General features: G+C 37.0%; 8 protein-coding genes across 12 annotated transcripts in view; 2 read left to right on the top strand and 6 right to left on the bottom strand.

Annotated features, from left to right (window-relative positions):
* Window positions 1-1987: 1987 nt before the first annotated feature.
* LOC106087997 (probable cytochrome P450 12c1, mitochondrial) lies at window positions 1988-10828 on the bottom strand. Its single transcript, XM_013253272.2, has 4 exons — window positions 10704-10828; window positions 10013-10389; window positions 3131-3244; window positions 1988-3067 (listed from the first exon to the last, which is right to left on the bottom strand). Exons 1-4 carry the CDS (start codon window positions 10788-10790, stop codon window positions 2047-2049), a joined length of 1599 nt encoding a protein of 532 aa, XP_013108726.2. The 5' UTR covers window positions 10791-10828; the 3' UTR covers window positions 1988-2046.
* A 4109-nt stretch (window positions 10829-14937) lies between these two features.
* LOC106087992 (probable cytochrome P450 12c1, mitochondrial) lies at window positions 14938-16823 on the bottom strand. Its single transcript, XM_013253266.2, has 4 exons — window positions 16794-16823; window positions 16187-16563; window positions 16016-16129; window positions 14938-15949 (listed from the first exon to the last, which is right to left on the bottom strand). The coding sequence occupies exons 1-4, from the start codon at window positions 16821-16823 to the stop codon at window positions 14938-14940; spliced, it is 1533 nt and encodes a 510-aa protein (XP_013108720.2).
* A 13394-nt stretch (window positions 16824-30217) lies between these two features.
* Window positions 30218-44807, bottom strand: LOC106087996 (probable cytochrome P450 12c1, mitochondrial). Its single transcript, XM_059360883.1, has 4 exons — window positions 44623-44807; window positions 31591-31970; window positions 31415-31526; window positions 30218-31358 (listed from the first exon to the last, which is right to left on the bottom strand). Exons 1-4 carry the CDS (start codon window positions 44707-44709, stop codon window positions 30348-30350), a joined length of 1590 nt encoding a protein of 529 aa, XP_059216866.1. The 5' UTR covers window positions 44710-44807; the 3' UTR covers window positions 30218-30347.
* Window positions 44808-63884: 19077 nt separating this feature from the next.
* On the bottom strand, window positions 63885-210826 carry LOC106087998 (facilitated trehalose transporter Tret1-2 homolog). Of its 4 annotated transcripts, XM_059361163.1 has the most exons (5): window positions 210382-210826; window positions 163164-163205; window positions 79116-79730; window positions 78797-79048; window positions 63885-70559 (listed from the first exon to the last, which is right to left on the bottom strand). In XM_059361163.1, exons 3-5 carry the CDS (start codon window positions 79704-79706, stop codon window positions 69993-69995), a joined length of 1410 nt encoding a protein of 469 aa, XP_059217146.1. In that variant the 5' UTR covers window positions 79707-79730; window positions 163164-163205; window positions 210382-210826; the 3' UTR covers window positions 63885-69992. The 4 variants fall into 4 exon arrangements, with proteins under 4 accessions (XP_059217146.1, XP_013108727.1, XP_013108730.1 ...); XM_013253273.2 differs by lacking the exons at window positions 163164-163205; window positions 210382-210826 and adding an exon at window positions 124186-125246; XM_013253276.2 differs by lacking the exons at window positions 163164-163205; window positions 210382-210826 and adding an exon at window positions 123833-123940.
* An 8345-nt stretch (window positions 210827-219171) lies between these two features.
* Window positions 219172-271502, bottom strand: LOC106092771 (ecto-NOX disulfide-thiol exchanger 2). 2 transcript variants are annotated; one of them, XM_059370769.1, is made up of 7 exons: window positions 271289-271502; window positions 250065-250691; window positions 249268-250005; window positions 243018-243124; window positions 224649-224762; window positions 219755-220279; window positions 219172-219673 (listed from the first exon to the last, which is right to left on the bottom strand). In XM_059370769.1, exons 2-7 carry the CDS (start codon window positions 250651-250653, stop codon window positions 219380-219382), a joined length of 2367 nt encoding a protein of 788 aa, XP_059226752.1. In that variant the 5' UTR covers window positions 250654-250691; window positions 271289-271502; the 3' UTR covers window positions 219172-219379. The 2 variants fall into 2 exon arrangements, with proteins under 2 accessions (XP_059226752.1, XP_059226751.1); XM_059370768.1 differs by having other exon boundaries at window positions 271297-271502.
* Window positions 271503-276017: 4515 nt separating this feature from the next.
* On the top strand, window positions 276018-277678 carry LOC106092774 (large ribosomal subunit protein uL1). The gene is made up of 3 exons (XM_013259699.2): window positions 276018-276106; window positions 276479-276634; window positions 277100-277678. The coding sequence occupies exons 1-3, from the start codon at window positions 276102-276104 to the stop codon at window positions 277590-277592; spliced, it is 654 nt and encodes a 217-aa protein (XP_013115153.1). The 5' UTR covers window positions 276018-276101; the 3' UTR covers window positions 277593-277678.
* A 3202-nt stretch (window positions 277679-280880) lies between these two features.
* Window positions 280881-284398, bottom strand: LOC106092775 (uncharacterized). The gene is made up of 3 exons (XM_013259700.2): window positions 284286-284398; window positions 283922-283947; window positions 280881-283858 (listed from the first exon to the last, which is right to left on the bottom strand). Exons 2-3 carry the CDS (start codon window positions 283932-283934, stop codon window positions 282477-282479), a joined length of 1395 nt encoding a protein of 464 aa, XP_013115154.2. The 5' UTR covers window positions 283935-283947; window positions 284286-284398; the 3' UTR covers window positions 280881-282476.
* Window positions 284399-286932: 2534 nt separating this feature from the next.
* LOC106092773 (neuralized-like protein 4) overlaps window positions 286933-288358 on the top strand; it is a 10628-nt gene continuing 9202 nt past the window's right edge. The window contains exons 1-3 of the mRNA XM_013259698.2: window positions 286933-287286; window positions 287378-287761; window positions 287821-288358. The exon at window positions 287821-288358 is cut by the window's right edge and continues 487 nt beyond it. Of these exons, the coding sequence (XP_013115152.2) occupies window positions 287041-287286; window positions 287378-287761; window positions 287821-288358 (1168 nt within the window). The 5' untranslated portion in view covers window positions 286933-287040. The remainder of the gene's footprint in view (window positions 287287-287377; window positions 287762-287820) is intronic.

The raw sequence follows: 288358 nt of genomic DNA, 5'->3' as shown, positions 1-288358 counted from the left end.
TACCGTCACTTTTCTATCAGTGTAGTCTCCTTTTGTCTTCTATAGATTCACTTGTTTCGATGTTTATATTACTCACTTCATTAGAGTAGTCGAGTATATTTCGCTGTTCTTTAGTTTCTCGACGTCGAATGCCCTGATTTTCACAATCAAGGGGATTCGACGTCGCACAGTGGAATGAAAAAAAAAAAAAAAATGGAAATAAGTCTGCCATTTTGGAACGGATAGAGATATATTCATTAAGTTTACATGGTTATAGCTGAGGTGTTATTCAGTTTATGTTACAATTTTCATTGGTGGTCCTTCAAAGTTGGTCACATCAGCCCTACAAAATTTTGTTCGGGCTGTCATATATATATATATATATATATATATATATATATATATATATATATATATATATATATATATATATATATATATATATATATATAAAGGGTGATTTTTTTGAGGTTAGGATTTTCATGCATTAGTATTTGACAGATCACGTGGGATTTCAGACATGGTGTCAAAGAGAAAGATGCTCAGTATGCTTTGACATTTCATCATGAATAGACTTACTAACGAGCAACGCTTGCAAATCATTGAATTTTATTACCAAAATCAGTGTTCGGTTCGAAATGTGTTCATTCACCGTAACGTTGTGTCCAACAGCATCTTTGAAAAAATACGTTCCAATGATTCCACCAGCGTACAAACCACACCAAACAGTGCATTTTTCGGGATGCATGGGCAGTTCTTGAACGGCTTCTGGTTGCTCTTCACTCCAATTGCGGCAATTTTGCTTATTTACGTAGCCATTCAACCAGAAATGAGCCTCATCGCTGAACAAAATTTGTCAAAATTTGAACACATTTCGAACCGAACACTGATTTTGGTAATAAAATTCAATGATTTGCAAGCGTTGCTCGTTAGTAAGTCTATTCATGATGAAATGTCAAAGCATACTGAGCATCTTTCTCTTTGACACCATGTCTGAAATCCCACGTGATCTGTCAAACACTAATGCATGAAAATCCTAACCTCAAAAAAATTACCCTTATATATATATATATATATATATATATATATATATATATATATATATATATACATCTGCAAAATTTGACACGGATTGTTTTTTTACTGATCCTAATATATCTGCAAGATTTCATCATCAAAATCGGTTCAAATTTGGATATTGCACCCATTCATATTTATTACCAGATTTGCATTTATATGGCCGTAGTAACAACAATTTTAAAGCGATCAGTTTGAAAATCGGTTCAGACTTAGATATAGCTCTCATATACATATATATTTCTACAATGCCCGAATTTACAATTGAAGAGTAGGTGTAGGGTTTCATATAGTCGGCTCCGCCCGACTTTTGCCTTTCCTTATTGGTTTTACGTTGTTTTTATTCTGAGAGTAGGTACGCCCTTGTCCTTAAGACTCAAACTGGTTGTCTTCGATAAAAGCCTCTGCTCAGCAGTCTTCTGTCGGCTAGTAGAGCCTGGCGCTGCTGTTTTAGCAGTCGAGGTCTCACTAGAAGACAACATACCACGGCCTAATACCACTACCGCAGCTGTTGTGTCTTCGGGGTCCATTCTTAGCCTACTACCGGACTCTAGATCTGCTGGCCTCTGGAAACAGATGCAGGTCAACAATAGTCTAATGGTATCCTTCATTGGTTTAACTTTTTTTCCGAAATATAACTACCTATTACGAGTTGCACAATTCTTGCGGAATGCAATAACATCCCAGTTTATTTCCTAACTTTTATACTTAATGTCCTACACAAATTTTTTGTATTATAACAAAATGATCAAGTGGAGCAAGACTTAGGAACTGGAGAAGAAGACGGAAGCTTTTGAAGAAATAAACTTTCTTTGACTATGGAAAACTAAATTCCCTCTTTGGGCACTTAAGTTTGAAGTTGAAAGCAAGTTATCAGATCAGAAAAACTGTTTAATGTTCTTTTATATAGATATATTTTATATAAATTGAGATTCAATATTTAAAAGAGACATGCGAATAAATCTTAACTAAAGTCAATAGATTCCATCATTATTTCAAATCTGTAAATTTGAATTTCAGTGGTATGTTACACGTATTCATGAAGTAAGTGTTAAATGCATTTTCCGTTGAGTAATTGTATTCCATTTGAAAATTTCGCACAATATTGGCCAGAGTTATTTCCAGCTCTAATTCGACAACACGTTTGCCAACGCAGGAACGGGGACCGAAACCAAAGGGTAAAAATATAAAGGGATTGGTATGCTTGAGCGATGTGCCGTCCGATAACTCTCCATCGTTGGAGCGTAACCAGCGTTCAGGCAGAAATTCTTTGGGGCGATTGAAATATTTTTCATCTTGTAGCAACAAATTTGAGGTTAAAATGACATGAGTCCCTTTGGGTACTTGATAGCCACTCAAACATAAATTCATACCTGTGCCACGCATGTTTCCAAAGATAATGGGATACAAGCGCAAGGACTCCTTAATGAAGGCTCTTAAATAGGGAAGATTTTTCATATTTTCCATGGTGAATTTTTCAGTTTTGCCAACGGTATTAAGGATTTCTTCACGCAGCTTTTGCTGTTTCTCCGCATTGGTGGCCAAGCACAAAAGGGCTCCCGACATTATTGTGGAAGTGGTATCGGCCCCCGCAATTAACATATCCACCGCCATAATTTTGGCAATTCTACGATCGATTTTCAACAATTGCTCCAACACACTTCTACCCTCACCCTTATGACCAGTATTTTCGATGCGCCCCAGAGCTTCGTCTACAAATTTGCAGCATATATCCGTTATTCTGTCCATTGCCTTTTCGAAACGTTTGTAGGTGGGAGTTTTAAAGTATTTGTAAATTGAGGGTTTTATACCCAAATCGTATGTTGCCATTGAAAACATCTGAAAATTGTCAAATAATTCTTGAGCTTCCGGTAGGCAGGCATCATTGCGAACAAGGCCAAAGTATTTGTCTAAAGCAATGTAAGCAACCGAATCAAAGGATAAACGTTTAATTTCAGTTAGAAAATTGCCAGGCACTTCAAGGGTGTTCGGATCGCGTATTTGACGTATTCTAAAAGACATTGCATGGTCAGAATTAGGTTTTCAACTAATAAGGAATTATTTGTAAAGTTACCTTTTGATAAACTCTTCATTAACTGTTTGTGTGGGATTAATGTAGAGCACAATATTTCTGGGTTGCATTAGAACTGGATTAACAGCATGACGAAATTTGCCCCACTGAGCACCACTGAAATGAAAAGAAAAATTGTCTATGATCATCTTTTGTCTGGCAATTACTTTAATCTTGTAATAACCCGAAATACTTTTATTAAGTGTAATATATACTGAATCGCCATTACATTTTAAGTCAAATCGATACATGTTATGATACAACTCCCATATAAACTGATGACTCGATGTGATTTGTTAAGCCCCTGATTGGAGTAACTCTTATCTAATTTAATTACAGAGGGCCTTATGCATGCCATAAGACCCTCTATACGAAAGATTGGTCTATATATCTAAATATGAGCAGATATTGACCATATTCGGTTTGGATAGGGGGGGCCTATTACAACTCACTGTTCCAAATTTCAAAGAATTCGGATATTAAATGCTCCTTTTATTGGTTTAAGACCCTAAGTCGGCAGATCGGTCTATATGGCAGCTATATATGGTTCGATCTCGACCATTACACTGTTCTAATTTTCAGCGAAATTGAGTTATAAATGGGGATTTAATGAGTATAATATCCAAAATCAGCAGCTTAGTCTATATGACAGCTAAATCAACATATGGTCCGATCTGGACCATCTTTGATTCTGCGAAATGGGGTAATAAATACGCCTCTTATTGGCTTAACGCCTTAAATAGCCATATCAGTCTATATGGTTCATATTCGATTCGGATATCGGAGGCTATAGTGCAACTCAATGTGTCAAATTTCAGTGAAATGGTAAAAACCCTGTTATGGGCTAAAAAACCTAAATTGGGAGATTGATTAAATTGGCTGCTTTATCAATTCAGAAACTTGTTGTTGTTGTAGCAACATTTTCATGTGGAGGTGGCAATCCCCGTCAAGCTAGTGTAGGTGAGCATGCTCGTTACGGCCAAAGGACCGATCGCCGCGGAAACAAGGAGGTCATTAGTTATTTAAAGGCGCCAATAACTCGCCTTGTCATATAGAGCATCATAGGCACTCAGTATTTGTGCAATAGCCGGTGCCGCCCGACCTCTCACTGAGACTCTCCGCTCGATACCGCTGATTGTTCGCAACTGCTGTTGCAGCTACTCCGTATGGAGCACTCCACCATCCGCAACCTGTGGAAGCGTCCTGTAGCTCGCAGCAAATCTTCACGTGACAGCAATGAGCACCACACATATCGGACCCAGCTTAATTAGACAGACACACGAACATAGTTAAATTGTCTTAGTATTTTCCCACGATCTTTGTTTGTAGGGTTGGAAATTGATTCTTCGATGTGTTGCAAACGTTCTGCACGTATGGCAAAATCAATAAAAAGCCTCGGCTTTGGCGGTTGTGCCCTTTTCTGAGCCTATCACCAGGACGCAGATCCTGCCGAAAAAGCCAGGAAGTGTGGTCAGAAGAGTGTACTTCCGGCAAGAGTACATCACACTAATGCCAAGACCAATCCTGAGAGTATGCGGCTGGGCGATACGATGGCACCTGAGAGCAAATGGATTCAGAAATCGACGAATTTGATCTCAACACCAACTAATCCTGAACCGGAGCCACCCCAAAGGCAGGCTATCCCCAGAGAGATGATTACTGTTCGAAGAGAGGAATCTCCGAGTTATATAGGCAAAGTTGAGGATGATTCGTTTTCGAAATTCGAAAGTGCCAAGTGGCATAATGGTGCCAAGGTCAAAGGCTATAATAATGAAAAAGAGTTCAATATTTTATCAACCTGCATCATTCACCACCTTTGGTTTGACATAATGATAAAGCTGCTCCCGATTGACAAAATTCTTCGCTGGACGAAGATATGAGTATGAATTTGTTTCTCTTTTACTGTAACAACGCCATACTGAAATTGTGCAAGGTGTAGAATAAATTAGTGTTGACGTAAGTAGGATTCAAACAACATGGGAGAGTGAACTTAGGATTAAATTTTGTAGTCTCGAACTGAAAAATCTCCTCCAGTGCTTATTCGGACTATTACAGGATAAGTTGTAAGCTTGAAGTAGAGTTGGCAAACTATCGATGGCATTATTGGAAGTTAATTTTAATATCGATAGTTTTCAACAGTAGAAATTTATTTTTTGTTGAAATACACAGGCTTTTGATAAAAATTATTGAATTAACCAAATATTTCAAAATTCCTTAGCTAAATGTTATTTTTTTTTTATAGAAAGTCTTCGAAACTAAGACAAAATAACAAAAAGCAACGACATCCGTCGATATTTCCACTTTGGTGGAGTAAAAAAAAAACTTTTGATAGCTAGATCGCTGCAATATAAAGCAATTTTGCGAACATTGATATCAGATTTGTGCTTTACTTCCAAAGACCTTTCATTTGAGTCCCATATTGCTATGGTCGTAAATTTGTCTTCTTTGGGGTATGTTCTCGGGAATGGGCGGCCCCTGAAACACTTGGTCCCACATGTGGACATCAGATTCGTATTCTACACTCAAATACCTTTTACTTAAGCCACATATTGCCATGGTCAGAAAGTAAGTCCTGTTTGGGGGGTGTTTTGGGGAAGGGGCGGACCCCCAGAAACTTTGTCCCAAATTTGAAAATCAGATTGGTATTTTACTCGCAAATACCTTTCATTTGAGTCTCATATTGCCATGGTCGATAAATATGTCCCATTTAGGAGTGTTTTGGGGGTTGGGGTGGTCCCACAAACACTTGGTCCGACAATTGGATATCAGGTACGTTTTGCAATCTTAAATACGTTTCATTTCGGCAGAATAAATGTCCTAGCCAAAAGCATTCTTATTGACAAAGGGGTATACTGTCGACTCATATATAAATTTCGTAAAACGCCGTAGGACCTGCCCACTGTCATATTGACATGATTCTTCCATGAAAGTCTATAATCAAACTCCAAACCAAGGTTTTTTGCAGATGAAACAATCTCAATTGGGGCTCCAGCAATTGCCACATCAAGATTGGGCGACATTGTCACCCGATTCCTACCAATTACAAGGCACTTTGACTTTGTTGGATTTAAAAGAAGTCCGTTGGCGTTGGCCCATGTGTTTATCCTATCCAAGTCATTATTAAGTCGAAGTATGCCATCGATCAGCCTCTCCGGCGAGGAGCTCATATACAGCTGTACGTCGTCCGCCATACATATGAATACCACAGTTGCGCAACTGTCCAGGAAGATCATTGCTATATAAGGAAAAAAGGAGTGGACCCAATACAGACCCCTGTGGAACACCTCTTGAGACTGAAAGATAACTAGAACACCGGCTATCAACACATACCGATTGGCTTCTATTCGAAAGATAGGAATATATGAGCTCCGTTGATCTTTCAGAAAATTTAAATAAATATTTCAGTTTAAGACAACGTATAGTGGGATTGCCTATTTTTAAATTCAATCGAATTTCCACTTTTGCCGGCCTATCTGATGTCACCGTTGCGCACGGGCATCTTCGGCTTACCCATGCCAAAAATATCAGAAACAATTTTGAGCAATGGATATTCCTTAAAAAATAGTCTAAGGAATATCCAGTTTTTAATATGGAAATCGTACTCTACTCTTGAATACCTTTCATTTAAGTCCCATATTGTTCCAATAGGTGCACTTTTAGTTTTGGCTGGTACTTTTGGGGTAAGGGGGATGGTCCGCCCCCAATGCGATATCAAAAAATTATATAGTCTGTTGCTCCTTCCGGACCACTCCCCACAATCTGTGAAAATTTCAAAGAAATCGGTTTAGCCGTTTTTGGGTCTATACGGAACAAACAATTTTACAAACCTACAAACAAACATACAAACAAACAAACAAACACAAATTCATTTATATATATATATATATATATATATATATATATATATATATATATATATATATATATATATATATATATATATATATATATATATATATATATATATATATATATATATATATATATATATATATATATATATATATATATATATATATAAAAGAACACTTCACACTGTGGTGGAGAGAGAATGTTTTTGTTTACGTTTGTTCTTTACCACGTTTTTTCATGCCACGCCCTTATGTTGGTTCTTGTGTCCCCACCTAAGTGCCGGTATCTGGTAGCCACGAAAACCGAGAAATGACATGGGAAATGCTCCAACGTCTCAACATCTTCCTCGCATGCCGTACACATGCTATCACTTGCCGCACCGTATCAGTGCACGTAGCAGTAACCCGGCTGAAAACAATAAGTCAACAGGAGCCGATAGGATACCGGCAGAACTATTTATGATCGCAAAGAAGTCTTTTGACGGCGATTAAAGTGGTACCCTCAAACCGGGAAGACCAAGAGCCCGATGGAATGATCAAATGGTAGGAAACACTTCGAAACTTGGTGATTAGAGATTTAAGAAGGAGCTAAGAACGCCTCGATCTTCTGGCTATTCTTCGTTCGGCGAATGGGGCAAATGTTCTGTCATAGGCAATTTAAGTAAGTAAGTCTCGGCCTTTAGGTTAGGTTGCAAGGAGGGTGCGGATATTTATCCGACCCATGCCACTGTGGACATAAACCTATAACAGTTATCGGCTTATTGTGCGCTCTGAGGTTACTATAAAAGTAACCTGCAAAAAGGAAATCTAAGTTAGGAACTCCGTGCTACGTACAAAGTCCTTTATTGTTTTTCATGCCATGCCCCTAAGTTGGTTCATGCCACGCCCTTATGTTCGTTCTTGTGTCCCGAACTAAGTGCCGGAAAGCCGAGCAATGACATGGGAAATGCTCCAACGTCTCATCATCTTCCTCGCATGCCGTACACATGCTATCACTTGCGCACCGATTTTACATAAGTGAGCTCGTAGTCCTATGTGTCCCGTTATGATACCGAAAGCTATTCTGCTTATTTGCTTTCAGTAAAGTTTCGTCTTCTCACGATCTGAATCTCCCCATAGGATTTTCGCCGTCCTACCGACGGTTTGGCTGTTCCACAGTGGTATATGTGCATTCGTCGCCCACGTTCTTAACCCGTAGACCCGAAAGGCTTCGGGTTAACCAAGTTTATTGACGGCAGTTCTCTGGCCTTCACTGGCAAATCGTCTGCCTTTTCACTCCCAGTTACTTCGCTATGGCCCGGCACCCAAACGATGCGGATCGTGCAATCCTCAGAGAAGGCGTTAATCTTCTTATTATATTCCAAGACTGTTCGTGATCTTACAGTCCTGGTTGCTATTGTCCTTATGACCATTCTCTCAATATTTTATATTTATCTTTTTCAAAATTTCTAAACGCAAAGAATAAAGCGTATGGAATATCTTTGGAACAAATTCGGTTTATTTGGGAAGTACTATGTTAATAGTAACTGTGTAACATTTCCTTTCAGGGTTGAACGTTAGTCGTGAATTTCCCACAAGTTTGATGTAAGTCACTTCGTTAATGGTAAAACCTTCTGTAATTTCGTTGGTGGTAAAGATTACTATTTTACTCGTAAATTTTTTTAAGCCAAAAAGGTTTCGCTTACATCGAAAGATGCCTTGTTACACGAAACATGTATTTGTTTTTTATTTATCTCTTGTGTCTCTTCCATTTGGCAAAGAGTGTGAGCGTGTGATCGTAGGGGGATGTACCCTCAAAAGATTTTTTTTTTCATTGAGTAACGATCTCTCAGCCAGCAGTCAGTGCAAAAGTGTACATTAGACCGTCCCATGTTATAAAGGAGAACAATTTGTTTGGAAATAGAGAAATGCATACCCTTTACTTTTTTCCTTCTGATGCCAATAAACAAAACAATAATACTTGCCGACACCTCGTGCATAGCCAAATGTAGTGCCTTCTAAGGAATTCTGTACAGTATTGAGGTCCTAGCATGATATTGGTTAACAAAGTACACGTATAAAAAACTTATTATAAAACACTAACTGTATCCTGCACCACTATTGTGGCTGTTATAAAATATATGGTTTGACTCAGAAAGTTCTTGTGATTTGGCTTAGCCATGTCGTTTTTATACCCTACACCATCACTGTGGTACAGGGTATTATAAGTTTGTGCATTTGTTTGCAACACTAAGAAGGAGAAGAGCTAGATCCATTGATAGTATGCCGATCGACTCAGAATCACTTATTCGATTTAGCCATGTCCGTCTGACCTTCAGTGAATCCATGTATTCTTGTAATCAAAGTTTAGGTCGTATTTGTTGTCCAATCATCACGAAATTTTGAAAATGTAATTTTTTTTGGCGCAAGGGCGAACACTTTTGGTTTTGGTAAAAATCTGTTCAGATTTAGATATAGCTCCCATATACATATATTGTCCGATTTGCACTCAAATGGCCGTAGTAACAACAATTTTGCACAAGATTTGCCACGGGTTGTTTTGTTGCTAATCTTAACATATCTGCCAAATTTCATCAAAATCGGTTCAGATTTTGATATAGCTCCCATATATATGTATCGCACTATTTGTACTTAAATGGCCGTAGTAGCTACAATTTTCAACCGATACGCACAAAATTTCGCACAGATTGTTTTGTTACTGATTTTAACATATCTGCAAACATATTTGGATAAAGCATCAGTGCTATATCCAAATCTGTAGGGTATTATATTGTCGGCTACGCCCGACTTAAGCCTTCCCTTACTGTTTTTTTTTTTTTTGTAATCAAGGTGGAGATCGCTTTTGTTACCCAACCATCACGAAAATTTTCAATTTTTTTTTACAAACTTTGTATTCGTCACAAATTATTGCATGAATTTACCATAAAAGATGGAATTCGTAATCGTAAACAAAGTCCCACGTTTGTCACAAAATAAGTTTACTTGACGAAAATTTCGTTTACGTCTAATGATTTATTTTTTTGTTTGTACTTACTGTCCAGCAACACCTAAATTTTCTTCATCATATAAATCGTCCTCTCGCGCCAAACGATATTCAAGGGCCAACTCATTGCCCGGTCTCATTGGATATGGACCTTCGGTGCGAAAAATTTTCTCATGATCAGCCAGATTGAAGGAAACCATGTGGGTATTTTGTCCAAACATTCCGGGTATCAAAAAAATGTCACCATAACGAGATCGAAACAGACGCAAGAGAACATCAAATGGCTTATCATGAAATTCGCCACCTTTCATGAAGCCACGAATCATTTGAAATCTGCTTGGGCCTGGTACTGCTGAGAATGGTTTCGCTTGTTGCCATTCCTTTTGTAAATCACTGGCATAGGAATTTTCCAGACTGGAATGATCAGGCTGAAAAGATATATTATTTTAGAGGAACATTATAATGGATTGAAGCCTAGGATGTTGTGTGGTACCAGAATTATGTTTTATAATTTTGATACATTAAAAATGTGTGTGTGTGTGTTTTTTTTTTAAATATTTCAATTTAAAATTTTGGGTTTGGCTTGCGGTTATATAATATTCTTTGAAATTGTTAATGTTGTTGTTGTCAATGTTTGAATGCTTTGAAATCTCTTAAAATCCAATTTTCAATACCTGTAATGAATGTTTATGAGTTTTGTTATCTCCATACAAACATTTAATAAATATGTATGATCTCTTACCTTGATATCAATAGCTGTTGAAAATTTTTTGTGCGTCCATACATTACAGAGACTGTTGTGTTGTCTTCTAATAATTTTTGATAACATTTTGGGTCTTTTCACTTTCGGCGTTAGCGCTGAAATGCTCCAAAACAAACTGATTGTCTAAAATATAAAATGAAATTAAATAAATGAATGAAAAACAAGTGAGGACGGGCTTAAGTCGGGGGAAGGTGACCTTTTGATACCCTACACCACATTGGCTGTGCCTACTAAGTCGTCGAAATTAAAATTTGTTTAAATTTGAAATGTAGAATTTTGACCAAAATCCGTACTTATTTCAGGAGTCACAGGGGAAATAGTTGTGGAAATTTTTTGCAAATTTTTTGGATGATAAATGCTTTTCGTCCTACAACATAAATGCGAAGGTCCCACAAGCGAGAGATACATTTATGTGGGAGCTATACCTAAATCTGAATGCTGATTTCTATGAAATTCTCCAGTGATCTGAAAAGTCAAATTTATTAGGAGCAGTTAAGATATGACCAAACTATTGCAGTATTAGTCAAAATCGGACGAGAACCGATTTCAACCAACATCGGCACATATATTGAAAGTTATAAAAGAAGACATAAAAGTTAAATTAAATCTGTTTAGAAATATGCTCACAAAGGCTTTAAAGTGAAAATCGGGTGAAACATATATATGAGAGCTATATGAAAATCTGATCTGTGGTTTCAACGGCAATGACGAGATTTATTAGGGAAAAGTGTCCTGAGAATCGGTTAACAAATGACCAAATTATTGCAATATTAGTCTAACTCGGGCAAACATATATATGGGAGCTATATCCAAATCTGAACCGAATTCGATCAAAATCCGAACGTTTGGTGGTAGTCGCAGAAAAAAAGGTATGTAAAATTTTGGGAAGATCGGTTGATAAATGCAGTTGCAAAGGAAAAAATTGTCTCTAGGCCAAAAGAGAAGCCCTTATCAAATTTAAAATCGATCGGATACAAATTGCAACCTGTGCTTTGTACGCAAATTAACATGGACAGACGGAGAGATAGAGAGACGGACATAGCTGAATTGAATCAGAAAGTGATTCTGAGTCGATCGTTATACTTATCAATGGGTCTATCTACCTTCCTTCTGGGTGTTATGAACAAACGCACTAAATTATAATACCCTGTACCACAGCAGTGGTGTAGGGTATAAAGAGCACCCATATTAACTAAATTGAGGATGTTTGTTAAGGCATAATAGCATAGTCAATATGATACCAACGCACATAAAATCCAATGAAAAAGAGCTTAATTCGGCTAAGTCGAACCTAAGATACCCACTATCATCATTTTAGCTAAACATTTAAATATTATTAGATTTGTTTGTGTGAGCTTTAAAGAAAGCAAATCGTTGCTTGAATGCTTGTAGCGGTGGCGTTTACAACATCAAGCAATTTTCAACTCCGATTATATGAATTCTTAAAATTCGCCTATATCGGGCTATATCCTTTTAAAGCCTTCTTACAATCCGATGTCCTGAATTGATTTCTTGAGCCCCTAGTGGGAGCTGAAATTTTGCCAACCGTTTTCTTTTATGACCTCCAACATGTTTGTAAAGTATAGTCTCAATCGGTCCATTACCATTTTGAGCCCCTAGAGAGCGCAATTCTTATTTGATTTCAATGCAATTTTGCATAGTTTCTCCTGACACCTCCAACTACCTTATAATCTGACCTCCCGATTTTACTTCCTAAGTGTCCTAAGAGGGCGCAATTATTGTTTGATTTGAAATGCATAACGATTTATCCTATAACCTTCAGCTTCCATGCCAAGTATGGTCTGAATCCGTGTCTTTTGTGTGAGTTTTTTTCATCCGACATCCGATCATCCGACTTAATTTTTTATGCATATACCGGGAGCAATACCTAACCAAATTTAAAAACAAGTAAGGAGGTGCTAAGTTCGGTCGTGCCGAATCTTATATACCATGGATCGCATTTCTCGAGTTCTTTGCGTGATATCTCTTTTTTTGGCAAACAAAGAATAATGGATAGGAATTGTTTTGCTATTGGAGCTATAGCAAGTTATAGTCCGATTCGGACCATAAATGAATTGAATGTTGAAGGTCATAGTAGAAGTCATTGGGTAGTATTTCAGTCCATTCGGATAAGAATTGCTCCTTGTAGGGGCTCAATAAGCATAATCGGGAGATCGGTTTATATGGCAGCTGTATCAGGCTATAGATCGATTCAGACTATATTGGACACGTATGTTGAAGGTCATAGAAGAAGTCGTTGTACAAAATTTCAACCAAATTGGATAAGAATTGCGTCCTTTAGAGGCCTAAGAAGTCAAGATCAAAGATCTGTTTATATGACAGCTTTATCAGGTTATGGACCGATTTGAATCATACTTAGCACAGTTATTGGATGTCATAACAAAAATCTTCCTTCAGAAAAATTGGATAAGAAATGCGTTCTCTGGTGGCTCAAGAATTAAGATCCATGATCGGTTTATATGGCAGCTATATCAAAACATAGCTTTACTCCTTCGAAAGTTAGCTAGCTTTCGACGGACGAACGAACGGACAGGCAGACGGACATGGCTGGATCGACTTAAAATGTCATGACGATCAAGAATATATACACTTTATGGGGTCCTAGATGAATATTTCGAGGTGTTACAAACGGATTGACGAAATTAGTATGCCTCCATCCTATGGTGGAGAGTATAAAAGCTAGTAAAAACGCATTTATTTCGGCCGTGCCGAACATTGGATTCTCACTACCGTGGATATATTTATTATCCCATTTTATTATAAGCCTAAATATATAGATATACTAGCTGAACCTGACCCGCTTCGCTGTGCCTTCTTTTACTTTATATGGAACAAAATTATGCTTTGAATATGTATTTTCAACAATTAAAGAGCCTTTAGTGAAATACGATGCTACGAAAATAGTATATGTATATCGCTTGACTAACAGTATAAGAATATAAATGCCTGTTGTTGTCTTGATTTTGAATGAAAAGAAGTATCTCCTATTTCTCATATCAATGATTGTAGTCCAACTAAAATTTAATTTCATTGATAAGTGAGAGTGGTGTGCCCGCTCAGAATGGTGTGCTGAGTCCAAATGGTGTGCCGCATAGCGACACGACTTGATAGCGAAGTTTTAACATAGCAGCATAACTCTCAAATGTGGCTAGCATTAGTAAGAGGATTATCACAGCTGATAATATTTCTGATGTTCATGCCGGTATTTGAACCCAAACGTTCGGCGTCATAGTCGGCCATGCTTACCTTTGCGCCACGGAGGCCTTCTATTGAAGGCTATCTGCTAGAAATCTATCATTTGGTTATGAAGTATGGAATTGTTTTTTTTAATTCAATAATTTTTTATCAAAATAGGGATCCTTTAACAAAATAATAAACTTTACCCGATAGTATAAACAATGTTAAAAACCATCGACATTTACGCAAAAATGAAAGTATTATGAGATAATTGGGCACTATCAATGTGGATTTAGACCTTGAAAATCCACCGTCGACCACATATTCACACTGAGCCAAATCCTGGAAAAGACCCGAGGATGACAGGTCGACTCTTTCCATTGTTTCATCTACTACAAGAACGTATTTCAAGCCATGTCTGGGTTTTGTATTACTGCAAAATTGATAATAAGTAAAGTCTTTTCTTTGGAGGTCACCGTAGTGCAAATGTTAGCATGTCCGCCTATGACGCTAAACGCCTGGGTTCGAATCTTGGCGAGAACAGCAGAAAAAAATTTTAACGGTGCTTATCCCGTCCTAATGCTGACGACATTTGTGGGGCTATGTAAAAACTTCTCCCCAAAGAGGTGTCGGCACGCAGTACGGGCAAGGCTTTAAAAAGGAGGCCCATTATCTTTGAGCTTAAACTTGAATCGGACAGGACTCATTATTATGTGAGAAGTTTGCCCCTGTTCCTTAATGGAATTTTCATGGCAAATTTGCATTTTCATGGCAAATTTGCATTTTCAAAAGTACTTTCCATACAAATAACCACATACAGGACAGGAAGGACAAGTCTAACTCGAACCAGTAAATGATTTTGAGTCAATCGATTAGAAAAAAAATTATGTTGAAAAATTTTGAAAACTAAAAATCTTTGATGTTATGGTTCTTGTCTATATTTGAGTTATATAGTTATTAATTTAATTTAAGTTGTTTATAAATATCTTTACATTTTCTATTAATTTTTCCTTTACTACAGATTCTTAAATTTAAATTTCAATGGAAGAACACAGATATTCAGGAAATAGTTTTCAAACGCATTGTCCTTGGAATAATTGAATTCCATTTGGAAATTTCGCACTATATTGGCCAACATCATTTGCATTTCCAGGCCCACAATACGCCTACCCACACAGGAGCGAGGACCATAGCCGTAGGGTAAGAAAACAAATGGGTTGCTACTTTTCAAGTCCTCTTCGGCAGCGGCAGAAGTTCGTAGCCATCGTTCGGGAACGAAGATCTGCGGTTGGGGAAAATACTTTTCATCTTGCAGCAGCATATTTGAAGCCATAAAGACATTTGTACCTTTGGGTATTTGATAGCTGCTCAAACACAAGTCCATACCCGTGGTGCGCACATTACCAAATAGCACTGGATATAAGCGCAAAGATTCCTTAATGCAAGCTTTTAAATATGGCATCCTTTTTAAATTTTCCATGGTGAATTTATCCGTCCTTCCAACAACCGATAAAACTTCCTGACGCAATTTCTGCTGTTTCTCCGGATGTGTGGCCAGGCAAAGGAGTATGGCACAAATGGCTGAGGATGCTGTTTCAATGCCCGCTATTATCATATCGGCCATCATGGTAACAGCTATTTTGGGATTGATTTTTACCAATTGTTCCAGGACACTCTTGCCCTCACCTTCAGCCTCCCCTCTTTCTGCAATGCGTTGTAAACTTTCATTGGCATATTCACAGCATATATTGGAGATATGGTCCATGGCCTTTTCGAATCGCTTATAGGTAGGGGTCTTATAGTATTTATAGATGGAAGGCTTCATGCCCAACTCATACATGGCCTTATTGAAATCTTCCAAATCGTCGAATAATTTCTGAGCTTCAGTCATGGAGGCATCTTTGCGTACAAGTCCAAGGTCTTTGTCGAAGGCCACAGCAGCTACAGATTCGAAAGCGAAATGTTTAATTTCAGTGAGAAAATCACCGGGAACTTCCAGCGTAGTAGAGTCACGAATTTTGCGAATTCTTAAATAGAGAATTTTTAAAACTTTATATGTTTTTGCCCATAAATTTTAGTTATCAGTTCCTTACCTTTCGATGAAATCATTTGTCACCTTTTGTATGGGATCAAGGTAGAGTACAGCATTCCTCGGATGTAATAGCACAGGATTGACGGTTTGCCGAAATTTTCCCCAGTGAGCACCACTAAAATTATACCTTCATTCAACACTTTATACTCTCAAATAGTTTTCATTAACTTACTCTCCGGCCAATCCCAAATTCATTTCACTGTAAAGACCATCCTTTCTAGCCATGCGGTAATCGTAGATGATTTCATTGCTGGGACGTATTGGATATATGCCTTCGGTGCGTATGATCTTCGCATAATCATCCAAATTGAATGTAACCACATTCGTTGGTTTGCCAAACATACCAGGTAGCAAAAAGATATTGCCATAGCGCTGTCGACATACTTGCATTAAATTCTGAATAGATTTACCATGGAAATCGCCACCTTTCATAAAACCACGAAACATTTGAAATTTGGTGGGACCTGGGACGTTGGCAAACGTCTTGGCCTCTTGCCATTCTTGGTTTAAGTCACTTACATAGGAACTTTCCAATTTTGATAAAAGAGGCTGAAAATTAAAAAAGCAGAGAAATCGTGAAGATAAACAATAAGAATGTAAGTTAAGAATGACTTGAAAAATTAGTTAGGAAGTTACACGTTTCATACATGTTTTATAGAAATTTGGAAAGGACTATTGCAATCAAAACTGCGCGGAAAATTTTCGAACATGAATTATATATTTTGTCCAGTAGGACAAAGTGTCAAGATTAGTAAGTAGTTATATTGTATCCAACCTACCAATATACGACCTTTGAAGCCCTCACACATAAAGATTTCTATTGATGACCCAACCCCAACCGACTCACACTAATAGGAAGTACCCGTGCAAACTTTCAAGCGCCTAGCTTTATTCCTTCGAAAGTTTGAGTGCATTCGACAGACGGTCGGACAGGGCGTAATCAACTTAGAATGTCAGGACGATCAAGAATGACGATACCATGTTGGGTCTCAGATCAATATTTCGATGTGTTACAAATGGAATGACGAGATATTTTCTTGTCTACCAATTGTCAATTTTAGGACGGCCTTAACATGTGTATATTAGTTGATCAAATCGTAATTCCGCAGCATTGTTCTCATCTACATTTAGTCCTATTTAATATATAAAACAAGTAAAAGCGTGCTAAGTGCGGCGTGGCCGAATCTTATATACCCTCCACCATTGATCGCATTTTTCAAATACTCTAAATGACTTTTTCAAATATATATGAGCTATATCAAGTCATTAACCAATATGGACCGTACTTGTCATGGCTGTTTTTGAAGTCATAGAAAAACACTACTTCCAAAATTCCAGGCAAATCGAGTAATAATTGCGCCCTCCAGAGGCTCAGAATGTCAAATTGGGAGATCGGTTTACATACCAGCTATATCTGGATATCAACCGATTTAGACCATACTTTTTACATTTGTTGGAAGTCATACCAAAACGATATGTTCGAAAATTCAGTCGGAGTGGATAAGAATTGCGCTCTCTAGAAGCTCAAGATGTCTAATCGGGAAATCGGGAAATCGGTTTATATGGCAGCTATATAAGGCGATGAACCGATTTAAACCATATTTAGCACAATTGTTTGAAGTGATACCAAAACACCACGATCAAAATTTCAGCCAAATCGTATTAAAACTAGAAGCTCAAGAAGTCAACATCCGCGATCGGTTTAGATACGGCTTATAAACCATACTTAGCACAGATGTTGGAAGTTGTAAAAAAACACTTCATCCAAATCGGATAAGAATTAAGCCCTCTAAAAGCTTAAGACGTCAAGATCCAAGATGGGTTTATATGACAGCTATATCAGAACATGGACCGATATGGCCCATTTACAATCCCAACTGACCTACACTGATAAGAAGTGTTTGTGCTAAAATTCCAAGCGCATAGCTTTACTCTTTCGAAAGTTGGCATGCCTTCGACAGACGGACGGACGGACGGAAAATGCTACATTGACTTAGAATGTCATGACGATCAAGAATATATATACTTTATGGGGTCTCCGACGAATATTTCGAGATGTTACAAACGGAATGACAAAATTAGTATACCCCCATCCAATAGTGAAGGGTATAAAAATATTACCTTAGGATATTGGTATTTATTTTGTAGACTTTTTATACCCACCACCATAGGAGGGGGGTATACTAACCTAGTCATTCCATTTGCAACTCATCGACATATATTTGTCTAAGACCCCAATAAGTATATATATATACTTGATCGTCTCAACGTTTTGAGTAGAACTAGCCACGTCCGTCCGTCTGTCGAAATCACGATAGCAGTCGAACGTAAAAATTTAATAAAACTTCAGTTGCAGTGTTGTAATATACAATTCATTAACTTAAAATTAAGGGGGTTCCCACACGAACACAAGTAAAAACGTGGATACCCACCACCATGGATATATTAATCATCCTATTTTATTATAACTCCACTACGATAACCATAGTTATAACTAAACAGGGGCTGCTCTGGATCATATATTTTTCAGGTCCTGACAACTCTTTTATTTACAAGTAACAGTTTCAGCGAAATCAAGCAATAAATCCGCTTTTTATGGGATTAACACCCTAAATTGCACCATCGGTCTATATGGCAGCTATATCTATATACACTGATCTGGATTATATTTTGATCGGATGTCGGAAGGCTTTTAACATATTAAATTTCAACGAAATCGGATAATATATAAATATTTTATGGGCTTCAGGCTCTTAACCGGTAAATCGGTTGATATGACAAGTTTTAGGTTATCAACCGAATAACTTTCAGTGGGAAAAGACAATCTTAAAATTTTTTTTTTTGATAATACCCGTACAATTTTGCAACGGCTGAATCGATTTCTTTCAAATCTTCACAGATTGTGGGGAATGATCCGAAAGGAGCAATAGGCTATATAATTTATTGATATCGGTAGGGGGCGGACCCTCCCCCTTAACCTAAAAGTAAGAACCCAAAATAAAAGTGAACCGATCGCTACAATATGGAATTCAAATGAGAATACGAGTTTCATATTAAAAATTGGATCCAAGTAACTGGGGGGCCGCCACGACCCCAAAACCCTCTAAAATAGGTTTATTGGACGGTAATGACAATACGGGACTTGAATGAACGGTATTCGGGAAAAGATTACGAAAACGATCAGGAAGGAGGAAAAGGCGAAGGGGGGGTTTTTGGGGTAATAGAGGAGGTTACCCCAAAAACACCACTTAAAATTAAAAGTGGACGATGGGAAATATATGTGTATCAAATTAAAGTATAGTATAGGGGAGTAGAATACCAATATCGTATTAAAAATTGGAATTAAGTATTCGGGACTTGACAACTAATATGACAAAACAATGGGGATCAAATGATAAATATTTTAAAGTGGAGTGCGTCATTCAAATTTGTGCTCAAGTGGCAGATGGAGTGAGGCGCCCCTCACTAAACTGCTGTGTATACCAATTATGACAATATGGGGTTAAATTCAAAGCTTAAGGTTGTGGACTGCGAATATGATATCTTTATTCTGCTCATATATCTAGCGGACCACCTCACCCCAATACAGTTGATTAATTACAATGACCTAACAGGACACTGCCCATACCCCAAAAGTAATGACATTCAGTGTGATAGGAACAGTTGTAAACCTTAACATCAAGGTGGCCTCCATTTTTAACTCATCGACAAGGAGCCTTCTTTTCCTAGACAAGTCCAAACAAAGTGCTGCTGGGCAACACTTTCATGTTCACAACTTTTACATGGCTTAATTACTAAGAACTGTCGACACCACACCTAATATAAAGACCAGCAAATTAGTTCTCCATCACTGAGAATCGTTTAATATGCCAATTTTATTTGATTTAAAAAAGACTAAATTATGACTATTCAACAGGTTGTCATATAGTCAGTTATAGACAACCAAAACATGATGATCAATTTTATAGGCGCTAAGCCGCTCCAAGCGAGTAGCAGCATAGACAAAGGATATCTATAGACTCTTAACAACATGTTCAAAAAGCTCTAACAGATGGGAGAAATGTCAAATTATCAGTCGTTTATATGTGATTGCGCAAAGATCCGGGGCGACATGGAACGGAGAACTTTTAAGTTATTTTGGGTGTTCAATTCTAAACCTTTCCCATATCGATGGCAGCACCAACATTTAAATAACCCCCATCTATTCTGTTTGCAAGTGAATCAACTGAATGGAGACGCCACCACGAACATAGAGAGAACAGAGTGGTAAAAATTGATCATGTAGCATTTATCTTTGTTATGGCAACCTATAGTTCCATAAAATAGAGAAAAATAAGGTATAGGAATTTCGTTGCGGTTGTTTGCTGTATTATTTTTTAAATTTTCCTCCCTAAGATGGGCTTAACAATAAGTGTCTCAGGTAGTTTAAGTAGCTATCTTTGCTATAGACAAAAATTTATTTAATAGAGTGCGACTATCCAAGTTTGTGTTAAACTGTTAGAGGGGAAGGCTCAACGAACGTACGCAGAATCAGAGCTACTGGAGAGTAGGTTACATTACAGAGGTGACATTTTTCTACATATTGAAAGCGAAAGCTCAGTGGAGCAGGTTTGATTGAAAATTTAGCTCAAAAATAAGAAGTCTCCTTTTTATAGCCGAGCCCAAGTGGCGTGCCGATAAGCACAGACTTTTATAACCTCCACCATAGGATGGGGGAGTACTAATTTCGTCATTCTGTTTGTAACACCTCGAAATATGCGCCTGAGACCCCATAAAATATATATATTTTGGATCGTCATGTCATTTTAAGTCAATCTAGCCATGTCCGTCCGTCTGTCCGTCCGTCTCTCTGTCGAAAGCACGCTAACTTTCGAAGGAGTAAAGCTAGCCGCATGAAATTTTGAAAAAATACTTTTTTTTTTGTGTAGGTCGGTTGGGATTTTAAATGGGCCAAATCGGTCCACGTTTTACTATAGCTGCCATTCAAACCGATCTTGGGTCTTGATTTCTTCAGCCTCTAGAGTGCGCAATTCCCATTCTATTTGACTAAAATTTTGCACGTGGTGTTTTGGTATCACTTCCAATAACTGTGTTTAGTATGATTCAACTCGGATCATAACCTGATACAGCTGTATAAACCGATCTGGGATCTTGACTTCTTGAACCTCTAGAGGGCAGAATTTTCATCCAATTAGACTGAAATTTTGCACGCAGTGTTTTGGTATCATTTCCAATAACTGTGTTTAGTATGATTCAACTTCCAACGACTGCGCTAAGCATGGTTCAAATCGGTCTATGTTTTGATATAGCTGCCATATAAACCGATCTTGGGTCTTGACTTCTTGAGCCTCTAGAGGGCGCACTTTTCGTCCGATTTGACTGAAATTTTGCACGCAGTGTTTTGGTATCACTTTCAATACCTGTGTTTAGTATGATTCAACTCGGATCATAACCTGATACAGCTGTCATATAAACCGATCTGGGATCTTGACTTCTTGAACCTCTAGAGGGCGCAATTCTCATCCGATTTGGCAGAAATTTTTTACAACGGCTTCTTTCATGACCTTCAACATACGTGTCTAATATGGTCTGAATCGATCAATAGCTTGATACAGCTCCCATATAAATCTATCTCTCGATAGGTTTCTTCTTGAGCCCCACAAGGCGCAATTCTTATTCAAATGAACTGAAATATTACACGATGACTTCTACAATGTTCAGCATTCATTTATGGTCCGAAACGGACTATAACTTGATATAGCTTTATTTGCCTAAAAAGAGATACCGCGCATAGAACTCGACAAATGCGATCCATGGTGGAGGGTATATAAGATTCGGCCCAGACGAACATAGCACGCTCTTACTTGTTTTTAATCAAATCAAATTGCCATGTTAAAGGATTTTCTGTGGTAAAGAACAAATTTGCCAGTTTATATATTTGGTGCGGTGTCGATAGTTCTTACTATTAAATCATGTAAAGCTTTTGAACAAAAAAGTGTTGCCCAGCAACATGTCGTTTGGTCTTGTCTGTCTATGAGCTAAAAATGGTTGCAGCCATAAGGTTAAGGTTTGCAACTTCTGCTATCACGCGGAACGTCACAATTTCGGGGCTATGACGTCCTACATGTTCCGTTAGGTCATTATAATTGATGGCCTGTTTTGGAATGAGGTGGTCCGCTAGATATATGAGCAGAATAATGATATCAGATTCTCAGTTTACAACCTTATACCTTTAATTTTACCCCATATTGTTATGATTTGTGTATACAGCCATTTGGTGGAGGGCGTCTATACGAGGGTTGTGCGCCACACCCTATCTGCCACTTGAGAACAAATTTGAATGACGCACTCTACTTAAAAAAATCTATCACATGATTCCCCATTGTTTTAATAGATCAAATAACCTATTGGAGGCGAATTTAGGAGGTAAAGCACCACCAGCATTCTTGGACACAAAGTTTAATGTCGTATTCGTAATCTGCTCTCAAATGCTTTTCATTTGAGTTTCATCAAGCTATGATAGCCTAATATTCCCATTTGGGTAGCTTAGCGGGAATGGGGCGACCATCAATTACTTAGACCACATTTTTTATGTCATATTCGTAGTCTACTCCCGAATATCTTTCATTTGAGTCCTATATCGATATATACATCCAATATGTCTATTTGGAGCAGTTTATGGGGTTGGGCGACCCCTTGGATACTTGAACCCAAGTTTTTATACGACATTCGTATTCTACGCGTATTGTCATTATCGTCCAATATACCTATTTTGGGGGGTTTGTGGTCGGGGCGGCCCTCCGAATACTTGGGCCCAATTTTAATATGGAATTCGTACTCTACTCTTGAATACCTTTCATTTGAGTCCCATGTTGGCTTGATCAGTCCACTTTTATTTTTGGGTGGGACTTTTGGGGTAAGGGGGAGGGTCCCCCCTTGAGATATTAAAAAATTATATAGCCTATTGCTCCTTCCGGATCACTTCCCACAATCTGTGAAAATTTTAAAGAAATCGGTTCAGCCGTTTTTGAGTCTATACGGAACAAACAAAGTTACGAACCCACAAACAAACAAACACAAATTCATTTTTATATATATAGATATTGTTTGAAATGCGATACACCTCATTTCAGTTGAAAGGTTATTCCTTGATGAAAACTATTCAGCCAAGAGGCTATCTGAAAATTCTTCCAGTTTTTTACATACAAATTTGTCATTTAGTTTGCTAAAGCATTTGTATTAACGATGTGATGAGCAATTACATAATACGTTTATTAATGTTTGCCTCTTTCAATTCCCCCACAGATTGTTAAACTATAAACAAACTAAATTTGTAAATTTTTTTCGATTAACATCACCAATTATGTGTACGTGTATATATTTAATAATTATTTACTTTTAAATGTTGCGTCGTATAATATTTGATAACTATACACTTGAATGATTTAATTCCCTTGCTTAGGGGAGTTCTAACGATAAATGACAGCATTTTTTTTTGTCAATGTTATATTTTAAAAATCAATACAAAACGAAGCGTATCTGCGACTGTTTTTGATTATGAAAATAAACTGAATGAAGCGCAATGCTACAACGATAAGAAGTCATATGCAAATTTGGCTTTATCAGGCAAACAAAAAATGCTTATGATAAAGGACTCGTTTTTATACCTTACAACACTACTGTGGTACAGGGTATAATAACTTAGTGAACTAGTTTGTAACGCCCAGAAGGAAGAGAGACAGACCCATTGATAAGTATATCGATCGACTCAGAATCACTTTCTGATTCGATTTAGCTATGTCCGTCCCTCCGTCTGTTTGTCCGTCCGTCCGTCTGTCTGTCTGTCCGTCTGTCCATGTTAATTAGTGTAAAAAGTACAGGTCGCAGTTTTCATCAGATCGTTTTCAAATTTGGTATGGGCATGTTTTCGGCCCAGAGACGAAGCCTATTGAAATTGAAAAAAATCGGTTCAGATTTCGATATAGCTCTCATATGTTCGTCCGATTTGCAGTAATAATGCAATAAAATGGTTATTTGTTAACCGATTCTCTTGAAATTTGTTACGAAGGATTTTCTCTTGACTCATTACATTACTGGTGAATTTCATGGAAATCGGTTCAGATTTAGATATAGCTCTCATATACAAACATATATATATATATATATATATATATATATATATATATATATATATATATATATATATATATATATATATACATATATATATATATATATATATATATATATATATATATATATATATATATATATATATATATATATATATATATATATATATATATATATATTGGGTTGCCCAAAAAGTAATTGCGGATTTTTTACTTTGAACTTTAATGAAATATACTTTTTTTACACTTTTTTTCTAAAGCAAGCTAAAAGTAACAGCTGATAACTGACAGAAGAAAGAATGCAATTACAGAGTCACAAGCTGTGAAAAAATTTGTCAACGCCGACTATATGAAAAATCCGGAATTACTTTTTGGGCAACCCAATATATATATATATATATATATCTATATATATATATAGATATATATATATCGCCCGATTTTTACTTTATTGACCAATCTTCCCAAAACTTCGTACAACGCTTTCTTCGATGACTACCACATTATCTGAGAAGTTTGCTTGAAATCGGTTCAGAATTAGGTATAGTTCCCATATATATATTCGTCAGATTTTGGGTGATTACCAAAAATGTTGTCATTTCTCAACCGTAGTTATAACTGTTTGACCATATTTGATCGCCGAGGTCTATCAAAATGGGTTCACAATTGAATATAGCTCCCACATTTTATTTATAGGGTAGGTGTAGGGTATTATACAGTCGGCACCGCCCGACTTTTGCCCTTCCTTACTGGTTAAATCTAGTTTTGATTATATGTGTATTTATTTTTAGAAAGCTTTTTTGCAATCTTCTGAGTTTAATCGAAATATATAATAGGATAGATAATAAGATTGCATAATTTTTTTAATTTATTTAGTTTTTGCTACGCATAGCTCACATTAATGATTTGGACTTTGTTTACTAAACATGAAGTAAGAGGGTGAAATGAAATTATAAAGACTTTGGCCAGCGCCAAATCAACCTTGTTTACAACCGCTTCCAACCTGTATTCCCTAAAAATTAACAAAGTGAAATATAATAAAGTTTCTTTTCATTGATATTTTTTTGTGTAACTATTGCTTTTTGAAACGGCGTTAATTTACTCCAGTAGATTCAAGCCACTTCAAGTTTTAAGTGGCAAGTTTCGTCTATGAATTTCAATTCTTCTTTAACTACACTATCCTATACCACCAGTGTGATAGAGGATATTATAACTTAGTGCATTTGCTTGTAACACCCATTGATAAGTATGCCGATCGATTCAGAATCACTTTCTGATTCGATTTAGCTATCAGACGTTTGTTTGTCTGTTCGTCTTTGTGTACAAAGTCGTACAAGTCGCAATTTCAATCCTATCGTCTTTGGATTGGTACTGGCATGATTTTGGCCAAGAGACAAAGCCTACTGAAATTCGAAAAAATTAGTTCAGATTTGGATATAGTTCCCATATATATGTTTGGCCGTTTTGTACTAATATTGCAATAATGTGGCCTTTTTTTTAACCGATTCTATAGATACATTTCATTTTCACTCCTAGATCCACTGCAAGCGCATTTATTGGCCTATTTTTCCGAAATTTTGTGCAACGCTTTCCTCCATGACTACCACAATATCTAAGAAATTTGCTCGAAATCGGTTTAGATTTAGATATAGCTCCCATACATATATTCGTCCCATTTGTACTAATATTGTAATAATGTGGCCATTTGATAAACGATTCTCTCGAAATTTGGCAGGAAGGTTTTTCTTATGACTCTTAACATTACTGGTGAATTCCATAGAAATCTGTTTAGATTTAGCTACCATATATTTATACATAACGCCCGATTTTCACTTCTAGGGCGTTGCAAGCGCTTTTATTGACCAATCTTGCCGAAACTTTGTACCACGCTTTCCTCGACTATTACCACTACATCTTTATACCTTGGTCGAAATCGGTTCAGATTTAGATATAGCCCACCCAAAATATAATTTTGTATATAGAAAAAAAAAAACTTAAACTAGACACAAAATTTTAGTAAATCTTTTTAAAATGACAAACTTTTATATATATAATATTCCATTGATAGAATTTTGATCAGACAAGAGTCAATTTAAAATAATTTTTCTTGAGTGAAAAATTTGAATGCAATTTTTTCTTGACAAATTTTAAAGAAATTTTTTCTAAAGATAAAATTTCAGCGTTATATTTTTAAAGACAAAACTTCATCACAATGTTTCCTAAAGACTAATTGTTAATAAATCAGCGTAACATTCTCTTCAGCCCGGGCCGTGCCCGCATCAAAATTATTTCCTTAAAGAAAAAATTTAATTACTATTTTTCCTAAAAACTATGTTTCAGTGAACATTTTTCTAAAAACAAACTTTTGCCCAGCCTTACCCGAAATTATTTTATAAATCCAACATTTCATTAAAATTTTTTTGTGCCTGCTCAATGCATTTTGCGACACTACATTTTGCCTAAACGTTTTTAAAGTTTTTTTATTACGCTTTTCTGTCCCAAATAGGAACAAAAACAGAATGATATATTACAATTACTTTTTGGGCAACCCAATAGTTCGATATGGACCAAATTCGACATGGATATTGAGTGGTCTAATAAGTAAAAGTCATTGTTCAATTTTGTAGAACAAAATATTGGTCCCTTTGGTAGCCATATCCAAATATAGACCAAATATAGGACACGGATGTCGAAAAGCCTAACATAAGTCACTGTGTAAAATTTGAACGAAATCGGATTATAAATGTGCCTTTTATGGGGCCAAGACTTTAAATCGATAGATCGGTCTATATGGCAGCTATATCCAACTCTGAACCGATCTGGCGTAAATTAAAGGGGGCAGTCGAAGGACCTAACACAAGTCACAGTCCCAAATTTCAGCGACATCAGACAATAAATGCGCCTTTTATGGCCTTAAATCTAGCGATCGGTCTATATGGCAGCTATATCCAAATCTGGGCCAAATTTCAGAAGTTGTCGAAGAGCCTAACACAACTCACTGTCCCAAATTTCGGCGAAATTGGACAATAAATGCGCCTTATATGGGCCCAAAAACTTATATCGAGAGATCGGTCTATATGGCAGCTATGCCCAAATCTGGACCAATCTGAGCCAAATTCAAGAAGAATATTGAAGGGCCTAACACAACTCACTGTCCCAAATTTCGGCGACATCGGACCTAACTCACTGTCCCAAATTTCGGCGACATCAGACAATAATTGCGTCTTTTATGCGCCCAAAACCTTAAGCAAGAGATCAGTCTATATGGCAGCTATATTCAAATCTGAACCGATCTGGGCCAATTGAAGAAGTATGTAGACTGTCCTTACGCAATTTACGGTACCAAATTTCAACAAAATCCGATAATAAATGTGGCTTTATGAACCTAAGACCTTAAATCGGCGGATCGGTCTATATGGGGGCTATATCAAGATATAGTCCGGTATAGCCCATCTTCCAACTTAACCTGCTTATGAACAAAAAACGAATCTGTGCAAAGATTCAGCTCAATATCTCAATTTTTAAAGACTGTAGCGTGATTACAACAGACGGACACGGCTAGATCGTCTTAGATTTTTACGCGGATCAAGAATATATATACTTTATAGGGTCGGAAATGGATATTTCGACAAAATGAATATACCCTCATCCTTCGAAGGTGGGTATAAAAAGTGCAAAAGTATAAAATAAAATGACGAAGGTAAAATTGGCTGGTGAAGATATCCATCTCTTCTTTCTGTTCAATAATATTTTCCTTTCTCGCCACAGAATACAATTACAGGAAAAATTTAATATGCTGCAGTGCTATAGAAGGGGAGGCCACCGTAGCGCAGAGGTTAGCATGACGCTGAACGCCTGGGTTCGAATCCTGGCAAGACCATGGCGTATCGCAACTTCTGGGAAAATATGGCGCAAACTCTTATGCGGAAAGAAATTTCAATAGTTCATTGAAAGAAATTTCAATTAGTTCATTTACTTAAAATGGGTATGTAAATTTCCTAAATTTTCCCCCATCCTATGGTGGAGGGTATAAAAAAACAATAGAGTGTACACATTATATTAGGGAGGGTAAAATTTTTTCAAAATTAAATTCGTAGCCAGAAATAATGGCATTCAAAGAATCGCATATGACGTTGCTTTTATAGAGGCTAGAAAATATTTATGGTAGACCTACTCTACTGTGCAGAAAGAATGCTTTTACAAAGTTGTGGAATGTAACGGCCAATCCAGTTTTATTTTGGTTTTTTTAACAACTGTGTTTGTAAATAGAATTACTGAGATTATTGAATTTACATTACCGCTGTTTAAAGCATCGTTTTCGTTTATTTACTTACTGCCATAATTGCGATTACAACAACATATTTCTTATTTCAATTATCCTGTTGTAAATACAATTACTACAGTATTTATATTAATCAACACATACTTTTTATATTTCAATTATCACTTTCTTCAATTTAATAACCACGATAATTACATTTACACCCGTGCTTGGTTATTAGAAACATTAATTAAAATTGTTTCCACAAAATTGTAAATCTTATTACGTGTTTAAATGAAAACAATAACAACGATAATTAAAACAAAAAAAGTTGGTATTTTTGTTTTATTGCAGCTATATCCAAATATGGTACGATTTGGCCCTTTCACGAACTTAACCTGCATGCTGCAAAGACGTATCTGTACCAAATTTCAGCTCAATATCTAATTTTTTGAAGTGATTACAACAGACGGACAGACACACGGACATCGTTAAATCGTCTTAGAATTTTACGACGATCCGAAATATATGTACTTTGTAGGGTCGGAAATGGATATTTAGATATGTTGCAAACGGAGTGACTAAATGAATACACCCCCTATCCTATAGTGGTGAGTGTAATAAATATGATATATATTATAAACGAGAATGGGAGCAAATACCGAAGGATCATGACATTAGAAAGCTTATTAACTCGATGCAGAATCGCTTCAAAGTGGTTATCAAAGACAAAGAATACCATACGGAATATTAATTTCAAACTATCCACCTGACGTTGTCGTTTTATTGCTTCCTGAATTGAAAAGAAATATTTGACACACAAAAAAATGCATTTATTATACCTACACTGAAGGATGAGGTTATTCTGCTCCGTTTGGAACACATCGACATATCCATTTACGACCCTAAAAATTATAAATATTCTTGATCGTCGTAAAAATCTAAGACGATCTAGCCATGTCGGTCCGTTCGTCTGTATGTTAAAATCATGCTACATTCATTAAAAATAGAGATATTGAGCTGAAACTTCTTCTTTTGTCCATAGGCAGTAAAGTTCGGAAAATATCTTGATGTAGCCCCCATATAGACCGATCTGCCGATTTATGGTCTTGGCCCCATAAAAGCAACATTTATTATCCGATATTGCTGAAATTTGAGACAGTGAGTTGTGTTAGACCACTCGACGTCCTTCTTTAATTTGGCCCAGATCGGTTCAGATTCAGATATAGCTGCCATATAGACCGATAGCTCGATTTGAGGACTTGGGGTCCATAAAAAACGCATTTATTGTCCGATGTCGGAGAAATTTGGGACAGTGAGTTGTGTTAGACTTTTCGACATTTTTCTGCAACTTGGCCCAAATCGGTCCAGATTTGGATAAAGCTGTCATATAGACCGATATCTCAATTTAAAGTCTAGGCCCCATGAAAGGCGCATTTATAATCCGATTTCACTGAAATTTGACAAAGTGACTTATGTTAGGCTTTTCGACATCCATATCGTATATGGTTCAGATCGGTTTATTTGGTTCAGATCTGTCTATATTTGGATATAGCTGCCAAAAAGACCAATATTAAACTAAAATTGAACTGTGACTAGTATTTATTAGGCCACTCAATGTCCGTGCCAAATTTGGTTTAAATCGGACCATATTTCGATATTGCTGCTTTGGGTGCATAAACAAGGCAGTTCTCACCGGTGGTCGCTATGCAAAGTTTCACCCGGCCGATTTTGATGCCTTTTTACATGTTGTTATAAATACGAATTTTTACTTCAGAATTATCGTCCTATTGAAGTTAAACAAAAAATAAAAATTAAAAAAAATTGTTTTATTCCCTTTTTAATTCACATTTAATTGCCAAATTGTATTTGGCATATATTTCATCAAATCTTAAAATAAAATTTTTATTTTTAGAAGTTAACGTTTAATAGAGCATCAGTTAAAATAAATCTTTAAATTTAAATTTCAAAGGTATTACACAAGTATTAACAAAGTAATTCTCAAAAGCATTTTCGGTTGAATAATTATATTCCATTTCGAAATTTCTTACAAGATGTGCCAAAGTTATCTCCAACTGCAGTTCGACAATTCGTTTGCCCACACAGGAACGGGGACCAAAGCCAAAAGGCAAATATACAAAGGGATTTGTAGCGTTGTCAGTAGTATCGGAAGTATGAGAACGTAGCCAACGTTCAGGTAAGAATTCTTTAGGGTTGGGAAAATATTTATCCTCTTGTAAAAGCAAACTTGAAGTTAGAAATATCTTGGTGCCTTTGGGTATCTGGTATCCACTTAAACACAAATCCATACCTGTGGCTCGAATATTACCAAATACCAAAGGATAAATGCGTATAGCTTCCTTTATGCAGGCCCTTAAATAGGGTAAATTATTCATATTTTCAATGGTAAATGCTGACGTTTTGCCCACTGTCGTTAATATCTCTTTGCGAAGCTTTTGCTGTTTTTCCGGATTGGTGGCCACACACAGCAATACTCCCGACATAATCGATGAAGTGGGCTCAACACCAAATAACAAAATATCAACAGCCATAATTGTGGCAATTTTACGATCAATTTTCACCAATTTTTCCAAAACACTACGCTCCCCACTTTTTTCGCCTCTTTGCTCAATGCGTTGTAAAGTTTCGTCGACATATTTACGACATATGTTGGTGATAAATTCCATGGAGTTTTCAAAACGTTTAAAGGTGGGCGTTTTTATATATCTATAAATCGAAGGCTTGATGCCCAAATCGTAAAAGGCTGTGGTGAAACTATGCATATTATGAAAAAGTTCTTGGGCCTCAGGTAATGAATCCTCATGGCGCACTAAACCTAACTCCTTGTCCAAAGCTATGATAGCCACAGATTCAAAGGCCAGTCGTTTAATTTCTTGAAGGAAATCATGGGGAACTTCTAAGGAGTCAGGATTGCGGATAAAACGAATTCTGGAATGGAAACATTGATTTATATATCATCTGCTTTTAATATTTTTTATACTTTCCTTCTTATGAAATCCTCATTGTTCTTTTGTGTTGGCTCTATATAAAGGCGAGCATTTCTAGGTTGCATTAGTATTGGATTTACGGCATGGCGAAATCTGCTCCATTGTGGACCACTAGAGTTTCAATTTCATGTTTGTTTCATTACAACGGTTGTGGTGGCTTTTAAGCTCTACTTACTTTCCTGCTACTCCCAAATTGTCGTCATCATAAAGATCATCCTTGCGGCTCAGACGATACTCAAACATTAATTCATTGCCCGGTCTTATGGGATATTGTCCTTCTGTGCGAAAAACCTTCTTATGATCATCCAAATCGAATGATATCAAATTTGCATGTTGACCAAACATTCCTGGTAGAAGATAAATATCACCATAACGCTGACGACATAACCTTAATACCTTTTCAAAAGATTTGCCATGAAAATCTCCTCCCCTCATAAAACCCCGAATCATTTGAAGTTTTGTTGGTCCCGGTATATCTGTGAAGCGTTTTGCCTGATGCCATTCTTGTTGCAGAAAGCTGACATAGGAATTGTCCACCAAAGCTGGGTACGAAGACTATTGGAAAAAGGTTTACATTTGAAGAAAAATACTTTCCAATACGAAGCAAGAAAATTTAAAATTTTCAGCCAAGTCGGGAAAAAAATCAAGTTTAAGTTTCACTTGGCTCCAAAAATTGGATATCAAATTCGTTTTCAACTCTCAAATACCTTTCATTTGAGTCCCATATTGGTATAATGGGTCAAATAACCCGTTTGACGTATCTTTAGGAGGAAAAGCGACACCTAGACTTTAACGAAAATTTTAATATCATATTTGCAATCTGCACTCTAATACTTTTCATTTGAGTCCTATAAAGCCATGATCGGCTTATATGCCCATTTGAGGGCATTTGTGGATGGTCGACCTCCCATTATTTGGACCTAATGTTTTATGTCATTTTTGTAATCTATTGCCTTACACTTTTCATTTGAGTCCCTTATTGACATGAACTTCGAATATATCTGCTTAGAGGAGTGTTGGAGTTGGGGGCCCGCTGGGTACTTTTCATACCATATTCGTTTTCTGGTCTCCAATACCTTTCATTTGATACCCTTATTGTCCCTATCGGACCACTTTCGGAGATGGGTGGCGTTTTTGGAAAATGAATTTTTATGAAAAATTTAAGAAAATCGGTTCAGCCAAGTATCATATAGTCATAATAGGTCTAATGGAGTATTTGAGGGTTGGCTGTCCCCTAATACTTCGTTTTGAATTTGTATGCCAGATTCGAAATCTACTCCCGAATACCTTTAATTTGCGCCCCATATTGAAATTAACGTCTAATATGTGTGTTTGGGGCTCTTTGGGGTTGGGGCGGCCCGATGGGTTCTTAGACTCAAATTTTAATACCATATTCGTATTCTACTTTCCAATACCTATATTGTCTCGATAGGTCCGCTTTTGATTTTGGGTTGTGTTTTTGGCATAAAGGGGAGGGGGAAAATCATATAGCCTATGTTTCTTCCAGACCAATCTACACAATAAGGGAAAATTTCGAGAAAACTGGTTTTGCCGTTTTTCAGTCTATACGGAGCAAACAAACCGAGTTCCATATATCCGTGATTGGCTAATGTACCCATTTGGGGCGGTCATATTCGTAATCTACTCCCGATACCTTTCATTTGTGTCCCAATGATGATCATCAAATAAACCTATTATAAGGGGTTTTGGGACTGGGGCGGCCCCCAGGTACTTGGACCCAACTTTAATTATGAATTTCGAATATGAATTTCGCCCTCCCGATATCAAAAAATTGAAAAATTCAAGGTAATCGTTTCAGCCGTTTTCGAGTCTATACGGATCAAACAAACAAACAAACATACCAACAAACACAAATTAAATTTTATATATAAGATTAGCTGAACCCGGCCCGCTTCGCTACGCTTCCTTTTACACAATGAGAATTATAACTTTCTTTTCAATCACGCTTTTTTGCATTCACAATGATACGTACATGTTTAGGCAGGAAGGTTAAAAAAATAATACCGAAAACAGTCAAATGTTAGTTCCTATATTTTATTTATTCGATAGACAGACAACTTGTCAAAACAGTAGTGAAGAGCATACGATCAACTTTGAACACATTCTGATGTACCTCTCACTCTCTTTTTCTTTGTTCGGGTTTGCTTGGCTATTCCAATAATTTCTATCTCCCAATAGATGGCGCTGAATTTGTTGTTGGTGATGCTCGCTGTTGATTCCCATCGCATTGTCATCATTTTGCCTATTTTTAAATTCAATCGAATTTCCACTTTGGCGGCCTATCTGATATCACCGTTGCGCATGAGTAAGCATCTTCGGCTTACCCATGCCAAAAATATCAGAAACAATTTTGAGTACTAGATATTCCTTCAATAATAGTTGCGACAATAATCATTATCCATTCAAGACTTCAGTACAAAAACTTACGGCCTAGACCACTAAATTTGTTTTTTTGTACACTCCATCATAATCTAATTTCGTCATTCCGTTTGTAAAGCATCGAAATATTCATTTGAGACCCAACAAAGTATATATGTATATTTTTGATCGTTTTGACATGCTAAGTCGACTTAGCCATGTCGGTCCGTCCATTTGTCGAAAGCACGATAACTCTCGAAGGGATAGGGCTAGACGCTTGAAATTTTGCACAAATACTTCATATTAGTGTAGGTCAGTTGGGATTTTAAATGGGTCATATTGGTCTATGTTTTAATATAGCTGCCATATAAACCGATTTGAGATCTTGACCTCTTGAGCCTTTAAACGCCGCAATTCTTATCCGATTTGTCTCAAATTTTGTATAAGATATTTTGTTATGACTTCCAACATCTGTGCTAAGTATGGTTCAAACCGGTTTAAAACTTGATATAGCTCCCATATAAACCGATCTCATAATTTGACTCTTTGAGCCTCTAGAGGGCGCATTTCTTATGTGATTTGGCTCAACATTATTTTAACGACTTCTCCTATAAACTTCCACATACGTGCCAAATATGGTATGAATGGGTCCATAACCTGATATAGCTCCCATATGAACCGATCTCCCGGTTTTAATTCTTTAGCCACTATAGGGCTCAATTCTTATCCAATTTTGGCTGACATTTTGCACAATGACATCTATTATAGTCTCCAACAGCCAAATCAAGCATGGCCCGAATCGGTCGATAATCTGAAATAGCTCCAATAGCTTTGCAATTTTTATCCATTATCCTTTGTTTACCTATAAAGAGATATCGGGCAAAACATTACAAATGAGATCCATGGTAGAGGGTATGTAAGGTTCTACCCGGCCGAACTCTTCACGCTTTTACTTCTTGTCACTCGATTCGTTCGCCAAGTCATTGAAAACAGCTATTTTCTCTTGATAAAATCAGCTTTTTTCAATTACTTGGCGTACGAATCGAGTGACAAAACGAAAAAAATGTGTGCTTATCGGCACGCCACTTGGGCTCGACTATAAAAAGAAGGCTTCTTATTTTTGAGCTAAATTTTAAATCTAACCAGCTCCACTGAGCTTTCGCTTTCAATATGTAGAAAAATGTCACCTCTGTAACGTAACCTACTCTCCAATAGCTCTGATTCTGTGTACGTTCGTTGAGCCTTCCCCTCTAACAGTTTAACACAAACTTGGATATTCGCACTCTACTCAATAAATTTTTGTCTATAACAAAGATAGCCACTTAAACCAACTGAAACACTTATTGTTAAGGCCCGTCTTAGGGAGGGAAATTTAAAAAATATAGCAAACAACCACAACGAAATTTCTATACCTTATTTTTCTCTATTTTACGGACCTATAGGTTGCCATAACAAAGATAAATGCTGCATGATCAATTTTTTACCACTCTGCCCTCTCTCTGTTCGTGGTGGCGTCTCCATTTAGTGGATTCATTTGCAAACAGAATAGATGGCGCTTATTTAAGTGTTGGTGCTGCCATCGATATGGGAAAGGTTTAGACTTGAATACCCAAAATAACTTAAAAGTTCTCCGTTCCATGTCGCCCGGATCCTTGCGCAATCACATATAAACGACTGATAATTTGACATTCCTCCCATCTGTTAGAGCTTTTTTGAACATATTGTTAAGAGTCTATGCTGCTACGCGCTTGGAGCGCGACTATATGGCTACCTGTTGAATAGTCATAATTTAGTCTTTTTTAAATCAAATCAAATTGCCATATTAAACGATTCTCAGTGGTGGAGAGCTAATTTGCTGGTCTTTATATTAGGTGCGGTGTCGACAGTTCTTAGTAATTAAGCCATGTAAAACTTGTGAACTTGGAAGTGTTGCCTAAGAGCACTTTGTTTGGACTTGTCTAGGAAAAGAAGGCTCCTTGTCGATGAGTTAAAAATGGAGGCCACCTTGATGTTAAGGTTTGCAACTGCTCGTATCACACTGAATGTCATAACTTTGGGGGTATGACGGCAGTGTCCTGTTAGGTCATTATAATTGATCAACTGTATTGGGGTGAGGTGGTCCGCTAGATATATGAGTAGAATAAAGATATCATATTCGCTGTCCACAACCTTATACTTTGAATTTAACCCCATATTGTCATAATTGGTATATACAGCAGTTTAGTGGGAGGCGCCTCACTCCATCTGCCACTTGAGCACAAATTTGAATGACGCACTCCACTTTAAAATATTTATCACTTGATCCCCATTGTTTTGATGGGTCATACAAACTATTGGAGGCGACTTTAGGAGGTAAAGCACCACCTAGATTCTTGGACACAAAGTTAAATGTAATATTTGTAATCTGCTACCCAATACCTTTAATTTGTGGCTAGGATCGGATTATATTCCCATTTGAGGGTGGGGCGACCCCCAATTACTTGGACCAAATTTGTTATGTCATATTCGTAGTCTATATATATATATATATATATATATATATATATATATATATATATATATATATATATACAATACAATATACATACAGAAGTCGGAGAATGTATGAACAATGTTTAGAATGACAATACTAGAACTACTCATTGGTACACATTTCCTGGGACAACTTGGTGCCAGAAGGGAAATGCTTCTGTTTGGAATTTCCGAGATAATTGTGTCAGAGGCAAAAACCTTGAGGTTGACTCTTGCCTCATTAAAAACGACAGGACATGATAATGTATTACCCGCAGGTTATGTTAAACCTGTAACAGTTCGGCTGGGCCGAATCTTGGGAACTCTGCACCATAGATTCTGCTAAAAATTAATTTTGTTGAAGGGCACAATTTTATTCTGCATACCAAACTTCTGTCAAACCAGCAAAAATTTAAGCTTCTGATTGGGAGGTATTTGGCACAGTTATTGGAAGTCGTAACAGAATACCGCCTGCAAAATTTCAGCCAAATCGGAAAAAAATTGCGGCTTGTTAGGGCTCAAGAAGTCAAATCGGGATAACAAAACACATGCAAAATGTCATCCAAATTGGACAAAAATTGCAGATTGTAAGGAAATGCCCCAACGTCTCATCATCTTCCCTACATGCCATACACACGCTATTACTAGCCGCAGCGATTTTGCATAAATGAACTCGTAGTCCTATGTGTCCCGTTGTGATATCGAAAGCTATACTGACTTCCTTCGTACTTAGTTTCACTAATAGCCTCGTCTGCTCAAGACCCTTTAACTTGGACTGCGTCGACCCGAAAGGATTCGGGTTAACCAAGTTTATTGACGGCAGCCGTCTGATATTCACTGCCAAATCTTCTGCTCTTTCATCCCCCTATCTCCAGTATGGTCATCTGCAGATCGCGCCAACCTCAGAGAAGGTGTTAATCTCCTTCTTAAACTCTAAGACTGTTCGTGACCTTACCGTCCTAGTTGTTATTGGGCTGATGGCCAATTTACTGTCCGTAAAGATGTTCACACATGACGCAGCACACCACATCACGCATTCCGTGATCTCCCGGAACTCCGCCTGCAGGATTGCATTATGGTCAGGCAACATGCCTACATGTTTGGAACATCTATAACGGTTTATGAGATATTGGAGTTACACAATATTTTTTCTTTGAAGATTTCAGTCAATGTATAGTCGGTATTTTTAGAATGGTGGCACTATTTATTTACCAATTGCAAATCTAATAAGACCATTGGAAGGGTAAAAAATTCTCCGAATAATAAAAAATATCGATAAAGATTGTCCCTTCCTACTAAAAGTTATACGCTTCACAACTTAAAATTTCCGAAAAAAAACTAAATTACGAAGTATGATGAGAATTTTACAGAAAATCGAAAAATTTTATTAATTTTTTTATGTTTTGGTAGAAAGTTTTAAAATATTGAAGCTCTAAAAAAGGAAAAAAAATTGAATATTGAAAAAAGAAATTTTTTGCCCCGCTTAGGTACCATTTTTGAACAAATTTTCACTTTGATGTGCAATAACTTAGCACATAAAAAACGTAACACCATTTTGAAACATTCAATTCATAGGCTGAACACTTATGGTGAATAATGATGCCGTTAAAATAATTCATTTAGCTTATTCGGTTCAAAATATATGACTTCTGCAACGAAAGAAATCAAATCAAGTCTGCCACTTTTGAACGAATAAAGATACCATCACGAAATTATAGATGATTAAAGCTGAGGTGTTAAGCAGTTGATGTGAAAAATCAAGTCCCTAGAAGGTCTGGGGTCCATTGGTGGCCTTTAAAGTTGGTCACCTCGGTTCTACATAATTTTGTTCGAGCGCATTTATGAATCGGTTGAGAAATGTTTCACAAGTAAAAAAATAAGGGTGGTCCCTTATGCCTCCGCGAATTTTTTGAACACTTTAAAAGATTTCCCGCACATCAAACAATGTTTTTTGTAGGGTTTCTCAATCGCTTTCCAGCGCTTTAGGTAGCCGGAACAAAATTTTGTAGGGCCGAGATGACCAATTTTGAAGGCCCCCTAATGTGCCCGGGCCTTCAGAAATTTTGCACGTCAACTGTTTAACACCTCAGCTATATCCATCTAAAATTTCGTGACTACATATTTATCAGTTCAAAAATGGCAAACTTTTAATACCCTCCACCATAGGATGGGGGGTATACTAATTTCGTCACTCTGTTTGTAACTACTCGAAATATTCGTCTGAGACCCCATAAAGTATACATATTCTTGATCGTCGCGACATTTTATGTCGATCTAGCCATGTCCGTCCGCCTGTCCGTCCGTCTGTCTGTCGAAAGCACGCTAACTTCCGAAGGAATAAAGCTAGCCGCCTGAAATTTTGCACAAATATTTTTTATTAGTGTATGTCGGTTGGTATTGTAAATAGGCCATATCGGCCATAATAGGCCGATCTTGGGTCTTGACTTCTTGAGCCTCTAGAGTGGGCAATTATTATCCAATTGGAATGAAATTTTGCACAACGTGTTTTGTTATGATATCCAAGAACTGTGCCAAGTATGGTTCGAATCGGTCCATAACCTGAAATAGCTGTCATATAAACCGATCTTGGGTCTTGACTTCTTGAGCCTCTAGAGTGCGCAATTCTTATCAGATTTGAATGAATTTTTGCACAACGTGTTTTGTTATGATATCCAAGAACTGTGCCTAGTATGGTTCAAATCGGTCCATAACCTGATATAGCTGCCATATAAACCGATCATGGGTCTTGACTTCTTGAGTCTCTAGAGTGCGCAATTCTTATCCGATTTGAATGATTTTTTGCACGAAGTATTTTGTTATGATATCCAACAACTGTGACAAGTATGATTCAAATCGGTTCATAACCTGATATAGCTGTCATATAAACAGATCTGGGGTCTTGACTTCTTGAGCTTCTAGAGGGCGCAATTCTTATCCGATTTGGCTGAAATTTTGCATGACGTATTTTATTTTTACTTTCAACAACTGTGCTAAGTTAGGTTTAAATCGGTTCATAACCTGATATAGCTGCCATATAAACCGATCTGGGTTCTTGACTTCTTGAGCCTCTAGAGGTCGCAATTATTATCCGATTTGCCTGAAATTGTATTGTACGACGGATCCTCTCTTGACCATCAACATACGTGTTTATTATGGTCTGAATCGGTCTATAGCGCGATACAGCTCCCATATAAAGGGTGCAATTCTTATTCCAATTGGCTGACATTTTACACAGGTCTCCAACATATAATTTAATTGTGGTCCAAACCGGACTAACAGCAGAGCAAATCTTTTCTTATATCTTTTTTTGCCTAAGAAGAGATGCCGGGAAAAGAACTCGACAAATGCCATCCATGGTGGAGGGTATATAAGATTCGGCCCGACCGAACTTAGTACGCTTTTACTTGTTTCCACTAACCATGGCGGCGCTGGTTATCGTTAACCAATCACCATAATATTTCGTGTGTCATACACATCCCAATAAACTTTCGCTGTTTAACTACGTGGTCTGTTGTAAAGTCTGCGGTCTTCTTTCCCAATGTTGCGAGTTTCCCCGGTCACCAGGGTTTTTATACCCACCACGATAGGATGGGTGTATATTAATCGTGTCATTCCGTTTCTAACGCATCGAAATATTGATCTGCACAATTCTGGGTGGATCATGCCATGATAGTGGTCGAACGCGTAAAAATTGCCGCTTGAAATTTTACAAGATGCTTCTTATTGATGTGGGTCGATTGGGGATTGCAAATGGGCTATATATGTTTAGATTTGGATGTAGCCCCCATTTAAACTGATCCCCGGATTTGATTTCTTGAGCCCTTAGAAGTCTCAATTTTCATCCGATTTGGTTGAAATTTACAACAAAGACTTGAGTTATAACTTGCAACCTTTATGCCAAGTACCGAATCGATCTTTAAACAGATGTAGCCCCCATATTAACCGATCTCTGCATTTGACTTGAACAGCCTTTGACAATTTTCGCCTGATTTTGCTAAAATTTGGCCCAAACTCCATCAGACTTACAACATCAGTACCAAGTTTTATCCGAATCGGTCAGCATGGTAATATAGGCTCCCCTAAGTACCGATATCCCGATTTGACATCTTAAGAACAACATAATTCAAATACAAACTCATGTAATAAAGGTAAATTTTTAGCGGAATACATGGTTGTGGGTACCCGGCCGAACTTAGCACGTTTCTAATATTTTTGGCTAATTTTCTTTCGCGAAGTGGGCAACTACAACAACCACTAGTGCAGCCGTAGTCCTGTGGACGTTGTTGTCAATGTCTTGTATGCTTGAACAATCTAAAGTATCTTGTCCAATGCTTCTTCTGAGTAGTCTTCCGAATTTTGTCCAGTTTGTTTTCAACTGATTACGGAAGCTTATCGGATTCGGTGCTAGCCGTGCTATTCTAAACCCCATGTAGCGATAATCAGAGAAGGAGTGCTCCATGGAGACCCTCCAATCCTGAGCCTCATCGATTTTATTTTCCGAACATAATGCCACATCTGATACCTCCTCCCTAATCCTATTAACAAAGTTAGCGGTATTACCAATATGAGGTGTTAATAGGTCGTTAGTATTCAAGAATTCTGCCAGGGTTTGGCCCACTTATTAATCTTGGTATTATCGCACGAAATGTGGTGGGAGTTCGCATCACAAACTAATAGTTCCTCCTTTACTGTCTGATTTGCTTTCCTCACCAGCCGTTGCAGCCAACTAATATACAAACCGAGCTAGATTCTACTTTGGGCGAGTCTGGACCTTCGTTTAAAATAATGAAATATTGAGGGCCTGAATTGACACGGGGCCGTACGAGCTGTCATGACGTACACCGTAGTGGTCGACCTGTTGAGGTGTCCGTGCCAGAAACGTTAAAAGAACCAGTAAGGAAAGGCAAAAGTCGGGCGGACTCGACTATATAATACCCTACACTTACCCTACAATTCTGAATTCGGCCAATATATAAGTATATATGTATATGAGAGCTTTATCTAAATCTGAACCGACTTCAAAACAGATCGTTTGAGAATTGTTTTTACTACGGCCATATAAGTGCAAATCCGGCGATAAATGTGTACGGGTGCTACATTCAAATTTGAACCGATTTTTATGAAATCTAGCAGATATGTTAAGATCGGTAACAAAACAATCCGTGTAAGTGCAAATCAGGCAATACATACATATGGGAGCTATATCTAAATCTGAACCGATTTTGATAAAAAATTTGCAGATATGTTAAAATCGGCAACAAAATAATCCATGCCAAATTTTGTGCAGAACGGTTGAAAATTGTAGTTACTTCGGCCATTTAAGTGCAAATCGGGCGATACATATATAAGGGAGCTATATCTAAATCTGAACGGATTTTTATAAAAATCAATTGCGTTCGTTCTAGGGCCAAAAAAGTGACATGTGCACAATTTCGTGATGATTGGACAACAAATACGACCTGCACTTTGATTACAAGAATACATGGACTCACAGACGGACATGGCTAAATCGAATCAGAACAAGTAAAAGCGTGCTAAGTTCGGCCGGGCCGAATCTTATATACCCTCCACCATGGATTGCATTTGTCGAGTTGTTTTCCCGGCATCTCTTCTTAGGCAAAAAAGGATATAAGAAAAGAGTTGCTCTGCTATTAAAACGATATCAAGATATGGTCCGGTTCGGACCACAATTAAATTATATGTTGGAGACCTGTGTAAAATTTCAGCCAATTCGTATAAGAATTGCGCCCATTTGGGCTCACGAAGTAAAATAGAGAGAACGATTTATATGGGATCTGTATCGGGCTATAGACCGATGCAGACCATAATAAACACGTTTGTTGATGGTCATGAGAGGATCCATCGTACAAAATTTCAGGCATATCGGATAATAATTGCGACCTCTAGGGGTCAAGAAGTCAAGATCCCAGATCGGTTTATATGGCAACTATTTCAGGTTATGAACCGATTTGAATTATTCTTAGCACAGTTGTTGAAAGTAAAAATAAAATACGTCATGCAAAATTTCAGCCAAATTGGATAGGAATTGCGCCCTCTAGAAGCTCAAGAAGTCAAATCCCCAGATCTGTTTATATGACAGCTATATCAGGTTATGGACCGATTTCAACCATACTTGGCACAGTTATTGGGTATCATAACGAAATACTTCGTGCAAAAATTCATTCAAATCGGATAAGAATTGTGCCCTCTAGAGGCTCAAGAAGTTAAGACCTAAGATCGGTTTATATGGCAGCTATATCAGGTTATGGACCGATTTAAACCATGCTTGGCACAGTTGTTGGATATAATAACAAAACACGTCGTGCAAAATTTCATTTCAATCGGATAAGAATTGCGCACTCTAGAGGCTCAAGAAGTCAAGACCCAAGATCGGTTTATATGGCAGCTATATCAGGTTATGGACCGATTTAAACCATGCTTGGCACAGTTGTTGGATATAATAACAAAACACGTCGTGCAAAATTTCATTTCAATCGGATAAGAATTGCGCACTCTAGAGGCTCAAGAAGTCAAGACCCAAGATCGGTTTATATGGCAGCTATATCAGGTTATGGACCGATTTAAACCATGCTTGGCACAGTTGTTGGATATTATAGCAAAACACGTCATGCAAAATTTCATCCCAATCGGATAGGAATTGCGCACTCTAGAGGCTCAAGAAGTCAAGACCCAAGATCGGTTTATATGGCAGCTATATCAGTTTATGGACCGATTTAAACCATACTTGGCACAGTTGTTGGATATAATAACAAAACACGTCGTGCAAAATTTCATTCCAATCGGATAAGAATTGCGCACTCTAGAGGCTCAAGAAGTCAAGACCCAAGATCGGTTTATATGGCAGCTATATCAAAACATGGACCGATATGGTCCATTTACAATACCAACCGACCTACAGTAATAAGAAGTATTTGTGCAAAATTTCAAGCGCCTAGCTTTACTCCTTCGAAAGTTAGCGTGCTTTCGACAGACAGACGGACGGACGGACGGACGGACGGACGGACGGACGGACAGACGGACGGACATGGCTAGATCGACATAAAATTTCACGACGATCAAGAATATATATACTTTATAGGGTCTCAGACGAATATTTCGAGTAGTTACAAACAGAATGACGAAATTAGTATACCCCCCATCTTATGGTGGAGGGTATAAAAAGATTCAGAGTCAATCGGTATACTTATCAATGGGTCTAGCTCTTCTCCTTCAAATCTTTAATACCCTGTACCACAGTGCTGGTGTAGGGTATAAAAATCCACAAAATGGTATTGGATGACCGTCGATTGAAAGTTCTTGATCTAGCTGAGGTCAGAGGCATTTCAAAAAATGCTATACATTAATATTGACGGAATGTTTTATGATACGAAAGATATGACAAAGATGGAAGACGCATTTGCTCTCAATACAACAGAATCAGCACCGTTCATAAATCCACCATTGCGATAGCAAAGGTCCAATTGAATTGCAAATTGCTTAAGCTCACACCCTACAACACGTTTACATTGAAATTTTTATGACCTAGATTTAACTAAATCCAAAACCTGTCCGTTTACACTACGTTTTTGGGGATTTAAGTGACATACACAAGCATACATATGTATACATGAATGTGCATATCACGCTCAACCATACGCAATTCTTGAAAACAGTTGCATATTTTGGTACTTTTAACGATTATTCAGCCATGAAATCGGGTTTCTTTGGGACTTAAAAATGAATCCGGCAATATGTGGGATTTATTTTTATGGTATGGTAAAACCTGTAAATAAAAACACAGGATTTAGCACTTAAATCTCGAAAAGGCCATAAACCGGATTTAGTGGCCAATGTAAACGTACTTTTATTCGCCGGATGAAGAAGCCAAGGATTATTTTTTGTTTCCAAATTTAAAAAAAAAGTGGTTCAATGGAAAAAGTTTGATTTTCCAGTAATGAAGAGGTGGAAGTTACGTTGATGGCTATTTTGAGGAGCTACACAGTTCTTACTAAAAACGGGGTATCGAATCTGTTGAAAATCGCAGGAAAAAGTGTGTCTCGCTAAAAGAAGATTATGTTGAGAAAGCAGATGCTTTATCAAAAGATGCCGAGAGTATTAAAAGCAATATGATATGTGCTTCAGCTGGTGTCGCCCTCACTTAGACTAAACATTTAAATGTCGTCCATCAGAACAGCGCAAACCATTACCGAACCATCTTACTACTGCAGTATTCCAACGATTGTATCAATTTTTATGCATCAATTTTCCAAAATTTAATTTGTAGAGGATACATGCTATGGAATTTCCTCCTCATTACCTTAATGGCCGTTGAATAAGCTCTAAGGATCTTTATATTTTGCCTAATGTCCTTGCGTCCATGTCTTGCAAAGACTTTTAAAAACATTCCGCTGTAAGATGTGAGGTTTCTCTTTGTTATGAGATAAGAACTCTTTTTGAAATTACAAAAAAAAAACGAACTGCCGGCGATGAGTTGTGCTTGCTATGAAGATTAAAATAAACTGAATGAAAACTACTAATCATTCTGCACTCTAGTATTTTATACCCTCCACTATAGGATGAGAGTATACTAATTTCGTCATTCTGTTTGAAACACCTCGAAATATGCGTCTAAGACCCCATATGTATATATATTCTTGATCGTCATGACATTTTAAGTCGAACTAGCCATGTCCGTCCGTCTGCCCGTCGAAAGCACACTAACATTCGAAGGAGTAAAGCTTGGCGCTTGAAATTTCGCACAAATACTTTTTATTAGTGTAGGTCGGTTGGAATTGTAAATGGGCCAAATCGGTATATGTTTTGATATAGCTGCCATATAAACCGATCTCGGGTCTTGACTTCTTGAGCTTCTCGAGGGCGAAATTATAGTTCGATATGGCTAAAATTTTGGTATCACTTCCAACAACTGTGCTAAGTATGGTTAAAATCGGTTCATAACCTGATATAGCTGCCACATAAACGGATCTTGGGTCTTGACTCCTTCAGCTTTTAGAGGGAGCAATTTTTATCCGATTTGGCTGTAATTTTGCACGTGGTGTTTTGTTATCACTTCCAACAACTGCGCTAAGTATGGTTCAAATCGGTTCATAACCTGATATAGCTGCCATATAAACCGATCCTGGGCCTTGATATCTTGAGCCTCTAGAGGGTGCAATTCTGCACGAGGTGTTTTGTAATGACTTCCAACAAGTGTGCTGCATATGGCGCAAATCGGTATATAACATGATATAGATGCCATATGAACCGATCTGGGATTTTGACTTCTTGAGCCTCTGGAGGGCGCAATTCTCATTCGTCTTGGCAGAAATTTTGTACCAAGGCTTCTCCCATCAGCTTTAATATACGTGTCCAATATGGTCTGAACCGATCTATAGCCGATCTCCCGATTTTGCATCTTGAGCCCCTACAAGGCGCGCAATGACTTCTACTAAGGTATTCAACATTCAATTCACTTATGGTTCGAATCGGACTACATCTTGATATATCCTCAATAGCGTAAAAATTCTTATCCATTATTCTTTGTTTGCCTAAGAAGAGAGAGTGCGCAAAGAACTCGACAAATGCGATCCATGGTGGAGGGTATATAAGATTCGGCCCTGCCAAACTTAGCACGCTCTTGCTTGTCTACAATATATGATCAAGCCGTTAACTTAAAAAAAGGACTAAACAACATATGCCCGAAATATAAAAGCTTCAAATGTTAATTTGTTGATTTTCTCCCAAACACAAAGAAAAATAATTTGTTAAATAGTTTCATTGTGAGATAGACCACTTTTGTTAACACTGATTAAATATACCATATTGTACATATAGCGAATATGTACATTTTTAACAATCACACAACATAGTCTGTTGATTAATTGAATAACATACATAAATAACTTAAACGATCCTCTTTGCTTAGAATATAAAGGTTAATTCCAGTAATACCTTTCATAACAAGGGCGAGACATCTTTTTTTATTAGACATTAATTTAGTCACATTTGAAAGCACATTTGGCAACAACAAAATTTTTTCCAACCCTTGATATGTTTTGTTTGTTTGTTTCAAAAACGACCGAACCGATTTCTTTAAAATTTCCAGAGATTGTGGGGAATGGTCCGAAAGGGGCAAAAAGCTATATAATTTATTGATATCGGTAGGGGGGCGGACCCTCCCCCTTAACCTTGCAATACTACCCCAAAATAAAAGTGAACCGACCGGGACAATATGGGATTCAAATGAAAGATATTCAGGAGTACACTACGAATTTGATATTAAAAATTGGATCCAAGTAACGACCCCAAAACCCCCTAAAATGGGTTTATTGAACGATAATGACAATATGGGACTCGAATGAAAGGTATTCGGGAGTAGATTACGAAAATGGTCAGGAAGGAGGGAAAAGCTTTTTAGTTTGTTCATATTGGAAGGGGGCGGACCCTCCTCCGTTACCCCAAAAACACCACTTAAAACAAAAGTGGACCGATAGGGAAAATATGGGTATCAAATGAAAGGTATTGGGGAGTAGAATACCAATATGGTATTAAAAATTGGAATTAAGTATGAGAGAGGTCGTCCAACCCCAAAACTCCCCCAAACAAACATATTGGACGTAAATTTAAATAGGGGACTCAAATGAAAGGTTTTCGGGAATATGACATAAAAAATGAGGTCCAAGTAATTGCGGTTCGCCCCACCCTCAAATGGGAATATTATTCGATCCTAGCTAGATGAGCCTGAAATTAAAGGTATTTGGTAACAGATAATGAATATGACATTAAACTTTGTGTCCAAGATCTAAGTGGTGCCTCCAATAGTTTATTTGACCCATCAAAACAATGGGGGATCAAGTGATAAATATTTTAAAGTGGAGCGCGTCATTCAAATTTGTGCTCAAGTGGCAGATGGAGTGAGGCGCCCCCACCAAACTGCTGTGTACACCAATTATGACAATGTGGAGTTAAATTCAAAGTTTAAGGTTGTGGACAGCGAATATGATATCTTTATTCTGCTCATATATCTAGCGGACCACCTCACCCCAATACAGTTGATCAATTATAATGATCTGTGATAGGAGCAGTTGCAAATCTTAACATCAAGGTGGCCTCCATTTTTAACTCATCGACAAGGAGCCTTCTTTTCCTAGACAAGTCCAAACAAAGCGCTGCTGGGCAACACTTTCATGTTAAAAAATTTTACATGGCTTAATTACTAAGAACTGTCGACACCGCACCTAATATAAAGACCGGCAAATTAGTTCTCCACCACTGAGAATCGTTTAATATGCCAATTTGATTTAAAAAAGACTAAATTATGACTATTCACAGGTTGCCATATAGTCAGTTATAGACAACTAACACATGATGATCAATTTTAAAGGCGCTAATCCGCTCCAAGCGCGTAGCAATAACAATATGTTCAAAAAAGCTCTAACAGATGGGAGAAATCTCAAATTATCAGTCGTTTATATGTGATTGCGCAAGGATCCGGGCGACATGGAACGGAGAACTTTTAAGTTATTTTGGGTATTCAAGTTTAAACCTTTCCCATATCGATGGCAGCACCAACACTTAAATAAGCGCCATCTATTCTGTTTGCAAATGAATCAACTGAATGGAGACGCCACCACGAACAGAGAGAGGGCAGAGTGGTAAAAATTGATCATGCAGCATTTATCTTTGTTATGGCAACCTATAGGTCCGTAAAATAGAGAAAAATAAGGTATAGAAATTTCGTTGCGGTTGTTTGCTATAATATTTTTTAAATTTCCCTCCCTAAGACGGGCCTTAACAATAAGTGTTTCAGGTAGTTTAATTGGCTATCTTTCTTATAGACAAAAATTTATTGAGTAGAGTGCGAATATCCAAGTTTGTGTCAAACTGTTAGAAGGGAAGGCTCAACGAACGTACACAGAATCAGAGCTATTGGAGAGTAGGTTACGTTACAGAGGTGAAATTTTTCTACATATTGAAAGCGAAAGCTCAGTGGAGCTGGTTTGATTGAAAATTTAGCTCAAAAATAAGAAGCCTCCTTTTTATAGTCAAGCCCAAGTGGCGTGCCGATAAGCACAAATTTTTTTTCGTTTTATCACTCGATTCGTACGCCAAGTAATTGAAAACAGCTGATTATATAAAGAGAAAATAGATGTTTTCAATGACTTGGCGACAAATCGAGTGACAACAAGTAAAAGCGTGAAAAGTTCGGCCGGGCCGAATTTTACATACCTTCTACCATAGACCTCATTTGTAATTTTTTTGCCCGATATCTCTTTATAGACACACAAAGGATAATGGATAAAAATTGCAAAGCTATTGGAGCTATTTCATGTTATCGACCGATTCGGGCCATGCTTGATTTGGCTGTTGGAGACTATAATAGATGTCATTGTGCAAAATGTCAGCCAAAATTGGATAAGAATTGAGCCCTATAGTGGCTTAAGAATTAAAACCGGTTATGGACCCGATAGACAATATGGATATCAAATGAAAGGTATTGGAGAGTAGAATACGAATGTGGTATAAAAACTTGAGTTCAAGTATCCAAGGGGTCGCCCAACCCCAAAAACTGCTCCAAATAGACATATTAGACGTGTATATCAATATAGGACTCAAATGAAAGGTATTCGGGAGTAAACTACGAGTATGACATAAAAAACGAGATAAGTAATTGATGGTCGCCCCATTCCCGATAAGCTCCCCAAATGGGAGTATTACTCGATCATAGCTTAATGAAACTCAAATGAAAGGCATTTGAGAACGGATTATGAATATGACATTTAACTTTGTGTCCAAAATTTTGGGGGTCTTTTACATGCGTAAATCGCCTCCAATAAGTTATTTGACCTATTAAAACAATGGGGAATCAAGTGATAGATTTGTTTGAGTACAGTGCGTCATTCAAATTTGTGCTGTATAGACGCCCTCCACCAAACGGCTGTATACACCAATCATGACAATATGGGGTTAAATTAAGGGTATACGGTTGTGAACTGCTAATCTGATATCTTACTCTGCTCATATATCTAGCGGACCACCTCATCCCAAAACAGTCGATCAATTGTAATGACCTAACGGGGCACTGTGTGATTTAATTAATTTGTGTGGACATAAAATGTAGGCCGCCATAGCCCCCGCCATATGGTTGCATCGATTTTTAGCTCATCACAATTTGATTTGATAAAAAACAAATGGTGACTATTTAATAGGTAGTCATGTGGTATGGTGAATAATCATTCATAGTGAATAATCATTCATAGACAACCAGCACTAACATTTTAATTAGCGCCATCTGACTGTTTTCAATTGGATTTACTTGATCCAATTGGATTTAGCTAGAGAAGCCAGCATGAACAGAAAGAGGGCAGAGTGGTAAAAATTAATCATCCAGCATGTATCTTTGTTATGACAACCTATCGGTCCTTCGAAGAAACAAAAATAAAATATAGGAATTTCGTTGCGGTTGTTTGCGGTATTATTTTTAACTTTTCCACCCAAGACGGTGTTTGAGGTAGTTTAATTGCCAATCTTTGCCATAGAAAAAATAGATATAAATACTAAAAATTTCTATAGAAATTCTGCAAAAAAATCTTATTAGTTAAAATGTTGTAAAAATTTTAGAGTAAGAATGAGAAATATATTTTCCGCGTGGTGAAAATGAAGGTACAGCGATGCGGACCGGGCTCAGCTATTTATATACATAAAAATGAATTTTTGTTTGTTTGTTTGTCCCATATAGGCTCAAAAACGGATGAACCTATATTCTTGAAATATTCACATATGCTGCATTATGGACCCGTGGTGAAAATATGGTACGTATCTTTTTTTATGTGACCGCTTTGGGCATTAAGGGTATCAAATGAAAGGTATTTAAAAGTAAAGTACAAATCTGACATACAAATTTATTTCTTGGGGTCTGGCCTCCCCACCCCCGAAACCCCCCCCCCCATGGACATGTTTACCGATTGGGTCAAATATGGGTATCAAACCAATGTTATTTAAGAGGAGAGTACGAACTTGATATACAAATTTCGCCAAAGTATTCGGGGGTCCCCCACCCCCAAAAAACACCCCAACAGAATTCTTTCACCGCATTGGGCAATACGGGTATCAAATGAAAGGTATTTAAAAGTAGAGTACAAATCTGACATAAAAATTTATTCCTTGGTGTCTGAGGCGCCTCTCCCAAAACCCCTCAACAGGTCTTATTTAACGATTGGGACAATATGGGTATCAAACGAACATATGTTATAAGAATTAAGTCCAAGGTGTTCACGTGGCCTCCCCAACCCCCAAAACGGGCGTAAATGGCCAATGTCACAAAAGTTGACTACGAATCTGGTATACAAATTTAGGAGAGAGTCTGGGAACAGCCCACCCACTAAATACTCTTCAGTAGGACGTAAAGTTCGATCGAGATAACATGTCAATTAAAAGAAAGGTCTATGATAGAGTTTCGAATCTAATGTTGGTATAAGGATTCAAGTATCTGGGTCACATCCTACCGTTCCGCATAAAAGACTCAAATGAATTAGCGTTTGATTCTTATCGTTGGGGGGACCGAACCTCTCCTCCTAATAAATACAATGCCAAACTGTCATGTAGGATGACCGAGAATATATTGTACTCAAATAAAAGGGCGCATCAGAGGGCAATCCCCCTTCCCCTATCCTACCCAAAAAAAGGAATTAAAAATAATATATGAAGGCCGATCAGGATAGAATAGGACAGAAATAAAAGGTCTTTGGTAGTAGAGTACACTCTTTAACCTCAATTTAGAATAGCTTTGAAATATAGTATGGTAGCTTTGAAATATGATTTCGAATGTAGTTAACTAAAACAAAAAGAAAAAAATTTGTGTGGATCTGAATTTCTGGGGCTTAAACAAAATCGTGTTTATATTAATGTAGGGCCTGTCCCCTAAACTCCCTTCAAAACGGTCATATTTTTCTACTATGGCAATAAGGGGCTCAAATAATAGGTATTTCATAGGAGAAAACGAATTTGATATCCAATTTTTAGGCCAAGTGTTTGGAGTTGGTCTTAACCCATAAACTCCCTCCAAACCTGTTGCAATTGCGGTTCAAATACAAGGAATTTAACAATATAGCACGATGCTGATATTTTTTAGAGATAAGTGCATTGATAGCCTCCCCACCCTACATAACCCTCAAACTGGACATATTTGTGGATTATGGCAAAAAGGGCTCAAATCTGATATCTGTTTTATGGTCAAGTGTTTCAGGGACAACTCATATCAACTCATATAACCCTCAAACTGGACATATTTGTGGATTATGGCAAAAAGGGGCTCAAATCTGATATCTGTTTTATGGTCAAGTGATTCAGGGACAACTCATATCATATAAACTCCCTCTGAACCACACATATTTAACGACTATAGCAATATAAAGCTCAAATGTGGTTTTTGGCAGCAGAGTATGAATCTGATATCCACTTTCGGGGCAAAGGGTTTGGCAACTTCAATCCACCACCAAAACCAAGAGAATGAAGTAGATCTAACATCAAATAGCATTACAAATTTTATTTCATTATCCTTTTTTTGTCTATAGAGGGCTACAGGGCAAAGAAATTAACAAATGCGATCCATGGTGAAGGGTATACAAGACTCGCCCCGGCCAAACTAAAACACTTTTACTAGTTATACCCTCCACCATAAGATGGGGGGTATACTAATTTCGTCATTCTGTTTGTAACTACTCGAAATATTCGTTTGAGACCCCATAAAGTATATATATTCTTGATCGTCGTGACATTTTATGTCGATCTAGCCATGTCCGTCCGTCCGTCCGTCTGTCCGTCCGTCTGTCTGTCAAAAGCACGCTAACTTCTGAATGAGTAAAGCTAGCCGCTTGAAATTTTGCACTAATACTTCTTATAAGTGTAGGTCGGTTGGTATTGTAAATGGGCCATATCGGTCCATGTTTTGATATAGCTGCCATATAAACCGATCTTGGGTCTTGACTTCTTGAGCCTCTAGAGTGCGCAATTCTTACTCGATTGGAATGAAATTTTGCACGACGTGTTTTGCTATGATATCCAACAACTGTGCCAAGTATGGATCAAATCGGTTCATAACCTGATATAGCTGCCTTATAAACCGATCTTGGGTCTTGACTTCTTGAGTCTATAGCGTGCGCAATTCTTATCCGATCTGAATGAAATTTTGCACGACGTGTTTTCTTATGATATCCAACAACTGTGCCAAGTATGGTTCAAATCGGCCCGTAACCTGATATAGCTGCCATATAAACAGATCTGGGCATATGACTTCTTGAGCTTCTAGAGGGCGCAATTCCTATCCGATTTGGCTGAAATTTTGCATGACGTATTTTATTTTTACTTTCAACAACTGTGTCAAATAAGGTTCAAATCGGTTCATAACCTGATATAGCTGCCATATAAACCGATCTGGGATCTTGACCCCTAGAGGTCGCAATTATTATCCGATATGCCTGAAATTTTGTACGATGGATCCTCTCATGACCATCAACAAACGTGTTTATTATGGTCTGAATCGGTCTATAGCCCGATACAGATCCCATATAAATGGTTCTCTCTATTTTACTTCGTGAGCCCCAATGGGCGCAATTCTTATACGAATTGGCTGAAATTTTACACAGGTCTCCAACATATAATATAATTGTGGTCCGAACCGGACCATATCTTGATATCGTTTTAATAGCAGAGCAACTCTTTTCTTATATCCTTTTTTGCCTAAGAAGAGATGCCGGGAAAAGAACTCGACAAATGCGATCCATGGTGGAGGGTATATAAGATTCGGCCCGGCCGAACTTAGCACGCTTTTACTTGTTTTTCTCTCGTTATACCCTACACACTACTGTGATACAGGGTATTATAACTTAGTGCCATTGGCAAATTTTGCCCATGAACATTCCACAAAGGTACAGGGATGAACATCTCACATATCAATAAGTGCAGTCTGATTCGAGTTAAAGCTCCATGATAAGGGGCCTCCGAAGCCGAGCCCAACCGGCATGTCGCCGTGGGACACCTCTTTGGAGAAAATTTTCTACATGACATAGTATCTCACAAATGTTGGCGGAATAAGGAGGGGAAAAACACCGCTGAAGATTTTTTCTCGCCAGAATTCGAACCCAGACGTTCAGCGTCATAGGCGGACATGCTGACCTCTTAGTGCATTTGTTTGTAACACCCAGAAGAAAGAGAGCTAGGCACATTAATAAGTATACCGATCGACTCTGAATCGATTAAGCTATGTCCTTCTGTCTGTCGCACCTTTCATTCGATGATGTGTTTTTCGGCCTAGAGATGTAGCCTATTGAAAAAATTGGTTCTATAGCTTCCATAAAAGTTCTCCCGATTAGGACTAATATTGCAATAACATTGTCGTTTGTAAACCTATTCACGCGAAATTTGAAGAATTTTGAAAGAAAGAATTTTTTTATAGCTCTCGACGTTACTGATGAATTTAATAGGAATCAACTCCGATTTAGATATATCTCTCGTATATATATATATCGTCAGATTTTCACTTCAAGAGCAACTGTTAGTAGAATTTTTTGTCAATGTTCCTAAAATCTTACATAACGCTGTCCTCCACGACTGCCACAATATCCAAGGAGTTTGAGCAAAATCTGTTCAGGTTAAGATATAGCTCCCTAATAGAGGGTGAGTTTTTTAGCCTGACTTTTTAGTTATTATATTTGAATTTTATTTTCAAAATGCGTGCTCTCTTACGAAAGTTCACGAAGTTCATTTTTGGCTCAATGGACACGTAAACATGCAGAATTGTCGATTTTGGAGAGAAGATCACCCAGAAGCATTGCAGGAGCTACCAATGCATCACAGTTTGGTACGGTTTATGGGCTGGTGGCATCATTGGACCGTACTTCTTCAAAGATGATGAGAATAATAACGTAACTGTGAATGGCGAGCACTATCATGAGTTGATATCCAACTTTTTTTGTCCAAAATGAAAGAGCTTAACTTGTACGACATGTTGTTTCAACAAGACGGTGCCACATGCCACACAGCACGCGTAACAATGGACTTATTGAGAGGCGAGATCGGGACCGGTCAAATGACCGCCTAGATTGTGCGATTTAACGCATTTGGACTATGTTTAGTAGGGCTATGTTAAAGCTCATGTCTATACAAACAAACCCGCTTCAAATGACGCATTGGAAGACAACATTGAAGCATTTATTCGTGCGATTCTGGCCAAAATGTTGGAAAGTGCATGCCAAAATTGGACTAAGGGGATGGACCATTTGAGACGCAGTCACGGTCAACATTTGCATGAAATAACCTTCAAACTTATTTAGATTCCATTGCGGGATATTGTGCGGCTATAGAACATTTCGTTCAGTGCTTTCTATTTAAAGAATAGCACAACAAGAAACTTTCAAAAGTAAGTCAAAATGTGTGATGTTGCTTAAAAGCAATTGACCGGCTTTCCAATTTGCCCCAATTTTCATTAGCAGCAATTTGTCAAATGGATCATGGTGCTTTACATACCAACCCAACTGGAGTAGGTTGCAAAGCACAGATACGAATTTGAACAGGACTCTTTAAGACGACTTGATTCACAAGTGCAATAGAAAACAAATAAAATCTTAATTCCCTTAGCTCATAAGAAATCACCCTTTATATGTTCGTCCGACTTTGAGTAACATTTCAATAATGGGGTCATTTGTCAACCGATCGTCACGAAAATTGGCAAACGGTATATAAATCTCTTATGACAATACACATTTTTGTTAAATTTTATCAAAATCGGTTCAGATTTCTATTTTGGTTTCATAAACATATATATACTGCCCTATTTGCACACATGTTTATTAAAATTTTGAAAACATTTGCTCGAAATTTGATACGGATTGTTCTGTAATCCATCTGTAAACCTCCACTGAAGTCCATTAAATTCGGTTCAGAATAAGATATAGCTCCCAACTTCCATTTTTAGGGCAGGTGTAGGGTATAATATAGTAGGTTCCGCCCAACTTTTGCCTTTCCTTACTTGTATTTTAAATCAAACATCTTTTGTTTTATATTGCAATAAACACATTTATTTACAGGTTTACATATATAATACACTGTCTTTTGTATAGAACACCATACAATAATCTTACATATTCAATATACCATATTTAATATTAACAATAAACAATTATTATCAAATTTTCCTTGTATGTAGTCACTTTCAAAGAATTCAGCACATTTCTCATGGTATATATTAATCGATCCTTTATACTTTTATATTATAAATGTTGTACAATGAAATATTTTCAATATGTATGCCAATCGTTTACTATAAATGCTGTTTTGATATTTCTTTTTTTTTATGATTATAGAAATAAATAATGAAAACGAATGTAAAAAGAAATCGGAATCTGGAAAATATCAGAGTAGGTTGAGCTAAATAGGTTGAAAAGAGGGTGGGAATATGAATTCTGTACGGTTTCAAGGATATATGTGCTTTTAAACCAGTATGCACCAAAGTAAGAATAACAATTAAAATGTGTAAAATTCGGCCGGGCCGAACTTTGGATACCCCTCACCTCAGGTATATATGTAAAACACCTTTCATCAAAATCCGGTGGAAAATGCATACCTTTTGCCCCATAACAGCCATATCGAAATAATTTCCGATTTGGTCCAAATACTAATTAGTATTGGGTTACCCAAAAAGTAATTGCGGATTTTTTAAAAGAAAGTAAATGCATTTTTAATAAAGCTTAGAATGAACTGTAATCAAATATACTTTTTTTACACTTTTTTTCTAAAGCAAGCTAAAAGTAACAGCTGATAACTGACAGAAGAAAGAATGCAATTACAGAGTCACAAGCTGTGAAAAAATTTCTCAACGCCGACTATATGAAAAATACGCAATTACTTTTTGGGCAACCCAATACAAATCATTGTTCAATTGTGTATAACAAAATATAGGTATTTGTAGTAGCTATATCTAAAAATAAACCGATCTTAACCATATACGACACGGATGTCGAAAAGCCTAACATAAGTCACTGAGTCAAATTTCAGTGAAATCAGATTATAAATGCGCCTTTTATGGGGCCATGACTTTAAATCGAGATATCGGTCTATATGGCAGCTATATCCAAATCTGGACCGATTTTGGCCAAATTGAAGAAGAATTTCGAAGGGCCTAACACAACTCACTGTCCCAAATTTCGGCGACATCGGACAATAAATGCGCTTTTTATGGGCCCAATACCATAAATCGAGAGATCGGTCTATATGGCAGCTTTATGCAAATCTTGATCGATATAGGCCAAATTGCAGATATTTGTCGAGGGGCTTAACTTAACTCACTGTCCCATATTTCGGCGACATCGGACAATAAATGCTCCTTTTATAGCCCAAAACCTTAAATCGAGAGATCGATCCATATGGCAGCTATATTCAAATCTGAACCAATCTAAACCAAATTGAAGAAGAATGTCGAAGGACCTAACACAACTTACTGTCCCAAATTTTGGCGACATCGGACAATAAATGCGCCTTTTATGGGCCCACAACCATAAATCGAGAGATCGGTCTACATGGCAGCTATATCCAAATCTAGACCGATCTGTGCCATATTGCAGAAGTATGTCGATAATTCACTGTCCCAAATTTCAGCAAAATTGAACAATAAATGCGCCTTTTATGGACCCAAAACCTTAAATCGAGAGATCGGTCTATATGGCAGCTGTATTCAAATCTGGACCGATCTGTGCCATATTGCAGAAGTATGTCGAAGGGCTTAACGTAACTCACTGTCCCAAATTTCAGCAAAATCGGATATTAAATGTGGCTTTTATGGGCCTAAGACCCTAAATCTGAGGATCGGTCAATATAGCAGCTATATCCAAATCTGGACCGATCTGGGCCAAATTGAAGAAGGATGTCGACTGGCCTAACACAACTCACTGTCCCAAATTGCAGCAAAATCGGATAATAAATGTGGTTTTTATGGGCCTAAACTCTTAATCGGCTTATCGATCTATATGGGGACTATATCAAGATATAGTCCGATATAGCCCATCTTTGAACTTAACCTGCTTATGGACAAAAACGAATTAGTGCAAAGTTTCAGCTCAATATCTCTTTTTTTAAAGACTGTAGCGTGATTCCAACAGACAGATGGACGGACATGGCTAGATCGTCTTAGGTTTTTAATGCTGATCAAGAATATATATACTTTATATTGTCGGAAATGGATATTTCGATGTGTTGCAAACGGAATCATAAAATGAATATACCCCCATCCTACGGTGGTGGGTATAAAAAGTAGTAAGAGGTCTGATCAAAAAATAACCATTATATTAAATTTTTAAAAAACTAATATCTTGTCGCCTTCAAAGTAATACTAACATCGATCTTCCGTTTGTAACTCATCGAAGTAATGATATAAGACCCAACAAGATATAGGAGGTCTAGTCCCTGGACACTCCTCCCTACCACTATTCAAAAAATGGCAAATGGGTGCACCTATTTAGGCGGAGTTTAGATTGACCCAAAAACACAAAATGGGTATACAACTTGTAGTAAAATAACCTTTGGGGGCGACTGAAATGGACACATTTATTGGTTTTCAAATGAGAGGTATTTGGAATTTCATCCAATATGCGTACAGGGCCTCCCCAATCCCTTGAAACGGGCATGTACGTCCAGTGAAACCAAATGGGTACCAAATGAAAGGTATATATATTTTTGAAAGTATATATATTTTTGATCGTCTTGACATTATCGATCGATTTTGCTCCATCCGTCCGTCTGTCGAAATCAACCTAACTTTCGAAGGAATAAATTAAGGCGCTAAAAGAACGTAGTTGAGAGCGGAACACTATGCGTTTATTTTTCCAGAGCTAAGTGTCTGGGTGGCCGGCCACCCCCCATTTTGGAAATACATATGTACTGACCATGGCAATATAGATGTAAAGTGAAATTAAGCTGGGGGTAGAGAGCGAATTTTACATCCACACTCGGCATTTGTAAGACCATCCCATTCCCAAAATTCACATGGGATTACTGGCTCAAGTAAGGCTTTCAAGAATGGAGAACATCTAACATCCGCACTTTAATGACCTAAAACCCTCAAATAAAAATCATATGGGACTCAAATAAAGGCATTTGGAAATAACATGCTGCTAGTGAAGCGACACACACCGAAAGAAAAATGGACACCATATTGTATCAATGGTATTGATAGTAAAGCAACACCGTGAGTTAGTATCAAAACAATTATGTATGGTATTTATAAAGCTTTACATGCATCAATGGCGGGCACACTTATACATGTATATACTGTTTCCAAGCCCATGGGCTTAAGAACTTGTTCACGTACACAATAGTGTGCAATAGTGTTTCAGTATTTGCCCACCACTGCTTTACATCATACGGTATGGTTTTGGAATTGCTTTACTCTAAATACCGTTAGTATCAATTTTTCGTTTGGTGTACACAGGTTACTTTTGCAGGATGGTATTTCACCAAAAACTGTTCGTAGCCACCCAAAAATATAATGAAACAAGTTAAAAGGCATTGAGTTCGGCCCGGCCTTATAAACCGATCTCCCGATTTGACTTCTTGAGCCCTTACAGGCCGCAATTTTTGTCCGATTTAACTGAAATTTTGCACATCGTGTTCTTGTATAACTTTTAACAACTGTGCCATGTACGGTCCAAATCGGTTTTTAACCTGATATAGCTCCCATATAACCCGTTCTGCCGCAACAAGCCTCAATTTTTCTCCGATTTGGCTGAAATTTTTAAAATGACTTCCTTTATGACTTCCAATAACTGTGCCAAGTACAGTCCAAATTGGTATAGCTCCCATATAAACCGGTCTCTCGATTACGATTGTTCGGTTCCTAGAAGCATTAATTTTTGGTGGTTTGAGAGAAGTTTGGTATGTAGAATAAAATTACGCCATTAATCTAAATTTATTTTGTATAAATTTTTTACAGAATCCATTGTGGTGGATTCCCTAGATTTCGACCGTCCTAACTTAGCACGATTTTACTTGTTCATTACTAAACAAAACCTTTTTCTATTTTTTTCCAAAGTCGAGATGGTTTTTAGCCCAAAGGCGCATATTAACCTTATAAAGACTATGTAGGACAACCCATAGAAAAATGTTATCCGAAGATTTTAAAACTGGTTTGTCGAGTCTGGCAGTGACTGGGAGGGTAAATGCGAATAGTGCCCATGAACTTTCCATTAAATAACAGGGCCAAACTTCCCACATATCAAGTTTAAACTTCATGATAAGGGACCTCCATTTATAGCCGAGTCCAATCGAAGTTTTTACATGACAAAGTACCACACAAATTTAGCAGCATAAGGAGGGGATAACCACCGCCGAAAAATCTTTTCTGATGTTGTTGCCAGGATTCGAACCCAGGCTTTCAGCGTCATAGGCGGACATGTAAACCTTTGCGCTACGCTGGCCTCCGACTGAAATTTAAACAAATTGTCAAAGTCATTTAAAGATTTTTCTATTTTCTTTTCAATCCCCGGATTGTAGAGCCTTTTGACTTTTATGATGTTTAAACTATTATCTTTTTGGCAACACTGGTTTGAACACCTCACGCACATTTAGTGTTTTGTTTCACTGTCAAACATCTTCAGATTGGTCTATAATTTAACCATGAATCGTCTTACAAACGAACAACGCTTGTAAATTATTGAATTTTATTATCAAAATGCGTGCTCAGCGACGAAGCTCCTTTTTGGCTCAATACGTAAATAAGCAGAATTGTCGATTTTGGAGTGAAGATCGGCCAGAGTCATTTCAAGAGCTACCAATGCATCCAGAAAAAGTCACAGTTTGGTGCGGTTTATGGGCTGGTGGCATCATTGGATCGTACTTCTTCAAAGATGATGCGACTCGTAACGTAACTGTGATTGGTGAGCGCTATCGTGAGATGATATCCAACTTTTTTTGCCCAAAATGAAAGAAGAAAGAGAGCCACATGCCACACAGCACACGTAACAATGGACTTATTAAGAGGCAAGTTCGGTGAACATTTTATTTCACGTTCGGGAGCGGTCAATTGACCGCCTAGATCGTGCGATTTAACGCCTTTACACTATTTTTTTGTGGGTCTATGTTAAAGCTCATGTCTATACAGACAAACCCGCTTCAATTGACGCATTGGAAGACAAGATTGAAGCATTTATTCGTGAGATACCGGGCGAAATGTCAAAATTGGGCTAAGGAGATGGAAAATTTGAGACGCAGTCACGGTCAACATTTGCATGAAATAATCTTCAAACATAAAATTATATGGGCTGTTCTTTCGATCAAAATAAAAATTGCATGCGTTTTTCTGAATTGTACGTGTTTTTTTTTTTTTTGAAAAACTTTCCTATACCGTTTTAAAAATCACACTTTACTTTAAAAATATAATAAAAAAACTTAATTTTATTTAGAGAAAAAAACCACACTTCTAATTTTCTTTATATGTTTTTTTGTCTATCCACGCTACTTTGTATCGGATAGAAGCTAGACATATATTTGACTTATATGGGGACACAATATAATATTGTCAGAAATCTTTAGCTGTGGGGGCTTCAAAGGTCGTACATTGGTAGGTTTTATTTATGTTGAAGAAATTGCGAAAAAATCTCTATGAAATGCATATTACTCACAAAACAATCGTGACACTCTGTCCTACTGGCTGTGTCACTTTTATATAAATTTAATATCTTGAATTTTTAATTTTTTTATGTTTTTGGATGAAGCATATTTATGTTACGCACTGTATTGAACATGTACTGTATTGAAAATAAAATCGTTTACAATAAAAAATTAATTGATTCAATCAAATTTTTAATTAAATGTGATTTTTTTGAATTACAGTGTTGGTTGAAAATTTTGCAATTTTCAATTGAAAAATTAATTAAATCAATTAATCTGAAAGAATTTTCAATCACAATCGTGATTTAAATTTCAATCACAATCGTGACTTAAATTTTTCTTAATTTTCAATTAAAAATTTATTGAATCAATCATTGAATTGAAGATTGTTTGAATTACAAATTGGTCTTAGATCTATACATTTTCTTTCATATTGTTATAGCAATGTGTTGTACAGAGCAGCCCTTGCCGATGAAGGACTACATCGGGTCAATCCGGTACGCACAATCGGCCGCCATGGGATTGATATTACTTAAGCACCATGGAATTGATTTTACTTTAGCATATCGTCCCCTAAAATATAACTGGAAGGGGATTTCAAAGGCCATACTCCCCAAATTTCGGCAAATTTATAGCTATTCTATTCCGAATTGGATTTAAAAAAAATGGTTGCCAAAAATATTTGATCATTTTTTTATTTTAGTTGAAAATTTCAAAAATTTAATCTTTTTTTTTATTGAATATGCATTTTTTTAACAAATTTTTTTTTTCAATCACTCTTTCAGAAAGGGTGATTGATATTATAATTGTCGTGATTGACGCAGATTTAATTAGAAAATTAATTGGATCAATTTATTTCGTGAGCGAAACCGGTTTTAATTTTTTTCTGTTTAATAAACAATAGACCACGTGTATATCACTTGTTTTTTTTTTGGATGTTTATCAATTTTTTTAAATAATTAAATCCAAAAACACAAAACCAAGAAAATCCCGCCAAATATTGAGAAAACATTGCACAGATACATTCACAACTTTCACACAAAAGTATTAAAACTTTTAATACAATACAAACACAAGCGAATCCATGCTTATAAAGAGAAAGTAGAGAATACAAAAACTAAGCTGGAGAACCACTGACCCAAGACGATTTCATACAATACCTCGACAGTGAGCTTACTCTCTACAACAGCAAAGTTAGCAAGAGCAAAACAACACACATAAAGAAATTACAAGTACTCACACAACGACAAGACAAAACACTCAACATTAGACACAACGACGAATGGTTTGTGAATAAAACAGAGGGAGAGACTCAAACCAACATGCAATGGATTCTCCCTTTAGGTCCCATACACCAATAAAAACTTTCCGCTCTTGCAAGTCATTGCAGAGGGAGAGGAATGTGTACAAACTATTGAGAATAGAGAGGAACAAGAGATGGGAAGAACCGAGCTTACTACATTCAAAGTCAAAGATGAGCATAAGAGACAAATATGTGGTGAACACAGTGTTTCAAGCAAGGAAGTATTTAAAGGAAAATTAGGACTTATTAATTTTAACGGCAGACAAAGGAGGAAATACAGTGGCTTTGTTCAAAGATGAGTACGAGAATAAAATGAAGTCAATAATACACGATATGTGCATGTATAGGCGGTTAAAGATTGACCCAACATCTAAGCTACAGACAAGAAACAACAAATTGGTGGATTATCTTTACAACTTGAACCTCATAAATATCCAGGAAAAGAATAAATTGACCAGCAGGACCGCATTGCCCTTCGAATATATGGACTCCCAAAGATCAATAAAGAGGGTACACCGTTGAGACCAATATGCTCATCAATAAACGCACAGTCATTTCATCTATGTAAGTACATAGTGAATATTCTGAAAAATATCACAAAGAATTCCAAATATAATGTTAAAGACGCTGTGGATTTAACAGATAAGAAATATGACCATAGACAATGACGAAGTTTTGGTATCTTTTGACGTGGTGTCCTTGTTCCCAAGTATTCCAATCAATTTGGCACTTCGGACAATTGAGAATAAATGGGAAGAGATTGAGAAATATACCAATATACCGTGGGAAATTTTCAAATAACATTTTCAACATAACAATTTTCAAAGAAACATTCTGCATTAAGGACAGCAGTTATTTTAAATACGATGGCAAGCTGTATGAACAGCAGGAATACCAATGGGATCCCCCGCTTCTCCCATTATTGCTCACATTGTGATGGAGGAACTTCTGAATGACACATTTGACAAAATGGTGAAACCTAGGATATTGACAAAATATGTAGACGACATTTTCGCAATTGTGAAAAAATCAGACGTGGCAGATACACTAAAGACTCTGAACTCTTTCAACAAATTCATCCAATTTACATACATGGATTCTCCAAAAGATTTGACACATCAAATCTATACGACAAGGACAAATACCAAATCGCGTTGAGAACAAGTAGAACTGTGAACGAATAATTCAGCAAGACAAAATGTAAAATTAAAAATGAGAAAAAATCAAACGTGGTATATACAATTAAAGGTAATGGCGACAAGTTCAATATATGCCCGATGGCATATATTGACACTACCTTGACGAAACTAAAAACTAGCTTATCTGCACATAATTCTGACTAGAAAGCCATAGATAAACCAATCGAGCAAAAAACTGCTTTAGCAGCACACTGTGCATTGACTAGTCATAAGCCAAACTTCAATGACGTGGGCATCTTGGCTCAAGAGAACAACTACAGACAAAGATTCACTCTCGACGAGAGAATGAATTTCAAAAAAGACTTAGAAAGCTGTACGAAGGCATATCGCCACACAGTCAACAAGCACAGCAGAAGAGAACATTCAGTTTCCAACAGAAATATTTCGTGTAACAACTCATTAAATGTAATAGTTAATCAAAGATTCTTATTGTATTTCTGTTTTTATTGTGTGATTCGCTTTTACTAAAGTTTGCGTTTTTTTGTTTTTTGTTTTAATCCATCTTGCCCTGAAAATGGTAGATGGAGTCTAACATTGGAATGAAATAAAAGAAAAAACATTAAATATTTATATTTTAATGGACCTATAGCCGATACAATACAACAAAATTGAAGTATAAATATATAAACAAAAAAATTTAATGAAACTCAGTATTGTGTTTTTGTTTTAGAGTGATGTATAAAATATAAAATTTATTTTATAAAACATTTTTTAAATAGATATATATGTTTTACAAAATATATTCAATGTGATGTGTAAATAATAATAATAGACATAAAAAACAAAATATTTGCTTGTTGTAAACCAAATGTAGAACTTTTTATTTTGTTTTTCTTACTGTCTTATAAACTAAAATGATAAAAAAAAATAAATTAATATATTGTGTATGTTGAACAACTAATTTGAAATAAAATTTTTTTTAACAGAAATTATTTGGGAATTTGGATATAATATATGTATATGGTATCATTTTTAAATTTTTTAATAACAAATATTCTTTAAATGCTTTCTGAATAGGTGTTTACAACTTTGACAATTTGTGTGAATTAATTTGTATTTATAATTAACATATATGAATGTGCATGATTTTTCCATAGGTATATGTTTTCAAAAATTTTAACACAAAACATGTTAAATAAATTATTTGATATTGCTTGTTTGTTTTTTTTTGAAAAATATGGTAACAATGCTGTTTTGCGCTTTAAATTTGCTTATAAGATTTAAAAAGAAAATTGTTTCAACAAATTATTTTATTAAAATGAAACATTTTAAAAAATGATGGAAAACAAGTTTTGTTTTGCATATGTGTGCTTTATAGTGAGGCCATTTGACTGATAAGAAAGGGAAACGGAAAATTGTTGACATTGCAGTTTTCTGGAATTTTTGCTGAAAAAAATCTAAGAAATTCCTTTATATAATTACTTTAAAACTTCCATTTACCTGGTCATTTTAAATTCTAATGTTTAAAATTTTAAAAACTTTCTTTTATGAAGCTTTTAATTGTTGCTGAACATGTCAATTAACTAATCGATAGTTTTTGAAATGAATTTTTTCCTCCCAGTTGTTCCTGGGAGCTTTTGTTCTAGAACATATCTATTCGTGCTACTTATTTTGAGTTGCTGCAGAACACGACAATAAAAATTGAATTCATTTTTTATGCAGTATTGATTGTTCTAGATCTTACCTAACATAACAATTGAAAGGTATTCAAGAGTAGATGGCATAAGCATTTAGATTCAAGTGTCTGGTGGCCGTCCCAAGAACCGAAACCCCCCAAAAGATGATATTTACTGATTTGGGGAATATGGGTATCAAATGGAAGGTATATAAGGCCGTCCGAAAATTCAAAAACCCCTATATGAATATGTTTACCGATTTGGGTAATATGGGTTTCAATCAAAATGGTATTTGCAATTAGAGTAAGAATCTGCTACGAATATTAGCGACTAAGTACCTAAGCGCCGGCCCGTACCCAAAAAACCACCAACATGAAAAGTAGACCATTCGAGACAAAATGAGAGAAATGAAAAGTCTTTAAAACCTAAAACCCGGACAACCTATAATCCTCCAAACCAATTGCCAGAATATTTTTAATGGTATTTTTCTGGCACCAAAAGTCTGGGAGCCACCCTACCCCCAAACCCAAAAAACCAAATCCAAACGGATAAGTAGAACTATTGGGACAATATAGGATTCAGATAAACGATATTTGAGAGTAGAATAGGAATTTTATACTATATAAGTAATAAGTATCTGTGGATTTGCCCAAAATATGGGACTCAAACAAAAGGTTTTTGAGAGTAAAGTACATATCTTACACATTCATATCGAACGAAATTTTATCTCGTATTCAATTAATGATATACGACTTTTATTCTCATTTTAATGTCAAAATTGTTATGTATATATTATAATTGATATAAACTTTCATGTTGTTAAATTTCCAAAATTCTCGTCCAATAAAGAATTTAAAGGATTTCACTTCTTAGGTAATTCAACCCTTGGTATTAGAGAATAGGTGTCTGCCTTATTTCGAAATATCAACCAATCGGACATTTAGGCCAATCGGGACAATATCGTACTTCAAAGAAAAGTCTGTGGGAGAAGAGTATGAATTGAATATCCCAATTTGGAATGAGTGTGCCCAAGCCTAAAGAATGCCCTGAATCGACATATTGGACTATGGGGACAAAATAGGGCTCCAATAGCAGTTCTGTGAAGGTATTGACAAATCTGGCGTCCTGAATTGGGGTATAACGGAACCTAGGGTTAACTGTGCCTCTTTCACAATGTTTTATGCGATGGGGTACCTTTGTTACGTGATTTTGAAAGTTGATAACAAATTAAATAATGTGAATCAGTGAATGACCCATGGCGCTGATAACTTTATTCCCTGTCCACCAGCTCCAAAATATTCAAAGAATAGACGTGAGTCTGAGTCAGTACGAATCTAACATCCAAACTTGGAATAAGTGTGCCCCCACCCAAAAAAAATCTCCCTTAAATGGACATACTGGCCGATCGAAATAAAATAGGATTCCAACAACAGTTCTTTGAGAGTAGTGACAAATCGGGCATCCCAAATTGGGGTATAGTGGAACCAGGAGTGGCCTGTGGTTCATTCATAATGTTGAATTCTATGCGGTACCTTTATGACATGATTTTGAAAGTAAATAAAAAATACGCTAGCTACGCATGACCCAGGGGCCTGAATGTCTTTTTTCTCTCCGAACACCTTTAACTCTTATTTTTAATGAATTAATAGAATAGTCTCCAATAACAATATCGACATATACGGAAACATTAGAATTGAAAAATTAACTCCGTAAAAATGGCTGACTTCAAGCATGTAACAATGTAAAGTTTGTATACAGGTACACTGCTGAGTTCAAATTTGGTATATATGAAAAATTTTCAGACAAAGCAACTGTGAGTTTTGTTTACATGTACGATATGAGACATAGAGAAATAGTTTGATATGTTAAAGGTGGGCAAATTTGCACAAATTGTTGCTGGAAGTCGTTCGCGAACTTTACTTGCCAGCAGGAGAGTGCGTGAGAGCTAGCAACATTTTGATATTTCGGTCATTGGGAACTTGCTGGAGGTTTTTTCTTAGCAGCAATTTGCAGCATCGAACAGATGTTTTTCTTCCTCTTGTAAAGCTGCTATTACACGATAAGTCTTTTCATATGTAATTTTATAATTAACAAATCTGAAAGTTTTACCCATCATTTGATATGTACGAAAAATTTAATTTGACAAATGTCATATGAAATGTCAAAGAAAGTGACATCTCATCTTCTTTATTACGGAAATTTTCAAAGGAACGCCTCAAAACGTGTCAATCAAAAAACAAAATTTAATCTACAGTGTATTAATTTTACATTTCCTTTCAACTACCCTAAAATCATATTATATTATAAAATTTATTTATGTGATTACAAATGTTACAAAAATTCAACTTGGATTTTTATAAGAATATCATTGACATAGTAACCTCGAAAACCCCTAAAGGTAACATGTAAAGAAATGCAATAACATCAAATGCAATGTTTCACAAAAATATTTCAGTCTTTTTCTTTTGGGGGGTTTCTACGGATTTAAAGAAATTAATATAAACGATTCATGAGGATATAGTAATTTTAGGGCTTTGATTTGAACAAACAACAATAAGCACACATACGCATAAATTGTAATTGTAGGCAAAAAAGAAATTAAAACGAGATGTTTAACAATAATTTTAAAATTATAATAAAAATATTAAACAATAAATTCTTGATTACATTACATAATATTTTTAGAATAACATTTATACACTTATTAATATATGAAATACATAATTCTAGAATGCGTTTTATTCTTTTTTGTTGTACCGCATGATGAACAGGGCGGGGGTATTTTGTAGAGAAAGAAGTACATATGGAGTTGAAAAATATTTGGTTTTTATACAACCAAAAGATGAATCTAAAGTTTATATTCATCTTTTGGTGGTATAAAAATCGATAAAAAGATAAAAACAGATAACAAGACACGAAGACAACGAGATGAGTGAATGCAAAAAGAAAGATTGATTCAGATTTCAGTAAGTGCATGTTGTACAATGGATTTATTCGGGTACATTTTGCTTCAGACAAGGTATTTTTCTTGTCGTCTGCTTTCGTAGTACCAAATTCGTACGAAGGCAACGTGGCTTATTTGACAAAAGCATGGGTAAACACACACACATAGGTTTTTTAGTTCATCTTTTAAAAATGACAGCGAGACGCTTTACTATGACTAAGTGTGCAGTGAGTTATTTCTTATATGTCACTGCAGCGGCGATGAATTCAAAATAAAAATACTATCAAGCAGTAAAGGAGAGTTGTTTTTCAAAATTATCTACCCAACAGTAACTTGTGCGTTTTACACCGTCTTCAGTGTTTCGGTCTTCAGTAAAACAGTCGCCAATGAATGCTCTTGCGCAGGCCTTTGTTACAAACAAAATTTAAATTGGTTTAGGACACAATAAAACTTAGATTTTAATGTAAAAATCAATTTATAGGTTTGTTGCAGTTTAAACAATGCGAAATTGATACAACGTATAGGGCATGGCATTTCTATATAAATACAATTTGCAAGAAATATGTAGAACAGAAAGCATCTGGTAAATTTGAAATATTCAGGGGTCCACATATAGATGCATACTACTTAATCAAAGTAGCAGACAGATTTATTCTATTCTGTTCTCTTTTTGAAGTAATGAACTCAAGTTGTTTCCAAAAGCGAAGGAAAAACGACGCCGGGAATAGGCCCGACATATGAGTAGTAGAATCATAACTTTGTTGTTGTAATTCAATGATAAATAGCCACTAAGTAACACTTCTGGTAAAAAAAGTTGTAATTTGGGAATTAATCCCCGTTCCTTAATGGAATGATCATGGGTAAATTTGCATTTGCAATTTGAGAATTCATAATTATCAGTGTTTTAGAACATAACTATTCCTACTTCTCATTTTTTTGTGTTGCTTAACATGCTCATAATAACCAGAACATACCAATGCTTACTACTTATTTTTGAGTGTCGTAGAATTTGCTCATTACTGCTAATCATTTCCCACTTTAGTGATATTCAAAGATAACATAAAGAATATGTTGTATTATTTTTTTGTTTTTCTAAATTATTTTGTGATATGTTTTGAAGTTTTAGTATATTTGTAAATTTGGCTATAATTATTCAATTTAGAAATGGCGAATGTACTTCTTTCTTATCAAGCTTTTAAGCTCAAAGGATCGTAAAGAACTTTGTATAAATCCTCTCTATTATATTTGGAAGAATTTTTTAAACAAATATAGAAGCATAGTGTCCAAATGTTGAGCAGTTTAAACTGTTTATAGCAAACATAATCTAGACTATGCTATATCCATATGTACTTCTTTGCTCTATAGAAAACCATATTTGATATTTCAAATTAAATAAAATTGAAAATGTATTCAACTTATGGTTTGTTCCAACAAATCTGAATTTTTGAATTCTCTAAGTATTAGAGAGCATTTTATACCAACTTATGCCAAAAAAAATTTCTTTTTTAGTTTTTTTTTATATTTGGTGGGGGGATATTTGGTAATAGATACCCAATAAAATTTTGTTCTAAAATTGCATCCCATTCTATCAATATATCATGCCATAACCATAGGAGAACTGCTGCCTCTCATGGTCACAACCCAATACAAACATTGGAAAAGTATGATATTATAAGCCATAAATCATATGAAAAAAGCTTAAACTAATTTAAATAAAACAATAAAAGATTTTTTGTAAAATTTTCTGAACAAGGTGTTACACAGAAGATGGTGGGGGGTAACGTAGCCAAAAACATATAACACCAAAAACGTTTGTTTCAATTATGATAACAAGTAAACTAAATTTAAGCATGTCTTTCTTGTAAACAGTTGGCTTCTATCTTTCTGTCTCTCTCTCTCTACATTGTTATCTACAAAGTCTTTAAATTCCTTCATTCAAAAAATCTGGAACTTATAGATGCTTTTTCTTTCTTAGAGAGCATTTATACTACTGGGTTGTTCATTTCGGTTACCAGCCAATTCTCGTTGAATTTCATTTAAACTTTTACCCTTGGTCTCTGGCACAAAGAAGAACACAAAGATAGCTCCAACAATGGTGATGCCAGCAAATAGCCAGAAAGTGGGGCCAGCTCCCAAGGCGCCTTTTAAATCCTCAAAGGTCTTGGTAACAATAAAGGCCAACACCCAATTCGAGGTACCGGCAATAGATCCAGCCACACCTTTAATGTCCGATGAAAATAATTCGCCCATCATCAACCATGGTACAGGTCCAAAACCAATCGAGAACATAATAATGAAGACACACAAACTGGAAACGGGTAACCAACCAAGGTTGTCCACGGAGCTAGCATCCTTCTCCTGCATGTAGAAGTAAATACCCATGGCAATGGTCGAAAGAGCCATAACACAAGCAGAGGCCAAGAGTAAGAGACGACGTCCTAGTTTATCGACAACCATAACGGAGACAAAGGTGGCGATCACTTGCATAATACCAACAACAATAGTTGAGAGATTGGCATTAATACCGGTATTGGCATCCTGTAAAAGAGAAAGAAAATAGAGAACATGATATTAAAAACAGTTATTTTTGTTGTTGTAGCAGTGTGTAGCACACTGAGGCGGCAGCCCCTGCCGATGGAGGACTCTTTCGGATCAATCCGGTACGTACAACCGGCTGATCTACATAGTATTAACTCTTTAACCAAAATGTATTGTAAAGATCAGATATTTATTTTTTTAATGAATACCTACACAACAAGATTAAATTTTATAGTTATAGTGCAGGCTGATAATAACAGTCATATATCCTTCTTAAGAAATAATAAAACAATTTTTAAAGGAATAAACATTTTCGAATATTATTAGTAATACTTTTAAATTCCATGATGTCGGATATTGTTGCTGGATAAATTTCTGCGACAACTGCCGCGAGGTTAAATTAATTTTTTCTTTGTGGAAATAGCCAAAGGCATGAAGTTACGATATAACGACTGTTAAAATTTGACATAATCAGGATGAAATACTGTCCATTGGCCATCTGCAGTATCCTGATGTATAGGGCAGAGTGAAATCTCCATAACAAGTTTATTTGGGGAGTTACATGTATTTTAAGTTTAAAACAATACATATTTTTCATAGGTTTCGTCAATACTTTCCATTTACATATAACCAATTCCAGCTGAAATTTATTGCGGTGAATTATTTTTCTATTCTCGATGGGAGGCTTACTTAAGAAGCATAGATTTTTTTATGGATTTTTATAAACAATTTTGAATTTTTTCTAGTTGTAAAAATATTTTTCGGAGGACACCGCGCCATTGAAATAAAAAGTCAAAGGGATAATTGGGCCTAATCGATATAGCCTTAGACCTGTTAAGTCCACCATAGGCTAGATATTCAAACTATGCCAAATCTTGGCATAGTCTGAATAGAGAGAGACAAAACATCTGCCACCTTTTGGCGACTACAACCCGTTTTTGCCAGCCTTATATGTTTAAAGATGTTTCAATTCATGTGTGAATGGTTATCCCTGCGAAATTGATACGAGTTTGAAAGATTACGCTGGAACATATGTTAGTTCCTTAGTTAAAGTAGGAATGAACCTCTCCGGACCGTTCAATACCAAAAGATTCATATGCCAATGCAGGTGTAAATTGGCACGACACAATATGTCGTTGTCTATGCTGACGAGAAAGATATTATGTGTCGGTCATTGGAAGCAATAAAGGAAAGATTGAAGAGTAGTCATTTGAAATGGGTCTTACAGTAAAACAAGTGCTATCGATGCTAGAACAACAACTTTCAGATACTCATTAGAGCTGAGCGAGTTCTGGATAACAAGCATATTTGGGGAGTTACATATATTTTATGTTTAAAACTTATTTTTTTTAAAGATTCTCATTTTATATATAAAGAAGTAAAAAAGCGTTAAGTTCGGCCGGGCCGAACTTTGGATACCCACCACCTCGGGTATATATGTAAAACACCTTTCGTCAAAATTCGGTGAAATATGCATACCTTATGCCCCATAGCAGCTATATCGAAATATGTTCAGATTTGTACCAAATACTTGTAACTACAAGTCATTGTTCAATTGTGTATAACAAAATATTGGTTTTTTTAGTAGCATGAATATTTAGTGGTCTAATAAGTAAAAGTCATTGTTCAATTCTGTAGAACAAAATATTGATCCCTTTAGTAGCCATATCTAAATATAGACCGATCTGGACCATATAGGACACGGACGGCGAAAAGCCTAACATAAGTCACTGTGTCAAATTTCAGTGAAATCGAATTATAAATGCACCTTTTAAGGGGCCAAGACTTTAAATCGAGATATCGGTCTATATGGCAGCTATATCCAAATCTGCACCGATTTGGGCCAAGTTACAAAAAAATGTCGAAATGTCGGCTAAATCGGACAATAAATATACAGAACGAACTTTCGGAATAAATGCGCCTTTTATGGGCATATTACCCTTAATCGGTGGATCGTTCTATATGGCAGCTATATTCAAATCTGGACCGATCTGGGCCAAATTGAAGAAGGATGTCGAGTGACTTAACACAACTTGTCCCAAATTTCAGCAAAATCGGATAATAAATGTGGCTTTTATAGGCCTAAACTCTAAATCGGCCTATCGGTCTATATGGGGGCTATATCACGATATAGTCCGATATAGCCCGTCTTCAAACTTAACCTGCATATGGACAAAAAAAGAATTTGTGCAAAGTTTCAGCTCAATATCTCTATTTTTAAATGCTTTTTAATGCTGATCAAGAATATATATACTCTATATTGTCGGAAATGGATATTTCGATGTGTTGCAAACGGAATGACAAAATGAATGAATTCGTCGGTGGTGGGTATACAAATTTTAGCTAAAATGTTAAATGTATTCCGGCGAATAATATTTTAAATACAACTTTTTATGGAGGCCACAGTAGTGCAGAGGTTAGCATGAAATCCTGGCGAGATTATCTGAAAAAAAATTATCAGCGGTGGTTATCCCCTTCTAATGCCTGCGATATTTGTGAGGTACTACACCATTTGAAACAAGTAGAAACGTGTTAAGTTCGGCCGTGCCGAACTTTGGATACCAACCACTATGGATATATCAATCATCCTAATTCATTATAAACCCACTACCATATCCATAGTTATATCTAAATAGGTGCAGAGAACTCTTATACAAGTAAGTTTCAGCGAAATCGGGCAATAAATCCGCTTTTTATGGTATTAAGACCCTTAATCGGCACATCGGTCTGGATGGCAGATATACCTAAATATAGTTCGATCTGAACCATATTTGGGTCGGGAGGCTTAAAGCAACTCACTGTGTCAAATTTCAATGAAATCGGGTAATAAATAAAGAATTTATGGATAAATAAAGAATTTATGGCAGCTATATCTAAATAGTCCGATATGAAGCATATTTGGGTCGAATGTCGGGAGGCTTAAAACAACTCTTCGTTCCAAATAATGCTTTTATAACCGGCCGATCGGTCTACAATATATGGCGGCTACATCTAAATATAGTCCAATGTAAACCATATTTGGGTCGGATAACGGGAGACTTAAAGCAACTCACAGTTTCAAATTTCAGCGAAAACGGGTTATAAATAAAGCTTTTATGGGCTTCCCTTAATCGTCAGATCAGTTTATATGGCAGCTATATCAAAATATGGTCCGATTTGGCCCGTTCAAAAACTTAAATGCGTGCTGCAAAAAGACATATCTGTGCCAAATTTCAGCTCAATATCTCCATTTTTGAAGGATGTAGAGTGATTATAACAGACGGACGGACAGACGGACGGACATGTCTAGATCGTCTTAGATTTTTACGCTAATCAAGAATATATATACTTTATAGGGCCGGAAATGGATATTTTGATGTGTTGCAAACGGAATGACAAAATTAATATACCCCCATCCTTCGGTGGTGGGTATAAAAATCAATTTGTGTTTGTTTGTTTGTGTGTTCCTTATAGACTCAGAAATGGCTGAACCGATTTTCTTGAAATTTTCACTGATGGTACATAATGATCCCGTGGTGAAAATAGGGTACTACATTTTTTGATATCTGAAGGGGGAGCGGATCCTCCCCCTTACCCTAATTTTCAGAAACGCCAGATCTCGGAGATGGGTGGTGCGATTTAAGCGAAATTTCATGTGCTCCCTTATAGTAACCTACAAACAAAAATTTGGTATCTGAATTTCGGATGGGGTACATAGGGGGGCGCCCCACCCCAAAACCTACCAAATATATATATACACCAATCACGACAATATGGTACTCAAATGAAAGGTATTTAAGATTAGAAAAAGTATCTGATATCCAATTGCGGGCCAAAGTGTTTGGACAGACACACGCACCCGTATTGATGGTACGAGTCTTGGGAGAAATCATTGTACAAAATTTTGGCCCAATCGGATGAAAATTGCGCCTATGTATTTTAAAGAATACAAATCGAATTTGATATGAGCTTAGTGGATCAACTTTCATTCTAACCATCATCATACCTTTCTTGAGATAATCTAACAAAATATTTTTTATGTGGATTTACTTTTACTATTTTTACTAATTTATGTGGCCCCATGAATATTTGCACATTAGTTAAATGAAAGAGTTAGATGACTATACAAAGTATTAATTGTCATTAACGGTACAAAAACAAAACTTGAAATTCTTCACAAAAAATTGGAATGTTTCGTGGTGTGTGTTATCACCACACTTCGATTCCTATATAACAGTAATGATAAGCAATAGCAGAAAGTTTATGAGATTCAAATCGATTCATGGCTTTCTTAACAACATTAGAAGAATTTTAAACGTTCTTAAAACACTTATATATTTATTTTTGAGATTAGAGACGCAATAAAAATATTACAAGCAATAGAGGGATTTAGAAAACAAACTAGCACTCTTGCATTATGCATAATAAGATTAGGATATAAAGAATAATATTGACTTTGAAATATCAAAAGAATCATGAGCTCATAAATTCAGATTGGTTGAGATTTTGAGTATTTTGAATTTGGTACATACTTACATATACGGGGCTTCAAATAAGAAGTTATAATTTAAATCACCCAGTGAAAAGGTAGGACACCCAGCGACCTGCTCGAATACAAACAGCATGTCTATGTCAAGGGAAGGAGAATCCTTCGATGCCAAGATGTACACATTGGCGGTATGCATTGACATCGATGAAGCTTATGACAATGTGAAGACCGATACACTGATCCCATCTTTAGACCAGTAACGGGTGGACCGAGTCCTTAGAGACTCGACAAACCATGACGCAAATATAAGGGAGAAAGTGGCACAGGACACGCTACAGGGGGTGCATTTTGTCATCGCTCCTATGGGTGACCACCATAAACCACCTGTTACGGATGCCTACTGAGGAGAAATTTGAAACCGTCTGCGATGTTTTAAGAAGGGGCGAAAATGTCTTGCAGATGTCATACGACTGGATTAGACCAAGCCGTCTCATAGATAACCAAGAAAGGACTGAGATCTGCCTGTTCACGAGGAAGACGAAAGTGGTCAGATTTGAAGCACCACGTTTTCTCCCTAGAACGATTTCGATATTTGACAAGGTAAAATACTTAGGAGTGATCTTGGACAGCAAACTGAATTGGAAGTGTCACCTTCAGGAGCCTACCGAGAAGTCTCATAGCTATTGGGCGCTATGAAGACAAGGGTTCGAAATAGGGCCTGAATCCAAGGATAGTCTATTGACTCTACAGGAGCGTGATTAGACCAATACTTACGCCTCAGTAGTTTGGTGGACTGCGATAGAGAAAAAGTGCATCGTAAGGATAATACAATAGGTTCGGAGAGCATCTAAGATCCCATAAAGTATATATATTTGAAGTCGATCTAGCCATGTCTGTCCGTCCTTTTGGCGAAAGCACGCTAACTTGGAAAAAAGGGAGCAAAGAAACAGAATTAAGTTTTGTGTAACCAAAAAGCTCGTTTCAGAAGTGTTTCGAGGATTGGAAGAAACAGAAAAAATACTTGACATTCTGAGTCGATTTAGCCATGTCCATCCGTCTGTCCGTCAGACGAAAGCACGCTAACATTCGAAGGAGTAAAGCGAGGAGCTTGAAATTTTATAGTTTTATAGTCAATAGGTGTAGGTCAGTTGGGATTGTAAATGGGCCATATCGGTCCATGTTTTGACATAAACAAATTGATATATAAACCGATCTCAGATGTGGATTTTCTTTTGCCTTTAGAGAGCGCAATAATTATTCGATTTGTCTGAAATTTAGCATGAAGTATGTTTTTTGATTTGCTACAACTACGCCAAGTATGGTCTGAATCGCTTGATCGGCGCAATTCTTTTCAGACTCAGGTGTAATTTTTCACAATGACTTCTACAATGGTCTCCAACATCCAAACCAATTATGGTCCGAAAGGGTCAATAATCTGATATAGCTCTAATAGCATACCAATACATATTCACTACCCTTTGTTTGGTTATAAAGGTACACTGGGCAAAAAAAAAAATTGATAAATGCAATCCATGGTGAAGGGTATATAAGATTAAGTTCGGCCGCATTTAGCACGCTTTTACTTGTAAAAAATACACTCCGACTGTATGTTGAATTCTGTTATGATTGTCAGCATCTACTCGGAGCATATTCTACATCGGTCCATAACCTGTCATTTCTCCCACATAACAAATTTGTTATACCCTACACAACTACTGTGGTACAGGGTATTATAACTTAGTGCATTTATTTGTAACACCCTGAAGGAAGAGAGATAGACCCATTGATAAGTACGAGGGTTGCCTTTTATATTTCGGGAATAGAGAACAAAAACAGATATTAATCATCGAAAATCGCTTTATTGTTTTTCAAAATATTCCCCATTTAAGATCTATATACTTTTGCATGCGATTGAACTAACTGTCGAAGCACTTTTGCCACTTTGATTGTGGTATATCCAAAACATGCGTTCTTAACGCATCAACCGCTTTTTCAGGTGTCGAAAAACGTAGACCTCTCATTTTGTTATGTACGTTCAAGAAAAAAAGAAGTTATTCGGTGCCAAGTAAAGAGTGATCCATCTTCGGCGGTTAGTTTTTCTGATTTTATGGAAGACAACTAGCAAACAAATGGTTGTGTACCACTCAGAATTGACTGTTCTGCATTGTTCTAGAGGTACGCTTGCGACATGTCCAGGTTTTCCGAAAAAAAGGCGATCATTTACTTGGAAGTGCTTCGTGCGCGAGCAACTTTTGTTGGATTTGGCTTATCTTGAAATACCCTTACAGTCGACTGCTGTTTATTCATAGTCATACGCGTAAATCCACAATTCATCATCTGTCTCGATATCATAGACCTGTTTCGAAGCACCGCGATCGTATTTTGGGACCATCTCTTTCGACCAATCGACACGAGCCTTTTTTGAGCGATTGACAAATGCAATATTGAATGTATGCTGGTCCCACTAATGCCTAAGCTTGTCTCAATCTCACGATAGGTCACATGACGATCTCGCAATATCAGTGGTTTATTGAACAACAGCTGATTTTGGACGACCTTCACGAAATTCATCTTGGAGTGAACTTCGACCTCGGTTGAACTCACCATACCATCGACAAACACTGGACCTTGATGGAGCTTCATCGTTACAAATTGAATTTAGTTCGTCGATGCACTGTTCTTGAGTTAATTCACGTTGAAAGTTGATAAAAATGATCGCACAAAAAAGTTCACGATTTAATTCCTACAAATTAAACAACATAAATGGCGCTCGTATGTCAAAACGTTCTGAGTACGTATTACTTTAAAAATGTCAAGCATTACGATTGAGCTGTCAGTTGGCAGTTTGCAACACAAGGGTTGTCCAATCCCGAAATATTAAAGGCAACCCTCGTATACCGATTGACTCAGAATCACTTTCTGATTCGATTTAGCTATGTCCGTCTATCTCTCTGACCGTCAGTCCATGTTAATTCGTGTACAAACTACAGGTAGCAATTTTGGTCCGATAGTCTTAAAATTTTGGTACAGGCATATTTTTCGGCTTAGAGACGAAGCCTATTGAATTTGGAAAAAATTGGTTTAGATTTGGATATATATGTATGTTCGTCCGATTGGCAGTAAAAACGCAATGAAATGGTCATTTGTCAACCGATTCTCTCGAAATTTGGTAGGAAGAATTTTCCCTTGACTCTCAACATTATCGTATTATTGCCCAACCATGCCAAAATTTCCTCGACGACTACCACAATATCTGAGAAGTTTGCTCGAAATCGCTTCGTATTTATTGTAGATGTAACTCCCATGTATATGTTCAGATTCAGGTCAGATTTTGAATAATTTGCAATAATGTTGTCTTTTGTCAACCCTAGCTATTACAGTTTGAACAAATTTGCTCGAAATTTGATTCGAACTGTTGAATAACCCATCTGAAAACATCCGCCGAAATCCATCAAAATTGGTTCAAAATTGGATATAGCTCCCACAGGTATGGGGTATTATATAGTCGGCACCGCCCGATTTTTTCCTTCCCCTACTGGTTAAATACTTCATCACCTTTACAGATTGAATTGTTCTTTTCAACAAATTTTGATAACCATTTTGCTTGGAATAATTATCTGTTCATAAACCTATACAGTTTGAATTTCTAGTACTTGCATTGAATAACCTCTTGTCATTTGGTTATCTTTTCACTGTTATCAAAGGCGACAAATAACAAAAATGTATTCCGTCTTATTATATGTTAACTGGGCCTTTCGCTTTGACTTACCACAAAAATATCGGTTGAATAGAAGATTACAGCATTAATACCACACAACTGTTGGAAGAACATAAGACCCAGGCTAATGCTCAAGGCCTTGAGGGTTACTGGACGCATTAGGGCAGTGCCAACGGATACGGGATTCTCTTTGATTTTACGTTCGGTTTCTTTGAGTTCTTCAATTTCCATTTTATAATCGTATTCCTCGCCACGCAGCCATTGTATGGATTTGATAGCACCTTCGTTCTTGTCTTTGGAAACCTACATGGGAGTAAGGAAAGAAAAAATCATTAGCTTTTAGCACATTTTTTCTAGCATTAGCACTAACCAAATATGTGGGAGATTCAGGCATAAAGACAAAGATAGCTCCAAACACTAAAGGCAAAATGCCACAGACCACGCTCATCCAGAAGACATCGAGTCCAGCTCCTATGGCATACACAAAGAGGATACCTGCGGTTATCATCAACTGGAAAAAGCTGCCCAATGTTCCTCGAATTTCCTTCTGGGCAATTTCTCCCGTATACATGGGCGCTGTAACACAGAAGGCTCCACCTGAGATACCCAGAATAAAGCGAGCCGCATACATCATTTCAACATTTTGGGCCCAAATCAGCATAGCCCAGCCAACGGTAAAGGGTAGCACCAGCAGCAACATGGTCAGCTTGCGGCCTATGAAGTTGATGAGAAAACCAATGGGTATGCAGACACAAGCTGCACCCAAAGTCATGGCAGAACCTATCCATGAGAAGGCAGCTTTGCTCACAGGAAATCCATATTCGCCATTTGTCAAAGGTGTTTGGGCCGGTGAGGTCCAACCAAGCAAAGAACCGGCAGCAAAGGCTCCACCAGCGGCTGCTAGGGCTGCCACATATTGCGGAAAGGTTCTGGAGGGGGATTCAGTGGATCCAAGAACCATGTTGTCGAGCAAAGAATCCTGGTCCTAAAAGAGGAAACCAATAAAATAAGTTTTATTTTTTAAACATTTCTCCTTAATAAAGTTTTATTAATATTAAATAAAACCGTATAAATTTACTTTTTTTCACTGTAAATTAATCAAAGCGTATTTCTAGTGCGCATTGGTCTATTCAATTTTCCAACTGAATATAAACTAAAATTTGTTTGAATATTCTTGAGTGTTTAGTGTATTAGGTGATATTGTTCAGAGCCTAATGCAACATTGTACATACCTACATAGGTTCTAATGCAGGGTGTTAATTTTTGATAAGATATGTGATCAAATCTTAATTAACTTTTGTTTACCACAAATAATGTATATTATTGCATACATTATCGAACAAGCAGATGATCTTCAATACGTAATAAATTAATGATTACCGAAATCAGTTAAGTGCAGTTACACGTTTAGAGAACCAAACAGCTGCTCAGTTCTCAGCAATTTTTTTTTTTGCATCGAAACATTTTGATTTGGTATTTAGTCTATGGGTATGTTCATTTTTTATCCTAAGGACTTTATAATAAACTAAATATTGCAAATTTGTCCATGAATATTATACTAAGGAGCAGGGACAAACTTCAATGAGTGCTGTCCGATTCAAGATTAAGCTCAATGATAAGCGACCCTTCTCAAGTCCCACCTAAGCAGATATGTTCACCGATTAAATGTATTCGGAAATATAGTACGAGTTTAATATAAATTTGGCCACAATCATCTGGCAGCCCAACCCAAACCCAAACATTGGGACAAGATTGGAATCAAATTTACCATTCTTATTTGAATGCAAATACCTAAAACGGGCTCCTTACCAGGGCTGCGGAGTCGGAGCCTTAGAGTCGAGGTCGAGCAAAATTTCCCATAGTAGGAGTTGAGGTAATTTTCTCGACTCCTACTCCGGAAAAAATAAAACAAGTAAAAGCGTGCTAAGTTCGGCCGGGCCGAATCTTGGGAACCCAACAACATGGATTCTCCCAAAAATTTAATTGTAGAGCATAATTTTATTCTACATACCAAACTTTTGTCAAACCAGCAAAAATTAAAAGCTTCTAGGAACCCAAAAAGGATGTTCGAGTGAGCGGTTTAAATGGGAGCTATATTAGGTTATAGACTGATTTGGACCGTACTAGGCATAATTGTTGGAAGTCATAATAGACCACTTTGTGCAAAATGTCAACCAAATCGGACAAAAATTGCGGCTTGTAAGGGCTCAAGAAGTCAAATCGGGAGATCGGTTTATATGGGGGCTATATCAGGTTATAGGCCGATTGGACCGTACTTGGCAAAGTACGATTTTCAGCCAAATCAGACAAAAATTGCGGCTTCCAGGGGCTCAAGAAATCTAATCGGGAGATCGTATGGGAGTTATATCTATATCTGAACCGATATGGCCCATTTGCAATCCCCAACAACCTACATCGATATTAAATATCAGTGCAAAATTGCAAGCGGCTAGCTTTACGCGATCGACCTCTAACGTGATTTCGACAGGCGGACATACCTAGACCGTCTCAAAGCGTCGACACGATCAAGAATATATTTACTTAATGGGGTCTTAGACGAATACTTTGAGATGTTACAAACAGAATGACTAGATAAAAATACCCCCATCCTATGGTGGTGGGTATAATATAAATATACAAATTCGGCAACAATTATCTGGGCTGCCAACCCAAAACCCACCCATAGACATTGAGATCATTCTTTGAATTTTCCATTCTAATTTGCATGCAAATACCTAAAATGGGATCCTTACCAGGGCTGCGGAGTCTTAGAGTCGGTGTCGAATTAATTTTCCCGGAGTAGGAGTTGAGGTAATTTTCTCAACTTCTACTCCGGAAAAAATAAAACAAGTAACAAGTAAAAGCGTGCTAAGTTCGGCCGGGCCGAATCTTTTATACCCAGCATCATGATCTAATTGGTCAAGTTCTTTGCCGGGTATCACTTTATAGGCAAACAAAGGATAGTGGATTTGAATTGCTATGCTATTGGATCTAGATCAGATTATTGACCCATTCAAATTATACTTGGTTTGGATGTTCAAGATCATAGTAGAAGTGATTGTACAAAATTTCAGCCAAATCGGATAAGAATTGCGCCCTGTGGAGGCTAAAGAAATCAAATCGGGAGATCGGTTTTTATGGGAGCTATATCTGCTTAAAGACTGATTTAGAACATATTTAGCATGTATGTTAGAGGTTATAAGAACAGTTACTGTCCAATATTTCAACCAAATCGGTTAAGAACTACGCCCTCTAAAGGCTCAAGAAATATACTCTGGAAATCGGTTTATACGGGAGGTATATCAGGTTATAAACCGATTTGGATAAGAACTACGCCCTCTAAAGGCTCAAGAAATATACTCTGGAAATCGGTTTATACGGGAGGTATATCAGGTTATAAACCGATTTGGATCATACTTGGCACATTTGTTTCAAAATTTCAAATTTAGTTCAAAATTTCAGCCCCATCGGATAGGAATTCCGCTCTCTAAAGGCTCGAGAAGTTTAATGGGAAGATCGATTTATATGGGGCTATATTAAAACATGGACCAATGTGACCCATTTACAATTCCAATCGACCTACACTAATAGGAAGAATTTCAAGCTTTTACGTTTACTCCCTCAAAAGTAAGCGTGCTTTCGAAAACTGACAGACGGACGGTAGCCAAATCCGTCGACTCAGGATGTCAAGACGATCAAGAAATGTGATTTTTTTAAGAGCTATAGGAAAGTTAAAAAAAAAAAAACATAAAATTCAGAAAAATGCATGAAATCTTTATTTGAATCGTTAGTACGGTCCATATAATTTACTGTTTGACGATTATTTCATGCAAATATTGATCGTGACTGCGCTTCAAATGGTCGGTCCATCCGCTTAGTTAAATTTTGGCGTACTCTTTCAAACATTTCGGCAGATATCTCACCAATAAATGCTTCAACGTTTCCTTTCAATGCGTCAATTGAAGCGAGTTTATCTGTATAGACATGAGCTTTAACATAGCCCCACAAAAAATAGTCTAAAGGCGTTAAATACCACGATCTAGGCGAACAATTGACCGGTCCCGAACGTGAAATAAAATGTTCACCGATCTCTCTTCTCAATCAGTCTATTGTTATGTGCAAAAAAAAAGTTGGATATCATCTCATGATAGCGCTCACCAATCACAGTTATGTTACGATTCGCATCATCTTTGAAGAAGTACGGTCCAATGATGCCACCAGCCCATAAACCGCACCAAACTGTGACTTTTTCTGAATGCATTGGTAGCTCTTGTAATGCTTCTGGCTGATCTTCACTGCAAAATCGACAATTCTGCTTATTTATGTACCAATTGAGCCAAAAATAAGCTTCGTCGCTCAATGGAAGAAGCGCGCGAAGGACTTTCTTAACAGAGCACGCATAAAATTCAATAATTTGCAAGCGTTTCAATAATTTATAGACCAAACTGAAGATGTTTGACAGTGAAACAAAACACGAAACGTGCGTGAGCTGTTTAAACGAGTGTTGCCAGAAAGATAATAGCCCAAAAATCACCCTTTATATGTACATTGTTAAGTCTCAGATCAATATTTCGACGTTTTACAAACAGAATAACGAAATCTGTGTTATAATCCTATCCAATGGTGGAAGGTTTAAAAACGTGCCGAATCTTGGGTGCCAACTACCATGGATCGCGCTAAAAATGTATCCTTATTAAAACAGTTGGTTTTTCAATTATTTTGAAACAACCAAATCGGGAATTAGTTGCGGCTTCTGTGGTCTTAAGAATTTATATGGGGGTATCGGTATTTAAGGGGGCCTAAATCAGTAAATAGGCCGATTCGGGTCATACTTGGCACGGATGCTGGAAGTCATTACAGAAGTTTTTGCGGCAAATTTCAGCCAAATTAAGGGAACAATTGAGGTTATATTTGGTTATTGGTTTATATTTGTGCTATATCCAAATCAAAACCGATATGGGCCATTTGCTATCACCAATGAATTACATCCATAGAAGTAGTATCGGTGCAAAATTTCAAGCGGATATTTCTATTCTTTCGAACGCCATCGTGATTTAGACGGACGGAAGGACGAACATGACTAGGTCGACTCCGAATTTCAGGACGATCAAGAATATATATAATTTAAGGGGTTTCACATCAATATTTTGAGGTATTACAAACGGAATGACTAGATTAGTGGTTATGGTGGTGGTTACAAAAATTGGTTAATGAACTTGGCTAATGAGATCCATGGTGTAAAATATTCGGTATAAAAGGTTCGAATCAGTCGCCCTCAGTACGATTTTACTTGTTATACCCTCAATGAGAGGATGGGGTACACTAATTTCTTCATTCCATTTCTTATATTTCGATATATTCGCCTAAGACCCCATAAAGAATATAAATTCTTGATCCTCATGACATTTTAAGTCGATCTAGTCATGTCCGTCCGTATATTTGCGCAATTGTTATCCAATTTGGTTGAAATTTTGCGTGATGTGCTTTGTTATGATTTCCAACAACTGTGCCTATTATCATCTAAACCGGTTTACAACCTGAATAACCTGATATAGCTGCCATATAAACCGATCTCCCAATTTGACTTTCTGAGCCTCTTAAGGGCGCAATTATTACTAAATTTGGCTGAAATTTTGGAGGTGATATTTTTCTATGACTTGTACGTATCGGTTAATAACTTAATAAATGCGATCCATGGTGAAGGGTATATAAGATTCGGCCCGGTCGAACCTAGCACACTTTTACTTGTTTTTATATATTTTTTATTTTTAATCATTTCTAATGCCGATATTCTTTTTATGATTGCTGATAAAGTTGACAGGTTTCATATGTGGGTTTATTAACTCTCTGAGACTTTTAAGTATGAGAGTTTTAGTTATAAACCGCAAAATACCACCGAAATAATGTTATAAGTAATAGTTAAGTTGTGCCAAAAATATGATAATGAGTTCGTCCACTTAAGACTTTTTAAGATATAGTAAAAGTGGCTAAAGAAGAGAAAAAAAGTTCTAAAAACTCGAACTTTGAATGAAAGTGAATTCTGCGATACAAGAAAAAGTTTCCTGCATTCCTAAGGGAATATCTTTATGGTGAATATTAGTGAAAATGGAATGTAGTGAATGTGGAATGTCGCGGCCATAAATGTTATAAAACAATAAAGTTTTTCTTAAGTGGAAGTCATTTAAAATGTATACAACTTTATCATATTGGGACACACTAATTACCGTCACGCTCCCCTGTACGCTATCACTCAAATACTCCAAAAGAACTTGTATACTTGTGTTTTAGATATTGTAACATTTAATAATCAATCACATTGAAGATAAAATCCGCTTATTTACAATATATTGCCAAAATAAGTTTATTCAATGGCAAATACTGTCACAAAAAGTGTATTTCGTCGCAGTGCTTTGTGCCACCTTTGATAGTTTATCACGACCAACTCATTAATGTTAAACTGATATTGGTGAAAAAAGCAAGGTGCCTGCAATCCCAAGCAAAAAAGTTCCTCAGTATGGATAGTTGGCATGTAAGCGAAATGCATGTCCTCTATCTAAAGCGAAAGTGTTGATTTTCCTCTAGTTAACTTCCGAATAGATACAACTAACAAGTTCTCTTAATAAATGATCCAGTACACATTAACGCCCCCCCTTCTATTACCTTCAAATCTCAAAAAGCAGGTGTGCGTGCTGTCATTCATGCAAGCACTCACTATCTCTAATGCAGTATTTATATATTTACGAAGAAATTTATAAGAGCTATATTATCAATCAGGTAAGTGCTGGCTGTATAAATAATGTGTATGTACAAAAAATTTATTACCGATTTGCGTAATACTGAACAGTAATCTATATAATAAACGCTCTCGGAAAATAAAATACTTCAAATGCCAAAGATAGTTTCAATAATTCAAATACAGTCCAAAGTGGATAAGTGTAAGGTCGGAACGTCATTGCGGCTCTTCCTGTCGAAAACGCACTAGTTTTCGAAGAAATGAGGCTTGCCGCTCGAAATTGTGACAAAAAGTTTTTATTGATGAAGATTGACTGGGATTTTGAATGGACCAAACCGACCCATGTTTAGATATACGTTTCATATGAAGCGATTTGAGCATTAATAGGGCGCAATTTGCAACCAATTTGTTTGAAATTTTCCATGGGGTGTTCTACTATAACTATCAACATCTGTACCGAGTTTGGTCTGAAATGGTCCAGAACCTAATATAGATTTCTCATATACACCGATGTTACTTCCTCCCTACTTCAAGAGGCGTCAAGGAAGTTGTCTAGTTGGAGAAAGGGCATCCGGCCTGGGAGAACCTCAGACAGTTTGAGCTGGAAGTTTCTACTATGTGATGAAAACTGGGCCTTTCAGGGGACCTGTTCTCTATGGATTAGAGTTGCCGCTTTCTCCGAAAGCCAAGTATCTTAGCGTAATTCTTGACCATCTTTTTCTTTATCTTTATTACTGAAAGGGAGTAAAAAGGAGGTCAATATAGTTTTCGGTATCACAACGAGACACATAGGACTACGAGCTCACTTTTGTAAAATCGTTGCGGCAAGGTATAGCATGTGTAGGGCATGCAGGGAAGATGATGAAACGTTGGAGCATTTCCTATGTCATTGACCGGCTTTCGCGTCTAGTCATGAATGGATTGCTGTCATGTTCTCATCGCGATACTGATTCAGTGAACCTTTCTTCGTCTTACAAACGAACAACACTTGCAAATTAGTGAATTTTATTATCAAAAGGCGTGCTCTGTTATGAAAGTTCATCGCGCACTTCTTCCATTAAGCGACGAAGCTCATTTTTGGCTCAATGGTTACAAACATAAGCAGAATTATCGATTTTGGAGTGGAGATTAGCCAGAAGCATTGCAAGAGCTATCAATGCATCTAGAAAAGTCACAGTTTGGTGCAGTTCATGGGCTGGTGTCACAATTGGACCGTACTTCTTAAAAGATGATGCGAATCGTAACGAAACTGTGCATGGTGAACGTTGTTGTGAGATTATATCCAGCCTTCTTTTGCTCCAAATGCAAGAGCTGGAGTAGTATGACATGTGGTTTAAACAAGACTGCGCCACATGCCACACAGCACACGTAACAATGAACAAACAAATGGCAAACTTGGTTTGGCTGTTGGAGACCAAAGTGGATTTCATTGTGCAAAATTTTAGCCAAATCGGATAAGAATTGCGCCCTATAGTGGCTCAAGAAATAGAATTGGGAGATCTCTTTATATTGGAATCATATTTGGTTATGGGCCGATTCAGGCCATATTTAATTACTATATTAAAGGTCATACAGGAGGTCGTTGTGCAAAATTTCAGTCAAATAATTTCAGTCGGATAAGAATTTCTGCCTCTAGAGGCTCAAGAATTATAATCGGGAGATCGGTTTATATTGGAGCTATATTAGGTTGTAAACCGATTTAGACCATACTTGGCGTAGTTGTTGATGGGTCAAACCAAAACACTACATGCAACATTTCAGTCAAATCGGATAATAACTGCGTCCTCTAGCGGATTAAGAAGTCAATATCCGAGGTCGATTAATATTGGAGCTATATCAAGCTATGAACCGATTTGGACCATACTTGGCAGAGTTGTTTTGGAAGTCAAAATAAAACACTTCATGCTAAATTTCAGCCAAATCAGGATAAGAATTGCGCCCTCTAGAGGCTCAAGAAGTCAAAGTCCGATATCGGCTTATATGGCATTTACAATCACAACCGACCTTCACTAATAAGAAGTATTTGTGCAAAATTTCAAGGACCTAGCTTTACTCCTTCGAAAATTAGCGTGCTTTCGACAGACAGATGGACGAACATGGCTAAATCGACTGTTGGGTCTCAGATCAATATTTCGATGTGTTGCAAACGGAATGACGAAACTAGTACACCTCCATCCTATGTTGGAGGGTATAAAGACATGCCGTGTGAAAACGGGTAGAGATATCTGTTTGAAATTTGGAATGTTTAAAGGTGAGTAGTTAGCGAGATCGTGTGCAAAGGCATCAGGATATCCGGGCTTCTATTGGCACCACGCTATTTCGAAATTTTATTTTGTTTTTGCTGGATAGTGCTCAAAAATCTCTACATAAAGCCAGCTAGAGGTGACAATATCTCAGCTGGTTTCGGGGATATTCAACTTTAATTTTTTTTTTTTTCAATTTTGACCGAGACCTACTTCGTATTTCGTAACCTACGAAGGCATTGTGGTTCAATTTTTATAACCTCAACCATAGGATGGGGAGTATACTAATTTCGTTATCCCTGTTGTCTTTCCGGACTACTTAGAAGCCTAAAGTGATTGACTGGGCGAAGGTCACGCCTGTGAAAGTTTCTCTCCGACGTTCCCGATTTTCTTTTTTTTTTTGTCTTGTAAATGCAAACTTGTCCATGAACATTACATTAAGGAACAGGGGCAAACTTTTTACATATCAATGAGTGGTGTCCGATTCAAGTATAAGCTCAATGATAAGCGACTTCTTTTTTATAGACGTGTCGTAGAACATCAATGCCACACCTGTGTGGGGCCAAGGTTTACATGGCTACTATACCGAATGGTACAGTACTTCACAAATATCACCAGCATTACGAAAGGATAACCATCGCTGAAAATTTTTTTAGAGTCATAGGCGGACATGCTAACCTTCGTTTTCGTCTTTTGTGTTGATTTACTCATCCCTTCTCTTTGTCGCTATAAGTATATAGAACATCTGCTGTGTGTGTCCGGCACTGGCAGACAGAAGGAGTTCCACTTTAGGTTCTCATTTCTTTGAGAAGTTTCTGATTTAACGGATGTCAACATGCGCAAGTTTTTGGGGTTTTTAAAGCGATTTGAATGGTTCAACTGTTGGAATTAGAAGACATCTTCCTTCTCCTGTGCTATCACAATGGACGAAAACGTCTTAGTGCGTGGTCCGATTTGGCTGAAACTTTGCATGTGGTATTTCATGTTCTGTTACGACTTCCAACAACTGTGTCAAATACTGTCCAAATCAGCCTAAAACATATATAGCTCCCATATAGACCGGTCGATCATCCTTGTTTGGTTTCTAGAAGTTTTAATTTTTGCTGGTTTGACAGAAGTTTGGTATGTATAATAGAATTATGCCCTTCAACTCAGTTTATTTTGCATAAATTTTTAGCAGAATCCACGGGTTTCCAAGATTCGGCCCGGCCGACCTTAGCACGCTTTTACTTTTTTTCCAATTAAAAATGTACTATCATATATCTTCGAGTGAATGTTAAAATTCCATTTCCTCTCTGTAAATTTCAATACAGAAGCAAAAGCTTTTTATCAAAAATTCACTGTTAACGTAACATTGGGAGAGAGAGAGAGAGAGCTTTACGTTTAGAAAGCAACATTGTTTCGTACTGCTGTTAATGGTCAAGGCAATCATGTGTGTTTGTTTGCTTGGTGTTCCAAATTTTTGGGCGAATAACATCAACAGTTAATTTTAGAACTTTCCATATGTGAATTTGAACGCATTCACATTTTGGCGTTCTAAGGCCGTTGATAACGGTCAACTTTAATTAACTATTCAAAATGCATGATGCATAGTCAAAACGAGAAACTCACTTCTGGACAACAAAAAAATGAATTCAAACAAGTAAGTAATGAAAAAAATCGACCATGGGGGCTATTTTTATAAAAGTATATAAAAAAAAACCTAATCGAAATATGGGAAGTTTGTAATAAATAAATTTTAGGGTTATACGTAATTTGCTTACATAGATGAGAACACACACCTATAATTTACTCTTTAATCCTGAGCCAATAAGAGATCCGCTATTTTTTCGTTTTTAATTTGCATCCCCGGTCACAATGCCCTTTTAATGTCCCCTGTTAAAAGTTAAAGCGAATAATGACATTCCGATATTCACATTCTACGCAAAATGTTAATGTGTATCGTTCGTTGTTCTCATGAATGTTGGTTGTGGTTGGACTCGCACTCAATTCGCCCATCTATTTCCCTACCACTGGAGACAACCGAATTGAAACTTTACTAGGTCGTTCGTTCTGTGGTCTTCGTCGTCGTTTTGGTTGTCATCGTCGGATATTCATTGACGTAGCCTAAATTGTTATGGTTTTGGCTTTGCTGCTGCTCTTTTATATCGCCCATACGATTTGCAATAACCCTACGTTAGCGCCACGCGACACACCCCCTTGACGTTGCGACGTAGTAATTTAAGCATCGGCATACAAAAACAAAAACACAGATATCGTCATCAGCAAAGACAATGCCAATAACGTTGAGTACACAAATGTAGTATGCAAATATGGGGTTAGATTGGTGACACAGTGGGATGATCATAACAAAATAAAATTAAAAAAATTATTTAAATTAAAATAATAAATATAAAACAATACAAAATAAAATAAACAAAAATATCAAAGAACAAAGAATTAATGAAGGACATAGAATAAAAAATAAGAAGTAAAAATAAAATAAAAACAAATTTAGCAGAAGTAAAATAAACAAGTAAAAATACCTAAGTTCGGCCGGGGTGAACTTTGATAATATGATATAATTAGAAACATTTTCGTATTTATCGGATAATAAATACGCAATGTTTGGGTGAAAGATATTTAATCGGGAAATCTGATTATATGACAGGCATATCAAAATATGGTCCAACAGGAACTATTCTCCGGAGAGACGACTGATGCCCTAACACTGTAGGGTAACACTGTAAGCGCCAAATTTCAGCGAAATCGGATGAAAATTTGGCTTTTATGGGCTCAAAAATTTAAATCGGGGGATCGGTACATATATGGCAACTACATCCATATATAGGCCGATTTGGCCCATATTTGGTAGCGATGTCGAGGGTCTAACAAAACTATCTGTACGAAATTTCAGCGAAATCAGGAAATAAATGCAGTGATTGCGACGCTCTCTGTTTTGGCTGGCTGCAGGGTTGCCAAGGCCCTGTGGCCGTGGTTCTTCATAACAGGGACGTCGATTATCCTTAAGCTGGGGACCTTAGGTTGTTGTTATCACGCTACAGCCTTTAAAAATGAGGGTACTGAACTTAAATTCCGCGCAGATCAAAATTAGTTTGGATATGGCGACATAAAGACGAACCTTTCCAATTATGGTCTCAAGCCCATAAATGTTAATTTACTGCCCGATTTCACTGACATTGGAACACTAAAGTGAATATGGTGTAAATCAAACATTTTGATGTATCTGTCACGGAGACCGAACTGCCGATTTACTCTTAAAGCACCCATAAAAGCTGCATTTATTGCTCGATTTAGCTGAAATTTGGAACAGTTAGTTTCACTAGGCCTTTCGAATATGGTCCTTTCAAACCAGATATGGCTGCCGATTTAGGATCTTAAGGCCACAATATCCGCATTTATTATTCGATTTTTCTGTCTTATATTAAATCGCTCGATATCTTTACAGAATATGATCTAGATCGCACCGTATTAAGATATAACTGCCATACAGAATGGTCTTCCCATGAGGGTCTTGAGCCCATAAATGGAGCATGTATCACCAGAATAAGCTGAAATTTAGAACAATGAGTTGTAGTTGGGCTCTCGACATTTTTGACCAGTATTGTCCAGATCGCGCCATATTTCAATATATGTAATTGTCATATAGCTAGATTTCTCTATATAGGACCATAGGCTTACAAAAGGTTATAGGCTTACTACTGAGCCAGTATAGACTTTATAGCCAACATGCCTGGTAAAATAACAAAAATTGAGGTATATCGAGGTCCTAAATGAAGGACCGGACTAATTTTGCTAATATTAAATTCTGCTAGCTGAAATCCTAAGATTAGAAAAGGATGATATGCCGGCAATTTAAAATCAGCTCATAATGAACATTTATTTTTCAAAATTATATTTCGAGTTAATAATGACGAAATCAATGTCCTATAGCCTATTTGAAGCCTCCAGGCTATTTTATGCTCTTAAAATGTTTAACTTTGTTAAGCGAATTCAAATTCCAACAATACGTATGTTAATTAACCACAATAGAGTTCTATTGAACATAATTTTGGATCATTAATTCGTATTTGCATTAAACTCAACACAATAACAATGAATGATGCTACAATAAAGAAATCATTTCAATGAAAAAATTAAATTTTTTAGCAACAAAAAAATAATATAAACTGGCAAGCGTGTCAGTTTACCCCCAAAATTTACCATCATAAAATTTTTTTGTTTACGATGGATGATGTAGTCGCACCAAAAATAACTAAAAAAAAACGAACAACATTTAGTCAAACTCTTGTCCCTTACCAAAGGCACCTTGAGGTCACATTGCAATGCCCTTGTGCCTGAATGAAATGTCGGTTTAGTACTCATATGTATTGTACTTTGACAAAATAACAGGAAGAGAAGGAAAAAGAATTGAAGTAAAGACGGGCAGACGATTAGTTGCTTTGTAGTTTCCCTGTTGTATGTATATGCGCCCACTCGCATTGCCATTGAATGAGGAGTAATATAACAACGCAATATATTTCGTTGAGGTGTGCTATGTCATGCTATGTGGCGCTTCATGTCCACAAATGGATCTACAGGTTATCTTGGTAAAAATTCTAACATAGTCGCAGTAATGATTATGCTTGTGCCACAAAATCCTTTACGTTTCGTAAAAAGAAAACAAAGGTGTAAAAAATAATTGATAATTTTAATTCTATAGAAATTTTGGCCATAATATTATATCGCAAGAAATTTTTCAACATTTTAATTTTCTTAGAAAAGTTTACCAAAAAATATTTTTCACTAAAAAACCAAGATTTTTTTAAAGAATTTTGTTTTTGCTTAGAAATGTTGTCAATAATTTAATTTTATGAATAGTTTTTAGCAAAATTTTGTTTTCATAGAAAATGTTGTCAAAATGTCATTTTCATACAAAATTTTGTCACAATTTTATTTTCATAGAAAATTTTGTCAAAATTTTATTTTCATAAAAAATAGCTGAACCGGCCCGCTCCGTTGCGCCATCTTTTACTTTATAGGGAACTTAATTATCCTTTGAATATTTGTGTTCGCCTTTCAAAGAGAATTTGTGCTCTTTGGCGAAAGTGTGGCCCCAAACACTTGGTCGGACAATTGGATATCACATACGTTTTCTAATCTTAAATAACTTTCATTTAAAGCCCTTATTGGCGTGATTGGTCTATATATGTATTTGGTAGGTTTTGGAGATGGGGCGCAAAAAAAAAAAAATTCAAGATTCTATTCAGCCGTTTTTGAGTTTATAAGGAACTGGAGCAAACAAACAAACCGATAGACTCTTAAAATATTTTTAACAAAATCAAAGAAAATCTCTGATCATTGAGCTCATAATCATTTGTACCATGGAAGTTGCGTAATTGTCGCAGAAAAAAGACTCTCATTACACAAAAACACATGCATTGGGAAAAAGTACAGCTAATAGACAGGATAGTCGAGCGTGGTTTATGTGGTAATTGTATCATAGAGGCATTTTCGCAATTAATACGATTCAAATACAACATACCAACGCACGGTCCTCGAAGCCATAACACCTAAACGAAACGTGTCCTATGCTGGTTGGTGTGTTGCTATCTCTGGCTTTTCTTTTCCATTTGCAACGAAAATCTTCGATCATTGAGCTCGTCTCGAAAAAGAAACAAACAAGGATTGTAAGATTTAATGATCTTCGCCCTAACAAGCAAAAAACTTGAAAATTAAACAATTATTACTAAGGCTTGTCTCATGGTAGGAAATTTAAAGAATAATACCGCGAGCAACCTCAATTAAATTCCTATATTTTATTATTATTTATTCAGAAAACCGATAGGTTGTCATCAACTTTGACCACTCTGCCCTCTCTTTGTTCGTGTTGGCGTTTCCATTCAGATCCAATCGTAAACAGCCAGTAGAGGGCGCTAAAGTAAATGTTATTGCTTCTCGCTTGGAGTGGCTTATAACATTGATCATCATGTGGTAGTTGTCTTTAAATAACTATGTGACTACCTATTAAATATTCATTATTTAGTCTTCTTTTAATCAATTCAAATTGTCATATTAATCGATTTTCTGGTCTAAGGAACTAATTTGCCAGGCCATATATTTGGTAGCCACATTTGCGCAGATGAGTACATGGCCACCTGTTCCGCTGAACGCCTGGATTCTAAGCCTGTCGAGAACATTTGAATAAGCTTTCTGATGGTCATCACCACACCATTGGTGGTGACACTTCTTAGTAATAAAACCATGTAATACTTTTGAACAAAAACGTGTTGTCAGCGGCGCGTCATTTGAACTTACCTGGGAATGGTCCCTTGTTGATGAGCTAAAATTTTAATAGAAAAATATGATTGATATGTGAGATACATCCCTGCTGGTACTGAGGTGGCCACAGTGGCGCTAAGGTTTGCATCTCCGCCTATGTCGCCGAACGAATCGTCAATATTTTGGGGGTATGGCGGCCTACATTGTTTTATTTCCCTAAATTAATTAAATCACACAGTATCTTGTTGGGTCATTATAATTGGTCGACTGTTTTAGGGTGAGGTGGTCCCCTAGATGCAGACTAAAGATATCAAATTCGCAGTCCACAACCTCATATAATATATCGAACCCCATATTGTCGTGATAGAACTATACAGCCGTTTGGTGGGGAGCGTCAATAGGAGGGTCGTCCGCCACACCCTTCTGCCATTTGAGCACAAATTAGAATGTCGCACTCCACTCAAAATTAACTATCCCTTGATCCCCCATTGCCTTAATAGGTCAATTAACATATTTGAGGCGCTTTTAGAAGGTAAAGCACCACCTAGATAATTGGACACAAATTTTAATGTCATATTCGTAATCTATTCCCGAATATTTATTTGTAATTTTTTTTATTTGTAATTTATTTATTTACACCCGCATAACAAGAATATAAAATTCTTGTAATCAAAGTGCGGGTAATATCTCCAACAATTGTACATAGTAAACACTTAAAACTATGAATCTATAGCTATACAATACATCACAGATTTTCATCAACTTAATGCAGTAAAATGTTTCCAAAGTCTGGTTTTAAATATTGCCGAGTTACTGAGTAATTGCAGATCGTTAGGAAGTGGGTTCCAGAGACGTACAGCGAATATGAACATATGCCATTCAGAAATAAGCCTCCGATAAATTTTGGGAATAATTTTTTTACCTCTAATAGATCTGGCGAATTCAATAAATCCATACAGATATTGTGGTGCCTGCGTGTAGATCAGTTTATGCAGGAAGGTAAGCGATCTCAGGTACAACAAGTGCTGTAAGGAGACGCCATACAGAGATAAAGAGTATTCAGAGATGGAATCGCGCCGTCTCAAGCCAAATACATAACGAGTAACGCTATTAAAAAAGGTGTTTAGCTTACGTCTACTTACCGAGTCGCAATTAGCAAACAACTCACAGCTGTAGAAATGCCAGGAACAAGATAAGTATTTGCCAAGTGAGACCTAACAAAGAGTTCTCGTTGACAAAAGACGACATTTGCAAATACAACTATTTCTCAAAGACCTTTGACAAGTAACAAAGAATCGCAATTGGTCTATATTCCTTGGAATTTTTAGGCAGTGGGATGACTTTGGCATGTTTCCACGCTAATGGAAAGTAACTCGTGGTCAAAATCCTATTGAAAACATACATAGGTTACATGAGGAATAATAAGGGAGAGCAAGAGTCTTACAAATATAGGATCAATTCCATCCGATCCGACAGCGTTTGACTTTACAGTCGCGACGCACTCAAGGACATCGGTGGGACCAATACAGCTGAAGCCAAAACCAGAGTCGTCATCGAGAGAGGGGGAGATATTGAAGCCATAGAAATTGGGATCAACCGGGATTTGTGGGACATTAACAAATGCATCGTTAAGCCCATTGATGTCCAAGTTTGTTGAACATCTATTAGTATCTTTCCCAATTCCTATGTCTCGAATAACCTTCCACGTTCTCTTGGAGCCTATTGCAGAAGTAAAGCGTCTGTAATAGTAGTCTTTCTTCGCTATCTTAATCAACTTATTGACGTGGTCTCTTGCTGAGCGAAAGGCATCATGTAACTCAGGCGTCCTGAAACGTCTCCACCTGCGATGCGACATATTCCTCTCGTGAATAGCCGAACGAATATCCCGGGAGAACCACGGTTTCGATCTTTCATTTGAGTCCCATATTGATATGTACGTCCAATATGTACCCATTTTTTAATACCATATTCGTATTCTACTCTCCAATACCTTTTATTTGATACCTATATTGTCCCCATCGGTCCACTTTTGATTTTGGGTGGTATTTTTGGGGTAACGGGGGAGGGTCCGCCCCTTCCAATTTGAACAAATTATATAGGCTCTACCTCCTTCCTGACTATATTCGTAATCTACTACCGAATACATTTTATTCGAGCCCCAATTGTCCCCCTATTTTAGGGGGTTTTGGAGTCGGGGCAGCTCCCCAGGTACTTGGACCCAACTTTTGATATCAAAATTCGTTTTCTACTCCCGAATAGCTTTCGTTTGAGACCCATACTGTCCCGATCGATCTACTTTTATTTTTGAGTGGTACTTTTGGGGTGAGGGGAGGGTCCGCCCCACTTCTGATATGAAAAACTTATATAGCCTTTTGTTTCTTCCAGACCACTCCCCACAATCTGTAAAAATTGCTAGAAAATCGGTTCAAAAGTTTTTGAGTCTATAAGGAACAAACAAACTCACATACCCACAAATAAACAAACACAAATTTATTTTTATATGTATACATAGATCTTCTTTCACTTTTATTTTCATAGAAAAATTTTTCCATATTTTATTTTCATAGAAAATTTTGTTAAAATTTTATTTCCATAGAAAACTTTGTGAAAATTTTATTACCATAGAAAATTTTGTAAAAATTTTATTATCATACAAAATTTTATTTTTCCCTTTCACTAACAATCTGGCAACTTCCATCTATAACTGCTAGCATATCCATTTCCTTTCCTTAATACTAATAACAAACAAATGTGAAAAAAAGATAACAAAACTAGTTACCCCTACATACATGCCGGTCATTCAGCTATAATTACAGGAAAACAAGTTAATCTGCTACGTTTTTATTACCTATGAGCCTTAATTTTAACAAATTGCCTTCTACACGTCATTGTAATTAAGTCGATTTTATAAGATATATAGCGAAATGAGCTTTTCATTTAATTGCCAGAAGGAAAACGCATGATGGCAGGATAAACAAGTTACTGTTGTCTTTGATACTAATGTTGAGATCGCATTTCGTTTGATGGTATGAGAACAGAAATGAATGCGTTGCATGCAGTTGCCATTCGCAATACGTTCTTATGTTGTAGGCATGTACAAATATAAATACTCGTATTAATGACATGCAAGAGTAATTTTCCGCAGACTGGGTTTTTTTATCTCTTTCAGAAAAACTCAATGAATACAGAGTTTTTTATCTTCTATAATTCTATAGAAGGATTCCTTTGATAATCTCCGTGAATATCATATGTCAGGATTAAAGAAATATCTTCAAGTGTTAAGTTTTAATTTAAAGCACTGATAAGTTTTATATGCAATGCAACTGATAAGTTTTATATGCAATATAATGTCCATGACTTCAAGGATATTGTATAATTCTAATATACACTAAAACTATATAGGAAACCATTTCGTTATATAAGCGTACATTGCATTGTCAAGGGAAAAACACCGCTCAAACACAAAACAATGGTTTGCAACGTGTTATGGATACCATGAGTTGTACTTCAGCAAAAACATTTAAACGTTAATATGCTGATATTCTTTGTGGTAGCAGAGACACTGACACTGAAACTCTAAATAAGTCCTAATGAGACAGTAAGAACATAAAGCAATGAATAAAATCAAAAAATTTAATTGAATGATTGAAAAGAAGTCGGAGGAGGAGAAGAAGAAGAAGAAAGAGGAAGAGCTACCGTTCTGTGTTCGTTCTTCATCCCTGACACAAGTTTCGAGGTGTCCTTCACCACTTGATCTTTCCATCGGAGTTTTGGTCAAGAAATAATAACAAAAAGCTAGAAACATTTGGGCTGTAAATATACCTTGAAAACTATAATTCAAACAAAGAAAGGACCATATGCATAGGACTGCTGAAGAAGACTGTACCGGTTGCTCATTCCTTAGGCTGGAAAACCAAGTCACGTTTCATAAAAAGTGTATAGGCCAATCAGCCTCTCGTCCTTCATTCCAAAGACTCTCAAGAAAATGATAGACATGAATATCATACATCAAGTAAGCGTTAGATTTGTTTTGATTTGATTTGATTTGATTTCCCTTCCCATCCTTTCTAACAACCCCTTCATATATTAAGCAGCAGTCCTCTTCAACAAAGAGCAGAACTTTTAGCAGGCAGCCTTCTAGTCTAAAATTGCAAACGTTCTGCTATTGCAGCAGAACTCCTGCTGTAATGTTAGCAAAATTTACTGGTAACCGTTAGAAAATAGTGTTTGCTATTATCAGCAGACATTTTTCTATGAGTGTTGTGACATTTGTGAGTCATATTAAACTTCTCTGTAAAAGATCTCATTGTGAGATACTCCAATATAACTTTCCCCATTTTTGACCACAACCCTCTCTTGGGTTCCCTGATAAATAAAAACAAATTTCCGTGTCTTTATATTGTTGGAGTTCGTAAAAAGATTAGGTGTACATTATATTTAATACCAAACATTAAATTGGAAAGAAATATTATTTGTTTTTTCTATCTTCTAGAAGTAGCACATCAAAATATTGTGATTTTATGAAAGTGATAGTTTTCACACTATTTTCTAAATAATAAAATTTTTCTTTGGCTTATCTTACGCAAATTTGTAATTAAAACACTACATGCAACTTTTTGGAGAATATATTACTTATATATTGTTCTCTAGCGTCAAAATAATCCGCAAATTATTTTTTCAATATAAATTAATAATATACAGCCTTTATACAAGCATGCGAATGTTCGCCAAGTAATTTGAACAAAACTTGAATGACCAGCATACATTAATATAAGAAGAAGTTATTGTAAATTAAACATCATTTTGGGTTCCCCATTAGTAATTAGCTATATTGATGCCTTACTTGTATGTTCATAAGAAAAAAAAAACTCTTGTCAAAAGTCCTACGTAATATTTTCTTCTTTTTTAAAAACGAAGCAAACTGAATTTCTTACTTATTATGTGCATACGAAGGGTTTCATTTAAATGTTTTCTCTTTTTTATATTCCATGATCGGTTGATAATTGTCTTTAATTGCCCTTAATGTAGGTAGTCAAGAAATACAAATCGTATATACATTCTGTCTCTACATTTTGTGGATGTTAAAATAACAAAGAGCATTTTTGCAGCATAAAACGAAAATAATTTCTTATACATTTAAGAAAAGTTGAATGAAACCCAATTATGATAAGGAGCGGTTGGAGCAGTAAAAATCTTTAAAAGGTATTAAAAATAACCCACAGTGGCTCATTGGAAAAAAAAATTATGTATATATATATATTAACATATTGAGTATGCAAATATGTTAATGAAGTCAATTGAAGAAATGATATTTTCAATATGTGTATGAAGAAAGTTGTTTCAAATGAAGAAATTATATTTTCTTAATATGTTATTGTCGTTACTTCAGGTCAATAAATACACATTAATAAGTTATTGGTTCAAAACTTTTATTTTAAACCAAAACAATTTTTACTAATTCGTTATATGCGATAACAGATAAACTAAGTTAACTTTGTGTCAGTCCCTTGTACATAGTCATGTGAATTACTTACCTATTATAAATATATGCTAGTAGGAGAACTAATGGGCTTAGATCACTGCAAAGGCTACAGAATAAGGCGCTAAAGACGGGTTTCAACATCTTATTAATGTTTTCTACAATCTCGGTGTACAAAGACATATCACAAAATATCCTTCCATTACAGTTCTCTACAAAATGCAATTGTTTTGTACGTTTTTAAATTTATTGATAATATAGGACACCACACAATAAATCAAATCAAACCCAGTTTAACGCAAGAAACAATGTAAATCTTAAAACAATTAGATGTCGGTTGGAAACAACAAAACAACGCTTTAAGTATATGGGTAGCATGGAGTTCAATTTGTGTCAAAGTTGCAAAAAAAAAAAATAAGAATCGTCATCCAGAAACAATGATTTTTAGATTCTTCATGAAAATACAAATTATAAAGCATTCTGTGAATTGAGCAAAAATAGCATCTGTTCCTAATTCCTAATCTCTTTGGTTTGGCATAGGTTTGACAAAGGTTTTTTTCAAATTTAGATTAAGTTAACTTCTATATATATTTTTTAATGTAATGGGTAATGAAACTTAAAATGCGTTTTCTGCAAAATTAACTCTTTCGTGTTATGCCACTATTCAAGCACATGAATAGAGATGAGCGATGGATCTATATGGCATTACCATTCATATACGGCCTGATCTGAACCACATTCGACAAAGCAATGTAGAGGTCTACTAAAACTCACTATTTTAAATTTAATCGAAAACGGATAAAAAATTCTCCCTTTATGGCAGCTATATCCAAATATTGTCCGATCTGGACCACATCAATGAAAAGGTGTAGAGGGTTGAAAAAACTCACTGCTTCAAATCGAGAAATATATTCAGATCTAGATCGCATTCTACAAAAAGGTAAAGAGGCCTACTTAAACCCACTGTTGCAAATTTCATCAAAATTATGGGCTCAATACTCTTCACATGAAGTATATGTTGGGTGTGAGTACAACCCAAAGACAAAGAGTGAGAGTAAACTTAGGTTCATAACTTCTTTCCAAGACAAGGCAATATATAATGACTGTCGACGGAAGCAAAAGACGATGCTGTTTGTTCTAAAAATAGACAATTGTTTTTGTCAACCTTTAGCCGCGCACATTATAAACAAGTGGTTGGCTGAGTTAGGAGCGTATTTGGCTAGCAAAAGAGAAGACCCATGTTCAAAGCCCTGGCGGCAAAAGGTAAATGTAGCACTTATTTGGAAAAATGGTAAAAATAAGAGTTTAATAAAAAAAACAACATTAAATACACCATAAACAAAAAACAAGTAAGAGCGTGCTAAGTTCTGCCGGGCCAAATCTTTTATACCCTCCACCATGGATCACATTTGTCGAGTTCTTTGCGCGGTATCTCTTTTTAGGTTAACAAAGAATAATGATTAAAAACTGTTATGCTATTGGAGCTATATCACGTTATAGTCCGATTCGGACGATAAATGAATTGAATGATGAACATTGTAGAAATTATTGTATATAATTTCAGTCCATTCGGATAAGAATTGCGCCTTGTAGGGGCTCAAGAAGCAATATCGGGAGATCGGTTTATATGGGAGCTGTATCAAGCTATAGATCGATTCAGACCTTATTGGACACTTATGTTGACGGTCATGGGAGAAGCCGTTGTACAAAATTTCTGCCAATAGGGGCTCAAGAAGCAATATCGGGAGATCGGCTTATAAGGGAGCTGTATCAAGCTATAGATCGATTCAGACCTTATTGGACACGTTTGTCGACGGTAATGGGAGAAGCCGTTATACAAAAATTCTGCCAAATCGGATTAGAATTGGCACTCTAGAGGCTCAAGAAGTCAAGATCCCAGACTGTTGGCAGCTATATCAGGTTATGTACCTATTTGCACCATACTAAGCACAGTTGTTGGAAGTGATACCAAAACACCGCGTGTAAGATTTCGGTCAAATCGAACGAGAATTGCGCCCTCTAGAGGTTCAAGAAATCCAGACCCAATATCGGTTTTTATGAACCGATTTGAACCACACTTAGCACAGTTGTTGTGTGATACCAAAACACCATGTGTAAAATTTCAGTCAAATCGAACGAGAATTGCGCTCTCTAGAGGTTCAAGAAGTCAAGACCCAAGATCAGGTTATATGGCAGCTATATCAACACATTAACCGATTTGGTCCATTTACAATTCCAACCGACCTCCACGAAATAATAGTATTTGTGCAAAGTTTCATGTGCCTAGCTTTACTCCTTCGAAAGTTGGCGTGCTTTCGACAGACAGACGGACGGACGGACATGGCTAGATCGACTTAAAATGTCATGACGATCAAGAATATATATACCTTATGGAGCCTAAAACGCATTTTTCGAGGTGTTACAAACAGAGTGACGAAATTAGTACAACCCAATGCATAAAAAAAACAAGAAAACGCGTGCTTAGTTCAGCCGGTCGAATCTTGGGACCCCGACCATGGCGTCTGCTAAAAATGTATACAAAATATATTAAGTTGTAGGGCATAATTTTATTCTACATACCAAACTTCTGTCAAAGCACCAAAAATTAAAGCTTCTAGGAACCGAACAAGGATGATCGATAGACGGGAGCTATAGCAGGTTATTCAGGTTATTTCAGCCAAATCGAACAAAAATTGCGGCTTCCAGGGGCTCAAGAAGTCAAATCGGGAGTTCGGTATATAAGGGAGCTATATCTAAATCTGAACCGATATGGCCCATTTGCAATACCCAACGACCTACATCTCTATTAATTATCTGTGCAAAATTTCAAGAGACGATCAAGAATATATATACTTTATGGGGTCTCAGACGAATATTTCGAGGTGTTACAAACCGAATGACTAGATTAGTTTACCCCCATCCTATGGTGGTGGGTATAACAATAAACCGAGCATTCTAAAAATTAAGAAAAAGAGGCCTGTTTTCAGCGGTATTTTAAAAGGCATTATTTACGCACTCTTTCCACAGACCTTATATCAATACTAAAAGCAGAAGTGAAAGGTGGTGCCCTCTTCGCCAATGGCACGTCGTGTACATTTGAAAGCGAGCGCGTATGTCTTTGGAATGCCTCCAGACTTCTTTGCAGGCTTTATAAAAAGCCTGCTGCACACCTCTTTCCGCCGCTGCGTAGGTCATCAATATTCCGCATGCATTTTGTTATACTATATATTTATGGTATTGTGTCTACTCTCACCCTTTCGTTACTCCTCGCCAAGGCAACAACCTTAGTTCATTTGCCCTGAATATAGGTTTATTAAAGAAACAAAAACAAAACACCAATGCAAGGAAAATCCATACAATAATACGCCTCCACAAGGAAAATGCTATAAAGTATGAAGATACTTTTCTTCTTGGCTAGAAGCCAAAATTTTCACAATTGATATAAAATGTGTCAAGGCAGGTGTCCTACAGCCAAACAAAACACTGAACAAAAAGTTGGCCCAAAATTTTAGATGTTTCCTTATTCATAGGATGTGAGCAATGAAAATGAACCAAACAACAAAAACTTTAAAATAAAGATGCTATCTTTAAATTTAATTTCCTATTTACTTACAGACATGACCATTCGTTTCAAGTTTTGATCGCTGGTTGATTCCTATTTGACTTCGTAGATGACAGCCAATTATTATTTTTTGAAAAAATTCTTGTTTTAAGCTGAACATCTTAACCTAAAAATCATTAAACATTTAAAGCGGCTCCTATTTACAAGGCTATTGCGTCCTTAACTACGGTTCGCTGTTGTCTTTTCATTTCTAACTTTCAACGATATCTTGACTCAAAGTTAAGGATTTATTAGGATGGAAAATATTTTTCACCAAAGGGAATGTTTTATTAATAAATTGGAAAATTGATCATCTTTAAATTAAGTTTGCTTATCTTGGCACGAATCTTTAAAATTAGGACAAAAATTTTTTCAGTGTAGAATCTTTAACCAAACATTGGGATAAATAAGACATTTATTTCAGATATATATGTGGGAAATATAAAAATAATTTGTATATTTAACAGACAAGGCAATATACATATTTTGGTGTAAAGATTATAACGGAATTTTAATATATTTTTGAAATGCTATATAATTTTCCCTAAAAATTTTAAATACATGTGTTCATAAAATTGTTTCTTGGAAGAAAATAGAGTATAGAATGGAATCGAAATGTATTCTTTGCTCGTTCAACATGCATAAAAAATTCAAAAAAGTATTTATATCAATGAATGAAAGAAGATCATGCTACTGTTGGTAATTGTGTCCCTCTTAGTATATACCTAAACTTAAGGAAGCTGGTGGCAATATTACTCCTAAAAATAAAAAAAAAATGGATGCGTTACTGTTTGTCGTTGGAGTACAACCAGACTGATTGTTTGTCCTTGAAGCTACATTATACCTTTACTTATCGTTTTGGATTTTTGTGTTTAAATGACTTTCAAGTTTTAAACAGAGTGCATTATTAGACAAGGAGGACTAAGCCTACTCCTGTAGGGCCATATAAGTTTGGTATATTCACAACTCTTCCTTTGTGCCTGATTCTGAAGGCTTAGCTTACATGTCCCTAGAGGCATACCCACAGATTCCAGTTTCCCAGGAATGTGTAAGGTAGTTCCTAGTCTCGCATTCTCGACTGCTTTACAATTCCCTGGGATATATCTGAGGCCAGACATCCAGAACAGGTGAATTATGAACTTTTCATCCATCTCATTCCGAGATCTACGATAGTCAAGGGAAAATAACACCTAAGACAAGAAACAAAGCTGTCACAGGCGAGAGTATGATCCAGTCAGCTAATTCAGGCCTCTACAGAACTCCAGAATGTCAAGAGGACCAAGTGCATGGAGGGAATCCAGGCAAGGAAAGATGTGTTTACCTATGTCTTTTCGCGATTGTGCGGCTATGACACAAAAGGTGCTCGACCGTCTCCAACTTCTCCTCGTAGTCGCACAATAATCAGAAATCAGACTCGCCTTATGCACAGCGCGACGTCAACACCTAAAGTTGCAATGACCATTCAGATCTCCTATCAGCGGTTTCAGATCATGTTTTCTTAGTCCCAGGATAAATGACGTAATACTGCGCGTAAACCTCGGACACAGGGCAACCGTTACTACTTCCGTTCAGAAGCCCATATGGCTCCTTGGATCTTAATGAAGACTCTAAGGATTTTAATGAAGACTCCTGTCGCGTTGCTTGTATCCAACTTAGGCCCCTTTGTGTATGCAGAGGTCCCGGGAAAGGACGAGTATCCGCAGCGCATAGATCCCTTTTCGCATGGTGTTGAGCGTCTCTCTAGCGGCACTCCGCATTGCTGCAGAGATCATCACCTCCGCTGTACCCTGTATCTTTTAGGTCATATAACGGCGAGCACAATTGTTCAGTGTCCGAAGCTACACCAAACACCCAAAGCTATGAATCGGCTACACCACCGCAAACTTCCAACACATCATCCCCGATCTAAGCCCCTTTCTAGTGAGTTGCGACTAAAGTAGAGACCATTTAGTTCCCCTCTGACCATTTTCTCGACGTACCTTCTCTAGTTCAGTCGCTGGTCAAGAATCACGTCCCGGTACTTGGCCTCCGGTGGGAGCGGGAGCTCTACCCCAAGTCGCGCAAATCCCCTGAAAACACCCAGCTTCCTGCTCCAGGTGAAAAGCAACAGCTCAGTGTTTTTGACCCTCGGCACTCCAGATAGCCTCCCATTAATAACTAGAAGACACAAAAGAGGGGATGAAGCCCCTCCATGCGGAGTTCCTCTATTCACAATCTTCCTAAACGCGCCTCGGAAGTGATGCGTTGGTAATGCGGAATTTCAGCATTGTGTCAACACAACTCACCAAAGGAGAGATCCTCCCTCCATTGCGGAGTTGCATGAACTCCAGCTTCACGATAAACCCACACATTAAACTGCCTTCTATTTCCAAGAAGGCCACCAAAGTGAAGTTGCCCATATCTTCACTTTGATGTAGCCTACAACATCATGAGGCACACTGCCGAACCAATTGATTCTTAGCGTAAGTGATAACCGCATCCCACCAAAGGGAGGAGACAACCCATAATATTAGGATATTTGAAATGAGGAATGCCTCGTTTTCTCCGCCTTCGCCTTCGGGACTAAGCCGTTTTCGAGTCGAGTGATTATTATTGATGAAATTTTTTATGTCTACTACCGTAGGATAGGGGGTATATTTATTTAGTCATTCCGTTTGCAACACATCAAAATATCAATTTCCGCCCCTACGATGTCTGTGTGTCCGTCCGTCTGGCTGTCCTTCAGTTGTAATCACGTTACAGCCTTCAAAAATTGAGATATTGAGTTGAAATTATGCACATATCCGTATTTTTTCAAAACGCAGGTTATATTTTTGGGCGGGCCAAATCGGACTATTTTTAGATATCGCTACCATAATAGGCGCATTTATCCTCCTGACACATGAAAGGGTTGATGTGCCTAAGCCCCTTGACGTCTGAACAGTTTTGTTAGAACTGCATTCTTAGGCCACGTCAGTTCTTATCAATGTTTAGGAGATAAAATGCTTAATGACATAGCCAGCGGCATTTAGCCTAAAATAGTCTAATCTTATGAGTTACCACATGTGGCGTTTGGTGATGTTTGTCCGCATGGTGTGATTAAATTAGAATATTTACATTAGAAGATCGTATTTTTAACTGCATTTTGGAATGCAGCTGCATTTCTTTAGGATGGTCTCAAATGATAGATATAGCTGCCATATAGACCTATTATTTGATAAAGGGTCTTAAAGCCATAACAGACGCATATATAACTCGACTTCGCTAAAATTTGAAACTGTAGGTTGTTTTGACCTCCCACACGAATATGGTTTAAATCGGACCGTGTTAAAATATAGCTGCCATAAAGACCGTTATGCCTAGTTAGGGTTTTAAGCCTATAACAGGCGTATTTAATGCCCGATTTTGTTGAAATTTGGAACAGTTGTTGTGCCACATAAACCGATATGGGGATTTAGGGTCTAAAGCCTACAAAAGACTGGTATATTTTGGGATTTAGTGAGTAGCACCTTAGTGAGTAGCAGCTATAAGGTGGAGCACCACCTTATAGCTGCCATATAGAGCAATCTGGCATTTAGAGTCCTTAGCCCTTAAAAGGTACATTTATTACCCGATTTCGATGAAATTTTAAATTTTGACTTGTATAAGGCTTGGAGGCCACCGCAGAGGTTAGCATGTCCGCCTATGATGCTACACGTCATGTCATGTAAAAACTTCTCCACAAAGAGGTGTCGCACTGCGGCACGCCGTTCGGACTCGGCTATAAAAAGGAGGCCCTTATCATTGAGCTTAAACTTGAATCGGACAGCACTCATAGATATGTGAGAAGTTTGCCCCAATACCTTAATGGAATGTTCTTGGGCAAATTTGCGTTTGCATAAGGCTTCTCGTTATCTAAAGCTCATAACTATGCACTTAGTGGTTTTAGTCATTTTCGTTTTATTGTTAACATTATTGTTTCTGTATTACATTATGTTGCATACTTTTGTGGAATAAAAATTGGAATAATGTATTCACAAACAATGTTGCCTATTTTTAGACAGCCACTCTCTTATTCAGAACAATTCACGTAATGTTTACTAGACATTAACCCCCTTATGCCTCGTTACTGTTTTTGATCGTTTTCTAAAAAATAACATTGAATTTAATATACATTGTCTTAATTAGCCAACAATCAAGCCTGTGCCAACTAGGTTTATGAATGGGAATTGGCAGCCCAATAAATGACCAAATAATGCCAAAAATTAAAGAATTTAGCCTTAGTGAAGCCTTAATCTAGTTAATCGTTTTTTGTTACTATTTGCAAATTCTTACAAATAGATAAATAAATTTTATTTGTGACCTTTGTGGTGTGTTTTAAATTCTAAACCAACTCAAAGTAAGCAAAATGTTATTTAGCTAACCTTGTAGTATGATATCAAATTTATTTTGTGTGTTTGTGTGTTTTTTTTTTCTTTTTGTTTGTTTCTAGGTTTTTGTAACACAAGCTTTTTTTGCAATTGTTTGCATTGAAAAGCATACTATTGGGTTGCCCAAAAAGTAATTGCGGATTTTTTAAAAGAAAGTAAATGCATTTTTAATAAAACTTAGAATGAACTTTAATCAAATATACTTTTTTTACACTTTTTTTCTGAAGCAAACTAAAAGTAACAGCTGATAACTGACAGAAGAAAGAATGCAATTACAGAGTCACAAGTTGTGAAAAAATTTGTCAACGCCGACTATATGAAAAATCCGCAATTACTTTTGGGGCAACCCAAAATATGGGAAATTGTTCACAATGTATTCAAGTATCTACAAGTATGGCGGTATGAGAGATTCCCGAAGCATAAATTTTTTTTAGAAAGCATTATTTTGTAACGTCTGGGGACAATAATATTTCTAAGAAGATTGTCAATGCTAGCTACATGTCAATGAATTGTTGGTGAAATTTTCCTCCAAATTAGTTTACTTTTCTCAATTTTTACGTTGTATTGGTAGAGTTTCAAACAAAATGCAAATTTGCCCATAAATATTCCATTAGGGAGCAGGGGAAAACTTCTCACATATCACTGAGTGCTGTCCGATTCAAGTTTAAGCTCAATGATAAAGGCCTACTTTTTATAGTCGAGTCCGAACGGCGAGCCGCAGAGCGACACCCCTTAGGGGAGAGGTTTTTACATGGCAAAGTACCCCTCAAATGTCGCCAGCATTAGAAGGGGATAACCACCGCTGAACTTTTCTTTTTCTGATCTCTCCACCAGTATTCCAACACAGGCGTTCCGTGTCAAAGAAAGACATGGTAACCTATGCGCTACGGTGGCCTCCAAGGATTCAAGCAAACGGTTATTATATACATGATATATGGTAAAAGGTCCAATCAATTTTACATTTTTTCATGGAAACGCCCATAATAACACCGGAACCCATTATTCCTACCCCAAAAAAGCTTTCATAAGACAATATCAATAGCAACAGTTACACACAGTATATCATATATCTTTTTAACTGCGCAACTAATTTATCATTTGATGTGGGTGCAAACGACAGCTTCAGAAAGAAATATACGAAAAAACCCAAAAATAGAAAATATCTACACTGAAAAATTAGCAATCTTAATGTAAAGATAATCAGTTTTCCAACTTTTTAAGGAAACATTACATTAGCTGAAAACCATTTTCCTCCATATTAAAAAAAAATTTTTTAAATGGTAGGTAAATAAATCCTTAGCTCTGCGTTTTGTTATTAAAGACAAACGTTTAAAATTAAGGTCATAATATTGTTGAATTTGGGACAAGATAACAGTTAACCGCACTCAAAGACGCTCAATAGTCTTACAAATAGAAACCTCTTTAAATGTTTAATTTTTTGTAGGTCAAGATGCTAAGTATTGTATAAAGAAGAATTTGTCAACAAATAATAATTGGACAGTCATCTATGAAGTAAAATAAGAATCAATCAGCGATCAAAATTTGAAACGGATGGTCATGTCCTTTATTAATTAGGAAATTAAATTTTAAAATAGCATTTTTTTTTCAAAGTTTAGATTCTTTGGCTCGTTTTTATTGCATAAGGAATAATCTTATATTTTGGGAGAACTTTTGTTTCAGTGTAACAATTTTATTGTTATCTATTTTCTCATATGCCGCAATATACGCAAACACTTTTTGTTATTATAAAAATAAGTCATATCTTATGATTGGAAAACAGTTTTTAAACAAGGTTAAAAATACAAAAATTTTTATCAAAATTTGAAAAGTGTTTCTTTCAAACAAATAGAAACGTGCTTTTACTAAATTTCTACCAAAAAGGCAAAAATTTAAATTAGAAGCCAAATTGGACCACAGACTTGGCACGATTGTTGAAAATCGTAAAAACACACTACGTGCAAATTTTCAGCCCAATCAGATGACAATAAATAATAAGGGCTTCAGAAGCTCCAGATGCAGGGTTATTGACCGATTTGGACCATACTTGGCGCAGTTATTGGAAGTTGTAACGAAGTCGTAGCACTACGTGCAAAATTTCAGCTCAATGGGATTATAATAGCGGCTTATAGGGCCTCAAGAATCCAAATCGAGATATCGGTTTATATGGGACCTATGTTAGGTTACTCATCGATTTGGACTGTACTTGGCACAGTTGCTGGAAGTCAATTCGTATTAATTCAGCTCAATCAGCTACAACTGCTGCTTCTAGGAGCTCAAGATCTCAAGTCAGGAGATCGATTAATATGGGAGCTATATCAGGTTATAAACCGATTGAAACCGTACTTGGCACAGTCATGACAAAAAACTATGTGCAAAATTTCACACCAATCGGATTACAATTGCGGCTTCCAGAAATCAATTCAAGAGATGAGTTTATGTGGGAGCTTTATTGAAATCTGAACCGATATGGCTCATTTGCAATCCCCAACGACCTATACCAATAAGAAGAATCTGGAAAATCGGCTAGCTTTACGCGTTCGACTGCCATCGTGATTTCGACAGACGGACGGACATGGCAAGATTGACTCGCAATGTACTATATGGGGTCGCAGATCAATATTTCGCGGTGTTACAAACGGAATGGCTAGATTAGTGTACCCCCATTCTATGGTGGTGGGTTTAAAAATGAATGTAAGTCAGTCGCTTTTGCAAAGACGGAAACAGGCAGACAATTGCTTTGGCCAAAGTGGCTATTGAGTGCCAAATTTTGGGTCTCACGCAGTTCCCTGGTGGGTATACATTTTCACTTGTTTCAACTGACATAGTTCTTAACAAAAATCAGAAGCATTAAGAGGGGATGACCACCGCAGAAAATTTTTTTCCCAGGATTCGGACTCAGGCGTTCAGCGTGATAGGCGGACATGGTAAGCTCTGCGCTGCGGTGGCCTCCTATAGTGGTGAGTATAAAAATCTGATAGAAAATAGGGTGCTAGAAGTTTTTCTCAAGAAACCATGGGCATAAAATTAATCGAAATTCTGTTTGATAATGGTTTTGAAACCCTAATTAATTTCTTCTATTCTATGGATGGTCTTCAGTTTATATAATTAATATTTTATAAGTAGATGGGGACAGTAGGGATACAACCATAAAATGTAAAAAAAAAATTCGTTTTCATATCCTTCACCAAAGGAAGAGGATATACTAATTACGTCATTCCGTTTGTAACACATTGAAATATTTATCTGAGACCCAACAATGTACATATATATATTCTTGATCGTTTTGATATTCCAAGTCGATTTAGCCATGACCGACCGTCCATCCGTCTGTCGTAGGCGCATTTGTAATTATATACAAATATTTTCTATTAGTGTAGGTCGGTTGGGATTGTAAATGGGCCATATCGGTCCGTGTTTTAATGTAGCTGCCATATAAATCGAACTCGCAAATTGTCTTCTTGGGCCTCTAGAGGGCGTAATTCTAATCCAATTAGGCTGAAATTCCGCATAAGGTGTTTTGTTTTGACTTCTAATAACTGTGCCAAGTACATTCCACATCGCTTCATAATCTGTTATAGCTGCCATATAAACCGATCTCGGATCTTCTTGACCCTCTAGAGAGCGCAATGATTATACGATTTAGCAGAAATTCCGCATAAGATATAGCTGTCATATATTTGGCTGAAATTTTGTATCAGCTGTTCTGTTTTTACTTCAATAACATATCCAAGAATGGTTTAAATCGGTTCATAGTCTGTTATAGTTGCCATATAAACCGATCTCGGATCTTGACTTCTTGAGTCTCTAAAGGGCGCAATTATTATCCAATATCGCAGAAATACCGCACAAGGTGTTTTGTTTTGACTTCTAATAACTGTGCCAAGTATAGTTTATATTGGTTCATAACATAATAAAGCTGCCATATAAAACGAACTAGGGTCTTGATTTCTTTAGCCTCTAGAGGGCTCAATTAAATATTATCCGACGTGGCGGAAATCTGCACAAGGTATTTTGTATTTACTTCTAAAAACTGTGCCAAAAATGGTTCAAATCGGTCCATAACCTGATATAGCTGTCATATAAACCGAGCTCGGATCTTGACTTCTTGAGCCTCTAGAGGGCGCAATTATTATCCATATGGCTGAAATACCGCACAAAGTGACTACTGATAACTGTGCCAAGTACAGTCTACATCGCTTCATAATCTGTTATAGCTGCCATATAAACCTATCTCGGATCTTGATTTCTTGAACCCCTAGAAGGCGCAATAATTATCCAATTTAGATGAAATTCCGCACAAGGTGTTTTGTTTTGTCTTCTAACAAATGTGCCAAATATACTCCATATCGGTTTATAACCTGATATAGCTGTCATATAAATCGAACTCGGATCTTGATTTCTTGGACCTCCAGAGGGCGCAATTGTTACCCGATGTTCCTGAAATTCCACACAAGGTGCTATGCAAATATAGTCCATATTGGTTCATAACCTGATATAGCAGCCATATAAACCAAACTTGAATCTTGATTTTAAGAGCCTCTAGAGGGCGCAATCCTTATCCGACTTGGCTGAAATTTTGCTATGTTTTCCTACAGCCGTGCCAAGTTTTGTCATAATAGGCTTATAAACTCATATAGCTCCCACATAAACCGATTGCCCGATTAGACTTATTAAACCTCTGGGGCGCAATTTTTTGGTTGAAATTTAAAACATGCTATTTTCTAAGACTTCTAATACGTTCCATCTGTATTTGTAGATCTATCTCCTATAATTTTGAACAAGTCATTCAAAGAACGTGCCAATTGCGATCCATGGTGGAGGGCATATAATATTCGCCCCGGGCGAACTAACTCGCTTTTTCTAGTTTTATTTAAATGTTGCCGGCTATTTTTAGAATGCCTTTAAAAATTACATAAAATTGATGAATGAATGATTTCTCAAAATTAATTTCACCTGACAATTTCGTAATTTTGAACCAGTTTAATTTTTTGCTAATTCAAAACTTGTCATTATGTTTATTGTATAATTCCCTATAAGCCACATTTATTATACAAATATTGTTAACTTATGCAAATTATTATCAAATTATTTGCTATTAATTAGTTTAAATTTATAACCAAACATTTCGCCCGCCCAATGACTGTTTCAGGTTCTTCAAGCGTGCCAAAGTAGAATACCTAACATTAAAAATTTAAATTTTAAGTTTTGCTTTCATTCATTTGCCGTTAGAGGCATGACGATAGAGACCAAGTGGATGGGTAACTGAACTTTAAAACCTTTTTTATGGAGAATATACGAAATAATGTTGTATAGAAATGGAATATAAATGAATGAACTTTTATTTTCATTAATACCATTTTTTATTAATTATGTATTTCTATTTTATGACGTGTCATATGACAATACCTTCTAACAAACGGGCATGCAAAAATAAAAAAAAAAAACGTTTTCAAGGTTAATTCAAACAAAAAAGTGTTTTAAAACTGAATCATAACTCAAACCTGCCCCTTAAATAATACGTTGTTGTGTGCAGCCATTGTTAAGTAGAAAAAAAAAATTAACAAAATACCAAAAACAAGAAAGAATAAAAGTAAGATTTTAGCCAAAAGCTCAGTGTTTGAAGGACGCTGTAGAGAATATTGTTAATTTGTCATATGGTATATTATAAGTTATATTTTTAACGGAAATAAAAACTCAAGTATAATGGTGAGGTAAGGTGGTAGTGGAAATCTGCAATTAGTCTCACTTAGACATTTAAGTCTATTGTGATACCACAGCAACAAAAGACGGAAGGACTTCTAATTCCTGCCATTGAAACAGTCAGATCGCTTTACGAAGCCAAATGAGAACCTAGGGAGATATGTAACGACTGCCTGAGCATAATACGGTACTACCGGCGGAGATCCGGGCGATCACGGAACGCGTCAAGTGGTGTGGTATTAACGCAAAGACGTCGAGTGTAAACATACACAGTAAACTGGCCATCGGGGCGATAACAACTAGCACGGTAAAGTCACGAGTGTAATAAGGAGATTAACACCTTCTCTGAGGATGGCACGATTCGCATTGTTTGGGTGTCGGGCCATAGAGCCATAGTAAGGGGGAATGAAAAAGCAGACGATTTGGCAGTGAAGACCAGAGGACTGCCGTCAATAAACTTAATTAACTTAAAGCCTTTTGGGACGACATAGCCCGAGTTAAGGGCGTGGAACGGTGAAATGGTCGGTAAGACGGCGACACCCCTATGGGGAGATCCGGATAGTGAGAGGAAGAGGCTATTTCTGAAAGAAAGTAAAAAGGAGCTTAGTTTAGCTTTTGGTATCATAACAGGTAAAATAGGACTACGTGCTCACTTATGCCAATTAGGTGCGCGACACAATATCTGACATGAACCAACTTAGGGGCGTGGTATGGAAAAGTGGCATAAGTAACATGGAATTCTTGACCTAGATTTTCTTTTTCGAGGATTCTTTTAATATTTAGAGCACACAACAAGCCGATCACTAGCTTAAGTGCATATCTATAGTGGCATTGGGCCGATTAACATTCACACCCTCTTTTCAATCGAAGCTAACCACGGATATTCATAAATCAACAACAGATTTTTGGGAACGATACGATCAAAATTTCCTACAAAGGTACGCATTCTGACAACGTCTGGTGTTCTGCCGAAAACTAAAGCTATTTATAAAGGACGGTGCATGAAATTGACAACGCACGTTCATTAAATCATTCGGCACGTTGGCAGTTCTTCCACAACGCTGTTTATGATATTAACACTATTGGTGGATGATTTTACAACGTATTTTTACTATCAGTGTAGTTCGGTAGAGTATGAATGATAATGAATATAAATGGGTAAGTGCGTCAAAAAAATGCTTAACCCTTCGCATAAGTCTGAATGTTCTACGACCAATTCAAGTGGCAAACAGTGACAGCTTTGGTGATCCGCAAAAGAAGAATCATTGTGAGCGAGTTGAAAGCCCTCCACAGAAAAAAATAAAAAATAAATAAAATACGCAGAAAAAAACAACTCACCTACCAAATTTGTATTTGAAATAGTTTATTAACAACAGATGCTGAAGCAGATATGTAGACACTTGACAGATAAAATAGTTGAAATTTTATGGATTTTCAACAAATTATTTTGTTGAGTTATTTCCCCGGTCAAAGCGTTTTTTCTTTTTTCTTTAAACTTATTTTAGAAAATTCGGCATAAAAATATATGGGTTTCGTATTAAAAAAATTTTTTTAAGTACTTTCTACATTCTTTTAAAATTGAATTTTATTGAGACACTTTTACTGTGTGCAAATACTTACTAAATTATTTCATCATCAATAGAGGAGGATGCATGCAAGACTACCAAACATGATATTATGAGTTCAAGCCTTCGCGGCGGCAAAATTGATAAAATTGTTTAAGAGTAATAGTAGAGAGAGTGGCCTGAGAGCAGGTGGAGCAAGCACATGTGCTGTAGTGTTTACTGGTTTTGTTTTGCTGTTTATGAATTATATTGTTGTAGTTGTTGTTATATGCTGGATTGCACAGAGTTCCATTCTACGACTTAATTTTTGCTTTGCGTCGTTGAGGTTCAAAATAAATTGTTGCAGGAAAATTAACAAATTTTGTCGTCGTTTTTTCGACTAAAGTTGTTGGTTCTCAAAATTATTTTTATCTGTGTATGAGAGACACTAAAACGTTTAGGGACAAATGACATTTAAAAGTTGCTAAGCACAGTTCTGTTATTAAAAATTTACATTCCGATTTCCAACAGGCATACTTTCAGAGTTATTTGGATAGAGTTATGTTATGATACACAATTATATTAAAAACCTGCCCTTTTCGAATAAATCCGTTATGAACTAAAATAAAAAATTACTTATGGGAGTTGTTGTTTCGAACATTAAAATACCTATTTTGGGATGGATATTTCTTTATCTCGTAAATATTACCTAAAAATGTATGTGCTTAGAAATTCTTGATGTGGCAGCCCTCTGTGTATTGCTCTAATGTTTTTGTCATTTGACATAGCAGCATTTTTTTTACAAGAGAATAATTATTGGCCCGGAACACGAATAATCGATTGCGGCTATCGAATCACTTTTGCAATTGAAGAGTTCTTGGTTTTTCAATAAAATAAAGGTCCATTTGCGAAGCAGCTACTGGATTTACAATAAACAAAGTTAGTTACTTTCAATAATGCTACGTTTATGTCGTTTGATATGTTGAAGCGAAACATTACACGGTTACAATAAAAGAAAAACTTCGTGATAATAGTATTTCGTTTGTCGTAAAAAAGTCTCTAACGTTTTATTTTTTGCGTGTAGCTGAGCAATGGGAGGTAAGTATCTGTTGAAAAATTTACGCGATGGACATTTGATAAAAGAAAGAACGGACGGACGGACAAAGATGACTACGTCGATCTACGATCGTTTCAAACCATATTCAATATTATACATACATTTTTCTACCTCATTCGCATTTATATACTTACTATTTTCTTTAAAAGTGTATTGGATTTTTAGAAACATGCCAAGACTTACCTGTAAGAAAAGAAAAATATTAAAATATAAGTATAGGAATATATTTAAGTAATTTTATATGTATGTCTGAAATAAAAGAATCTGACGATGGCCTCCAAAAAAACTTTTTTTGTTCATTATTTTTCAAAATTTTTCGATCCTCTTTTAACGAAAATTAAAGAAAAACCACTTGGAGCTCAATCCACGTTGGGCGCCAAACCTTTTTTGAAGGTACAAATTTTCGTTCGTACATTTGATTTTGACACTATTACCTCAAACAGAAATGCAACAAAAATATGTAGTTTGTCGGGCACCAGTTTGGGCGCCAATTTTCTTCATTTAAACTATTTTACTGTTTGTTTCTCTATTTGTCACTTTTCTATTTAACTGATATTTTTAATTCTTATAAATAGCACTAACTGTAGTTCATTCTTAATTCATACAAAGGATACGCGATCATTGAACCCCTGCCTATCTAGTCATTTACCCTAAAATGCGTAGTCCCCAAAAAAAAAAAATAAAATTTCCTGTGTGCATCTCAGTCAACAAGTTGCTTTGTTGTACGCATAACAAAAATAAAACGTAAAATTTTGCACAACATTGCAACTTTGCCCAGCCCACACACCACACACTCCAGTGTATGAATGAGGCCAAGCTAAATGTTGGTTGCCACACAGAGCCATTCCAGCAAATAGACACAACATGAGGTATTTTACCAGAGAAGAAAGAAGAAAATAATTTGTAAAATTGAAACTTGTAGTCATTCAATTTGTTTGCAGGGAACTTTAACAACAGCGATACGTTTTCCAGATGCGAATGCAACTCGTAGGTAAATGCATTTGCTATGGTGTGTACACACCATCAGAGATGCATAGAGTATCAGAACTAAAAAATTTTGAATATGGCACATATGGTTCAAATCAACGTTTGGTTTTTCTTGGAATTGCTTGGATGCATAGGCAATTGGATTAATATGACTAGATAGTGATTGTGAAATAGCTGTGGGGAAATATTGGGGGGAAAATGCATAGAAAAAACAAAACAACAAAAAACATATTCTCCAGATTAACCCAAGAAATATGTTGGAAAATTGAAAAACAAAACAAAAAAGATTTTCATAAATGTGTCGCTTCACATTCATGTGGGTAGATAAGTGGCTAAGCGGGAGTATGTTAAGTTAATGAAACTGTTGTAACTTCTACTCAGAGGAAACTGCTGGAAATATCATAAAGTCTAAGAGAAGAACATGTGTTCTGCACAAAAATATAAGAAAAGCTAGTAAAAATTAAAAAAAAAATATTTTTAAAAATGGGACTTTAGAAAATTTTGTACCTTCAAAGAATGTATCGAATAGTTTTGTGAGGGATAAAGTAAAATAAATGATTATGATGCTTATTTTCAACATAGGGGTTCCCCGTTGGGCGCCAAATATTTTCAAACACCCAACTGTAGCACAAAAACACGTTTGGCGCCTTTTTAAAGCACAACATTGACATTTTCTTTGATAATATTTTCTCAATCTGAATTTTATACGAAGTTTTCACATTTGTCGCGTCACACGTCAGTAGCAAATTTTTTTAAACTACAATTTTGTCATATTTTTTTATCCACCACCATAGGATAGGGGGTATATTCATTTAGTCATTTCGTTTGCAACACATCGAAATATCAATTTCCGAGCCTACAAAGTGTACATATTTCGGATCGTCGTAAAATTCTAAGACGATTTAACGATGTCCGTGTGTCTGTCCGTCTGTTGTAAACATTCTACAGCCTTCAAAAATTGAGATATGGAGCCGAAATTAAGCACAGGTACGTCTTTTTGATGCACACTGGTTAAGTTCTTGAACGGGCCAAATCGGACCATATTTGGATATAGCTGCTATACATAGACCGATCTGCGGATAAAGGGTCTAATGCCCATAAATGCATTATTTCTCATCCGATTTCGCTGAAATTTAAAACAGTGAGTAGTATGAGACTCCGAACATCTGATCCAATTATGGTTCAGATTGGACTATATTTAGATATTGATATAGTATGGGCTTCAGGCCGATAAAAGGTCTGAAGCCCATAAAAGCTTTATTTATTATCCGATTTTGCTGAAATTTTAAACAGTGAGTTATTTTAAGCCTACCCTCATCTGACTTAAATGTAGATATAGCGGACTATATTTAGATATAGCTGCCATATGACCGATCTCCCGATAAAGGGTCTGAAGCCCATAAAAGCTCTATTTTTTAACAGATTTCGCTGAAATTTGAAACAGTGAGTAGTTTAAGCCCTCCCAACAACGGACCCAAATATGGTTCAGATCGGACTATATTAAGATATAGCTGTCATCAGACCATAGTCTGAAGCCCATTAAAACTTTTTTTATAACTCGATTTCAATGAAATTTGAAACAATGAGTTTTGAGCCTCCTGATATCCGACCCACATATGGTTTAGATCGGACTATATTAAGATATAGCTATCATATAGACCGATCTGCCGATAAAGGGGCTAAGGGCCATAAAAGCTTTACTTTTTATCCGATTTCGCGGAAATTTCATACAGTTAGTTGTTTAAGCCGACATCCTCTCTAAATATGTTTCAGATCGAATTGTGTTTAGATATAGCTGCCATATAGACCGATCTGCCTTTTAAATATCTGAAATCTTTAAATACTGCATTTGTTACCCAATTTCGCTGAAATTTGAATCAGTGAGTTGTTTTAAGCCACCCGCCATCTGATCGAAATATGATAAAGATCGGACTGTATTTATACATAGCCGTCATATAGACCGATATGCCGATTAAGAGTCTGAAGCTCCTAAAAGCTTTATTTATTACCCGATTTCGTTGAAATTTGAGTTGTTTTAAGCCTCCCGACAGGATTCACTGAATAAGGTTAAGCCAAGCGATCAGCCGATATACTTTTTTTTTAATATTTGGCAGTACTTGGCATTGAGGATGTCAACTTGTTCTCTTTTTACATTCATTCTTTGTTTACGTTTACTCCTATATGATGACATTTTCAATCGTCAGATTTGACATCCTTAATGATGTTTATGGGGCCTATCCACTTTGTGTTTTGCATGTGACCTAACCTTCTATTAGTGAATCCTGGCCTCCCGACATCCCACCCAAATAGGAGTCCGATCAGACTATATAGATATAGCTGTCATACAGACCGATCTTCCAATTTAGGGCCTTAATCCTATAAAAAGAAGATTTATTGTCTGAAAATGTTGCTTGTATATGAGTTCTCGGGGTCTAAATAAAATATGATCGAGACCAGCCCCTATTAAGATATAACTACGAATATAGTAGTGGAGTTATAATAAAATAGGATGAATATTGTATGCTTGTTTAATTTGGTTCAGAGGGGTCCAGATTTGGTTATAGGTGCCATATAGAACGATCTCTCAATTTAAAGTCATGGCCCTATAAAAACCACATTTATTATCCGATTTCCTTGAAATTTGTCACAATGACTTATGCTAGGCTTGTCGATATCCGTGTCCTATATGGTTCAGATCGGTTTATATTTAGATATAGTTGCCAAAAAGACCAATATTTTGTTCTACAGAATTGAAAAGTGACTTATATTCATTAGACCACTCAATGTCCCGTGCCGAAGTTAGTTGCATAATCTTCCCCGGATTGTGCCGTAAGGGGTTTTACATATATACCCGAGATGGTGGGTATCCAAAGTTCGGCCCGGGCGAACTTAATGCCTTTCTACTTGTTTGTAGTATTTTATTTTTATTGCCGAATTTAGTTGCATAATCTTCCCCGGACAGTGACGTAAAGGGGTTTACATATATACCCGAGGTGGTTGGTATCCAAAGTTCGGCCCGGGCGAACTTAATGCCTTTCTACTTGTTTTTAGTATTTTATTTTTTTAACCTGAATTGCGTTAGTGTTTACATATAATTTAGATATAGTGCAGTACATTGGGAGCCAATTTTTTGAAAAAAGTACAACTTTGCATGCCACTCAATGGACGCCAAATTTTTTAAAAATAAAAGTTCAAACATGGATTTTAAAAATATAAACTGTTTATATTGATCATGCTCCATATTGGGCGCAAATCCTTTTGAAAATGCGTGTTAGCAACATTTCCATTTAACAACAATTCATAAACATGAATCATGGTAGTACGAAATTGAAAAATTGTGAGTGCTCTATATTAACAGCTATATCTTTTTAAAAGTATATACCTTTGACATATTTGCAATTGATAACCACAACTTTTTTGAATTTGTAATGGATTTTTAAAATCCATGTTTGCACAAATAACCATATATTTTATGGCACGGTTTTTAGTATAAATATAAAAGTTCTAAATATATAGTGCCCCACGTTGGGAGCCACTATTTTTAAAAAGGTTTAATTTTGGCAAACTTTTATTTGCATTTCTTCCTTAAAACTTATTTTATTAGCACAAAGCTTTAAATTTAGCACATTCCAGTTTAAGCGTCAAATCTTTTTAAAAGTACAACTCTGTCACATTTCAAACAGGTAGAATTTTTTCTTCATGAATTTTACAAATACAATCATTTAAAGTTTAATATGCCCCACAGAGGGTGCCAATATATATAGTGGAGATTAGTACTGAAAATGAAAACCTCGCAATCTTTCGCAACGCCTATAAGTGGCTGCGATTTTTATGTCTCATGATTATTAAGCTTGACTCTCTTTGAAGAAAAAATAACTACGTTAATTTTAGTTAGTCTAAATTCGACTGTGACCCAATACTAGGGTTTAGCAAAGGGAATTTATTTAAATTTTATTAAATAAATTTTAAAAAATATTTTAAGGTTTAATAAAAAAGATCCTTTGTTTTTGCGCTTCTTTCGTTTGGTCACAGAATTATTTCATTTTGTTAAGGGATTTACTTCTAATTTAGGACAACGTGTTTTTGTTTCTATTTCGATAGAAAAGCGACAAAAATCCCTAAAAAAGTCTTGGCAATGTGGTGTGCAAAATGTATTGGGCAGGCTACAATTATCGCGATTTCGACCTTATCAGGGGCATCATCAGATTGTTATCCTACAAAAAGATTGCATTATATTTTTGATTTTGTTTCGGTTTCGTACATTTCTTGTATTTCAGCAGCTTAGTAAGTCTATTTAATGTATTTAAGCCGGTATCGGCTGTGCAATTAAGCTGCACATTGAAATGGGAATAGCTTAACCTTTAAGTATTTACAGGTTTCAACTGTGGAATTGACATAATAGTGTACAGCTGGAAGTTGATGACACGTGAAAGGTGCATATTTATAACAAGTGACAGTTTATTGTTTTAAATATCGTGTATGTCCGAACATTAAAACTTGAAAATAATCGTCCAAAAATGTTAAGGGTAATTTGAGTTAATATGAGACTGGAGGCCAAAACCTTCCACTTATAGGTAAACATGAATATTTTTTACTCCCATTTAATTTTTATGTTTATGACTTTGCTAAGAAAGCTTCATTTACATTTCTAACTTCTCAAAATAAGTTGTTCTTCTCTTAATTCAAAATTTAACTTGCATAAGCATTGCCGTCACTTTGTCTGCATCAGTAATGCAGGTTTTTAATAATTTGATTTTTATATCGAACGTCGTTCCGTTGCTTTTTACTCCCCTAAATAGTTGTTTGGTCAGGTGACTTGCTTTCCTGAGGCTGTCATTATATAAATCTCATTTTTTTTAACTTTTTGCAGTGTTCTGGAACAAACGCAATAAATTAGCATTCTTGAAAAATTTTTTTTTGTTCTTGTTGTCTACATTAATAATAAATGAATTTGAAATCATGGTTTTGTTTCAAATGTTCAATGCTTTTTGTGGTATTTTTTTTAAACAAATTGATTTACTTAGGCTTTTAACTCAAAAAAGTGTTAAGAAATTCGTCATGTGTATATGTTTTCAAGCCGGACATTATACTTTGGTAAGTAAGACATACTAAGACAATTGCAACCATTGTGAAACAGAAAGAATACCTTTTAGTGTCTTCCATCGACTTAATCAGAAACAAACAGTACGACATAAACACGTCTCTTGTTCATTTACCTAGAAAAAACCTACTCTACTTACTGACAGATCACTTTGGACTAACCGCGATTTGCAGAGCTCTAAGACATGGATATTGAACGCTTGTACTGTTACAATAACATTGGCCACCGTGTGGCAGAGCTTACTATGCTCGCTTATGACGCTGAACATCTGGGTTGGAATCCCCTCCTAACGTTGGCGACATTTGAGAGCTACTATGCCAAGTTTATATGACATAGCAACCATGTAAAAACTTCGCCCCAGAGAGGTGTCGCCCTGTGGCACGCCATATGGACATGAATAAAAAAATTTGTTCCACAATCTTTGAGTTTTGACATGAACTAGAATGTTCATGGTCGAATATTTAGTAACAAAATCAGGTGAATTCTGTTCCTTTAAGCCATTTCTGTTCTTCAGATGGTGTAATGATTTGACCTATGGGTCAAAATGTTACAGCTGGTACAAATTGTATAGATTTTCATTTTCTTAAAACGTTACCCCATATATCAACTCTGGTGGTATGATGCAGTCAAATACTCATAAAATACTGTAGATGGTAGGCTGCGCCAGAAAACAACGTTGAAAAGCATGTCCATGTGACCCTGAATCAATGGGTTCAAAACATAGCTAAAACATCAAATATAATTTTAAGTGGAGCTTATCTCCCAACTAATGCAGGTGACATTTATGACGCATTAAGCCGTGTAAAACTATTCTGCTAAGTTGTACACAAGTGGAATGCTCGTGAGCATTTTTGAAGCATTTTCTTGCCTAAGTTTTAATTTCTTCATCTTGATAGATCAACTTTTACAGCTACAGACTCAAGTTTAGTTACCCTTATGTAATATCTACGATGTCGCACTAGCGTTGAAGGGATTCTGCACCATCTTTATACATATCTGTTGTTGAGTTTTTGGTCAGATAATTTCACATCCTCTGAGGGAATGTTATATACATTTGGGAATTGTTTGTTCTTAGGAGTGTTAATAGCTTTTTTATCTCGTGCACTTCAGGCGCACTCGAGGATATATATTGTTACTGGTGATATGATAATCACAATTTTATGTTCTGTTGATGCTCAGCATCACCGGCAAGCAATATTATTGTAGCGATTGCAGAAGAATTCCGTTCCTTTGTATTATTTCCTCAAACGGTATATTAATGATATTTGGAGTCAGCATGTATATATATATAGTCAGCATATACAAATTTTCCAGAATAGATTGTGATTGTAATTTCTTGATCTAGGTAGATCAATTTTACAGCTGCAGACTCAAGTTAAATTACCCTTACGTAATATCTACAATGTCGTAGCGTTGTAAAGATTTTGCACCATCCTTATATCTGCTGTTGAGTTTTTCATAAGTTTTTGGAGCAGATGATTTCACATGCTCTAATGGAATATTGTACAAAAATGTAAATTGTTTGTTCTTAAGACTGTTTATAGCTGGTGTATCTCATATACTTCAAGTGCTTTAAGAAAAAACAATTTCCATATTTGTACAACATTCCATTAGAGCATGTGAAATCATCTGCTCCAAAAACTTATGAAAAACTCAACAGATATGATAATCACAGTTTCATATCCTTTGCTGTTGATGAAAATTTCCATCGGAGACTATCCTTGTTTTCTATCGTCTTGCTTCCGAATTTTCCTAGCCTTATCATGTGGCCCTCTTATATGGTTATGCTTCTATGCTATAACAGTAGGGCAGTTATTACTGCACTATGCTATATATGGATTGCAATTGAATGTGGAACGAACGAACCAACATTCAAATTGATTTATAAGGAAAATATAAAAAAGAAAAACAAAAGCAAGAAGAAAAAAATTACCGCTTTCTGTGAGCCATATTTTTTACCGCTGGCTGCCTTTCCTAAAAGATGTGAACTTTCATCGGTGGCCAATGAGGCACCGTTGTGTTTCAAATTCGATTCCGAAGAGGTTGATGCCATATTGTTGTATTATTGGATAATGTTGTTGTCGTCTTTCTTCCGAATTTTCCTAGCCTTATCATGTGGCCCTCTTATATGGTTATGCTTCTATGCTATGACAGTACGGCAGTTATTACTGCACTATGCTATGTATGGATTGCGTTGAACGTACGAGCCAACATTCAAATTGATTTATAAGGAAAACATAAAAAAGAAAAACAAAAGCAAGAAGAAAAAAAGCACTGTTAAATTACCGCTTTCTGTGAGCCATATTTTTCACCGCTGGCTGCCTTTTCTAAAAGATGTGAACTTTCCTCAGTGGCCAATGAGGCCCGGTTGTGTTTCAAATTCGATTCCGAAGAGGTTGATGACATATTGTTGTATTATTGGATAATGTTGTTGTTGAGTATTTAAAAAAAAACGACAACTTCAAGATATATTTTGAACACTTTTTTATAAAATATTCCACTTATTAAATGGATTTATGAGAGTTTTGTTTGTTAATAAATGTTGTTTATGTTTGTTTTCACATTAAATACTTTAGTTAGGATATGTTTTAATAAGTTATAATTTGCTTTTTTGTAATATTTTCAAAATTTCTTTTTGAACAAGTTTTTTTCTTTGTTCTTGCTTAAGGCTTAGCTTTAAGTCCTTTACAATGCGATTACAAAACACAAATGTTCGATTTTTTTTTTTGATCAATTAACGCCTACGCCTTCTTTCTCTTAGTATGTTTTTAGTTTGCCATGTTACTGTTTGAACACCAAAAATCAAACACGAATTGGTTTTTGTAGTCCGTTACTCTCTCTCTCTCTGCTAGCTTAGATGCGCTTGCGCCTCACAAAGGTTACAAGCCGCAAATATGCATTCAGAGATACAAAAACACACATACAGTCTAACGCGAACCCAAACCTGTATGCATATGCATAAGCCGTGAAGAAAGGTAAGGCAGCACAAAAGTAATAAAAAACGACAAAATATTGTTTCTTTTGCCGTTTTTTGTTGCCTATTTGGAATTTTGGTTTAATACTGAAATGGTTGATGTTGGTAGGATGTAGCGCGTCCAGTCAGTCTTGTTGTAGTTATTTGTTTTTTTTCTTGCTTTAGTCAAAAGTTATACCATTGAGTATTTGTTTTATAGATCGATATATTATTCTTGTTTTTAAATGCAAGCCGTTTTATTTAAACTTTTTTCCTTGTAGACATTTGCTTTGATTTAATTTTTGTTTACTTTTTTATCTTCTTCGAATATGTTAACCGTTTAAAAATTTTGTTGTATTTTTTAGCGGTCGTTTCACTTAACACCGTCACGACTTTATGTTAAATGTCTGCTATCGTATCTTACGCGCCAAATAAAACGAAATTTTGCTACTCTCCTTATACAACAAACTGTGTGCTCATGCTCTCCTTCACATAATGTTAGTTTGGTTTACTGCATTCCTCTCAGGCCCTCTCACTTACTCTCGGCGAAAAAAACCTGTGGGGGTTTTCTGTGTAAATGAGTGAGTAATGCTGCTCATTTCAATCGTGGCATTCAAAATTTCATCAGTGCGACCTTAGTACCAGTCAAGCGGGCCCCTTGTGTCTCAACGTTTGCAGCGCTTCACTTTGTTTTTCGACACAATGCCTGCCCAATTTGTATGTATGTATGTATGTATAGTGGATTACATGGTCTCCGTGTCTTTTTCAGAGTTTCTCTCACTACATGTTGAATACGAAACAGGCACACACTTCTCATACTTTTTCTTTTAATATGAGTAAGAAAAGTCCTATGGAAACCACTGGACACATAACACGAAATCTCTTAGTTTACTTTAACTTGCATTGACGTTGTTGGTGGGTAGCTTTACGCACATATACAGTGAATGAATTTAACAGGCCTAGCCATATTTAGTTACGGATAGGGCCTTAAATTGTAATGCAGTTCGAAACAATTTTCAAATAATTATGTGTTAACCATATACCTATAAGGAAGATTGCAATCTGATTCCAATGATTTGTAGTCACATACACATGATTCAAAAAATATGCCTTTGGCTCAATAGTTGAAAGGCTCACAATCGCACTTACTTTACTTATTTTAATTGGCTATGACAGAATATTTGTTCCACTAGCCGAACGTAGAATAGCGTTCCAAGCGCCTCAATCTTCTGCGCAAAATCTCTGACACCAAGTTGCGAGGTGTCTCCCACAACTTGATCTTTCCATCGGGCTTGTGGTCTTCCCGTTTTGCGTGTACCACCGTGTTTGCCTTCAAAAGACTTCTTTGCTGAAGCTTCTTCATCCATTCTGACAACATGAACTAGCCAACGCAGCCGTTGTATTTTGATGCGTGTAACTATGCTATCGTCGTCATTCAGCTTATACAACTCGTGGTTCATACGTCACCTATATTCTCCATATATGGTCCATATATTTTACGAAGAATCTTTCTCTCAAATACTCCAAGCACTGCCTCATCTGCTTTCACAAGTACCCATGCTTCAGAACCATATAACAGCACGGGTTGTATCAGTGTCTTCGTCTGTCGAGAGGTGGCCTTGTTTCTAAACTGCTTACTTAGTCCAAAGTAGCATCTGTTTGCCAGTATTTTTCTTCGCTTAATCTCAAAACTGGTGTCATTCATTTCGGTTACGGCAGTGCCGACGTAGATAAAGTTACTGACTGTCTCCATTTTCTTTTTCTGCTCGGTTGTGCAAGGCTTTTTGGGAGTTGAAACCATCCATTTCGTCTTATCTCCATTTACTACCAGACCCATTTTCACTGTCTATCTTTCGATTCTTTCAATTCCTTCTCGGGTCTTTTCCAGGATTTGGCGCTGTGTGAATATCTGGTCCAGGGTGGATTTACCAGGTCTAAAGACGCATTGATAGGACCCAATTATTTCATTGACTTTAGGTTTTAATCTTTCACCCAGAACGCTCGAGAGTATCTTGTATGCGATGGGAAGGAGACTTATTCCTCTGTAGTTAACACACTCCGTCTTGTCTCCTTTCTTGTGTACGGGACATAATATGCTGAGGTTCCAATCATCGGGTATGCGTTCTTCTAGCCAGATTGCGCGTGTCGCCTCCGGTCTTTAATAGTTCAGCGGGTAACCCGCCGGCTCCTGCTGCCTTGTTGTTCTTTAGTCGGGTCACTGCTACTTGGACCTCATTCAGACTACGAGGTAAACATTCTATACCATCATCAGGGATTGGTTCTGCGGTATCCTTTTCGCCACCATCATCGGACACTAGCAGTTGGGTAAAATGTTCTTTCCTCAGCATGTTATCTGTGTCAGTTACCAGATTTCCTTTTTTGTCTCTGCAGGAGGATGTGCCTGCACCAAAGCCATCGTTATGATGTTTAATTCTTTGGTAGAATTTCCGGATTTCATTCTGACTCCTGTACATCTCAATCCGCTCACACTCACGTGTTTCCATTTCCTTTTCCTTTCTGCAGAATAGACGTAGAAATGTTTGCTCTATATGCCGCATTCCTGGCTTCAGTAGCATCTCGACACTCTTGGGCGTACCATGGGTTTCTTGGAGGAGGCTTCCGGTACCCAAGTACGGATTTCGCGGCATTTTCCGTTGAGTGGGCAATAGTTTGCCACTGCGCCATTATATCATCGGAACAAGGAGTGCTTTCATCAAGCAGTTCGGTCAGTGGAGTGGAGTATGCCGCTGCCATTTGTTGTGTTTGCAGCTTTTCAATGTCCAGTTCCGTGCAGTGTCAGATCGTACTTTCCTCGCCATGTTGAAACGGGTGCGAACCTTTGCTGCAACAAGGTAATGATCCGAATCTATATTCACTCCACGGATCGATCGTACATCTAACACGCTAGATGAATGACTTCCATCTATCACAACGTGATGAATTTGGTTTCTCGTGTTTTGATCGGGTGACAGCCATGTGGCTTTGTGAATATTTTTATGTTGAAATCTGGCGCTACTTACTACCATGTTTTTTGCCGCGGCGAAATCTATCAGCCTCAACCCATTACTGGACGATATCTCGTGGAGGCTAAACTTTCCGACTATTGGACTAAACATGTATTCCTTCCCTATTTTCGCATTAAAATCTCCCAAAACGATTTTAATATCATGGGCGGGGCAGAGGTCATATTCTCTCTCTAGGCGCTCGTAGAAAATATCCTTGGTCTGCTCGTCTTTGTCTTCCGTAGGGGCATGGGCAAAAATAAGGCTGATGTTAAAGATTTTGGCTTTTATGCGGATTGTGGCTAGCCTCTCATCCACCGAAGTAAAGCTGGAGACAAGGTGTTTCAGTCTCCGACAAACCACAAATCCACAGCCAAATTCATGCCTCGTGTTATGGCAGCTATAGTATAGTTCGTCACCGTTTGGTGTTGTAGTGACGCCATTCCCAGTCCATCGCACTTCCTGTAAGGCGGTAATATCTGTCTGTACTTCTCTAATACATCCGCCAGCCCGTATACTGCACCTTCTCTATAAAGATTGCGGACATTCCAGGTGCAGATCCGCAAAACATGGTCCATTTTTCGTTTGAGTGGGTCGTCAACGTTGGGGGGGTCAGTTTTTACTATTCCTTTGTTTCTCATAGTAGTTCTCAGTTTTTCCGGGGGCGGGTTACTGGCCCAGCGCCCCAACCGCATGGGTTTTGTGGGATCGCACACGTATCCCTCTTTGTGGCGAGCCGCTTGCTCGAAGATCCGACGCTCGCCGCCAGCCGCCCCTAACCTGGGAACAGACGCTGATGTTGGGCATTGGTTATTTGAAGGCGCCAATAACTCCATCTCGAGTATCATTGGCACTCAGTGTTTAATTAAGAGCCAGTGCCACCTGACTCCTCAATGAGACTCTCCTCTCAAAAATCGCTGACTGCCCGCGGCCGCATTTGCAGCTACTCCGCATAAAAACGGAGCTTTCCACCTTCCGCAACCTGTGGACGCGCCGGGTAGCTTTCAGCTAAGCTTCCCGTGATAACGATGGGCACCACACAAGTCGGAGCTCAAAGTTCCAGCCTGTGTGGTGCTCATAGCCATCCCGTATCGGCCGGGCTCACAATCGCACTGAGGACGCTAGATCTAAAACGCAGAATGTATGACTCCAGAATTCTTTGATTTTTTTACTACTACTACTACTTCGTAGTCACCGCAATGTAAATCAAGCAGAAGTCCGGTTGAGAAAGGAATGCGCTGGATGGCAGGGATCAAACAAAATAGCGAGAGTCATAAGAGGGTAAGAGACAGACGTACGGAACGGTGTCAGAACTAACAATACAGAGGATTTGGAAAAATTCCTCCTATGTGAAGGATCTGGTCAAACAGCATATTCCGAAAAAGTTGTCGAAGCCTGTCCAACCATACAAATCATGAGCTGTGAGTACAGTGGGGATATCCTTATGCGGAGGTTCCCATCTGTAATCACACCCTAAGAAAACTCGTTGAATGTATCCCCACTCCCTGGGAGGGCGAAAGGCTCAACTTGGTTAGGAAGAGGGATATTCCCAAGCTTACAAAGGCGAAGGCCTTCATGTGGAGATAGGGCAGCAAGTTCGTGACGCAACGCTTAGCCAAGTAGGCTTGGTAGTGAAAAATTGAAGGTCTTACACAGGGTGGGAAAGGACAAGGTTACCGTTCCTGTGGAAGTAGGCCTTGACCGAGTCTCCACAACAGTAATAGTACTACATGGAAGGATCTTACCATAATGCATATAAATGTGAATTATCTTATTCGTATTAATAGAAGATACGATCTAGAACAATTTCTTAGAAAGCAAGACCCAGATATTACTCTTTAAATGAGACAAAACTTAATCCCAGGCTTAAACTTCAATATCCTGATTACAAAGTTTTTAGGAGAGACAGCAAAGGTGTATTATGCGGAGGAGGAACTGTATTATTGATTAAAAATACACTAAAACATCACCATTTCTCGAATAATTCAATTCTTTATCGAAATGATACGAAATGATACGAAACGCATTACTACACAAATCGAAAGTGAAAACAAGAGGTAGCAAATCTGTAACGTCGCAAACAACTAAGCGGATAAAAAATATAAGCTTCGAAACCGATGCAATTAGAGACAGCGTTTGTCCATACCTTAGCGTTGAAACAGTTCGCAGAGTATTACGCGATAATGAATTATTTGCCCAGATTCCAAAAAAAGCACCGCTTTTCAAAAAAATCATAGCAAATGGAAATTGCAGTTTGCAAAAACTCGCATTAAATGGCCAGTCGAAAAAATGGTTGCCATGTACGGTGGTACAGGGTCCCGACAATACAGTGTGCGAAAGAAATATAGTTTCACCCAAAAATACAATGAAAGAAGCGAAAAGTCAAGCAATCGATTCACTTTTCTTTAGTATTTATAATCGTGTAAGTTAATTACATAAATTTAATATTAAATTAATTCGTTTTTTACTAAAAAATCAAACATATTTCAATTTCAAGGAAATTCGGTGCGAAATATAAATAAGATCAGTAAGGAAATTTTACAAAGTTCCAAAAAAATATATAAAATTAGTAATTGATTCTGCCTCCGTTGTAATTCTTAATACCGAAACTACGATTTTTTTATCGAGTGGACCAAGTTTTGAAAAACTTATGTCGGAAGTAGATTCGCACTGTTTCAGATTGGGAGAAATTTTTCATTCTAAGACTCCCTATAGGACTTCGATGGAATCAATATCTAGAATAAGTGCGGGCCAATTAAAAAATCTAATGTTTTTGGAAGAAAGCCTTGGTTTTGCGGCACGCGGATAATTTCAGCATTCCAACATAATTCCCAAAGATAATTTTAGTTGTAATCAAAACCAGGGAAAGCTTGCCATGAAAGGTATAGCTCTCCAAATCATGATGTACCATTCTCAAACTTTGGGCTTATTTATTTTATTTTTATTTGCGTAAACCACGCCAGCAGTACTAGAAGCCATCGGATCCATCAATATCATTACTGAACAGAACCCTTTTTCTATTTTTCCCCAATGTCTGTATGGTTTTTAGCCCAAAAGCACTTTTTATATTAATGAAGTTAAAGATAGAAGTTACAAAACAAATCTCTTTATAAAAAAGTATTCCGAAGACTTTAAAACTTGTTTAGCGAGTCTGGCAGTGACTGGGAGGGTAGACGAGTTTTTTATATGTGATGCAAAAACCTTTTCTTCGCAAGCTGTCAGTATAATTAGCGATTTTTGACGTTGTGAAAGTTTTGGGGTCTGCTCAAGACCCCTTCTTCTACTATAATTAAAGCACAAATTTCCAAAATTGTCAAAAGCATTTAAGGATCTCACTATTTTCTTTGAAACCGCTAGATTGTAAAACTTTTTGACCTTTAAAAACTTTTATTTTTCCTTTTTCTTCCATCAATAAAGGGTTTCCACCAGCCATGTCCGTATAAGGGCGTTTCTAACAACAAATTTAGTAAGAATCCATATTTTACCAATTATTACATCTAAAGATCATCAAGAAAACAAAAACAAGGTGTTTCTTTTTATCTATGTTCATAACAATTGCAGGTCCAATCTCTAAAATAAACTAAACTTGTATTTATTTTGCAACCGTTTCCCATAAATTTGAAATTTTTATATTATATTTATTGAAATACGTAAAAATTTAAGATTTAGGCTTTGTAAAAAAACTAAAACACCTATACATAACGTAAAATACAAATTTAATTTCTTGAATTTTTGCTTTTTCCTTAATGTTTTCGGGTGAACCTATATTTATTTCGCGCAGTGTATGTAAGACGTTTGCAGAATAAAGAATATAATCCTCGATAAACCACGAAAACGATAAAACATGGCTGGTCAAATGTAATGGTTTGGGCTTGTTTCTCATATTCTGGAATAAGTCCTATATATTGGATCCGAGATATCATGGCACGAAATACGCATTCAGAAAAAAGCATGAGGTGTTTATTTGAATCGATAGTACGGTCCATATAATTTAATGTCTGAAGAATATATCATGCAAATGTTGACCCTGACTGCGCCTCAAATGGTCCATCCCCTTAGTCCAATTTTAGGATAATATTTCCCACATTTCGCCAGTATCTCACGAAGAATTGCTTCAATGTTGCCTTGTAGACATGAGCTTTAACATAGCACCACAAAAAATAGTCTAAAGGCGTTAAATCGCACGATCTATATGGCCAATTGACAGGTACCGAAGGTGAAATAAAATGTTCACCGAACTCGCATCACAATAAGTCCATTGTTACGCGTGCCATGTGGCATGTGGCACCACAAACCACATGTTGTGCAAGTCAAGCTCTTGTATTTTGGGAAAAGAAGTTGGATATCATATAACTATAGCGCTCACCATTCCCAGTTAAGTTACGATTCTCATCACCTTTGAAGAAGTACGGTCCAATGATGCCACCAGCCCATAAACCGCACCAAACTGAGACTTTTACTGGATGCATTGGTGGTTCTTGCAATGCTTTTGGCTGATCTTCACTTCAAAATCGACAATTCTGCCTATTAACGTACTCATTGAGCCAAAAATTAGCTTCGTCGTAAAATGGAAGAAGCGCGGGATGAATTTTCTTAACAGAGCACGCATTTTGATAATAAAATGCAATAATTTGCAAGCGTTGTTCGTTTGCAAGACGATTCATGGGTAAATAATAGACCAAATTGAAGATGTTTGACGCTGAAACAAAACACGAAACGTATGTGAGCTGTTTAAACCAGTGTTGACAAAAAGATAATAGCTAAAAATCACCCTTTACACCTCTCCTTATATTAAGTGACTCCCATATTGGGAGATGTACTCTACGTTTTCGATTCTCTAGATTCTTTTGAGGTATGTTAAACCATTGCAAATTCCTATTGAGGGCCCCTAACATATGGAAAGTGAAGGCCTCGTGCCTTTAAAAGCCGTCATTACGTCCATACAACAATTTGTTTTTTTCTCTCACACAACATAAAACTCCTATGCTCGATTTGGTGTTGTTACACTCGCGCTGATAGTTGGTGTGCCTATTTGAGATGATTGTGAATAAATATGTATGTATACTCATTGTCGCTTGACGTCACATATAAAAATTTACATTGACCGCATATGGCCAGAAAAATCAAGTAATGCGCAACAGTGGGCCATATTGTGGTACGAGTATTAGGAAAGCCTAGCACAAAGATCTGCAATTCGTTTACATTCCGCAGGACATATATACTGCGTTTTCAAACCAAAAAGCTGCAAAATGTTGCTGCAATATACTAATTGTTGTTGTAATAGAATATAAATGCTTATTAGTTCACAACTTGATTGCCTGTATTGGTCTTTAAAAAACCTTTATTCAAATTATGACATCGAATGGAAATCGCAAACAATAAGCAGTTTTCGTACATAAATTAGAGTGCATTTAAATTAATTTACATGTGATTATGTGAACTTTTTACACATTTCTAAAAAATTAAAATTTGTTAAAATTCACTTAACGGAAGTTTCTTTTTTTTTTTTTTTGAATTGCACATTAACTTGCAAATAGCCTAAGTCAAGATAAATGTGTAATGCAAATTTACCCAAAAACATGCCTTAGGGTGAAGCGGGAATGCTTCTCTGTTCGATTAAGGTTTGAGGCTAATGATAAGGGACTTCCTTTTATTGGGAAGTCCGAACGCAAAGCGACACCACGTGTTAGAGAAGCTTTACATTGCTTTGTTGTGCATAGTTGACCTTTTTATTTTAAACCTTACTGGTTGATTTGGCTCAATGCTTAAGCTGCCATTGCACAATTAGACATGTCATATGTAATTTCAACAAGTAAAAAGGCATTAAGTTCGGCCGGGCCGAACTTTGGATACCCATCACCTCGGGTATATATGTAAACCCCCTTTCGTCACAATCCAGTGAAAATTGGATAAGCTATGCACCCAAATTCGGCACGTACATTGAGTGGTCTAATAAATATAAGTCACTGTTGAATTTTGTATTTCAAATTTCAACAAAATCGGATAATAAATAAAGCCTTTATGAGCTTCAGACCCTTAATCGGCTTATTGATCTATATTACAGCTATATCTAAATACAGTCCGATCTTAACCATATTTGGGTCAGATGGCGGATGGCCTAAAACTACTCACTGTTCCAAATTTCAGCAAAATCGAATGAAAAATAAAGCTTTTATGTGCGTCATACTCTTTATCAACAGATCGGTCTGTATGGCAGCTATATCTAAATGCAGTCCGATCTGAACCATATTTGGGACGGATGTCAGGAGACCTAAAACTACTCACTGCTAAAAATTTCAGCGAAATCGGATAAAAGATAATGCTTTTATGGGCTTCAGACCCTTTATCGGCAGATTCGTCTATATGACAGCTATATCTTAATATAGTCAGACTTCAACCAAATTAAGCTCGGATATCAAGAGGCTCAAATCAACTCTCTGTTTAAATTTCAGCGAAATCGGGTAATAAATAAAGCTTTTATGGGCTTCAGACCCTTTATCGGCAGATCGGTCTATATGGCAGCTATATCTAAATATAGTCCGATCTGAACCATATTTGGGTCCGATGTTGGGTGGCCTAAAGCTACTCATTGTTTCAAATTGCAGCGAAATCGGGTAATAAAGAAAGCTTTTATGGGCTTCAGACACTTTATCGGCAGATCGGTCTATATGGCAGCTATATTTAAATATAGTCCGATCTGAACCATATTAGGATCCTATATTGGGAGGCCTAAAGCTACTCACTGTTTCAAATTTCAGCGAAATCGGGAAATAAATAAAGTTTTTATGGACTTCAAACCCTTTATCGGCAGATCGGTCTATATGGCAGCTATATTTAAATATAGTCCGATCTGGACCATATTTAGGTCAGATGTCGGGAGGCATAAAACTACTCACTGTTTCAAATTTCAGCGAAATCGGATAAAAAATAAAGCTTTTATAGGCAGCTATATCCAAATATGGTCCGATTTGGCCCGTTCAAAAACTTAACCAGCGTGCATCAAACAGACGTATTTGTGCCAAATTTCAGCTCAATATCTCAATTTTTGAAGGCTCTAGAGTGATTACAACAGACGGAAAGACACACGGACATCGTTAAATCGTCTTAGAATTTTACGACGATCCGAAATATGAACACTTTGTAGGGTCGGAAATTGATATTTTGATGTGTTGCAAACGGAATGACTACATGGATATACCCCCTACGCTACGGTGGTGGGTATAAAAATAACAAATCTGAAAGTTATACACATCGTGTGATACGTACGGAAAATTTAATATAACAAATGGATGTTGGAATAAATATTTTTGGATTAAATCGAGCTTTTATTTGATCGAATATACATGTAGACACATGTCTGTATATGAGAATACATGTCGATTAGAGCGCGCTCTCTTCGTATATGACGTACATAAGACAAGTCCTATGAATACAGAAAGTGACAGCTCATATGACATATCTGATCGTGTGATAGAAGCTGTTTTATTTTAATTTCGAACACCGCCAGCACTCTTTTTCGGGAAAATTCACTGAAAACTTAACACTTCACATAAAAATAAAAAACAGAAAACTATTTTATAAAATAATTACATTTTTAACCATTGCAAATGACTTTCTTAAGCTGAAGTGAAAAGTATACAAAATGCTTTCTCTCCCTATTGCCTATATTTATGTACTAAACTCCCGTAAACCTGTGCACAGTGGTCTGTGACAATCTTAAAGTTCATACGTTCGTTAGTAGGTGTATTTATAATGGTTGAAATGCCTCAAATTATAAATACATGTACTAACAAACAGACTGACACAGACCACTGTGCGCAGATTTACAGATTTACAGGAGAAATAAGTTTAATATTTTTTCTGAAGTTTTCGCCAGGATTCTAACCCATGCATTCCTTCACAGACGTTCTTACCTCTGCCTCAAGGCGTTCCCGATGGGTTGCCCACCATAAAGGTTCCAGTACACTCGGATACCAGTTGGGGTTCATTGCAATACCCTTCAAAAACACCCCTTACTATTGCAGTTTCTGAAGCAGAAGCAACTCTTGCAGTTTCTGTGTTTTTTGAAAATTGTGTTTTGTTGCCTTTTTAGTTGCCGTCCGTAATATTAGTTTTTTTTTGTCGGAGATGGCTTGACCGATTCGCAAACGGTTTGTTTCGTTGGCCCTTACTTGTAGACCTTTTAACAAAAACAACGCGACCCCTATATATAACCGCATGGAGGATCTTGCGCTCTTTCCGCTGCAACCATCTGTCTTGTCTTGATATGAACAAAATAAGTGTTCGATTATCTCTTCAAGATAGTTTCTACAGAAATCGTACATCATTCCCAATGTATGCCGCCTTATGCTCTTGTCATAGAGTTCAGTGACCTCTTGTCGAATGAAAGCAATACGTCCGTTCGTCCATTGTCGATTATAGGCCGGAGAGTTCTGGTAATCTGCTACCGATGTACAGATTACACCTCACCATTTATTTCGCAATAGTCAATCATTCTCTTAGGTTGGTTATCGGCTAAACTAGTGACCGGTTCGGTACCCGAAGCCGAACCCTTTCTGGTATATTCGTCCGGCTTCTCATTCCAGGAATATCATTATGTACGCCAACCCGAATCACAGCTATGTCATGAGTCAGGAATATTCTCTTTTTGACCTTACTGTCCTCGAATTCTATGTTTTGAGTGTCACCAAACTTGCCACTGAGTTTCGAAGGTTAGTTCCCTTCTCAGAGGCCCCGTAGCCGTATTGGCAACGTGATCGGATTGTCAGTGCGGGGGCCGTGGGTTCGATTCCTACCAGAGCCCTTGGTCTGTCGCTACTGTGGTATCACGATGGACTTAAAATTGTCTTAGTGAGTCTGTTAAGGACTGCTACTCTTACCTAACCTTCCCTTCTCAGGATTTCAAAAGCGGCGATCAGTTTGTATCGATAACCTGATATAACGTCTACAGGTGTAGCGACATACCAATATCAAGTGAATCTCATCTCCATCTTGAAACTATCAGAAAGACTCAGTACTCATTGTGCTCAAACACAGCGTGCGCAATTAAATATATCCGTCAGGAGAACGAATCCTACAGATCGTATCTCGAATCCATATTTATTGTATCTAAAAATTAACTGAGGCAGTACTTGTTGTCCTTAACCATCCTAAGTTTTGTTCACTGCCAATAATTTTTGAGGCACAGTTCTGTATAAAGACCTCAATGGGATGCGAATTCAGCATAACTTCCAAATCTGCTTCAGGTGTAACGCAGGCCAGTCTTTCCGTGACATACTCATATCCAACCGAGTTAATCTTCATTCCCATACCCTCATCCATCTTGGAACCATTACTGAAGCCTCATCGTCCCCAAGGGCTCATCTTCCGCAAATCTCTCTGAAAGGAAAACGAATCCAAACCAGCCTTAACGCTTCTATCATTCCATGTTCCTAAAAAACGCCTCAATATCTAGAAAGTTGGCCAAGGTTACTGCTTCTGTTTGAGAGACGTCTCTACATATTATTTCATGGAGGAAGGTCTCCACTGACCTGCCCTTGAGTGTGTTTGATGTGTGTTATGTGAGTCACTCTTCCCTCTCAGGTCGATTAGTCTGGGGGTGCTTAGCCCATCTCTCAGAAGCCTTTCAACCCTTAAGGCCATTGACCATTATTTGCTGTGTTTTATTTTAGGGCTGGATAGACAAGCGATGAAAATCAAAAATAAAACTCAAAAAAAGTTTCCAGTGCAAGTATGTTTGTTTGCCATGAAGTGGTAACTCCATTTGCAAAACAATACGAGGAAAAAGTGCAAATATTTGTAAAATTTGCAAATCAAGTGAGGGCTCACCAATCAAATAAAATTGTCTAGCGTTCGAAGCCATCAATACAATTTCCAACAGATGCACAGAATCATGTGCAATAATGGAAGTAGTGGAATTGTTGCAGACAACAAATCTGTCACTACACGAAAACACATGCATTGGAAACAGTACAGCTAACAGACAAGGTGGTAGAGCGTGGTTAATGTGATATTTGTATAATAGAGGCGTTTTCGCAATAAATACTATACAAATTCAATATATCAACGTACGGCCCTTGAAGTCATCACACCTTATATGGTTGAAAAGTCTTCTAACCAAAGACGAAGCGCGCCCTATAGTGGTTGGTGTGTGTTGCGATCTCTGGCTTTCCTTTTTCATTTGCAAAGAAAAAATCTCCGATCATTGAGCTCGTCTCGAAAGACAAAAAAACGAAAATTGTAAAATTATATAATAATTGGTTTTAATTTTATTTTACCATTCACAATATAGGTTTTTCTGCCAGTGACCATACTAATTTTTGAAAAACGTATCAAGACAATCCTGACAACAGATAAGCGCACTGGTAATTTATCCAGAACTCCGTTGTCCTGGATAGATGTCATTTTCATACAAATTTCATTGCACTGCACTATATAGTACCAAAATAAAACACTGCTATTGTCTCTAAATCAATTGTGTAGCCTGGAGTTTTAATATGTGTTTTAAGAAAAATCTCTAAAATTTTATAGCATCCAAAATTTTACTCCGATTTCGATTTGTTGTAATTCCATTTTCTTTCTTCAGATAATCGGCCGCTATTGCGGAATACCATAAAATTAGACTTATTCATGGTTATTTCCATACCCAAAACATTACAGTACAGGTGCAGGTTATTACTCATTTGTTGAAGAGTTTCAATTTCGTCAGCAATGGTGACTATATCATCAGCATAGATTAATACTCGAAGACCGCCTTCCAAAAAGCAATGAATGTCTTTGACATAAAGGCCCAAAAAGCGGAGAAAGGAAATATCCTTATTTAACACTAGTAAATCTCTTTAATTATCCCGACATTTCTTGTCTAGTCTATACAGCTGATTGAGTATGATGTACATAGTCTCTATAAGCATGATATATTTATTTACATATTTAAAAGATACTCCCATAGCATACCTCTAATATTGACAAAGACTTGACTTTTTTTTTGAGCTTAATGTTTCGAATCCAGTTAGTGGACATTATCAATTGTGAAGCACTTTTTTCCAAAGCCAGCTTGATATTCAACTAAATATTGATTTCATCCACCCAACATTATAGTATTTCATTAAGGAAACCCATTAATACTTTTGCAGCTGTATTTATGGCAGGTTAATTCCAATGGATTCCTGCAATAGTGTCGTAATGATTTGATGTGGATGATTTCAACGCTAGAAGTCTCATTATATTATCCTAGTGGACAATATCCTCAACGCTTTGCAGCAGAAGAGCTAACCCCTTGGTAAGTACACCGATCAGCTTAGAATCACTTCCTGATTCGATTTAACTATGTCTGTCTGTCCATGTATTCTTGTGATCAAATTACAGGTCGCATTTGTTGTCCGATTGTCAAGAAATTTTGCCTTTCGACATAATCGGTTCAGATTTAGATATAGCTCCCATATATATATTTCATCCGATATGGACTTTTTAGGCTATAAAAGCCCCAATTTTGGTCCTATCGTTACAAAATTTGATATGAGGTGCTTTATTTGACGTCTTAATATGTGTGCATATTTTCAATTTCATATTATTCGGTTCAGATTTAGATATACCTCCCATACATTTTAACCGAATTGACCTTTAAAGGCTGTAGTAGGCACAATTTTGGTCCGATTTCAACAAAATTTAACGTGAGGTGTTTTATTTTTAGTCCCAATGCGAGTACATTAACTAAAAATCGGTCCAGATTTGGATGTAGCTTCCACATATATATTTTATCCGAAATGGTCTTTTAAGACTGTAGAAGCCAAAATTTTTGTTGGAACTTAACAAGATGTAGTACAAGGTGCTTTATTTGACGTCTTAATACATGAGCAAAATTTCATAAAATTCGGTTTAGATTTAGATATAGGTACCAGATATAACTCAATGTTCGTCCGATGTAGCATGAGACGTTTTATTTGAAGTTCCAATATATATATATATATATATATATATATATATATGGACTTTTAATCCGATATGGTCTTTTAAGGATGTAGAAATACAAATTTGTTGTCCTATTGTAAGACAATTTTACAAGGGGTTCTATTTGATATTTCAATAGTTATCCAAATTAAAGTCTGACAACATTTTGAGACAATTTCTTTATATTAAAAGTTCTACGTACACTAGGTGGTGTAGGGCATTATACATATAGACGGCTCCGCCCGACTTTTCACTTTCCTTACTGGTTTTTGGTTTTAAGTTTATAGTCCAAGTTTTGGCCACATATTCATGTTAAGAGCATATTTCCTGTTATTCCCACGTATTGCATTACGCATTTCTCGTTCTCGTTGATAATATAAAAGAACAATTATTACAATTGTTCTTTTAAAAACAGTCACCGTGAATACACAATTCTGTGAATTTCTCTATGGTAAGATATGATAAGAGACGAGCCTTCAAAATTGCTTGAATTGCCTCCAAAAATCCACAGTTTTAATGTACGTCAAATGGCATATCAACTGTTGAATCGCTATGAAATGCCCAAAATAATTCATTTTGGAGTAGAAAACCGCAACGAAAATCAGGTACACATTTCCAAAGGTTTGGATTAGGTTTTTTTGGTACAAACAAAGAATAAAAATACAAACACTACGGAGAAACAAAAAATGCATGACATACTATGTAAGAAATTCAGGTACAGTCGAAACCGGATAAGTGAAACGCTATAAATGCATCAATTTGATTTAACTTATCCGTAATTTTCATTTTAGGGTAACTGGGATAAGTGAAATTAATTTTCTGTTAAACGACATAAACATTACTACAAGCAAATTTTCATGTCAACGTACTAATCATGTATGAAATAACTTGAGTTGAGAAAGAGCAAAGCTTAGTAGAACTCTTTAAAAGTCTGAGACAATCATTAGCGATATGTATGTAAAGTACTATCAATAAAATAAAAGTTCTACGTACACTAGGTGGTGTAGGGCATTATATAGACGGCTCCGCCCGACTTTTCACTTTCCTTACTGGTTTTTGGTTTTAAGTTTATAGTCCAAGTTTTGGCCACATATTCATGTTAAGAGCATATTTCCTGTTATTCCCACGTATTGCATTACGCATTTCTCGTTCTCGTTGATAATATAAAAGAACAATTATTACAATTGTTCTTTTAAAAACAGTCACCGTGAATACACAATTCTGTGAATTTCTCTATGGTAAGATATGATAAGAGACGAGCCTTCAAAATTGCTTGAATTGCCTCCAAAAATCCACAGTTTTAATGTACGTCAAATGGCATATCAACTGTTGAATCGCTATGAAATGCCCAAAATAATTCATTTTGGAGTAGAAAACCGCAACGAAAATCAGGTACACATTTCCAAAGGTTTTGATTAGGTTTTTTTGGTACAAACAAAGAATAAAAATACAAACACAACGGAGAAACAAAAAATGCATGACATACTATGTAAGAAATTCAGGTACAGTCGAAACCGGATAAGTGAAACGCTATAAATGCATCAATTTGATTTAACTTATCCGTAATTTTCATTTTAGGGTAACTGGGATAAGTGAAATTAATTTTCTGTTAAACGACATAAACATTACTACAAGCAAATTTTCATGTCAACGTACTAATCATGTATGAAATAACTTGAGTTGAGAAAGAGCAAAGCTTAGTAGAACTCTTTAAAAGTCTGAGACAATCATTAGCGATATGTATGTAAAGTACTATCAATAAAATAAATAGTATTTTATTGAAAAAGTGAACATTGCTTGCGTTATTCATTAAATAATAAATCCAATAGCATACACCAATAATTTATACTTGTGGGATGAAGAATGTTTCCATATTGCAAGGCACGTGCCTTTGTACAACACATCCTGAAACAATCTTAGTGAAGAAGTTGATTGGCTTGGGACAATTTTACTTCTTAAAAAAACCTACTGGAAGGGAAAAGTACTTGGGGGATGTTGTACTTTGCTGTCTTCTTCAGTTTTTGTTTTCACAAATATGAAATTTTGGGATATATATATACAGCGGTCAAAAAAAGTATTCATCATTCAATGTTTTTTTTTAGTAAGTCTACAAAAGACAATTGGAATAAAAACATATTAAACTAATGATGCAGTAGTGCTTGTGTGATATATATGTACACAATTTCATTGTTTTTAAAGAAAAAAATAGTATTTATTGGAACAAAAAGGGCCATTTTACAGCTGAACACAAAAAATTAAACAAAAAAAGTATTCATCATTGCAAAAAAACAAAAAAATAAATAACATAATTTAAAAAAATTAATACTTTGTTATTCGACCACCGCGTCTTATAACTTCTTTTAAACGGTTTGACATCGATTGGACTAATTTAGCGGTTATATTTTGGTCTATATTAGTCCATTCCTCCATTATCACCTGTTGCATTTGACTCTTGCTCGAAAAATTGCGCGTTCTCAATTTGCGTTCGAGATGTTCCCAAAGATGTTCAATTGGGTTCAAGTCGGGACTTTAAGGAGGAGTTTTAATGACTTTGGGGCAGTTATACAGCATCCACATCTTGGTATTTAAAGCAGAATGTTTGGGGTCATTATCTTGATAATATTGAAAGTTATTACCAAGCCCAAGTTTTACAGCACTATCTTTTAAATTCCTCTTTAAAATGTCAATGTAATACTTATGATCCATTACTCCATTAATAATTTCAAGATTTCCCGCTCCTGAAGCCGCCATACACCCCCAAACCATTAAACCACCTCCACCATGTTTTACAGTAGCAACTGTGTTTCGTTCTTCAAGCTCTGTATTTGGTTTTCTGTACACTATGACCTTTCCATCGCACCCAAAAAGATTAAACTTGCTCTCGTCTGCAAAAATGACTGTTTTCCAAAATGATTCGGGCTGTTTTACATACATTTTTGCGAAGTTTAGCCTTTTCACTCGGTTTATTTTATTTATAAAGGGCTTCTTACGTGCAGTTCTTCCTCTGTAACTATGCCTTTTGAGTGTATTTCGAATTGTTTGTGTAGTAACTTCCTTCCCTAAATATTCCATAGTGTTTTTACGAAGAATGGTCGCATTTGTCTTCGGAGTTTTCTGAACTTGCCGCACTAGCCAACGCACATCTCCAACTGAAAGTGCTTTTGGTCGACCAGATCTTGGTTTATTGTCAACAGTTTTCGTTTCTGTCCACTTTCTGATGATGGATTGTATAGTAGATCGTGGTCTATTTAATATTTCACTGATAGTTTTTTGAGTTAAACCATTCCTGTGGTGTTTTATTATCAAAACTTTTACCTCATCAGAAACCTCGTTTTGCTTACGACCCATTTTGACAAAAACTATATTTTCAATGAAATTAAATATTTGCTGTCAAGGGCAAAGCCTCCTTTACTAAATAAAACAGAAAAGGGGGATTCCCAAATAATATTTGAATTTGACTTTGATGATAGCAATGATGAATACTTTTTTTGTTCTGTTTTTGGTGTTATTATATAAAATTGCATTTTTTGCGCTAATTAAATTTATTTTTTGAATTTATTTTAAAACATATTACGAAAAATAAACTATTGCATAAAACTGCATTATTTGTTTACTTTAAATTTTCTTCAATTACCCAAAATAAGTGAATTTATTATCAATTTTGCTAATGATGAATACTTTTTTTGACCGCTGTATATATATATATATATATATATATATATATCTGCACCCTCTTTTTAACCTAACCTAACCTACTACTCTGCCAGCTGAAGCTGGAACGTCACTTAAGGACATACAGTCATTTTAAGTTATTCATAAAACTGAAGTCATAAAACTAAACCTGCACCTGTTACATTCTTGGTCGAATCCTAGCCAAGTTTTTCCTATACAGCAAGCCTCAATGAATCAACATGTAGTACTAAGGAATATATCTCTCACAATAGCCAGATTAACTTCAGCTAACTATATGAGAAGGTCAAAACATATGTCCACCGTAGCGCAGAGGTTAGCATGTCCACCGTCACCTCTGAACGCCTGGATTCGAATCCTGGCGAGAACGTCAGAAAAAATTTTGCAGCGGTGGTTATCCCCTCTTAATGACGGCGTACATTGCCATGTAAAAACTTCTCCCCAAAGAGGTGTCGCTCTGCGGCACGCCGTTCAGACTCGGTAATAAAAAGGGGGCCCCTTATCATTGAGCTTAAACTTGAATCGGACAACACTCCCTGATATTTGTTGCTGTTCCATATGGAATGTTCATGGGCAAATTTGCAAAACATATGTATGCCACCATTCCAGAAAATTTAATAATCTGCAATAAATTAATTAAGCTTCACCTTTAATTGCTAAACTAGCTAAAATTACCACCATCTTAAATAGGTTGGCATGTTTCAAGCTAGACAATTATGCTTTATACAAAATAATCCTATATTACTTAGTGTAACAAAGTCGTTTGGTTGCCGGGCCATAGCGGATTAATTGGGAATGAAAAAGCAGACGATTATTTAGTACTAAAGGCAAGAGAACTACCATTAATAAATTTGGTTAACCCAAACCCTTTCGGGTCGACGCAATCCGAAATCCTATGGGGTGATCCAGATCGTAAGAAGACGAGGCTATTACTGAAAGGAAGTAAAAGGAGATCAGAATAGCTTTCCGTATCATAACGGGACACATAGCACTACGAGCTAACTTACTAACTAACAACTAACAAAATTGGTGCAGCAAAAACGCAATGAACATGATGAGACGTTGGAGCATTTCCTATGTCATTACCCGGCGTTCGCGGCTTACAGATACCAGCACTTAGGTGGGGACACAGTACTAGACATGATCCAACATAGGGGCGGGGCTTGGTAAACAATTAAGTATTTTGTAAGTAGCACTGAATTCCTAACTTAGATTTTTTTTAGGTTACTTTTTTAGTATTTAGAGCGCACAACAAGCTGATTGCTGGCCTGGGTGTATGTCCATTGTGGCCTGGGGCGAATTAATATCCGCACCTTTTTTTTCAACCTAACCTAACGTCAACGGTCAAATTGAAGGAGCAAAAATGCAAATTTTGCCCATTATTATTCCTCTAAGGAACAGGGGCAAACTTCTCACATATCAATGAGTGCAGTCCGACACAAGCTCATATTAAGGGGCCTTCTTTTTATAGCCGAGTCCGAACGGCGTGCCCCAGCGCGACACTTGTTTGGAGCGAAGTTTTTATATGGTATAGTACCTCACAAATGTTGCCACCAGTAGGAGGAGTAAACCATGGTGGTCTCGCCAGGATTCGAACCCAGGCGTTCAGCGTCATAGGCGGACATGTTAACCTCTGCGTCATGGTGGCCTCCCCAGTTGAGGGAGCATTTAAGAATATACGTACATTTTAAGTTATATTTTCTAAGTTTGTGTCGAGGGCAAATCTCGAAATCAGGGTCTGGATATAAAAGACGATATTAAATGAAATCTGCGTTAAGATATTTTATCTCAGACGATGCGCTGCCTCTCTTCCCTTGACTAATATGAAAAAGTATGTGGATTTTCAAAGAACGCAGTCGCAGTCCTAGACCACAGAGATATACAATTTTAAACACTATCCCATATGCATTAGGCTACTTAGGCTACCTACACTTTTGTACTACAGTGTAAATAGTTAAGTGTTTTGGCAAGCTTAGAATATAAGACATAGAAACTACTCATTAACAAAACAACTATTTATATTGGAACAAGTAAAAGCGTGCTAAGTTCGGCCGGGCCGAATCTTATATACCCTCCACCATGGGTCGCATTTGTCGAGTTCTTTTCCCGGCATCTCTTCTTAGGCAAAAAAAGATATAAGAAAAGATTTGCTCTGCTATTAGAGCGATATCAAGATAGGGTCCGGTTTGGACCACAATTAAATTATATGTTGGAGACCTGTGTAAAGCCAATTCGAATAAGAATTGCGCCCTTTGGGGGCTCAAGAAGTAAAATCGAGAGATCGATTAATATGGGAGCTGTATCGGGCTATAGACCGATTCAGACCATAATAAACACGTATGTTGAAGGTCAAGAGAGGATCCGTCGTACAAAATTTCAGGCAAATCGGATAATAATTGCGACCTCTAGAGGCTCAAGAAGTCAAGATCCCAGATCGGTTTATATGGCAGCTATATCAGGTTATGAACCGATTTAAACCTTATTTGACACAGTTGTTGAAAGAAAGAATAAAATACGTCTTGCAAAATTTCAGCCAAATCGGATAGGAATTGCGCCCACTAGAAGCTCAAGAATTCAAGTCCCCAGATCTGTTTATATGACAGCTATATCAGGTTATGAACTGATTTGAACCACACTTAGCACAGTTGTTGGATGTCATAACAAAACACGTCGTGCAAAAATTCATTCAATTCGGATAAGAATTGCGCCCTCTAGAGACTCAAGAAGTCAAGACCCAAGATCGGTTTATATGGCAGCTATATCAGGTTATGAACCGATTTGAACCATACTTGGCACAGTTGTTGAATATCATAAAAAAACACGTCGTGCAATACTTCATTCCAATCGGATAAGAATTGCGCACTCTAGAGGCTCAAGAAGTCAAGACCCAAGATCGGTTTATATGGCAGCTATATCAAAACATGGACCGATATGACCCATTTACAATACCAACCGACCTACACTAATAAGAAGTATTTGTGCAAAATTTCAATAGCTTTACTCCTTCGGAAGTTAGCGTGCTTTCGACAGACGGACGGACGGAAGGACGGACGGACGGACAGGCGGACGGACATGGCTAGATCGACATAAAATTTCACGACGATCAAGAATATATATACTTTATGGGGTCTCAGACGAATATTTCGAGTAGTTACAAACAGATTAACGAAATTAGTATACCCCCTCCTATGGTGGAGGGTATAAAAACCGTCTAAACGACTATTGAAGAGAATGACAAAAAACGTGACCGTAGTATCGCACTCTACAACTTGGCGATGAACGAATGCGAAACGTACTGGTACCGCCTATAGAGTAGGCGAACGTGTGTGTGTTTTTTTAAAATAAATATTTTGGCTAATGAATCTGGTAGAAAAAGTTTTTAAAATGACTCAGTAGCGCAAATGAAAGTCACCTTGAAATTTCAATGGCAAAACGTAACTCATATTTATAATTAATATTGATGAAAAAGTATTTTGAAAAATGTAACGAAAACTGATATCAGTGGATGGAAGACCCATGGTTTTGATAACTACCATAGCATAAAAAGAGTAGTCAAACTCAATATCAAAAATTTATCCTAACCTTTCTTGCCCTTTAAATGACACGTGCTTCCTTTCTTGCGTCATATTTAAGAATTGTTTCATCATTCTCTTTTAAATTAAATGGTATGGGAAAGGCCATAAGAGAGAGGGGCATGGAAAGAGAGGGAGAGAGAACATTTTATTTGAGACAATACAGAGAGATTTTGTTTTTTAAAAACAGCCATAAAACGTTTGTAAGACACACTCTTATTTGTATATATACATACGCGCTGACGTCACTTCCCTGACAAGCCCCAAAAATGCCAACCAATGAGAATAAGCTTAGAATGTCTGACCTCCGAAACTGACGTGTGTGCAATCGTTGGCAAGAGTATACCTTTTTTATTTTTTTTTTTTTTCTCCCTATAGTGGTGCGCCTATTCAATTTAAACAGAAGGGGCTCGTCGCCGCTTAGAACAGCCGATGAAAGTAATTTTATGAAATAAAGAAAACTAAAATAAGTGTATGGCATTAACTCACATCCATATCATGTGTAGCTGCCAATTATTCTTTTGTAAGCCTCTTAGGGTATAAGTTCCCTTGAAAATGCCTGAAATGCAAAAGTGGGGATTTTGTAGTTTGCAGAGTAAAACAGCTGCCTCGTTTGGCCTGACTCGGCACAAATACAAACTACATACATACAGCGGTCAAAAAAAGTATTCATCATTCAATGTTTTTTTTTTAATAAGTCTACAAAAGACAATTGGAATAAAAACATATTAAACTAATGATGCAGTAGTGCTTGTGTGATATATATGTACACAATTTCATTGTTTTTAAAGAAAAAAATAGTATTTATTGGAACAAAAAGGGCCATTTTACAGCTGAACACAAAAAATTAAACAAAAAAAGTATTCATCATTGCAAAAAAACAAAAAAATAAATAACATAATTTAAAAAAATTAATACTTTGTTATTCGACCACCGCGTCTTATAACTTCTTTTAGACGGTTTGACATCGATTGGACTAATTTAGCGGTTATATTTTGGTCTATATTAGTCCATTCCTCCATTATCACCTGTTGCATTTGACTCTTGCTCGAAAAATTGCGCGTTCTCAATTTGCGTTCGAGATGTTCCCAAAGATGTTCAATTGGGTTCAAGTCGGGACTTTGAGGAGGAGTTTTAATGACTTTGGGGCAGTTATACAGCATCCACATCTTGGTATTTAAAGCAGAATGTATGGGGTCATTATCTTGATAATATTGAAAGTTATTACCAAGCCCAAGTTTTACAGCACTATCTTTTAAATTCCTCTTTAAAATGTCAATGTAATACTTATGATCCATTACTCCATTAATAATTTCAAGATTTCCCGCTCCTGAAGCCGCCATACACCCCCAAACCATTAAACCACCTCCACCATGTTTTACAGTAGCAACTGTGTTTCGTTCTTCAAGCTCTGTATTTGGTTTTCTGTACACTATGACCTTTCCATCGCACCCAAAAAGATTAAACTTGCTCTCGTCTGCAAAAATGACTGTTTTCCAAAATGATTCGGGCTGTTTTACATACATTTTTGCGAAGTTTAGCCTTTTCACTCGGTTTATTTTATTTATAAAGGGCTTCTTACGTGCAGTTCTTCCTCTGTAACTATGCCTTTTGAGTGTATTTCGAATTGTTTGTGTAGTAACTTCCTTCCCTAAATATTCCATAGTGTTTTTACGAAGAATGGTCGCATTTGTCTTCGGAGTTTTCTGAACTTGCCGCACTAGCCAACGCACATCTCCAACTGAAAGTGCTTTTGGTCGACCAGATCTTGGTTTATTGTCAACAGTTTTCGTTTCTGTCCACTTTCTGATGATGGATTGTATAGTAGATCGTGGTCTATTTAATATTTCACTGATAGTTTTTGAGTTAAACCATTCCTGTGGTGTTTTATTATCAAAACTTTTACCTCATCAGAAACCTCGTTTTGCTTACGACCCATTTTGACAAAAACTATATTTTCAATGAAATTAAATATTTGCTGTCAAGGGCAAAGCCTCCTTTACTAAATAAAACAGAAAAGGGGGATTCCCAAATAATATTTGAATTTGACTTTGATGATAGCACATCAATGATGAATACTTTTTTTGTTCTGTTTTTGGTGTTATTATATAAAATTGCATTTTTTGCGCTAATTAAATTTATTTTTTGAATTTATTTTAAAACATATTACGAAAAATAAACTATTGCATAAAACTGCATTATTTGTTTACTTTAAATTTTCTTCAATTACCCAAAATAAGTGAATTTATTATCAATTTTGCTAATGATGAATACTTTTTTTGACCGCTGTATGTAGTATATAATCACTCATGAGCTTGTACGACGTTGAATCCAAAAAGAAATCACGCGATACGACAAGAGGTTTGTGGTAACTGGTGATTGCTTCTTTTCTTGTTTATTTTACAGACCATTAATATAAAGATCAATAACTTTGTGCAGACATAAAAATCCTTAATTCGAGGATTTCATTGTGCTATAGTTTTTTGTGTTTTTATAGGTTGAATTAAGGTAATGATATTGTTCTTATTTTAGATTTTAATCGTTTCTTATTTCAAACTTCTGCATGTCCATCTTCATAAAACGAATCCATAAAATTAGGTGTAAGAGGTGTGGGGAATAACGCTTCGACCCCATTTAAAATCTTTTAACTCAAAAAAGCAAACTTGTTTTTGTCAACAAATGAGTCGCACAATTATTTTGAAGCAATTCTACTACAAAGACAGACATTTTTCGTTTTTGAAAATTATTGGAAGTATTTTACTATGAAACAACTAGGAACCCGCCATAATGCATTCAGGTAAAAATTTATACAAAATAAATTTACTTGAAGGCCATTATTTTATTCTACATACCAAAATTCTGTCAAACCAGCAAAAACGAAAGCTTCTTGGAACCGAACAATGATGATCGAAAGACCGGTTAACGTGTAACAGAACACCGCCTGAAAAATTTCAGCCAAATCGAACATAAATTGCGGCTTGTAAGAGATCGATTTATATGGGAGCTATATCAGGATAAAGACCGATTTTGACCGTACTTGGCACAGTTGTTGAAAGTCATAACAAAACACTAAATGCTCAATTTCGGCCAGATCGGACAAAATTTTTGGCTTGTAAGGACTCAAGAAGTCAAATCGGGATATCGGTTTATATGGGAGCTATATCCCACAGCTTGTGACTCTGTAATTGCATTCTTTCTTCTGTCAGTTATCAGCTGTTACTTTTAGCTTGCTTTAGAAAAAAAAGTGTAAATAAAGTATATTTGATTAAAGTTCATTCTAAGTTTTATTACAAATGCATTTACTTTCTTTTAAAAAATCCGCAATTACTTTTTGGGCAACCCAATAACTTTTTTCTATGAGTGTAGCTAGCATAAGAACTTATTTTTCCCTATTAAGCACATATTTGAAGAGATGCAAGCATTTTAAGTTATATAATGTGATATTGATGTGAATTTCCGCATTTGCATATGATTTTTTTTTTAAAGAAAATTTTAATTGGACACCACTGGTAAAGAAATAACGAACTCCGTTGGTATTAAACTCATCATCGTCGTGGCCACTCTTTAAATGATCGTTAGCAAGCAACTGCTTTATTTTGTGACTTATTCTAAACGTAATATCAAGCCATAGTGGTGCTTTAGGTCCATTTAAGTGTTCTAGATTTTATTTAGCAAAAAGAACGAAAGATGAAATCTTTGTAACTTTTAATTAGCTTCTAAAAAAACTGCTAAGTACAAGTGAGGTATTACACAATAAAGCCAAATCTTCTCTATGATATAATAATAAAGCCAAAATCAAAATTAAAATGCAATAAAAATAAAATTGAAATCATTTGCGAACTGGTTAGTCATGAATTATTGTTTTGTTGTGATTCTTTTCATATTCAATTAACCTTTGGAACATTAGCTACTGCGAATAAACTTTTCAAGCTAGCTATTAATTCTTATAACTCTTTATAAAATGTTTGTGATAACTACATATAATTGATCACAATCTTAACAATCATATACGCGCTTTTGTAACCTTTCTCTCTGAATAGCAATCTGTCCGACTATTTTAATATCTTAGATGATTATTGCGAAGACCTTGACGCACGCTTTATTACAAACTGGTTATGTTATGGTACTGTTGGCAAAAACTATTTTGTATACAGCTTATTAAAATGGGGGCTCGACCGACATTCGTTTTGTTTGTGTTTTCTTACTTGGCTCACATTTCAACGGCTCTCTAATGTCCCAACAAAAGTCCCCCTCTTTTTGTCAGCCAATATTTGCCTCTATTTCTCTCACTCTTGTTTCCGTTATAGACAAATCAAAAGTTGAACATACGAATATACACCAGCACTACGGAAATTCATAGCACTGATTGAAAAAGAAATCACCCACAATTCCTTTTTTACATTCAATACTTTTTTGTAGCAAGTATTAAAGTCATTCACTTGTTTTGAGTTTTTTTTTTACTCTGAAAACTCATTAAAAGTTATATTATGTATTGAAGTGAACTGCAATGATTGGGCGAAATCAGTCTCCCGAAAAATTCCTTTGGGGGATTTTTATAAATAAATTTATACCAGCAAACACACAAATTTATTTTGCCAGTTGATATGCATATATCATGTTAAATTTTTTCGTATATATAGGTCTATTTTTATAAAATGTGAAAATTTGGATAGCATGCTTAGAGACGAAGCATGAGAGAGAAAAAGATATATGCAGAATTGGCCTTCATGTGATACGATTATAGGACATTGAATAAAAAACGAATGTATCAGAAAGAACTAAAATACAAAACTGGAACCCGTATAATATTTGCATCAAATTTAATAGTTAAATTTTTTAGAGGGGTGGCGGCAAATATACTAATTTTCTACAACTTAATATACCATAATTTGTTTAAATAGTCGCCTATTTCGTTTACGGTTTGATATCAATTTTTTAGTGTTGCTTTGCTTAAGGAGTTAGGTTAGGTTGAGAAGAGGGTGCAGATATTAATCCGCCTCATACCACTATGGACATACACCTAAGCCAGTAATCGGCTTGTTGTGAGCTCTAAAACCTATAAAGTAACTAATAAAAAAAAGAATGCATGTGCATTCTTCGCCCTCTCCCTTAACTCGGACTGCGTCGACCCGAAAGTCTTCGGGTTAACCTTAACCACCAAATCGTCTGCCCTTTCATTTCCCCTTACTCCGTTATGGCCCGGCATCCAAACGATGCGGATTTTGCCATCCTCTCCTTCTTACACTACAAGACTATTCGTGACCTTACCATCTTGGTTGTTATTGCCCTTATGGCAATTTTACTGTCGGTAAAGGTGTTTAAAATCGACGTCTTCGCGTTAGCACCACACCACTTCACGCATTCCGTGATCGCTCGGATCACCGCCTGCGGGACCGTATTATGGTCACGCAGTCTAAAACAGATCTCAGTCCCTGGGTTCCCAATGTAAAACACCAGGCCCACTCTGTCCTCTAGCTTTGATCCATCAGTGTAACATGATCTTCCAGATGGCAATACTAGGGTTCCGTCAATCCAAGACTGTGCCGATGGCAGCAGTGCCCCGCAATCGACTTAAAGGTTCATCTCTGATATCCGATCGAAAACCTCTTTCCTTCCTTCCAAGTTTCCTATCGTCGCCTCAATTATACCGCGATGGTATGAGCTGCTCCCATCGCCACAAATCTCATAGCCGTAGTGGCTGCCTAAGTGTGAGGCAGCCACTACGTCTATGAGATTTATGGCTGTCTGTATGTCAATGGGTCGGATATCTAGAATAGTCTCCAGTGCCCTAGTGAGCGTGGTCCTCATCGCTCCGCCTATGCCAAGACAACATGTTCTCTGAACCTGTTGTATGGTCCTTATCTTGCACTTTTACTCCATAGCAGTCCACCAAACTACTGAGGCGTAAGTAAGTATTGGTCTAATCACGCTCCTGGATTCAGGAGAAGTTACAATCATTTTAAGTTATTAAAGTAGAATTAATTTTTTTTCTGACTTGGCCAAAGGCACATAGATTAGCATATGTGCCTTTGAGGCTAAAGAACTGGGTTCAAATCCCGGCAAGAGCATCAGAGGTGGTTAACCAAAGATTTACACAAAAATTTGGAGCTGGGGTTCCACTCAAACTGAAGGCAGAACGCAAAGAAAACGGAATGCGGATAGCTCCTCCTGTTTTTGTGTGTCTCTGAGACGGGAGACACAAAAACCAAGGGAGACAAAAAGTAGTGCCTCAGAGAAACGCAAAAACCAAAAATGAAGTGGAATTTTAAGGAGAAGTGGAACTTCTACCTCACACATGGGACTCAAAACAAAGATATAAGGTTGCCCCTAGATACATGACCACAAAGGGAGAAGCCTTTGAGATGGATATAGGTTGGATTGTGGGTATTCCCGGGGCATTGATCCATCACGTATTTGTATAGTCTACAAGATTTTCCTAAAATTCCAAGGAGTTACAAACATTTTTTGTTTTTCATGTGGTATTTCGATTTCCTGAGGCATTATTGCACGCAGCGGTGCCCTAAAGAGACGCAAAAACCAAAAATCAAAACAGGGATGTAGGGTTGACTCTAGATACATGACCCCAAAACTTGTAATTTATGTAAGGTAGGAAAGGGAGAAGCCTTTGAGATGGCTAGAGCTCGGATTGTGGGTTTTTCCGGGGCATTGGCCCATCACGTATTTGTATAGTCAACAATAGCAAACCAACACTAAAGATTTTATGCCATGGTGCAGCGAAAAACTACCATTCTACCACCTTATCCCATACAAAGCCAAGTTAGAGAACTATAACTATTTTAAGATTTCCATAAAATTGCAAGGAGTTACAAACTTTTTAAGTTTTTCATATGGTATTTCGATTTCCTGAGGCATCATCCCACGCAACGGTGCCCCAGAGAAATGATGAAAGACCTGCACCTAAATAATGCAATGGTTGGTTGCGAGGGCCTGGTGCAACATGTTTGAAAATCTTTAATATAGACCAGTTACAACCTGCAAGCGATGCTTTGCAGCAGATAAGACCCAACAGAAGTCGTTAAGTTAACCTTCTTTACAGCAATGCCTAGATAACGTCGCCCTCCAGGGAGGTTCCTTAAGATCTGCCATACTCACCAGACGTCACTCCAACGGATTTCCATATTTTACTTAGTTCGATAAATTCGCTTGAAAAGACTCTAAGGTGATAACTGCTAGACTCACTCACAAGTGTAATCTAAATCGTTGGTAGGCCAAAAACAAAACTATGACAAACGTTGGGATAAACGAACGGAAATTGCGATGGTTCTTTGATTACAAAAATTCATGGACTGTTAGTCGGACATGGTTAAAATGAATCAGAATATGGCTGTACTTATTAATGGGTGTATCAATTCGTTAAGGAGAGTTTTAAATTTTGTGTGAAAATTTGCCCATGAACATTGCATTAAGGAACAGTGGGAATACTTTTCATGTGCAGTCGAGTTCGCTTAATTGAAAGCGAATTCGAAAATTCATACAAGAAATTTGTTTCAATTATCCGATGTTTTTGAAAGATACGAAGGTCGAATAATTGAAATACGTTTAAATTAACTTAAGTTTCTACAATGAAGAATGTTTCCCATTAGTAGAAATTCAGAAAGTAAAAAGCTTTGCAATTAAACGATCTGGAATTAAAGGGTGATTTTTTTGAGGTTAGGATTTTCATGCATTAGTATTTGACAGATCACGTGGGATTTCAGACATGGTGTCAAAGAGAAAGATGCTCAGTATGCTTTGACATTTCATCATGAATAGACTTACTAACGAGCAACGCTTGCAAATCATTGAATTTTATTACCAAAATCAGTGTTCGGTTCGAAATGTGTTCATTCACCGTAACGTTGCGTCCAACAGCATCTTTGAAAAAATACGATACAAATGTCGCCAGTTGCAAATGTTTTTTCAGGCATTTAGAGCCATAATCGGACAAGCTAAACTCTGCTCCACGGTGGCCTCTCATTATTTATAGAACATTTACTGCGGGACGACCTAAAATTAAAAAATTATATCTAAACAAGTAAAAAGGCGTTAAGTTCGGTCGGGCCGAACTTTGGATACCCACAACCTCGGGTACATATTTAAACCACCTTTCGTCCTAATCTGGTGAAAAATTCACAATGTATGCCCCCATAGCAGTTAAATCGAAATATGGTCCGATTTGAACCAAATTGGACACAGACATTGAGTGGGCTAATAAGTATAAGTCATTGTTCAATTTTGTAGAAGAAATACTGGTTTTTTGGTAGCCATATCCAAATATAGACCGATCTGAACCATATACGATACGGATACGTCGATACGTCGAAGAGCCTAACATAAGTCAATTTGTCAAATTTCAGTGAAATCGGATTATAAATGTACCTTTTATGGGGCCGAGACTTTAAATCGAGAGATCGGTCTATATGACAGCAATATCCAAATCTGAGCCGGTGTGAACCAAATTAAAGAGGATTGGTGAAGGGCCTAACGCAATTTCGACGAATTCGGACAATGAATGCACCTTTTATGGGCCACAAACCTTAAATCGAGAGATCGGTCTATATAACAGTTATATCCAAATCTGGACCGATCTGGGCCATATTGCAGAAAGATTTCGACGGGAATAACATAACTCACTGTCCCGAATTTCGGGCACATCGGATAATAAATGCCCCTTTTACAGACCTAAGACCATAAATCGAGAGGTCGGTCAATATGGCATCTATAACCAAATCTGGACTGATCTGGACCAAATTGCAGAAAAATGTAGAAAGGCCTAACACAACTCATTGATTTTATGGGCCTAAGACCTAAAATCGGCGGATCGGTCTGTATAATCCGATCTGAGCCAAATTGAAGAAGGATGTCGACTGGCATAACACAACTGTCCCAAATTTCAGCAAAATCGGATAATAAATGTGGCTTTTATGGGCCTAAAACCCTAAATCAGCGGATCGGTCTATATGGGGCTATATAGCCCATCTTCAAACTTAACCTGCTTATGGACAAAAAAAAAAAGAATCTGTGCAAAGTTTCAGCTCAATTTCTCTATTTTTAAAGAGTGTAGCATGAAAGACTGACGGACAAACGGACGGACATGGCTAGATCGTCTTAGATTTTTACGCCGATCAAGAATTTATATAATTTACTATCTGACCCGGGCCCGCTTCGCTGCGACTTGTTTTACTCTATATGGAACAAAAGTTTCCTTGGTATATTTATTTTGGACAATTAAAGATCTTTTAGTGAAATACCACGCTAACTTGACTAACAGTTTAACAATATAATCTTTATTGGTCTACGAATTTAAGTTTGGATGTAAGGTGTACTCCAAGACTTCATTTCAGCCCGGTATTCTCATGATTTCTGATTTAGTGGTGTTTTCGGGGGAGCATTGTGCTCTTCTCTCAAATACCATTTATTTAAATATATCAGCAACGTGCACTATTCTCATATATCTATATATCATTTATTTGAACCTCATATTGCCACTGGCCTCAAAAGTGGATATCAAATTCGTTTTCTAATCTCATTTAAACACCTTATTGTAAACCTTAAAGTCTGCAAATATGTCCGGTTTGGGGTATTTGCCCTAAAACCCATGAATATTTAGTTCCACTCTCTTTAAGACCCAAATTATCTTGGTGAGCAAATACGTCCTACTTGGGGGTTGTTATGGTGGTGGGACGTCCGCTTGACAGTTGGCCCATAATATTGATATCCAATACGTGGTCTACTCCCACATAACTTTAATTAGAGCCCCATATTTCCATAGTCGGCAAACATGGCCTGCTTGGGGGTGTTTTGGGGGATGGGGGGCCACTCAGTGAGTTGGCCTTGAAAATATATATCGGATTCGTATTCCACTTTAAAACCCCTCTTATTTGAGCCTCATATTGCAACAGTCAGAAAATACTTCAATGGGTTGTGTGGTGGGGGTGGGGTGGCCCCATAGACATTTATCCCCAATATTGATATAAAATTAGTGCTTTACTCCCAAAGAACTTTCATTTGAGCCCCATATTGCCACGGTCGTAAATTTGTCCCCTTTGGGGGATGTTTTTGGTGAGAGGCGGCCCACCAAACACTTGGTCCCATATTTGGATATCAGAATCGTATTCTACATTCAAATACCTTTTATAAAGCCCCATTTTCCCATGGTCAGTAAATAAGTCCTGTTGGGGGGGTGTTTTGGGAAAGGGGTGGACCCCCAGAAACGTGGTCCCACATTTGGATATCAAATTCGTATTCTACTCACAAATACCTTTCATTTGAGTCCCATATTGCCATGGTCGGTAAATATGTTCGATTTAAAGGTGTTTTGGGGCTTGGGGTGGCCCCCCAGCACCTGGTCCACCATTGGATATCAGATACGTTTTCTTATCCTAAATACCTTTCATATGAGTCCCATATTGTCATGATTGGTCTAAATATATGTTTGGTAGGTTTTAGGGTGGGGCAGCCCCCTAGGTACCCCAACCGAAATTTGGATGCCAAATTTTTATTTTTAGGGTACTATATAAGAGCACACAAAATTTCGTTTAAATCGCACCACCCATCTCCGAGATCTGGGGTATCGGAAAATTAGGGTAAGGGGGAGGGTTCGCCCCCCCTTCAGATATCAAAAAATGTAGTACCCTATTTTCACCACGGGGTCATTATGCACCATCTGTGAACATTTCAAGAAAATCGGTTCAGCTATTTCTGAGTCTATAAGGAACACACAAACAAACAAACAAACCTACAAACAAACACAAATTGATTTTTATATATAAGATATTAAATATGTTTTTTTTAATTTTTATGGTAGGTATATTGGTAGATATAACTTTTTTTATGAGATCACAAAAATGTGTCACCAGCCTCTAACCACTGTGAAATAATATTTAGCTTTCTCTCACATCATTAAAAGCTAAACCAAGTACATCAACAGACTCTCTTGAAAAAGCTTTGTATGAGAATACAGTTTGGGAAGTTTGAATGGCAATGGTTTTTAAACTCTTAAGACACATAGACACATACACACACACCCACACACTAAATACGAAAGGTAAACTCGATGCTTCTTAAACTTTTTCATATGCTTGAAATTTGTAACGGCTGCTGGATATTTGAAATTCAAATAAACAATTAAATTTTATTACTATGACTCAGGTGATGGTGAGAATTGTTCTTGTTACAGTGTTTTAATTTAAAATGCATTTTTAAAAGTGTTTAATTAAATTGTTTACTGCTGACTGTTGAGTGACTGTGGTTGTGGTTGTGGGTATGATTTTAAAACTGTTTATTAGATAAGACGTTTAATAAAACCTATTCCATTTGTTTATGAGGGTACTTTTTCGACTATACCAAATTGTGTTTTTTACGAATGTGAGTTGTCTGTCTGCGCAACTAAGAGACACAATCTCCAAGCTGCGTTAATGCTGTACTGCAAGAATTTGTTTGACATTTGATCTGTTATTATCAAATTAACAAATAATTTAAATTGAATTCATTTGTGTCATAAACCTATACGGAATTTTTTGCCATCTTATGAAAGCAATTGTGTTTGTGGACTTATCATGTCTGAGAGTTTTGTTAAATTTAATAAGGAAATAAATAATTGTGTTACAAAAAATGAAGGCAAACATGACAGCCAGTCAGCCGGTTAATGAGTTTTTTGGGAATCAAAGCGAATTCCGTGGAGAAAAATCCACATGAGGGGATATTCAACTTATTATAGTTGTCATAGAGTTATCCCAAAACACTATGCTACAAAAATTTCACACATACTGCCCAAGATAAACAAAATAATTAAAACAATAATTGTGAGCTGGCAATGCATCATTGCATGTTATTATAAAATAATAAAAATATGACGATATTTGAGATAATAATTATTAAACAAATATTTGTTAAAATCCTATAATAACCACGCTAATATATATTACCCAGGTATTATAGCCATCTATTAAAAAATACAAAAAAGTACATGATTTAATTGCTGCGGAATGTCAACAACAAATTATTTGTGTATTTTTGTATTGAAATCGTTTTTAAAGCCCCAAGTAATTCCCCTGTTTCTGATGAATGATTGAATCCACTCTATTCAAATTGAAGCGCAATACGCCAAACTTCATTGGAAAAACATTATCTATGTAGAACTGAAAACAACAAGAGGAACACGTGCTAAACTTAAGTTTAACTGGATATTTTGAAAATATACGAATTAAACAAGAAAAATTATATGGCAAAAACATCTATCAGCTATCACATTTCAGGCCCCAGCAGCAAAAGAGAAATGGGGTTTAGGTTTTATAAAAACTGTAGATGATACGGAACGGAAGATATAGACGTATTTTACTTTAACATTGTGTGAAGTGTGAGGATCAAATTTTGAAAATTTGATATTTTAGAAAATCAAATTCAAGCCCCAGCAGCAAAAGAGAAAGGAGGTTTAGGTTTTATGAAAACTGTAGATGATACGGAACGGAAGATATAGACGTATTTTACTTTAACATTGTGTGAAGTGTGAGGATCAAATTTTGAAAATTTTATATTTTAGAAAATCAAATTATGGTGAAATTTTTGTATATTAAAATTAAATTTTCTTTGTTTATTCGAAAAGTAGTATATTTCCAATTTTGTTTTTTAATCCTTATATTCTAATACATACTTGGAGACTGATTCGATGATGCCATAACATGAATCTGATATTACTCATCGAAAATCGCTTTATTGTTTTTCAAAATATGGCCCATTAAGATCGCTTGCACTTTTGCATGCGTTTGAACCAATTGTCGAAGTACTTTCTCCACTCTGATTGAGGTATCTCCAAAACATGCATTCTAAACGCATCAACCGCTTCTTCAGGTATCGAAAAACGTTGACCTCTCATTTTGTTTTTTACGTGCGGGAATAAAGAGAAGTCATTCGGTGGCAAGTCGGACTATACGTGGGTGACTCATCAAATCGATCGGTTTTGAGTTCTCAAAAATGCAGTTATTTCGAATTTTTGGAGCATTTCTTTCGACCAATCGATACGAGCCATTTTGAGTGATTGACAAATTGTATGGGATCCAACGCGAACAAATTTTTGTGACGGTCAAATGTTCATGCAATATTCAATGTGTTCTTGTTCCACTAATACCTAAGATTGTCTCAATCTCACGATAGGTCACATGACGATCATGCATTATCAGTTGTTGCACAGCATTAATAATTTTTGGAACAACAACTGATTTTGGACGACCTTCGCGAAATTCGTCCTGGAGTGAACTACGACCATGGTCGAATTCACCATACCATCGATAAACACTGGTCCTTGATGGAGCTTCATCGCCAAAAATTGTATTAAGTTCATCGATGCACTGTTGTTGAGTTAATCCACGTCGAAAGTTGTGAAAAATAATCGCATGAAAATGTTTAGGATTTAATTCTAGTTAACTCTAGCGAGATAAATCTTTTAAGTTACTGTAAACAACACAAATAAAGCTCGTATTTCAAAACGTTCTGAGCACGTATAACCTCAAAAATGTCAAGCTTTACGATAGAGGGTGATTTTTTTGAGGTTAGGATTTTCATGCATTAGTATTTGACAGATCACGTGGGATTTCAGACATGGTGTCAAAGAGAAAGATGCTCAGTATGCTTTGACATTTCATCATGAATAGACTTACTAACGAGCAACGCTTGCAAATCATTGAATTTTATTACCAAAATCAGTGTTCGGTTCGAAATGTGTTCATTCACCGTAACGTTGCGTCCAACAGCATCTTTGAAAAAATACGGTCCAATGATTCCACCAGCGTACAAACCACACCAAACAGTGCATTTTTCGGGATGCATGGGCAGTTCTTGAACGGCTTCTGGTTGCTCTTCACTCCAAATGCGTCAATTTTGCTTATTTACGTAGCCATTCAACCAGAAATGAGCCTCATCGCTGAACAAAATTTGTCAAAATTTGAACACATTTCGAACCGAACACTGATTTTGGTAATAAAATTCAATGATTTGCAAGCGTTGCTCGTTAGTAAGTCTATTCATGATGAAATGTCAAAGCATACTGAGCATCTTTCTCTTTGACACCATGTCTGAAATCCCACGTGATCTGTCAAATACTAATGCATGAAAATCCTAACCTCAAAAAAATCACCCTTTATATATATATATTGCGGCTTGTAAGGATTTGTATACATATGTCTCGACGTCCTCAGTCGATCTAGCCCTGTTCTTTCGTTCGTCTGTCGAAAACACGATAGCGGTCGAAGGCGTAATGCTCACCGCTTGAAATTTTGCACAATTTTTCTCCGATTTTGTTGAAATATTGCATGTAGTGTTCTGTTATGATTTCCAACAACTGTGCCATGTACGCTTTACATTGTCTGATTTGGCTGAAGTTTCGCTTGTGGTGTTCCGTTATGACTTCCAAAAACTGTATATTTGTATAAATTTTATTTTGTATAAATTTTTTGCAGAATCCATGTTGGTGGGTTCCCAAGATTCGCCCCAGCCGAACTTAGCACGCTTTGACTTGTTATAGTTAACGCCCACAGGGAGAGCTAAACTTTAATGAAAAGATCAAATGGAGCAAGACGTTTCCAAATTTAGTTCAAGATTTAATAGGAGTTCTCAGTATCAAAGTGCTTGGAAAATTCAACTTCGTGAGTCCATGGAAAACGTTCAAAGTGTTGTGAAATCAATCAACATCCATCAGATCAAAATCAAATCCCCTTTATCATCTCAGTTACATATCGATTGACCTAATATTGAAAAAAAAACGATTAAATTCGAAGCATTATACGAACAAAACCAACATCAAAAGATAACCACAGATACCTGAGTGGAAGTTTTTCAAATTAATTTGTTTACTCGTATTTCCCCAATCTATTTCATTGGGTTTTGATAAACTGCGATTAGTCGGCAAATACTTGTAAAGTAAAAGAGTCTTGCATTTTGTTATCAATATCAGAGCAGATGTTAAACAATTGCAGAGAAAAACCATTAAGGAAGGGCAAAAGTCGGGCGGAGCCGACTATATAATACGAATGGGACAACAAATTTGGATTTCCACATCTTTAAAAGACCATATGGGATAAAAGATTATATGGGAGTTATATCGAAACGTGTGCCAATTTTGATGACACATACTGGGACGTCAAATAGAATATCTCACGCCCTATATTTTAGAGATGTGACCAAAATTATGGCTTTTATTGCCTTAAAAGTCCATATCGGATAAAATATATACATTGGAGCTATATCTAAATCAGGACCGATTTTAATGAAATTTTCCGCAAGTATTGGAACGACAAATAATACGTTTCATGCAAAATCGGACGAAAATTGTGATTTCAACAGGCTAAAGTCTATTTCGGATGAAAGATATATCGGGGACCTACATCTAAATATAAACCGAATTTTATTTGCACACGTATTAAGACGTCAAAAAAAAACACCTCGTACTACATCTTGTTAAGATCGGACTAAAATAGTGGCTTCTACAGCCTTAAAAGGCCATATCGGATAAGATATATATATATGGGAGCTATATCTAAGTCTAAACCGATTTTGTTCAAAATCAATAGCGTTCGTCCTTGAGCCAAAAATGAGACTTTTTCAAAATTTCATGACAATCGGACAATAAATGCGACTTGTAACTTGATCACAAGAATACATGGACAGACAGACGGCAGACGGACATAGCTAAATCGAATCAGGAAGTGATTCTAGGCCGATCAGTATACTTATCTAGCTCTTCCCCTTCTAAGCGTTGCAAACAAATGCACAAAGTTATAATACCCTGTACCACAGTGGTGGTGTAGGGTATATAAAGTCTAACAACAATATTAATACTATGGTAATAACACAATTGCGGCAAACTGATGAGGTCTCCCATAAAACAAGCTGAATATTCACCATGTACATACGCCGCGATTACAGCGATTACGATAGGAATAGGTTTTTCGATGGCGTTTACACATTTTGAGTAAATAAAAGAATTATTACAGCTTGATAACAGAAATAGTAATAAGCACATAATATGTATGGGCAAGAAGTTGTGAATTTTCGCAATTTATTCCTTATACAAAAACAGAACAAAAAACAATGAGTAATCATACTTACAGTTATTTAATCAGGAACTATATAAGCACTATTTGAAGAATTCTGTAAAGAAAAGTAAGATAAGCTTTAATATTAAGGAAATGGTAAAAGTCCACTGTAGGTTTATCTTAAAATCTTCTTATTAGGCGTTCAAGATATTATCAACAAGACTGATCGCATTATTCTTCATTAACTCAATACACAATGTATTAAACTATTGGTTATATTCTATAAGATCAATTAAAATATTGGAATTGTTAACAATTGATTTCAATAACCTTTTTCTGGTAGAAATCAAGTTATTCCGGATATTCCTTAACTACGACAATTGATCCAATGAATCTTAAGTTCATCATGGCATGTCAATTTTAAATCGAAATGCCAATCAGCTAGATGAATCACAACATATTTCAATATTAAGTGCAATCATTCACTGTAACTGTCTTATCAATGAATTCAATTGTTCTATTCTATAAGTATAGAACATTTGGAAAGACGAACTAGTAAACAATACACATTTGTTTAATCGCCAATCTCAGTTTCATTGTAATGGAACGCAATAACAAAGGGGGGAATTTCTTGATGCATCTCATTTCTGTTATCAATTACAAGTGATGATGAGAGTAGTAAAATGTTTTTTATACTTATGAGGGTATGTTATTAGTGAGACCGCGAAGAAAGAAACATGAGACAATGAACTGATAATAGAAATGAAGCTTTAAGCTTAGTAGCTCTTTTCTTTATACAATAGTAATTCTCTAAACATTTACAATGAACTTCTTTTGATGAACAGCTTAGCTAGAGTAAGAATTTACTAAGCCCATTTATATACATACCAAATAGGTATTTTAAACATATTAAATATGAATATATGTATTTAAAAATAATGAAAAGAAAAGGGAGGAAGAAATTCAATGGTTAGAAAATCAAATCAAAAACAATTAATATTGAGAAGAATGCAATGGGGTCTGTGAAAAAAGTCTTTAACAATGTTTTAAAAGTAGTTGTGCAAATTATTTCGGCACGAAGCTGCGGAATTTGACTAGGAATCCACACCAGCGTATATTAGGAACACAAGAAATCTAGCAAAATCTCGATATGCAGAGATACAAACCCAAAGCGCCGACGCAACAAACTATTAAATTTATTTATTAGGAATATATGTAACAAACATAAGACAATGGTCAGAGATGGCAAGTTTAAAATCCACGATAAGTGGTTTGTATGGAATAGTCAAAACGAAGTGCTTTGTGGCAAAGATAAAGCTGAAGCTGGCATGAAGAAACTGTATGGCGAAGAAATGGAAAAGGAAACATTTAATGTTATTATAGAAAAAGCAAGTAAAAGCGTGCTACGTTCTGCCGGGTCGAATCTATGGCACCCATCACCATTGCTAAAAATGTATCCTTATTAACTGAGTTTGTATTTGAATTATTTTGGATTTGGATAAAACTTGATACTGACGTATTCAGTTATTTTTCGTCCAATTAGATTATATTAAATTTAATCTTAAGCTCTTTAGACCTACGTTTCGTAAATAAAAATTCCTATTTATTTCATTTGTCCCAACGTTTCGTCAATATTTGTTGACATCTCAGAGTATACGTCTATTTAATTAAAACATTACATTAATTTCAAATCTTCATGAAAATATAATTAACTTAGATTAGAATAATAATAAATAAATTAGAATATATTCACATGATTTTTTTAGTCAAAAGCACATTCATTAACAACACGACATTAATTATATAAGAGACAACTTAAATCTATTATCTATCTATTTATTTGTTGTATTCTCAAGCTTTCGAAAGTGTATATCTTTCTCTCTTCGTTTTTTTTTTTTTTGTTGTCTAATATTTTGAAATTTTTTTCTGATATTTTGACATTTTCTAAGTCTGCCCTATGTCCACTTTTCAAAATATGTTGCGCCAAAGCTGTTTTCTGTGTTCCTTTTTCAATGTCAGCTCTGTGTTCTCCCAGTCATGTTTGCAGCTTTCGTTTTGTTGTTCCTACCTATACTAAGTCACTGCTTTGTTCGTCAGTTCCCTTGCATACTATTTCGTAAACAACATTGCTTTGTTGTTGATTGCCGATTGGAGTTTTGACGTTAGCGAATATTTTGTTGTTTCTTTGATTCGCTCTGTACACATATTTTATGTTGTTCATTTTGTTTATTAAAGTTCTTAAGCTTTTGTTATCTGTTAATCCAGGGATGTATTTGAAGCTACAATATCGTGCGGTTTCTTCATTCGTTGTAGGGTTGCCATAAGTGCTGTTTAGTTTGCGTTTTATTTCGTCGAAAAGATTATTAATTTAATTATTAATTAAAAAAATCTATAGGGGAAAGAGATTTCCCATTGACATTCCAAATATCTGGTGTTTTATTTCATTGTCCTAGTTAAAATAGTTGGTATCTTTAAGCCAGTAATTGAGTATTTGTAAGAATTTTGTTTTTGATATATTTGATAATGCCCCCTTTTTCCTTTTTTTTTTTTTTTTTTTTTTGATGGCGAAGTTGCATTTAACTATGCCATCGCCACCATACAGTTCGTGGTTCATACCACGCTACGCTTATAATCTCTATTAATGTAGACTGGTCCATATATTTTACGAAGGATTTTTTTAAAGATTTATAAGCCGCATTTGATAATGTTTCTAGGAAATCTCTTTTTAAGTTTGTCAGAACATCATTCGAGGCTCGTACAAGGAGAGGAACAAATTAACACACATCAATAAACTGAGGAAGCTAAGACGACTGCACATATCGAGAGCAACAGAGAGCGGTTTGTAAATAAAACCAACACGACAATAGCAACCAAAACCTTTCGTGATAATGAGACAACCAAAGGCATAAGTGGGGCCATTCAAAACAGCATGAACATTTGACCGTCAAAAAAATTTGTTCGCGTTGGATCCCACACAATTTGTCAATCGCTCAAAATGGCTCGTGTCGATTGGTCGAAAGAAATGCTCCAACAATACGAAACAACTGCATTTTTGAGCACTCAAAACATCGATTATTCCCGTACATAAAAAATAAAATGAAAGGTCAACGTTTCTCGACACCTGAAGAAACGGTTGATACGTTCCATGGTTTAGAGGTACCTAAAACTGAGTGGCAAAAGTGCTTCGATAATTGGTACACAATTTCAGCCAGATCGCCCAAGAATTGCAACATCTCAAGAAGTATAATGGGGAGATCGGTTTATGTGGGAGCTATATCAGGTTATATACCGGATTATTGTAGATCATAGATTAGATACTTGGTGCAATTATTGGAAGTCGTAACAGAACACTACTCTTCTTCTTCTTAGCGTTGCAAACAAATGCACAAAGTTATAATACCCCGTACCACAGTACTGCGGTTAGACTTTTATGGAAAGAGCGGCCAAAACTATATGAAAGCCACATTTATTACCCGCTAGAGTGTTCTTAACTATTGTTTTGGCTACAATTCTTGTCTTAGTATAGGATCGAAAATCTCAATGGTTTAGCTATCTAAGACCAAAAAATCAAAAAAATAACGTGACAAAAGTCTGAGAAATTTGGAGGCTTGGTGTTCACTGTAGACGTATGGTCTAGTGGAGTTTTTTACTCAGTACAATCCCAAAAATCACCACCCCACCCTAGTATGTACATAAAAAAAATCGAAAACTGACAAAAAACATGGAGGTCTCTCTAGTATTTTGGTCATAACTTCAAAGGTTGAAAAAATTGGAGCTAAAATTTAGCATGTTAAATCTTAAGACCACAATTGACATTGTTGGAAAATATTTAAGGGGGAACATAACTAAAACCCCTCTTGAAGGTCAATTATACAGGTGAAATGGCATTGCAAAATATACATATAAAACACTAATTTTGAAAAACCTATTCAACAACCAAACGACATAAAACTGAAGTTAATGTATTTCTTTTCAATTTCCATTATAAATTTTGTCAATATAAATTTGATTTATTATACCCAACACCGAAGGATGGGGGTATATTCATTTTGTCATTTCGTTAGCAACACATCGAAATATCCATTTTGTACACTATAAAGTATATACATTCTTGATCAGCGTAAAAATCTAAGACGATCTAGCCAAGTCTGTCCGTCTGTCTGTTGAAATCACGCTACCGTCTTTAATAACAGAGATATTGAGCTGAAACTTTGCACAGTTTCTTTTTTTGTCCATAAGCAGGTTAAGTTTGAAGATGGGCTAAATCCGACTATATCTTGATATAGGCCCCATATAGACTATATGAAAAATCCGCAATTACTTTTTGGGCAACCCAATATATTATACATTATTCTATTGAGCGTACACCTTGCTACTCTCACACACTCAAATTCGAGTAATTACGCATCTTTTGCTGTAAACAAACCATTTTTGGCTTAAAAGCTTTTTTGAGTCTAAGTGTAAAAGAGCCATCCTTTACTACAAATTCCGTTAAGGTTTTACCATAAATTAAGTGACTTTTATATCAAAGAGTAGCAAATTCACGACTAACATTCAACGGTAGATAGAAATGTTATACAATTAATGTACAAATCAAACAAATTTCTTCGTCCCAAAGATATTCCAATTTTTTTTTTGCGTGTACACTACATAGATTGTTATAATTTGCTTCATAGACTAACTACAGCTTTTACCCTACAGATGAAAATGGAAATCTAAATGGAGGCACGACTACTACAATTTGCCGTTAATTGATGCCAGACCCTAGCCAATAAGCCAATTAGAAATCGAAAACTCTACTAACCACTATGGTGATCAACACATATTTTCACAGCTGATAAAACCAATTAAACATATTGGGTTGCCCAAAAAGTAATTGCGGATTTTTTCAAAGAAAGTAAATGCATTTTTAATAAAACTTAGAATGAACTTTAATCAAATATACTTTTTTTACACTTTTTTTCTTAAGCAACCTAAAAGTAACAGCTGATAACTGACAGAAGAAAGAATGCAATTACAGAGTCACAAGCTGTGAAAAAATTTGTCAACGACGACTATATGAAAAATCCGCAATTACTTTTTGGGCAACCCAATATAAAGATTAGTTGCACTATCGTTTTCCTATGCTTATTATCAATGCACTCATAAAAAAAAGGACAATAAACTCGGGGAATGCATTTTAATATTGAAACCTATTTCAGTGCAATTCAAGATTAGGTGAATCTTTTCCAATAATTTGTCTTTTTACGTTTTGATTATTGAAAAATTTTTTTCTTGCAAAATTTATGGATTTGTGGCGACATACGTCAAGCTCTTACAGATTATTTCATTGTATCAAAAATAACGCTAATTGCTAGTGTAGAGCAGGCAGATGATTTTGCGTTATGTTAAATAAACACAAAATAATCACTATAATTGTGACTTTTTTTTACTTTAAGAGCAAAGCTCAATATGATGGTACATTAAGTACGGATGTCGCAGGTATAAACAAAACAAACATTACAAAATAAAAAAAAAAACGAATTCACAATTTTAACTTAATAAAATTGATCCCACAAAACCAATGCGGCTGGGCGCTGGGCCAGTAATCCGGCGCGGGAATGTCCACATTCTTGGAGAAGTACAAGGCAAATATTACCTCCTTACAGGAAGTGCTTTGGACCGGTGACGATCTATACCGTAGCTGCCATAAAACGAGGCATGAATTTGGCTGTGGGTTTGTTGCTAATCGAAAACTGAAACACCTTGTCTCCGGCTTTACTCCGGCGGTGGAGGCTATCCACAATCCGCCTAAAAGCCAAATTCTTCAACATCAGCCTTATTTGTTTCCATAAAAACGAAAACGTTATAGCCCCAGAAGACAATGATGAGCAGACCTGTGGAGAGAATACGACCGAGATAACGTTCGATGATGGGCTGAGAATAAAAGATTTCGCCGCGGCAAACACCACATTTCAACATAAAATAAGTAAAAAGACATTAAGTTCGGCCGGGCCGAACTTTGGATACCCTACACTTCGGGTATTTATATAAACCAACTTTCGCCATGATCCTGTGAAAAATTTATAATTTATGAGTGGTCTAATAAGTACAAGTCATTGTTCACTATCCCAGATTTCGGCGAAATCGGACAATAAATGCACCTAAAACCTTATAATCGAGAAATCGGTCTATATGACAGCTATATCCAAATCTGGACCATATTGCAAAATTATGTCGTAACAAATTATTCCAAAATCGGACAATAAATGCGCGGACAATAAAAGACCTTAAATCTAGAGATCGGTCTATATGGCAGCTATATCCAAATCTGGACCTATCTGGGCCAAATTGAAGAAGGATGTCGATGGGCCTAACACAACTCACTGTCCCGAAATTCGTCAAAATCGGATAATAAATGTGGCTTTTATTGGCCTAAAACATTAAATCGGTCTATATGGGGGCTATATCAAGATATAGTTCGATATAGCCCATCTTCGAACTTAACCTGCCTATGGACAAAAACAGAATATGTGCAAAGTTTCAACTCAATATCTCTATTCTTAAAGACTGTAGCTTGATTTCAACAGACAGACGGACGGACATGGCTAGATCGTCTTAGATTTTTACGCTAATCAAGAATATACATATATATACTTTATAGGGTCCAAAATGGATATTTCGATGTGTTGCAAACGGAATGACAAAATGAATGTACCCCCATCCTTCAGTGGTGGGTATAAAACTTCACATAGCCACATGGTTGTCCACAGATCAAGAAGTAGGGAACCAAATTGATCACGGTGTGATAGATAGAAGGGATTCATCTAGCGTGGAGCGAATATAGATTCGGATCAATACCTTGTTGCAGCAAAGGTTCGCACCCGTTTGAGTATGGCGAGAAAGTACGATCTAGCATTGCACGGAAGTTGGATATTGAAAAGCTGTAAATACAACAGATGGCAACGGCATACTCCACACTACTGACCCAACTGCTTGATGAAAGCGAAAGCAGTAAATGGAGATAAGACAAAATGGATGGTTTCAACTCCCAAAAAGCCTTGTACAACCGAGCAGATTAAGAAAATGGAGAAAGTTGGGAACCACAACTTTGAGATAGACAACTTTATCTAGCTCGGGACCGCCGCAACAGAAACGAATGACACCAGTTTTGAGATAAAGCTAATACTGGCAAACATTTGCTAGTTTGGATTAAGTAAGCAGTTGAGAAACAAGACCACCTCTCTACAGGCCAATATTACACTATACAAGACACTGATACGATACCCGTCTTGTTATATGCAGTGCTTGGGGTGTTTGAGAGAAAGATTCTTCGTAAAATATGTGGATCAGTGCGCGTTAAGGGAAAATATAGGCGTCGTATGAACCACGAGCTGTATGACGACGATAGCATAGTTATAAGTATCAAAAAACAACGGCTGCGTTGGAGAAGCAAACACGGTGGTACACGCAAACCGAGACCACCAATAGCCCGATGGAAAGATCAAGTGGTGGGAGACACCTCGAAACTTGGTGTCAGAGATTTTAGAGTGAGCGCAGAAGATCGAGGCGCTTGGAACGCTATTCTACGTTCGGCTAGTGGAACAAATGTTCCGTTATAGCCAATTAAAGTAAGTAAAGTAAATTGAAGTTCTAGTAGCAGAAAATATGAGTTTGCTTCTCATGTGACTTAAGAATATCAGTTAAAATAGCATACCTACTAAACGTTCTCCTAAAGAATCGTTTTGCCATTTTTACATAGATGCTTCTTTATCAATAACCTTAAATACAATGGAAGTTCTCTTAATTCTCTAACTTATGAGAACCGTGAAAACAAAAGAATTTACGACATCTAGATGGGTACGCATTTTATCTGAAATAATTATCGCCTTGTCATAAATTTGTATCACGTTTCGAACGTCTTGACATGGTGGTGACACATGCGTATGATTCCCTTATTTTTGTTACGTTTATAATGCCGCCTTTCGCTAAATTTAGATGCTATCAGTTTTAATTATACAAAAGCATCAGATAAACAAAAAAGACATTTGTTATTCAAGATCTTAATTTATTTCTCGTCTCAATTGGGGTTATTAAACAAGCCACATTTTCGCCTGCGCACAAATTTGCATCGCAGTTAAATAAATTTTAAAAGCAGGGCTTGTAAATAATTAAAAACGCAATGCTTATGGGAAAATTGTTTAGGCGTAATATCCTGCACTGCCATATTGCAACACGTTCAATAACTTCCACACTTCATCAATTATTTTATGATCGGATTGATTTTGTCTCCAATCTAACAGGAAATAATTGTTTTTTTATCCTACGCCACTACTGTGATACAAGGTATTAGTACTAAGTGCATATGATAATAACAGGTATACGAATCCACTGAGCATCAATTTCTGAATCGATTTTGTCCTTCCGTCTTTGTGTACAAAGTACATAGGTCAATTGAATCGGCTCATCATTTGCTATACCTTACTTGTTTTTTTATAAACACATGTCAATTATGAGTCTCGTAGGGGATAATGGATAACAAATAACGGATTTGAGTGGCTTTCCAGGCAATCCAAGCCAATTTTGGTTACTCTTTCATCTTCGCTGTACCCACTAACCTCCCCGTGGTCCTAACTGTGGTAGCAATCTGAAAGGTAGTGAGCTAACATGTACCCCGATATTCACATGATTTTATACATCTTAGACCATAACAAATAAAAGCGTGCTAAGTTCGCCCGGGCCGAATCTTATATACCCTCCACCATGGATCGCTTAATAGGTAGTTTATAGACCGATTCTTGGATCATACTTGGTTTGGATATTGGAGACCATACACGCAAAAAAATTAAACGTTTGAGAAATATTTATGGAAAACAAACGAAGTGTTACTTTCATTGTAGCCGTGTAACGTTTGGCTTCAACATATCAAACGTTAGCTATAAACGTAGAATTATTGAACGTAACAAACTCTGGTTATTGTAAACCCTTTAGCAGCTTCGTCTACGGTAGAAGGACCTTTTTTTTGTTGTAAAATCAAAAACTCTTTAATTGCAAAAGTGCATCGATAGCCGCAAACAACAGTTCGCGTACTGGACCAATAATTATTTTCTTGTTCCTCTCCTACTAGAGAGAAAGGATGAGCATTTGAGCAAATTATTGCAATTGGCATAGAAACGTTCCCACACAACATTTTTTCCTTTTTATACCCACCACCAAAGGATGGGGGTATATTCATTTTGTCATTCCTTTTGCAACACATCGAAATATCCATTTCCGACCCTATAAAGTATATATATTCTTGATCAGCGTAAAAACCTAAGACGATCTAGACATGTCCGTCCGTCTGTCTGTTGAAATCACGACACAGTCTTCAAAAATAGAGATATTGAGTTGAAACTTTGCACAGATTATTTTTTTTTTTGTCCCTAAGCAGGTTAAGTTCGCAGATGGGCTATCTTGATATAGCCCCCATATAGACCGATCCGCCGATTTAAGGACTTAGGCCAATAAAAGCCACATTTATTATCCGATTTTACTGAAATTTGGGACAGTGAGTTGTGTTAGGCCCTTCGACATCCTTCGTCAATTTGGCTCAGATCGGTTCAGATTTGGATATAGCTGCCATATGAACCGATCCTCCGATTTAATGTTTTGGACCCATAAAAGGCGCATTTATTGTCCGATGTTGCCGAAATTTGGGACAGAGAGTTAAGTTAAGCCCCTCCACATATTTCTTCAATTTGGTCTAAATCGATCAAGATTTGCATATAGCTGCCATATAGACCGATATCTCGATTTAAAGTCTTGGCCCCAAAAAAGGCGCATTTATAATTAGATTTAACTGAAATTTGACATATTGACTTATGTTAGGCTCTTCAACATCCATGTTGTATATGGTTCAGATTGGTTAATTTTTAGATATTGCTTTTTAAAAGACCAATATTTTGTTGTACAATACAAAATTGAAGAATGACTTGTACTTATTAGTTTTTGGCCCAAATAGGATAATATTTCGATATAACTGCTATGGGACATAAGGTATGCAATTTTCACTGGATTTTGATGAAAGGTGGTTTACATATATACCCGAGGTGGTGGGTATCCAAACACCTTTTTACTTGTTTGTTTTGGCTAGGCAAAAAGCAGTCAGAATATTGAGCAGCTCGGACGAGCGCGGAGGCTGCCAGGTACAAGAAAACACAACAAGTATTTCTTAGGAACATACATTGTTTGGTAACATTTACACGATAAAAACATGTCCACCACAAAGTAGGTATTCAAATGTGCGAAAAAAACTACAACTATTTTTTTGTTTCATTTATAGCATAACGAATACAGCAGATCATAATACAAAATCATAATGGAGTTGTGCGAAAATGGAAGACTTGTAATATAATTGTATATTATTACATCGAAATAAATCCAAATATACTCTGAACGAGTTTGAATTACCAATTGAGATCTGCTTATAAGGCCACCGTAGCATAGAATCCTGGCGAGAACATCAGAAACAAATTTTCAGCGGTGGTTATCGCCTCCTAAAACTGGCGACATTGTGAGGCACAATTTCATGTTAAAACTTCTCCCCAAAGAGGTGTCGCATTGCGGAACGCCGTTCGGACTCGGCTATAAAATGGAGGCCCCTTATCATTGAACTTAAAATTTTAATCGGACAGCACTCAGCGATATGTGGGAAGTTTACCTCAGTTCCTTAATGGAATGTTCGTGGGCAAATTTGCATTGATATGCTTATAATTGGTAAACATTTGAGTTTGAATTATGTTACAACATTAAATTAAACTTGGCATCATTTTCAATATGCACAATCCTTTTTAAACGTTTGACGTTTAAATAATTTATAAATAAAGAAAAACTATTTGAACCCCCCCCATGAATGAATGAAATGTATTGTCAGGGTAAAAAAACTTTATATTTGTCACAAATTTTGGCACGAATTTCTCGTAAAAAACGTGTACTTTTGTTCTAAACAAAGCCCAACTTTTTTCAGAGAAGAAATTGACTTGGTCAATATTTCCTTTAGGGACAACATGTTGAGGCTTTTGACGAAAACGTATTTTCCACAGTATACGGCGAGACTCACGGAGACACCGGAATCTTGGAATAATAAGATTGAACAAAGGCCTATCATTACGGAACCTATATGATATGTTTTGGGTCTTAATCCCATAAAAACGGTTGTATTGACCGATTTCGCTAAAATTGTAATTTGTTCTCGGAACCTGAATCAAATATGACCAGTAAGGACTTTAGCAGACCTAAGTCATGCTTCTCAGGCCCAGGATGAGCGGCGTCCTGTTCCGCGAAATACTAGTCCAAAGAGCGGTTGACACCCTTCAGCACCAGCCCACGCCTTATTCGCGCAGTCGGAGAAGCTTGCACAGTGGAGGGCTCACTGATTTCATAGAAACATCTGCAGCAATCATGCATCCATTCGTGGCCAGCTCCTAGGCCGCTTCGTTCCTCACCACATTTTGATGGCTCCGGACCGAATAGAGCCGGCTCTTTGCATCTTCTAACCAATTTCGGTCTCACACGGCCCGACGGTAGCGCCGCCTGAATGTCCTCGAATATCGTAACAGTCTGATGGCGAAGGCAGAGGCTGTACTCCTTCAGAAGCCTTTAGGATTCCCCGATTCCAAGGAAGGACTCCCTGATTCATACTCCAGTGACCCATCCAAATTAGATCTATCCGTGTATAGAGCCAGTACCGGGAAACGTGCAGTGCCCCCAACCCAGTGATTCCATATTGGGAAATTCATTTCCAACCCAACAACAAGGAAGGATTTCCCTGGCATATAATCTGTCACGCCGCGTAAAGCACGCCGCCACATGGCATCATCATCCCCCCGCAGGACAGAAGATCTCTGCTGCCACACGATCACTGCTGCCACACAACCAACATATAGGTGCAATGGCATAAGATCAAGAATGTCATTCAGCTCCTCTCTCGGGGAACTTCTCCTTACATAAGAGATTAGCACAATCAACTGTGCCAGTTGTCCATAGCTTTGTGCTGCACTAGACAGCCATAGGTGAGAATTGACTGAACGACCGCCGTAACCATCCACCGCACCGTCCCCGGCCTTAGCGCCCAACTCCTTTTTATGGAGTTGCGACAGGAGTTAAGCGCATTCAGTCACCTTTCGTCCCTTTATTCCACATTTCTTCCCTAATTTAGTTTCTGGTCATGAATCACGCCTAAATACTTGGCCTCCGAAGAGAGCGCAGGTCCCTTAAAAGCACCCAGCTTCCTCCTCCTCCTCCTAATGAAAAGTAACAGATCAGTCTTTCTGGGATTTATGCCAAGCCTGTTGACACTAGCCCATACGGACAGCTTCCCCAAAGCTCCGTAAAGAGGAAAGGGTCAGCCACTATGATGATGACGTCACCCGCGTAGGCAACGACCTTCACCCTCTTACTCAAAAAAGATCTCAGAATTCCATTGATCACCAAAAGCCACAATAGAGGAGATAAAATCCCTCTGGACAAATATAAATTTGTCCTTAATGTAAGTCCCTTATAAGTAGTCTAAGCTGAAATGAATTGTATATTGAAATTTATTTCTAAGGGCCTTACTGAATTGTATCGAATATTATGCTACTGTGAGCTATCAATCATGAGGTTTTTAGTACGTAAAATTATTCCAAAAGATAATTGTTTAGCCAACTTCACTTGTTTTCCACAACTGCTTCTCATCTTGTTTTGGATAAACAAATTTGTAATTCGTCTAACTCACGAAATTTGTACTTGTGTTTTTCTTTTGGATACCTTACTTGCAATTCCCTTTTTCTCGTATTATTCCCCACCGGCGTGAGGATAAATAAATTGAGTAAATCATCACCTGCATACAGTCCAACATTCCACAGAGGGAACTTCTCGTTGACGTCACGTCTAGATCCGCACCTATCATCCACTCACCGTACAGAATCCATATCTCAACGTCATTCAATCTACTTGGTAAACCCCTAAAACTTGTTCACCCTCCTTCCAGAGTTCACCTGGTCGCAATCTTCCTTATCGATCCCTCTGCCAGTGATGCGTTGATAAACCAGGCTTTTAGGATCGTATCAACCCAATTTATCAAAAGAGCGCTATGCATGGATTCCATCTTTTGATTGTAAACATTTAAAAATTTTGTGGCCTAATCTAGACTCGAGGAGGTCTTACCGCTTTGCATTCGCTGGCTAGGACAGAGGTCGCAGTCAATGTGTACGTAATGACAGGCCACTGTCTAGTCGAAAACGACATGCTGACAGACTGAAGGTTGCAAGTAACGACTTGTGCAGAAGCCATGTGGACGCCAAGGAAGATGAGACAATAGAACATCTGTTGTGTGTGTGTCCCGCACAAGTAGCCAAAAGGAATTCCACTTTAGGTTCTTACTTCTTTGAGAACTTATCTGATTTGGCGGACGTGAACATTTGCAAGTTGTTCAGCTTTTCAAAGCGATCCAAATGGTTCAACGGTAGGAACCAAAGGGTGATATTTTAATAGCTATAGGAAAGTTTTTCAAAAAAAAACACTTAAAATTCTGAAAAATTCATGAAATATTTATTTTGAATCGATAGTACGGTCCGTATAATTTAATGTTAGAAGATTATTTCATGCAAATGTTGACCGTGACTGGGTCTCAAATGCTCCATCCGCGTAGTCCAATTTTGGCATACTGTTTAAACCATTTCGGCCGGTATCTCACGGAGAAATGCTTCAATGTTGTCTTCCAATGTGTCAATTGAAGCGGTCTGTATAGACATGATCTTTAACATAGCCCCACAAAAAGTAGTCTAAAGGCGTTAAATCGCACGATCTAGGCGGCCAACTGACCGCTCCCGAACGAGAAAAAAATGTTCACCGAACTCGTCTCTCAATAAGTTCATTGTTACGTGTGCTGTGTGGCATGTGACACCGTCTTGTTGAAACCACATGTCATGCAAGTTAAGCTCTTGCATTTTGGTAAAAAAAAAAGTTGGATATCATCTCACGATAGCGCTCCCCATTCACAGTTACGTTACGATTCGCATCATCTTTGAAGAAGTACGGTCCAATGATGCCACCAGCCTATAAACCGCACCAAACTGTGACTTCTTCTGGATGCTTTGGTAGCTCTTGCAATGCCTCTGGCTGATCTTCACTCCAAAATCGACAATTCTGCATGTTTACGTACCCATTGAGCCAAAAATAACGTCTAAGTGAGTCTAATGGCAGAATGCCACTTAAACCTTACCTAACTGCTAGACTCTATTAGAACTCATATTCCTTATTAAAATCACGCGAAATTCCAATAAATGAATGCCATAGTGTATGTATCATTTCTAATGGAAAGTTTTATTAATTGAAATTGCCGATTTTTCTTAATTGAACCTTGGGCGAGTTATTGAAAGCAACACTTGGAATTTAGTACCAAATTAAGCCACCATCAATAAAACACAAAAATGCGATGACAATATCTCAACATTTGATCATCAAAATACATTTATGGTGTTAAATTAAGCAAAAAACAGACTGAATATTTTTAATTGGTTTATAGCATGTTTGATTTTCAACATAATATGTGCACAAGAAAAACAAAACTCAAGCAAAATTTATTATATTTATATCAAGATGTTGCCTTGTTGTTCCTGTTCCGCTAAACATTACTCTTTGTCCAACTTTAAACAGGTGATCGTAACTTTAAACATTTGTACATTGATATTTTTGATTAAAAGCAACCACAAATATATTTCTTCATCACAAAACAAAAATAAAACAAATTTATCAAGCCCAACTTGTTGCCTTGAAAGTTCAAGTTCAATTGCAAATTCAATGTTTTTTTGGTTCCAAATGTAATTTTTACTTACTTTTTTATTTGCAATGACATTGAAAACTTTTTATAATCTTCCTATTAATAGTGGAATTTTATTATACCCTCCATCATAGGATGGGGCTATACTTATTTCGTCATTTCGTTTGTAACACTTCGAAATATGCGTCTAAGACCCCATTAAGTATATATATTCTTGATCGTCATAACATTTTAGGTCGATCTAGCCATATCTGTCCGTCTCTCAGTCGAAAGTCGAAAGCACTCTAACTTTCGAAGGTGTAAAACAAGGCGCTTGAAGCTTTTCACAAATACTTCTTATTAGTGTACTTCAGCTGGGATTGTAAATGGGCCAAATCGGTCCATGTGTTGATATAGCTGCCATATAATCCGATCTTGGGTCTTACTACTTGCGCTTCAAGAGGACGCAATTACTATTCGATTTGGCTGAAATTTTGTACGCAGTGTATTGGTATCACTTCCAACAATAACAAATATAGTCTAAATCAGTCCATGACCTGATATAGCTGCCATATAAACCGATTTCCCGATAAGACTCTTGGGCTTCTAGAAGGCGCAATTCTTATCCAATTTGGTTAAAATTTTGCATATTCCGTCTTAGTATGACTTCCAACAACTGTTCCAGGTTTGGTATAAATCGTTGGATAACCTGATATTGCTGCCATATAAACCTATCTGCCAATTTGAGTTTCTGAGTCTCTGGATTTGCTGAAATTTTGGAGGTTGTGTTTTTCTATGACTTCTAATAGCCGTGACAAGTACGATCTACATCGATCAATAACTTAATATAGCTCATATATATATATATATATTTATATATATATATATGAAAAGTCATACAAAGAACTTGATAAATGCGATCCATGGTGGTGGTGGCATATAAGATTCGGCCAGGGCGAGTTTAGTACGCTTTTACTTGTTATACCCAGCACCATAGGATGGGGGTATACTAAACTGGTCATTCCGTTTGTAACACCTCGAAATATTGATCTGCGACCCCATAAAGTATATATATTCTGGATCTTCTCGACATTCGATCTAGCCATGTCCGTCCGTCTGTCGAAATCACGATAGAGGTCGAACGCGTAAAGCTAGCCGCTTGAAATTTTCCACAGATACTTAATATCGATGTAGATCGTTGGGGATTGCAAATGGGCCATATCGGTTCAGATTTAGATCCCATATAAGCCGATCTTCTGATTTGACCTCTTGAATAACAGTAAGCCGCAATTAGGCTGCAATTTTGCACATGGTGTTCTGTTTTGACTTCCAAGAACTGAGCCAAATACGGTTCGAATTGGTCTATAACCTGATATAACTCCCATATAAATCGATCTCCCGATTTGACTTCTTGAGCCCCTGGAAGCCGCAATTCTTGTCCGATTTGGCTGAAATAGTTCACATAATGTTCTCTTATGACTTCCAACACTGTGCCGAGTACGGTCCAAATCGGTCAAGAACCTCATATAGCTCCCATATAACCGATCTCACGATTTAACATCTTGTGCCCCTGGCAGCCACAATTTTTCTCCGAATAGGCTGAAATTTTGCATATTGTGTTCTCTTATGACTTCTAAACACTGTGCCAAGTATGATCCAAATCGGTCTATAACCTGTCGTTGGAAGTCATAACAGAACACTACATCCAAAATTTCAGCCAAATCGAAAATGCGGCTAGTAAGGGTTTAAAAAGTCAAATCGGGAGATCGGTTTGTATGGGAGCAATATCAGTTTAGTGAACGATTTTAACTGTACTTGACACAATTGTTGGAAGTCATAACAGAACACTACATGCAAAATTTCAGCGAAACCTAGCTAGGAGCTAAAGGGTGATTTTTTTGAGGTTAGGATTTTCATGCATTAGTATTTGACAGATCACGTGGGATTTCAGACATGGTGTCAAAGAGAAAGATGCTCAGTATGCTTTGACATTTCATCATGAATAGACTTACTAACGAGCAACGCTTGCAAATCATTGAATTTTATTACCAAAATCAGTGTTCGGTTCAGGTTAGATCAGGTTAATCAGACCGATTTGGACCGTACCTAGCACAGTTGTTGGAAGTCATAACAGAACACTACATGCTCTATTCCAGCCAAATCAGGTAAAAATTGCGGCTTCCAGGGGCTCAAGAAGTCTAATCGGGAGATCGGTTTATATGGGAGCTATATCTAAATCTGAACCGATATTTCCCATTTGCAATCCCCAACGACCTACATCAATATTTAGTAACTGTGCAAAATTACAAGCGGCTAGCTTTACGAGTTCAACCGCTATCCTGATTTCGACAGACGGACGGGCATGACTAGATCGACTCAGAACGTCGAGAAATTCAAGAAAATACATACTTTATGGGGTATTAGACGAATATTTGGAGATGTTACAAATGGAATGAATAGATTAGTATACCCCCATCCAAAAATATACTTAAAAAAACTTTCAAAGTCTGACAGCCGCAATAATAATTAATGCATGATTGAAGGCAAAACAAAACACAGAAACTCAATTCAATACTTTGGCAAATATTGGTTTGTTTTCGCAACTGGTTTTATTAAATATGCTTCTGTTCCCCTTGAAATATTAGGAACAGGTACAACAACAAAATGGGTCATTAGCCTAATAGTCTGCAATGTGAATTTCGTAGAAAAATTTTTTGAATTATATCAAATAAATCGATAGGAAAAAAAACTGTATATCTTATGATGAATAATAATAGACTGCAGATTAAGAAATAATATTTCCTTCAGTCACTTACTAATAATTATTCTGCCGGGCCGAATGTTAAGAACCCATCACAGTGGAAACTTAGACTAATCCAGAGATTGGTTTATATTGGAGCTATATCAAGGTATACACCAATTTGGCCAATAATTATCATGTATGTTGGAAGTCAAAATAAAACACTACGTGCAAAATTTCGCCAAATCGGACAACAATTGGGGCTTCCTGGAGATCAAGAAATCAAATCAGGTTGTACACCCATCTGGACTATACTTACCACGATTATGGGAATTCGTAAAGGAACACTACCTGCAAAATTTCAGCCCGATCGAAGGATAATTACGGGTTCTAAGGGCTTATGAAATTATATTGGAAAATCTGTATATATGGGAGCTATTTCAATATGTGCAGTTAACTAATTGTGAGGTACTATGCCACGTAAAAATTTCTCTCGAAAGAGGTATGGCAATGATTTCAGGTCCCTTTTCAACTTGAATCGGACTGCACTCATTGATACGTGAGAAGTTTGCCCCTGTTCCTTAGTGGATTTTTCATGGGCAAAATTTGCATTTGTAAATTAGTATACCTCGCACCCTAAGGTGGATGAAAATATTGTACATGTTTCGTCAAAATTTGAATTCCGGTATAATTTGGCCAAAATCTATTTTTCATATAAATTTTCTGCGTTATTTGATTATAATTAAAAATTTTAAGTTTTATTTTTTACAAATCCTATTTTGCAATTAATTTAGCTACACTCTTGATTCCAAGGCACCACTTTAGCATTAAAGCAATTCCAATTGAATTTCAATATCAATATTAAACTTTTATTCAAGTCACGCTACTAGATATTGACATAAATACCTGTTAAATGTTAGCAAGTGCTTTGCTATCAAATGACGACTTATGTCATTCAATTTAACACCATACGAAATCGAGTCTCTAACAGGTCAGTGATGAGTTTGAATAAAGAAACTAAATATTATTAAACTAAAACATTCAAGCTTTAGAAATTTGGTTGGCTTGCAGTTTTTCCAGTTTCATAAATTTTTTCGCCAGCGTTTTTCCCAACTTGATTTGGACATTTAATACATCGAAATATTTAAAGGATTCTCTTTAAAGTCATTACAATTTAAATTTTTTAAACAATCCACACAATTCGAATGATCATATTAAAATTCTCACAACTGTCTCCCTACTCCCGCTGTGTATGATTAATAGAGGCCTATCCGATACTGAACACGTATTAAACAAAATCACGTGTTGAACTTGGCTATAAACTTAAAATTATAAAAAAAATGTTGATTTGTGGCCAAGCTTATGGGGTGTAAATCAAAGCAAAGCAAACTGGGGGTTTTTTGCAAACAAAAACAATTTTTTTTATCGCATAGACTAGAATACATGAGATACGGAAGATGAGCGTTCTTTACTAAATTTTGCTGCAATTATTGTTGGCTATAATTTTGGAAAATTGTAGCCACACTTCTCCCTCGACTTTTGTGGACAGAGATAGACAGAGAGAAAATAAACAAGTAAAAGCGTGCTAAGTTCGGCCGGGCCGAATCTTATATACCCTCCACCATGGATCGCATTTGTCGAGTTCTTCTCCCGGCATCTCTTCTTAGGCAAAACAAGAAGTAAAATATAGAGATCGATTTATATGGGAGCTGTATCAGGCTACAGATGCTCATGATAGAATCCTTCGTACAAAAATTCAGGCAAATCGGAAAATAATTGCGACCTCTAGAGGCTCAAGAAGTCAAGATCCCAGATCGGTTTATATGGCAGCTGTATCAGGTTATGAACCGATTCGAACCTTATTTGAAATAATTGTTGAAAGTAAGAATAAAATACGTCTTGCAAAATTTCAGCCAAATCGGACAGGAATTGCGCCCTCTAGAAGCTCAAGAAGTCAAGTCCCCAGGACTGTTTACATGACAGCTATATCAGGTTATGTACCGATTTGAACCATACTTGGCACAGTTGTTGCATATCATAACAAAACACGTCGTGCAAAATTTCATTCCAATCGGATAAGAATTGCCCAAGACCCAAGATCGGTTTATATGGCAGCTATATCAAAACATGGACCGATATGGCCCATTTACAATACCAACCGACCTACACTAAAAAGAAGTATTTGTGCAAAATTTCAAGCGGCTAGCTTTACTACTTCGGAAGTTAGCGTGCTTTCGACAGACAGACGGACGGACGGACAGACGGACGGACATGGCTAGATTGCCATAAAATGTCGCGACGATCAAGAATATATATGCTTTGTGGGGTCTCAGACGAATATTTCGAGTAGTTACCAACAGAATGACGAAATTAGTATACCCCCCATCCTATGGTGGAGGGTATAAGAAAGAATCAACAAGTAAATTGTCGAGGTTAACAACGATGTAAAATGAAAACAACAGCTAAAGAAAAAATTACTTTTTGCGAATTATGCGTAATTTTATAGAAATAAATGACGTTGCATTTCTTTTTTCACAGACATACATTTGTGTATTGCTGTTATGTGTCTTCTTTGTCGGTCTTAAGCGATTAAAAATTAAATCATTAACAATAGAATTTTGTAATTTGGAATTGATCAAACGGCCATACATTTATGAAAGAAACGGAAACGTATTTCAGGGATGACATGATGTTGCATTTGAACAACTAAATAAGTATTAGTCTTCGATTAATAAAGACATAATAATATTGTATTAACAAGTAAAAACGTGCCAAGTTCGGCCGGGCCGAATCTTGGCAATCCACCGCCATGGATTCTGCTAAAAATTTATACAAACTAATTTTATTATACATACTAAACTTCTGTCAATCCAGCAAAAATTTAAGCCTTTAGGATCCGAACAAGGATAATCGAGAAACCGGTTTATATGGGATCTACAATATACGAGATTATGTAGACCGATTTGAACTGTACTTAGCACAGTTGTTGAAAGTCATATCGGTCGGTTTATATGGGAGCTATATCAGATTATGGACCAATTTAAACGGTTCTTGACACAGTTGGTGAAGGTCATAACAAAACACTATCTGCCAAATCGGACAAAATTTTGGCTTCCAAAGGCTCAAGAAGTCAAATCGGGAGATCGCTTTATATGGGAGCTATATCACACTATGGAAAGCTTCTAGGAACCGAACAAAGATAATCGAAAAACCGGTTTATATGGGAGCTATATGAGATTATGGACTGAATTGTACCGTACTTGGCACAGTTGTTGAAAGTCATAACAGAACACTGAAATTTTGCATGTAATTTCAACCGAATCGAACAAAAATTGTGGCTTGTAAGCGCTTAAGACATCAAATCGGGAGATCGGTTTATATGGGAGCTTTATGAGATTATAGACCAATTTAAACCGTACTTAACACAGTTGTTGGAAGTCATAACAGAACACTACCTGCAAAATGTTAGTCAAATCGGACGAAAATGTTGGCTTCCAAAGGCTCAAGAAGTCAAATCGGGAAATCGGTTTATATGGGAGCTAAATCAAGTTATAGGCCGATTTGAACCGCACTTGACACAGTTGTTGGATGTGTAACAGAACACCATTCGCAAAATTTAAGCTAAATCGGACAAAAATTGTGGCGTTCAGGGGCTCAAGTTGTCAAACCGGGAGATCACTTTGTATGGGACCTAAATCAAGTTATAGACCGATTTGGAACGTACTTTACAACATACTTGTTGAAAATCATAACAGAACATTTGCAACATTTTTGCCAAATCGGAAAAATATTGCGGCTTCCAGGGGCTCGAGAAGTCAAATCGGGAGATCGGTTAATATGGGAGCTAAATCCAAATCTGAGCCGATATGGCCAATTTACAATCCCCAACGACCTACATCAATAGTAAATGTCTGTGCAGAATTTCAAGCGGCTAGCTTTACGCGTTCGCCCGCTATCGTGATTTCGACAGACGATCGGATATGGCTAGATCGACTCAGAATGTCGAGACGATCAGGAATGGGGTCTGAGATCAATATTTCGAGGTGAAACAAACGGAATGGGTAGATAAGTATACCCCCATCCTATGGTGGTGGATATAAAAATTTAATCCGAAAACTTTAAAACTGCAAATCCTGAATAGAGATCAAAGAAAGAAAGGGCTGTTAAGTATGTGGTTATTCGGTCCCTGAATTTAAACTACCTAATAGTGCATTCTTGCAAAGAGTATTAAATTCCAATATGGGCTAGCCTCTCCTACATGATGTAAAGATGCCGTCTTAAAATTCGAAGTCACACAGTAGCCAGTTCAGCCTAGTCGAATCTTATATACCCTCCCACCATGTATCGCATTTGTCGAGGCTATATCAAGTTATGGTCCCATTCAAACAATAATTTACTTGAATGTTGGAGATCATAGTAGAAGTCATTGCGGAAATTTCAGCCAACACGGATAAGAATTGCGCCCTTTAGGGGGGTTATGGACCGATTTAAACCACACTTAGCACAGTTATTGGTAGATCGCAAATCGGTTTATATGGCAGCTATATGGACCGATATGTCCCACTTACAAACCCAAATGATCTACACTAATAAGAAGTATCTGAATAAAATGTCAGGGGCTTAACTTTACTCCTTTCAAAGTTAGCGTGCTTGCGGCAGACAGACGGGGGATGAATAAGCACAACGGATATAATTACGAACAAGTAAAAGGTTGCAAAGTGCGGCCGGGCCGAATCTTTTATACCCTCCACCATTGATCGCATTTGTCAAATTCTTTGCCTGATATCTCTCTATAGGCAAACAAAGGATAATGGATATGAACTGATGTGCTATTGGAGCTATATCAGGTTATGGACCGATTCGGACCATAATTGGTTTCGATGTTGGAAACTATAGTAGAAGTCTTTGTGATAAATTTCAGCCAAATAAGAATTCCGCCTCATAGGGGCTCAAGAACTGAAATCAGGAGATCATTTTATATGGGAGCTATATCAGATAATGGACCGATTCAGACCACACTAGGCACAGTTGTTGAAAGTTAAAACAAAACACCTCATTCAAAATTTCAGCCAAATCGGATAATAATTCTTGAGAGGCTCAAGAAGTCAAGATCTAAGATCGGTTTACGGGGCAGATATCAAAACATGGACCGATATGCTCATTTACAATCCTATCTAAACTACACTTAAAAGAAGTATTTGTGCCAATTTCAAGCGCCTAGCTTTTCCGAAAGTTAGCGTGCTTTCGCCAGTTAAAAACAAAACACCTCATAGAATATTTCAGCCAAATCGCATAATAAATGGGCCCTCTAGGGGCTCAAAAAGTCAAAATCCGAGATCAGTTTATGTGACAGCTATATCAGGTTTGAACCGATTTGAACCATACTGAGCACACTTGTTGGAAGCTGTAACAAAACACTTCATACAGTATTGGTGCCAATTCGGATGAGAATTGCGCCCTCTAGAGGCTCAAGAAATCAAGACCCAAGATCGGTTTATATGGCAGCTATATCAAAACATGAACCAATTTGGCCCATTTACAATCCCAACCTACCTTCATTAATAAAAAGTATTCGTGCAAAATTTCAAGCGCCTAGCTTTACTCCTTCAAAAATTAGCGTGCTTACGACAGACAGACGGACGGACATGGCTAAATCGACTTATAATGGCATGACGATCAGGAATATATATATCTTATGGGGTCTTAGACGTATATTTCGAGGTGTTACAAACAGAATGACGAAATTAGTATACCACCATCCTATGGTGGAGGGAAAAAAAAGGAAGAAGTTCTAGGGAATACTAGTTCGTAGTCAAACGTCTAATAGGGATATCCTCACCATAACCCACTTTTACCATGATTTCGATTTTGAACCAAGGCATCACACGATGCTTCATATCCGGTTACTATAAACTTATATTTAACAGATCTATTGGCGATAGTCAACAACAAAACCACCTTTCCCCCATGGCCGTACGCAATATCACTCCATTTAACAGGGATATCCTTCCTTATACCAAATCTGACCTAATGAGAGTTTTTGTTGCACCCTTTTTCAACCACTTCCACTATCCTGTGTTGGTGGTGGCGAAGCTCATCTGAATTTTTTGCGATGCTCTACATTGTACAGTGTCCACGATTACTTTACTCTTAAATCTGGGGCTTCGTAATTTTTCTCGCAGTCTCTTGTACAAGACCAGGGTCACGAATACCATTGACGAAGGTCTCAATCTTCATACGGTCCACCAATGAATGACTTTGTCTTGGATATGCCAATAGTACTAGCTCAAACTCAGTTGCGAAATTCTGCAGCGTCTCGTTTGATTTCCGGACTCAACCTCTTAATTCCATTCAGTAGATGTCTTGTTTAGGCTCTCCGCCATACTTACGTTGAAGTGCAGCTTTAACTTCTTCCTAATTATTTCGAGATGCAACGGGTATACTCTGTACAACCTCTGCAGCACTTCCCTTTAATGCAAATAGAAGTTATATCGCCTTATCGTAGTCGCTCCATAAATTGCTCACAGCTTGAAGACATCAAAGACTGTTGATCCGTCAAACACTGGAAGCTTGGTTTTTGTAGCAACGTCGATAACACGCACTGGACCGCCTTTGATTTCCAGTTCCAACATTTTCTTCTCCATGTCCAGAAATTTCTCTTTATACGACTGGAACTTAATTTGGCCTTCTACATTTTTAACCCTTCTTTCCATAATTTAAGAAATCTCCTGAAGTTTCTCATTCGGAATTGAAGAGTTTTCGTTTAACTTCGCATCACGAACTTAGGGTTAGTATGCTATTTTGCTTTCGGAAAAGTTTAGAAAATTTTTAAATGTTTCGCTAGCAAAATTTTACAGCAATCAAATGTTTTTGTTTCCATACCAAAACACGTTTTTATACCCACCACCATAGGATGGGGGTATACTAATCTAGGCATTACGTTAGTAACACCTCGAAATATTGATCTAAGAACCCATAAGACTTTACAGTTAATGAATTGCCTGATAAAAGGACTACTTTGATAGAGTAGATCATGTAATTATATTACATTCATTATATTTAATAGAATTAAACTATTTCTCAAAGTATCAAAAACTATATTAAAAATATATAGAATTTTATAAAAATTTGGGGTATCTCAAAAATATATTGTCAAAATTACGATAACGGTCGAACACCCAAAGCTAGCCGCTTAATATTTTGCACGGATACTTCTTATTGATGTAGGTCGTTGGGGTTTGCAAATGGGTCATATTGCTTCAGACTTGAATATAGCCCTCATATAAACCAATCCCCCGATTTGACTTCTTGAGCCCTAGGAGTTTCAATTTTCATCCGATTAGAACAAAGACTTGTGCTATGACTTCCAGCATCCATGCCAAGTACGATCCGAATCGATCTATAAACTGATATAGCCCCCATATAAATCGATTCCCGGATTTGATTTGATTGATTCCCCCTAGAAACCTCAATTTTCATCCGATTTGGCTGAATTTTGGAAAAAAGTATTATGTATTATGACTTCCAACATCCATGCCAATTATGATCCGAATCAGTAGTCGCTATTTTTTTAATTTCACACAAAAATTTTGAAATTAAATGATCTTCGCACTAACAGGCAAAAACAAAAACTTAAAAAATGGAAGCTAAATAGTCGTAAAGAAAAAAGTCTATCACTACAAAGAAAATACATGCAATAGAAAAGAACAGCTAGTGTGAAATGTTTTGGTGTCGAAAACCTCTCGTAGACACGTCGTAGAGCTCGTCACAAAAGAGAAGCAACACCCCAACTGGCTAATATTCTTTGGGAAAGGTTTTCAGACTAACAAGCATATAATTCATTTGAAGACGTTTTTAAATAAAATTTACAGATAAAATTTCAATTAAAGTAACAAAACGAGAATTAAAAGAAAATTCATATGGAAAAAAAAAATTTTGTTAAATGCTTATCTTTCACAAAATTTTTTATAAAAAAAATTATTTTGCAAGAAAATTCCGGAAGATTTTGGCTTTAAGAAACATTGCGAAGCGACTTGCAAAATTTCATGCCAATCGAACAATAAATGCGACTTGTAACTTGATCACAAGAATACATGGACAGACAGACGGACTTAGCTAAATCGAATCAGGAATTGATTCTAAGCCGATCGGTATACTTATCAATGGGTCTAGCTCCTTCTAAGCGTTGCAAACGAATGCACAAAGTTATAATATCCTGTACGACAGTGGTGGTGTAGGGTATAAAAAAAACTGACAAATAAAACTAACAAAATTGATGCAGGCAATGGTACCCAAGGGTTCCCAATATAATGTTATTTCACTACTTTTTCGTCTAATTTCGCCAACATTAGCAGAAAAAAAATTATTCGCTTTATGGAAATCGATCGTGTGTCGTGAGTTTTTCGTGAGTCTTGAATTTTTGGTTAGTCGTGCGTGAGTAAAGTTTTTGTCTCATGAGAGTGCGTGAATAAAATTTCTCGTGAGCGAAAAATCACTCACGTGCACATCTCTACTTCACACCACACGATAGACGAAACACTTGAACTAATCCTGGTTTCATATACCCCGGGCAACTTTGACAACTGACAATGGTTGCCAAATGAGTTTGTCATTGATATGCATTCGTCAGTGATGGTCGAGAAATTTGTGTGTGAGTCAAGAATTCGTTGGGCGATCAAGAATTTTGACTTATTTAATTAACACAACTCAGTTGAATAATAAACAGTGGAGAAAGAGGCAACTCTTGACCAATACAATTGCATGACGGACATTGGTAAAAGTTTAAGGTATAAACCGTATGTCATGCACTGGCTGTATACAGCAGATGTCAAACCTTAAATGCTACATGGTGTTGTGATCTGGCAGACAACACGTCAAAAATCCAACTTCTGTTTATTTATCAATACAATATTTATCAATATCAAAGAATTGGTTCTGTTCATCACAACCGCACTGAGTACTACACGATTTGTTGCACTGACTTTAATGACACGATTAATGCTGCGACCATTGCCGTGAGAATAAATAAGCTTTCACCTTGGTCTAGCAACAGCTAAGGGCACTGTATTAACTCAGATGCATCGAATAGTGGCTCAAGAAATGTTTAATCTATTGCATACCACTATTTCCGATGAAAGCGATTGAAACTACAATATCCTTGGTAATAGGAGGTCACCGTAGCGCAGAGGTTAGCATGTCCGGCTACGGCGCGGAACGCTCGGGTTCGAATCCTGGCGAGACCATCAGAAAAAATTTTCAGCGGTGGTTTTCCCCTCCTAATGCTGGCAACATTTGTGAGGTACTATGCCATTCGGACTCGGCTATAGAAAGGAGGCCTTATCATTTAGCTTAAACTTGCCCCTTATCATTTAGCTTTAATCGGACAGCACTCATTGATATGTGAGAAGTTTGCCTCTGTTCCTTAGTGAACTGTTTATGGGCAAAATTTATAATTTATATCCCTGGTAATAGAAGCTACGTAGACTTCTACACTGATGTTTGCAGACTAGACAACCAGGTGGGGCTTGGGTGTACTCTGACGAACTAGAACTGGTCATAAAGAAGTATTATTTGTACTGTGGATATCTTCCCAGAGTGCCAATTTATTTCCTTTGTGTTCAACAGTCGCCATTGTCTCTCAACGAGATGATTAAACAGTTCAAAACTTATCTGTACTGGGTACAGGGATACAGTAAATACCAGAAAATTGTACAGGTAACGAGCTTGAAACCAAAGATATTCCCAAGGAACTGCAATCTGTGATTTTATCTTTACACTTTAACATATGGTAAGTTTATTAACCTTATAGCAGGAGGTTACAAGTTGAGCTCTGTGATCGCACCAAGACTATGTGGTCCAATCTAAACTTGCTGCCGTGGGCTAGAATAAAAGTCTTACACATGGTGTCCGTCATGACAGCCCATTGTTTGATTAGAGAAATTCTTGATGGACCATTGGTTGCAATAAAAGTTTTCTGAAGAAGCTTTGAAGATATTAAGGAAGAATAGACTATGGGAAATCTGTCCTCTTTGTCACAGACTGGCACGCAGAAGATCCACTTTAGGTTCTCATTCCATTGAAGACCTATCTAAATTAGCCATCTTGCTGGTTCATCGGTAGGAACTGAGAGCTATCTTCCTTCTCCTGTTCCTGGGGTATCACTATGTACGAAAAAGTCTTCTTCAGGCCCTAAAAGTGGTATTACTATCCGCTTTAGAACCGCTGTACTCAAATGGGCCCATGCAGGTAACCCTCACTTGAGACATCGTTTATTTGTTCCAACTAAAATGGCACTAAAGAATTCAAAAGTCATTTAAATGCCAATGTAAACGGGAATGGAAGTGTTTGATTAGATTTCGGTTGCATTTGAAAAAACTGAAGACTTCATAAAAAACACATCTTACGTTGACACCATCTATAGTTACCGCCCACCTACTTATATTGCATCATTTTTTTGCAAAACAGCAAGAGCATCTGTTTTTCAAAACAAAGAGCAACAGAGTCATTGACAGACTGCAGTTTTTTTGTTGTTTTTTTTTTATTTCAATAAAAACTGAAGAGCTAGCGCCACTTTGTATAATTATGCCATCATTTAAGAAAAACAAAAAAATAAATAGTTCATTTAGTATAAGTGGTTTGTGGAATGTGTTGACAATATTTTAGATTGAATATTAATTTGTAAAAACTTTTTTAAGGTAAATTGACTTACTTTACTTTAATTGGCTATGACAGAATATTTGTTCCACTAGCCGAACGTAGAATAGCGTTCCAAGCGCCTCGATCTTCTGCGCACATTCTAGAATCTCTGACACCAAGTTTCGAGGTGTCTCCCACCACTTGATCTTTCCATCGGGCTTTTGGTCTTCCCGGTTTGCGTGTACCCCCGTGTTTGCCTTCAAAAGACTTCTTTGCTGGAGCTCCTTCATTCATTCTGACAACATGACCTAGCCAACGCAGCCGTTGTATTTTGATGCGTGTAACTATGTTATCGTCGTCATACAGCTTATACAGCTCAGGTTCATACAGGTTCATACGTCGCCTATATTCTCCATTAACGCAAACTGGTCCATATATTTTACGAAGAATCTTTCTCTCAAATACTCCAAGCACTGCCTCATCTGCTTTCACAAGTACCCACGCTTCAGAACCATATAACAGCACGGGTAGTATCAGTGTCTTGTAAAGTGAAGTCTTCGTCTGTCGAGAGGTGGCCTTGTTTCTAAACTGCATACTTAGTCCAAAGTAGGATCTGTTTGCCAATATTATTCTTCGCTTTATATCAAAACTGGTATCATTCGTTTCGATTACGGCGGTGCCGAGGTAGATAAAGTTACTGACTGCCCCAAAGTTGTGGTTCCCAACCTTCTCCATTTTCTTTATCTGCTCGGTTGTGCAAGGCTTTTTGGGAGTTGAAACCATCCATTTCGTCTTATCTCCATTTACTGCCAGACCCATTTTCACTAACTCTTTCAAAGGCTGCTGTGACTACTTTCGGTGACCGACCTATGTATCGATGTCGTCGGCATAGGCGAGTAGCATGTGTTCTCTTGTGATTTGTGTGCCATATCTATTCACATCTGCATCTCGTATAATCTTCTCCAGCAGGATATTAATGAGATCACACGATAGGCTGTCACCTTGTCTGAAACCTCGTTTGGTATTAAATGGTTTCCTATTCCTACTGAGGAACGCGTATCAGCAAGTGTCATCCTGCAGAGTCTTATTAATTTTGCAGGGATACCAAACTCAGACATGGCTTGAAATACCTTTGAACGTAAACGAGTATCGAAGGCGGCTTTGTAGTCAACAAAGAGATGGTAGGTGTTGATTTGTCCTTCTCGGGTCTTTTCCAGGATTTGGAGCAGTGTGAATATCTGGTCTAGGGTGGATTTACCAGGTCTAAAACCGCATTGATAGGCCCCAATTATCTCATTGACTTTAGGTTTTAAGCTTTCACACAGTACGCTCGAGAGTATCTTGTATGCGATGGGGAGAATAGTTATTCCTCTGTAGTTGGCACACTCCGTCTTGTCTCCTTTCTTGTGTACGGGACATAATATGCTGAGGTCCCAATCATCGGGTATGCGCTCTTCTAGCCAGATTGCGCAGATAAGCTGATGCATACGCCTTATCAGCGTGTCGCTTCCGGTCTTAAATAGTTCAGCGGGTAACCCGTCGGCTCCTGCTGCCTTGTTGTTCTTTAGTCGGGTCACTGCTACTTGGACCTCATTCTGACTAGGAGGTAAACATTCTATACCATCTTCAGGGATTGGTTCTGCGGTGTCCTCTTCGCCGACAACGTCGGACACTAGCAGTTGGGTAAAATGTTCTTTCCATATCCTCAGCATACTATCTGTGTCAGTTACCAGATTGAGAAGAATAGGGGGAGAAAACTAAAGGTATGCTTTCATTGCATTTATAGGAGAAAACTAAATCTCTGTCAAGGTAGCACAAAACTGAAATAAATTACTACGAAGCAATACAAAATTTTCCATGTAATTTTTCCTAAGAAAAACACAAGAAAATCCCCTTCACTCTCATCACGAATTAGAAGAATAATTAAAATAAACTAAATGAAGATATTATGTTATATGCAGTGCATCTTATAACGTGCTCTATGTAATTAAATTACTTTCACGTTTTAGTTTGATTCATTTTATGGCTAATTTATCTGTGATAATGTTCATCAGTTAATTGTATATCATCCATCTTATTTTGGTTGAGTAATGTTCCAAATGAATGAAATTGGTTTTAGATGTTTTTGTTAATGATTTACTTTTTGTTCGATTGCATTTCACAGTTGTATGAAAATGTAACATATATATATTGCAAACTATTTCAATTCAATTAGTTATGGTTGCTTATTACGGTCTAGTCATTGGTTTCATATATTTTCTTTATTATTTTAAATTAAAAAACAAAAAATTCCCAAAGTCAAGTAAACAATTAAAATGTAATTGCAACAAAATGAATTTACAATATTAAAAAAAACAAGTAAAAGCGTGCTAAGTTCGGCCGGGCCGAATCTTATATACCCTTCACCATGGATCGCATTTGTCGAGTTCTTTTCCCGGCATCTCTTCTTAGGCAAAAAAAGGTTATAAGAAAAGATTTGCTCTGCTATTAGAGCGATAACAAGATATGGTCCGGTTTGGACCACAATTAAATTATATGTTGGAGACCTGTGTAAAATGTCAGCCAATTCGGATAAGAATTGCGCCTTTTGGGGGCTCAAGAAGCAAAATAGAGAGATCGATTTATATGGGAGCAGTATCGGGCTATAGACCGATTCAGACCATAATAAACACGTATGTTGATGATCATTAGAGAATGCGTCGTACAAAATTTTAGGCAAATCAGATAATAATTGCGACCTCTAGAGGCTCATGAAGTCAAGTCCCCAGATCTGTTTATATGACAGCTATATCAGGTTATTAACCGATTTGAACCATATTTGGCACATATGTTAAAGGTATCATAACAAAATACTATGTGCAAAATTTCATCCAAATCGGATAAGAATTGCGCCTCCTAGAGGCTCAAGAAGTCAAGACCCAAGATCGGTTTATATGGCAGCTATATCAGGTTATGGACTGATGTGAACAATACTTGGCACAGTTGTTGGATATATAACATAACAAAACACGTCGTCCAAAATTTCATTCCAATCGGATAAGAATTGCGCACTCTAGAGGCTCAAGAAGTCAAGACCCAAGATCGGTTTATATGGCAGCTATATCAGGTTATGGACCGATTTAAACCATACTTGGCACAGTTGTTGGATGTCATAACAAAACACGTCGTTCAAAATTTCATTGCAATCGGATAAGAATTGCGCACTCTAGAGGCTCAAGAAGTCGAGACCCAAGATCGGTTTATATGGCAGCTATATCAGGTTATGGACCGATTTGAACTATACTCGGCACAGTTATTGGATGTCATAACAAAACACGTCGTGCAAAATTTCATTCCAATCGGATAAGAATTGTGCCTTCTAGAGGCTCAAGAAGTCAAGACCCAAGATCGGTTTATATGGCAGCTATATCAAAACATGGACCGATATGGCCCATTTACAATACCAACCGACCTACAATAATAAGAAGTATTTGTGCAAAATTTCAAGCGGCTAGCTTTACTTCTTCGGAAGTTAGCGTGCTTTCGACAGACAGACGGACGGACGGACGGACAGACGGACGGACATGGCTAGATCGACATAAAATGTCGCGACGATCAAGAATATATATACTTTATGGGGTCTCAGACGAATATTTCGAGTAGTTACAAACAGAATGACGAAATTAGTATACCCCCCATCCTATGGTGGAGGTATAAAAACACAAGTAAAATCGAGCTAAGTTCGGCCGGGCTAAATCTTATACCCCCTCCACCATGTATCCACTGGTATCTCTTTTTTGGCAAACAAAGGATAAAAGAAAAGAATTGCTATGTTATTGGAACAATATCAAGTTATGGTTCATTTCGGGCCATAATTGAACTGTATATTGGAGACCATAGTAGAAGTCATTGTGTAACATTTCAGCCAAATCTAGTAAGAATTGCGCACTTTAGGGGCTGAAGAAGTAAAATAGGGAGATCGGTTTATAGGGCGGCTGTATTAGGCTATAAACCGATTCATGCCATATTCGACACGTTTGTTAAAGGTCATGGGAGAACCCGTTGCAAAAAATTTCAGCCAAATTGCATAATACTTGCGCCCTTTAGAGACTCAAGAAGTCAAGATCCCATATCGGTTTATATAGCAGGTATATCAGGTTATGGATCGATTTGAACTATTCTTGGCACAGTTGTTGAAAGTCATAACAAAACACGTCGTGCAAAATTTCAGCCAAATCGGATAGGAATTCCGCACTCTAGACGAACAAGAAGTCAAGACCCCAGATAGGTTTATATGACAGCTATATCAGGTTATGGACCGATTTCAACCATACTCAGCACAGTTGTTGGAAGTCATAATAAAACATCTCATGCCAAATTTCTGCCAAATCGGATAAGAATTGTGCTCTCTAGCTGCTCAAGAAGTCAAGATTCCACATCGTTTCATATGCAGCTATATCAAAACGTGGACCGATATAGCCCATTTAATTCCAACCGACCTACACTAATAAGAAGTATTTGTACAAAATTTCAAGCGGATAGCTTCTCTACTTCGAAAGTTAGCGTGCTTTCTACAGACAGACGGACGAACATGGCAAGCTCGAATTAAAAATATTATGACGAACAAGAATATGTATACTTTATGGGGTCTTAGACGAATATTTCGAGGAGTTACAAACAGAATGACGAAATTAGTATACCCCCATCTTATGATGGAGGTTATAACAAGTAAAAAGGCATTAAGTTTGGCCGGGCCGAACTTTGGATACTCACCACCTCAGGTATATACATAAATCCCCTTTCGTCACAATCCGACGAAAATTGGATATCGTATGCACCCAAATTCGGCACGGAAATTGAGTGGTCTTACAAATATAAATCACTGTTGAATGTTGTATTTAAAATTTCAACAAAATCGGGGAATAAATAAAACTGTTATGAGCTTCAGACCCTTAATCGGCACATCAGTCTATATGACAGCTATATCTAAATACAGTCCTATTTTTACCATATTTGGGTCGGATGGCATGTGGCCTTAAACTACTCACTGATTAAAATTTCAGTGAAATTGGATAAAAAATAATGTTTTTATGGGCTTCCGACCCTTTATCGGGAGATCGGTCTATATGGCAGCTATATCTTAATATAGTCTGATCTGAACCATACTAAGGTCAGATATAACAAAATAACAAACTTTTCAAATTTCAGCGAAATTGGGCAATAATTAAAGATTTTATGGGCTTCCGACCCTTTATCGGGAGATCGGTCTATATGGCAGCTATATCTAAAAATAGTCCGATCTGAACCATATTTGGGTCAGATGGTGAGAGGCCTTAAACTACTTACTGTTTCAAGTTTCAGCAAAATCGGATAAAAATAAAGCATTTATGGGCATTCGACCCTTTACCGACAGATTGGTATATATATCAGCTATATCCAAATATGGTCCGATTTGGCCCGTTCAAGAACTTAACCAGCGTGCACCAAAAATACGTATCTGAGGGAATTTTTTAACTTAATATCTCAATGTTTGAAGGCTGTTAAGTGATTACAACAGACGGACAGATACACGGACATCGTTAAATCGTCTTAGAATTTTACGACGATCTGAAATATATATACTTTGCAGGGTCGGAAATTGATACTTCGATATGTTGCAAACGGAATGTTTAAATGAATATACCCCCTACTGTAATGTAATGGTGGTGGGTTTAAAAATATTGATATTCTGACGAAGACAAAGTTAATACCAACAAGTAAAAGCGTGCTAAGTTCGGCCGGGCCGAATCTCCACCAAGGATCGCATTTGTCGAGTTCTTTTGCCGGCATCTCTTCTTAGGCAAAAAAAAGGATATAAGAAAAGATTTTCTCTGCTATTAGAGCGATATCAAGATATGGTTCGGTTTGGACCACAATTAAATTATATGTTGGAGACCTGTGTAAAATGTCAGCTAATTCGAATAAGAATTGAGCCCTTTAGGGGCTCAAGAAGTAAAATAGAGAGATCGATTTATATGGGAGCTGTATCGGGCTATAGACCGATTCAGACCATGATAAACACGTATGTTGATGGTCATGAGAGAATCCTTCGTACAAAATTTCAGGCAAATCGGATAAAAATTGCGACCTCTAGAGGCTCAAGAAGTCAAGATCTCAGATCGGTTTATATGGCAGCTATATCAGGTTATGAACCGATTTAAACCTTATTTGACAAAGTTGTTGAAAGAAAAAATAAAAAACGTCATGCAAAATTGCGCCCTCTAGAAGCTCAAGTCAAGTCCCCAGATCTGTTTATATATGACAGCTATATCAGGTTATGAACCGATTTGAACCATACTTGGCGCAGTTGTTGGATATCATAACAAAATACGTCGTGCAAAAATTCATTCAAATCGGATAAGAATTGCGCCCTCTAGAGACTCAAGAAGTCAAGACCCAAGATCGGTTTATATGGCAGCTATATAAGGTTATGGACCGATTCGAACCATACTTGGCACAGTGGTTGTATATCATAACAAAACATGTCGTGCAAAATTTAATTCCAATCGGATGAGGATTGTGCACTCTAGAGGTTCAAGAAGTCAAGACCCAAGATCGGTTTATATGGAAGCTATATCAGGTTATGCACCGATTTGAACCATACTAGGCACAGTTGTTGAATATCATAACAAAACACGTCGTGCAAAATTTCATCTCAATCGGATAAGAATTGCGCACTCTAGAGGCTCAAGAAGTCAAGATCCAAGATTGGTTTATATGGCAGCTATATCAAAACATGAACCGATTTGGCCCATTTACAATACCAAACGACCTACACTAAAAAGAAGTATTTGTGCAAAATTTCAAGTGGCTAGCTTTACTACTTCGGGAGTTAGCATGCTTTCGACAGACAGACGGGCGGACGGACATGGTTAGATCGACATAAAATGTCACGACGATCAAGAATATATATACTTTATGGGGTTTCAGACGAATATTTCGAGTAGTTACAAACAGAATGACGAAATTAGTATACCCCCCATCCTATGGTGGAGGGTATAAAAATTGCAACTATACATTAAAAAATTATTCCGGAAACAAAACTTAAAATATATTTTTAGAGTAAATGGTGTCTAATCTAAAAATCAAATTTTAATTCAACATTTACAAGAAAAGGAAATTATTGATTTGAATTGAATTTGAATTTCCTTAAGTAATACATTAAACAATAAATATTATGAAAATTATCGTCGACTATGATATGATTTTACTCATGTTTAGTAATTTGCTTGCTTATTCCATAGAAATTCGGTTTGCTTAAAAATTATTACATCTATACAAAAGATAATTTATTTACTTTACTTTAAGCAATTTTAACTAAATATATGTCGTGAACCAGCATGTACAATAATATGTAATTAACTCACAATTACGAAGACATTGTTCTAAGTGTAGGAACAAATTTTTAATATAGGATGAACATGGATGGAATGTTCTTGGCTCTATAAACCCTTAACCCGGTTGGATGTTAGATGTTATAGGCCCACCGCCATGGATTTTGCAAAAAAATTATACAAAATAAATTTAGTTGTGGGGCATTGTTTTATTCTGCATACAAAACTTCTGTCAAACCAGCAAAAATTAAAGCTTCTAGGAACCGAGCAAGGATGATTGAGAGACCGCTTTCCATGGAGATATCGTAACAGAACACCGCATGATGCAAAATTGTTGCTAAATCGGACAAAAAGTGCGGCTTGTAAGAGCTCAAGAAGTAAAATCGGGAGATCGGTTTATATGACAGCTTTATCAGGTTAAAGACCGATTCGGACCGTACTTTACACAGTTGTTGAAAGTCTTAACAGAACACTTCATGCTAAACTTCAGCCAAATCGGACAAAACTTGCGGCTTGTAAGGGCTCAAGAAGTTAAATCGGAAGATCGGTTTATATGGGGGCTATATCAGGTTATTGGTCGATTTACCTACATCTGAACTGATATGGCCCATTTGCAATCCCCAACGACCTACATAAATATTAAGTATCATTGCAAAATTTTAAGCTGCTACGCGTTCGACCGCTTTCGCGATTTTCGACGAGATCGACTCAGAGCGCCGAGACGATCAAGAATATATAAACTTTAGGGGGTCTTGGACGAATATTTCGAGGCGCTACAAACGCAATGACTAGATTAGTATACCCCCATTCTATGGTTGTGGGTATAAAAATATACAAATAATGTAAATTCTCAGAATGTTAAATAACACCTTCTATTAAGATGCCTCTACCTTAGGTTTAGTGACAATATTTCTAGGAATCAAACAAATAATGACACCGAATGCTGTTTAAAAATGATGAATGGTACAAAAATGTATAAACTTATTAAAATTGTAAAGGAGATAGTATACACTTTTGTTCTAACCAGCTTATCAGCCAAAACTTATATTACAATTCCAAGAATGAAAGCGAATCACATTGCACTATCTTTATAGACTTACATCAGAAAATGTCAATACACGTTGAAAATAAGTAAAAAGGCATTAAGTTCGGGTTCAGGCCGAACTTTGGATACCAACCACCTCGGGTATATATATAAACCACCTTTCGTCCTAATCCGGTGAAAAATGCTTAATTTATGCAAACATAGCAGCTATATCGATTTGGACCGAATTCGGCGCGGACATTGAGTGGTCTAATAAATACAAGTCACTATTCAATTTTGAAGAACAAAATATTTATCTTTTTGGCTGAACCATATAAGACGCGGATGTCGAAAAGCCTAAGCCACTGTGTCAAATTTCAGCGAATTCGGATAATAAATGCATCTTTTACAGGGCCAACACTTTAAATCGAGAGATCGGTCTATATGGCAGCTATATCCAAATCTGGGCCAAATTAAGAAAGTAAAAGCGTGCTAAGTTCGGCGGGGCTGAATCTTGGGATCTGATTTCGATTAAAACTTCGACCTCGATGTCAATTATAATTTTGTGATTTATCTTTTCTAAAAATTGTTTACATTACATCTTATGAGCCCGTATTTGATAAAAACAATATGCATAGATTCTGCTTAAAATTTTATATTACTTTACTTACTTTAATTGGCTATGACAGAATATTCGTTCCACTAGCCGAACGTAGAATAGCATTCCAAGCGCCTCGATCTTCTGCGCACATTCTAAAATCTCTGACACCAAGTTTCGAGGTGTCTCCCACCACTTGATCTTTCCATCGGACTTTTGGTCTTCCCGGTTTGCGTGTATCACCGTGTTTGCCTTCAAAAGACTTCTTTGCTGGAACTTTTCATTCATTCTGATAACATGACCTAGCCAACGCAGCCGTTGTATATTGATGCGTTTAACTATGCTATCGTCGTCATACAGCTCGTGGTTCATACGTCGCCTATATTCTTTATTATCGCAAACTGGTACATATATTTTACGAAGAATCTTTCTCTCAATTACTCCAAGCTCTGCTCATCTGCTTTCACAAGTACCCATGCTTCAGAACCATATAGCAGCACGGGTAGTATCAGTGTCTTGTATAGTGTAATCTTCGTTTGTCGAGAGATGGCCTTGTTTCTAAACTGCTTACTTAGTCCAAAGTAGCATCTGTTTGCCAGTATTATTCTTCGCTTAATCTCTAAACTGGTGTCATTCGTTTCGATTACGGCGGTGCCGACGTAGATAAAGTTACTGACTGTCTCAAAGTTGTGGTTCCCAACTTACTCCATTTTCTTTATCTGCTCGGTTGTGCAAGGCTTTTTGGGAGTTGAAACCATCCATTCCGTCTTATCTTCATTTATTGCCAGACCCATTTTCACTAACTCTCTTTCGATTCTTTCAAAGGCTGCTGTGACTACTTCCGGTGACCGACCTATGTATCGATGTCGTCGGCATAGGCGAGTAGCATGTGTTCTCTTGTGATTAATGTGTCATATCTATTCACATCTGCAACTCGTATAATCTTCTCCAACAGGATATTAAAGAGATCACACGATAGGCTGTCTCCTTGTCTGATACCTCGTTTGGTATTAAATGGTTCGGAGAGATTCTTTCATATTCTTACTGAGGAACGCATATCAGCAAATGTCATCCTGCAGAGACTTATTAATTTTGCAGGGATATCAAACTCAGACATGGTTTGAAATGCCTTAAAATTTATATAAAGCTAGTTGAAGGGCATAATTTTATTTTAACGGGTGATTTTTAAGCTATTATCTTTTTGCAACTCTGTTTAAACAGCTCACGCACGTTTAGTGTTTTGTTTCACTGTCAAACATATAACCATGAATCGTCTTACAAACGAACAACGCTTGCAAATTATTGCATTTCAGTATAAAAATGCGTGCTTTGTTAATAAAGTTCATCGCGCGCTTCTTCCATTTACGATGAAGCTGGAGCCAAAAATCTCAATGGGTACGTAAATAAGCACAGTTGTCGATTTTACAGTAAAGATCAGCCAGAAGCATTGCCAGAGCTGTCAATGCATCCGAAACAGTCACAGTTTGGTGCGGTTTATGGGCTGGTGGCATCATTGGACCGTACTGCTTCAAAGATGATGAGAATCGTAACGTATCTGTGAATGGTAAGCGCTATCATGAGATGATATCCTACTTTTTTTTACTAAAATGCAAGAGCTTGACTTGTGGTTTCGACAAGACGCTGTGCAAAATTTCAAACGGCTAGTTTTATGCTTTCGACCCATATTGTGATTTCGGCAGACGGACGGACATGGCTAGATCGACTCAGAATGTCGAGACGATCAAAAATATATATACTTTATGGGGTCTTAAACGAATATTTCGAGGTATTACAAACGGAATGACTTGATCAGTATACCCGCTATGGTGGTGGGTATAAAAATGTCATTTATTTATTTTAACTTGCTAAATGCCAAAATATGTTTTTAAACTTATCAGGATTTTTTGATTTACTCTTGGCAATTGCGGCTTTTCAAAATTTCTCAAATAGTATACTTTATTGCTTAATAATTTGCTTAATAAATTTTATACTTATCAGTTATAACATACAATATATTTTCGTATGATAAGACGATGGCAATGCATTCTAAACTTCATTAATAAATCACAGTTGGCACATTCATTTTATCAGACCTAAACTATTTTTCTGCGATGAGACATTTAATTGAATGTTTAAGTATAATTTATTTGGCGAAAGCGAATAGTTTATGTGTTGACTGAAACAATAACCACAAAACAATTGCTAATAGAATATTAATTTAGATCTACTGGTATTTCCGGTTGAATAACTAAACATGTAGCCCATAAAGAGAATTATTACTATTATTTTATTTAAAGAAATGTTTGACTTACTAGTATGCTAAAAAGAAAAAAGAACTAAATAAAAAGACAGCGCATTGGAATATGATGCAAATTGCAAATTTGCCCATGAACATTCCATCAAGAAACAGGACCAAACTTCTGACATATCAATGAGTGCTGTCCGATTTAAGTTTAAGCTCAATGGTAAGGGCCCTCCTTTTTTTATAGCCGAGTCCAAACGGCATGCCGCAGTGTCATACCTCTTTGGAAAGAAGTTTTTATATGGCAAAGTATGTGTCAAATGTCGCCGGCATTAGGAGGGGACAACCATTGCTGAAAATCATTGTCCGATGTTCTCAGCAGGATTCGAACCCATGCTTTCAGCACTATTGGAGGGCATGCAAACCTCTGTGCTACAGCCCATACTATAGTTATAACAAAGTTCTTTATCTAACGATCGGAGGTGCACATGGAACCCAAAGGTGCCAGATTTAAATTTATTTTATTGATTCAATAACTAATTGACATGAACATAAATGAATACTACTCCATTTTAGAAACATCATCAACAGAAGTAGTAGATAAATTCGTTTTCCATGACTGACTAATCTGTAATATATTAACAAACTGTAGAGTTGTATATTCTTCATTGATCCCATATACATATGCTATGAAGAATTCTATCCATCATTTGTAGCAGTATTTGCTAGAGATCTATTGTTTTCCTCTTAATGTATAAATCTGTTATGATTTGTGTTCCTATAGATACTATTGTGCGATTATCTCAGAAGTCTTACTAACTGCATATACAGCATGATTACATAGTATATGACCCTTGTTTATATTCAATGGATAAGGTATCAGATATCAAGAATATGCAACATCAAATAAGCTATGAAGCAATTTCGTATATAAATTAGAGTCAGGCTAATATCCGACCCAAAAAGTGGGAAAATAGAAAACAGGCGAATATAAATAGATGGCATTGACAAATTTAGCCACGGTGTATCATCGGTATTAATTTCCTTTCTCTGTTTGGCCTATAAACATAACGTACTACACTGTTCTACAGTCTACCTTACTCTACTCTATATTGGTAGAATATAGGACTTCGCTAAGCGTGTTCTTACTCAAAGAGGGGTAAATTGTTGGTTGGCCTAAAGTAAGCGAAGCTAAGAATACCCTTGACAAAAAGCATCATTAATATGGTCTGTCCAGAACAAGATATTGTTGAATGTCACCCCCAAGATCTTTGCACGAGCCACGATCTCCAATCTTTTATTAGCAACAACAACGCCATGATCACAAGAGTAAATAGTAAACCTTTCCTTAATAACCATGCACTTGGATTTCAGGGGATTAAGGCACAAACCACAAATAAATCCTAGACAGGTCATGGTTTAGCATTCTAACATGCTGCTCCACACGTTTGAAAAGCTACTTATATTGCATCCGCATACATGTGCACCTTACAAAATGAAAGCTGGTATGGCAGGTCGTTACTATATAAAGAAAATAGAAAAGGACCCAAAATTTAACCCTTGGGCACCCCTCGACTAACAGGCATGGGACTAGACACAGGCGACTGTGAAACCCAAATAGTGTATGATTTGAGAGATATGCCAAGACTAAATGAACAGACGAAGACGAGAAACAGATGTCTTAACTTTGCCGCCAAATGCCTTAGAGTGGGCTAGGAGAACAAGAAGGTTCAATTCGTCATTCCCCAAGTAATTTCGTATATCCTCCACGACATCTACTACGTCCGGGCCGGAAACCTGACTGCTTCTCATATAAAAGAGTATTTTCATTTATGTACGAAAGTACATAGCAGATGTCGTGGAGGATATAATCGATCGATTTACTTTTAGATATAGCAACTAAAATGAACAATATTTTGTTATTCATAATTGAACAATGACTTGTACTTATTAGTATTTGGTCCAAATCGGATCATATTTCGATATACATTGCTATGGGACATAAGGTATGCAATTTTCACCGTATTTTGATGAAAGGTGGTTTATATATATACCCGAGGTGGTGGGTATCCAAAGTGCGGCCCGGCCGAACTTAACGCCTTTTTACTTGTTTAGAATTAAATTATAAATGGAAATCCTACCATCAGTATCGCTGTAGAGAAATAAATGGTTGCAATTTACCTTATAAAAGATGTTACGTAATATGTTAAATTTCAACCAAATCGGATAAGAATTGCGCCTTCTAGTGACTCAAGAAGTCAAGATCCAAGATCGGTTTTTTAGGGTAGCTATATAAAAACATGGACCGATATGACCCATTTACAATCCTAACCGCTCTACACTTATAAGAAGTATTCGTGCAAAATTTCAAGCGACTTGCTTTACTCCTTCGAAAGTTAGCTTGCTTTCGACATGCAGACGCACGGACGGACATGGCTAGATCGACTTAAAATGACATGACGATCAAGAATATATATGTACTTTATGTGGTCTCAGAGGAATATTTCGAGGAGTTACAAACAGAATGACGAAATTAGTATACACACAACCTATGGTGGAGGGTATAAAAAGGATGCAATACAAAAAATGTATTGAAAACCAGTATGAAGTATGAAAGAATCTTCAGTGAGATTGGGAAGAAAATGACTGTTCTCGTTATGACCAAATCTATATAAAACGTCAGCGTGTTCAATAATAACAGGATAATCGTTGGGACCACATTTAACATACACGCGTCCTTCTTTTGTTCTATAGTTCGTGTTAATCCATTATCCTTTGTTTTCCTATAAAGAGACATCGGTCAAAGAACTTGATAAATGCGATGCAGAACTTAATAAATATATATATATATATATATATATATATATATATATATATATATATATATATATATATATATATATATATATATATATTCTTGTCGTCATGACAACGTCAGTCCGTCTGTATTGTAATTTCCTTGGAATATTTATTTTCGACAACTAAAGATATTTTAGTGAAATACCATGCAAACTTGACTAACAGTTTAAAAATATAAGTGCCTTTATTTGAATCCCACATGATCTTTATTGGTCTACGAATTCAAGTTTGGATGTAAGGTGTACTCCATTCTTAAAATATTTTATTTTAGCCCGATATTCTCATGATGTCTGATTTAGTGGTGTTTTCGGGGGAGAGGTGGTCCCCCAGATACATGGCCCTGACAAAATATCAGCATAGTGCTCTTCTCTCAAATACCATTTATTTAAACCCCATATTGCCATTGGCTTAAGAGGAGTTTACAGGATGAGGCGTCCCCCAAACACATGGCCCCAAAATAGGTTATCAAATTCGTTTTCTAATCTCAAATACCTTTCATTTGAGCTACATATTGACATGGTCGACAAATTTTGTTCCTTTGGTGGTGTTTTGGGAAAGGGGTGATGCAGGTTGGTCCTACATTTGGATATCAAATTCGTATTCTACTTCCAAATATCTTTATTTGAGCCCCATAATGCGATGGTCACTAAAAAATTGCTGTTTGTGGGTTATTTTGGGAAAGGGGTAGAAAAATTGGTCCCGAAAATGGGTATTAATTTTTGCTCTACCCCCCAATTCCTTTCATTTAAGCTCCACATTGACATGGTTGGTAAATATGCCCGATTTAATGGTGTTTTGGGGATTGGGGTGGTCCCCCTAACACTAAGCGCGAAAAATATATCAGCAACGTGCTCTATTCTAGGACATATTTGCTCACCAAGACTCAAATTGTCTTGGTGAGCAAATATGTCCTATTCTGGTGTTGTTATGGTGGTGGGACGTCCGCAAGACAGTTGATCCCTAATGTTGATATCAGATACGTGATCTACTCCCACATACCTTAAATTTGAGCCCCATATTTCTGTAGTCGACAAACATGGCCGGCTTGGGGGGTGTTTTGGGGGATGGGCGGCCACTGAGTGAGTTGGCCTCGAAAATTTATATCGGATTCGTGTCCCACTTTAAAAACCCTTTTATTTGAGCCTCATATTGCAATAGTCAGAAAATACTTACTATTTGGGTGGTGTTGTGGGGGTGGTTTGGCCCCATAGACAATTTTTTCGAATATTAATATCAAATTCGTGCTTTGCTCCCAAAGACCTTTCATTTGAGCCCAATATTGTTCGTAAATGTTCGTAAATTTTCCCCCTTGGGGGGATGTTTTTGGTGAGAGGGGGCCCCGCAAACACTTGGTGCCATATTTGGATAACAGATTCATATTCTAAACTCGAATACCTTTTATTGAAGCCCCATATTCCCATGGTCAGTAAATAAGTCCAGTTTGGGGGTGTTTTGGGAAAGGGGTGGACCCCCCGAAACGTGGTCCTACATTTGGTTATCAGATTCGTATTCAACTCGCAAATACCTTTCACTTGCGTCTCATATTGCCATAGTCGGTAAATATGTCCGATATAGGGGTGTTTGCGGCTTGGGGTGATCCCCCTAGCACTTGGTCCGACAATTGGATATCAGATACGTTTTCTCATCCTAAAAACCTTTCATTTGATACCCATATATATATATATATATATATATATATATATATATATATATATATATATATATATATATATATATATATATATATATATATATATATATATATATATATATATATATATATATATATATAGTATGTATGCAAGACAAATCTTTAATATTGTGACGCTCACTGTATTGTATAAATATCCGCCTTATAACCAATCTCCCAAATGAGCTTAGGTTCGCGGAAAATCCATGGTAATTGGCAATTTAAAAATTGTCTCGGCCCCAAACTAAACACCGTTTTTATTTGTTATCATCAATCACGTATTTTCTCCACAAATGTATGAGCGACTTGCTACAATATATACCCACAAGTTAAACAACTTTTTTGTACTACAAACTTACAACATTTTGTTTACTTTTTCACTCACTGTATATGAAGTTGTATTGATTGTATGGTTTGTTACAAATATTTACATAAGATTGATACCTGTCTTCACCACATTTTTTTGGAAATTTCGCTTACATTTCACTTCAGAATGGGTTTTACTATCATTTATTATTTCTTTCAAGTTTATTTTATTAATTTTAAGACTTCGAATATTTTTTCGGTGTTTATTTACATGAAATAATTTTTATCGACATTTTTAATTCACTTATCGCTTATTAGTATTTACTATTAATGTTGCAGTATCATCGAAGAATTTTTTATGCTTTAACACCTTCTTGAGTAGAAGACGTCAAAATCCCCCTAAATATTAAAAGAGAGCATAGTTGGTGTTAAATAAGTTAAATAGTTGATAAGAACCCAAATTTTTTTGGGTGTTCTTAGCGTGAATGGGTATTTTGCGGGTTTTAAAAGCGAAAGAAGTTTATAAATCTTTAACAACACTCTAAATAACCTTGGTTTTTATTTGCAAACCTCTCCAGAATATATAGATGATAAAGAGGTTTATTAGGAAAATTCTTAAGAATAAAATTTTTAGAAAGATGAAAAAATTTAGGATACCTGTAAAGAATGGAAGAGGCTTCCGATCGGATACCTGAGACAACACTTAAAGTTGAGTGCGAGGCACTGCTGCCAACGGCACAATCATGAATTGACGGAACTCTGGTATCGCCATCTGCAAGTTCATGCTACTAAGGTGAACCAAAGATAGAGGACAGAGTGGGCCTGGGCGTTCACATTGAGAACACATGGACTGAAATCTGTTTTTGACCTCGCAGATAGATTTAAACAACAATTGGCGAATATTCACATCAGCTAAATCAGGTAAGTTCTCAAAGAATTGACTGAAGGACAAACACGCAACATATGTTCTATAGTTTCTCCATTCTCGACGTCCTCACATCTTCTGCAGAAGTAGTTACTTGCAACATGTTTTCCGCTAAGACAGGGAACTTTCATGACGAACACAATGACTGAGACGTCTGTTTTAGTCAGTGACAGCAGAGCGGTAGACCTCTACAAGTCTAGATTAGGCCACTTAATTTTGGAGTGTTCACAACCCCCCTTTGTGACTTCTTGTCATTTCGATTGAGAAACCGTACCATAGTCAGGATTTAGTATATCCACCACTGTTGCTTTAGTCTCGTCTTCTAAGTTCGCCAGAAGTTCATCCCACAAGATTCGTTTGATCTTATCACAATGAGTTCTCTTGAGCATCCAAGAGGCAGTTGGGAAAGCATTAGAACAACTCTTCCTCAGGACACTGTACACTTTCGGTGTGAACAATTCCACCTTAGATGCTTCACTACTGCTGCTGTCGAAGTACCTTTTGAGTTCCGTCCTTCCGCGCTGGGGCACACCTTGAGCCCAATCCCACCGGATGATCCATCCCCACATGGCTTTTCGGGTCCCTTTTCGATCGTAACAAAAGGATTTTTAGTTTCCTGCAATCCGTCAGACTTAGGAGATGTGGTCAATAGTTCCTCAGCCAAGTGTTCAACAACAACTGTTGAGTCGTCTCCTGATTCCCCAACCCCACCGCTTCTATACACTTTCAAATTCAACTTGTTGAATATGTAGGATACAACTCCTTCAGATTTTTTGAGGTCTGCGAGATAGTCAAAATTTAGTACGAATACTGCATATCTCCAGCCACCATCAGCCTCATCCAATCTACCAATCTTCCTGTCAGTGGTTGAAAGATTGAGATTACAGTTTCTTAGTCTCCCAAGTATAGATTCAGAATTTGAGGGAATCCTAAGTATCCAAGTGTGTGCCTTGGTCGAGAAGGAAAATCTTTATTCTCGACTAAAACCAGTCTCGACTAAATCGTCCTGCGCCTGGCAGGACCTTGTCAATCTTTTTTACGGCGCAACGATACATTTCAATTGAGCATTGATCCCCGAAAGCAATTAGTATTAGTATCGGCCCGATACCAGCCTGCTCCGTTAGAAACTGGAAGAGGTCGAGGCATTTCCGCAAGCACATCGGTGTAAATATTGACTATCCGACTCCAATTATTCCTGGGTATACAGCCCCGTTCTTCTCCCTTGTCGACAACTACCATCACCAAGCTATCCTTAGCGACATTAAGAAAGGTTCTTAGACCCATATTGCTATTGATCGCCTTAGTTCTTTCGGGCATGGTATGCCCTCCAGGTGATCACAGCCTTTTGGCTGATTGCGGCACAATTCTAGATGTGTACCCTATGGAATAGCCTGTGCAGCGAACCTCCGAGCCCAATTAAAGAAGCCTCTCTCCTTATCGGTGAGAGTTTTAAGATCAATCGGTATTGGAATTAAGAATTCTTTCGATGACCACTTAAATAGTTGGCCTATCTCATGATGGTGGGCACACAAAATATAAATTTTCCCATCCTTGGTGCAGAACGAGTACATAAAATATGCTTATCGGGAAGAACTTAAAACAATTCTTTCTTGTTCTACATGCACAGCAAGCTTGAAATTAAAACGAACTTAAAAGAAATAATCATAAATGTTTCTTATCCATACTATAAATATAGGAAATTTTTTCATCAGACTTTGACAAAGTCGTCTTATAAAATTTAAGCCAACTACAAATATACAAGCAACAACTTTACAACGGCTCTTATCTTTTACCTGTTTGTAGAAGGCCATAGGAGAGGGAAAGAGGCGTTTTTTGTAACGCGTAACATATTCGTTTTGTTGCTAAAAAAAATTTCATTTCTTTATAGGTACTCAATAAACCTAGGCTAATACAAGCAGGGGTATTATAAAGACCTACCACAAACCTCTATTACGTATTGGTTTTAATTTATGGAAAACAAAAACAAAAATTAATTAAAAATGTTAATGATAGCTAACAAATGTTTTGCGTTTTTCTCACATCTTTCTGTTTTATTTTTAACTCAACTAGTCTTTTTGAAACAAAACACCGTTATAATTACAAGAAGATGAGACAAAAAAAGGGCAAAATTAAAAATAGAATTTACAATACTCACTCACCCTCTATTTGAAGCTGTAACGTGTCGTTCTATTTACGTTGTAGCTTAGCAATAAACGTATGTAAGTAGGTAGGTATGCAAAAACCCAAGATTTAAACGTTTGTATAGAAATGATTAAGGAAACAGTTACCACATAACCCAAACACTGAGGACACGTTGAATGGTTGGATAATAAGTTGTACCACCAAACCAAAAATAAAAACAAGTTTAAAGCAAATAGGTATGCACAAATATACACTTAAGAATTAACGCGCTTTTTTTCACTTTTTTTAATTTTTCTAAAAAAAGTTCTTAAAATCTTTCGTTTTTGTATTACGTTTTTTAATCACGATTTACTTTTTGCTACTTTTTCAAAGGAAACGGAAACATGCAATCGCTTCCCAGTTTTTTTTGTTTCATATGATGCCTCGGCTTGTACCGCCCGTCATGAATACGTTTTAAAGACTGTTTTGTTATACTCTGTGATATAGCGGGCGTTGGTAAGTGCTCAAAATAAAAACAGAACACCAGCACTGCCTTCTCCACAAAAATTTTACGCAAGCTTCAACGCTGACGTCGGCGTTCTTTACCCATACAACAACAATATCACCAACAAACGCAAATAATCATTGGCAGGCAACGTCAATGCTCCCTAATAAAACAACAACCGCTCTCTTTTTCTCTACTGCTAGCATCGGCGTCGCCATCGTCTCTTTGTCAATATAAAAACACACATCGACTGATAACGCAGAGTTGTGATTGAGTTGAAGACGACACAGCACAGCAACAACAACGTCAATAATGGGGTGATGGACTCCAAAGAAGATACAACAAAATTCCTACAAAAACGGGCATATGATGGATGATGATAGGTTTTCGTTTGTGTTTTTGCAATGTGCAATTGCGTTTCTTTTCTTTCTTTGCATAATTTAAATTTCTTTCGTTTTTTATGCGTTGGTCAGTTGTTCTTGTGAAATGGTGACAGTATTGCAGAGATGGGATGCTGCATTTTTTGATAAATGCCAACAGTGGTAAATCTTATATTAATCATGGGTGATCACAACATTTAACGCAATGGCTGGTACTATGTTCATTTTTCACCGGTAAAAACACAAGTCGTTCACGTTTAATTTTTTAAAACACTAAAAAACCCCAATGATAACATAATACTTTTATGAAAAATTTTTTATAATTAAAGGCTAGTACGTTTTCCACAGTTGAAAACACAAGTTTTTCACTGATACTTTTTTGAAACACTACAAAATCTCAATGAAAACATAATACTTTTATGAAGATTTTTTCATAACTAATGAGGGAATGTCCTACTGACTGAAATCAGCAAGTTTTTTTCCTTCAAAATCTATTAACTAAAAAAAAAGTAATCATGAAAATATTTAGCTAAATTCGATAATAGTACCACCCTTAAAGAGGTAGATAGCAAGTAAACGCATATTGTGTTCGGTTGGGCCGAAACTGGTGTTGCGTCGAATTGGGGTTCTGCTCAAAAAATGTCACTAATTAACCAATTAACGACGAATTGGTAGAAAAATTACCATGAAAAATTACCTATCACATAAGGTCATGTTTTGGGGGAAAATTGGCTTGTCAAAAGTCGGTTATTTTATATATCCATAAAACTCCAAAAAAAATTTTCAAAATTCTAAGGATTGAAATTTCTGGAAACCATTTTAATGTCTTGTTGCTTTTGATGGTTTTACATAGCAATAAAAACCAAAACAGAATGAGCGCGTTGAGCTTTGTTTTTGAGCGTTGCGTTAAAAAATGCAACTATGCAAACAAATATTAAAAAGCAACGTGCAAAAATTAAATTTTTTTAACTTTGATTCCTAAAAACACTACTTTATGTATGGCAACACAGTCGTCAAAGTAGAAAATTCGTCAATTTTTGCGTGTTGCGACTCATTCGGTTTTGGCCTTAAATGTATGGCCATAAGCCAACTACTTTTGACAGCAGATGCGATTTTAGATCAAAGTCATTAAAATCCACTTTTCTTCTCTAAATGGTCATAAAATATAAAGAATTTTTTTTTTGTTGTTAACACAGTGGTTTGGAAATAATTTTTAATTTTTTTTTGTTATACGAATTAAGAAAAAAAAAACAAATAATGCTCTAAATAATGAATAGGTATATGCAATTTCCGGTTTTGAGGATAATAACTTAAACAATAAGGCAATAGCAACCAAGATAAACTCCAAGATCGTGTGTAATCGCACCGTCGATTACACACGATCTTGGAGTTTAAGAACATCTATAAGTATGGCACAATCTGCAGCATCAGAAGTGGAATTTTCTACAGTCATCCCATCTCTGACATGGGGGCTGGTCTCGTTATTGACTTTTATTGTGACTGTATGCGAATGTCTGTAATGCGTACGTGCCTTTGCAGCCGAATTAACGACGCCGAAACGGTTGTACTTATTTCGTTTTATTGTTTTTAATAAAATCAAATTGTTGGACACTCATGGCACTATTATTACCATAAACAAATTAAATAAATCGTCAATTCAATAAAGCGTCAGGCATGTGTATAAACTATTCCTTCTTCTTTAAACAGATTGCTCAAAAATTCTCTTACTAATTTCTCTCTTGCTTTTATGTGAGACTTTTGCAGCATCCTTGACATACCTTGTTGCTATTATACGATTTTTTGGGTTTTGTCCTTCTTCAAGGACAATCCACCCTCAGTACATAATGAGAAAACCAATATAGTCACAGTTATGAAGTTTGAGACGTGTCTTGCAAAACGTAAACCAAGCACGCACAACCACAACAGCTTCAATGTCATTCACAAAAACCTACCCGACGACCATGCTGAAAGAAAAGAACAGTGCTTAACAGTGGGGAAATGGCAATGGTGAAATTCATTTCATATGTTTGTGTAATTCGTTATGAATTCAAGTAAAAGCAAAATATTCTTCCTTTGGTTGGCGATATAAATTTCATAAGTTTGCCTAAAAGTATGCAGAGGTTTTTAGTTGCATACAGTACAAATTAGATACAAATGTTGTTTATACAATACAATAATGTTTCAATAGATATTTTGCGTTACAGTACTTAAATACAATTTCTAATAAAAAAAAAATGGTATACATATATATAAATATTGTAAAAAGTAAAATTAATTAAAAATAAAAATTTAATAAAATAAAAATTTATATTCAAATCAAAATAAATTAAAATAAAATAAAATTCCTATAAATAAATTTTGTTCCCGATATCATTGCCTCTCTAGAGTTACGCTCTTGAACACAAGTCACACCCATGTTTGTTGTTTTTTGTCAAGTCGCATCATGTCCATGATTTCATTAACACACATTCATATCACACGAACGAAAAATTTCGTTGCGTTTTTGTATTGAGGAACATTTTCGTTAAATTATTCAATTATTTTGTTTTTATTCATGCAATTGGTCCAATTTATGAACACTTTCCTTAGTTTCATGACAAAGTCTGAGACTTTGTTTGATGGAATTCGATGCATTTCAAATGGCAACAAAATGCTGAGAGTTCAATGGCCATATTGTGGGGAAATTGTGCTGGTTATGTTTTTCTACTCTTCAGCATGAAAATGATTTAAACTTCAGTTACATTTTGGGCAAAGGTCACACACACATCATGTTAGGAGGTGACATTTAAGGTTATTTTAACTTGTTATGCTGGTATAAGTGTGCAAGTAGTTATAACCTTGTATGACCTCGGCATCATCATATTGAGGATGCTAACATTTGGAAATACCGTCGAAATCGCATAACTCCAATACACTTTAGTGAAAAAAAACCTCTTAAGTGAAACTTGATGGGAACAACAATCGATTTTTAGTACTATTCAATGCAATAGAAATCAGTTCAGTGAAATATCTTTAAACTGAAAATACCCCTTAACAGAAATTGTTTATATACCCCAAATTTGGTTTTATGTGAAACTTAAGTCGCTTAAGTGAGAGAGACATTTCTATTAAAAACTATCTGGGATTAAAAAAATTTACATCAGCAATAATGTTTGCAGAACATATCATATCTTATCTCTGACTTTCAAGAATGCCGCTGAACATATCACTTTTTAAACTCGAGCTTTTTCATACATAATTAGTACGGTAACGAGAAAATTCGCTTTCGTTTATCTCTTAACTGAAAACGAAATTCACTTATCCGAGCCACGCTTAACTGAATAACGGATTAGTGAAACAAAATAAACGAATTTTCAACGTTTCACTTATCTGGGTTCTACTGTAGCCGTAAAGCAAACTCTCACCCATGGCGAAACAATTACAACAAGCACAAATCATATGGTGCAATCCGCCATTTTGCCATCAAGCTGATCGACGGTTTGCCAACAAACACAAAGAGATTTGTGTGCGTGTGTGCGTACATGAGCAGAGAATATGCGAGAAAGAGAATAAAAACAAAAATCTAACATCTCAATACCGTCAAACCTGGCCGGCTGTTAACAGCTGTTCGCGTGAGACCACCTTGTTAAATACGCCTTGACTTTCACCAAAGCATAAATACTTTGTTATTTGCATTTCATAATATTGGTAATTGTTTTCAAAAGGCTGAATTTGAAATTCTTAAGAGATTTTCACCAAATTTGTAAGCTGAGATCTGTCGTGTAGTCCCTGGTTACAGGCGGCAAACGTTTAAGTTAATCCAAGACCAAATCGTAGTTGAACCAAATCAACTATGCTTCCGGATGATGTGAAAGTAAAAATTCGTATAATGCTATGGGCGGCATATTCGCTGTCGCAATAGAAAGAAAGAAAAAGCAAAATTAGGAGGAATTAAAAGAAGACAAATTGTGGAAAAACTCGGCACACGGAGGTCATCAATAGTGGTAATGGACGGAAGAACAATCGAAAATATAGTCCACACACACTCTTGCCCCGACACGACCATAGAGAAGATGAAGTCAGTGAGCTGACAACATAAACCCTTTCATGATAGAGGACCTAAAGAACGCGGAACGCAGGCAGCTAGTTGAGGCAGGCAGATAGTTGAGAATAGACCGAAATTTTTCTTGAAAATGTTCAACCTGTGCGGTTGAAGCGACTCATTAAGCAACGGCTCCAGGACGCCACCATTGGGGAGGTGGACTCTAAATGATCGGGGCCCTCAGAGATGTCATGGAGATAGTAGAAGCGGCTAGACAAGTGAACCACTACTCCAGGCCGATTGTCCTCTTGGCCACACTCGATGTGAAGAACGCATTCAATAGCTTGGAGTTGTCCGGGTCTGAATATGCTTTAAGAACTTAATTTTTTGGGTAAGTACTTCCCCTAAGAACCTATATTCTGCTACCACTCCTAGTCGATCTGCATGAAAGAACCATTTTTCCTGTTGGGATAATCCTTCCCCGTTTCAGAATACCGTGCTTTTAGACTTTCGTATTGTCCATTAAGTTATCTCTCTTTTATAGCGCTTTTAGCTTGGGTTTTCCGGCATTAAAGTCTTCCATAACAAGTTTAATATCTCCTTTTTGAAGAGAGTGTGTCACTGAGTCGTGTTGGGAATGGGATTGATACTTAGTTTCGTCGTCATCGGGCTCGGTTGGCATGTAGCATTGTACAGTGGATATTTTGCGGAATTTTGAATTTAATCTTGCCGTCATGATTGGTTCAGATATAACATTGTATGATAGAAGAGCTCGCTTTGCTTTCGGCGAGAGTAAAAGTCCAACCGCATTTATTCGGTGAATTTCATTGTCTGAAAAAATTAAGTGATAGCTACCTTGAATATCCACAGTTTCGGATTTCGTCGATCGTACTTCACTTAAATCGAGGATGTCTAGGTTGTAGTTTGACATCTCGTTTTGGACTTGGTAATGTCTCGATGCCTCTGAGAGAGTTCTGACGTCCCATGTTACAATCATAAACCGTGTTCCCAATCCATAAGTCATTATCGGGGGGTTGTCAGTTCCATTATTTCTTGTTAATGTTTCTGTAATCGTGATTTTTTTAAATGGATAGCGGATAGGGCCATCGCATCGGCCGTCATCGTTGGCATATCTGATGAGCTTTCCCCAATCTACCACCTGAGAAAACGTCCGATGGGAGAAGTAGCATGGAACTCTGTACGGAAGAAATTTCACATGTAGACATTTTTAGCAGAATGCATGGTGGTGAGTTTCTAGGATTCGACCCGGCCGAACTTAGCACGTTTGTAACACATCGCAATATTGATCCGAGACCCAGCAAAGAATATACATACAGCGGTCAAAAAAAGTATTCATCATTAGCAAAATTGATAATAAATTCACTTATTTTGGGTAATTGAAGAAAATTTAAAGTAAACAAATAATGCAGTTTTATGCAATAGTTTATTTTTCGTAATATGTTTTAAAATAAATTCAAAAAATAAATTTAATTAGCGCAAAAAATGCAATTTTATATAATAACACCAAAAACAGAACAAAAAAAGTATTCATCATTGATGTGCTATCATCAAAGTCAAATTCAAATATTATTTGGGAATCCCCCTTTTCTGTTTTATTTAGTAAAGGAGGCTTTGCCCTTGACAGCAAATATTTAATTTCATTGAAAATATAGTTTTTGTCAAAATGGGTCGTAAGCAAAACGAGGTTTCTGATGAGGTAAAAGTTTTGATAATAAAACACCACAGGAATGGTTTAACTCAAAAAACTATCAGTGAAATATTAAATAGACCACGATCTACTATACAATCCATCATCAGAAAGTGGACAGAAACGAAAACTGTTGACAATAAACCAAGATCTGGTCGACCAAAAGCACTTTCAGTTGGAGATGTGCGTTGGCTAGTGCGGCAAGTTCAGAAAACTCCGAAGACAAATGCGACCATTCTTCGTAAAAACACTATGGAATATTTAGGGAAGGAAGTTACTACACAAACAATTCGAAATACACTCAAAAGGCATAGTTACAGAGGAAGAACTGTACGTAAGAAGCCCTTTATAAATAAAATAAACCGAGTGAAAAGGCTAAACTTCGCAAAAATGTATGTAAAACAGCCCGAATCATTTTGGAAAACAGTCATTTTTGCAGACGAGAGCAAGTTTAATCTTTTTGGGTGCGATGGAAAGGTCATAGTGTACAGAAAACCAAATACAGAGCTTGAAGAACGAAACACAGTTGCTACTGTAAAACATGGTGGAGGTGGTTTAATGGTTTGGGGGTTTATGGCGGCTTCAGGAGCGGGAAATCTTGAAATTATTAATGGAGTAATGGATCATAAGTATTACATTGACATTTTAAAGAGGAATTTAAAAGATAGTGCTGTAAAACTTGGGCTTGGTAATAACTTTCAATATTATCAAGATAATGACCCCAAACATTCTGCTTTAAATACCAAGATGTGGGTGCTGTATAACTGCCCCAAAGTCATTAAAACTCCTCCTCAAAGTCCCGACTTGAACCCAATTGAACATCTTTGGGAACATCTCGAACGCAAATTGAGAACGCGCAATTTTTCGAACAAGAGTCAAATGCAAAAGGTGATAATGGAGGAATGGACTAATATAGACCAAAATATAACCGCTAAATTAGTCCAATCGATGTCAAACCGTTTAAAAGAAGTTATAAGACGCGGTGGTCGAATAACAAAGTATTAATTTTTTTAAATTATGTTATTTATTTTTTTGTTTTTTTGCAATGATGAATACTTTTTTTGTTTAATTTTTTGTGTTCAGCTGTAAAATGGCCCTTTTTGTTCCAATAAATACTATTTTTTTCTTTAAAAACAATGAAATTGTGTACATATATATCACACAAGCACTACTGCATCATTAGTTTAATATGTTTTTATTCCAATTGTCTTTTGTAGACTTATTAAAAAAAAAACATTGAATGATGAATACTTTTTTTGACCGCTGTACATTCTTCATCGTCTTGACATTCTTAGTCTATTTAGCCATGTCCGTCCGTCTGTAACGTAAAAAAAACGCATGGTGCAAAATTTCAGCCAAGTCGTATAAGAATTACTATATCAGGTTATGAACCGATCTGGACCATACTTGACAGAGTTTTTGGAAGTTTAAATAAAACACTTGGTTCAAAATTTCAGCCAAATCGAATAAGAATTGCGCTCTCAAGAGGCTCAAGAAGTCAAGATCCGATAACTGCTTATATGGGAGCTATATCAGGTTATTAACCGATTTAGACCATACTTGACAGAGTTTTTGGAAGTCAAAATAAAACACTTGGTGCAAAATGTCATCCAAATCGGATAAGAATTCCGCTCTCAAAAGGCTCAAGAAGTCAAGATCCGATATCGGCTTACATAGCAGCTATACCCATATGAACTGATTACGGATCTTGACTTCATGAGACTCTAGAGGGCGCAACTATTATCCGATTTGGCTGAAATTTTGCACCGAGTGCCTTATTTTGACTTCCAACTACTCTGTCAAGTGTGGTCCAAATCGGTATGAAGTGTCCTATTTTGACTTTCAACAACTCCGATAGAGGGCCCACATCTTATCCGATTTGGCTGAAATTTTGCACAATTCCACTTTGGTCTCCAACAGCCAAACCAAGTATGGTCCCAATCGATTCATAATTTGGTATAGCTGAAATAGCTTAGCAATTATTATCCATTATATTTTGTTTGTCTATAAAGAGATATCGGCCAAAGAACTTGCCAAATGTGATCCAAGATGGAGGGTATATAAAATTCGGGCCGGCCGAACTTAGCACGTCTTTACTTACTTTCCTTTTTATGCAACTGCTTTATTGTTTTTTTCCAATAATTTAAGAAAAAATTTTTACAAAAAAACATTTATTTTTATCCTATTTTTTTTTATATTCATATTAGCAAGAATAATATTTTATATTATTTATCCAAATGGGTAGTCAATAAATACTCTATTTATATTGAGAAATTTAAATTTGAAAGATTCCTTAAAAAATGGTCTCACTAAATGATTGTTTCTTTAAAAGTGTTTGAGTTCTGGGGTTTGGTTGTTTTATAAAACATTATGAGTAATTCTTGTTGCGAGTTTTGTGTTTAGTAAAATTTTTTACATTTTATTAAGTAATCTCTTCCGTTTTGGCCTCTGTCTCTTGTTGGACTAAGCCACAAAATCTCCATTTTAAACTCAACGAATTCGCATCCAAAGATTCCTTTTCTAAAGTATCGGTTTTGAAAAGTCCGTCATATTTGAAGAGTATGTTGTTCAAATAACTTTCCTGCAGCTCATTGTGATTGGTGACCTGTTTGATGTACAAACATATGGCTTGAGTGGAAGTGCCCAAAGGTTGTATAAGCAAGAAAGCAGTGGTTAAAGCAATAATTTTGGCATCATCCAAGGGTATAGATGAAGACTGGGGAACAAAAGAAATATGACAATTATTTATATAAATCCAGTAGTAATACAGAAGCCACCAGGGATTCTATGTTTTTACCTTGGATTCTGTGACTTGAGTTGGTTCTTCTGGCTGCTTTCCTTGGCTTACAATTTCCTTCGCAGTTATTATTGGCTCCTCACAAAATTTTGTTTTAGGTTCTTCCATATCTTTTGAGTCTTCCAGTATTTTAACATCATCTTCTTCATCCTCGTCACCTTCATTCTTGTCCACATCGATATCGATAACTTCAGAGTTATCTTGACGCTTTATTTCTCCCATCGATTCCGGAGCATGCATTTCTCGATCCCTTAACTTCTCATTGGTTTCTCGTATCTTTGTCTTTAATAGCAGCTGCTTGACGCCCGCCTCTTTGAGGCGTTTTTCCAACATATCAATATGCTTGGCATCTTTCTGCTCGCGCAGTTTGGTTTGTAAAAGCTGCGTCTGCATATTGCGTATGGTCTCCTGCAGAACTTTCATTTGCTTTTCACGAAAATCACTGTTACACTTGAGATCTGTACGTTCGAGGCTCATTTCATTGCGCATGGCTTCCAGTTGACAGCGTAACGAATCATTTTCTTCCTGAAAAATCCAAATAAAAAAGAAAACTACAAAGTTGCAGGTTAGGTTGAAAGGGGAATGTGGTTTGTAATCTGTCCTATGGACCGGCAAACGAATTATTGTGAGGTCCAAATACTGAAAAGTGACTCAGAGACTTAGGCTTTTATACAGATGGTTCCAAACTAGTAGACTAGGTAGCTTTGGGACTGGTCATATCGATGAGTTTACCCGACCGCTGTGGAATGCCTAAGATCATCAATCTTCATAACGACGATTGGCATAAATATCTCCTTAGACAGCCTGGCTGCCATTAAATCCCTGAGGGGACATATTTCTGAATTCAAAAACCGCCCTCGACTGTCGTTGATCTCTCAACGAGATGGCGAAGCAGATCAAAATTCATTTATTCTGGGTGCCGGACCACAGAGATATCCCAGGGAATTGTATAACAGGCGGGCTCACGAGACTAACTCAGTATTAAAGCAAGAGTAGGTGCCGCCTGGCCTCTCACTGAGACTCTTCACTCGATACCGCTGATTGACCGCGACTGCAATTGCAGCTACTCCGTATGGAGCATTCAACTATCCGCATCCTGTGGACACGGCCAGTAGATCGCATCTAAGCTTCTCGTAACAATGAACACCACACAGATCGGAGCTCAAAGTCCCAGCCTGTGTTGTACTCATAGTTATCCCGTGCCGGGTGCACTATCTCGTGCAGGGTGATCTCCACCAGAAAACGGATGCGATGCCCTACAAACGCGCGTCGTATTTGGTAAACACCAATATTTGCGGTGAGAAAATACCAAATGGTAAAACGAATTTCAACCACCAGCACTAACTGCGAGCGTTTGCTATTGGTGTTAGTGGGCATGAGTGTTAGTCTCTAGAAAATAAAGGAGTAAAACAATCACCATAAGTATACTTATCTCTCACCAGCAGGGCTGCCAGATTAATTTGGAGGTGATTTTCCTCCACTTTTCAAGAAAAAATCAGCATTTATTTGACACTTCAATTGAAAAAATCGGAACATTTGCTTTAACAATAAAACGCGTAGTTTTAATAAAACAAATAATAACAAGTAAAAGCGTGCTAAGTTCGGCCGGGCCGAATCTTATATACCCTCCACCATGGATCGCATTTGTCGAGTTCTTTTCCCGGCATCTCTTCTTAGGCAAAAAAGGATATAAGAAAAGATTTGCTCTGCTATTAGAGCGATATCAAGATATGGTCCGGTTTGGACCACAATTAAATTATATGTTGGAGACCTGTGTAAAATGTCAGCCAATTCGAATAAGAATTGCGCCCTTTGTGAGCTCAAGAAGTAAAATAGAGAGATCGATTTATATGGGAGCTGTATCGGGCTATATACCGATTCAGACCATAATAAACACGTATGTTAATGGTCATGAGAGAATCCGTCGTACAAAATTTCAGGCAAATCGGATAATAATTGCGACCTCTAGAGGCTCAAGAAGTCAAGATCCCAGATCGGTTTATATGGTAGCTATATCAGGTTATGAACCGATTTGAACCATATTTGGCACAGTTGTTGGATATCATAACAAAATACTATGTGCCAAAATTCATTCAAATCGCATAAGAATTGCGCCCTCTAGAGGCTGAAGAAGTCAAGATCCCAGATCGGTTTATATGGCAGCTATATCAGGTTATGGACCGATTTGAACCATACTTGGCACAGTTGTTGGATATAATAAGAAAACACGTCGTGCACATTTTCAGCCAAATCGGATAAGAATTGCGCCCTCTAGAGGCTCAAGAAGTCAAGACCCAAGATCGGTTTATATGGCAGCTATATCAGGTTATGGACCGATTTCAACCATACTTGGCACAGTTGTTGGATATCATAAGAAAACACGTCGTGCAAAATTGCATCCCAATCGGATAAGAATTGCGCACGCTAGAGGCTCAAGAAGTCAAGACCCAAGAATGAACTCAAGAAGTCTAAACCATACTTGGCACAGTTGTTGGATATCATAAGAAAACACGTCATGCAAAATTTCATTCCAATCGGATAAGAATTGCGCACTCTAGAGGCTCAAGAAGTCAAGACCCTAGATCGGTTTATATGGCAGCTATATCAAAACATGGACCGATATGGCCCATTTACAATACCAACCGACCTACACTAATAAGAAGTATTTGTGCAAAATTTCAAGCGGCTAGCTTTACTCCTTCGGAAGTTAGCGTGCTTTCGACAGACAGACGGACGGACATCGCTAGATCGACATAAAATGTCGCGACGATCAAAAATATATATACTTTATGGGGTCTCAGACGAATATTTCGAGTAGTTACAAACAGAATGACGAAATTAGTATACCCCCAATTTAAGGTGGAGGGTATAAAAAAGGTCTTTGGCTGAAGTTGGGTATGAACCCACCATAATGAAAAATACACCTTATTTATATATTTACGGATATAGAGGGGTTCAATAAAGCCTAATCCCCAATTTTTTTTTTTTTTTTGCAAAATCACATAAAAATGCGTCATTCATGTGATCAAGAAGGATTTAGGTCTTAACGTTGGATATATCGAGATATCGTCCGATTTACACCGGATTTGGTGTGGATGTCACCGGTCTAATACCACTCTATGTACCGAATTTATTATATTTACGTCTCGAATGAACTCAAGAAGTCTAAACGATCGATTTTCATGGCAGCTACATACATATGTCCAAATTACTTCAGATTTGGAGTATATAGGGAGTAAATATATAAAGGTCAAAATAGGCTTTAAAAGAGAAACAAATTTCATCACGAGTCCTGTATTTATGCCATTATATAAAAATTGTCCCTTATAACTCTCTTTACCCAATTTTAGACGAATGGGCTAAAAAAATACGCCTTTTATGAACTGAAGAAGTTAAATCTTGCAGCCCTGATCACCAGCATTATCATAGATAAAGAATTTAAACTTTACACATCGACCGGTTGATGGCGCTTCCCGAGGCTCAAGAAGTCAAATCGGGAGATCGGTTTATATGGGAGCTAAAGGGTGATTTTTTTGAGGTTAGGATTTTCATGCATTAGTATTTGACAGATCACGTGGGATTTCAGACATGGTGTCAAAGAGAAAGATGCTCAGTATGCTTTGACATTTCATCATGAATAGACTTACTAACGAGCAACGCTTGCAAATCTTTGAATTTTATTACCAAAATCAGTGTTCGGTTCGAAATGTGTTGATTCACCGTAACGTTGCGTCCAACAGCATCTTTGAAAAAATACGGTCCAATGATTCCACCAGCGTACAAACCACACCAAACAGTGCATTTTTCGGGATGCATGGGCAGTTCTTGAACGGCTTCTGGTTGCTCTTCACTCCAAATGCGACAATTTTGCTTATTTACGTAGCCATTCAACCAGAAATGAGCCTCATCGCTGAACAAAATTTGTCAAAATTTGAACACATTTCGAACCGAACACTGATTTTGGTAATAAAATTCAATGATTTGCAAGCGTTGCTCGTTAGTAAGTCTATTCATGATGAAATGTCAAAGCATACTGAGCATCTTTCTCTTTGACACCATGTCTGAAATCCCACGTGATCTGTTAAATACTAATGCATGAAAATCCTAACCTCAAAAAAATCACCCTTTATATCTAATTTTGAACCTATATGGCCCTTTTGCAATCCCTAACGACCTTAATCAATATTAAGTATCTGTGCAAGCGGCTCAAGCGCGTTCGAACGCGAATTTCGACAGACGGACGGATGGACGAACATGGCCAGATCGATTCAGAACTTCGAGACGATCAAGATGCTTTATGGGTCTTAGACGAATATTTCGAGGAGTTATAAACGGAATGACTAGATATACCCTTATCCTACGGTGGTGGGTATTAAAAGTGAAGAAATCAGAAAGTGAAAAATTGCCAGCCGGGGGACTCGAACCTGGGTTTGCGAAACTATCAGTGGCATGTAAGTATCTGCGGTCGTGCATATTCTATTCTTTACGCAAGAATCACGGTATTTTTTTTAAACCGACCCCTGAGGGCCAAATACATAAATAACTACATTTCTTAGAATTTTATCGTAAAATGTAACTGCAGAGACAAAATTGGATTGAAAGGTTGACCAGCCAATTGCTTTGTATGTGGTCAACAAGGTTTCTTTGTCAACGCCCCAAGTGCTGCCGTATGTGTGTTGTGTGCTTAGACAATCCAAAATATATTTCCTCCGAGTAGTATTCTGAATCGTGTCCAGTTGGTTTTCTTCTTATATCGGGTGCTTATCGGATTCGGTGCAACCGTAGCGCAGAGGTTAGTATGCCCGCTTATGACGCTGAATGCCCATTAATAAAGGTGTCACTAGGCTTGATACCTTTGCATATAGAGTTTTGATATGCGACTGACTTTACTTACCTTTAGATTATCACTGTCATAACGTCGCCGCTTGGCTGTAGACGTTGGCTGATAATCACGATCCTCATCGGACATTTCCATTTCATCATCATCGATTTGTATTGAGCGCAATTCCTAAAAATTCGCCACATCATTTTTTTCGAGAAGAAATAAAATATAAACTTGTTTAATAATCATCATTGGAACATTGCAATAAGGGTAAAGAAACGTAACGATTCTTACAAATGAAAAGAAAAACGTTAAAAATAATTTATGTATATTGCAATTTCTTAAGGAAAAACCTTTTCAAATTTACTGCATTTATATGGTTGTATGTATACCTTTACTGCCTTTTCAGTTAAGGATGTAGCCGTTACTTACCTTTTGGGATGCTTATTTGTTAAAGGAGTAACAAATTTGATTTAATTTTTTTTGCATTTTTTTGATGGCCAAAAATGATGCCTTAACAATTTTGTTACAGAAAAAAATTTTTGTTTTCAGAAAAAAAAAAATATTTAATATTAAAAAAAAAGGTTTTTGTTTTTACCAACCGAGGGAACAAAAGTTTTGTTGGATCTTTTCTTCAAATCGATTTAGTTAAAGCAATTCGTTAATGTAAGGGAATTTTTCGTGGTTCAAACATTTAAAAATGTAAATGAAAATGTATTATGGTATCATTGTTTATACCCATCACCGTAGGAAAGGGGGTATATTCATTTAGTCATTCCGTTTGCAACACATCGAAATATCGACTTCCGACCCTACAAAGTATATATATCGTAAAATTCCAAGGCGATTTAACGATGTCCGTGTGTCTGTCCATCCGTCTGTTGTAATCACGCTACAGCCTACGTCGTCTTTTTGCTGCATGCAGTTTAAGAACGGGCCAAATCGTACCTTATTTGGATATAGCTGCCATATAGATCGATCTGCCGAATAAGGGTCTGAAGCCCATAAAAACTGCATTTATTATCCGATTTTGCTGAAATTTAAAACATTAAGTTGTTTTACGCCTCCCAAATCCGACCCAAATATGGTTCAGTTTGGACTATATTTAGATATAGCTGCCAGGTAGACAGCTCTGCCGATTCAGGGTGTGAAGCCCATAAAAACTGCATTTATTATCCGATTTCGCTGAAATTTAAAACATTATAAAATATTTATATTTGTATAATAAAAAGGAGGTCCCTTATCATTGAGCTTAAAATTGAATCGGACCCCAGTTCTTTAACTGAATGTTCATGGGCAAGTTTGCAGTTTTTTGCTAGGTAGACAGATCTGCCGATTAAGGGTGTGTAGCCCATAAAAGCTTTACTTATTACCCGATTTCGCTGAAATTTGAAACATTGATTGTTTTAAGCCTCCCGACAACCGACCCAAATTTGGTTCAGATCGTGCAATATTTATATATAGCTGCCATATAGACCGATGTGCCGATTAAGAGTCTGAAGCCCATAAAAATTGCATTTATTATCTGATTTGGCTGAAATTTGCAGCAGTGAGTTGTTTTAAGCCTCCCGTCATCCGACTCAAATATGATTCAGATCGGATTATTTTTACATATAGCTGCCAGGTAGACCAATGTGCCGATTAAGGGTCTGAAGCTCAAAAACGCTTTATTTCCCGATTTCGCTGAAATTTGAATCAGTGAATTGTTTTAAGCCTTCCGACACCCGAACCAAATATAGTTCAGATCGGGCTATATTTAGATATAGCTGCCATATAGACCGATGTGCCGATTAATGGTATAGAGACCAAAAAAGCTTTATTTATTTTCCGATTTCGCTAAAATATGAAAAAGTGAGTTATTTTAAGCCTTAGGACCCAAAAAAAAATCTGCCGATTAAGGGTTTGTAGCCGACAAAAAAGGAGAAAAAGTGAGAAGTTTGCCCCAGTTTCTTAATGGAATGTTCATGGGCAAATTTGTATTTTGCTTGCGTTTGCAGCCTTTATTTATTACCCGATTTAGGTGAAATTTGAAATAGTGAGTTGTTTTAAGTCTCCCGACATCCGATCTAAATATGATCTGATCGGACAATAGTTAGATATAGCTGCCATATAGAGCCATCTGCCGACATAGTGCATAAATCCCGTAAAAGACGCATTTATTATCTGATTTCGCTGGAATTTCACACAGTGACTTGTATGAAGCCTCCCGAAATCCGACCAGACAATGATCTAAAACAGACTTTATTTAGATATAGCTGCCATATAGACCGATCTACCAATCAAATAAAAAACGCTGAAACTGTGACTGGTATACAAGTTTTCGGGACCTGAATCAAATATGATCCAAAGCAGCCCTTATTTAGATATTGCTAAGGATATAGTGTGTAGTTATTATAAAATAGAATGATTTATATATCTATGGTGGTGGGTATCCAAAGTTCGTCACGGCCGAACTTAAGACGTTTTTACTGGTTTATTATTAATTTACTTTGCAGTAGCTTGAAAATATGAAAATGGAGTGTTTATGAGAAATTAAGTTGATATAGAGCGGCAGAAAATAGGTGAAAAGGTGAATCGATTCATGGATAAAGCAGCATGTGACAGACATTATAAAAATAATGAAAATATGAAACAGATGTCAAATATTTAAATTGATTACATGATGAAGGCTTATCATATAAAAAATATTGAAGATGATTTTCAATGATGACGCATTTTTAATAATTTCCAATTAACAGAGGCTAGTTTTTTCCAAAGGATCAGTGGTTTAAATTTTGAAAGGATTAATTCGATGCTTTATGACAGTTTCACAAGCAAAGCTTAAATGGAAGGCAACATTTCAATTCTACTTTTGGCATTTATGTCTGTTGCATGTTGGCAATGCACTGATCTTAAAAGGTTTTCACCATGTCATCAACACTTGAATCGATTTTGAGATATTCACCTAAGAGCAGGGATGGAAAATGCAAAAATTTAAATAGTACAAAAAAGGCACTTTTTCGACCCAAGGAGTGCTTTTCGTTTCTCATAAAAATTTCAAAAATATTCGAGTGTACATATCGAAAAGTTCTCCCTGGAAAAATACTGCCTTACCGATTACTGATTAAATTGTACCACAGCCCCTTATATATAACCCTAACCGAAGACGAAAGGTCCCCATCTTTTGCGAAATATACATCAGCTATGGGTGAACAGATTTTCGATATTCCTATATTCAAATTTTGAGTCAAGTGCCTAGAGGAACCCCCCAACCCAAAACCCTACAAACCGCAATATAGACCAATAGGTACAATATGGGACCGAAATGAAAAGAATTCAGCGAAACGCGATTCTCATGTAGAAATTGGGTGTCAAATTTCGGGAGGGCTCCCCTCTACCCAAGCCTTCTAGAAGATCAATAAGACATATAAGGCGACTTGTGCATAAGGATTTTTTTTTATCTAAATAAGAATTGCTATTGCCCCATTAAAATCGCAAACGACCTGCATAGGACAGGTAAACAAATTCGGGCGAACAAGCGAATATCGCTTTTTTAGCGTGATGCGTTTTCTAAATTAAGAACTACTTGTCAGTAAAACATAAATGCTCGAAAACATCCGGTACTAAATCGGTTGCCAGGGTACTACGGTACTCTTCGGGTGGAAAATGTACTGAAAAAAGTACTGACTCTTTCCATCACTGCCTAAGAGGTATGTTTTGTTAAAGAAGTATTAGTAATTACCCCCCTCATTATCGTTAATTGTGTCTTTTACAAAACTTCATTTGGACCTTGTTAAATAAAGAAACATTTGTTCCCATGAAAAGATTTCCTTTCGAGTTACGATAAACATCTGACTAGACGAAGAACCAATTGAAATACATTTCAATAAACCCATGAACAATTGTTATTGAAAACAGAAAACAAACTAAAACTAAAGGACATAGTAGTCACATTTAAGTAAATTCAATGTTTTTTCTACACACAAATGTTATAATTAAACCAGTAAGGAAAGCCAAAAGTCGGGCGGTGCCGGCTGTATAATACCCTACACCTATGCTATAAGTACAAAGTGGGAGCTATATATAATTCTGAACCAATTTTGATGGACCTCGGCGGATGTTTACAGATGGGTTTTTAAACAATCCATATCAAATTTCGAGCACAGCAAAAATGTTCGAACTGTAATAACTATGGTTGACAAATGACAACATAATTGAAATTTTGGCACAATCTGACGATATATATGGGAGGTATATCGAAATATGAACTAAATTGTGCAAAACTTCATAAATATTGTGGAAGTCATCGAGGAAAGCCTTGTGCAAACTGTTGGTAGGTTTGATCAATAAATGCGCTTGCATATATATATATATATATATATATATATATATATATATATATATATATATATATATATATATATATATATATATATATATATATATATATATATATATATTTATTTATTACTCGATTTCTTGAAATTTGAAATAGTGAGTTCGTTTAAGCCTCCCGACATTCGACCCAAATATGGGTCAGATCAGACTATATTGATGTAGCTATCATATAGACCGATCTGCCGATAAAGGGTCTGAAGCCCATTAAAAACAGATTTATTGTCTGAAAATTTTACATGTATATGAGTTCTCGCAACATGAATAAAATATGATCGAGACCAGACCCTATTAATTATTAGGATATAGTACGGGAAATATTATAAAATAGTATGGTTATTATATCCTTGTTCAATTTGATCCAGGTCGATTTAGAATTTTGGCCCTACAAAAAGTGAATATATTATCCGATGTCGTTGAAATTTGACGCAGTGTCCTATATGGTTCCGATCGGTTTATATTTGAATTTAGAAGCCAAAAAGACCAATATTTTGTTCTACAAAATTGAACAGTGACTTATATCTATTAGACCACTCAATGTTCGTGCCGAAATTGCGTGCATAAGTTATCCAATTTTCACCGGATTGTGACGAAAGAAGGTTTACAAATATTACCGAGGTGGTGGGTATCCAAAGTTCGGCCAGGCCGAACTTAATGAAGTTTTACTTGTTGCTTTTGGTAAATTGCTGTTGTTAAAACATTATGACTGCTGTTGTTTTTGTTGCTGCCAATATCCGGTTACATAAAGTGTCAAATGTGGTATCTGTGAAGTCTCGATTGCCAAATCACAAGGCAATGTCCAATGTAGAGTCTGCTCCAATTGGATACACGGTTCCAGTGTCAAATAACAAGGAAAGAGACTTGCAAATGTTGAAGACAGTGAAATCTTGTTTGTTTATATGCCTTACGTGCAAACCTAACCTAGAAAAAAAAATAATACAAGCAGTGGTGTTATTAATGAGATTCCAGCCTCAATAAGAAATTGGATGACTTTATTAGAATAACCAGGCTGAACAGAAATCAATAAAGTCCCGTCGTATCCTGTGGAAAATGCGTTTTCATCAAAAGCCTCAACATGTCTCTGCCCTACTAACGTTTCAGTTTGGACATGGATTTTTGAGAGAAACTTTTTGATCTGGCCGGCGTCATTAACGCTAACGACCTGTTCCCAGAAAAGCTTCCAGGAACTCCTTTAACAAAATTTTGTGGTACGTATGTACTTTACTTTATTTGGCTATGACAGAATATTTGTTCCACTAGCCGAACTTAGAATACCGTTTCAAGAGCCTCGATCTTCTGCGCTCATTCTAAAATCTCTGACACCAAGTTTCGAGGTGTCTCCCACAACTTGATCTTTCCATCGGGCTTTTGGTCTTCCCGGTTTGCGTGTACCACCGTGTTTGCCTTCAAAAGACTTCTTTGCTGGAGCTTCTTCATCCATTCTGACAACATGACCTAGCCAACGCAGCCGTTGTATTTTGATGCGTTTTATGCTATCGTCGTTATACAGCTTGTAGTTCATACGTCGCCTATATTCTCCGTTAACGCAAACTGGTCCATATATTTTACGAAGAATCTTTCTCTCAAATACTCCAAGCACTGCCTCATCTGCTTTCACAAGTACCCATGCTTCAGAACCATATAACAGCACGGGTAGTATCAGTATATTGTAAAGTGTAGTCTTCGTCTGTCGAGAGGTGGCCTTGTTTCTAAACTGCATACTTAGTTAGACTAATCTGTTAGCCAAAATTATTCTTCGCTTTATCTCAAAACTGGTATCATTCGTTTCGATTACGGCGGTGCCGACGTAGATAAAGTTACTGACTGTCTCAAAGTTGTGGTTCCCAACTTTCTCCATTTTCTTTATCTGCTCGGTTGTGCAAGGCTTTTTGGGAGTTGAAACCATCCATTTCGTCTTATGTCCATTTACTGCCAGACCCATTTTCACTAACTCTCTTTCGATTTTTCAAAGGCTGCAGTTACTACTTCCGGTGACCGACCTATGATATCGATGTCGTCGGCATAGGCTAGTAGCATGTGTTCTCTTGTGATTAGTGTGCCATACCTATTCACATATGCATCTCGTATAATCTTCTCCAGCAGGATATTAAAGAGATCACAGGCTAGGCTGTCTCCTCATCTGAAACCTCGTTCGGTATTAAATGGTTCGGAGAGATTCTTTCCTATTCTTACTGAGAAACGCGTATCAGCAAGTGTCATCCTGCAGAGTCTTATTAATTTTGCAGGGATACTAAACTCAGACATGGCTTGAAATACCTTTGAACGTAAAGGAGTATCGAAGGCGGCTTTGTAGTCAACAAAGAGATGGTAGGTGTTGATTTGTCCTTCTCGGATCTTTTCCAGGATTTGGCGCAGTGTGAATATCTGGTCCAGGGAGGATTTACCAGGTCTAAAACCGCATTGATAGGGCCCAATTATCTCATTGACTTTAGGTTTTAATCTTTCACACAGTACGCTCGAGAGTATCTTGTATGCGATGGGGAGGAGACTTATTCCTCTGTAGTTGGCCCATTCCGTCTTGTCTCCTTTCTTGTGTACGGGACATAGTATGCTGAGATTCCAATCATCTGATATACGTTCTTCTAGCCAGATTGCGAAGATAAGCTGATGCATACGTCTTACCAGCGTGTCGCCTCCGGTCTTAAATAGTTCAGCGGGTAACCGTCGGCTCCTGCTGCCTTGTTGTTCTTTAGTCGGGTTACTACTACTTGGACCTCATTCTGACTAGGAGGTAAACATTCTATACCATCATCAGGGATTTGTTCAGCGGTATCCTCTTTGCCGCCAACATCGGACATTAGCAGTTGGGTAATATGTTCTTTCATCTGTGTCAGTTACCAGATTTCCTTCTTTGTCTCTGCAGGAGGATGTGCCTGCACCAAAGCCATCGGTTTGGTGTTTAATTCTTTGGTAGAATTTCCGGACTTCATTCTGACTCCTGTACATCGCAATTCGCTCACACTCACGTGTTTCCATTTCCTTTTTCTTTCTGCGGAATAGACGTTTCTCCTCTCTCCTTTTCTCCCGATACCTCTCCTCCATCTGGCGCGTTGCTACTGATTAGCGGGTTGCTCTATATGCCGCATTCTTGGTTTCAGTAGCATCTCGACACTCTTGATCGTACCATGGGTTTTTTTGGAGGAAGCTTCCGATGCCCAAGTATGGATTTCGCGGCATTTTCCATGGAGTGGGCAATAGTTTGCCACTGCGCCATTATATCATCGGAACAAGGAGTGCTTTCATCAAGCAGTTGGGTCAGTCGAGTGGAGTATGCCGCTGCCATTTGTTGTGTTTGCAGCTTTTCAATGTCCAGCTTTCGTGCAGTGTCAGATCGTACTTTCCTCGCCATGTTCAAACGGGTGCGAACCTTTGCTGCAACCAGGTAATGATCCGAATCTATATTCGCTCCAAGGATCGATCGTACATCTAACACGCTGGATGAATGCCTTCAATCTATCACAATGTAATCAATTTGGTTTCTCATGTTTTGATCGGGTGACAGCCATGTGGCTTTGTGAATATTTTTATGTTGAAATCTGGTGCTACTAACTACCATGTTTTTTGCAGCGGCGAAATCTATCAGCCTCAACCCATTAGTGGACGTTATCTCGTGGAGTCTAAACTTTCCGACTGTTGGACTAAAAATGTCTTCCTTCCCTATTTTCGCATTTAAATCACCCAAAACGATTTTAATATCATGGGCGGGGCAGCGGTCATATTCTCTCTCTAGGGCCTCGTAAAAAATTTCCTTGGTCTGCTCGTATTTGTCTTCCGTCGCACAGTGGGCCAAATGGCAAAAAAAATTGGAAATAAGTCTACAACTTTTTATCTGTTGATTTTAGCCATACAAAATGTTCTAGACATTTGTAGAGGAGGACATAGGCTTTCAGAAAAGTGCTGTTGTTGGTCCATATCTTTAATACAGGGTGAGCTACAGGGTGTCAAAGTTGACCACTTTTGACTTCTCCAAGCTTCTGGGGGCCATAACTTTTGATCTACTCAACCGATTTACATGATTTAGGACTCTAGAGAAAGAGCTTGACAAGATCTAAAAAACTTATGCATAAAGTACCATGCCATCGTGTACTGTTAAGGAGTTATGAATTGTTTAATTTTAAAATATGAAAATTTGGCCTTGGTTTTTTTCAGTGTTTTTTAAATAACTCCGTCAATTTTAAAGCTATAAACTTCATACTTCACACAAATTATGCCAGCATATGTGTGCATAAAATACAAAAGGAATCACGTGAATATCTTTGGCGGTTTAAAAATGGCATCGTTTTCAATATGAAAAAAAATTTTTTTGTCAAAAAATTGCAAAATTTTTCAAAAAAGATACTCCCATTTCCTTTAAGTTTTCGCAAACTTTGGCCGTCAAAGCATTATCATTTCTTTCCATTTTCACAAAGTCGAGGTATTAAGAAAAGTTTTAAGTGCTAATTTGGCTAATTTCGATATCAAACAACACCGTTATCTTAAGACCAAAATGGCCAATTTTTTTACTAAACTTCAAAAGTTTCTCACTGGAAAAAAAGTTCCACGGGGATTTTTTCGCTTTTTTTGAACTTAAATGAAAGCTTAAAATGTTCCCAACATTTTAAGGTATGTCTCGCCATATCCTAGCCATAAATGAGATCGTAGCGATCAAAATACTGAAAAAAGTCAATTTTCAAGTAGTGCTATATTCATTGCTAAAAAACAAGTATTACGTCACATTTTATTGCAAAGATGTTAAATAAACTTTTATTTGGTAACACTTCTTCTACAAAACACAAAAAGAATCATGGAAATATCTCTATTCTATTCCATTTTATGGAACCGGCAATAAAAAAGTCAATTTTTCAAAAAAGTCGAATTTCCCAAATTTTGTTTTTGTTGTCCTAATTGCACATGACACACTATAGCCATATTTACGCAACATACCTTATCGTAAAGGAAATTTTCATACCTTTCCAACAATGTATAAAACATTTCTCAACTCGGATTCTATCTACTCTAAAATTCATTTACACTTCATTAAACTCTATATAAAAATGTCTATTTGTGAAATGGAACCTTATATGGGGCCTACACTAAAACATTGATAGATTTGCCCAGGGTTTACAATACAAATGTGTTAGAATAAAAAAAGGTCTCCTGCCAAAGTTTAAAAAAATTGGAATAAAAATATGTGTTTTAGAGCGAAAACACTTCGCATCGGCGTGCGTTTGTATAGTACCTACATCTATTTTTAATGTAAGCTGATGATTTTTGAATAAAAAGTAACCTAGAAATATACCTGCATATATATATATATTTGTGTTAAGATTTGATGCAGACAAATGTTACCTGTTTCGCTATGTCGAATTCCCAGGAAATCCACCGTATCAATGAATGTGAAAAAACCTACCCATAAAAAATTCATTGTCATTTTTTTTAACCAAATTCGAGTCCAGGTAAATAATTATAGAAGAGTAAGTAAAAAGAGGCACTTTGGACCCCTTTTTACGATTGCGTCTGATACCTGAAATGGGTCATTAATTGTGAATATATTGCATAAATATTTGAACAAAATCCAAATTTTCTTCATTATATTTTGTAGAGGCGTAAAGGACATTTATAAGTTATGGAAGTCATACTGAAGTATTCCACTCTTTCGAAAATTGTATGGGACATCAAAAATGATTCCAAATCATACACGGAGTCATTTAAGGAACTTGTTTACACTTTGGACCACATATATGGAATAAGGCTAAATAAAGACGCTTTAGACAAACTTGAAAAATTCTACAAATCATTTGAGAGAAGGTTGCCAGAATGTTCATTCGCAAAAATCAAGTTTTTCAAAATGTATGAGAAGTGGCTGAAATCGGATCTACTTATTGAAATTAAACCGCTGATTCCCGGCCGGCCTAGCAAAGCATACGACGAAGTTACGGAGAAAACCAAAAAGAAAAAACAAGAGGAACTATTGGCGGCACATCCGCCAAATTTAATAAAAGATACGTTCAAAACAGCATTGTTAAAAACACAACCAAAAAATGTTGGACGAATTGTCGATGTTTTACCATTAGCATCTCCGAAAAGGGTAAAGAGAATGGTAGAAAGTATTCCAACTCCAAAATCGACTACAGAATTCACGGAGGAAGATGCACTGGCCCTGATTTTGAACCTAGGCCTCTCAAGAAACAAATACTCAACAATGAGGAAGGCTCTTCGTGAAAAAGGATGGGGTTGTTTACCCTCAAAACATAAATTGTACAACACCAGGACGAAAATGGTGCCATCAAATATATACGTGGACGAATTAAAAGCAAGAGTGAAACTTGCTGATCTTGTTGAAAATACAGCTGTTAGAATTATTTCTAATTTTACTGAAGAACAGTTGAACACATGTAATAATTCCGAAGTGGTTTTGATCAGCAAATGGGGTTGTGATGGATCATCTGGATTTTCCGAATATAAGCAACAAACAGAAATAGATACCAACTTCGCATCAATTTTCATGGCATCATTAGTACCATTGAGAATGAGATTGTACAAGGACCAATCTTCATCATCGAAAGAAAATGCATTTCAAGATATATGGATAAATAGAACACCTGGGTCAAAATATTTATGTCGCCCAATTCGGTTTGAGTATACAAAGGAAGACCGGAACACAACACGATCTTTGGTGAACGAAATAAAGGAAGAAATTGCTGCATTACCCATGATTGTTATAAACCAATTGGGAAGAAATATAAAAGTTTCGTTTCAACTACAACTCACTATGATCGATGGAAAGGTGGCAAACGCATTAACTGGCGTTATGTCCAATTGGAGATGCAATATTTGTGGCAAGAAGAATGGGCAATTCGAGGACAAGTCTGATGAAAATTTAGTAAACGAAAATGCGCTCAATTTCGGTATTTCGCCCCTGCACTGTAGAATTCGATTCATGGAGTATTGTTTGCATTTATCGTATGACCTTAAATATCGGACTAGCCCTGGAAACCGCGATGTCTCTGCTAGAAACAACCAAGATCTTCACAAAATGAGGCAGGAAGAGAAGAATCGAATCCAGTTGGAGTTTAAACAAAAGGGACTTATAATAGATAAACCTCTTTACGGATACGGAAGCACAAATGATGGCAACTCGGCAAGGCGGTTTTTTGAGGACCCCGTATCGACATCTAAAATAACCGGTCTTGATGAACACTTGCTAAGACGATTCAAAGTGATTTTGGCTGTAATCAATAGCAAAAAGATGATAAATTCAACCAAATTTGAAGCTTATAGTAATGACACAAAAAACATTTTATCTGATTTATATTCGTGGAAAGCTTTAACACCGACAGTACATAAAGTCTTACATCATGGCAAGGAAATTGTGGAATACAACATACTTCCGTTAGGAGAACTTACAGAAGAAGCTCAGGAATCCCGTAATAGAGATGTTAAACAGTTCCGGCTTTTCAATACCCGAAAGAGCACCAAATTTAACCAAAATTATGATTTACTTCAATATTTATTGTTATCGTCTGATCCGGTACTATACAGCATCAGAACTAAATGGCTACCAAAAATATGTGACGATATAGATAAGGACGATCCCGATGCCATTCAAATTAAAGAGCTTTTAAATTTTGATACCTTAGATTATTTGGTAGAGAATAAAATCAAATAATACAAAACTAAAATGCTTTTTTATTTTGGGAGTAGCTAATATACATATAAACGCACGCCGATGCGAAGTGTTTTCGCTCTAAAACACATATTTTTATTCCAATTTTTTTAAACTTTGGCAGGAGACCTTTTTTTATTCTAACACATTTGTATTGTAAACCCTGGGCAAATCTATCAATGTTTTAGTGTAGGCCCCATATAAGGTTCCATTTCACAAATAGACATTTTTATATAGAGTTTAATGAAGTGTAAATGAATTTTAGAGTAGATAGAATCCGAGTTGAGAAATGTTTTATACATTGTTGGAAAGGTATGAAAATTTCCTTTACGATAAGGTATGTTGCGTAAATATGGCTATAGTGTGTCATGTGCAATTAGGACAACAAAAACAAAATTTGGGAAATTCGACTTTTTTGAAAAATTGACTTTTTTATTGCCGGTTCCATAAAATGGAATAGAATAGAGATATTTCCATGATTCTTTTTGTGTTTTGTAGAAGAAGTGTTACCAAATAAAAGTTTATTTAACATCTTTGCAATAAAATGTGACGTAATACTTGTTTTTTAGCAATGAATATAGCACTACTTGAAAATTGACTTTTTTCAGTATTTTGATCGCTACGATCTCATTTATGGCTAGGATATGGCGAGACATACCTTAAAATGTTGGGAACATTTTAAGCTTTCATTTAAGTTCAAAAAAGCGAAAAAATCCCCGTGGAACTTTTTTTCCAGTGAGAAACTTTTGAAGTTTAGTAAAAAAATTGGCCATTTTGGTCTTAAGATAACGGTGTTGTTTGATATCGAAATTAGCCAAATTAGCACTTAAAACTTTTCTTAATACCTCGACTTTGTGAAAATGGAAAGAAATGATAATGCTTTGACGGCCAAAGTTTGCGAAAACTTAAAGGAAATGGGAGTATCTTTTTTGAAAAATTTTGCAATTTTTTGACAAAAAAAAATTTTTTCATATTGAAAACGATGCCATTTTTAAACCGCCAAAGATATTCACGTGATTCCTTTTGTATTTTATGCACACATATGCTGGCATAATTTGTGTGAAGTATGAAGTTTATAGCTTTAAAATTGACGGAGTTATTTAAAAAACACTGAAAAAAACCAAGGCCAAATTTTCATATTTTAAAATTAAACAATTCATAACTCCTTAACAGTACACGATGGCATGGTACTTTATGCATAAGTTTTTTAGATCTTGTCAAGCTCTTTCTCTAGAGTCCTAAATCATGTAAATCGGTTGAGTAGATCAAAAGTTATGGCCCCCAGAAGCTTGGAGAAGTCAAAAGTGGTCAACTTTGACACCCTGTAGCTCACCCTGTATTAAAGATATGGACCAACAACAGCACTTTTCTGAAAGCCTATGTCCTCCTCTACAAATGTCTAGAACATTTTGTATGGCTAAAATCAACAGATAAAAAGTTGTAGACTTATTTCCAATTTTTTTGCCATTTGGCCCACTGTGCGTCGGGGCATGTGCACAAATAAGGCTGATGTTGAAGATTTTGGCTTTTATGCGGATCGTGGCTAGCCTCTCATCCACCGGAGTAAAGCTGGAGACAAGGTGTTTCAGTCTCCGACTAACCACAAATCCACAGCCAAATTCATATCTCATGTCAGGCAGCTATAGTATAGTTCGTCACCGTTTGATGTTGTAGTGACGCCATTCCCAGTCCATCGCACTTCCTTTAAGGCGGTAATATCTGCCTTGTACTTCTCCAATACATCCGCCAGCGAGTATACTGCACCTTCTCTATAAAGTGTGCGGACATTCCCGGTGCAGATCCGCAAATCATGGTCCTTTTTTCGTTTGCGTGGGTCGTCGACGTTGGGGGGTCCGTTTTTACTATTCCTTTATTTCTCATAGTAGTTCTCAATATTCCGGGGGCGGGTTACTGGCCCAGCGCCCGAACCGCATGGGTTTTGTGGGATTGCACACGTATCCCTCTTTGTGGCGAGCCGCTTGCTCGAAGATCCGACGCTCGCCGCCAGCCGGCCCTAACCTCGGAACAGACGCTGATGTTGGCCATGTGTCGAAAAATGTGATGTTTAAGGTCGTATTTAAATCCATGGTTTTAGGCAAATGTATGTCGTTCTTTTTTAGAATTTTGCTCCGGTAATACAAACATTTTGTTCGATGTAGCCTACATACCTCCCCCTTGTGATATGGAGTCTTTTGAGGAAATTCATTACAACCTCCTTTTGAGATATGCCATTGTCAAAAAGGGTAATTCTTGCCTGTTTGCGCTTTTTTAGCAAAAAACATTTAAAAGTCAGCAAAAGTGAGTTGTTGCTAAATGCATTTGACTGGTTTCCCGTATCGCGATTTCAATTTCGACCAAGAAATATCATCAGCAGAAGATGTCAAATAGATTATGGTGCTTTACAACCATCCCAACTAGAGTATGTGTGCTTTACAACCTACTCTAGTTAGGATGGTTGTGAAGCATCTATTTGGCAACACTGGTTTAAACAGCTAACGCACGTTTCGTGTTTTGTGTCACTGTCAAACATCTTCAGTTTGGTCTACAATTTAACCATGAATCGTCTTACAAACCAACAAGGCTTGCAATTTATTGAATTTTATTATAAAAATACGTGTTCTTTTAAGAAAATTCATCGCGCGCTTCGTTCTTTTTATAGTCAGAGGTAATTTTTGGCTAAATGGGTATGTAAATAAGCAAAATTGTCGATTTTGGAGTGAAGACCAGCCAGAAGCATTGCAAGAGCTACCAATGCATCCAGAAAAAGTCACAGTTTGGTGTGGTTTATGGAACCGTTGGAAAATGGGAAAATCAAACGAAAAAATAGCAAAACCATAGAAGATTTATTTGATGTCGGAAAAATAGACTGAAAAGCAAAATCACCTGGTATAATTAATAATTTAATATCTTTCATTCCTAAAGGATATGCATTTGTCATCCAGAATAAAGGATTCGCAACAAGATAGTGATTTCAATATATATTTTTTGAAAAAATGTCCTGAGGGTTGCCAAGGTTTTGGCCAATACTGTATATATTTTTGATCGTCATGTTTTGATATAGCTGCCATATAAACCGATTTTGGATCTTGATTTCTTGAGCCTCTAGTTAGCGCAATTCATATCCGATTTTACTGAAATTTTGTATGAGGTGTTTTGTTACGACTTCCAACAACTGTGCTATGTATGGTTCAAATCGGTCCATAATCTGATATAGATGCCATATAAACCGATCTGAGATCTTGACTTTTTGCATTAAGTGTTTTGTTTTGTCTCGCAACAACTGTGCCAAGTATGGTCTAAATCGTAAATCAAGTAAAGCTAGGAGCTATTTTGCACCAATAATTCTAATTAGTGTAGGTGGGTTGGGATTGTTAATGGGTTATATCGGTACATATTTTGATGTAGCTCCCATATAAACCGTTCTCCCGATAATACATCTTCAGCCTCTAGAGAGCGCAATTCTTATCCGATTGAAACTCTTTACTAGGACGTTTTTATGGCATTCAACAGATATGATAAGTGTGGTTCTAAGGCGTAATTTTTATCCGATTTGGCTGAAATTTTGCACAGTGACTTTTTCTATAACCTCTAACATACGTGCCAGGTATGGCTTGAATCACATACTTGGCACGATGTAGCTCCCAGATAAACCGATCTCCCGATTATACTTCTTACGCGCATAGAGGGCGCAGTTCTTTTCTGATTTGGCTAAAATTTGGACAAAGACTTCTCCTATGACCTTCAACATATGAACCAAGTATGGTCTAAATCGGTTCATAACTTGATATGCTCCCATATAAATCGATCTCCCGATTCTACTTCTTGATCCCCTAGTGGGCGAAATTCTTATCCGATTTAGCTGAACTTTTGTACAGTGACTTTTCTATGAGCTCTAACATACGTGACAAGTATGGCTTGAATCGGTTTCAAACCTGATATAGCTCCCATATAAACCAGCCTCCCAATTTTACGGACGCAGTTCTTGTCTGATTTGGTTGACATTTTGCACAATGGCATCTGGTATGGTCTCCTACATACAAGCCATGTATGGCCCGAATCAGTTCATAACCTGACCGAACATAGCACGATTTTACTTGTTTCTTACTAGGGTGTCACAATGGGTCGTACTGGCCCCCGAGTGAACTCACCTTTTAGGGTAGACTACCTAAAACCTCGGTCAAATGTAGTAGCTTTAGCAGTGACTGGTGCCGTCCTGAGCTGCTTTAATGACTGGAGCACGATGTTCGCACTGCTAGAGGAGCAAACACCGGCATCCCGATCACACCCCCTCGTCTTCTTCTTTACAGACAAGGCGACACACATAACCTCAGCTAAACCAACTACCACAGACTAATACCACCAATATCGAAGTCTGATACCCCACGCCAACGAACCCACCATATCCACCACACCAACTCATCCTCCGTACACATCTCCCCTGCAGACACTGCAATACACAACGCATCAGCTAACAACACCGAGATGCACAGGGTGTGTGATAAGGAAGATTTTAACTTGGAAAACGTCACAAGGAGTGGGTTTGTAACCTTAACTTGGTTATCAATGAAATTCTGAAGTCTTTGGAGAGGGAGAGAGTGAAAATGACGTTCTCAATATGGTGGGAGAAAAATGTTTGCTATTACAACCGTAGCGCAGAGGTTAGCATGCCCGCCTATGACGCTGAAAGCCTGCCATGTTAAAACTTCTCTCCACTCTGTCGCACTGCCGAACGACGTTCGGACTCTGCTATAAAAAGGAGGACCCTTATCATTGAGCTTAAACTTGAATCGGACAGCACTTAGTGATATGTGGGAAGACTGCCCCTGTTCCTTAGTGGAACGTTCATGTTTTCACAAGAAGGACGAAGGTTAAGGTGTTAAGGGGACTAGTGCTGGACGAAGTAGAACTGCTGTCATCTTGGCCAGAATTTAAACCCTAGACCGACTGAGCTGTTGATGTTCGCCGGAAGTACAATATTTGCTTAAAAACCTTAAAGGCGGACTTGTCCAGAATTTGGAATTTCAGCATCGAATTTGTTGTAATCCTTTTGTCGGAACTCGATAGGCATGTTTTTTTGGGAGCTTAGGTCGATGGCGATTCACTGCATGTTTGTAGCTATAGTTCGACCGACTTTCACTATCGGTGTCTGGTCTAGCATTGGACACTGAAGAGAGGGTGTCTCGGAAGAATGGTCGGGAAGGTACGGAGCACAGGTATGTTGCTGATTTTGAGAACGAGGAAAAGTTCCCCGACTGTTGCTTCTGAAATAAAAAACCATTTGCATATTATGTTGTAGTTGTTGTAGCAGTGTATTGTGCACTGGGGCGGCAGCCTTTGCCGAAAAAAGGAATCCATCGGGTCAATCCGGTACGTACAACCGGTTGCCATGCAATTGATGCATATTATATTTACCCAGAATGTGGACAGTTGTGCGGTAGCCTTCTAGACTTCGAATTTATGGTTCGAAAATTTATGGAATCTCTGTTGTTGTTGTTGTAGCCACATTCTCATGTGGAGGTGAGCAAGCTCAGATAGCCGCAGAACAGGGTGGCCATTGGTGGTTTAAAGGCGCCAATAACTCGCCTTGTCATATCGACCATCATAGGCACCCAGTATTTGTGCAAGAGCCCGTGGAAAAAGAGTGAAAACTTATGCGTCTGCATCCTCAATTTCTTTCCCTATTCGGTTAAATATCCAGATCTTAAGACTCTGCAGTGGGTCCAAAGTGATCTAGTAGTAAGTAGAGTAGGGTTGGCTAGGCAAATGAACAGGTGATGTGATTTGTGTCCTCCTGGTACGTCTGACTAACCTATGTCTGGCTTGAAAATCTGATATTGAAATGATATAAGACGAATTTTTCCTCACTTTTTTTTTGAGTTACAGCACAATAAAATAACCTGACATCTACTTTCCCAAATAAAAATATTTAAAATTAATATTATTATTCTATCGACGAAACAATTAGATACATTTTATTAAAAATTGACTTTCCGTAAAGGACATCATAAATACCATATGCAACTGAATGATGTTGAATCCAAAAGTAATAGATCTAAACAATGATGAAGCATTACACAATGAGCATTAAATGAAAGGAAGTTCAAAAAAGAAAGTTTATCAAATTTAAAAACAATTAAAATATCTGCTATTAATTGTGACTAAAGTGCTATTGTATTATTCAATGAGTGAAATTTACTAAAATTATTTGTACATAACACATGCAACACAAAAAACAAAAATTTCAAAAAAAAAAAACACAAAAACTAAGCAAAACCAAAAATTAGTTGTAAAATATTTGTATTATGTTTGCATTTCTAATATGGGTTAGGAACAACACATGCATAAATGATAGATAACAAAAAAGCTTACAGTTTTGTTTTATTCTGCAGAACAATACATACCGTGGCCAATTTCTTCCATTGATCGATGTTTTTTCTTTGGGCCTTGGTGAAGTGATCCCAAACTTTTTTTTTCAAAGCAGCATTGAACACTTTTTCAATCTGAGTGACTGAATATATATAATATATTTTATATATATGTATGTATTTGTATATAAGGCAATAATAATAATAATTATAATCGTAATAAGTAGTTACAGACGGGTAAATAAACGTGTAAGCCTAAGAAAATTCCACAAAAAGAGGATTCAAAGGATTTTAATGCATTGAATAACTAAAGATACACAGTTTTCTTAACTAATTCTCTCTGAAAGGAGCTAAACTGAAAAACGGGATATACCAATTACGTATCTTAAATCGAAAGTTGCCAACAAGTGTAGGATGTAGCCCCGTCCACGGAGGTAGAATCAGGCTGTACTAGGGGTTTACATATACAATGATTGGTACCCAAGTGAGAAGACTTAGACCAAATTTATTTATTATCGAATTAAAACTTGATTTGGATACTTTTAGATATAAGAGAAGCTTTGACGTTGTTCCCTAATGGGATATTTCGGGAACTATTGCATTTGTTTAGCGTTATATGAATATGGGACTATCAGCGTCCCCCCTAGGTACCCCATCCGAAACTTGGTTGCAAAATTTTTGTTTTTAGGTTACTGTAATTGTGCAAACAAAATTTCGCTTAAATCGCCCTACCCATCTCGGACATCTGGCGTTTCTGAAAATTATGGTATAGGGCACTACATTTTTCAGATATTAAAAAATTTAGTACCCTATTTTCACCACGGAATCATTATGCACCATCTGTGATAATTTCAAGAAAATCTGTTCAGCCGTTATATATATATTAAAATGCCTACCAACATCACTTAAGCAAAAAAAAATTGTTTCATTTATCCATTAAATGTAAGGTATATATTGGGTTGCCCAAAAGTAATTGCGGATTTTTCATATAGTCGGCGTTGACAAATATTTTCACAGCTTGTGACTCTGTAATTGCATTCTTTCTTCTGTCAGTTATCAGCTGTTACTTTAAGCTTGCTTTAGAAAAAAGTGTAAAAAAAGTATATTTGATTAAAGTTCATTCTAAGTTTCATCAAAAATGCATTTACTTTCTTTTAAAAAATCCGCAATTACTTTTTGGGCAACCCATAGATATTTTCAAGGAAAAGATTTGAACTTTATTCAATTGTACATTCGGCTGTCGTTCTCCTTGCGTCTGCCCCAAAAAAAGGCTTTAAAATTGAAAATCGTGAGATATCTATATATGGGGGCTATATCTGAATCTAAATAGATTTCTATGAAATTGATTAGAAAAGTCATGAGAGAAACCCTAGTGACGAATATTGCGAGAATCTGTTAACAACTGACGAACTTATTGCAATGTTAGTCAAAATCGTACGAAAATATATATGACAACCATATCTAAATCTTAACAGATTTTAATCAAAATCGGCATATGTACATAGTTAAAATCATAGAAAAAGACATTGCGAAAACATTAGAGAAAATCTGTTAAGAAATAAGCTGCCAAAGGCTCTAAAAGTGAAAACTGGTTGTTGTTGTAACCACATTTTTATGTGGAGGTGGCGATCCTTGTCAAGCTCCTGTAGGTGAGCAAGCTCGTTCCGGTCCAAAGGACCGATCACCGCAGTCATTGGTTATTTGAAGGCGCCAATAACTCGCCTCGTCATATCAGGCATCATAGGCACTCAGTATTTGTGCAAGAGCCGATGCCGCCCGGCCTCTCAATGAGACTCCCCGAATGATACCGCTGATTGTCCGCGACTGCCATTGCAGCTACATTCCGCAAAGGATCCTTATATCCTTTGTTCCAAATTGCAAGTGAATCGGTACCCAAATGACCATATTATTGCAATATTAGTCCAAATCGGACGAATATATTTACGAGAGCTATATCTAAATTTGAACAGATTTCCACCAAAAACCCTCACATTTTGTGGTAGTTGTAGAAGAAAGGGTAGTGTAAAGTTTTAAGAAGATCGGTTGATACATGCGCTTGCAAAGGCTCTAGAAGTTGAAATCGGGCGAAAGATATATTTGTATCTGAACCGATTTCTTTTAAATTCACCAGTAAGGTCAAAACTCATAAGAGACTCCCTTTTGTCAAACTTCGTGAGAATCAGTTCGCAAATTACTATGTTATTGCAGTATTGGCCGAAATAATAGCTATATCCAAATCTGAATCGATTTGTTCCAATTTCAAAAAGCTTCGTCTTAAGGCCAAAAAAGATGTTCATTCTAAATTTGAAGACGATTGTATAGAAATTGCGAACTATACATTGTACACAAATTAACTTGGACAGACAGACAGAAGGACGGATGGACATAACTAAATCGAATCAGAAAACCAGTAAGGAAGGGCAAAAGTCGGGCGGTGCCGACTGTATAATACCCTACACCTATATAAGTACAACGTGGGAGCTATATTCAATTCTGAACCAATTTTGACCAATTTTGATGGACCTCGACGAGCAAATATGTTTAAACTGTAATAACTACGGTTGACAAATGACAACATTATTGCAAAATGCCCAAAATCTGACGAACATATATATAGGAGCTATATCTAATTCTCAACCGGTTTCGAGCAAACTTTTTAGATAATATGGTAGTCGTCGAGGAAAGCGTTATGCAAAATTTTGGCAAGATTGGTCGAACAATTCGCTTGCAGTAGGTCTTGGGGTGAAAATCTGTCGATATACATCTTTGACAGCTATATCTAAATCTGGACCGATTTCTATAAAATTTACCGAAAGTCATAAGAAAATCCTTCCCGTAAAATTTCGAAAGAATCCATTTAAAACTGAGCACTTTCATTCAATATTTCTCAAAATTGGACGGACATATATATGGGAGCTATACCTAAATCTGAACCGATTTCGAGCAAACTTGTCAGATACTGTGGCAGCCGTCGAGGAAAGCAAAATTTTGGCAAGATTGGTCAATAAATGCGCTTGCTGTGACTCCAGAAGTTAAAAATCGGGCGTGGTAATATAGACCTAATCTGTTAAAAGAATATAAAGTATATATATATATATATATATATACATATATATATACATATATATATATATATATATATATATATATATATATATATATATATATATATATATATATATATATATATATATATATATATATATATATATATATATATATATATATATATATATATATACATATATATATATATATATATACATATATATATATATATATATATATATACTTTATATTCTTTTAACAGATTAGGTCTATATTACCACATTAACCGCGCTCGACAACCCTGTCTATTAGCTTACTTTTCTCAATGCATGTGTTTTCGTACAATGAAAGACTTTTTTCTGCGACAATTACACTACTTCCATGGTGCACATGATTCTCTACACCTGTTGGAAGTTGTATTGATGACATCGAACGCTAGACAACGGCAACGGCCCTCAGCCATCTTGCAATTAGTATTTGCGGAACGGAATAATTCTTTAAACAAAACCTCGTTCGATAACGGATGCGAGAATTAGAGCCCAGGTTGGATGGAGCACCATGGCAGGATTATTCATAGTTCGTAAAGGATCTATCAGAGGTGTAGCGATTTTATGAACACTGAGTATGATTTCTATCCACGGAGGCAGATTAATAGGCAGTCGCGGTATATGTGGACAGTTGTGTGGGTCATGCGATTTCCAAGCATCTTGAGAGATGAAAGCAGGTGCTACTGCTACGCCAATGTATATCTCTAGCGAAATGAAGGCATATGATTAAGTGTGGGCAACTTTTTTCCTGCCTGATTCGCTTCGTACACCATCTACCAAAACCACTGTTGACATTCGACTTGTTTTCTAATTAATTAAAATCAGCTGATGGCATTGCAGATTATTACCGCTACCGAGGTCGCGATGTAGGGGCCCTGTTCTAGCCGCTTGGAACTCTGACGGTGATGATGGGTCTCTACCTTAGTGGCTTGGCGGCGGCCTTTTCAGACTGTCATGATTTATATGAAAAGTCAGTCGTTGCTGAAGGTCCTTGGCTGCGGGTCACGTTAGTCCGACGTTTGGGGGCTGCGGTTCCGGGTCGTCTTGCTCCATATGGAATCACTGCAACTGCAGTCCGCAACCAGCAATGGCAGCCAATCGGACCTACCGGACCGAGGGGACCCGCCTCAGTGTATAACACAACGCTACAACAACAATATCGAAAATCCTATGGGATGATCCGGATCGTGAGAAGGAGAGGTTATTACTGAAAGGAGATCAGAAGGAGGCTTTCGGTATCATAGCGGAACGCATAAGACTACGAGCGTAATTATGGCGAGGTTCTCCGGAACGATGACATCGATTGTTCTCGAGCTGGAAGAGACGTGACCTTGGATTTATGATGCGAGTTCTGGCAGCCTACTGCAATGTCAGGTCGCTGACATGGTGATGGGCTCGGGAAGATGAGGATTTTATCAGGGTCTGTGGCACTGAGGAGGAGTTGGAGACGGTTGAACATCTGCTGTGCCAGTGCCCCGGGATGACGACTAACCAACTGACTTAAGGGCATGGAATTCCTAACTTAGATATATTCGAGGTAAATTTTTAAGTATTTAGAGCGCACAACAAGCCAGTGGGCATAGGTGTACACATGTTCATAGTGGCATGGAGCAGGATAATATATGCACTCTCCTTTCAACCTAACCTAGTGAATGGGGAGCAGACTTGGCGATCAATTACTCTTAACTAAACATACTAGCAAAGACCATCCGATTAAATAAGGCGTTTTTCAATTATTAATCCCGTCGCTACTTTCATAAAATACAAATGCAAATTTGCCTATGATCATTCCAATAAGGAACAGGGGCAAGCTTCTCAAATATCTATGAGTGCTTCCGATTCAAGTTTCAAGGGTTATATATCTTTCATTTTATTCATTACATCAGAACCATATGAAACATCCATGTAGCATATCTTAGACTGCTCCGCTGAAACAAAATCAATCGCAAATTTACCCGTCTTCATATAAGGTTAAATTATAAAGGAAAAAAACACATGATACTCAAAAAAACAGGAAAGACGCTCAAAAATCAATTTTTTTAAATCGAACATAAAAACTCAAAAACAAAGAAAAAATTTTAAAATTAAAGGGATCTAGAAACTATGTGGGGGTAAAAAAGATTGATTGAGAAAGGCAATAAGATATCACTTGTCATTGCCAACTTCCTGCTGGGGTTATTCTCATTTGTTTTCAATACAAATAGATGTTGTAAATAAATGGCAATCAAGTACACAATAATACAATAATATGGTTTTGTTTGTACTCCCCTAGAACCAAGGATGTTGTACTTTCAATGGGTGTACTGACTGACTGTTTGCATTCAATACAGTTAGTGTTAGTGTTACCTATACTCATTTGTCAATTAATGACAGTTTTGTTCTTTTTCAGTATTGCATTTCAACAATTGATTCGATCCATACGCAAGAGTCTGACCATTTGTTTTCTTAAACCAAGAGAAGCAAAAGCTTCCAGTGGATAGGAACTTGAATGTTACAAACCTTTTGCGTTAGTGAGTGGGAGGAGCAGCTTCATTTTTCTCTTCTCATTCCTCTCATTGTTTGCGTGTTTGAGAACTAGAGTTGTGGTTTTGGCAGTTCTTAAAAAGACATTTAATCAATGGTGTGCTGTGATTTACCTTGCTTGCTTATGGGGCTTATGGGGTTTATTTCTTATGAGGGGGTTTTGGTGGGGCCGCAGTTTCTGACTTGTCTTGGGTTTGTCCAAAAAGTATGGTAGCTAAACTTAAAAATGTAAGTCAAACCTAAATGTTCGATACCACTAAGATTGGACTATCGAAATATGTTTTCAAACAAACTGATATACAGTTGAATAGTGAATGACAGAAACTAAAACTCTGTATCTACAAAGGTAACGACATCAAAGATATTTTAGAAGAGGAACATGTGTGTCATTGATATGTTCTTTGTGAAACCAAATACAAATAGGTATGGAACACATCTTCCTCGTTACTCAATACCATTTGCTGTGACCGCCGTCCTAAAACAAGTATATTACCTAATTTGGTTTGATTAACCAATCCGTCTATTCTATGACATTCATACAATCACTCCCAGACACATGACAATCTTACAAGTTACAAACGCACACACACACTCACACAGATATTCCATGACCCAATAGTGTATAAAAATAAAAATTTAATTTACCAATCATATAATTCGATACTTACATTGAGCTGACATTGCTTGCATTTGTTTGCGGAAGGCATTATTCGCCTTACGCAAATCCTCCTCCAAAACCTGTTTGTCGGCTGTCAAACGTCTTACATGGGCATGCGTACTTTGTATCATGGAATAAAAGACATTGGCATTGCGTTTGCTGCAATCTCCACGCTCCAGCCATATGGTCATAGTCTGTACCGCCTTAATAAAGGTTTCATTGTTTCGTAAACTTTCCGCTACCAACGAGGCCTCATGATCACTGTAATGCGGTATGGGTGGCGGAGATTGGGAATGGGAACGCACACGATCCACTGACATGCGTTCACGATGTCTTTGTTCGCGCTGCAATTGTCTCTGTTTGCATTGATAATCATATTGATCATCTCTGGCCTGTGCATAATCAACATGGAGGCGTGCAAAGGTGGTAGACTGTTCACTGGTAGCTGTATTTAGACGCAGACGATAACCGCTCAAATAAATGGCACGATCAATGGACTCCTCATTGCGAAAACGTATATGGCAAAAATTCTTTTTGGACATGCGTAAAGTGGATATTTCTCCACAGCTTTCAAATATTTCTCGTAAAATTTCCTCCGTTATCTGTTCGGGCAGGCCACCAACAAAAACTGTGCGACAGCCAGGAGGTCTATCGCGTATTGTGGGTGGAGGCGCACTGGGATTAGGCGGAAATAGTATGCAGCTGTTGGTTTTGATAATTTCCTTGGCTGGGGTGGCAGGGGAAGCTTCTGGCAAAACGAAAAACCATTATTAGAATCTGTAATCTTATAAAAACCACAAAAATTACCTGCACTTGCCACAGTAGCTCCCATTTTAGTGGCATCTCCCATGGTTGCAGCATTGGGATCTGCCAGAGCCCCATTACCATAACCGCTAAATTGTTGCATTTGTTGCATTACTGCCATCATGGTAGTAGACTCTAAAAGGTTATTTGCTGTTGTTTGGTTTCCTCCTGTACCCCCCGGAAAGAACATAAATGCTGGATTCATACCAGGAATTTGCCCCGTCAATAAACTATTCAAATACACACTTCCATTGGCTAAATTTAACGAAGCAGCTTTATCTGCTGCCATGTTGTTGCTGCTTTCGGCTAATGGTACAGAATTTGGAGATGGTATTTCATTATCATCGTTTTCTAAATCCATAGGGGCCGTCCCCTGATTAGGTTTTACCGGTCTAGCCACTGTTGATGGGCTGGGTGAGCTTAATATTGGTGCCGGTGGCGGTTCGGGAGTACGTCTTACATTGTTTTTTGCATTGAATTTACTTGTGGTTGTGGTGGTAGTATTTCGCTGCGGCACTGTAGCTGTATGTGTTGTTGTATTAATCATTGCTGCAGCTGCCAAATGGTTAATGAAGTTGCTCTGCGGATTCATAGCTGCAGCAGCCGCAGCGGCATTATTGAAAAAGGGCACTGCAATTGAAAAACATATTTTTAACGTAGAACACTATGTATATAAAATGTAAGTTGCAAAGGCTTTACAATTATTTGTATCATTATCCTATGCTTTTCAGCACTATTTCAAATTTAAACAGCTCTTTGTTGTTTAGTGTTTGCAAGCAAAATTATTGGGGTTGCCATGACAAGAAAAACGCAAATAACGACTGCAAACTTCATTTTAAAGAACCCACATCCTATTTCGATATAATTTGATACACAAACATGGCTTGACCTCAGGAAAACGAAACAGAATTCCGCTTTTGTGCATTCGCTTTGAGTCAATCCCTCCTGTGCATCAAAACTCCACTTACTTACGCCTCAGTAGTTTGGTGGACTGCTATGGAAAAAAGTGCAACATAAGGACCATACAACAGGTTCAGAGAACATGTTGTCTTGGCATAGGCGGAGCGATGAGGACCACGCCCACTAGGGCACTGGAGACTATTCTAGATATCCGACCCATTGACATACAGATTAAGTGTGAGGCAGCCACTGCGGCTATGAGACTCAAGGGGATGGGAGAATGGATTGAGGATGGGAGCAGCTCATACCATCGCGGTATAATCGAGGCGACGACAGCAAACCTGGAAGGAAGGGAAGAGGTTTCCGATCGGATACCAGAGATGAACCTTGAAGCCGAGTGCGAGGCACTGTACCCAAGTATTGCCATCTGCAAGATCATGATATACGGATGGATCAAAGCTAGGGGACAGAGTGGGCCTGGAGGTTTACATTGAGAACCCAGGGACTGAGATGTGTGTTAGACAGCCTGACCATAATACGGTCCTGCACGGGCGGAGTTCCTGGCGATCACGGAATGCGTGTAGTGGTGTGGTGCTAACGCGAAGACGTCGAATGTGAACATCTTTACCGACAGTAAAATTGCCATAAGGGCAATAACAACCAGGACGGTAAGGTCACGAACCGTCTTGCAGTGTAAGAAGGAGATTTACGCCTTCTCTGAGTATGGCAAATCCGCATCGTTTGGGTGACGGGCCGTAACGGAGTAAGGGGAAATGAAAAGGCGAACGATTTGGCGATGAAGGCCAGAGGACTGCCGTCAACAAACTTAGCTAACCCGAAGCCTTTCGGGTCGACGCAGTCCGAATTAAGGGAGTGGGCGACGAATGCGCTTGCAACATTGTGGAACAGCGAAACGGTCGGTAGAATGGCGAAAATCCTATGGGGGCTCCAGATCGTAAGAAGACGAGGATACTACTGAAAGGAAGCAAGAAGGAGGTTAGTATAGCTATTGGTATCATAACGGGACACATAGGACTACGAGCTCACTTATGCAAAATCTGTGCGGCAAGTTATAGCATGGGTAGGGCATGCGGGGAAGATGACGAGACGTTGGAGCATTTCCTTTGTCTTTGCCCGGCTTTTGCGTCCAACAGATACCGGCACTTATGTGGAGACACAATACCAGATATGAACCGGCTTAGGAGAGTGGTATTGAAAACAATTAAGGATTTTGTAAGTAGCACGGAATTCCCAACTTAAAATTTTCTTTTTAGAGGTTACTTTATAGTTTTTAGAGCGCACAACAAGCCGATTGTTGGCTTAGGTGTATGTCCATAGTGGCATGGGACGAATTAATATCTGCACCCTCTCTTCAACCTAACCTTACCTATCAAATGGAATGGTTGTTGTTGTTGTGGCAGTGTGTTATACACTGAGGCGGCAGCCCTTGCCGATAAAAAACTCCATCGGGTCAATCCGGTACGTACAACGGGCTGCCATGGGACTGGTTGTTGAATGGAATGGTAATAAAGTACTCTGTTTGTTCAGAATAGGCTCGAGACTGACTGAAACCATTTTCTTGAAATGAACAGTTGAACAATTTGTTGTGTTCCTCAAACATTATTCCTCTATTACCATGCAACTAATGTCTGGGATTTTATCCTTCAGAACTCAAGAGAAGAAGAAGGGAATAAACAGGGTAGTCAACGAACACAAGCGGAATTTGTGGTTGGAACACTTGGAGCAATGTAACTTAGGCACCGGCTTAGGCAAGCTGTGGTCTACTGCGAAGTCACTTTCGAATCCCGGTAGACGGGATGACAGGACCTCAGTCACTTTTACGACCTCAGGACCTCAGTCACGAAATAACCGTGACTGATCCGAAGAGATGCGCCAGGTTGTTCAACCGTCAATTTTCCGTGGGCGAAGTTACGTATGTCATCCGTGGCGCCAAATCATCCAAGGCGTCGGGCCGCGACGTAATCTCTACATTGATGTTGAAGAATCTGGATTCACCTGGAGTTGAGTACCTTACTACTGTCCTCAACCTGTCTTTGAACACTCGATGTCTGGAAAATGGGCAGAGTGATATCGCTACTGAAGCCTGGAAAGGACCCGAGTTTGGGGGTACAACGGGCTGCCCGAGCCTCGTAGGAGAATTTCCATTTGCCGAGCATCAACATGGATTTCGAAGACTCTATAGCACAACAACAGCTTTGCGTGCCATCAACGCTCACATTTGCCGTGGCTTCAATCAGCCCAGGCCATGTGATAGGACGGCCCTCGTGGCACCGGACCTATCGAAGGCATTCGACACGGGCAGACATGACAAATTATTTGAGGACATCGCCAACACGTCCCTCCATCCAGGCCTGAAACACTGGGTCGCGAATTATCTGTGTGACCGCCAGTCGTTTGTGGAATTTAGGAATAAGAAGTCATAGCACCGTAGAGTGAAACAGAGAGTTCCCCAAGGTAGGGTGATATCTCCGACAGACGACATAGAGATCGTATCATATGCGAACGATTGTACGATCATGGCATCAGGCCCCACCCATTGTTTACATCTGCGATAGGTTGAACGTCTACCTCAACGAACTTGCTCAAATTTCGCTGCAAGAAATCTGAAGATATCTGCCACCAAATCTTTAGCCACATTGTTCACTAGAAATACGCGTGAGGTGAATACTGAGCTGACTGTGATGATCGATGGAGAAATTATTACGACCATCAAATGTCCAAAAATACTTGCTGTCACATTTGACAGCTCTAACACATGCTACCCAAATGCCACAGCAATTTGCGATAAAGTCAAAAGTAGAAACAAGGTCCTCAAGTGACTTGTTGGCAGCACTTGGGGTGCAGACAAAGAAACCTTGTTGATCACGTACAAAGCAATTGGCCGTTCTTTGGTAAGTTATGCAGTGCCAGTGTGGTCTCGTCAACTTTGTGACACGCAGTGGAATAATATTCAGATCTGTCAGAATACTAGTGAGGCGCTACAAGAGAGAACCTCTAGATCAAGTGGCATATAATGCAGGTCTAGACAACATTCATGCAGACACGGTAGCAGATGCGATAAATGTCTACCGGGTGAATGTAGTCCTTGGAGACCTCCAGCGGCAAACCAGAGTAGTTCTGGCTCAATTACTTTTCGGCAGATGCAGCCGCCTCAACTCCTAAAGAGCAAGGATTGCTGCCGACGTGCAAGATGTATGTCCTGATTGTAACCAGGGACCGCACGATACACGTCACCTGTTTAACTGCCCAGCCAGACCCACTCGACTCAGACCCAGATCCCTGTGGACGCACCCCATCGCAGACTTCCAGGGTCTTAACACTCGACAGAATCAAGCAGACGAAAGATAGAACACAACAAACAGCTGCAACAACAACAACAACGATTAGAAATATGACATTTTCTTTTGTTTCATTCTTAAGAGTCACCTTAGAGAGGAGCATATGGAATTGGGTGAATATAAAATCGGCAAAAAAATAAAAGTTAATTAACAAAAAATAAGCTTACAAGAGAGTTAAAAAGTGTTTTATAAAAATAAAGTTTAAAAGCAAAAAAGTGTCCACAACCCAATGAAAATTCATTCATTGTTCATACACAGTTATGTTGAAATTCTCCCTTCTCTTAATTTTCTTCGTTTATTTCTTCTATTTGTACGTGGTGCCTCTTAAAAGAGGCGATGCCACATCTATGCCTACATATTTAACATCTGTGATCAGTCTGAATGACAATTCAACGTTTTGCAGCGACGTCTTTTTGATATCAGGTACAATGTTTTAAAATTGCAAGTCTTTGTGGTATAGATATCAATTTATGTGACCTACAGCATTGCTGTTACTTTGCGCGAGGCAAGTTCATTCCAGTTAAGTTTAATTTTGTTCACACTGGAGATTTTATGATGGCTAGTTATCGGCGCAGGCGGTGAAGGAATGGCTACAATCTACCTTATTGACCATTTGACTCCTGATGCTGCAAAAATTGAGTACCAAAATTGGTAGGTTTTTATTCTCTTGGTAGGTCGGTACGCTGACCTACATTTTTCGTAGGTTTTTCTAATGGCGCGTATAACTCAAAATTCGTTTCTGTGTATTTGTTAAGAGTGCAGAGCAAAACCATGGATATCGAGGGACCAAATACTGTTACAAGGGGTCGCACTGCTTTAAATTTCAGTAAAAAGGTCGTTATTTCTGATTTTGACTGTAACTGGTACGAATGTTATGGGATCTGTTCCAGATTTTATAAATTCTTGGTAGGATATGCGAATTTTGTGCGTTCAATGCATTCGAAAAACAGGACTGTATGGGAACCGCATACAAATATGGCCAGATCTGGTTCATACTCAGATGTTCAGACATCCATGCACCTCACTGTAAAATGGTTAGTAAAGACTCATTTTTGACCTCAAACATTTAAATCGTGATATAACTTTATCCAACTTTGCACGTTTTTCATTGAAATCGGGGCAAAAATGCGATGTTATGAACTCAAGATTTCTTAACGGGAGATCGGTATCAAGATATAGGCCATCTTTGAAGTATAACCCCGTTTACGCTCTTTAAATCCGGATTAAGTGGCTCGATCACCTGTTTTCCCCTCATAAAATCAGCTGACAATGTACAGTTATGACTGTACTGACTAAGCACCGAATCAGGAAGCGTCCGCTTCATATGAATTCTAAATACAAAAGTGAAAGTAGTATTTACAATTTCTAGTATTCTTTCTCATGTGCTACAATTTAGTTATTTATTGTATAATTTCCAAATATTATTTTTTAATGTGCTCAAATTAGGTATTATGTATAAGAGTTTAAATTTCCCATAAATAATTAAGGAAACATTGCCAATGATAGCTTATTACGCTCCCATTTCACTTCAAATGCAGGCTAAAATATTGCCCGTTTTAATAGACAAAGTCTTTTTGTTTAAACATAGTTAGTTAAATTTTCGGAAATCAAGAATATAGTGTTAGATTCCGGCACGGGATAGCTGTGAGCACTACACAGGCTGAAAAAGTGAGGTCCGATATGTGTGGTGTTCATTGCTGTCACGAGAGTCTTAGCTGCGAGCTACCGATCGCCTCCACAGGTTGCGGATAGTGGAATGCTCCATACGAAATAACTGCAACGACAGTCGCTTACAATCAGCGGCATCGAGTGCCTATGATGCTCGATATGACAAGGGAGCCTTTAAATAACCAATGGTCACCCTGTTCCCGCGGCGATCGGTCCTTTGGATCGGAACGAGCTTGCTCACCTATTACATGAGCTTGACGAGGATCGCCGCCTCCACATCTGAACAAGCTTGCTCACCTACATGAGCTTGACGAGGATCGCCGCCTCCCTCAAGGTAGGGAGGGAGGGTTAGTTGTCGAATTACTGGACTCTTGTTCAATAATTCGACAATTATTATCTAGATTTTGGTCTTAACAGAAATTAATTTTTAGTCAGCTATTTTTGATATGATTTTTTTTAAATATTTTTGTCTCATTTTCTTTACTGTTTTTATAATCTTTTTAACTTTAGTTCTAACGCACACTTTTCTGGACGGACACTATGATGGCGGCTAATTGCATCGGTGAGATTATCAGTGATGACTCATTTTTAAGACAATTTTGCTCTAATCGGAACATCTTGAACATCGGCTTTTTCAATGCACAATCTTTGAAACCTTCCCGTTACTCTTCAAAATTTGACGAGATAAATAATTTACTAAGCAGTGGTTATCTTAGCATTATAGGTGTAGCTGAGACATGGCTTAAGCCTTATGTACCTACCAAGGCTGTTAGCATTTCTGGATATAAGTTTTTTAGAGCTGATCGGAGTGGAATGCGCGGCGGGGGTGTCGCTATGTATGTTTCAAAAGATCTTAATGCAAAAGTTCTCTTGTCTTCCTCTGAGCCTAGGCATTGTGAAGCCTTGTTTTTAAGAATCAATTCTGGAATGGATGAATTAATTGTGGGAACTGTATATTTGCCGAATGGAGATTTAGATGCTTTAGAAAATGTGATTTCTGATATCGTTGATAGATACTCTAATGTAATAATTTTAGGAGACTTTAGGTGTGATATTTTAGATTCTAGAAAGTATTTACGTCTTGAACTATTATTAACTCGCTGCAATCTTTCCGTCCTCCACAACAACATTCCTACGCACTAGGACTTAGTTCGAAACTCTCTATCCCTTATTGATTACACTTTTGTGAGTTGCACCGCCTCCGTGATTCAGAGCAGCCAGTTCAACTTTCCCGCACTTAATTCTAAACATGCATTCACGCTTTTGCAATATCGACTGCCTACCAGCAGTAATACTTTTTACAAATCTTTTCGTGATTACAGCTCTGTCAATATAGAAAGTTTGGTAAACGATATATTGCTTACTGACTTTTCGTCAATTTACTGTACTAATGATACGAACTTACAGCTATCAGTTTTAAATGAAAAACTCTATATTTGGTTTAACAGGCATGTTCCTGAGAAAACGAAAATAATTAGATATGGCAAACCAGAATGGTACAATAATAATGATGTGCGGCTAGCTATCCTTAACAGGGATATGGCATATCGCGCTTCTATTGAAGAACCCTCTGCCAGTAATGACTTGCGGCATAAGAGATACAAGGCTATGGCTCGTAATACTATAAAAAGGGTTAAACGCTCATATGGTGCTCGTTTTTTTGCTGGTTCCACAGATTCGAGAGAATTGTGGTCTAAAATACGCTCTACCGGCAGTCTTGATTCAGTTATATGTGATAGCAACTGTGATATAGATCCTAGTTTGTTGAATAATTATTTTACTTCTTCTACTTCTAACTATTGGGTTGCCCAAAAACTAATTTTAAAGAAAGTAAATGTATTTTTAATAAAATTTAGAATAAACTTTAATCAAATATACTTTTTTTACACTTTTTTTCTAAAGCAAGCTAAAAGTAACAGCTGATAACTGACAGAAGAAAGAATGCAATTACAGACTTTCAAGCTGTGAAAAAATTTGTCAACGCCGACTATATGAAAAATCCGCAATTACTTTTTGGGCAACCGAATACATACCTGATTTTAGCCAAAAAAATATTACTTACTCTGATAGCCGTAACAACACCCTTAACTTTAGAAATATATATCCGGACGAATTACAATGTGCAATATTTAGAATTAAGTCGAATGCTTTGGAAACCGATGGTATACCTATTCGATTCATCAAGTTAATCTTACCTTATATTCAGCAGCATATATACATTTTTTAATACTATCCTAATGACGAATGTCTTTCCTGTTGCTTGGAAACTAGCTAGAGTTACTCCTCTACGGAAAAAAGACACTACCGCTCAAAGTTGCTCTGATTATCGTCCAATCTCCATTCTTCCAGCATTATCGAAAGCATTTGAAATAATAATAAGGGATCAACTTGTGGATCATCTTAATCGTTTTTCATTGATTGACCCTTGTCAATCGGGTTTTAGAAAACACCACAGTACCACATCTCTTATGGTCAAACTTACTGATGAGATCAGACGTGCTGTTGATTAAGGCAATCCCTGTATACTTGCCGCACTTGACCTCAGCAAAGCTTTCGATTCTTTTGACCATGACATTCTTTTTGTTAAAACTCTTTAACAATTTCAATTTGTCACATACCTCTTGCAGACTTCTTATGTCATTTTTGTCAAATCGCTCGCAGTATGTAGTCTTCCATGATCGTATTTCTAATGTTAATTCTATTTCTACTGGTGTACCCAAAGGTTCTGTCTTGGAACCTGTTTTGTTTGTGCTCTATGTTAATGACGTTCGTTCTTGTGTACAACATGTAGACTTAGCAATATATGCCGATGATTTGCAGTTGTTAAGTACAACTGACTCCGGTACGTTAGAAAGTTGCATCTCGAACCTTGATGAAGATATCGGACGAGTTTGTCAATGGGCTCGGTCAAATAACTTAAGAATTAACATTGGTAAAACAAAATGCGTGGTATTTAATAGCTAACGTCATCAATACTCTCCTCAACATATTTTTGTTCAAAACAATGTTGTCACATCGACTGATACTATGACCTCATTGGGCTTTGTAATTGATTCGGATATTGTATTCTCCTTGCACATTGCACAAATTTGCTCCAAAATAAACTTTATACTTAAAAAGCTCTTCAATTTGAATGTTATCTTACCCACACAAATAAAATATATGCTGGCTCTTTCGTTTCTGATGCCTCATACATTGTATGGTGCTGAGGTATATTCCGGATCCAATAGGACTAATCTGCTTAGGCTTCAGAAGTGTTTCCACAGCGTACTACGGTTTGTTTACGGTAGTCGTTGTAGACGAGACTACGAATACTTTGTGAAACAATTACTTGGATGTTCTTTTGAGCACTTTCTCAATATTAGATGCCTCTGCTTTTTCTTTAATATCCTTAAGTACCGTGAACCTAGTTACCTTCTTCCTTACTTTCAATTCTTGCATTCAACCCGGAACTCTCAAATTCGTATTGAAAGTTTCAATCATGTTGTATTTGAAAGATCATTTGTAATTCGCTTGTCTAGGCTATGGAATACTCTTCCTTCTAGTCTTAAAAACATCTCAGTATGTCAACAAACTTTTAAGTCTAAGCTAATCCAACATTTCTTATAGGCAACTCAATTGAATTCATTTTCATCACTGATCATTTTCATCACATTTGCTGCTTTTTCTTGGTGTTTGAACGGATAATTGTGCGTTGGACTATGTTACTAATTAAAACAAAAAAAAACATTTTTTTTAAATTCAATAAATTTGTTAGCTATTTATTTTAGCGATAGTATTATATTAGATTTCAATATTGATTTTTGTATTATAAAAACCTGAAAATGTTCCAATCTATTAATGTAAAGCCCGGGTGGGCGATGTTTGATTAATAAAAAATGAATGAATGTGGCTACAGCAACAACAACATAGTGTTAGATAGCCATTTGGACGTTGTGGGTGTCAGTGAGACTTGGTTAAAGCCCAATGTGTTAATACTTCAGGGTTCAACTGTTGTAGAAACGATCGGTCTGGGCTAAGAGTTGTTTAACTTATAAGATTGTGTGGGATAAATTATGGTGTTGTGGTATGTCCCTTTGTAGAGATTACATGTGGTACGGCAAAATATTGATTGGGTTTGTATATTTTCCTCATGACTTTGAAGCATTTGAGGATGAGGTTTCTGAACTGTTTATTCGTTATTCTAAGATTATTGTGATGGGAGATTTGAACAATAATATGTTTAATGTTAAAAGGGCGTTGACCGTGAGGCAACCTTGCAGAATGCTAAGTTCAGTAGTTGTTCACAATTCATTTCCTACACATTTCAATTAACGTCATCAAGTTCACATTTTGATTTTTTCATAGTTTCTCTTCTCAACAATGTTGTGCTTTCCGGTCAATTCTTTTGTCTCATTATTTCAAGACATGCCTTTATATATATTTATTTTTTTCCGACTCAACGTCATAAGGAAGTCTATGATTGTTACTACACATGCATTGTAGACTCCGACTAGGTCGAGGCAACGATACAGTCTTTTCATTTTACTGATATGTGTTCTACATGGGATGTGAATGAGCAATTACGAATTTTTATGTCTGGACTTGCTCACATACACTCTGTTTGTCCTTTAAAAAGAATAAAAGTTGTCTATGAAAAGCACAAGTGGCTCTAATCGCCCTCTATACTTTAACTCGTGTCCCTCAGAGATTTGGCTTTTATAGCGTTTCAAGAGGATTGCGTGCCGATCACATAATGAGGCTAAATGCGTTTTTGAAAAGAGAAAAGACATTCTCATATATCTTATTTTTATAATGAAAATGATGCGAGGACCTCGTGGTGTAAGATCCGGAATAATGGCTTATTTGATGGTGCTAGGGATGGTTGGCATGGAATGGATGTTGATGAGTTGAATGCAAGATTTACTAAAAATGTAGATTTACCATCTACACGACCCTGGTAATATCGATGATAATTAATTAATTTAATAGAGCACGTCCTTAAACGTTGTTATTATTTCAACTTGAATCCTTCTTTTTGTTATGAGATTATCTATGTGGTTTTCGATTTCGATTGATTTAATTAGGGATAATTTTAATGACCAAAAACTCTATTGTACTATCCATGCATTTAGAAAACGTTCCAAAAGGCGAATTATTCCATTCTTCTTCAAAAAATGCGTGGCTTTATAGTTTTGGGCAGAATGCTTGTCCTATTGTGCATGGGGAAAATCTGGAATCCTTCCAGTTAGAGGTGGAGTTTCCAATGATTCTTCATTTCGTATGTAAATGATCTGTTTTCAAGTAGTATTGATGATAATTGCTGACGACACGCAAATTTTAAATACAGGCGATCATAGTTCCATGGACGCGATGCAACATAAGATATATGACTCTTTAAACGTGGTACGGGATTGGATGGCACAGAATACATTGAAGGTCAATCCTGAAAAGACAAATGTCATACAAATTTCTTCACATCCGACATCTTTTGATCTTTCCCTTAATGGCACCCCAATACAAGTCGTAGATCAACTGGAAAGCTTGAATGTCATATTAGATGACAAGTTGAATTTTGGTCCTCATATAGAGCGGTTTGTATCGCGCACACATGGCTCCTTGCTACCAAGGTCTGTGAAGACTAGACAGTGCTATGTGTTATCTATATTCCGTTAATTGATTTCTCATATTTCCCCTTATGTTCAAAGTTTCAAATCATGGATAAATCATTTCATGTGATAGCTGCACGTCTTCTTATTGTTCTGGCGCATGGCCTCAAATCTTTTAATATGTCTTTGCCTACCTACCGAGAAAAGCTTCTGGAATATTTTGCTATGAACACACATACTTCATATATTTGTTTATACGTTTTTAAACCCACCACCATAGGATGGTTATGGATACTTATCTAGTCATTCCCTCTGTAACTCCTCGAAATATTCATCTGCGACCTCATAAAGTATGTATATTCTTGATCGTCTTGACATTCTGATTTAGCCTTGTCGTCCGTCTGTGGAAATCACGATAACAACATTTGCACAGACACTTGTTATTGCTGTAGGTTGTTGGGGATTGCAAATGGGCCATATCGGTTCAGATTAGGATATAGCTCCCATACAAAGTGGGCCCTCGGATTGACTTCTTTAGCTCCTAGAAGCTGCAATTATAAACCGATTGGGCTGAAATTTTGCACATAGTGTTCCGTTACGACGATTTTCGAGAGGAGAGTCTCAGTGAGGAGACAGGTGGCACTGGCTCTTAATTAAATACTGAGTGCCAATGATACTCGAGATGACAAGGCGAGTTATTGGCGCCTTCAAATAACCAATGGCCTCATCAACCATCAGCGTCTGTTCCCAGGTTAGGGGCGGCTGGCGGCGAGCGTCGGATCCTGGAGCAAGCGGCTCGCCACAACGAGGGATACGTGTGCAATACCACAAAACCCATGCGGTTGGGGCCCTGGGCCAGTAACCCGCCTCCGAAAAACTGAGAACTACTATGAGAAACAGAGGAATAGTAAAAAAAAACGTAGACGACCCACGCAAACGAAAAAAGGACCACGATTTGCGGATCTGCACCTAGAATGTCCGCACTCTCTATAGAGAAGGTGCAGTATACGCGCTGGCGGATGTATTAGAGAAGTACAAGGCAGATATTACCGCCTTACAGGAAGTGCGATGGACTAGGAATGGCGTCACTACAACACCAAACGGTGACGAACTATACTATAGCTGCCATAACACGAGGCATGAATTTGGCTGTGGATTTGTGGTTAGCCCGAGACTGAAACACCTTGTCTCCAGCTTTACTCCGGTGGATGAGAAGTTAGCCACAATCCGCATAAAAGCCAAATTCTTCAACATCAGCCTTATTTGTGCCCATGCCCCGACGGAAGACAAAGATGAGCAGACCAAGGATATTTTCTGCCAGCGCCTAGAGAGAGAATATGACCGCTGCCCCGCCAATGATATTAAAATCGTTCTGGGAGATTTTAATGCGAAAATAGGAAAGGAAGACATTTTTAGTCCAACAGTCGGAAAGTTTAGCCTTCACGAGATAACGTCTAGTAATGGGTTGAGGCTGATAGATTTCGCCGCGGCAATAGTTAGTAGCACCAGATTTCAACATAAAAATATTCACAAAGCCACATGGCTCTCACCCGATCAAAACACGAGAAACCAAATTGATCACGCTGTGATAGATGGAAGGCGGCGTGTTAGATGTACGATCGATCCTTGGAGCGAATATAGATTTGGATCATTACCTTGTTGCAGCAAAGGTTCGTACCCGTTTCAACATGGCGAGGAAAGTACGATCTGACACTGCACGGAAGCTGGACATTGAAAAGCTGCAAACACAACAAATGGCAGCGGCATACTCCACTCGACTGACCCAACTGCTTGATGAAAGCACTCCTTGTTCCGATGACATAATGGCGCAATGGCAAACTATTGCCCACTCCATGGAAAATGCCGCGAAATCCGTACTTGGGTACCGGAAGCCTCCTCCAAGAAACCCATGGTACGACCAAGAGTGTCGAGATGCCACTGAAGCCAAGAATGCGGCATTTAGAGCAACCCTGCAACCCGGGAGAAAAGGAGAGAGGAGAAACGTCTATTCCGCAGAAAGAAAAAGGAAATGGAAACACGTGAGTGTGAGCGAGAGAATGAAGTCCGGAAATTCTACCAAAGAATTAAACATCAAACCGATGGCTTTGGTGCAGGAACATCCTCCTGCAGAGACAAAGAGGGAAATCTGGTAACTGACAGATAACATGCTGAAGATATGGAAAGAACTGTTTACCCAACTGCTAGTGTCCGATGTTGGTGGCGAAGAGGATACCGCAGATGGTATAGAATGTTTACTTCCTAGTCAGAATGAGGTCCAAGTAGCAGTGACCCGACTAAAGAACAACAAGGCAGCAGCAGCCGACGGGTTACCCGCTGAACTATTTAAGGCCGGAGGCGACACGCTGATAAGGCGTATGCATCACCTCAGCATACCGTACACAAGAAGACAAGACGGAATGTGCCAACTACAGAGGAATAAGTCTCCTCCCCATCGCATACAAGGAACTCTCGAGCGAAGTCAATGAGATAATTGGGCCCTATCAATCCGGCTTAAGACCTGGTAAATGCACACTGCGCCAAAACCTGGAAAAGACCCGAGAAGGACAAATCAACACCTACCATCTCTTTGTTGACTACAAAGCCGCCTTCGATACTCCTTTAAGTTCAAAGGTATTTCAAGCCATGTCTGAATTTAGTATCCCTGCAAAATTAATAAAACTCTGCAGGATTACACTTGCTGATACGCGTTCCTCAGTAAGAATAGGGATCCCTGCAAAATTAATAAAACTCTGCAGGATGACACTTGCTGATACGCGTTCCTCAGTAAGAATTGGAAAGAATCTCTCCGGACCATTTAATACCAAACGAGGATAGCATAGTTACACGCATCAAAATACAACGGCTGCGTTGGCTAGGTCATGTTGTCAGAATGGATGAAGAAGCTCCAGCAAGATCAAGTTGTGGGCGACACATCAGAGATTTAAGAATGAGCGCAGAAGATCGAGGCGCTTGGAACGCTATTCTACATTAGGCTAGTGGAACAAATATTCAGTCATAGCCAAATAAAATCAAAAGTAAAAGTTCCGTTACGACTTCTAACAATCGTGACATGGGGCTGAAATTTTGTAACGTAGTGTTCTGTTACGACTTCCCAAGACTCAGCCCGGCCGAACTTTGCACGCTTTTACTTGTTTCCTTTGGCATGCCTAATCTTTCCGGCGTTTTTATATCCTACACCATCACTGTGGTACAGGGTATTATAACTTTGTGCATTGTTTGCAACGCTAAGAAGGAGAAGAGCTAGACCCATTATTAAGTATACCGATCGGCTTAGAATCACTTCCTGATTCGATTTAGCTATGTACATTTGTCTGTCTGCATTTTGTATAAGTCACTTTTTTAGTGCAAAGACGAACGCTATTGATTTTGAACAAAATCGGATCAGATATATCTATCTTTCATCCAATGTAGCCGTTGAAGGCTGTAGTTGCCACAATGTTCGCCCGTAGAAACCACAATTTTTGTCTGATCCTTACAAAATTTAGCTTTATTTGATGTCCAAGTATGTGTGCAAAATTTCGTCAAAATTGGTTCAGATTTAGATATTGCAAATTGATTCCACTTAGGAACAGGGCAAACTTCTCACATATCAATGAGTGCAGTCCGATTCAAGTTTAAGCTCAATGATAAGGGCCTCTTTTATAGCCGAGTCCGAACGGAGTGCGGCTGTGCGAAGCCTCTTTGAACAGTTGGTTTTAAATGGCATAGTACCTCACAAATCGATAATCATGAGAAGCTAAGTGTTTTTAGTGAGCTCCGTGAAAAATTAATTAAATATTAAAATAAAGTAGTGTATAATAAAAGTAGTGTCCGATCTACGAAATTTTTGCGCTGCTGTCATCTGACTAATAAGCTAATTGCGTCTCGTACTTGGATACCACATTTATTTCGTGGTTTTTTGTTCCCGTCTCTCTGCGCTCTTGTTGTTGCTGTGTGTTGCCTCGTTTTCCCGGCATTTCATTTGATTTGTTTTGCCATTGTTCGCCTTTGAATCATGGTTCCGGCACCTGTTAAACATGCTATTCCTAAAAGCTGGAAGTGTCCTGTTAGTGGCAATATCATCACTCGTGGTGTTTACAGTATTGGGTGTTCTGGCTGCCCCAATTATTTCCACACTAAGTGCGTCAATATTTCTAGTAATGAAATAAAAACAAACAAGTCGTTGCAGTTCACCTGTAAGAAGTGCAGTGGTGATAAAGTCAATTCTGCGCGTTTCAGTTGTGTTGCTAATTCCACCGTTTTGAGGGGTGCATTACCCAATAGCAGTCAATTTGCTAATGATAGTGCCGGTGATGCCCGTTCCAGTGGTGTCGTTTTGGGGACAACATTGTTCAATAGCAGTCAATCTAATTCTGTTGACGCCGTGCATTCTCAGAGTGGTGCGCTTGGTCTCCTTACTGGTTTGCAGAGTATACGTGTTGGCCCGTCTGAGCAAGCAGCAGATGATCGTCTTAGTTTTATTCGTGGGCTTTTTTATGAGTTGGTTGAGTCCATGAAACAAAAATTTGATGATCAGATGCAGAAATGTTTGCAGGATTTTCAAACAATGGTGGATGGTGTTGTTGCTTCCTTTCGAAGTGAGTTTATTGCTTCAATTCAGAAAGTCAAATCGGATGTTTTTGTTTGTCAGCAAAATATTGTCAATGTTGATGCTAGGCTGTGTGAGAGGATACGGCAGTTGGAGCAGTTTAATTTGGTTCAGCAAAGACGTCCCAATCGCGCGCATATTCTTATAAGTGGCATGCCGAGATCAATTACAAATCTGCGTGAGCCAGTGATACAAGTTGCCCGCTTGTGCAGAGTGCAGGTTGCCCCCATTGATATTCCGTTCATACCAGGGATTTGATTATGGCGAACTATTCTAGGCTTAACTCGATAAGGGTAAACGATGTAACTGGTGGCGAGATTGATTCCCCTGTGTATTTAAATGATCATCTTACCGCACCTGCCTCTAACCTTGTTTTTAAAAGCTGCGGTCACAAAAGCGAATATTGAGATACGTCTTTATAAACGGAGAAATTCCCAAGGTGTGCCTTACGTTTCTGAATGATGACGTTAAAACAGTGAGTGCGACTGAATGTGATCAATTATTTGGAAGTGCTGAGTCAAGCAACGCTAATGGAAATGTGGCTAGCACCGTTGCCAATGGATCCCGTGCGTACTAGTCTTTTATTTTTATTTTTTTTTGTATTAGCAATTAATTTTTCATTGAGCCTTTATAGCGTTATTAGTTATGAATACTTGCAACTTAGGTAATATTACGTGCGACAATTCGTTTTTTCGCTCCTCTTTGTGTGCTTCTGATTTTCAATGAAGTAGTTTTAGTAGCTGTCTTGGGTCTATCCATAATGCGTTTCCTATAAAAAAAAGGGTGATAAGGACTAGGAGTGAGGATTGGTTTAGCAATCCCCTCATTTCATATCATCTATCGCTTTGAGATTTGGCTTTCAAATCTTTATTGGAGAATAGATCCAATGTTAAGTAGCGAATTTTTTTGTAGAGCCAGGAATAAAGCCAAATCTGTTATTAGAAAAGTTAGAAGGGAAGCGAATGTACTGCAGTTTGAGGGCATTAAAAGCACAAAGCAGTTATGGTCGTTGTTAAAATCCAATGGACTTGGCAGTTGCAAGTCGTATGATTGTAATTTGAATGTGGAGGATTTGAATACGACCTTTAATAGAAACCAATTGGACTCCCAAAGTAGTTCTCTCGGGGAGTATGACTATAGTGGTTTTGCTTTTCAACGTGTGAAGTTGTGGGAGTTGGATAAGGCATTTTCTGCCATTAAGTCCAATGCAGCAGGAATAGACGGTTTCTCATTAAAATTTCTTAAGAAAGTCTATCCTCTTGTGTCTTGTCATCTGTTACATCTCGTTAATTCTATTTTGTTATCTTCTTCTTTTCCGCCCGATTGGAAATTAGCCAAAATAGTGCCTGTTTGGAAAAAAAAACAGTCTTATCACGCTCTGAAGGAGTTCCGTCCGATTTCTATTTTACCTATTTGTTCTAAGATTGTCGAGCATGTTATTAATTGTTAAATGTCTGGCTATTTGGAAAGTAATCGTTTTATTTGTGATGCCCAGTGTAGATTTAGGCGAGGTAGGAGTACAGCTTCATTGTTATTGGATTCGACAGATTCTATCCGGTCAAACATGGATGGATCACGATTTTGCGTGCTATTGTCTTTAGATTTGGAAAAGTCATTTGACAAAGTGGATTATGGCCTTCTTCTTAGTAAATTAAAGTCCGTTTATAAGTTTTCGACCAGTGCATGTACATCTTACAGGTAATATCTTACAGGTAGGAGCCAGTTTGTTTGTGTTGATGGTAAATATAGTAGTGATCTTTCTGTAAGAAGCGGCGTTCCTCAGGCTTCAGTATTAGGTCCACTTCTTTTTGTGTTATTCGTCAATGATGTTTTTTCTCGTCTGGATTGTTGGTGCACTCCATTTGCATATGTTGATGACATCCAATTGCTTTTTAAGGGTGATAACCGATTTTTGAATGTTTCAGACGGAGATGGCGGAGAATAGGTTCAGTGTTAACACTTCTTAAACTAGCCCTTTTTATCTCCGGGCTGTCACAATCATGTTTGTGTTAGATATAATAATGTAGACTTTGAATTTGTGCAAAGCATTGTTTGTCTTGGTGTTCAGCTGGATGACAGGCTTCGGTTTGATCGGCACGTTAGTTCCGTGGTCTCTAAGATTAGCTTTTTTTAAGAAGCCTGTATACCACTAGTTTATATTTACCTCCCTTTTTGTGGGAGCGTTTGACGCATGCATTAGTTTTGGCGGCCATTTTATATTGTCTGGAGGTGTACCCCAGTCGCTTTAAACAATATGATTCGTTTTGTTTACGGTGTAGGTCGTCGTGTTCACATAACGCCCTATGTGTGTCGTTTTCTCAGTTGTGATTTCCCGTCGTATGTTAATTATCGTTTGCTTTTGTTTCTTTTTAAGTTATTGAAATGTCGGTCTCCCATTTTTCTTGTTAATGAATTAAATTTTTGTCATTCTGCCAGAACTAATCATTTGGTTCTTCCGAGGGTAGTAGTCCAACAAAGTGCACGAGAATTAAAAATAGTGCAGCTATTTTTAAAAATAGTGCAGCGTTGAAAATCCGAAGTAAGAATAGGACAAGGAGAAAAAAATTAACCATCAGCAAAAGAGTTATAAAAATCAAGAAGTTTCAAACGCAAAACGTTGTTGGAATGGGAAAAGATGCGTAATTCATGAGGCAGTCGGTTCCAGCATCTTGCTACTCTAACAGCATATGATCTCGCATATATGTTTCTTCTAATATTAGGAATAAATAATTGCGGGTTTCTAGTAGACCGAGAGAATACAAAAATCCTCCTTAGAGGAACAGGTCTAATATTAGCAAAAGCGTTATGAAAAAGTAGTAAATTCCTACACTCAACAAACCTTTTAAATGAGCAATTAGGAAAACGTTTTACGAAGCAAGATATACGATCTCGTCTTCGGACATTGTAGACATACCGCACAACGGAATTTACAATTCGCCTCAATTTTGTAAAGTTAGCCTGAATAGTACCTGAAAAAACCTCCAAACCGTAAAGTATCTGAGACATTAACAGAGAATAAGCCAGAAGCTTGGTCCGATCCTTACCAAAATTTAGCGAGAAGAGTTTTATTTGAAGTGCCAACGTGTGTGCAAAATTTCATCAAAATCGGTTCAGATTTAGATGTAGTACCTGTATATATCTTTCATCCGATACGGCTTTTTGAGACTGTAGAAGCCACAATTTTGGCCCGATTCTTACAAAAGTTACCGTGAGGTGTTTGTGAAGATGACTAGATTTTGACGTAGGTTCCATGTGTTAAAAGTAGTACGTAGACTAGATAGTGTAGGGTAATGATTTATTTGTTATTGTTGTAGCCACATTGCATGTAGAGATAGCGATCCTAGTCATACCTACAGATGAGTAAGCTCGTTCCGGTCCACAGGACCGATCGCTGGAGGAACGCGCCAAAAAAAAAACTCGCCTTGTCATATCGAGCATCATCAGCACTCAGTATTCCAGCAAAAGCCGGTGCCAACCTGCCTCTCACAGAGAGGCTTGTCCGCGACGGCAGTTGCAGCTACACCGTATAAGAAGCATCCCTCTCTCAGCTGAGCTTCTTCTAATAATAACATATGACCACAACACATATCGGAGCTCAAAGTTCCGCCTGTGTGGTATTTATGGTTATCCCGTGCTGGTTTAGGTATATTTTTATTTTTTCTAAACCGATAATAGGGTTTATTATAAGATTATAATTAAATTATGTTTTTATTAATTTTTTTTATGGAGTAGTTGTCATACTTGCCGAATATTGCGGTTGTTAGTTGGCCACTTGTGGCTTGTAATTGTATAATAAACAAATAAAATAATATACGTTTAATAAAAGGCCTTATACTGTTTTTGATATCGGACGAAGTGTACCGTTCAGGACAATATTGGTCTCCGAAAAATATTTGGGGGAATACGATATGATATAAATATTTAGAGACCCAAGGGGGCCAACTCAATCCAAAAACCACCATACAAGTTGGAACTCTGAACTTCGATTTGTGTGGTGTTCATGGTCATCACGAGAAGGGAATGACGTTTCCGTGGCGATAGTCCCTATGGACCGGAACAAGCTTGCTCCTATGGAGCTTGACAAGAATCACTACCTCTACATAAAAAACGTGGGTATAACAACGAAAGTACTCCCAAACGAACTTTTAGACCGATAGAGACATCGTGCGACTTTAGAATGGCGGTCTATGTTTTAAACAGAATCATACAGACTATTGTAGTACATTACGATACGTAAGTAACGACAAACCAGGCCTCTGGTGAAAATTGAACGCACGACCCCGCACTGGTAATCCCATCACGATACCGAATCGGCTATCGGTGCGCCCTTGAATACAAATCTGATATCAAATTTTACCCAAGTTTCAAGCTGGCCGTCCACGCTCCCAAATGATAGCATGGCAGAATGGTATGCGAATGTAATCTAAAATGATCACCAAGTCTCAGCTAGCCACGAATCAACAAAAATCCTTCATCCCCCTAAAAGGGCAATTTTGAAAATTATTCGGGACCCTGTGTGGTGAACCAAAAAATAACATGTAGGTCCGAGGACGGAGACAATATTCAAATGAAACGGGTTTGGAAAGTTTTAACGAATCCGATAGTAGTATTAGGAAACTTGTGTCTAGTGGCTGCCAAAAATTCTACAAACAGACATTCAAAAATTTAATTATTTCGAAAATTACACTTTTTTCCACTTTGTAAGGTCTACAATTTAGGCTTGGCAGCCCTTCTCAAAAAATACAAACAAAAGGAAGCAAATGAAAATATTTCGTAAAGAAATCACTTGTTTAGAAAATACCGAGCAAAACAGAAGGTAAACAAAATTTCTATAATAAAAGAAAATTAATGATAAAGATGCAAATAAAAGACACTGGAGGAAAAAAGAAAAATATGGCGACAACCCCACACATTGACAATAAGTAAAATTTTATTGCCAAGAAAAATCAAAAACTTAAAAATACTTTTGTCATGAGCCACAATCAAAGTTTAATAAATTTAAATATTATTACACTTTTAAACTCAAATAATGTGTGATATATACAAAACGATATTGAAATACTTAATGCTAACTTGGCATACACTTTTATCTAAAATTCTCACAATCTTACACATATTTTCCAAGTTGTTGTAGTTAAAAGCCATGTTGCCTTTGTTTCCTTGCTGCTCAACGCACTTTATCAATTTTTCAGCATATCACTACTAAAATATTCTACAATTTTTATTTGTTCTGCACAAACTGCAAAAAGCAAGTTTTTATAACGCCCTTTAAAAATTTTTAATGTTGTCTATTTTCTCATTTCTCCACTTGACACATTTTACCAGAGGGTTGCCGTACTGCTTGTTCATTTATAAAGTAGCGTTAACATAGTGCGCAAAAAAACAAAGGACGGAGAATCGGAAGCAGACATAAGCGCATGACATGATTACCAGGTAGTGTAATGAGACCACTTTAATTGTTTCGCCATGGTTGGGTGTGTGTATTATACTTAAGAACTATTACACACACAAACAACAAAAAATGGTGCGAACTATTAACATACACAAAATCACAGTTGCACTAATAACTGATTTAGACAGATAGTGCACTCTATATTTTCTTGTTGGTCAACTGCCACTACCTGTAAATGAATATATCTTGCATACGCATACGTATCAACAAGGCTAGAAGCGCCTTTTTAAACTCAACAAAATTTGGAGATGGATATTTCCTTAAATTGTTCTTTCGGTGGTTTCACAACATTTATTTTTTTTTTTGTTTCTTTGACCAAAATGTTGCCATTATAACATATAAAAACTAATATAGCACCAACCAATTTATCAGCTGCTTACGTGCATGTGTACTCACAACTGCATGTGTATCAACAAGGCTAGAAGCGCCTTTTTAAACTCAACGAAGTATGGAGATGCAGTGACATCTCACATAAAGGCTGGTACTACGTTTTTATCTTTGGAAAAAATTTCCCAACATTGTCTTTCGGTGGTTTGACAAGGTTATCACATTTGATTTTTTTGAGTTTCTTTGCCCAAAATGTTGCCATTTACATATAAAAATTAATATGGCACCAACAAATTTATCATGTTTCCACTAGAGCCCAAGTCCACTTGATTTGAGATAATCTCAAATCTCGCCCATGAACATTCCACTTCCACAAACTTCTCACATTTGTCGACATTGACGTTTTTATTGTGATTTGCATTTTTATTGATTTCAATTATTACAAAATTTTATTAAATTACTACTAAATTTTATAATTTCAATAAGATATTGTCAGATACCAGGATTCACTGAATATTAGTGAATCCTGGTCAGATACTAAGAAAGAGTACCGCCCCAAAATGCCAATAATAACCGGTATTCAATGCAAACGCCGTGTTGAATTTGAAAGGAGATTTGCTGCAATTCTCATCAAATAAGTAGATTTGCTCACATTGAAAATTTTCCTGCAAACCTAAAAGTCAATCCCACAAATCTACAATCTTGAGGAGTTGTTCTATTTAATCCGATATTCCACATATAAAGGTTGGTACTATTGGGTTGCCTAAAAAGTAATTGCGGATTTTTTAAAAGAAAGTAAATGCATTTTTAATAAAACTTAGAATGAACTTTAATCAAATATATAATAACCTTTTGTCATCTTCCTGGCAAATGTAGTATTCCACGCTCATAGAACTTCTGGCCTTTATCTGCAAAAAACTGAACCAAGTGCGATTTTATAGCCTCATCATTGCCGAAAGTTTTACCATTTAAGGAGTTCTGCAAAGATCGAAATAAATGGTAGTCTGATGGTGCAAGGTCAGGGCTATATGGTGGATGCATCAAAAGTTCCCAGCCAAGCTCACTCAGTTTTTGGCGAGTGACCAAAGATGTGTGCGGTCTAGCGTTGTCCTGGTGGAATATGACACCTTTACGATTGACCAATTCTGGTCGCTTCTCCTTGATGGCTGTATTCAATTTGTCCAATTGTTGACAGTAAACATCCGAATTAATCGTTTGGTTCCTTGGAAGCAGCTCAAAATATACCACACCCTTCCAATACCACCAAACAGACAGCATAACCTTCTTTTGGTAGATATCAACAACTAACGTTGTTGTAAACAATCCATTTTTCATCTCCAGTTATGATTCGTTTTAAAAACGGATCGAATTCATTGCGTTTAAGGTGCATATCACAAGCGTTGATTCGGTTTGTTAAATGAATTTCTTTCAATACATTTGGTACCCATATTAAAATTGACGCCAAACAAACAAATGTAAACAAAATTTCGCGCACTTTTTTCTAAAGCAAGCTAAATGTAACAGCTGATAACTAAAAGAAAAAAGAATGCAATTACAGGGTCACAAGCCGTTGAAAAAAATTGTCAACGCCGACTATATTGCTACTATATTACCGACAATTACTTTTTGGGCATCCCAATATATTCGATTTTAGCGGTGAAATTCCATATAAAAGATTAGCGGAAATATTTTGCTATAACTTTTTTTTCATCTTGGGAAAATTTACATTTCACGACGCCCATGAATAGCACAATCACAGTCGTTGCACAAGAAGTCGCTTTCTTATGTAAAATAAACGCGATCGCCAAACTTCTAATTGTAACTAAGTGTTTGTGATCTTGGTCACATGTACTTACTCGGCGTGGAATTCAATTTGTTATGTGTGGATGCATAAATAAGAAAGAATTTATATATGTTGTTGTTGTTATAGCGGTGTGTTGTACATTGAGGCGGCAGCCTTTGCCGATAACGGACTTCATCGGGTCAATCCATTTGTATATAAATATATATACCGCTAAAAAAATAGAAATAAAATAAAAAAATATTCACTACAAAAAAATTATATTTACAAATTAAAGCTGAGTTCGTTTCTTTTTAAATAGTTTTGTTTTCATTATTTATAAATTTCGAAGGGATGGAAATTGAAATTATAACAACATATATGAATTTGAGAACGGTCCACACACTAACATTTGCGCGTACACATCTACGTAAGCTGCTGATAAATTTATTGGTGCCATACATGGGGAAATGGTGCGATATTAATTTTTCTATGTAAGGGTTGGTATTCTTTCTGCTTTCGGAATTGCCGCTGACATTTTTAATTGTTTCGCGAGCGGAATTTGACGGCAATTAAAAGTTTTTGTTCCCATACCAAAACACGTTTCTTTATCTTCACTTATCGATTTCTCTATTTTATATATTTTTTCTCAAATATATAAAAAAACGAACCATTGAAACTACTAAAATAAAAAAAGTGTTGCCACTATAGTAGTTTTTTGTTGCCATTTTCCTCACTATAAACAGAATACTACTTTTCCGCCAACGTTTTTTTTATATGAAGATTGACAGCATTCCACTGGAATACAGAACAGAATACTCAGCTTAAATGGCAACGTTTTGGCCAAAGAACCCAAATAAATCAAACCACTGAAAAAACTATTTTGAGAAAATTTTACACCAAAAAAACGTTGTACCGGCCTTGAAGCAGCAAACATGGTTTAATTAAGAAGGTTGGCTCACTTGCCACCCTAACGCAGAGATTAGCATGTCCGTCTATGACGCTGAACGCTTGAGTTCGAATCCTGGCGAGACCATCAGAAAAAATTTTCAGCGGTGGTTTTTCCCCACCTAATGCTGGCAACATTGATATGTGAGAAGTTTGCCCCTGTTACTTAGTGGAATGGTCATGGGCAAAATTTGTATTTGTATTTTTGCTCACTTGCCCAGGATTCACTGAATAAGGTTAAGCCAAGCGATCAGCCGATATACTTTTTTTTTAATATTTGGCAGTACTTGGCATTGAGGATGTCAACTTGTTCTCTTTTTACATTCATTCTTTGTTTACGTTTTCTCCTATATGATGACATTTTCAATCGTCAGATTTGACATCCTTAATGATGTTTATGGGGCCTATCCACTTTGTGTTTTGCATGTGACCTAACCTTCTATTAGTGAATCCTGTCACTTGCCCAACAACAACGGAATCAACGATATAACCCTGTGGCGATGGTGGCGTACGTTGCCACTAGGCTGTTATAAATTAAAACAATTAAAATGTGAAAAAAGAAGCAAAATATGAAAAAAGTTAAAATTCAAACCAAGCATTTGACATTCTAGTGGGATTCGGAAACAACTCTGGAATTGGACAATTCCATCAACTGGTCAAGTGAGCAAACCATCGTTGAATTAAGAAGGTTGTCTCACTTGCCCAACAACAACGATAACCCCTGTGGCGATGGTGGCACAAATTCCCACTAGGCTTTCCAATATCTGGACACTTCCTAATTGACATTTTAGTTTTTATTTGGATGATCATGTGTAGCAGTCACAAGACCAAAATATTTATAATTATAAACGTGCATATTATAATTAAAATAATAAAAATGTGAAAAGGAAAAACATGTGAAAAAAAATTTTAAATCAAAACCAAGCACTTGACGTTTTAGTGGAATTTGGATACGACTCTGGAATTGGACAATTCCATCAGCTGGGCAAGTGATTCAGCATATGTTTTCCTTTATTAATTGACAGGTTTGACACAAGGGGTATATTATAATAAAAATGTGAAAAAAATTAAAAATGAAAGATTTGACGTTCAAATGGGATTTGGATAAAAATCTGGAATTGGACAATTTCATCAGCTGGGCAAGTGATTTACTGGCTGGTTCAATAACTTTTTTTAACTCAAGTGAGTCGAGTAACTCACTGCAACATACGTTTTTCCTTTATGAATTCAAAATCACTCACTTTCAGTGATAGGAAGTTTGTAAACCAGTCAGTTAACCTTCTTTAGTGAACCCTGGAGCTTACCTTTTTTAGTGAACCCTGTATGCAACCATGGCAGCTGCGATTCGATGAGTTGACAACTTTGACTTTGGCTTTTTCTTTCTGTTATAGCTTTTGACAAGAGCAGTCATGGCGTAAGTAATCGTGTTTTTCTATTGCTAAGTTTCTAAGAAAAATCTTAAAATATTGCAAACATCTTGAGATAAGCTCAAAATATTGTTTAGCATATCAAAAGGTCTTTTCAAATTTCACTTACATTTCTTAATATTTGTGTGTATTTGCAATTACAAACCAGCTTTATGGAGCTATCAATATCCACCTTAAGTTTGGAAGTGATTGCTAGAGTAAATTTAAGATTTTATCCCAAATTATTTACCCATGATTCAGGTTTATGATTTCAATAGATAGAATTTAACATTGTTGAAGACTCGTGCTATATGCTTTCTAAGATTAAGAAGTGGTGGGTAATTTATTAACCATGTGCTTGTGTCTTCTGTATATTACAGTTCAAAGGTTTCCCGTGATACGTTGTACGAGAGCGTCAATGGCGTTTTGGATTTCTCCAAGAAGAAGAAGCGTGGTTTCTTGGAGACTGTGGAATTACAAATCGGTTTGAAGAACTACGATCCCCAAAAGGATAAGCGTTTCTCCGGCACCGTCAAGTATGTTGAAGATGAATAAACACAAATACCTGCAAGACTTATCGTCTTGATATGTTTGCAGGCAGTCAAGTAAAGAGTGCAGTACAGCATGCATTCGCACTTGGCGGACCTGTACTCAGGGTCTTAAAATCAAACTGAGTAGGCTTGATTAGATTTTAGAAACTAAGAAAGCCGACCCGCTTTTTTTTAACTCATACTAAAGATTTTCATGCAAAACTACGCTGACCCGAGGGTGAAGTGTAAGTTACATTAAAACAAAACTGAAAGTTTGATTTTTAATCTGTAATAGATGGAGAATTTTTAAAAAATGATGTCAATATATATGCATGTATTACCTGAAAACCATAAGAGCCTTTTGGTTTTTATGTAGACAAATTTCTACTGATTTCTTTCAAGAAAATTGGTTGCAATGACTGCCGCTTTTACTCTATAGCTTTATTAATATATTTTACCATTCCCTTTTAGATTGAAGCACATCCCCCGCCCTAAAATGAAGGTCTGCGTTTTGGGTGATCAACAACATTGCGACGAAGCCAAGGCCAACAACGTCGAATGCATGGATGCCGAAGCTTTGAAGAAGTTGAACAAGAACAAGAAGTTGGTTAAGAAATTGGCCAAGTCCTATGATGCTTTCTTGGCTTCTGAATCCTTGATCAAACAAATTCCCCGTCTCTTGGGTCCCGGTTTAAATAAGGCCGGTAAATTCCCTGGTCTCTTGTCTCACCAAGAATCCATGATGGGCAAGATCGAAGAAGTCAAGTCTACCATCAAGTTCCAGATGAAGAAGGTATTGTGCTTGTCGGTTGCCGTCGGCCATGTTAACATGGAACCCGATGAGTTGGTACAAAACATCCATTTGTCCATTAACTTCTTGGTTTCCTTGTTGAAGAAGAACTGGCAAAACGTTCGCTCTTTGCACATTAAGTCGTCCATGGGACCACCACAACGTTTGTACTAAATCTTCGTTGTAGAATTTTTTATTGTGATTTTTTTTACATTGAAGACATCAAAAATGTAAAAATAAAGCAAGACTTTAATTTTAAATCAATGCGTTTCGTTGTAATTGAATGAGAGGAAGGGGAACACGTTTGACATTTATGAAATGGTAAATTAATCAAATAAGGTATTGAAATTTTCCATATTTATTAATATGTATTAATGTGCTATGTTCGGTCGGACCGACTAATAGGTCGATTAAGGATTGCAACTCAACTTCAATTGAGTTGCCAACGGGTAAATTTGTCATAGAAATTTCCATTTCTACATTGAATTGCATACTATTTTACAATTTACTTAGAGCTGAACTTTCAAGTCATTGATATTGAATGAAACTGACAGAAATTTCCAACTTTAAACTTTGTACTTTTTTTTTCATTTTTCTGTTGATTTAACCACCATTGTGTTTTCATTTCTTGCTTCTACTGCATGATTTTATCTTCTGGCAACGCATCTATATTTTATTTGCCATCCACAACCGACCCCTTAAATAACGAAAATTTAAGAAATTTATCCTGGCGTGACCTTGGTTTCGCCAAAAATAGTTTTCCCTATCACCAAATAAATATTTAGGTTACCACCAATTCACACGAAATAATTTTTTCGATGTCACAGGTCGACATATGTTTTGTTTGCAAATTCATACAATTTGCAGAAACATAGGATAAAAAGAAGAAAACCTTGGACTTGTAATTTGTTTTAAAAATGTTGACATTTTTAACCACAAGTGAAAAAAATTGACACACTGAAGTGATTTTCTAACCCAAAAACTAATGACACAAATAAAAAAACAACCCAAAAGTGGTTAATCAACAGTTGTTTGTGATTTTAAGGTGTATTTTCAGTGTAAGGAGGAATTCACATTGCTTTAACCATAAAATTTTAAGTGAAATGGTTTTAAAGATTTTTGGTGAAATCTATCATACGGCTCATCTCATTTCACATTAGCCTGCGAAACGAAACCTGATCGATTTTAATGAGGACAGTAAAATTGGTGTGCCGAAAAATAATATATTGGGTTGCCAAAAAGGTAATTTTCGGATTTTTCATATAGTCGGCGTTGACAAATTTTTTCACAGCTTGTGACTCTGTAATTGCATTCTTTCTTCTGTCAGTTATCAGCTGTTACTTTTAGCTTGCTTTAGAAAAAAAGTGTAAAAAAAGTATATTTGATTAAAGTTCATTCTAAGTTTTATTAAAAATGCATTTACTTTCTTTTAAAAAATCCGCAATTACTTTTTGGGCAACCCAATAGTAATTTGAACATGAGAGTTAATGCTTTGAATAAACATCAATCCAGGCAGTTAATACCCGGTATAACAACCCTTATTTTTAAGAACCGCTTCAATTTTCTTAGGCATGGATGAAATTAACTTACGGCTAGTCTCTACCGGGATATTATATCGTGCTTTTTGAATATTTTCCCACAATTGTCATTAGAGATAATGGACTTTTCAAGACCAGTTCTTCAGTTTCTACTGGCAACTCTCCCATGGTACTCAATGAGATGAACCGTTCATTTGTAGACAACCAAACGATGTGTCGGAATTTCTGCGTTTCGCTGCTAATGACGGCTTTTCTTTTAGCAGCATTACTCCCGATGAATTGTTTGATCCCTTTATGTCAGTTAAATCTAATATCAGGTGTGAAGGGTTCCCGATTAAGTTTTTTAAGATAATTTTCCCATTTATTACCGATTTTCTTCTTTTTTGGTTAATAACATAACCATGACCTACACATTTCCAAACAGCTGGAAGATTACTAGGATTAACCCCATAAGGAAAAGGAGCAGCACTGATAACATATAGGAATATAGACATATAGCGTTACTGCCGGTGCTTTCGAAGGTAGTGGAACATGTTTTGTTACTTACAGCTTGTTACTTACATTGACCGCAGTTCGCTTTTACATGATTGCCAATGCGGATTCAGGAAGGGTAGAGGGACGTCCATGTTGCTTTTAGGTCTTACCGACCAAATTGAAGGTAACCGTCGCTCTTCGAACGTTCTTCAATCGAAGATTGATTTGGCCTTGCCTTGCTTGGCTTCATGGATGTCTGAGAATCGTCTGTCTGTGAATGTGGCAAAGCCTTAGGCTCTTTTCTTCGAAACGAATGATACTCTGGACGTGAGGCTGGTATATAATGGGGATGAAATAGGATTTGTTCATATTATTCAATGCTTGTACATACTTTTGGATGATAAATCGTCATTCGATTTGCGCATTGATAATGTTGTCGCCAAGATAACTCTTGGCTTGCGCCAGCTTTATAGCACTGACTTGGTATTTCCTCGATATATTAAGCAACGACTGGTTCATGCTCTTATAATGCCACATATCCTGTACTTCCTTGAGCTATATTCTGGCACCACTGCAAGTAACATGTTGAAGGTTAAAATTGCTTTAAATAGAGGAGTACGCTACATTTTTTTCTGCAGGTTATTCGATCATATTTCCGCGTTTGTTAAAAGTTTTCTTGGTCGTTCCTTCAATGATTTTGTTAAATGTTGAAATCTGATTATGTTCTACCAAGTCTTTAAATCCGGTGATCCAATATTTCTGGTAAATATGTTCTCATTTTCTCACTCTACTCGAGTTAACCAAATACTCATACCAAGAGTTCTACCCCATATGGATGGGATGTTTTCTATAAGAAAAGCACGTCAATTTAATTTACTTCCTAACACCTTGCGTGTTTTCAATTATACCAATGATACATATCGAAAAAAAACTGCTTCGACACTTTGATGAGATACAAATTAATGATTTCTCCTTTATTTTTTTTTTCATGTTTTCCTTTCGTTTTGTCCTTTTGGTTCTGATTATCGTTATTTTCAGAAATTTACACAATCATTGTTGAGAATTAGTAGATTTTATAGAAATTTACACACTGCAAATTTTCTTATAATTTAGCTTAAGTTACCTACCTATATTATGTTTGGAAGTAGTACTTATTGTAATTTTATTGAATGGGCTCTTATAGGGCAATTTCAAAAATAAAAAAATAAAGTTACTATTCCAACGATTCGGCTATAAATTTATGTTTTCCTTCCTTTCTAAACTGCTGAACTAGGCGTCTTCTTCACTGCTATGATGTCCACGACCCATCTAACATTATTATAAATTAACAGCCTTATTCACAAAAAAAGTTTTTGTAGTTTTGAAGCGCTCCTTTGTTAATGAACACTTTAATAGACCTATTTTAAAATGTTGTATTCAAAAACGTTTAATAACAAGCCAATAGTTAAAATAGATTTATCAACAAATTTTCGTTTTGTTCTGGCAACATTTTCAGTTTCTATAACAATTTTCGTTTAGTGGCGATTTGAATACATCCGAAATCCGGATTAGAAAAAATGCGAGCAAGTATATTCTCATTTTCAATGCAATCAGGTATGAAATATACACCAAATCTAAATTTTTAGTGAAAAACACATAGCTAAACAAAAAAATTTGCAACTTCAAAAATAACATTTTGGTTTTTCTGCTCCATGAACCGTTTTTTATTCGGAAACCGAGTTTGTTTGCTTATTATATCACACTAATATCTGGCATTTCGTGAAATTATTTATTATACTGAGATTTACAATTTATTCAAAAATAGCCAAAAACAAAGAATCAAAATGTGCTTTATGGATGGAAAAATCCCCTTTTCTGATATTTCGCCTTTTTATTAGACCAAAACGTGTAATATCAAAATTTAATATTTTTTGACATATTGAAGTTCTGATACATACACTGTCAGAATTGATTGCATCGAACGATTAGAAATATGTTCTTAACAAAATAATTACATTAAATTTTTTGTGCACAAAATTGACAGGAATTTCCTTGGGATAGTCTGAAATCGAATTGTCATGCTCTGTGAGAAAGATTCATTGGTGTCTAGTTGACTTAATATAAATTTCATCTGTAATCTATTTTGCATTTTTTTTTATGTACACAAAAATTTACTTATTGAACTGTTAAAGAAGGGTTGAGCATACAATAACTTTTTTCAAATCAAAAAGACATATTTTGTCTATTTTCGGTTTTTAACTTTATTTTTTTTTTTTTGTGAATAAGGCTGTAAATTTACATTTATTGCCAATTAAGTTGATTTCGCCTAAATGCTTGCTTTTGTTTATAAATATTACAAGAAAAAATTGAGATTTCATGACTTTAATCAAATCGTACTTTTTTTCACTGACCACGTCAGAAAACTACAAAATTAAAAAATACTTCTCTACATTTTTTACTATAGTGAATACGCCTACAGTGAGATTGCCCTTTTTATATTTAGAACAGCATTGCAAGATATAAATATTTAATATGTGCTTGGTGACAGTTTTTTTTTTTTTAATTTCTAAATAGATAAAAAAAAGTCACCTATTTTTCTATCCACATGTTTATATTATACATTGTAGATTACAATTCCTTATACATACTTTATTTTTAGAAATTTCTGTGGTGGTGGCTTTCGTTTTGGCCACCAGTTTAGTTGTACCTTCCACATGAGAACTGAGAAAACAGCCCGTCGCAGTACGTAAGGCAGCATTCTAAAAGATCTCAATGTTCGGCTGGTGTGGACCCAACACCGGTATTTTTGGGAATTTGGTGGTCGGAATTCTTACGTCTTCGACTACATATTCATATCTTTATTCAACTCCGCTGTTGTTGTAGCCACATTTGAATGTAGAGGTAGCGATCCTCGTCAGGCTGTTATAGGTGAGAAAGCGCGTTCCGGTGAAAAACAGCAAACCCGCGTTTGTAAGTGAATTAGCAAAGTATTGACAGATCACGTTCATAAACATCTAAATATTTTTCTTCTTCCTAGGAGCGGGCCACAGCATTTTTGGACAATTTGCTACACATTGTCTTTGTCGCCTGCCACCATGCAATTAGCAATGCGATTTCGCTTCTCACTTGCATCTTCCTCCATTTCCTTGCAGTTGTCACTCTTCGACACTTCGTATTGGCAATGATATTTACTTATATCAATATTTCCATTCCAATCCTCTGAATATGCCTCTCCACACGTTTCTAAAATATTGTGCAGAATGCAGCAAGCCTTCACCAATAAAGCCTTTGATTCAGGTTCTATGAACTCCGAAGATGAAAGAATTTGCCATCGTCCAAATAGTCGTTGCAAAGCAAGTTCTCTGAAAATATTCAAATGACTCAGAGCTCGATTGAAATTATGTTCACACTCTTGCTGGGGGTTTTCAAATTTTTGCATAAGCCAACTGCACAAAGGATATGTGGTAGGAGCTGCTATAAAAATTGGTAGTTCCGTACCGCCAAAATGTGTAGCCTCTATATCGGAGATTTCATTTGGTGTGCTTAGTAACATATCTGGAAAGTGGTGGGATATCTTCACTCTACGAAATTGTAAGCGATCATCGATTAATGTCTGCACAATAACGCGATCCATGCCGTATGATTTACAACCTTCTTTTATGTACGTAAATGTGGGTAATTCAAATACACAAAGTACTCCCAAACAGCATGGTGGCAAATGGGATGCTCTAGAGAAGCCTTTACACACTTTTGTCACCTCATCTTGTGTTAGAGGCAAAGTCATATATTGCCTTTCGAAGTTTGAAATCAATACATCTAAAAATTTATACAAAATTGAACGCACATATGTTGGGGGTTTATTAATCATTAGACCCAGGGAGCGGAAATTTATTCCTGACGCCATGGTATTGATACACATAGCTACTAAAGCTTCCGCTGAAGTATCTTCACCTTCAAAAGCAGCTTTTATAGGTGGGCATATCATATTATAAGTGTTTTTCGTCATATGAAACGCTTCGTTCCATTGTTCCTCAGAATATTTCGCTATATCTTCAAAGAGACCATAGCTTTTCTCTGTACTGGTATTATTTCTAGATACTTTCTCTTCCCATTCTCTAAATTTTTCATCAGTTTTTTCTTTAAATATTTTCACAAGTACTGAAGGCTCGGTGCACAAAGGTATTATTTCCATAAATTGTATCTGAAGATCTTCTACCATTTGCATGAGCATATTCCTCAATACCAAGTGCCGTTTTCTTCGTCGCTGTAGTCCCCTTCTTCCTCTTGTTATCATAATGCGCTGATAATGTTTTACATGGATTTTGAGTAATGTTAAAGAACTTTGGAGCTTGATTCGGAATGTTTCTTCGCAATGTGAGGACAGCTTTTCCCATTTGGAAATTTGCTGTTGAACTTCACAAATTTTTTGGGCCATTTTATTTTCTATTCCTAAAATAAAGTGCAAATTGTAGCTTATTGTGGACAAATTCATTAGATTAGACTATACCATACCTTCTTCTGTCATATTTTTATTTATTTTTTTTTTTGGACTTTCAGAACGAATGGCGGAGACAAGTCTCACATATGCCAGGTTATATCCAGGAGCAGCCGTCCACACTGCCAAACTTAAACGATATCACAAAGTGATGTAGGTGCTAAATCCTCCAAAAAGCTCGTATTAATTCCAATTATATGTTCCTTTTTCGTCAAGAAGTGTTGAAAGTGGTTGAGTCTATCGTCAGGATTGTTGTACGTCGAGGGTGCTTATGTCCGCCGTTAAGATATACTGCAACTATATTCCGAATGGCAATTTGATACAACCAAAATATTTTTGCTTTGCTCAGCGATTAGAGTTACCCAACGATTTTTATTTATTAGTATAACTTTTTTATTTCATTGGGCACTTGGTACAATTAATTGTAATTGTACCAAGATTGGGCAGTTTTTATTTTTGCTGGGGTAACAGATTTATGGTTGCCATACGTAAGAAAAATGCATAGGTCAGGGTTCACTAAAGAAGGTTGGGCCCAAGACATATTAACCCAGGTAGAGGATAGCAAACATCTGAGTCAAGGCGGATTTAAAAATGTGGTTTCACGCGAACAGCTGTTAACAGCCGGCCAGGTTTGACAGTATTAAGATGACAGATTTTTGTTTGCATTCTCTTTTTTGTTGTCTTCTTTCTAGCATTTTCTCTGCTCGTGTACGCACACAAATTTCTTTGTGTGTGTTGGCAAAACGTCGATCAGCTTGTTGACAACATGGCGGATTGCACCATGAGTTGTGGTTGTTGTAAAAATGAGACAACCTTTCATTTTTTCGCCATGCGTCTGAGTATTTTTTTTTTTAATTTTTTGCACTATTCACTGATTTTGATAGATACTACACTCAAGTTTTTGTTTTTGGGCAACTGCTCCTAACTGTTAAATTTATCTTGGTTGGGCCCAAATTTAAACAAAATAAAGTCATCAGCCCAACAACAACAAAATCAACTATTATGCTCTGTGCGAATGGTGGCGCAAAATCCCACTAGGCGGTCAAATTCCTGGACACTTCCTAACTGACATTCTAGTTTTTATTTGCATTATCAAGTGTAGCAGCCACAAGATCGAAATATTTATGATTATAAACGTGCAAATTATAAATTAAAGCAATAAAAAAGGATAAATGAAACAATATGCTCAAGGCGGATTTAAAAAGGTGGTTTCACGCAAACAGCTGTTAACAGTCGGCCAGTTTTGGCGTTATTAATATAAAATGTTTGTTTGCATTCTCTTTGTTGTTATCTTCTTTCTCGCATATTTTCTGCTCATGTACGCATACGTATGAACACACGCACACAAATTTCTTTGTGTGTGTTGGCAACACGTCGATCAGCTTGATGACAAGATGGCGGATCGCACCATATGATTTTTGGTTGTCGTACAAATGAGACCACCTTTCATTGTTTCGCCATGCAATATGCTAAACAGTTTTAAAATCCAAATAAGCATTTGACGTTCTAGTGGGAAACCTGGTTAAGGTGGATTAAAACAGGTAGACTCAACTGAACAGCCGGCCATCTTTGACGGTATTAAGATGTCAGATTTTTATTTGCATTTTCTTTGTTGTTATCTTCTTTCTCGCATATTCTCTGCTCATGTACGCACACAAATTTTTTTGTGTGCGTTACGAGAAGCCTAGCTGTGAGCTACTATGCGGATAGTGGAATGCTCCATACGGAGTAGCTGCAACAACAGTCGCGGACACTCAACGGTATCGAGCGGAGAGTCTCAGTGAAAGGCCGGGCGACACCGACTCTTGTACAAATACTGAGTGCCTCGTTACTCGTTATGACAAGGTGAGTTATTGGCACCTTTGAATAACCAATGGCCACCCAGTTCCCGCGGCAATCGGTCCTTAGGACCGGAACGAGCATGCTCATCAACAGGAGGATGACGAGGATTGCCACCCCCGTATGCAAATGTGGTTACAACAACAACATGGCGGATTGCACCATATGATTTGTGGTTTTTGTATAAATGAGACCACCTTTAATTGTTTCGCCATGTTGGTTAAGATGCAATTAAACGATATGAAATGCTGTATAAGCGGTCACTTTCTGTATTTATAAGTCTTGTCTAATGTACGTCGAAAACGAATAGAGCGTGCTCTAATCGGCATGTATTCTCATATGTATCGTAACTTTTTACTATACATGTATCTGCATGCATGTCAGGATTCACTGAATAAAATACTTCGTAGATCAATAAAACGTAGATCTGTAAAATTTTTTTGATTTTTAAAATTTTTTTGGAAAAAATCGATATTTTTTGACATTATTCAGGGCTGTGTTTATTTAGCACAATTTAGGCATTTATTTGGCATCACATCTTTTGAATGCCTCGTTTTTGGGGCAAACGAGTCGGTTTTCCCTTAAAATTGTAAGGGAAAAACGAGTAATTTTCGGAGCATTATAAAGGGAAAACGAGTAATTTGCTCAAAATAGTCTGAACATAGTATAAAACCCCACTCACTTGCCCAACAACAACGAAATCAGCGATACAACCCTGTGGCGATGGTGGTGCAAATGCCAACTAGACTTTCAAATTTCTGGTCACTTCCTAATTGACATCCTAGTTTTTATCATGGCGAAGCAATTAATGGTGGTCCCATTTGTACAACAACCACAAGCTGATGCGAGAAAAAATATAGGAAGAAAGAGACTGCAACCAAAAATCTGTCATCTTAATATCGTCCATCCAGGGCGGCTGTTAACAGCTGTTCGTGTGAGACCACCTTTATAAGTCCACTTTGCTATCGCATTTAGAAAGAGTCGGAAAACACATCTCTAGTATTGACCATCTGTGATTGATGTCGCTTCATCTAAATCATCAACCTTTTTGCTTTGCTCCTTTCTTCTTACAGGTGATTTATGTTATTCCTCTTTAGTTTTTTTCTAAACAAATATGTTTACGAATAACTTTAAAACAAATTGCGAACGTCTGCGCAGAAAAGATTAAAAAAAAGAAAATTTTTCTGACATCTACTTCTTGGTCGAAGGAGCACACACAAAAAATAAATTTCCAGTAAAAAAGTGTGTGGAGCCATTGGAAACTTCGAAAAAATCCAAAGAAAACGACTTCGGATAAATGGCAACTGGTGGAGGAACCGTTAATATTGGAGGTGGTGCAGCTTTGGGAGCAACATCAGCAGCAGCAATCAATGCGAATCTTCAAGCCCTCCAGACTTTTCATCAACGTTGTGGTCGTCGTATAACACTTTCCAATGGCAATAGAACAGCTTCTAGATCTGTAAGAGATTTCAGTCACGCCCTGGTGTTTAGTTCGGAGCCATTGATAGATGATGTCTTGTTTGAAGTGGTCATAGAACGAAAGGTAGGTGGGGCAGCTTTTTGTGGACACAGAACAAAGGATTTAACGATTTGTTCTTTGTCTGTTTGTGTGTGTGTTGACATGCATTTTCCAGAACCATTCTTGGGGCGGTAGCATTGAAATTGGTGTCACCTCCGAGTCACCGGACAAGCTGGAGCTACCTTCATGTGCCACTGTTATGCGTAATGGCACCTGGGTAATGTCAGGAATAGATGTACGCAAGGATGGTTTATGCCTTACCGAATTTTATGGCGTTGATCTGGAGACTCTAAATGTGAATGACCGTGTAGGGGTCATGCGTACGTCCAAAAATGAATTGGAGTTTTATGTTAATGGTGAATCACAAGGTGTGGCGGCGGTTAATATGCCTAAGACTTTGTGGGCTTTGGTGGATTTGTATGGGCGCTGTGTTCAAGTGTCTTTATGTCCTACGGATGCAGTGGCCAGTAGTGGTGGCGGTGTTGGAGTTTGTAGTGTGGTGAGTGTTGCGAATCAAGACGAAATGTGAAATTCTTTATTGAACTGCTTGTGTTCCAGGACTTTCAGGAGGAAATGCCTCAACATTCCCAGCAAATCGTGCAAAACATTGATGTGGATGTTACCGTCACCAGCTCATATACTCCAAATGGGGGCGTACTTGCCGATGCCGCTTCATCATTGGCCAATTCTGCCATTTTGACGTCGGGCCTGTGTGGTCTTTCTTTGGGCAATACGGGCAACACGCCTACTTCTATTTCATCTGTGGGTGATTATTATGACATGAACGACAGATTGCGTTTTCATACCCGCTGTGGTTCGTTGGTAAAGCTATCACCCAATTGCCGTTCAGCCGAAAGAAGGCGCCCCTTGGATGAATTTAACAATGGTGTGGTTATGACCCATCGCCCTCTGAAAGACAATGAATTATTTGAAATACGCATTGATAAATTGGTGGACAAGTGGTCGGGTTCCATAGAGGTTGGGGTGACCACCCACAATCCCAATGTTTTACATTTTCCTGCCACAATGACAAACATGCGCTCGGGCACAATAATGATGTCGGGCTGTGGCATTTTGACCAATGGTAAGGGCACGC

This window comes from Stomoxys calcitrans, chromosome 1 (assembly GCF_963082655.1).
Source record: "Stomoxys calcitrans chromosome 1, idStoCalc2.1, whole genome shotgun sequence".
Taxonomy (NCBI): domain Eukaryota; kingdom Metazoa; phylum Arthropoda; class Insecta; order Diptera; family Muscidae; genus Stomoxys; species Stomoxys calcitrans.
The sequence above is the reverse complement of the archived record's forward strand: the minus strand, read 5'-3'. Positions and strand labels throughout refer to the sequence as shown.

Excerpts from the sequence above, each read along its gene's own strand:
- LOC106087998 (XM_013253273.2), bottom strand. The coding sequence starts at position 124,305 with ATGTCATCAACCTCTTCGGAATCGAATTTGAAACACAACCGGGCCTCA. Across the intron at positions 79,731-124,185 it reads AATATGGCTCACAGAAAGCG|GACCAGGATTCTTTGCTCGA; the intron begins GTAATTTAACAG and ends TTCCTCTTTTAG. Across the intron at positions 70,560-78,796 it reads ATTCAACCGATATTTTTGTG|GATGCCAATACCGGTATTAA; the intron begins GTAAGTCAAAGC and ends TCTCTTTTACAG.
- LOC106087992 (XM_013253266.2), bottom strand. The coding sequence starts at position 16,823 with ATGTGTGAGGGCTTCAAAGGTCGTATATTG. Across the intron at positions 16,130-16,186 it reads AATTTGGGATTGGCCGGAGA|TGGTGCTCACTGGGGAAAAT; the intron begins GTAAGTTAATGA and ends GTATAATTTTAG. Across the intron at positions 15,950-16,015 it reads ACAAATGATTTCATCGAAAG|AATTCGCAAAATTCGTGACT; the intron begins GTAAGGAACTGA and ends TCTCTATTTAAG.
- LOC106092771 (XM_059370768.1), bottom strand. The coding sequence starts at position 271,330 with ATGGCTTTTAACTACAACAACTTGGAAAATATGT. Across the intron at positions 224,763-243,017 it reads AATGGAAGAAATTGGCCACG|GAATTGCGCTCAATACAAAT; the intron begins GTATGTATTGTT and ends GCGAATTTTTAG. Across the intron at positions 220,280-224,648 it reads ATGACAGTGATAATCTAAAG|GAAGAAAATGATTCGTTACG; the intron begins GTAAGTAAAGTC and ends TGGATTTTTCAG.
- LOC106087997 (XM_013253272.2), bottom strand. The coding sequence starts at position 10,790 with ATGTTATCAAAAATTATTAGAAGACAACACAACAGTCTCTGTAATGTA. Across the intron at positions 3,245-10,012 it reads AATTTAGGTGTTGCTGGACA|TGGTGCTCAGTGGGGCAAAT; the intron begins GTAAGTACAAAC and ends TTTTCATTTCAG. Across the intron at positions 3,068-3,130 it reads AATGAAGAGTTTATCAAAAG|AATACGTCAAATACGCGATC; the intron begins GTAACTTTACAA and ends AATGTCTTTTAG.
- LOC106092774 (XM_013259699.2), top strand. Across the intron at positions 276,635-277,099 it reads CGTTTCTCCGGCACCGTCAA|ATTGAAGCACATCCCCCGCC; the intron begins GTATGTTGAAGA and ends ATTCCCTTTTAG.
- LOC106087996 (XM_059360883.1), bottom strand. The coding sequence starts at position 44,709 with ATGTTTTTAAAAGTCTTTGCAAGACATGGACGCAAGGACATTAGGCAA. Across the intron at positions 31,971-44,622 it reads CTTATTCAACGGCCATTAAG|TCTTCGTACCCAGCTTTGGT; the intron begins GTAATGAGGAGG and ends TTTTTCCAATAG. Across the intron at positions 31,359-31,414 it reads ACAATGAGGATTTCATAAGA|AGAATTCGTTTTATCCGCAA; the intron begins AGGAAAGTATAA and ends TGTTTCCATTCC.